The 258025-nt window shown below is 43.5% G+C and overlaps 7 protein-coding genes, 1 long non-coding RNA gene and 4 pseudogenes across 22 annotated transcripts; 6 read left to right on the top strand and 6 right to left on the bottom strand.

Moving 5' to 3' along the window:
* Nucleotides 1-15572: 15572 nt before the first annotated feature.
* On the bottom strand, nucleotides 15573-42845 carry LOC311582031 (cytochrome P450 2C23). The gene is made up of 9 exons (XM_084754718.1): nucleotides 42618-42845; nucleotides 36646-36808; nucleotides 25701-25850; nucleotides 24818-24978; nucleotides 24090-24266; nucleotides 22633-22774; nucleotides 21102-21289; nucleotides 17183-17324; nucleotides 15573-16230 (listed from the first exon to the last, which is right to left on the bottom strand). Exons 1-9 carry the CDS (start codon nucleotides 42795-42797, stop codon nucleotides 16049-16051), a joined length of 1485 nt encoding a protein of 494 aa, XP_084610844.1. The 5' UTR covers nucleotides 42798-42845; the 3' UTR covers nucleotides 15573-16048.
* A 7573-nt stretch (nucleotides 42846-50418) lies between these two features.
* Nucleotides 50419-88970, bottom strand: ERLIN1 (ER lipid raft associated 1). 3 transcript variants are annotated; one of them, XM_084763467.1, is made up of 13 exons: nucleotides 88885-88967; nucleotides 88519-88642; nucleotides 87171-87252; nucleotides 82197-82243; nucleotides 81130-81191; nucleotides 80944-81000; nucleotides 77565-77690; nucleotides 75382-75455; nucleotides 67855-67913; nucleotides 66041-66132; nucleotides 56940-57029; nucleotides 55430-55509; nucleotides 50419-52638 (listed from the first exon to the last, which is right to left on the bottom strand). In XM_084763467.1, exons 2-13 carry the CDS (start codon nucleotides 88629-88631, stop codon nucleotides 52417-52419), a joined length of 1104 nt encoding a protein of 367 aa, XP_084619593.1. In that variant the 5' UTR covers nucleotides 88632-88642; nucleotides 88885-88967; the 3' UTR covers nucleotides 50419-52416. The 3 variants fall into 3 exon arrangements, with proteins under 3 accessions (XP_084619593.1, XP_084619595.1, XP_084619594.1); XM_084763469.1 differs by lacking the exon at nucleotides 56940-57029 and having other exon boundaries at nucleotides 88885-88970; XM_084763468.1 differs by lacking the exon at nucleotides 80944-81000.
* LOC311590330 (high mobility group protein B1-like) lies at nucleotides 64558-65998 on the top strand (annotated as a pseudogene). The gene has a single exon. The product of its transcript is annotated as a high mobility group protein B1-like (transcript).
* Nucleotides 88971-88976: 6 nt separating the features above from the next.
* Nucleotides 88977-107090, top strand: LOC311587152. Its single transcript, XR_014775792.1, has 3 exons — nucleotides 88977-89171; nucleotides 90914-91061; nucleotides 106454-107090. It is a non-coding gene; the product is annotated as an uncharacterized lncRNA (long non-coding RNA).
* CHUK (component of inhibitor of nuclear factor kappa B kinase complex) lies at nucleotides 91925-126958 on the bottom strand. Of its 4 annotated transcripts, none has more exons than XM_084763414.1 (21): nucleotides 126768-126957; nucleotides 123248-123342; nucleotides 121118-121232; nucleotides 119525-119594; nucleotides 118377-118465; nucleotides 117780-117869; nucleotides 117527-117651; nucleotides 117258-117365; nucleotides 116401-116536; nucleotides 111099-111293; nucleotides 109282-109384; nucleotides 107965-108088; nucleotides 107109-107260; nucleotides 104386-104447; nucleotides 102628-102737; nucleotides 101414-101463; nucleotides 97661-97757; nucleotides 97078-97225; nucleotides 96211-96344; nucleotides 94249-94348; nucleotides 91925-93133 (listed from the first exon to the last, which is right to left on the bottom strand). In XM_084763414.1, the coding sequence occupies exons 1-21, from the start codon at nucleotides 126870-126872 to the stop codon at nucleotides 93104-93106; spliced, it is 2238 nt and encodes a 745-aa protein (XP_084619540.1). In that variant the 5' UTR covers nucleotides 126873-126957; the 3' UTR covers nucleotides 91925-93103. The 4 variants fall into 4 exon arrangements, 3 of the variants coding, with proteins under 3 accessions (XP_084619540.1, XP_084619541.1, XP_084619542.1); XM_084763415.1 differs by having other exon boundaries at nucleotides 96228-96344; XR_014775734.1 differs by lacking the exon at nucleotides 91925-93133 and adding an exon at nucleotides 95435-95659 and having other exon boundaries at nucleotides 126768-126958.
* On the top strand, nucleotides 108112-109264 carry LOC311587106 (large ribosomal subunit protein uL14-like; annotated as a pseudogene). The gene has a single exon. The product of its transcript is annotated as a large ribosomal subunit protein uL14-like (transcript).
* A 1590-nt stretch (nucleotides 126959-128548) lies between the features above and the next one.
* Nucleotides 128549-154666, bottom strand: CWF19L1 (CWF19 like cell cycle control factor 1). 2 transcript variants are annotated; one of them, XM_084763449.1, is made up of 14 exons: nucleotides 154535-154666; nucleotides 151503-151587; nucleotides 150330-150408; nucleotides 149480-149581; nucleotides 146725-146939; nucleotides 144874-144992; nucleotides 143585-143669; nucleotides 142555-142695; nucleotides 141382-141493; nucleotides 140454-140533; nucleotides 134564-134773; nucleotides 133704-133823; nucleotides 132871-132968; nucleotides 128549-130252 (listed from the first exon to the last, which is right to left on the bottom strand). In XM_084763449.1, the coding sequence occupies exons 1-14, from the start codon at nucleotides 154555-154557 to the stop codon at nucleotides 130108-130110; spliced, it is 1614 nt and encodes a 537-aa protein (XP_084619575.1). In that variant the 5' UTR covers nucleotides 154558-154666; the 3' UTR covers nucleotides 128549-130107. The 2 variants fall into 2 exon arrangements, with proteins under 2 accessions (XP_084619575.1, XP_084619576.1); XM_084763450.1 differs by having other exon boundaries at nucleotides 150330-150392; nucleotides 154535-154582.
* Nucleotides 154667-156444: 1778 nt separating this feature from the next.
* On the bottom strand, nucleotides 156445-163937 carry BLOC1S2 (biogenesis of lysosomal organelles complex 1 subunit 2). 2 transcript variants are annotated; one of them, XM_084763558.1, is made up of 5 exons: nucleotides 163801-163937; nucleotides 163371-163487; nucleotides 160029-160148; nucleotides 158896-159000; nucleotides 156445-156928 (listed from the first exon to the last, which is right to left on the bottom strand). In XM_084763558.1, exons 1-5 carry the CDS (start codon nucleotides 163853-163855, stop codon nucleotides 156897-156899), a joined length of 429 nt encoding a protein of 142 aa, XP_084619684.1. In that variant the 5' UTR covers nucleotides 163856-163937; the 3' UTR covers nucleotides 156445-156896. The 2 variants fall into 2 exon arrangements, with proteins under 2 accessions (XP_084619684.1, XP_084619685.1); XM_084763559.1 differs by having other exon boundaries at nucleotides 163703-163835.
* Nucleotides 163938-164080: 143 nt separating this feature from the next.
* On the bottom strand, nucleotides 164081-209037 carry LOC311587003 (polycystin-2-like protein 1). 3 transcript variants are annotated; one of them, XM_084763382.1, is made up of 17 exons: nucleotides 208899-209037; nucleotides 205413-205601; nucleotides 195561-195960; nucleotides 194954-195067; nucleotides 174891-175018; nucleotides 174250-174503; nucleotides 173027-173251; nucleotides 172633-172861; nucleotides 172093-172263; nucleotides 171091-171272; nucleotides 170673-170793; nucleotides 169585-169683; nucleotides 169251-169372; nucleotides 167644-167770; nucleotides 166939-167096; nucleotides 166561-166684; nucleotides 164081-166038 (listed from the first exon to the last, which is right to left on the bottom strand). In XM_084763382.1, the coding sequence occupies exons 3-17, from the start codon at nucleotides 195781-195783 to the stop codon at nucleotides 165772-165774; spliced, it is 2544 nt and encodes an 847-aa protein (XP_084619508.1). In that variant the 5' UTR covers nucleotides 195784-195960; nucleotides 205413-205601; nucleotides 208899-209037; the 3' UTR covers nucleotides 164081-165771. The 3 variants fall into 3 exon arrangements, with proteins under 3 accessions (XP_084619508.1, XP_084619509.1, XP_084619510.1); XM_084763383.1 differs by lacking the exons at nucleotides 194954-195067; nucleotides 195561-195960; nucleotides 205413-205601; nucleotides 208899-209037 and adding exons at nucleotides 181740-181800; nucleotides 185923-186221; XM_084763384.1 differs by lacking the exons at nucleotides 194954-195067; nucleotides 195561-195960; nucleotides 205413-205601; nucleotides 208899-209037 and adding an exon at nucleotides 185923-186221.
* Nucleotides 202925-203556, top strand: LOC311587100 (large ribosomal subunit protein eL32-like; annotated as a pseudogene). Its single transcript has one exon. The product of its transcript is annotated as a large ribosomal subunit protein eL32-like (transcript).
* Nucleotides 209038-213026: 3989 nt separating the features above from the next.
* On the top strand, nucleotides 213027-251022 carry LOC311587058 (acyl-CoA desaturase 3). Of its 2 annotated transcripts, XR_014775763.1 has the most exons (7): nucleotides 213027-213262; nucleotides 236236-236530; nucleotides 240914-241044; nucleotides 243107-243312; nucleotides 244106-244338; nucleotides 249141-249448; nucleotides 250798-251022. XR_014775763.1 is itself a non-coding variant. In XM_084763496.1 (6 exons), exons 1-6 carry the CDS (start codon nucleotides 213236-213238, stop codon nucleotides 249338-249340), a joined length of 1092 nt encoding a protein of 363 aa, XP_084619622.1. In that variant the 5' UTR covers nucleotides 213027-213235; the 3' UTR covers nucleotides 249341-249490. The 2 variants fall into 2 exon arrangements, 1 of the variants encoding a protein (XP_084619622.1); XM_084763496.1 differs by lacking the exon at nucleotides 250798-251022 and having other exon boundaries at nucleotides 249141-249490.
* LOC311590324 (large ribosomal subunit protein eL20-like) lies at nucleotides 233132-235360 on the top strand (annotated as a pseudogene). The gene is made up of 3 exons: nucleotides 233132-233327; nucleotides 233475-233835; nucleotides 235283-235360. The product of its transcript is annotated as a large ribosomal subunit protein eL20-like (transcript).
* Nucleotides 251023-258025: the final 7003 nt, after the last annotated feature.

The raw sequence follows: 258025 nt of genomic DNA, 5'->3' as shown, positions 1-258025 counted from the left end.
CAATTTTTCAACTGAGGGCCCCTCTTTCCAAATGTATCATGTCGAGAGTGAACCTTGCCTAATTCCCACACCAGTCTTGCCTCATCAGACTCAAGACATCTTAGTTTTAAATTTTCTTTCTTGGCATCCTCCAGTGGTGACTTGCAGAGCAGCCTCAATGTAATTTAACCCTCCTCAATGGTCGGCAGTCAACTGGATCTATAAACGAATCGTGAAGCTTTGTGCTTTGTGGCACAGGATGGTGGCTGCCACTCCTGCGAATTAATATGTGATGGAGAGGTGAGAAAGATAGAAAATGGAACAGTGCATGCACTTTGGAGAGAGATGAAACTGGGGACATGACGGAGGTGACAGGTGAGAGAGGGGGCCAAGGTCAACCCTGCCTAGTAGGGTTGGCAGGATAGTGTGCAGCAGCCTGGAGCTTATGCACATACAGACTAGTCTATTGCATGCCCTCTTTGCGTGCACTGGAAGTCATCAGAGCATTGACTGCTGTGGTTAATAAAAGATTCTGTCCTGCCCCCCACTTCCCCCTGCCCCCCCCCCCCCCCCCCCCCGCGCAAGGAGTTTTGCACTAGTCAACTCTTCAGTCACTCTTTTTGTTTGTTTGTTTGTTTGTTTTCTGAGATAGGATTTGTCAATGGCCCCATACCCAGCTGATGCCCCCAGGCACAGAGTGGAACCTTATGATACAAGCTATGCTAGCCTTTCTTGGAGGAACATTTATCTCATTTCTCTCTCTCTCTCTCTCTCTCTCTCTCTCTCTCTCTCTCTCTGTCTCTCTCTCTCTCTGTCTCTCTCTCTCTGTCTCTCTCTCTCTGTGGTGTGTGTGTGTGTGTGTGTGTGTGTGTGTATGTGTGTGTGTTTGTGTGTAATGTTTAGCTTTAGTTGTCAACTTAACCAATTGACATAACCTAGAATCACTGGAAAGAGTCTCAATGAGGGATTTCTAGATTAGTTCAGCATGTAAATATGGCTGTGTGTGTGTGTGTGTGTGTGTGTGTGTGTGTGTGTGTGTGTGTTGTGTCTCTCTGTGTGTGTTGGGGTGTGTTGTTGGGGTATGTTTTTGTGTGTGTTGTGTCTCTCTGGGTGTGTTGGGGTGTGTTGTGGGGTGTGTATCTCTGTGTGTGTGTGTTGTGTCTCTCTGTGTATGTTGGTTGTGTGTGTATGTTGGGGTGTGTGTCTGCTGTGTGCATGTATGTCGTGTGTATGTGTGTGTGTGTGTGTGTGTATGTAGGTCAGAGTACAACTTGTGTGAGTTGGTTGTCTCCTATCACGTGGGAAGCCTGGTGGTGAGTGCTTTTGCCCAGTGAGCCACCTCACTCACCCCACCAATTTCCCTAGATCATATCATTTTATTTGGGCAAAGCTAGAAATGGCTGGCTTTCTGACTCCATGACTAAGAGCTTTCTGTTGTCTTCCCAAGGAACTGACTCCTTGGGAAGTCACATTGTGCCTAGACACGTGCAGACTTACTACTCATCAGTGAGAGATGGATCTGCGTGAGATTCGTGTCCCCCCACCCCACCCCCCGGGCACGAACCTGCAGTCTTCTCCTCTCCTCTAGGCTAGTTACAGTCTCTGGAATGGTTTTATTGTCCTCTTTTCTGGTAAGCAGTTCTGACTCCCCTCTGTCTGGAATGGCTTCCCTTCTGCAGTCCGTCTTTCTAGTAATTTCCACCTGCACCTCCTTCTGGTTACTACTCATGTTTCAACAGACTGGGTCATTTAAAAATAGGCAGAGAAGGCTAGGGAATGTGGGAATGCATTGCTCCAACGTCAGTTCACAGTTATGTCAAACAGCTCCCTTCTCATGGCTCCTGTGCTGTTGCATCCTTTCTCAGAGCTCAGGTGAGAGTGTGACTCAAAACAAGACAGTTTACTCACCATTCTGTACTGTAATCTGGTGATCCCTCATTCCTCCTGTCCAGCTTCACAAAAACAGACCTTTTAGAAAGATACGGATGGAGAGATGGCTCAGAGGTTAAGAGCACTGTCTGTTCTTCCAAAGGTCCTGAGTTCAATTCCCAGGCACCACATGGTGGCTCATAGCCATCTATAATGAGACCTGGTGCCCTCCTCTGGCCTGCAGGCAGAACACTATATACATAACAAACAAACAAACAAGTAAATAGAAAGATAAGGATGCTGTGGAAGGATGGCAGGCTTTGTCCCAGATGAAGGGCTTCACCCCTTGGAGACACCGCGGACACCCGACTGAGATGGACTTTGTGATAGACTGAGAGGAGCCATCCTGAGTCCGGAATTCAGGAAGCAGGCTGGGGACTCCAGCCGGGCTATTGTGTTTCTAATCGAACATCAAACGTTGGTGGGAGGTGGGAACTGGAGGGGAGACAGGGGATTGCGTGTAAGAGAGAGAAGCAGGCAGAGAGGAGAGGAGAAGACTGCAGGTCGGGCCATGAGGGTGCAAATCAGAAGAGGATCAGCATGCAGGCCCTGAGACACCTAGGGATCTGTCCTGTGGAACTGATACCAGAAGGTTTATTCTTGTTCCCCTTTAACCTTTTTCCCTCCTGTATAGGATAGTTGGGTTGTATAATAAAGTCTAATTTTTTTTTTTTTTTTTTTTTTTTTGCGAGACAGGGTTTCTCTGTGTAGTCTTGGCTGTCCTGGACTCACTTTGTAGACCAGGCTGGCCTCGAACTCACAGCCATCCGCCTGCCTCTGCCTCCGCCTCCCGAGTGCTGGGATTAAAGGTGTGCGCCACCACGCCCGGCATAAAGTCTAATTGTTAAGAAACAGAGCCAAGGGCTGGAGAGATGGCTCAGAGGTTAAGAGCACTGTCTCCTCTTTCAAAGGTCCTGAGTTCAATTCCCAGCAACCACATGGTGGCTCACAACCATCTGTAAAGTGATCTGATTCCCTCTTCTGGCCTGCATGTGTACATGCAGGCAGAACATTGTATGCATAATACTAAATAAATAAATCTTAAAAAAAAAAAAAGAAAAAGAAACAGAGCCAACAAGTGGTGTCTAACGGGGGGGGGGGCACGATGGGTTTGTAATATCTAACGGTATGAGGGAAATTCAAAATTCAAAGATATAGAAATTCTATTTCAGGCTATCAGCAAAATCACAACTACCACTGCAAAACTTATTCTGCTTTATACTTAGAGGGAATTTTCTGTTTTTTTCTTTGTTCTTTCATTGTATTTCATTCTTAGAAGGATTAGAAGAAAGGCTAATAAGATTAAAAAAAAAACCCAGAAGGGTCAATAGATTCTATCATTTTGGAAAAGATTACAGATTTGACTGGACAGATGGAAAGAATGAGGGAAAAAATGAAGGAATGGGAAAGCAAATAGCATATTTGGTAAATGAGAGCGAAGAAGGACAAAAAATAGAGAGACAGGAAAGCCAGAAAAAACAGAAAGAGCCAATAAGTTCTATTCTTTTGAAAAGAATTATTGACTTGACTGAACAGATGGGGAAAATGCAGAAAAAACTGAAAGGGCTAGAAAGGCAGAGGCACCTTTGTAAAAAAGGATGGAGACGGTCTGAAACCAGAGGAAAAGAAGGACAGACAAACCAAAGGGTCTTTGGAGGAAACTGTCCCGATGGAGGACATCTCCAGAGTCCCTCAGACATCTTCAGCTTGTCCAGTCACTATAAGACATGTCCCTGCTCAAAATGGTGCTGAGGGTTATGATTTAATGGCCTGGCGTCCTGAAGACATGATAGATTTAAAACGTTTTAAAGGAATCCATCGTCAAATATGATACACACTCTGCCTTTGTTAAACAAGTGTTAAACAGTTGGGCCACACAACTTGTTCCCCAAGATTGGAAAAATTCAGTTTCAGCAGCATTGGAAGCGGTGCAACAGTTACAGTAGTTATCATGGTGGTGAACTGAGGCCATAAGAATAGAGCAAGAAAATAGGACAAGGGAAATAAATATTAATAGAGATCAATTGCCTGGTGAAGGACAATATACTAACTTAAGAGAACAAATTCAATCTGGAGATAGAGTGAATCATGTTGTATTATAGCCTTGAAGGCTTGGGAGCTGGTAGAGGAACCTGGGAAAACAACCATTCCACTTACTAAAGTATTTCAAGGACCTGGGGAACCGTTCACAGAATTTTTGCAGAGAATAGGATCCGCAATAGATAGAGTGTTACCAGAATCTGAGACCAAACAGGCATTAAAACTTATTATGGGCTGGGCGGTGGTGGTGCATGCCTTTAATCCCAGCACTTGGGAGGCAGAGGCAGGCAGATTGCTGTGAGTTCGAGGCCAGCCTGGTCTACAAAGTGAGTCCAGGACAGCCAAGGCTACACAGAGAAACCCTGTCTCAAAAAACCAAAACAAAACAAAACAAAAACTCCAAAAACTTTCATGGCTTATGAAAATGCAAACACTGAATGTAAGAGAGTAATTAGACCATTAAAGGAAAGAGGAGTGCCATTAGATGACTGGGTAAAGGAGACAGTTAATATTAACTCTCAGGAGTATCAACACAATATTGTGGGACAAGCTATAATATAGCCAAAGGGCCCAGATATCATAATACCTCATGCTTTAATTGTGGTAAAATTGGTCATGTGCAAAGAAACTGTAGAGATAAAAATCTCGACCTCAGAATGACCAGCGCAATAGCCCAGAAGAAAACATAACTCGTAGAAGAGAACAAGGAGGTTCTGGCCATAATGGTAATGAGATGCCAAGACTTCCAGGGTACTGTAGTCTCTGTGGAAAAGGAGAACATTGGTCTAAGGATTGTCAGTCTAAAAGAGATGTACGAGGCAATATCTTGATGACAGGAAATGACAAGAGGGGCTCACTGACTCACAGCCCACCCTCCTCCCCTGCCAACAATACCAACGGAATTCCCTTGGCTAGTTCAGAAGTGACAGACCCGCAGGAAAAGGGGAACTGAGTATTAGTGATCTAATGCATGCTACCAAAGGCAGTGCAGCCTTGGATCTGACATCAAATACATCTCTTACCCTATCTCCCCAGGTTGAATGCTACAAATTAAATACTGGTGTTTTCGGTCCTCTGCCTTCAGGCACAGTAGGAATGGTTCTGGGAAGAAGTGGCCTGACTTATCATGGTCTTATTGTGCATCCCAGTCTTATAGACGGAGATCGTAAGGAGGAAATAAAAATCATGGCGTGCGTAAAGAAGGAGATGAAAATTAATGCCGGGGAGAACACGGTATACGCAACAAACAAACGAATAGAAAGATAAGGATGCTATCTCAGACAGATGGGAGGCCCTGGCACACAAGCTTAGCCAACACCCACTTTGCCTCTTCCCTTAATGGCTGCTCCATCGGTTCCTCTTTCAAAGTGGCTGCAAGTGACAGGGGCTCTGGTGAATCTTGGAGCCTCTGCTGCCCTGGCTCCTGCCAGCTTGCCGCCCCTCCAGTCTCAGCGTGCCAAGATGGTTCCGAACTTGTCCTGCATGCCCATGAGGATTCTCTCATTCTCCAACAGTTAGTGCCTGGAAAGAAATGGAACAGCGGGCGTGGAGCACAGTTCCGAGACTTCCTCAGCCTCCGCCACGGAACCATATCATCGCCTCGCCAACTAGCAGCTTTCCCCTAGGGAATGTACCCAGGACTCATGGGAATGCGCCTACTCAAACGAGCAAAGCAGAGTTATTCAGAATAGCGCACAACGTAGAGGTAAGCTGAATGTCCACCCACTAACGTATGGATAAACGCAATGTGTCCTATCCAGACAATGCATCGTTAGTAACAACAAAAGAAATCAATTGCAGGCAACAACATGGGTGAACCCCAAACACATGCCGAGTAAAGGTGTCACACACAGGAGAACACTTAGTGCGCGACTTCATTTACCAGACTTGTTCAACATAAGCACAGTTGTAAAGCCAGAACGCAGACGAGTGGTTATCTAGGATTGGGGTGCTGGGGACCGGAGAGTGATAGATTAGGAGTTCAGCGGTTCCTTTGTAGGTAATAGCAATGACCTAAGATTGTGTTGATAGTTGTCTAACTCTGTGAATATAATAAAAGTATAATTTGTTTGTTTTGAGATGTTCTCTGGGAACTTGCAATCCTCCTGCCTCACCTTCCCAAGGGCTAGGATGTAAGGCACGCCTGATGTGTGGCTGGATTGTGTAGAAATTCTGTTTTAGCGAAATTCTTTTTGAAAAATATATTTTATTAATTTATTCATATTACATCTCAGTTGTTATCCCATCCCTTCTATCCTCCCATTCCTCCCTCCCTCCTGCTTTCCCCTCACTCCCCTCCCCTATGACTGTGATTGAGGGGGACCTCCTCCCGCTGTATATGCTCATAGGGTATCAAGTCTCTTCTTGGTAGCCTGCAAAATTCTTTTTAAAAAACCCAAACCTCACAGATTCCATTTATATCCTATAGGCTGGAGTTTGGTCCCACGGCCATGCCTACATGGAAGGAAAGCAGATAAATGTAGCCACGGTGCTATATGGTACAGACAACACGTTTCCAGTTAAAAGTCAGAGATGAGAGAGAGAGAGAGAGAGGGAGAGGGAGAGGGAGAGGGAGAGGGAGAGGGAGAGAGAGAGAGAGAGAGAGAGAGAGAGAGAGAGAGAGAGAGAGAGAGAGAGAGAGAGAGAGAGGGCAGACATTGTAGAACACTCACCACTCCCCCCATCCTTGGTTGGATCTGATAACAGGCCCATCTGCCCATCCCACCCACAGAGGACCACTCCATGAAAGTGTGAGGAACGTGACACTTCATGTTAGGGAAGATGATCTGTCCCCAGCGTCTGTACTTGGATGGTTTGGCTCTGTGTCCCCACATGTTTTGGATCAAACCCACTACATCTGGCATTCATTTTCTTGGATTCTTTGTTTGTTTGTTTGTTTATAGAAGGCAGAAACTTTTCTTTCCTCTTCTATTTTGCTTTCAATTGGTTTCAGTAATTGAAGGTGAATCTAAAATGCTACACACACACACACACACACACACACACACACACACACACACATCCTTAACGCAAATTCTCTAAAATATCCCTGCACATCTTTCCCTCTAAACGCTCGCTGTTCGATAGTCTCAGTGCGTGACATCCTGGGGTGGGTTGCATTCAGCTCAGCCTCCACGCTGCTGCGGTTTTCAGGACTCTCTCAGAACAGCTTGCTCCTCTCCAGATAACAGTCTACAGTATTCCGCCCCCACACCGCCTGTGTCGGCTGTGTCTCTGTTTCAACAGCGGTTTTGCATAAACTGTGGAACATTGTGCATATGTCAGTTCTATGCCTTAATGTGGGGGTGAGATGTTTTCCCTTTTGCGTGTTCTTCAGGGACCTCAGCTGGGACCTGCTTGAATCTGAAGGTGCCATCTCTCTCCTTATAGCCGCTCCTCCGGGGAAATGGCACCACCTGTTGCCCAAGTCAAAAACACTGGCACCATTCCAGTCCCCAAACCCTCTGTGTATTCTGTCTAGAGGTATTCATGGGTTCCCGGGCCCTTCCCTTAAGAGTTCTGACTCTTTCTGATTCAGCCTTGCCTAGATCACGGCAGCAGCCTCCCACCTGCCTCGTGGCCAGGCTTCCATTCCCACCTAGTCTGCCATGCTCCCTGTACCGCTTTCCACTGCGCCGGCCCTTGACTCTTCACTCTCCCAGAATCCTTTAGCGGGCAGAGGACCGGAACCATGCTGCTTTTCTACCACCAGACTGTCCGACTCCCCGCAGTATCCAACAGCTTGTAACCCTTTAAAATCCTCTTTAATTGCTCGTCTCTTACCACTTGGAAGTTGGCAGACACCTATTTGTGGTTTTGTTTTGTTTTGTTTTTTTAAAGCCAGGTGGTGGTGGTGTTGGCCTTTAATTCCGGCACTCGAGAGGCAGAGGCAGAGGCAGGTGGATCTTTGTGAGTTCGAGACTAGCTGAGGCACAGCTGAGGCTACACAGAGAAACCCTGTCTCGGAAAAAAAGAAAAAAGAAAAAAGAAAAACAAGACAGGGCCGGGCGGTGGTGGCGCACGCCTTTAATCCCAGTACTCGGGAGGCAGAGGCAGGTGGATCACTGTGAGTTCGAGGCCAGCCTGGTCTACAAAGTGAGTCCAGGACAGCCAAAGCTACACAGAGAAACCCTGTCTCGAAAAGCTAAAAAATAAAATAAAATAAAATAAAAACAACAAAACAAACCCTCAAGTATTATTTTCTGAAAGCATGCCAGGTCACTTCCCTGGTTGCCTTTTTGGTGTCCTTTGCAAGCATGTCCATGCTTCACAGATGCCCGCCTCTGCTGTTACTGTGGCCTTGCTTGGCTCCCTCAGTTCTGATCTAAGGTGCCTCAGGACTTTGCTCACCCTCCCTCCCAGCCTACACCTAGCATGTGACAAACAGTTGAAAAGCATTAAAAAGCAATGGCCTTGTGTCTGCCTTTATATCGTGTTGACCTTGGGGTGGGGTGGAAAGTGACAATGTGCAATGTTAGAATCCCAGGCTCTTCCACTCACCCCCACTAACCCTACTTCCCAGGCCTGTGATCATTGGTTGGGGACATGTGGCCTCAGATTGCTCTCTAGCTCGCACGGTGTGGACTCTGAATCTGTGTACCAGGCTTGCCTAATCTGCAAATAGTGTGCACTGCAGAAGTCTTCTCTGCCAGGAGTAAAGTGCTCCTTTCTGACTTTGGGATAACTAATGGGATGTGTGTTTCCTGGTTTGAGTTGGTGAGGCTGTCAGGGTATCAGGCAGAAGGTTAATTGGAAACCAGGAGCATGGTTCTCAGTGATCTGGCTATTTGAGAAGGGGTCATTGCATGCCAGACTTGAGTCGTCCTATTAACCCGAGCAGGTAAATGGATCTCATTGGTTCTAAGATGCCGTTTGTTTGATATTTCAATGTCTCTGGAACAGAGATGTCTTTAAATAGTTGCCTCCCTCGGCTCAGAGAAATACAGTGTTCTAATAAGAAAGTATAAAACAGAGACCAACACTGATGGCTGAGGGTTAGGCTGGGGAGTGACTTAGGTCACTATGTACCAATTTCCTAAAGAATCCTGGCCTCTAAGGCAGGACATCCCTGCCAGCTATGTCGGATTTGGTTTACAAGCCTCGATTCAGAGCAGGAAACTAAGGATTCAGGAGCAGCGTTCTGCAGGGCCATACACCTCTCAAGGAGGGCCGAAGGTGACATGTCACTTCCATCCCATCTAACAGGACGCAGCCAGGTTCAGGTCTCATGTTGCTATTCAGCCCTTCACAATTAGAGAGCTAATGTCAGCCACATGTGGTGGTACAAGTCTTTAATCCCAATGCCCGGAAAGCTGAGGCAGGAGACTCACATAGTTGAGGCAAGCCTGGACTTCATACTGTTGTAACCTGCTCAACCTGCTTAAACTCCATAGCCCCTCTGTTGAGGCTTGAGTTCCTAGCATAACTGTGGCTCCTCTGTTAACAGCTGCTGTCGCTTTTACTGTATCAGAAGCCATTCTACCTCCAACTCTCCATTTTGGTCGTAAGGTAAAACTAAGTTAAGGTTCTCAGGTCCTGCCTACCTGGGAGCTTGAATAGTTTGTTTGTTTTTCTTTACAATTCAATACTTGTTCAACATTCTTCTTGAATTCATGATATATATTCTACTTAAACAAAACCACAATGCCCTGTTATGTTCCTTTCTCCCAGATTTATTGGGAACTAGAAAGTCCCCGAGCCTATCTATGTCCTAACCAGTTTTTAAAATGTTTTGCCTAGCTACCCAGATACATGATGCTCAGAACAAAATTGATTCTTCTTGTGTTTAGCTAATAAAATGATGTAATGCTGCCCTCCCCCTTGCTTCTCACCTGGTTCCCTGGTTGTTATCTGGTTATAGTTTTTCTTATTAAAAACAAAACAAAAATCAAACAAACCTGCCTTAGAATCAGACCAGGTGTCACAATCTGGTTCCCGAATCCAGGCTGTGGCCCTGACCGGTCAGTCTTTGTTCAGTGTTCAATAAACTTTCATCAGTCTGAGTCTGTTTGACTGGTCGATGTGTGGCTATTTCTGAACCCATAACACATACTATGACATGCACGTACATGTGCGCGCATGCCCATGTTTCTCCTGAATTAATTGCGATCTGCGTCATGGATCTCTGGGAGTTCAGTCAATGGATTAGGACCAAGTCCCCTTGGCTGTATAGATGAACCGGCTTCCCTCTCTAGTGGCCCGGGTGGCAGAGTGAGAAGACCCACAGCTTTCTTGTCAGAGGCTGGGAGTTAAGCCTAAGATCTGGGGAAGCCTGCTCCAATCTGTTAGCCCCTGCACCATGGCATTTGTGGGGAGGTGGAATAGGATGACAGCAACCTGCTTAGTGAGTGAAGACACTAATCTTGATAGACCCACCTTCCCTGTGGGGGAGTGCTTTCAGAATCTCATGAAGAAGTCACGCTGTGTCATGGGACATTCTTTGGAGCTAAGAGATACTGTAAATTTATATAATAAAAGTAACTATATATAACTTTATAATTATCCCTGACTTATTTAGGGAGACCATTGTTTGTGCTCCTTTGTCACTGCCTCTTTGTTCTGCTGTGATGTTTTTTTCATGAGTAATTGGGAGAGACGGGAACCAACAAACCAAACCACCCGAACTAAAAGGGGAGGAGAGGAGAAGGGAGCAGAAGGAGAAGGTCAACGTGGAAGTAGTGAACTGGACAGGAGTGAATTCATGTCAGAGAAAGAAAAAAGAGAGTCTGAGGCAGGAGGGGGTGAAGCTGTGGACATGAGACTTTTTATTTTTTTTACAGTTTAGTTTTGCAATATGTGTGATTATCCTTCCCTTCCACATGCTCAAGGAATCATCCATGAATGTTTCTACTGTGCATGCACGTATGCACACATGCATGTGCGCGTGTGCACACACACACACACATACACACACACTCACACAACTTACACATGGAGGCTAGAGGTCTATCTTAGGTATATTTCTTGGGTGCCTTTCAACTTTTTTTTTTTTTTTACAGATAAGGTCTCCCACTGGCCTGAAAGTCACTAACTTAAGCTAGACTGGCCAGTCAGCGAATTTAATGACCTTGCCTCTCCAGTATTGCTATTATAATCCTATCACCATATCTGGTTTTATTATTTAAAAATTTTTTTCTTCTTTCATATAATACAACCTGACTGCAGTTTCCCCTCCTACCAACTCCTCCAGTTGCCCCCACACCTCCTCTCTCCTCAGATCCACTCCTCCTCAATTTCCCTCCAGAAAAGAGCAGGACTCCCACATTTAATCCCAGCACTCAGGAGGCAGAGGCAGGTAGATCGCTGTGAGTTTGAGGCCAGCCTGGTCTACAAAGCAAGTCCAGGACAACCAAGGCTACACAGAGCCCTGTCTTCCAAAACCAGAGATAGAGATAGAGATAGATAGATAGATAGATAGATAGATAGATAGATAGAGAAACAGAGAGAGGGGAGGGAGGGAGGGAGGGAGAGAGAGAGAAACAGAGAGAGAGAGAGAGAGAGACATAGAGAGAGAAAGAGACATAGAGAGAGACATAGAGAGGAGAGAGGAGAAAAAGAGAGCAGGCCTCCCAGGGACATCAAACGAACACAGCACCGTAAGACACAAACCTTCATATCAAGGCTGGGTGTGGCAACCCAGGAGGAGGAAAAGTGTCTCAAGAGCAGGTAAAAGAGTCAGACACCCACTCCCACTGTTTGGAGTTCTACAAAAACACCAAACTAAGGACCGTCACATTGGCAGAGGGGCTAACGCAGACCCATGCAGCTCCTGTGACTGCTGCTTCAGTCTCTGCGAACCCCTGCTTAGTTGACTCTGTGGGCCATGTTCTCTCAGTGTGCTCAACCCCTCTGCTTCCTACAGTTCTTCCTCCTCTCTCTTCTGCAAGGTTCCTCGAGCTCCAGGAGGAAGGACCCGACGGAGACCTCCAATTTGGGCTCTCTTTCTGTCCCTATTACATCTGGCTTCTTTATATGGGTTCTGAGGTCAAAGTCAGTTCCTTGTGCTTACATTGCTAGCACTTTACCATCTACTCTTTGGTGTTTTGAAACAAATTCAGTGCTTTAAGAAAAAAAAAAGTGGGTTGGAGAAATGGCTCAGAGGTTAAGGGCACCGACTGCTCCTCCAGAGGTCCTGAATTTAATTTCCAGCAACCACATGGTGGCTCACAACCATCTATAATGTGATCTGATGCCTTCTTCTGGCCTGCAGGTGTACAGCAGGCAGAGCACTGTATACATAATAATCAATAAATATTAAAAAAAGAAAATTTATAAAAAAAGCATCAAAAATCATGTATATACAATAAAATATATCTGATTTTTTTTCATCTGCTGATTTAAAGATTGATTAGCAAAAAAAGGAAGACGCTTTGTACTTGTTTTGTTTTGAGACTGGGTCTCTCTAAAAAGCCCTGGTTGACCTGGAACTCATTATGTAGACCAGGCTGGCCTCTGACTCATAGAGATCTGCCTGCCTCGGCCTCCTGAGTGCTGGAGTTAAATGTGTGCACCACCACACCTGTCTGAAGAAGGTTTTTTGTTTTGTTTTGTTTTGTTTTTGCATAGCAAGGCTGAGGTTTAGTTAAAGCAAATGAAGGGTTTGATCTCAGGGAACTCGGCAGGCTGACCCCAACTGTGGAGGTGCACGGCAAGGGAGGAGCTGAATGAAGAAAGGCAGCAACATCCCCAGGAGCTGCAACCTGGTGAGGTGGGCGGGAGTAAGGACCGCTCATATGTCAATCACAACAATAGCCTGGCGTGCTTGCTGCCTTTGAGATAATCCCAATCCCAGCCTTTGGGGGCGGGGTGGAGACAGGAGGCTCAGGAGTTCAAGGTCATTGCTTGCCACATCATTCGCCAGTTTGAGTTCCCTAGCTGAGCTACGAGAGACCCTATGTCACAATAAACAAAATGAAGACGCACAAAGCCACAGACCAGCAGATCCAAAGTGTACTGTTCCAAAACCCTCACTCCTGTAGCTAAAGTACCTCAGGCACACACTTTTACACACACAACATAGCATTTACTAACGTCACCACTGGGAAGCATCAGTTCTGTGACATTAGGTACATTCGCTTAATTGTGCAACCATCCACCCACCACATCTAACAGGAACATTTTTATCTTCCTCAGTAAAACTCTACACCCATAATGATTTGCTCCAGTCCCCTCTTCCCTCATGCTAACCACTAGCCTTGTTTGTCCATTGCCTTAGGCAGCTCAGAAGTGAAATCAGGTTTGTCCTTTTGTAACTGGCTTTTACTCTTTAATGTCCTCGGGGCTCTTCTGGGCTGTAGTATGTGTCAGAATTTGCAATCAGTTGCATGTACACGACACATTGTGTCTAGCTGAGTGTCTGCTGGCTAACACTTGGGCCTCTCCCACTTTTTGCTACTGGGAATAATGAATGCCCCTGCAAGCATGAGCTTCTTAGCGCCTCTCCAGGTCTTCAGGGTCAACGCTGTTGGTTACATGCCTAGGAACTCGGCTCTATTTTTAAAAATAAGCTACAAGATAAAGCCTAATACCATTTTCTTTCTAAGCCATTGATTCCTTTTTAAGATTTGTTGAAATTGTGTGTGTATATATGTGAGCGCCTGCATGCAGGTATGCGTGCCATGTGCACACCTGCTGCCCAGAGGCCAGAAGAGGGCACCCGAGTCCTTGGAACTGGAGTCCCCGGCAACTGTGAGCCGTCATGGGGGAGCTGGGAACTGAGTGGGGGTTCTCTGAAAAGCAGCAAGTTCTTTTAACTACTGAACCATCTCTCCAGCCCCAGATTGAGGTTGTCACCGAGGGCTCTTAGCGTCACAGAAGGTACAGAGGTTTTCTGCATACCAATCTGCTCCTCCTAGACACACACAGTCTCTCACCACCACCCACCACCACTGCTCACCACAGCAGCACACTGATGAGCCTTCACTGACATATCAGCGTCACCCAAAGCCAGTAGCTTTCATTAGGGCTTCCTGTGGGTGTTGCACATTCTGTGGTTCTGGGTAGACTCGCAATGTTATAGCCCTATCGTTACATATCACACAGAACATTCTCACTATCCTGAAAGGCCTCTGTGTTCCCTCTCTCCACAACCACTGACTTTTTCACTGTCTCCAAGCATTGCCATTTCTTTTCTTGTCAGTACCAAAGAGTATCCTGTGTTGGCTTATCCATTCATGTGCTAAAGAACAGCTTGGTTGATCTTAAGTTTTCATAATTATAAAGTTGCTGTAAGTGTGTAGTGTGGGTATTTATTTATTATAATTATGTTGTCTGTCTGTCTGTCTGTCTGTCTGTCTGTCTGTGGGAGGAGGAATATGCTCATGTAAGTGCAGGTATGCCCGTGAAGGCCAGAAGAAGACATCAGATTCCTTGTAGCTGGTGTTACAGAAGGTTCTGAGCTGACTGATGTGGGTGCTGGGAACAGAACTCAGGTCCTCCGCAAGAGCAGTGTGTGCTCTTCTTCTTCTTCATCACTGAGCCATCTCTCTAGCCCTGCATGTGTGGTCTCAGTATAGCTAGAGCTTCCAATCTTTTGGATGAAGGCAAAGAGAGCAACGCTGGGTCTCATGGTGGGTACGTGCTTAGCTTTTTAAGAAACAGCTAAGGAGGCTACATTCTGCCTTCTAACCAGCAGGGTCCTGTTGCTCCACATTCTCACTTGGTGTCTGTGCCCCAGATTTCAGCATTTCTTTCTCTCTCTCTCTTTCTTTCTTTCTTTCTCTCTTTCCTTCATTTTCTTTCTTTCTTTCCTTTTGGTTTTTTGAGACAGGGTTTCTCTGTGTAGCCTAGGCTGCCCTGTACTCACTTTGTAGACCAGGCTAGCCTTGAACTTATAATTGTCTGCCTGCACTGGGATTAAAGCATGCCCGGCTCCAGATTTCAGCATTCCTGACAGCTGTCAGCCAGCGCCCATCTCATCTTCACTTGTGTTTCTTTGGTGCAGTGTGATGTAGGACACCTTCTTGCTGCTTTGTCAGCTGTGTGTCTTCTGGGGCAAAGCATCTGGTCAGTTCTTAAAGCCCATTTTTAACATCGGTTTCAATTTCAAATTGATTTTCAAGAGCTGACTATTTGGGGTAACCGTCCTTTATGAGACGCGCCCTTTGCGAGCAGCTTCTCCCGTCGATGGCTTGTCCTGTCGTTCTCTTGCACCAGCTCTGCCTTTCCCGTCTTCTTATTTCCAGTGTCCTCAGACTGGTCAGGTCTGCCTGTTGGCTTCTGACCCACTTGGTGGCAGCTCACTGAACTCGCCTCAGGCATTTCTAGGCCAGCCATCATTGCTGTTCTGTGGGGCCACTTTCTCTTGGCAGGTGTAGTCTTTTTGCCACTTTACCTCTTGCTCTTGGCTCCTAGTCCCACCCCTGTGACTGTCGAGAGGGCCCAGTCATGAACACCTGAGACCTAGTCCTGGATGTGGTCTGACTTCTTAGGGATGCTCCTTGGGCCAGATGCAAACCAGTGCGTGCAAACATATGTGGGTGGAGAGGGGGAGAGCTCTGTGACCGGGTAAGCTTACCACTGGTTTCTACCCACTTATCTTAACTTCTGGTGGATTATCTACAGTCCAAGGAGGGGGATGTTTTTATTTTTTGAGACTTGAAAGAAAGCCAAACATACAAAGAAACTCTATTGTTGGGGTAAGAATTTATTTTGTGAATGTGACACAAATCGTATAAATGCTTTTAAGTGAGAATAGGAAAATGTATATAGGCATTGCATTAATTTCTCTATTGAAACAATGGCAGAAAATTAGTCTATTTCCAAAGCCACCAGAAGACGACCTCTGCTGCTGGCTGGAGGTGTCTGAAGGGCCTCGGGGCCTGCTGTCAGTTCTGCTGGGGCCTGGTTAATGAACTGTCGAGGAACACGGACACACTGCCTGTGGCCTGGGAGCTTTCAGGACCCTGACCTTCATGTCAAGGAATTTGTAGATCCGAAACAAGTGTCCATGTGCTTTTAATGCATAATGTTTCTGGCCTGGGAAGTACTTAGAATAAAGAGGCTTTATAGAAAAAGGGAACAAATACTTCAATTTGAGCGATTAAAGGGATGAATTCTCTTTTTCTTTTTCTTTTTTTTTTTTTTTTTAAGGGCTGAACTCTTATCTAGGAACAAGAGACAGCTTATAAGGTGGCGGCAGATTGAGAAGGCCGGTTGCAACAGGTTTGATACCCAGTTCCCTTGGCTCCACCAGAGGCCTCAGGGAAAACTTTTGCAGAATGGCCGTGAAGAACAGGAAGAGCTCCATACGGGCCAAACTCTCACCAGCACAGGAACGCTTCCCTGGGAGGAGAGAGCGCCTCGTCAGTTCTCTTCGCGTTCAAATGAGAGCCGAGAACCAGTGAAAATGCCAAGCAGGACTCTCTGGAGGACAGGCAGCTAGGTCTCCTCAGGGCAGGCTAGGGCCTGCAGACAGGGCTCGGGCAGCCTGGGTCCTGTTCCCAGCCCCCACATCAGACTGCTCAGTTCTAACTTCAGGTACAGGGGTTTATGGGGTTTTTACATTGGACATTTATTATCTTCGTCATCAGAAACAATGCATGTTAAACTTACTGATATTTATTTATTTTTGCAGGCCTTACTCACTGCAGGCAACTGATTTACTACTACACCCTCAAACTCCTTAAATTGCTTTTTTTTTTTTTTTTTTCCTTTCAAATAAGCGCACGGACTAACAACAGGAAAGAAGACAGCCTGGCAAAGCCAAGTCATTTTTCGGCCTCACAGTGAACACAGCCAAGGCCAACGGTCTGCAGAAGAAGATGGAGGTCCCTTGATAGACTCTGGCTCTGAGGACCAGGAGATTAATGTGTTAACAGTTAAAAAAAATGAAAACATTTATATCTGTGTTTTGGAAGGCTGGAGAGATGGCTCAGACATTAAGAGTACTAACTGCTCTTCCAGAGGACCTCAGTTCAATTCCCAGCAACCACATGGTGATTCACAACCATCTATAATGTGATCTGACGCCCTCTTCTGCCCTGCAGGTGTCCATGTCGACCACTATATACATAATAATAAATAAATACATCTTTAAAAAAAAAACTTGCAATACCAGTCCACCGAACAGTGCCTGCATCCTGCAGCCACTGTGACTGGTGTATAGACTTAAATGTCTCTACCTGGACTTGGGAAGCGACGACAGTTTTATCAGTTGACTTTGCATCAGTGGGTCGCTTACTTATGACCTAATTCAGCGAAGCTAAAAAAAATTGCCTGAGACGTGTGTACTTACCAAGGGAGAAAGGAACAAAGTAGTCTGTCTTCTTGAAGCAGCCGTTTTTATCCAGAAAGTGTGCCGGGTCAAACGTCTCTGGGTTGAGAAACTCCTTCTGATCCAACAAGATGGAAGATAGTGATGGCAGTACAGCGGTGCCCTGGAGCCAAGAGATGGAGAGAGCAGGGTGGTGCTGGCCACGGGTCAGCACACAAGCCGGCAAAAGACCGAGTGTCCGTGGAGTTAATAGGAGGAATGCTCACACGCTCCCCTGTGACTGCCTCAGGGCAGAGCTACTATGTCACAGTGTTTTATCACAGCACTATGAAGCGAACATTGAGAGTGGGAACTGCCACGTGAGCAGTTTCTGAATTCACAAGAACCAAAAATGTAATCAAAGTCAAACACGTAAAGAATCTAAGGCATTTCAGGCAGCGGTCACACGCGTTGCACCCTGCAGCTTCACTGCAGCCTCGTTCTGAACACAGCATGTGCACTGCATGGAGCAGGCTGCCACGTCACTCAAGACTACTGAGTACTGGAGATTGCAGTGTTCTTCCTGTACACACAGGGTTTTCTGATCTTATAGACACAATCGCTTAATTATGGAAAAACAAAGACTTCTCAGGTTTTCCTTCGTTCTTCATATAAAACTAAAAACACACCCATCTCATCAGTATGCAAATTTTGTTGTCTTTAGTACACTGTAAAATTAGACATATAGCAAAAATATACATAAGTCAAAATTAAATTTATGACTTATCACCAGGAAAAGTTTAATGTGTATACCTATTTTGTAAACCTGTATACAAAGGTCAAAGTTTACCTGGTGGAAAGGGGGTGTGGGGGGGGGGGGAAATGTTCAAGAAGCTCCAGCTTAGATGACAAAATGTTAATGGTGTTTACCACTGTTTACACTGGAAGCCTCGCATTTGCCCGACGCTGCTGAACTGTTTATAAATCTCATTTAACTCTCATGCCAGCTGAATAGAGCGGATGCTTTTTGGCTCACACTGTATAAACAAGGCAGCTGAGGTTCAGAAAGGAGAACCGCTTGCTTGTGGCAAGCCGCACAGTCGGAGCCTGAGTGAAACTCTAGATGGTCACAGAACACCCAGCTTGACTCTGTGTTTCTTTAAACATTTGGGCAGGATTTGGAAATGATAATGCAATACCAAAACGTGCAGAAAAGTGTAAAGTAAAAATGTTTCTCAAGCCGGGCAATGGTGGTACACGTCTTTAATCCCAGCACTCGGGAGGCAGAGACAGGCGGATCTCTGTGAGTTTGAGGCCAGCCTGGTCTACAAAGTGAGTCCAGGACAGCCAAGGCTATTACATAGAGAGACCTTGTCTCGAAACGCAGAAAGAAAAAAGAAAAAAATGTTTCTCACCTGTTCTCTCTCTCTCTCCCTCTCTCTCTCTCTCTCTCTCTCTCTCTCTCTCTCTCTCTCTCTCTCTCCCTCTCTCTCTCTCTCTCTCTCTCTCTCTCTCTTGACATGTATCTGTTCATATCCTCATGCATGGTGTGCATGTGGAGGCATGTGAACAGAGGGCAGTTCTTCCCTGACACCATGTGGGTTCCAGGACTGAATTTAGATCATCACTTGGCAGCAAGTACCTGGGCCTGCTGAGCCATCCCACCGGCCCCTCCTTATTTTTCCTGTACTGACTTGTCACCGGCTTCTAGCTTGATGTAATCACTATTACCAGATTATAATTGCACTCTGGGAGATGCTTTATGAAGTGAAAAAAGATAGACACAGCCCTACTGTTCCCCCACAGGCCTTGTGTAGCTTGCACAATATTCCACTTTATAGAAATACCAGTATTTTTATTTATTTTTGATTTTTTGAGACAGGGTTTCTCTGTGTAGCCCTGGCTGTCCTCGACTCTCTTTGTAGACCAGGCTGGCCTCAAACTCATAACAATTTGCCTGCCTCTGCCTCCCAAGGGCTGGGATTAAAGGCGTGTGCCACCATACCCAGCTTTAGTGAGCATCTTTTTAAATGGGAATTTTCTAACCCTCAAATATAAAACACACTCTTTTAGTTTGTGCTTTGAGCCAGAGTCTCAAACTCATGATGTAACTGAGGCTGGCCTTGACCTCCTGATCCTCCTGCCTCTATCTGCCACATGTTTGGGATATAAGTGTGTGCCTCAACATCTGGCTTATTTTGAGGAAAACCTACACAGCAGCTAAGTTCTTAGCACTTGGGATGCTTTTCGGGTGCTTTGATCTTCCCGTAGCTGTTGTCACACAGCCTTCTGCAGATGTTCCCCTACTAACAGCTATTAGCAAGATTGGCACCCTTCAGGCAGGGTTCTACGAGTTCCAGGCCAGTCTGGACTATAGAGTGAGTTCTAGGCCAGCCAAGGCTACACAGTGAAACCCTATCTCACACACACACCCACTCCCCCCCCCCACAGCTTTTCTTAAACATCTTGTCAATATAGTATAAATTAAAACATGAATTCTTTAATTTTTTACTTTTAGTTTATTACATTCTATGGGTATATTTTTATATATTCATTAACTACCAATATAATAACTATAAATAAAAATAAATACAATGTATAATAAGTTAAAAGAACTGTGGATTTGTGTTTCATCTCTACCCCCATTCCCCTGAGACAGATTTTCTCTGTGTAGCCCTGGCTGTCCTGGAACTCCATCTTTAGATCAGGCTGGGCTCAAACTCAGAATCCTCCTGCCTCTGCCTCCCAAGTGCTGAAGTCAAAGGTTTGCGCCACTATCACCCAGCTCCTATCACTCATTGTTTAAAAACTCCATATCAAAATTGGAATCTGTTAGTTTGGTCCTAGAAAATATATGGTTATTTTAAAATATATAATAGAAATACATTTTGTATGTGTAATATAGATAGGTAATTTTATTTGGAGATAACTTGTTTTCCTAGCATAATAATAATGATGATGATGATGATGATGATGATGATAATAATAATAATAATAATAATAATAAATATATATAAATTTAGCACTCTAAACTTTAAAAAATCTTTCATAATTGAGAATATCTTTAAATCTTTAGAATTTTGCAAACTTCCTGCTTAGCCCTAAGTACCTTTTTGTTGTAATTTCTTTTATTAATGAAAACTGTTCTTAGCTGGTTTGGTGGTGTGCATCTGTAACCTCAGCACACCGGGGAGAAGGTTGAAGGGCTGGAAGATGGAGACCGTTTTAGGCAGTATGGTGAGAACCTGCTCTATTAAAAGGGAAGGGAAGGCCCACTGATGCTCCTGTCCCTGGCCTGCCACTGTGCGGGTCACATGTGCATGCTGTGCCCAGTACTTTACATGCGTGCCGGGATCTGAACCCAGGTCCTTGGGCGTGCACATCTAGTGCTCTCACCCACGGAGCCCCTAGGCTTTTCCTATGGTGTGTACCCTGGTTTCAGACTGCTGGAGTGTTTCTGTGTGTAGTGTCAGCGGTGGACATGCACACCTTGGCGGACCTTTGCCCTCATCTCTGTAAGACAGGAAGGATGGTTTGGGTTTGGCAGTGTTTTGGTCACATTTGGTGTCTTTTCTCTACCCTGTGTGCCATGGAGCCATTTAAATGTAAATTCAGAAGGCTTACTGCATCCCTGGCGTGCACAGATTGACTGTTGGGGCGGCAATGGTCTAACTCTTTGAGTAACTAAAAGTCAGGATTAAAGGCAATGACGCCCTTTCTAAAATCTACCGTGAAAAATCAGGTGAGCTTCTTAGCATCAAAGCCACTGACCGTTTAATACAGGTGATGTGAGGGTAGGAAGGGCCTGGGACGCTTCCGGTCAGAGACAAGGCTCCAGAGGTGGTGACAGGGTGTCTCTGACCCTCTCTGGTTTTTGTTGTTGTTGTTGCTTTTTGTTTGTTTTGGTTTTGGTTTTGGTTTTTGTCAGAGAGACCTGAGAGCCACTGCCCAACACACTAACCTTGGGGATGACATAGTCTCTGAATCTTGTGTCCTGGACCACAGCGCGGGGCAGACTAGAAGGAAGGAGAGTGATGAACCTTTGAATCTCGTGCAGCGCGGCATCAGTGTAGGGCAGCTTCACCTTGTCCGCCATGCTGGGGTTTTGGTGGCGTCCAATAACACGATCAAGTTCTTCGTGAATCTTGGCTGTAGGGATATTGTGAGGGCTACTCAGGCCTATATTCTCAGGAGACCTGGGAATACTTTTTCAAAGAGTGATAGAAAGTGGCCTAGAGAAGGCTTTGGCATGGGGTGGAGGGGTTGCAGGGGCTCAAAGGTGTGTTGCTAGGGAGCCCTGGGTTGATGGAAATCCCAAAGATGTGGCTGTTTGTCGGAAACAAAGGTTGGAACAGGAGCGTGCACAGTGGCCATTGTGGTTAGAGAAAGGCCAAGGCGGGTCCAACTGATCTTGTGATTCCCAGCACATTAGCCACAGAGGGACATGTTTGATCCTATTTCTGCTGGGAGAATCCTCATCAGCTACCCTCACTTCCGCAAGTCTCCTGTGGGAACCGCAGCTGCTTCTTGTCGAGCAGTAAATACTGACGTCCTATAGCTTGTGCTCTGAGAAATGGCTCGAGATGCTCCAGCTCTCACTACAAACTACAAACTAATTTTTTGAATTTCTCTTTAAAATCATGATTGAGGCCCACCTGATAATCCACAGGCAGTTAGTGGTTGCTGCAGGATGAAGAATTTCCTTCAGTGGTGTGGCCACTGGTAGGCTACCCATGCCCTGTCAGCGACCCCTCACCCACGCCCTGTCAGCGACCCCTCACCCACGCCCTGTCAGGGACCCCTCACCCATGCGACCCCTCACCCATGCCCTGTCTGTCAGTGACCCTTTATACATGCCCTGTAAACAGCCCGAAGTAAACTCATCGGCATACACACACACATAAAACCAAATCAAAAACAAAAAACAGGCAGCTAGGGGACTGTCTGGGAGAGGACGGGGTCAGCAGGAGTGGGAATGAGAGACATGAATAGGATCTAAATATGTTATATACATGCATGTAAAAGCCACGATGAAGTCCATCATTACATGTAATTAGTATATGCTAATAAGATTATATGTATATACACACACACACACACACACACACACACACACACACACACACACATTACATGAGAGTTAAGAATCTTTGGTGCATTTTTAAGGTGGGAAAATAGAAGCTTGCAAAATGAAAGAGCTCATGTGAGGTCACACAGCCAGGTGTCGGCAGGCCTGAGTGTGATTTCGGCATGGAACCCACTACACCTTTTGCTCAGTTACAACTCATCTTTTTTCTCTTCTTGTAGCGTGTGAGGCTTGAGATTCCTAAGTGCTAGTTTTGACCTTAAATGGAAACCTTTCAGTCTCCAAATGGCTCTCTTCCTTAGCAGCGCCGTGGGACACAATCAATCTGTTCCTCAAAAGCAAAGGCCTTCCCATGAATCACGGCACACACGCCCCTTTGTCAGCACTACCGCCTCATCCCGGGTACCTTGCACCTCTGGGTACTTCATAAGAAGCAGAAGTCCGAATCTCAGGGTGCTGCTGGTTGTCTCAGTGCCCGCGGTAAACAAGTTAGACCCACAGGTTGCCAAGTTCTCCACATCAAAATCAGATTTCAGGCTGTGCTTCTCCTGCAGGGGGTAGAGTTATGAGCTCTGTGAGCCCGAGAGGAGGTAACAGTTGCTTAAAGCCCACCACCCACGATCCCACTCTTTTCACTCTGTTTGTTTGTTTGTTGTTTGTTTGTTTTTGAGACAGGGTTTCTCTGTGTAGCCCTGGCCGCCCTGGACTCACTCTGTAGACCAGGTTGGCCTTGAACTCAGAGATCGACCTGCCTCAGCCTCCTGAGTACTAGGGTTAAAGGTGTTCACCACCTTGCCTGGCAAGATTGCACACTTAACAAGATCCCTTTCGTATGTGCACTATTGCTGTGAACAGAGGAGTAAGTCATGAAGTCGGATCTTGGGGGCTCGAATTCCAGGTTAGCCAAGGTACGGATGTGTCCTCCTGACGTGGTACCGGATCTCTCCCGTGAGTCTCCTAAGGCTTTGGCAGAGACTGGAGAGCTAATGTGCAGGAAGTGCTCAGAACGGTGGCTCGCATAGGCAAACACTTGGTGAAAGATAAGTTCTTGTGCCGTGTATTTAATGAAAGAGACTAGCTGATAGGCTCTGTTTGAGCGCAGTTAGGAAGGTCACTGCATGCCTGGCCAGCTTCTGGCTTTCTACCAAGCTCTATGGCTCTTTTATAACACTCACTATTGTTAACGGTGCTTGTTTGCTCTGTGGTCCAGGCTGGCCTCACACTCACAGAGATTTACCTGCCTTTGCCTCCTGAGTGCTGAGATTAAAGGTGAGTGCTACAACACCTTTATAGTTTTCTTTGTCCCAGAAAAACACATGGTTCCCCCTGACAGTCATTGGGATGAGCAGGCTGTTGCAGTGGACACCTTGGTAACTAGCTTGGGGAACTCTGTGAGCAGTGGAGGGGACAGCAGTACTCTTTTCTCAGATGTCTTTTCCAGGGAACCTGGCCCTCCCAGAGGGTAAAGCTGATTACTGTGGATGCATGTGTACCTACGACAGAGGTGACTGGTGTTTTCCCGCTCATCTACGTAGCTGGAGGACTCTTGTGCTTGGAGCTCAGTGCTCGGAGCTCAGAAACTGCTTTGAGATTTGGAGCTCTGGATGTGACTACAGAACGGTACTGTCTTCTCCAGTCGCACCGTTTCATGTCCGATGGCGCTCAGAGGACGCATGCTAGGCAACAGCTGTTATTAAGTATGCATGGCGTCACTTACAGTTTATTTATAGTGTATTTGTTTCATCTCCTTCATCCAGCAATCCACACAGTACCAGAATTACAACGACCTTCCTGTGTGACCGCTTCCCTGCATCTTCATGCGAGCTAACATACAGGAAGGGAAGAGGGCCCCAGGGGCTGTACCTCCTCAATCTTATTGAGGAAACAGTCAATGTAGTCCCGAGGGTTAGCAGGATCCAGGGACTCTTGATGCTCCTTCACTTTTTCTAGAATGAATTTTTTAATCTCATCAAGTCTTTTAAGGACTGCTTTATGCTTTCCAGGGAGATACTTCATGAACGTTGGCCATAGATTGTACATCTAAAAAAAAAAAAAAAAAAAAGAGCAAACACAGGAACTGTTAACAACAGTGAGGAGTGGTGTGGCTAGTGAGCAGAAGCGGGTAAGGGGCAGGCAACACGTGGAGAGGAGTGCCCCTCCTGTCTACGGCTTGTCGTACTGCTCAGTCTCAGAGTTAGGAAGTGGAAATGTCCTGAGCGGCTTTCAGTAGAAATGACTGGGAATGCCCTTCCTTGCTTCCTTCCTTCCTCCCTTCCTTCCTCCTCCCACCCTTCCTTTCTTCCTTCCTCCTTCCTTTGCTTTGTCTTCTTTTTCTTTCCCTTCCTTTCATTTGTAGTCTAGGGCATCAAATCCATGGCCTCCCAAACATTAGACAAGTGTCTATGACTGAGCGACACTCCCATCAGACCAGCTGGAGCAAGCAGAGGGCAAACTTCCCTGGTTGCTGGGCTAACTGTTACCTATTTCCTCAGCATGCACAGAGGGAGGGCACTCTGCTCACAAGGGAACCCAGAGCCTTTTCCTCTGCGGCAGGGACGACAGTGACAAACCCAGGAGAGCCTGGGTCTTACCTGGCACGAGAGGGAGCTCAACTGGTTGAAGTTTTTATTTAGAAGATCCATGAGGTTCAGGAATGTCTGGTCGTTGTACTGGAAACGCTCATTGAAGAGAATGGAGCAGATCACGTTGCAGGGAGCACAGGCCAGGATGAAGGTGGGGTCAAAAGGCTGAGCTGGTGAGGGGAAAGGATTCCAACCCTGAGGCTTGCTGGTTGCAGTGCTAAGATTTGAACTCACGGCCTTGCCCATAACCAGGCAAACCTTTTCCACCAAGCTAGAGTTCCAATGCCTTAACAATGAGCATTCTAGGCATCCAAAATTAAGATTTCAAGAACTAGCCTCTTTTCAAGCATATACATACGGTTTAATCCCACAAACTTCTTTTATTAGGATGTAATCATTTTCTAGTCATATTGATTAAACACGTATATATTCGCATATACAGTACATATGTTATTAGTATATCTATTAAACTGTTAAGGCATGTGATACTATATGCTCTATCTAGTATTACACTATAATGATAACACATTTTGTTATTACATGTATTTATAATAATGGCAACAAGTAATATTATAGAACATTTATAATATACTGAATAATATGCAAATGTTTTTACTGCATCGTTAAGTCTTTCTATTGAGTTTGAATTACAGCCTGATTTTTTTTTCAAATAATGAAACTGGATCTTAGAAGAGTTTAGCTATTTGTCCAAATGTACATCTAGCAAAGTGCCATGGTTAGAAATGAAATCCAGCTGAAAGCATTTCGGATGCCTAACTAAGAGCTCTGGGGACGTCTCTGTTCTGGCTGACATCTTCATAGACAGGGCAGAGCTTGGGCCAAGGGACCCTGAAAGGAGGAGCAAGGACTGGGGACAGGCTGGAGGGCTCACCGTCTGTTTTCTGTAATTCCTCCACAAGGCACCGCGCTTCCTCCTGCACCCTCTCCTCCAGGCTTCTCTTCCCCATCCCAAAGTTCCTCAGCGTCATGAGGGAGAAGCGCCGCATGAGCTTCCACCTCTCTCCATTACTGAAAACGATTCCTGGGACAGGAAACAGAACAGGAAGTGCCCCCTCCTATCACAGAGGCCGATTGCCCTACAGCTCTCCTCTCTTGTCTGCCCTGACTGGGCTGGAGAGCTGGCCCTTCGGAGCACATGGGGTGCAGGTCAACTGCAATGTCTGTCATAGAAAATGGGTATCTAAGCTACAGTAAAAATGAGGCAGAGATGAAAAGGAGGGTTGTAGGAGGTGGTGGGTGAAGAACGGGCCCAGATGTGGAAGGGACTTTTGTTTGGCTCTATTTAAAAAAAAAGAAAAACAAAACTGATCAAAGGCTGGGTGTGGTGGCGAACGCCTTTAATCCTAGCACTCCAGAGGCAGATCTCTGTGAGTTCGAGGCCAGCCTGGTCTACAAAGTAAGTCCAGGACAGCCAAGGCTACACAGAGAAACCCTGTCTCAAAAACAAAACAAAAACAAAAACAAAACAAAACAAAAACACGATCAAAACTGTCACGTGATTCACGGAGTTCTGTTTGGATACTTAACCTGTCTCCAACCTGTGCTTGTTCTGTGTGTGTTTTTCTGTATTAGAGGAGAAACACGGTGGAAACAGATCAACATAGGAATTCTGCTTCTTTCCTCAGAATTTACAATCTGCAAATATCTGCCCTGCTGAAACAGGATGAAACCATGCTGGAGAGATGGCTCCATGGTTAGCAGTCCTGGCCGAACTCGCAGGGGACCAGCTGGTCAGTTGCCAGCATCTACATCGGGTGGCTCACAATCCCCCGGAACTCTAGTTCCAGGTGATCTGGTGTCATCTTTTGGCATGTGCGGGCATGCGCAGGCATGTACGGGCATGTGCAGGCATGTGTGGGCATGTGCGGGCACGCTGGCGGTGCACAAATGCTCATGCCGGCATACACACACATAAAAAAACATATAAGTAAATATTTTGAAGAAAAAAAAAGATGAAACAAGGAGATGGAATGCAGCACGGGCCTTGGCAGTGACTTTCAATTTCTTCCTCTGTATAAAGCCAGATATAGCTGGGCGGTGATGGCGCATGTCTTTAATCCCAGCACTCGGGACAGAGGCAGGCAAATTGCTGTGAGTTCCAGGCCAGCATGGTCTATAGAGCTAGTTCCAGGATAGCCAGGGATACGTGAAAAAAAAAAAAGAACCTGTCTTGGCGGGGGTGGGGGTGGGGTGGGGGTGGGGTGGGGAGTGGGGGACAAGCCAGACATGTACCCTGATTTCCTACATCTTTTAACGCACCACCGGTTTCTAGGATTGTCCAACCCAGATCTCAGGGGCATCTTCATGTCTTCCCTGCCTTCACCACACAGACCCAGCAAGCACTGCGTAAAACGGGACTCGGTGACACAGGCCTATAACTCCAGTCCTCGGGAGGAGGAGGGGAGAAGACAAGAGCAGAGTAGGGGGAGGGGATGAGGGCGGGGGAGTGGTGCAGGGGTGCGAACAGAGCGCCCTAAGGAGAGGCTGGTTGATGGGGAAATGAAGTTCATTTAGCTCGTAGTTCTGGAGTCAAGGCATGGTGACAGCATCAGCTCGGCTCTGGGATGGCCTGGAGAAGAATGAGGTCCCAAAGGAAGAGTGGAGAAATCACCCCTGCAGACAGGAGGCCAAGGGCAAAGGGCCACAGTCCTTTTCTGGGGCCACACTCTCAATTGCTATAATGATTTCTCTCCAGTCTTTCTTAAAAGGCTCACATGGCTCATCTGGGAGCCAAGTAGACACTCAGGAACCCTTGAGGACAAACCATATCGACACCATAGAAATCTCCAGAGTAGTTCCTTCCCTCCTTTCTCTAAATCTATAGAGTTTCTAGATTATTCGAAAACAAATTTTGAGTAATATTGACATGAAGGTCTTAACTTTTGCACCGTTTGGTCTCTGGACACACTGAGCCCCTCCATGTTGCTTGGCACCTTTATTTTTCTCACCCTCCTCATCTTCCTTATCCATCTACCCCTGCTCTATTTGTGTCTTGGTTCTTAGCTGGTTTGAATGCATTACTATGGAGGGGACCCAGTCTAATTATTGTGAGAGGATCTTTACACTGTTTATCTTCTGAGCACACAAATGGCAGAGGGTTGGATTCTCCTGGCTGGGCATATATGCCAGGAGTAGGACAGAGGCAGAGGGCAGTGTACTTTCTAGGGACTGCTTGTAATAGCGAGCTACGTGAAGGACCCATGGGCTTAGCGTACCATCTGGTAAAATTTGAAGTCAAGGCTATCACAACACATACTTCAGAAATGTTCTAGTAACCTATCCCCACAGCGAACGTATTCTAGGAAGAAATTCATGCTTTGATTGAGCAGTTGATGCCTATTATCCTAAAGGGGCTGGAAATTCTCATGTTGCTCATCTGTACAATAAATTGTTTATCCACAAGCAGCACACAGATATACCTGTAGGCAAAACACACATACACATAAAATAAAACTTAAATTAAAAAATTTAAGGTGTCAAAAAAAATTACCAGAATAGATACTCTTCAAGATACTCCACAAAATAGAAATGGATGGAACATTACTAAACTCATTCTATGATGCCACAGTCCCTTTGATACCTAAATCTCACAAAGACCCAACAAAGAAAATTTCAGACCAATTTCTCTCATGAACATTGATGCAAAAATAGTCAATAAAATACTCACAAACCAAATACAAGAACACATCAAAGATATCATTCACCATGACCAAGTAGGTTTCATTCCAGGCATTCAGGGATGGTTTAATATATGGAAATCCATCAATGTAATCCACCATATAAACAAACTGAAAGAAAAAACCCCCACATGATCATCTCCTTAGATGCTGAAAAAGCATTTGACAAAAATCCAACACCCATTCATGTTTAAAGTTTTGAAGAGATCAGGGATTCAAGGCACGTACATAAACATAATAAAGGCTATATACAGCAAGCCAATAGCCAACATCAAATTAAATGGAGATAAACTCAAGGAAATTCCACTACAATCAGGGACTAGACAAGGCTGCCCACTCACTCCATATCTCTTCAATATAGTTCTTAAAGTTCTGGCCAGAGAAAAAAGACAACAAAAGGAGATCAAAGGGATCCAAATGGGAAAGGAGGAAGTCAAATTATCCCTCTTTGCAGATGATATGATAGTGTACATAAGTAATCCCCAAAATTCCACCAGAATACTCCTACAGCTGATAAACACCTTCAGCGAAGTGGCTGGATACAAAATTAACTCAAAAAAGTCAGTAGCCTTCCTGTATACAGATGACAATCATGCTGAGAAGGAAGTAGGGAAAATACACTCTTCACAACAGCCACAAGTAATATAAAGTATCTAGGTGTAACTCTAACCAAGCAAGTGAAAGACTTGTATGAAAAAAAAACCTTCAAATCTCTGAAGAAGGAAACTGAAAATGATATCAGAAGATGAAAAGATCTCTTTTGTTTGTAGATTGGGAGAATTAACAGTAAAAAATGGCCATCTTACCAAAAGCAATTTAAAGATTCAATATAATCCCTATCAAAATACTACACAATTTTTTAAAGACATTGAAAGATCAATTCTCAGCTTTATATGGAAAACCAAAAAAACCCGGAATAGCTAACACAATCCTGTACAATAAAAGATCCTCCACAGGACTCTCCATCCCTGATCTCAAGCTGCACTATAGAGCAACAGAAATTGAAACAGCATGGTACTGGCATAGCAATAGGCTGGTTGATCAATGGAATCAAATCAAAGACCCAGAAATAAATCCACATACACGGACCCTTGATTTTTGACAAAGAAGCCAAATCTATTCAATGGAAAAAGGATAGCATCTTCAACAAATGGTGCTGATCTAACTGGATGTCTACATGTAGAAAAATGCAAGTAGATCCATATTCATCACCATGCACAAAACTCAAGTCCAAGTAGAGTAAAGATCTCAACATAAGACCAGAGACACTAAATCAGTTAGAAGAAGTGGAAAGAGCCTTGAACTCACTGGTACAGGAGACACTTCTTGAACATAACACCAACAGCCCAGGCTCCTTTAATGTTAATAATTAATAAATGGGAAGACACTGTCAACAGAACAAAGCAACAGCCTACAGACTGGGAAAAGATTTTCACCAACCCTACATCTGACAAAGGGCTAATATAAAAAATATATAAAGAACTCAGGAAATTAAACACCACCAAACCAAATAACCCAATTAAGAAATGGGGCTCAGAACTAAACAGATAATTCTCAATGGAGGAATATCAAATAGCTGAGAAACACTTAAAGAAATGTTCAACATCCTTAGTCATCAGAGAAATGCAAATAAAAATGACTCTGCAATTCCATCTTACACCCATCAGAATGGCTAAGATCAAAAACTCAAGTGACAGCACATGCTGGCGAGGATGTGGAGAAAGGGGAACACTCCTTCGTTGCTGGTGGGAGTGCAAACTGGTACAACCACTTTGGAAATCAATTTGGTGCTTTCTAAAAAAGCTGGGAATAGGGCTACCTCAAGACCCAGCTATTCCACTCCTTGGAATATACCCAAAAGATGCTCCACCACACAACAAGGACATACGCTCAACTATGTTCACAGCAGCCTTATTCATAATAGCCAGAAATCTGGAAACAACCTAGATGTCCCTCAGTTGAAGAATGGATAAAGAAACTGTGGTACATTTAACACTATGGAATACTACTCAGCTAGTAAAAACAAGGAAATCTTGAAATTTGCAGGCAAATGGATGGAACTAGAAATGATCATCCTGAGTGAGTTAACCCAGACCCAGAAAAATACAGATGGTCTATACTCACTTATAATTGGACACTAGCCCACCATGGATGTCCTCTGAGAGTCTTCACTCAGCGGGGGATTGGGACAGATGCTGGGACTTCCTATTGGGACTCCAGGTGAGAGAGGTATGGGAGAATGGGGAAATGGAAGGACCCAGAGGGCCCTGGAACTCTATAAGGCGACTATCAAGGCTGTTGGATCTGGACCTGGGGGGGAGTCTGCTCAAACTACTATACAAACCAGGGACAATGCATGCAGTAAACTTAGAACCCCTATTCAGATCTAGCCAATGGACAGCACGTTCTCCACAGTTATGTGGTGAGCAGGGACTGACTCTGACATGAACTATGGTGCCCCGTATTTGATCACTTCCTCTTGGTGGGGAGCCTGGTGGCACTCAGAGGAAGGGTAAGCAGGCTATCAGGATGAGACCTGATAGGCTGTGATCATATAGTGGGGGAGGAGGTCCCCTTCTGTCACAGGCTTAGGGGAGGGGAATAGGGTGAAAGAGAGAGGGAAGGGGAACAGGAAGATACAAGCGAGGGAATAACAACTGGGATGTAATCTGAATAAGTTATTTAAATTAAAAAAAATTTTAATTACCAGAATATGATCCATCTTTGTGAAACCTGCAAGTCTCTATAGAGACGGGCATTTAAAAAAACAAAACAAAACTGTGCATTTACTTATTTATTTTTGTTTTTATTGCGGTTGTGTGTGTGATGGGTGCAGGCACATGTGTGCTATGGGATGCATGTGATGGAAGGATAATTCTGGAGTTTCTTCTCTGTTTCCATGACAGGTTCTGCGATCAAACACAGTTGTTATGATTGGGTGGCACTTGTCTCCGACGAGCCACTTCGCTGGCCCTTAACTTTGCATTTTAGTGAACAACCATGGCTCTTAATTTTGGGGATTAAATGAACAAACTAAAGGTTTGAATGGCTGCCACTAGCAATGATACAAATGTTTAAAGATCAAAGAGGTAGGCAAAATATTGAGTAGGTAATTACCAGGAAATATTTCAATAACTTGATTAGTTTTACACATACTGCAGTAATCGTTAGCAGTATTATAGTTGTTCAAAGACATCAGAAAGCCAGTCGTATTTTAGCAGATACTTCATTTAGCAAGATACTGTTCTTTGAATTGTTCCTTTCCCTCCAAATATTTTGGTAAGCTAAGCCCCAATATCTGTGGTTGTGACCTGACTTGGACAGGGTCTTCACAGAGTTAATCAAGTTGGAATGAGGTCATTGGTGTAGCTGGACTTTTTTGGCGACTTATTGGGTTCTTTTATCTACCACTCTTCTCCGTCCTTATTCCACTATTCCAACTCCCCAACACTAGGTAGGGGAGAAAAAAGGATAGAGGGGGAAAGGGGGCATCATTATCATTAGGCTACTTCCTGCGGATTATGAGCATCAAGTTTCTTGGGGGTAGGGTTGATCTTTGCTGACAGGATATACAATATATTTCTTTTTAAATTCTTTATTGTAACTTTATTCATGTTACATTCCAATTGTTATCCCCTTGCTCGTATCTTCCCATTCCCACCCTCTCTCCCTCTTCTGCCCTATTCCCCTCTCCTAGACCTCTGACAGGGTGGGAGGGGCAATCTTCCTCCTTCACCATCTGACCACAGCCTATCAGGTCTCATCCAGACAGATAGCCTGCACCCCCTTCTTCTGTGTGCCCACGGGGCTTCCCCACCAAGGGGAAGTGATCAAATTGCGGGCAGCAGAGTTCATGCCAGAGGCAGTCCCTGCTCCCCAGGATATCCAATTTCTTCTTATTGCTTTGTGTATGACCGCTTGACAAACTGCAACAAACTGCAACCAATAGCAAGTAGAAACAGCAACAGCAGCAGCAGCAGGAGGAAGAGCAGCTACCACAGCCCCTCTCGGGGCTCTGACATTTATATACCCTCTCAAGAGTCCCCAGAATTCCAACTGTCATACATTTGCAGAAACTATCTGCAGCTTGCAAAATCATGCCCCTCTTAGAGTGTGAGGCAAATCATAGTCAGCTGCTGTGGACAATCTGAAGCAACTCCATATCCCACACCTGGGATTAAAAAAAAAAAAAAAACGTATTCCTATAACATTTATGTGTTTCCAAAAATCCTCACTACACATTGGAAAGTCCCTAACCCAATATGATTATCCTTATAAACTGGGGACATTTGCGCGCGCGCGCGCACACACACACACAGATTTCATAGGAACATGAATGCAGAGGTTAAGGTGGTGTGGCTACAAGCCAAGGTGTATTGAAGATTGCCAGAAAACCGCCAGGAGATGGAGGGCAGTGGTGAAACAGATTCTCTTCCACAGCTCACAAAAGGAACCAACTTGCCAGCACCTTGATTTCACATCCTTAATCTCTACTATGGGAAAAGGTTCTTTTGTTTTAAACCACCCCACTGTTGTTGCTTTGTTACGGCGGAAGTAGGGGACCAAGACAGAAGGAAACAGGAAACACTAGTGGCAAGGTTGTCAGGTTTTTCTTCACATGAGGTTGTGGTAGGAAGAGTTCATTGTTTCCTTCACACCGCATTCAGGTTAAGGGGCAGTAAGGGAAGGTTATAGAAAAATTGCAAGCCAATTTTGCAAAAAGTGTGAATTTCCTGCCAGTAACTTGCCCCCCCCACCTCAGCTGAATCCAGCCAGCTGCTTCTACATCCAGTCAAAAATGAACAGAGAAGCCCAGGAGCCCCTGAGCTGTCACTGATGTGAAAGCTTCTTCTTTGGAGACTGGCTTTCATGATTCCAGAAGGCACCATGCAAGCTTCCAAAGGAGGGAAGCATCACTAGTCCTGCCCATCTACGATGCCTAGCAACCACAACAGTGAATGGTATGGAGTAATGGCCATAAAGACGCAGAAGTGGCATGCATAGTATGTCATAACCAACAGCTCTATAATTGGAATAAGACCTACTCTGCAAGAGGGGAATCATGCCTGGCGTGGAAGTCTAGCCAGCTACTCAGGGCTGGAGAAACCAAGCATGTTGGAGGAGAACCTTACAACTAACAGTTCCACTAAGTCAGCATCATCCCTAGCAACAGTTTAGACGTTTGTACTTATACTGACAGACAAGTGTGGTCCTTACTTCTCAGCAAGGAAATGCCTCTGCATCAGATAGAGACCACGGCAGAAAACCACCACCACTTAAAGTACAGAGTTGTAGAGCCCAGTCCCAATTGATACACCTACAACACAATTCTGTACCTAAAGCTCAGGGATCATTTTGGAAGAGGGGGAGGAACAGGGAGTTTTCTGTGATACTATGTCTCCAGGAATGTCAGAATCTACACCCACAAAGTTTTAGCATGTCTGATAACCATGACCTGAACACGGACAGCACCAATAGACATGCTGACATGGATCAAGGAAAGACTATGAGACCTCAAGCTCACAAGAAGAACTGCAGGCAACCAAGGAATGCTGGGAATGGGAGAAACAGTCTCCCAAAGAAGGCCATGCCATTGGTTATCCAATACCAAATGATCAGCCCTGAAAACACATACACACAAGCAACATTATTCAGACTGGGCAGGTTGTACTTATGCATTTAGGTGCACCCCACCTACTCATACACCACACATACCACAAATATATGTAACAACAATTAATGAGAAAAGAGACCATGAATTTGAAAGAGAGCAAGAAGTATATGGGAGGCTTTGGAAAAAGGAAAAGGAAGGGAGAAATGATGTGATAATATTAGTCTCAAAAAATGAAGAATATGAACAGAGAAAGATACAAATAGTCAATGCAATCAGCTTGTGTTGTCCAAAGGAAGGCTTGGTTGCTGCTTTATTTGGACAAATGCACTTTGATCTTGAATGAGAATGGCCCCAAATCACTCCCCTTGCATGGCTAGCATACTGCATTACATGCAGGCAGGGGACTCCCGTTGCATGGCTAGCATGCTGCATTACATGCAGGCAGGGGACTCCCGTTGCATGGCTAGCATACTGCATTACATGCAGGCAGGGGACTCCCCTTGCATGGCTAGCATACTGCATTACATGCAGGCAGGGGACTCCCCTTGTATGACTAGCATACTGCATTACATGCAGGCAGGGGACTCCCCTTGTATGACTAGCATACTGCATTACATGCAGGCAGGGGTCTCCCCTTGTATGACTAGCATGCTGCATTACATGCGGGCAAGAGACTCCCCTTATATGACTAGCATACTGCATTGCATGCAGGCAGGGGTCTCCCCTTGTATGACTAGCATACCGCATTACATGCAGTCAGGGGTTCGTAATATATTTTGAAATGAATTATTGCTATGTATCTGTGATTCAATGTTTATAATTTTAAACGACTTGAGAGAGACTCTTGGCTTTCCTTTCATTGTATAAAATTTGATACACTTAGGCCGGGGGGTGGTGGCACACGCCTGTAATCCCAACACTCAGGAGGCAGAGGCAGATGGATCTGAGGCCATCCTGGTCTACAAAGTAAGTCCAGGACAACCAGGGCTGTTATACAGAGAAACCCTGTCTTGAAAAACCAAAAACCGAACAAATACTTGATATACTTAAAGGAATGTGTGGCACGGATCTAAGCCTTGAAATACAAGAATTAAATTGAATCTCTGAATCTCTATGCAACTGAGAATGGCGTGTGACTGTGGTTGTCATGGCTACTCATAGACTATCCCTCATCTTCCTTCTTCACCTTCCAGGCCATTACTAACGTCACAGCAGTTGCCACATCTAGTCATTATTTGCTGTTGATGCCACCGTGCCACCCTTTGCCCATGTAAAGCTGGGCTCCAAGGACTGCCCCTCTCCAATCCCAGCCCTCTAAGTATCCACTCCTGTTATAAAAGCTACTCCTGTTTGTTTTAGCTCTGTCATGTTCGCAGAATTAATTTACAGGTGACTTAGCCCAACTTGATGGTCATCTCAAAGGAGCTACAGAATCTCATGTGCAATGAAACTATGTTCTGGTCTTCATCCTTGTCTTCTTCTTTTTCTTTTCTTTTAAAGATTTATTTATTTATTATATATACAGTGCTCTGACTTCATGTACATCTGCATACCACATGGTTGTTGGGAATTGAACTCAGGACCTCTGGGAGAGCAGTCAGTGCTCTTAACCTCTGAGCCATCTCGCTAGCCCTCTTCTTTTTCTTTGTTGAGCTTCTAAATCCCATGGGTTTCCTGGGCATAACAAGCCTTTCTTTCAGTCACTGTAGATGTTCTAGATTGTGTCCAGGTTTATACTAATGAACTGATTTATACTGAGCCCTGAACAATTCTGAGACGAGGCCTAGCTAGGTCAGAGACCAGCCAAGTTGAAAGGGTTTAGTCACGTGATACAACCCTGAACTTCCAACCTCTATATGTACACACACACAAACACGCACACATGCATGCACACATGCACACACAGATGCACTCATATAGGCATACATACACACACACAAATGCACACACATACACACACAAGCATGTGCACATATACACACACACAGAGATGCACACACACACATGTGCGTGTACGCGCACACACACACACACACACAACGGCTCCATCAAACATGTTCATTATTGAAATCTCAGGCTACACTCTGAACACCAGGCCTAAATAAAGGTGAGCTTCCCAGATGTGCTTCATTCTTTAAAACCTCTGCCATTGGGATCCTCCAAGATCTGCCCTGCATATTGGCTCAGTATGTAATAAAACTGTAGCTCTAAGCCTAGCACCTTCCTTAGTCCTATGAATTATTGTACAAATGATTGAACCTGAAGCAGCCATGGGAGCCTCCTAAATTTTAGCGTGAGTGACCTGGCCTGTGTAGTGAGGCTAGCCTTGTTGGGAACTATGCCTCTCAACTATGGAATCTGTGATAGCACTGCGGCATTTGCATTGAAATCCCATTGCAGGATTGCAAGCGCGTGGTTAGTTGCTAAGTGGAGAACAGGCATGGAATAAGTTAGCAGTCAGATCTCTTTCCCCCAGATATTCAGGTCTTAAGGGAAGTCAGCCTGCATTTTGGTTTGAAACATACCACGTTCCTTCTGGCTTTCTTGGACAATGGGAAGAGGTCCTCTCCCCAGGAAATCATCACCTTGATTGAGCAGAGCTTCTTTCACCACTTCATATCCATGGAGGACCACAGTAGGCTGGGATCCAAAGTACAGAGTGTAAACAGGCCCATACTCTTTGGCCAGCTGGAAGGAGACAGAGCGCTTGCATAAACAATGTTGTGAAATCTCTTTATTGGAAACTTGTAAGTAAGAGCTCTGGACAGAGCTTGGCCTTTGCTCCGTCAGGCTCACTTTAGGAATATAACCTTAGTGTCCAGTCTATTTTATTCCTTCATTTGCATATGCAACCTTACCCAGCAAATGTTTGCTAAGCATCTGTGTTGCATCAGACACTGTACACCCCAGGAGCCACAACAGAATTTAAAATTTTAATGGAAGTGATGGGACATATTTATCATACATTCTGTCCATGAATGAATGAAAATGTCCGTATGTAACACAGTACCATGTACAATGAATATACATGTGAAAAAAAATTTTTAAAGCCAGATAAATGACATCTGTAGTCTAGTGATGTATAATTCTATGACAGTGATAAACAATGTGGTATTGGGTGCCAAAGAAGAACTTAGTAAAACACATGGAAAGTGGAATTTTTTCTCAGTCATAAAGAAGAACAGAGCTATGTCATTGCAGGAAAACCAACACAACTGGAGATAGTCATATTGTTAATTAAGTCAGCCTCAGGGGATGCTGGAAACCACATCTATGGCCCTGACCTACATCCCTCCTCGCCCAAAATTAATAGAAAACTTGTGTTCATATATACATATATATGTACACACATATGTATATATGATGTGTGTGTGTGTGTGTGTGTGTGTGAAAATATGGGGAGGCTGCACATTTCATGGCATATGTGTGGAAGTCAAAGGATAGTTTTGGGCATAAGTCTGGCCTAATACCTTGTTTGAGACAGAGTCTTTTTGTGGTTTGCCACAGTATTGTATCTGCCAGGCAAGCTCACTCACAAACTTCTGGGGGAGTTTCCTGTCTTCATCTTCCATGTCCCTGAAGGAATACTGGGGTAACAGACTCACACCACTATGCCAGGCTTAATGGGTTCTGAGGATGGGAATGCTGGCCCTCACAGACACTTGGCAAGAGCTTTATCCACTAAAGCATTCCCTCAGGCCCAACATGCAGATAATTTAAGTTTGTGTGTCAATAACTTGTTTAAAACTTGAGCTTGTTTTCTCTCATTGGTGCATTCTATATTTTATACAGACATATAAAATCATGTGTGTACAGATATGTTAAGTAGAAGTGAAGGTGGATAAGGGCATTAATGGGAGGGGGAGCGGAAATAAATGGGAGGATAGTGAGATATGGGCAGGGTGTGTTCAAAGCATATTGTATATTTGCATAAAAGTGGCCTTCTACAACCCAGTATAATTAAAAAAAAGACGCATAAAATAAAGACTGAAGATTAGGCCAGGGGCAGTGTCATGTGCCTATAATCTTAGCACTTAGTAGGTAGAGGCAGGATTGGAGTTCTGGGTCATTCTTTGCTATGTAGTGAGTTTGAGGCCAGCCTACATGATACCCTATTGTCTCAAAAATTGGACCAAATCAAACTACTCCCCAAACTCTAAGAGGCAGAGGAAGCAGCTGGGAAGGGCTTAGAGAAAAGTTCATTGTCAGGTATAAACGGAGGACAATGGTTGCAATGCTCCAAATGGGAAAACGGAGCTCGGACATAGTCTGCGACTTAGGGTGATTTATTTTCACATGCACTTTAGGGCCCTGTAGTACAGTCCAAAACAGCCACTTGAAATTACATGAGAGCTCAAAATGCCAAACAAATTAGTGAGAAATAAAAATCACATTTAAAAACCAATTTGGCGGATAGAGATAGAGCTCAGGGCTCTAGCTTTGACTCCCCTCAGACCCATCTGTTTATGAGGATTCCCTGGCTTTCTGTTTGTTGTTTTTGTTTTTCTTGTTTGTGATTCTTGTTTCTAAGAGGCTCAAAGGACTCACAACTTCTTCATTGTTTTCTCTGGCTCCCTGGGTTTTCTTCTTCGTTCCTTTTCTTTCCTTTCTCCTTTGGTTCTCTGATAACCTCCCAGCTTCCACTCAAACGGTGGAAAATTCTGTCGTTTTGTACTTCTCGTTTCTATCTTCACAGATGGAGTTTACCGCTGTAGTGAGCACTTCTGCATTTTGGGATACAGCCTGCTGGGGCTTCCTCGCCCAACCCCTCTTTGAGTCTTTTTGTCTTCCGGAGAAAATGGGAAGGAGTGAGTTTCCACCTGCATCCGCCATTGCAGCTACTCACTCACCGGAACCTGTGCCCGTGTGGGTATTTTCTGTTACTAAAAATGACTATGCTGAGGGTGGGCAACTCCCAACGTGTACATTGGGTTCTAAGTCCCTCGCACTATTGTGTAAGACATGGTCCTTCACAGTAGAGCTCTGAAAAGTTGTCAAATCTGCTATCTTTACTTTGTCTTCCTCATTCCTCCCTGTAACCTCAGCATATGCCCTTAATGACAGCACTGTGCTGGAACCTTCTTTCCTGAAGCTCCCTTAAAAGTTCTACTTCACTAAGTCTCATTTTGTTTTACCATCCATTGGTGTTTGGCTTAATTAGAACAGCTCATGTATCCTTCCTTTGGGCTCCAGGACACCTCACTTCCCGGTGGCTCCTCCTGCTTAGTTCCCCTTGAGACTTCTTTCTGGCTGACCCCTTTATTGGGGTGCTCTTGAGATTAAGCCTCAGTCTGTTCCATTCCAGTACGATCTCATCCAATTTCATGGCATAAAGTACACTCTGACCCCCAAATTTTACAAATGTAAATTTGTGCTAAGCCCCTAAAATTAAAGTTTCTTGTGTTAAATTGCCTGCCTGCATATTGACTCTAATAATTAGTAGGTCTTTGAAACAACATGTCTAAGACTGAACTTTGCATACATTCTACCTAATATCAAATAAACAAACATTTCCACAGTCTCTCCCATCTTATTCCGTAGCAACCTGCTCGGCTGAAACTTAGCGATCGTTCTTAATTCTTTATCTTGTACCTCTCATCGAGCTTGTGGACAGACCCTGTCAACTGTCTTCCGGATAGTTAGAATCTAGCCAGCTTGCCTTACCTCTTCTGTTCTTACATTAATCCAAACCACCATCATCTCCCTTGGGTTATTGCTGCACAGGTGGCCTGCCTCCTTCATCACCTTTAAAACCTACCCCTAACTCCGAGTCCACTGAGCCATGTGGGTTGTGCTATGCCACTCCATCTAAAAGCTCTGGCGTCCTGTCTTGGAATAGAAAGAAGCTGATGCTCTTACAGCAGCCCTGGAAGTATTACGGGTCCACTCTTCTGCATTGCGCTTGATGGCCTACTCCTGGCCACGTCCTTACTCCAACTGCACTCAGCCCCTGCACATGCCTTTTCTCTACTCAGCGCCCTCTGCTACAGATCACCGGACCTGTCCCTTCTCATAGAATGTACATTTCTCGGGTTAACTTTATGGCTTTATCTGTCACCGTATTTGGCAATTTTTTTTTTTTTTTTTTTTTTTTTTTACAAAACTAAGCACAGGATGGATCAACTCTATGTCCTTGATATCTCAAAGGAGCTAGACATGGATGTTTACAGGCTCCTTATCTGTAGTTGACAAAGGTGAATGAATACACAAACTGTGGTGATTCATACAGAAATGATCTGCTGAACCATTAAAGACGAGGAGGAATTTTTAGATGCTTGTTATTGAGCAGAAGAAACCAACTGGGAAGGGCCACATAGTGTATGACTCATCTATATGACATCTCAGAAAATGCAAAAGTATGGAGACAGTGGAAGAGCTGAGGTTGCCAAGGCAGCACAAGGGGTTTCTAGAACGTTCTGACATCTTGAAGGCAGATACATACCAGCATACAGTTGTCCAAGTCCAGAGAAGGCACACAGAGAGCAAGCAAATGTGAACTTTGAGCTCTGGATGATACTAATTATAACCTTAATTATAAAGGTTTCCCTGGGGCTGGAGAGATGGTTCAGTGGTTAAGAGTGCTGCCTGCTCTTCCAGAGGTCCTGAGTTCAATTCCTAGCAACCACATGATGGCTCACAACCACCTATAATGGGATCTGATGCCCTCTTCTGGCCTGCAGATGTACATGCAGATAGACACGCATATACATTAAATAAATAAAGAAAAAATATTATAATTAAAGAAAAAAAAAAGGTTCCCCTCATCTAGGATGTGAACAGGTGGAGCCATGTACTGGTAGGAGCAGGGGCATCCTTTGTATCTGGGGCTCACTCACACTATAAAATTCCCTGTGCCCAAAAAGTAAAGTTGGGCCAATGAGATGGCTCAGCAGCTAAGGGTCTGATGACCTAAGTTAGATCCTTGGAACCTTCATGGTGGAAGGAGAAAAATCAAAGCCTTCAAGCTGTATTCTAGCTCCCACATGCAAGCCATGGTGTGTGCTCTCAAACACACACACACACACACACACACACACACACACACACACACACAATAAATGTAGTAAAATACAGTTTTGAAAGTAAAGCTTATTGCAGGGTGAAGTGATTCACACCTTTAATCCCAGCATTTGGGAGGCAGGGGCAGGTGGATCTCTGTCAGCTCAAGGCCAGCCTGGTCTACAAAGTGAGTCCAGGATAGCCAAGGCTACACAGAGAAACCCTGTCTTGATAAATCAAAATTTTAAAGTAGAAAATGTTCGCTTTTTTTCATCTTTGTGTTGTCTTCTATAGAAAATCTGCAAATACAGGACTTGTTTTCTTTTTCTTTTCTTTTTTTTTCTTTTTTGGTTTTACAAGACAGGGTTTCTCTGTGTAGCCTTGGCTGTCCTGGACTCACTTTGTAGACCAGGCTGGCCTCGAACTCACAGCGATCTGCCTGCCTCTGTCTCCTGAGTGCTGGGATTAAAGGTGTGCGCCACCACGCCCGGCCAGGACTTGTTTTCATTCTGAGTCACCCTTCTTAGAATATGCTTGCCAAGGGAGGGGATTTTTCTGCTGTTATACATTAATATTTCCAGGATCGGGCTAGAAAAAATGGCTCAGAGGTTAAGAGCACTGACTATTCTTCCAAAGGTCCTGAGTTCAATTCCCAGCAACCACATGGTGGCTCATAACCATCTATAATGAGATCTGGTGCCCCCTTCTGGCATGCACGCAGAATATTATATACATAGTAAATAAATCTTTAAAAAAAAAAAAATCCCAGGATCTAAAAGACATTTTGTGCAAAGATTTATTTTTATTTATTTTTATTTTTTGTTTTTTGAGACAGGGTTTCTCTGTTAGCCTTGGCTGTCCTGGACTCACTTTGTAGACCAGGCTGGTCTCAAACTCACAGCAATCTGCCTGCCTCTGCCTCCTGAGTACTGGGATTAAAGACGTGCACCACCACGTCCAGCCTTGTGTAAAGATTTATAATCAGAGAAATATTTATACAGTTTCTCCATCTTGAAGAACATATCTTTACACAGTGAGTTCATGGAGATATTATCACTTCTACGATAGCCAGGGCAGCCAGGCTGAGCTGTGTTATTGGAGAGTGTTAGGGAGAGGAAGAGTCCTCCTTAGAAAGAGAATCACAGAGCTTCCCACAGATAATTTAGTATAAAATAACAATATACACTTTATATTTGCCAAGCTTGCCTTTTGGTGTTACTAACGGGGTCAGCCTTTCATTTAAACTCTGTTCTGATTCTAGAATCTTCTTATCAGAAGCCAACTAGTATCTCCCACTAGCCGCTCTAAACTAAACGGCCCTGAAAGAATAAGGATTACTTGCATTTCTGTAATACCAAAAGAGACACCCCGAAGAGCCTATGTGGTACGTGGCACTAAGAAAGAAAGCAGTAAGGCAGCCAGCACTGTTTAGTCTGAGCAGAGTCAAGAGATGAGCATTTAACCTGGGAGCAAACACCCCAGGATGAGAGCTCCTTACCTTGGAGAGAGATGCAGGGAGGTTCTTGAGGTTTAATTGCAGTATATTGCCAACAATGGGGAGTGGAGTTGGGCCAGGGGGCAGTCTCCCCGCAGTGCGCATTTTTGCCCACACTGAAAGGAGGATAAGGCAAGTCACAGAAATCACGAGAGCAAGCGTAATGGTTCCTAGCAGCTCCATTTCAGCCCTGGGATGTTAAGCACAGTTGTCGGTTAGGAAGCAAAGTTTATGCAGGGGTTGTTCCCTGCTGGGCAAAGGTTGCTTGGAGTTTTGGACTTGGGGAAAAACAGAACAGAAAGAAGTTGGGTTTGTTTGCTGACACCTCAGAGCAAGAAGGACTGCTGCTTTTTTTTTTTTAACTCTGAAAATCTGTAACTTTCTTCTTTTCATTTGTAGGCATATGGTGTGTGTGTGTGTGCATGTGTGTGTTTCGGTGTAGGTCAGAGGACAATCTTGGATGTTGGTTCTCACTCCCCACCTTGCTTAAGGCTAATTCTTTATTGTTTGCCGTTGCATATGCCAAGCTACCTGGCTGAACTTGTGATTCTTCCGTCTCCACCTCCCATCTTGCCATCTGCGCAGCAGGACCACAGACGCACACTACCACAGCATGGCAGGACCACAGACGCACACTACCACAGCATGGCAGGACCACAGACGCACACTACCACAGCATGGCAGGACCACAGATGCACACTACCACAGCCAACTTCATGCAGGTGTGGGGATCTGACTCAGGCTGTCACGCTTGCACAGGGAGATGCTTCACCCCTGAGCCATTTCCCTAGCTCTCCTTTTTATTTTCTACGACTCTTTGTTGCATGTTCTTTCTTCAGCACTGAGAGCTCATTACACACAAAACCACACTTTACTTTTTGTATGTTTCTAAGACCATTAAATAATTATATTCACAAACTAGAAGAAAAAAAAAAGCTAGGTCACATGCTCTGAGATGTTTTGGAAGAGTTTTCCTCGGACATCAGGTCTCTCATCAGTTAAGTCTTTTGGGTCCATCAACAAGTAATTGAACAAACAAAACACAGTATATATAAAGGAATGCATTCCTCCTTAAGAAAGGATGACATTCTGACACGTGCTACAAGTGAGGACCATGAAAACTCTATGCCAGATACAAAGGGGAACTTGCTGCTGTATGATTCCATTTGCACGAGGTATCTTGCATGGACAGGTTAATATGCACACAGAGTAGGTAAGAGGTCACGGTGGCTTGGGAGGAGAGGGGAATGGGAAGGTATTGCGTCATAGGTACAGAGGTTCTGTTTGGGATGTTGGAAAGCTGAAAATGTTGGTAGCTTTAGTGGGTATACAACACTGTGCTCGCACCTAATGCCGCCCATCACACTTTAAACATGGCAAAGTGGCTTTTTTTCTTTAGGTGAGGTTTTGCTCTGTGCCCTTGCCTGCTGGAACTTGTGGTAATCCTCCTCCCTCAGACTCCTCAACACTGAAAGGCAAATGCCACCATACCAGGCTAAAATGGTAAAATTTAAGTTGTGGTAAATTTTATCATACTTTCAAAAAAAAGTGTTATCTTGTTTTAATTTTTATCTAAAATAAATCAATCTCTGTTAAGGCCAGGCTGGCCTTAAACTCATCTTCCATTGTAGCCTCCTGAGTGCTGAGATTAGAAACATGTATCACACCATGCTTTATGCTTAGCTTTATTTATTTATTTATTTTGATTTTTCGAGACAGGGTTTCTCTGTGTAGCCTTGTCTGTCCTTGACTCACTTTATAGAACAGGTTGGCCTCAAACTCAGAGATCTGCCTGCCTCTGCCTCCTGAGTGCTGGGATTATAGATGTGTACCACCACGCCCTGCTTATGCTTAGCTCTTTTAAATAACAAATCTTGAGCATATGGTTGTTTCATGGTATAACTTATTGATTTAAAAAATCTAAAAATAACAAGGTCTGCTATAAACATAAAAGCTAAATGCATGTAGCACTAGAATTCTTAGTTAAATGGTTTCATCTTGGCCCACAGCAGATATTATTTATTTTCAGTAGGCAAGCTTATCTTGTTCCTGTTTTTTATTGAGATGGGCCGATCAGCAGAGTGGTAAGCATGCTTAGAAAAGGCCATTTAAAGCTATCTTTTCTCTGAAGCGCTAACTACAATCTTGGGAAGCTTTGACTCCACTTCTCCTTTGCTCCATGGTCTATGACGCCCTCTCCTCTTGACCCCGGCCTTTGGGGCTCCATCTCTACCTGCATAGTGTTTACATTGACTGAATGGTTTTGGTTCTGCGGTTTTCATAGTATCAACTTAACCTTCTTGTAAAAAAGATTATAGCCAGAGATATACTTTGAACAACAGTTTGTTATTTTATGACTAGCAGTTATTAGTATATTCAAAATAGTCATTAAACTAAAACTTAAAATGCTTTCATTACTTCTAAAGGAAACACCACACTCACTTGAGGCCACTCCTTTTTCTTCTCAGACTGAGGTAACCACCTATTTTTATGTGTACTGATTAGCCAGTTTGAATATTTGATATAACTGGACTCATGCAGGATCTTGACTTCGGTGTCTGCTTTCACTCAGCATGCTTTCAAGGTCCATCCCTGCTGTAGTGAGTGTCAGTGTCTCATTTCTTTTCGTGACACGATAACGGACTGTCCATTCAGCAGTTGTAGGATACGCTTCTGTGTTCAGAAGTGGAACATGAAGCGACATCTCACTGCACTTCCCTGTTAACTAATAACTTATTTAGGGAGGAAAGGGTCTATTTCCTCTTCTATCTTGTAGATGGTCATCCAGGGAAGTCAGGGCAGGTACTTGGAGGCAGAAACTGATACAGAAGGCATGAAGCAATGCGACTTCGTGGCTTGACTTCTTATGCATCCGGGACCACCAGCCCAGGGGTGGCACTGCCCAGGGAGCTGGGTCATCCCACATCTATCCTCAATCAAGAAAATGTACTACAAGCTAATTATTGGAGACATTTTTACAACTGAGGTTCATTTTCCCAAAATTACTGTATCCTATGCCAAGTTTGCACAAAACTAGCCAGAGCAGACACTGAACACTTAAAAAAAAAATGGCTTTGTCAGTATTTAAGGTTCCTTATATGCCTGAATTCCAATATAGATTAATATAGTTATTAAGACACAAATCAGGGCTGACAGGCAAATGGATACAATTTGAAGAGCAAACTAGTTCAAGCAATTCTTTCAGTCTCTCTATTCATACACCAAACACTGTATATGGGTTGTCTCCAGAAGGGGGGTGTGACCTGGGAAGGGGACTTTTTCAGCCAAAATAACTTTACACTACTGGAGCAGGAAGGCCTCCCACCTGAGCACAGCATCCACAGTGACCATTTTTATGCTATTCAACTCATTTTGGTTCATATAATAGAAGAGTGCTGCTTGTCCAGGCTCCAGAAGTTCCATGTTTCTGCAGTCAGCTGTTACTTCAACCAGTTCCTCTAGAGAGCTCTTCCCAGCTCTACCGAGGGCAGAGAAAGGCAACCAATGGGTCATCACTTAACACATTAGCCCTTTTCCTGACCTCCATTTAGACTATACATCCTCTGAAATCTATCCTAAATTCAGAGCCTCCAGCCTTTTAAAAATTAATTTATTCAGATTACAACTCAATTGTTATCCCATCACTTGTATTCTCCCGTTCCTCCCTTCCTCCTACTTTCACCCTATTTCCCTCCCCTAGGTCTAAAACTGGGGGGGACCTCCTCCCCCACTATAAGGTCATAGATTATCAAGTCTCATCTTGGTCGCCTGCTTACACTTTCTTTGAGTGGCCTCAGGCCTCCCCACCACGGGGAGGTGGTCAAATATGGGGGACCAGAGTTCATGTCAGGGTCAGTCCCCGCTCTCCAGCCTCCACAGTCTTAATTGTGTCAACGAGCATGGTTAAGGACTGTGGTAATGCTGGATCTACGGTATAGCTCAAAGCTTTACTTTGCTACTTGTTTTTTTTTTTCTTTTCTTCCTTCTTTTTCTTTTCTTTCTTTCTTTCTTTTTTTTTCCAGAAGGGTTTCTGTGTAGCCTTGGCTGTCCTGGACTCACTTTGTAGACCAGGCTGGCCTCGAACTCAGAGATCTGCCTGCCTCTGCCTCCCAAGTACAAGCGTGTGTCATCATCCCCGTTTTTTGTTTTTGTTTATTGTTGTTTTTACTTCGTTCCTTGCTACTCATGTGATTTTTGGGTCAAGTAACCTTTCTGAATATGACAGCAGAAGGAGTCAAAAGAGAGAAGGCCTGCAGATGAGGACTGGTGCTTGCAATGAAACGACTCTTGTGCCTCCTGGAACTGTTGAGAGAATCCAGGGAATTCCATTTTAATTAAATGTGACTTTCTCAAACACATTGTATCATCACCATTTTCAGCCGGCAGCCTTCCACTCATCCTTTGAAACTTAGCTCAGATCACAAGTTGCTTCTTAACAACCACCAAATTCTGATCTTCACTGACACTGCTGTGCTACTCACTATTACACTTGCTCTTGTTTACTTAAACTGACCCACCCAACCTGTCTTTCTTGTTGCGTTAGCAACACAACAGGTGCCTAATACTTATATAAGAATACATTTTTCAAGGTTAAAAAAAAAATAGAAGTTGGGCTGGAGAGATGGTGCAGCAGTTAAGAGTACTGTCTGCTCTTTCAGAGGTCCTGAGTTCAATTCCCAGCAACCACATGGTGGCTCACAACCATATATGATGAGATCTGGTGCCCTCTTCTGGCATGTAGTTGTACATGAGGACAGCACTCATACATGTATATTAAATAAATAAATCTTTAAAAAAAAAGAAATTAGTAAAAAATGGATTAAAAGAAGTATCAGCAGACAGGTAATATTTCCCCCAAAATATGGTTATCATAGTCCCCATGGTGCTATAACAGTATTTGAAAGTGGGTAATTTATAATCAATATAAATTTACTGGTTCTCAGTAATAGAGACAGGGAAGTCCCAATAGCTGTCTTCCACAGTACCTCAGCAAGCACTGGCTTTCTCTTGTCATTCTTTACGGGTGCTAGGCTAAAGATCCTTGAAATTCTTAAGTTCTGTTTTCTTTTAAAATCCCATCTTTGTGTCATTTCCCTCTCTTGCATTTTGCTGTCTGCAGCTAACAGGAGCCACGCAGCTGCTTCAAGCTATCCACCGGCAGTTTTCCACACAGGCTGGGAAGTAGCTGCTGCCAGTGTATCTGCCCAGCATGTGCCTGGCTCTGGCTCCAAGCCCTGCATAATCACAAAGCAAGGAAACAATTTCCTCCACGAGGTGTTAGAGAATGGCGAGGATAACCTTACTCAAGCTCCCCACACCTCGTTCCTGTTTCTACACCCTTAGGACAGAACAGTCTCGGCCCCTCCATCTGTGCTATCTGAAAATCCACTCTGCCTACAGCTCTCCTTGCTGAGCCCTCAGGTCCCTTGACGTTCTGCCCCTGACAACCCAGGCTGTTTCCAGTCCGCTTCTCCAAGTGTCTCCATTCATTACCCAATTCCAAAACTATGCCCGCATTTTCAGGTTTTATTACAGCAACACTCCACTCCTCTGGAACTAATTTGTTCTCTTCATTCATCTTGCATTACTCTAAAAGAACACAGCCAACTGGCTAATTTATGACGAATAGCAGTCTCTCACAGTTCTGGAGGCTGGAAATCCAAATTTGGGGGCAATATGTGGTGAACTTCTTCTTGCTGTATCATCTCACAGAAAAAAAGGAAAATGTAAGAAACAACAAGAGGGTAAGAGAGGAAAAGGGAAGCATGCATGAAGATGAAATCCTCCTTTAAAAAAAAAGAAAGAAAGAAAGAAAGAAAGCCAGGAGTGGTGGTACATGCCTTTAACCCCAGCAGAGGCACGCAGATCTGTTAGTTTGAGGCCAGCCTGGTCTACGAGAGCTGTACAGGACAGCCATGGCTGTTACACAGAGAAACCCTGTCTAGAAAAACAAAACCAACAAAACAAAAACCCCAACTCATTCCTATCATAAAAGTTAACCCACTCCTTGTACCCACTGCTTAGTCTCCTCTCTGAGCTCTCTCAACACTGGTAAACTGAAGGCTAGGATTTATTTATTTATTTTTACTGATTTGTTGTTGTTGTTGTTGTTGTTTTGGTTTTTTGAGTCAGGGTTTCTCTGTCTAGCCTTGGCTGTCCTGGACTTATTTGGTAGACCAGTCTGGCCTCGATCGAACTCACATTGATTTACCTGCCTCTGCCTCCTGAGTGCTGGCATTAAAGGTGTGCACCAGCACGCTCAGCCTGGATGCTATTCTTAACACATGCTTTCTGAAGAACATATTCAAACCATAGTACACAGTAAGGAAAACAAGTGTCATTATGAGTTACAGTCTGTGTAATAAAGGATGCTAGGAATGAGAAATTGACAGTTTGTTCTAAATGCTTACACAAAGACAAGAGAGCAGGAGAAAGCAGAGAGGCTGCAATGTTCTTTGAGACTGTGGCTCTAGTTTAAATCTAGTTATCTTACCTTGACTCCGGAAGACAAGCATCAATGTACTTTATTTCATGCTCATACTCATCAGGTACTGTGTTCATTCTCTACTGTGGGAACTTCTGGTCTACTCAGAAACATACTGAATTCTATACACTGGATAAACTACCAAACCCCAGAAGTTACCACTTGGAAATTACTACACTAGGTACAGCAACTTTTATGCTCAAGAGCTGCCCTACAAGGATGAGTCAACAGTTTAGAAATAGCTGGTAATTTTCCATGATTTTCCACAAGTCTTCATTCGCACATACTTAGCTCAGCATCTAAGTCCTCCCCTCCTCTTTTCTCCTTTCTTCTTCCTCCTCCTCCTCCTCCTTCCTTTTCTTTCCTATGTCCTTTTCTTAGACGATTTATTTGACTCTATTTTCCTGCACTTCACATCCATCTTTTGGTTTTCACATTAACGATACTGATCAAGTCTCGGGGACCTTAGCAATATAAACAGTCCCCAGGCTACAATACAGTCATGGCCACTATCTTCATAGAGCCTATGTTTTTTATGTGATAACAGACTGGAGTCAGGATGAGTGTTCATGCAGGGTAAAAAGAAAATGCTAACTCGGAAGTGAGGTATCATCAGGAGTTAGCAAAGGAGAGCTGCTGCCACAAGATAGGAAAAGTAAGCCAGGGCAGATGCTGGGAAATAGAGGGGAGGCACACTCATGGACGGACCTCAGGAGAGAGGGGCTGGAAAGGACAGCAGGGCCAGATTATAAAGCTCCTCACACATCGGCCTTAACCATTTCAAAGCAAGTACAAGTCACAACTGCTAAATCACACTTTCTTAGCCCAGCTTTTAAGTCCTTTTAGAAGTGGGCCAAACTCATCTTCACACTAAAACCTACAGGACAGCAAGTTCAAATGAACAGTCCAGCTCCCTGGTCTGTGGCAGGTCATGTGGGACAGCGTGGGGGAGCCCCAGGACCTCCCGACTGCTACTCCCTGATGAAGCTAGTTATGCCACAACACTACCTCTTACAACGAGCTGCCTCATCCCTGCTTTAATGCGAGACTCTTCCTTCCAGTACAGGCCCTGCTTCTGACTTATTCCACAAACAATAACCATGCTTATCAAATTCTATGAGTTAGGAAAAAGTAGAAATGTTACTTTAAAAAAAATTGTACCTAGGAGGCATTATTTTGGAAAAAAGCACAAGCCTCTGCAGTTAAGTTCAATCAGCAAACAAACTGGCTCTCTGACTGGACAGGCAAGCGGCCTTAGAAGCATGCTACAGTAGCAGAGAAGCATGAGGACTTCTGGGGGAAACAAACACACACAGCTACTGATAGGAAAATAATTTTATTTAGGTCTTACTTTAAAAAAGGTAGCCTTCACATATAAATTTAGACTTAAAGATTACAGTGTATATTTACCAAAAGGAGCATCCCTGAAGGATGGCCAGACTTAGTTCACCGAGTGGGCACAGGGAAGCTCACTCCAGAGGGAGGCTCAAGTGGAAGTGCTTTCTTTAATCTTTCACAACGGCGCTTCCCCGGTCTCCACCCTGCCACCAGGGCCTGTGGCTGGTAAGAAAACCCACAACCATCACTTTGGGGCAACAGCATTTCACTAATGGGAGTAAGAAACATCTCTAGGAATGAAAGCACAAAGCTCAATGATCCAGATATCCCACAACATTCACTATTTATCTGCAGCAACAATATGACAGGAGTATTTGTATAGTTCAAAAATTCTTGTAAGAAGGGCTAAAGAACACAAAATTCATTTAAAGGTAATTTATATAATTAAATGAGAAAATTTATTTTCTCCATACTATAAATGTCTCTACACTATAAGGCCTAGAGAAAAGACATATTTTAATCTGAGCTTTCCTTTCCCAATAAAAGTTTGGCACAACCCTTCAGCGGCTATGAGATCAACAGCTGAGGGATTTCAGGAAGGGTCCCCATTACTTTTCTGTCTGGCTTCAACACAGTATACACAAGAGCCGTCAACTAGCTGGGCAGGCTCAGGTCTACCTGTGCGGCACAATGTCCCAGGAAAGTTAATGTGATGGGGAAGAAAGGTCTGGATGAAGTAGGTCTATAGCCACAGGTTAACTTTGTCACTTTCTCATAGAAAATAAATTCAATGGCTGCCCAGGAAGGCAGCAGAATTCTGATCTAGAAAGGGTGAAAGTTGAAAAAGCAACTTTGATATCAGCATCCCAGGGTCAGAGGGGAAGGAGACAAAGACGACCAAGGAAGTTTTCTAGGTCACTTGGTTCCACATTTTGTGAACTACTTCAAGGAGAATCAGTGTGTTAGTGACCATGGCAGCCCTAGGACCTTGGCCTTTAGACAAAAGTGCTGGGGAGAATGAATGTACCCCAAATCCAGTTTTAAAAATAAAAACTTCCTGCAATTATGATATAATACTGTGCAGTGAATAAAGGATTGCACACTGCTCCTGTGTCTGGTTAAAGCCTTGTCCCAGCTTTGGTCAGCCAAGGTGACACCTAGCAGTTGTCTGTGGCTAAAACCAGGCACTTTAATCATACATGGGCTGGGGCAGTGAGGTTGATGACATTACCCAATGGAGGGAACACAGGGCCCCACAGCTTTGGTGCAATGTAGGGTTTATTTCCCTTAAATTTCAGCTGCTTTCTATATCTGAGTCTGCTAATGCAATAAACTAGTGAATAGGAATTTCTGCAAGAACTTCTGGCTGGGTAGCAAAGTGCGTGTTCCTGCAGGCCACAACTTGACTGTAGGAAAACAGAAAGGTAGAGTTTGTACCAAGTAAATGGTTGCTCAACTGGAAGATCATTTCCTAGGAACCCAGAAGCCTGGATGTTGATCACATGGAGGAATGCTGGGACTAGAGGACCTGGGCCCCAAGTGTCACCAGTCTTCTTTAACTTACCCTTTCCTGATGGTCTTCTCCCTGGCCTCATAGCTCTTGAATGTCTGAGCACACATGTCCCCAGGGACCAATGTAAACATTATTCAATAGACCTCAGCTTTTAGAAACACACAGCTTGTTATATAGTGTTTGACATTCCAGTGCAGGCAGTATCTTAGCATCAGACTTTCCCTCATTCATGAGTACCGGTTTACAAAGGAACACATACAGGATACTTGATAAAACTGTGGCTGAAAAGACCATCTGAGTGCCAGGCAGCTGGCTTATCCTGCAGTCAGCTGGCAAAGCAGGCCTATGACAAGAGAATCATAACAGAGCACAAATTCTCTGTGAATCTTAGGAGTCCATATACCCACTGTTCCTATTTAGCCCCTTGGGTCACAACTTGATATGGGAGAATATTTCCACCTCTTGCATCAACCTGTGCTCTCCTTGTTTTGGATGGGGCTCTCTCCAGAGGGTTCGAGAGCCTCCTCAGGGGGAAGGGAGCCTTCTCTTCCAGTCCTAACATCAGAGTATTTCAAAGCACAAGAAGAGTCCATGAACATGTTAGGGATGTTGCTGCCAAAGTAGATCTTACTGTTAGAAGCAATGGCTTGGTATTTCTTGAGCTCCAGATATTCCGGGGTCAGTTTGTGCTGTGTGGGGTAAACAAGAGCAGAAAATTAGAATAGTTTGGTGCAACAGTCATCTCTTTCTCCCTGAGATTGCTTCTCCAGCTGCTCCCCTGAGTAACACGACTCAACCTGGAATGTTTGCATGACCCTCCTTCACTCTGGAGTGTGGCTACTCTATTAACAGCTAGGTTCTTCACTAAAATTCTTTTAATAAGCTCCCATCTTAATGCAGGATAAGTTGTATGTCTTTTTTTAATAGATTGGAGACCAAATAACTATTTCTTTTGTAGCTTATAAGTAGTTTACATGCATTTTCTATTTCATGTAGTTCAACTCGAGCAGGAACTGACACAGAATTTACACTGATTCTCTTGAAAGAGGTACACAAGCCAATCGATCGATGTTAGGGCTTCTAAGGAAAAGCCTAGGTTCACAACTATCTAATCAGGTGTCTTAGTGATTCAATTTTTCAACTAAATTTGAGAACTGGAGTATGTCAAGAAATCACCTAACCTGGTATTGTGCTTTTACCCAAAAGTTGGCTATTTAAACCATTTTTGGTAAGATGGAAGCTTGTCAACCACCAGAACTGCTTCTACCAACATGTAATGTTTAAAACAAGACCTCATATATTGCAAGCTGTCCTCAAATTTGCTATATAGTTGAGGATGACCTTGAACTTTTAATACTCCTGTTTTTACCACCAAATTATTGGGATTCCAGACATCTGTCACCACACCCAGGTTTATGTAATGTTGGAGACTGAACTCAGGACCAAACATACTAGCTGAACATTCTACCAAGTGAGCTACATTATCAGCCTCACTTCAATTATTTTGTAGAAATCACAGTGCCCAGACATATTCAATCAAACTTGATTTTGGTTTAAAACTCATTTTTGTTGTTTCCCGAGAATATGTGCTCTCAATGTTCCCCAGGACCACCCTAGGAATCCCCTCTCTGTCTTGAGTCTGTCGTTCTTGTCTTTACTCTTCCTTGCACGCACTCTCTACACTTCAACATCTTTCAGTTCCTACATCTCCACCCTCTCCAGCTGATTCTCACCTTCTACCAAAACACTGCAATCAAATCTGGTCATACTGCACAACTAAATTACTTCTGAAAACTCTTTTGATACTCACTGATATCTGAGCAGCATTTCTTAAGATGGCATAAAAAGACTACCCTTTTCAGAATAAGTTTGATCTTAGTAGCAAAGTCTCTTATTAAAAAAAAAAAAAAAAAAAGACACTTGTGCTGGAGAGATGGCTCAGAGGTTAAGAGCACTGGTTGCTCTTCCAGAGGTCCTGAGTTCAATCCCCAGCAACCACATGGTGGCTCACAGCCATGTATAATGTGATCTCGTGCCTTCTTCTGGCATGCAGGTATATTTGCAGAGAGAATATTGTACACATTATAAATAAATCTTTTTTTAAAATAAAAAAAGACACTTTATGGCAGGCGTGGTGGCACATGCCTTTAATCCCAGCACTCGGGAGTCAGAGGCAGGCAGATTGCTGTAAATTTGAAGCCAGCCTGGTCTACAAAGGGAGTCCAGCACAGCTAGGACTGTTACACAGAGAAACCTTGTCTCGAAAACATACACACACACACACACACACACACACACACACACACACACACAATACTTTTTGTTTATATGTATGTTTGTGTGTGCAATTGTGTAGGTAGCTGTAAGAGGGAGTCTGACCCTTACAGCTGGAGTTGTGAATCACCCAATGTGGGTGCTGAAACTGAACTCTGGTTTGCAAGAGCAGCAGATACTCTTAACCACTGAGCTGTCTCTTCAATCCTAACAGTAAGATCCTGATGCTTCTATCTGGCCAAATTCTCCAATCATTAGATGTACAAATTTCCCATCTTGCTTTCATTTTAACACAATTCTATTCTGTTTCTTCTGATGTTAAATTTGTTTAAAAATTTATACTGGTTTCCAAAGTTCTGACAATTCACATTCTGTCCACCTATCATAGCTTCCCATTTCTTCTAGTTTTTCTTTCCTTTATAAATTAATTTTAATCCTTCAAATTGCATGACCTACTTAGCAATCTCAATATTGTGGAAATAAGTGTGTGAGGAGTGTTAAAACAACAAGTACTACAGGTGTGCAGCAGAAAGGGCAAGGGATGCAAAATGTGCCATAATACACACAGTATCTTCACAATGAAAGTATCTCACCCTGCAAACTGTAAATATGTCTCTGATGGGGAACACTGCTCTTAAGTTCAGCTTCTATCCTGTAAAGCTAACTACCTGGAAATCTGTTCTAAATGAGTTTCCCTGTTTCCCTGTCACCCTCTCTTTACATCGCCAGCTTTGCCGAGCCTGTCACCGTGCAGACAGACGCTTTTCTGCACCTGACCTATGCTTATGCACCTGCTTACCTTTACCCCAGCTCGTACATCTATAAAACAGCATCCTGCCCTAGCCAACGGGCAGCAGGATATCTGCCTAAATGTCTTCTGGACAATGGGCTGGCCACTAGTCCCCACTCCTTTTTTTTTTTTTTTTTTTTTTTTGAGACAGGGGTTTCTCTGTGTAGCCTTGGCTGTCCTGGACCCACTCTGTAGACCAGGCTGGCCTCGAACTCACATCAATCCACCTGCCTTTGCCTCCCGAGTGCTGGGATTAAAGGTATATGCCACCACACCCGGCTCTTTTGTTTTGTTTTTTTTGTTTTGGCCACTACTCTTTACTGACACTGAATGCAATTATTTCTACCACATTATGATCCACGAACAGTGAATGTAAACCAGGAAGTCACCATGGAAATGGCATGCAGAGCAGTCACCTTGTTTGAGGTGGCATATTTGTGAGCAGCATAATACTCAGCATCTGCTTTCGCCTTCTCTCGGGCCAGGAATGCAGCATCTAGCAAATAAAACAGTCACAGAACATTTGAAACAAAAGAAAACTGCCACTCTGCTCCCTCATCTGGGTAAGAGACCTTTCTACTGCTTAGTATTTCAGTTGTTTGCCTCACTTTATGTTACAACATTAACAATTTTCAAAATCTCAATCCTCAGGAAAGCTCCTCTTTAAGGGCGATACGTTTATCACCATTAAACAACAGTTTTTTGAGTTTACTCATTTTCTTCTCTAAGGGTTCCTTTTTCCTCTACCTTCCTCCAACTTCCCAACACTGAAAGCCTTACCCTCCCTCCAGCCATGGTTCAGACAACCAATCATGTCCAGACATAAAAGCTCTACTCTATTTATTGCATTATACCAACCGTCACCAAACTTGATCTAGAATCAGTTAACACACCAAGAAAAGAAGCAGCTGTATGTAAGTATCTTCAAGATTGTAATCTAACAACAATAATATTAGCATATGCAATGCCCTAGGTTCAATAACAAACACATTATTATGTGATTACAGAGTTTCAGATTTTTCATTACAACTGGACATCTTTTCCCCAGCAAATTTGTTGTTATTGCTGTTGACATGTGACAAACTGGTGGCAGCTGTTTATTATTTTGAACATTAAAAAATTATTTTCAAGTCTGTGTGTGTGTGTGTGTGTGTGTGTGAGAGAGAGAGTGAGAGAGAGAGAGAGAGAGAGAGACACCCAGGAGAATAGTGCCCTTAGAGGCCGGAAGAAGATATTTGATCTTCTGGAGCTGGCGTCAGGAGCTGGAGTCAGGCCGTTGAGGGCTGCCTGACACGAGTGCTTAGAACTGAACCCAGGCACTGTGCAAGAGTAGCATGTGTTCTTGATGACTGAGCTATCTCCCCTGCCCTTACTACGTACATTCTTAAATTCTTTTCATTTTATTTTATGTATATTTATATGTATTTTATTTTATGTATTATATGTATATTTTACCTGCATGTATCTTTGTGAGTCATATGTGAACAAGAAGGTGTTGAATTCCCTTGGGACTGGAATTGTAGACAGTTGTGAGCCACCAAGTGGGTCTGGGGATTGAACCTAGTCCTCTGGAAGAGTAGCCAGTGCTCTTAACCACTGAGACATCTCTCTACACCTTTGTTTTGTTTTAACAAAAGATTTTGAGAAATTCTTATACTTCATTAGAGAATAAAATGAGAGCTAATAAGCCCCGCTGTAGAAAAGGAAAGGCCGCGCTACCGTCACAGTCTAAAGAGAGAACTAGATTATAAAGGTTTGTCTGTTTGCCTTTTTTCTTTGCTGCTGTTGTTTTTTTGTCTTGAGTATCAGGCTAGGTACTTCCTCCAGACCAGAATATCCCATGCCTTTCCCCCCACAAGACAATTAAGAACTGGTCCTGAGGCAGAGGGGCAGTTTAGGGCACTGTTCTGCCTGTCATCATTGTACCTTCAATTTCAGAAATGCGTTTTTCAGTTTCTTTCTCCATCACCTTCTGTTGAAAGCGAATTTTTGCCACTTGTGCAATCTTCTCTGCTTCTATAACAACACAACAAAGAGAACCTCGCTCAGCATCAGCAGCACTCGATGTAACACAATTTACACACTATTTACACTACAAACATTTAATTGCTTCCCAGGTTTTATCTGTTCTAGAAGCAACTCAGAGAGAAAGGGAATTTCCTTCTTCCTTCTTTTTTCTTTTTAATTTATTTAATTTTATTTTGTGTGCATTGGTGTGAGGGTGTCAGAGCCATTGGAACTGGAATTACAGACAGTTGTGAGCTGCCACGTGGTGGCTGGGAATTGAACCCCGGTCCTTTGGAAGACCAGACAGTGTTCTTAACCACTGAGCCATCTCTCCAGCCCCCATTTCTTTACTGTTATATTCTGGTAGTGCAAGCTCTGTAGGAAGAAGGTTACAAAAGGTTAACAGTTTAAGTTTTTCATGAGACTAGAAGCAATGGTTCACGAGCTATTGATAAAAAACAGTACAAAAATGAAGCAATACAAGCTTACGGCAACACAGGACAACTGTATAAAGTGGCAAGAGAAAAACAGAATATAGGAAATTAAACCAGGAAGACACTCTGCAGGAAAAGAATGGACATTACCTGGTAGGGATATGCCAGGAAGCATACAAGAAGACACATAAGGTATATTAAAAAAAAAAAAAAAACCCAAACCAAACATAAACTATAGGGAGAGAATACTGAGCCAGATAACAAGAGAAAGCAATAAAGAAAGCCTGTGTTTTGAGTGACAGGCTAAATAGCTTAGTTTTAATATATTCAGGATCTACTAAGTTGCCATCAAGAATATGACATAAGGAAAAGATTATCAAAGAAGGAAATTAGTTACTTAAGAAACAAATATTCATAGAGAGCATAGTAGCTGCCATATCCAAGTGCACACAGGAAACACTAACCCTTTAGTGTGTGTGTGTGTGTGTGTGAGAGAGAGAGAGAGAGAGAGAGAGAGAGAGAGAGAGAGAGAGAGAGAGAAGGGAGGGAGAGGGAGAGGAAGAGGAAGAGAGAGAGAGAGAGAGAGAGTGTGTGTGTGTAAGTAAAAGGTGTACCATTGCTGAGGAATGACCCCTGAAGTTAACCTCTGGCCTCCAAATGTACTTTAGTAAACCCCTGTCCAAACCAAAGCTCCCAGGACCAAACAAGAAAAACTCTAATTACACTTGAAATTCTATCACTGTAATTAAAAAATAAAAATCTCAGTTTTCCTTTTCAGACAAAGATGATGACGGCTGAGGTCCTTTATGGTCACAGGTTTCCCATCTTAAAAGTCAAGCAAATTCAGATTGAAGATCCTCAGAAAAATTTTTAAAAATGTGTATACTGAACACACATTTGTTCTTGTCATCACTCCCTAAATGGTATAGTATAACAATTGTTTCCATATCACTCTCATTTTAATAGGTAACCTAGAGGTGATGTGAAGTATGTGGGAGAATGTACCTAGTTAGATGAAACCCATTCCGTTCTCTCTATAAAGGGCTTAAATACCTGTAGACCATGGTTTGCAACCACAAAGGCCCCAAGAGACACTTTTAACATACTTTATCTCTGGCTTCTATGAAAAAAGACGAAACAGAGAAAATTTCCAAATGGTTTCTTTTTTTGGTTAAGAAGGCAGTATCCTTTATCAATTACTCCAGGATCCAGCAGAGTGAAATCAATCTATATTATACTACCTTGAAAATAAACTACAGGTTAGACATTTAGCATAAGCTCAAGATACACCACCCTCAAGGCTGATGAGATGGCTCCTCGGTTAGGAGCACTGTTTGCTTTTCCAACATTCAATTCCCAGCAACCACATGGTAGCTCAAAACCATCTGTACTGATGCCTAATGTCCTCTAATGGTGTGTATGAAGACAGAGCACTCATATATATAGATCTTTATCTCATGGGAAGAAACCAACAAACAGCATGACCAGACTTGGAGTTCCAGAAAAGTGTGAGTAGGCAAATGAGAAAATTCCTTTAAGTTACACTTTAAACTGTCATGTAAAACATAATCATTTGTCTTTAAATGCACAGCAAGTTCAAAACAAGGAATGAAAACCTTCAAATGATACACAAAAAAAGAGAGCTGATGATTTGCATGGTGGCAGCTTTTGGATGGTTATTTCACAAGAAAGAAAGAAGTACTCAGGCAACTCTCCAAATAGGATCAGATAAGGCCTTGTACATTCACACTGACTTCCGAATAAAAGCAAGCCCTGTAGAGGCTACACCTCCAGGGAAATGGGACTAAAGCACTCTACCTGCCAGCCTCATGAGAACAACCAGAGTTATCTGAAAAGCTGGAGAAGAACGACTACCCAAAAGAACAAGTAGCACAACTGCATGCTTGTAATCACATACAAGTGACCAAAAAAATAAAAAATAAAAATGTAACAGTACTGCCAAAATAGTAATAAGAAATAAACTTAGTTTGATGCAGAACTATAGGCTAAAGTACCACCCAGGGATGAAATGACCTTACTTTTTGGCCAAGAAAGATGCTTTGCCTTCAACAGAAACACAAAATAAGAAAACAACTAACTAGCAGGGGGGAAAAAAAAGTGAACTGTCTGAAGCAGAAGAGAAGATTATTTAACACTTTAAATAGATAAAGCATATGTTCACTGTAAGAGTCACTAGGAATGGTCAGAGTATGCAACAAGAAGATTAAAAACAACATGAAAATAGATTACAGAGCAACACTAGCTTGTGACAGGGACGAGAGTTAAAGTATTTCAAAGTGTTATTCAAGAAAAGGACAGAGAAAATAATTACCTTAGGTTTTAACTAGGTCAGACAGTCCCGTGATGACTAGTTGCACATTCCAGAAACGGAATGTAAAACTTCCAATCAAGTTTAAAAAAAAAAAAAAAAGGACTAAAGACAATTCACAATGGAAAAAGTAGAGAAAAAAAATACATGGTAAATAGCACACAACTGAGTGACAACATGGAAATCTAAATACAGTAGCAACTACAATAAATATAAAAAGACTCACCAGTTAAAAGACAGATTCTCACACTGGATAACAAAACCCAGCTATATGCTGTTTATAAGAGACACACCTAAAATATAATGACATAGGAAAGTTGAAAGTAAAAGAATGAGAAGACACACCAAGAAAATAGCCAAGAGAAATCTGACATAACTATGTTACTATTAGACATAATAAGACATATTAGACTATAAGTTATGTTTAGGGATATTTTTATGTTTAGGGATAAAGACTGTTATTATAAGCCATTAGCAAATCTCCAGAGAGATTAACAATCCTGACTGTAAATGCCCTTCATGATAGAGGCTCAAAGTAAATGAAGGAACAATTATGTCAATAAATATTCCAGCAGGAAATTTTAACCATGGTCTCAGTAAACTGATAGTACTAGAAGACAAAAATGAGAAAAAAAGATGTGACCAGTCACCAGAGAAACCTGCACCCAAGAAATAGGGACCACACAGTTGGCCCTTCCCAGAATGACTAGGGCATTTATAGAAAAGGCTATGCAGCAAACTGCAACATACAACCACATCACCTAGACAACACATATTAGCTTCTGACTGTAACTGACACTGAACATCAGTAATAAAAAGGTAGATGCTCAAAGCTCATTAAACCAAAAATTGAAAAAAACAATACATGTAACTCACAGATTAATGATGAAATTATAATGAAAACATCTTTAAAAGAAAACTGAATACATACAAGCAAAAGAAGAGCCACTAAACCAAGTCTCTAAAACCAAAGCGATGCGCAGAGGGAAATGCAATAATACTCCTACGGATGACCACTGAAACAAACAACAACAAAGCAAACAAACAAAAACTCTAAGTCAATGAATTAAGCATCTAACTCTGGAAATTAAAAAAAAAAAAGAACTGATGAGTAAATTTAAAGTATACAGAAAAAAGGAACAAAAAAATATAGCAGTAGCCGGGTGCAGTGACACACACCTGTAATTCTAGCACTTGTGGAGGCAGAGGCAGGTGGATCTGTGAATTTGAGGCCAGCTTGGTCTACAAAGTGAAACCCTGACTCGAAAAACTAAAAACCAAAACAAACAAAGAAAAGAATATACATGCAAACAATATAAGGAAAGATAGGATAAGGCAGATGTTTTCAAAGCTACAGTGAATTTCACAAGTCCACCTATTTCCATAAAATAGACAGTTTTCAAGAAAAATAAAAAATTTAAACTTGGGGGCTGGAGAGATGGCTCAGTGGTTAAGAGCACCACCTGCTCTTCCAGAGGTCCTGAGTTCAATTCCCAGCAACCACACGGTGGCTCACAGCCATCTATAGTGTGATCTGATGCCTTCTTTGGCAGATAAAGCACTGATATACAATGAATAAAATAAATAAATCTTTTTAAAAAGAAAAACAAAATTTTGGGCTGGAGAGATGCCTCAGGGGTTAAGAGCACCGTCTGTTCTTCTGGAGGTACTGAGTTCAATTTCCAGCAACCACATGGTGGCTCACAACCATCCTGGATCTGATGCCCTCTTCTGGTGGGCATGCCTACATGCAGGCAAAACACTGTATATATAATAATAAATACAAATTAAAAATTTAATAATAAATAAAATCTTGGGGCTGGAGAGATGGCTCAGTGGTTAAGAGCCCTGTCTGCTCTTCCAGAGGTCCTGAGTTCAATTCCCAGCAACCACATGGTGGCTCACAACCATCTATAATGGGATCTGGTGCCCTCTTCTGGCCTGCAGGCAGAATACTGTATACATAATAAATCTTTTTTAAAAAAGTAAACTTCAAAAGAAAATGAATAACAGAATAAATTTATATACAATAGAGAAATGCAATCAGGTTAGATGTTACCAAACCACAAACAAGCAAACCAGCACAAACCGTATGAAAGGGCAATGCTTTATGGGCTCCATGAAACCCAGGAGGAGACAACACAGACCAAATACAAAATGCCTCAGGAATCAAATGCCCTTCCAGTCACTCTGAGGTTGGAAGAAACATGGCATACAACCAACAGCAAACATCTGACATCCAGACAAAATACAAGTAGGCAAAATATGATAGAGTCTACAAGAAAAGACTATAAGCTGATCTCATTTATAAAAAACAAAAGTAAAAATTCTTACAAAAAAATTGTCAGTAAACCTTACAAGAGATTATGGTGACCCCTCCATGTCATGGCTGAGTGGGATTAATAGAGCAACACAAAGAAAACGCTGTAGTATATCCTCTAATGATGCGATCCACCATATGAGCAGCTTAAAGATCAACTCCACACAGAGAGAAAATAATTTAGTTTTAACAGCAATTCTTTTTTATTTAAAAGAAAGATTTATTTATTTATTATTTATACAGTATTCTGCCCCCATGTGTGCCTGCACACCAGAAAAGGGCACCAGATCTCACTGAATATGGTTCCGAGGCACCATGTGGTTGCTTTGTAGACCAGGCTGGCCTTGAACTCACAGAGATCTACCTGCCTCTGCCTCCCCAGTGCACCACCATACCTAGCACCAATGGAATGAATTTCTAGCAAGTATCAGGGACTTTAAGAATATTATACTTTTTTTTTCCCTCTTTTTCCAGTTTTCATGTGGGTGTAGGCACACACATGTGAATACGTGCATGTGGGTGCACAGGCATGTGGAGGCTGAAGTTGATACCAGGAGTCACCTTTGACTCTTCCTTTTACTTGTTAAGGTAGACTCTCTCAATGAAACCAGCCCTGGTCTATACAGCTAGTCCTGCTAGCCAGCTTGCTCTGGTGAGCCCATCTCTGCCTAGCCAGACTGGAATTACAGGTGGGTCACCGAGCCCACTCCATGTATTCAGAACTGCAGCCCTCATGTTTACACTTTACACACTGAGTCATTTCCCTAACCTTAAATTATGATACTTCTTAAATTCATTTCTCATAAATAGAAATGTAAGAGATTTTTAAGACTTAGTATCATAAACTCTTCCATTATCTCCAAATAAGTGTACATTCAGTGCAGCTTCAACAAACACCCTGATAATATCTTGTAGCACTGAGCCGGTCCTTATGGTCTCATGGCCGAATACAGGGCCTAGTTATTAGTCAAGGATAATTTCAGGAATAATTAAGAATAGTTCGCAATTACAGCAACAGGAACAGCTAAGGAAAAACTCCAGATAGCAAGAATTAACAGGGAAGACACAGAACAAAGAGTTAAACCAAAACAGAGATCTTAGCGTCTTCTATATAACATACATGGCATTCAAAAAGAGGAAACAGTGAGCTGCTTGATAGTCTGCGATAACTGGAAAAAGTAAAGCCAAAGCTCTGTGACATTAAACATTAACACAACCCCCTGTGGACTAAAGGCCCATACACAAAAACCAGAACTGTACATTTTAGAATAAAATGGTCCTTGTGGAGGTAAAAGAACTTGTAAGGAAGATAAGGAACAAACCACAAGACTTATGATAAACCAGACTATGTAAAATCAAATAGGTAAGCCGGGCAGTGGTGGCTGGTGACGCACACCTTTAATCCCAACACTTGGAAGGCAGAGGCAGGTAGATCGCTGTGAGTTCAAGGTCAGCCTGGTCTACAAAGCGAGTCCAGGACAGCCAAGGCTACACAGAGAAACGCTGTCTTGGGGGGGGCGGGGAGTCAAATAGATATACTTCAAAGATACCTCAATTCAAAGATAAGCCACAAATCAAGAAAAGATACTTTTGTAATGCATAAATCTGGGGGAAGGATCAATACTCAAAAAACAAAGAACAACATAAACCAGTTTGAAAAAAAAAACAGTCAAATAACTGGCTTAAGATACTAAAAGGGCACTCGGGGAGGCAGGGGCAGGCGGAACGTTCGAGTTTGAGGCCAGTCTGGTCTATAAATAAAGTCCAGACAGCCAAGGCTATACAGAGAAACCTTGTCTCAAAAGACCAAAAACTGAAACAAAAATAAAAACAACAAAAAATGATACTAAAAGGCCATAGACCTTGAAGAAGAAGAAGAAGAAAAAAAACCAATAAACAATTTTACCGATGATCAGGGATATTAAAATTGAAATTATGTGATACTCTGTCCATCAGTGAGCTGACACAGATATTTGATATCTGGGGACTCCAAGGCATGAGGAGGACACAGAGAAAGGAGGACTCAGTACAGCAGGACAGAGCCCAGAACTCAAACACTGCTGAGGACAGTAAGAGGAAGAACGAGGAAAAGAGTAGTTTGCAGCAAGAGAAACTCAACACAGGGATACACTCAGCACTCTGCTCTGAGGAACGCGTTTTACAACTGAGCTTCTCAACAACCTGCCCCAAAGTGCCTTTTCCCCTTGAATTTCAATCCACTAGGAACCAACAGATTGCAAAACATAATAAAAAATGAATTATTAGAAAAGTAAAATTTAAAACAGAAGTATAAGTTCTAAAATTATTAGATTCAACATTAAAAAAATTAAGTGTGTGAAAATGCTTTGAAAACTTCTTAAAGGGAGCCAATGCAGTCCACTGAACTCTGAAGAGACAGCACCAGGGCAAGCGTTAGCTGGATAAGCATCAGGTGACTCTGTGCCTCATGGATGAAAATCAACTAAGCATGGGCAAGGAGAGCCTAAGAAGCCGAGAGGCAACATGTCTTTGTACGCACTCGTTGTGCAAACCTGCCCGGAGGAGCATAAGAAGCAGCACCCAGATGCTTCTGTCAACTTCTCAGAGTTCTCCAAGAAATGCACAGAGAGGAGGAAGACCATGTCTGCTAAAGAAAAGGGGAAAGTTGAAGACACGACAAAGGCTGACAAGGCTCGCTATGAAAGAGAAATGAAAACCTACATTCCCCCAAAAGGGAGACAAAAAGAGGTTCAAGGACCCCAGTGCCCCAAGAGGCCTCCTTCAGCCTTTTTGTTTTGTTCTGAGTACCGCCCCAAAATCAAGAAAGAACTCTCTGGCTGGTCCACTGGTGACGCTGCGAGGAAGCTAGGAGAGATGTGGAGCAGCACTGCTGCGGACGACAAGCAGCTCTGTGAGAAGAAGGCTGCCGAGCTGAAGGAGAGGTACCAGTTAAAGGAAAGCCCGCTGCAGTGGAAAGGGGGTGGTCAAGCCTGAAAGGAGCAAGAAAAAGAAGAGGAAGATGAGGAGGAGGATGAAGAGGAAGACAAGGAGGAAGATGAGGATGAGGAAGAGAAAGATGATGAGTAAGTTGGTTCTAGTGCAGGTTTTTTTGTGTGTCTATAAAACATTTAACACCCCTGTAAGCCTGTGTAAAATCTGTTTTTAAACAGTACAGTGTTTTTTTTAGTATACCTAACATACTACCAAATATGTTGTTAGCTAGTCCTGTCCTGGTGGTATTTTCAATGGCCAATAACCTTGCCTGTTACAGTCTGGGGGTTGTATATTGCCATAGAAATTTAAAACAGGTTCGTGTTGATGCACAGCACAAATTAGTTACATATGGGGATGGTAGGTTTTTGTGTTTTTTTTTTTCATCTTCAATTGTCTGTGATGCAGCTTATATGAAGATAACTGTTGTTCTGTTAACTAACTGCAAAAAAAAATTGTGCTGTTTTGTTGGCATTTGAATGCTTCTAAGTAAATACAAATTTTTTTTTTTTTTACTAAAAACACTTAAAAAAAAAGAACTTCTTAAACTCTTAGTAGTTGGACTGTTTTACTGTGGCTCAGGGGAAAAAAAAAACTAGTATAGGCACTGCCCCACACCTAATGCTGCTCTAGCAGTGCGCATGAGCACAGAGGCACTAAAAGCTACAGAGCAGTGCTGCAGTAACTAAGCAGAAAGTAATCCTTGCAGGTGGTCACCATGATGCACTGAGTCCTGTTCACAGAATGAAATTACACAGCTACTGAAAATGAGTGACGTACACATATTGGCCTCACTTACTTTTAAAGGCTTAAGGACACCTGAATATACAACAAAGTTTCCAGAAATCTTCACTACATGTTATGCTGCCTGAGTCCCCACACTATCCAACATTAAAATGATATGGAACAGGACAAAGTCACAGTACCTACAGTCAGAGACATTCATTTCATAAACGAATCCAAGTACCTATAACAGCCCTTTTCCTCTCTGTCTCAGCTTCTTTCTCCACAACCTTTTGTTTCTGTGCAGCTATAAGAAGTTTTGTCTTCTCTGCCTCCCTGTGAAGTAAAACATTACACAAATCAGAAAAGGCTCTCCCTTCCCCGCTCCTCCCTCCTTTGTGGTGCTGCACACACAGCACAGTGGCATGCAGGTTTGAGAGTGCGGCTCAAGCTTATCACGTGTGTGACCCTTCTGAATAAGATCAGAGAGGGGAGAGAAGGAAGGAAGAGGGGAGCAGGGGCAGTGAGGAATGGAGGGAGGGAAGGAGAGAACCCATACGATTCATCTATTAGTGGAAGCAAGCATATCTGCAGTTTAAGATGTCCTCCTGATTCTTAAATAAGCATATATTCTATTCGTGGCTCAGACTAACAATCTACCTTCCTGCTTGACACTTTATGCTTTATACTCTTAAATTACATACAGCTCAACAATGAGGCAGGAGAAATAAAAATGCACAACAGAAGGTAGACTAGGAACAAAAAGGTTTATTACACTACAGAGCAGTATTTTTATTCCCTTGGACCCTGAATCTATACACCTGCTCTATCCGCCCCCTCCATGTGCGTGCGTGCGTGCGTGCGTGCATATGTGTGTGTGTGGGACTGAACCCAGCCTTGTGTGTGTCAAGTAAGCACCTGCCATGAGAAACTCCCAGCCCTCATCTACTGTATTCCTGGCTTTTGCAGTGGTTTTTAATTTAGCATCACCTCTTATTTTCCTCCGGACATCCAAAATTTCCAAATATGTTTGCCTCTTCTCTTCATATGCCCTCTATAAGAATATTGCTTCTTCAAATATTAAGTATTATCATTAAAGAGATCCTCCAAAACAAAAACTAATGCTGTGTCAGGCAGGTAACTTCTTGACACATAAAAAAGAAAGACTTAGGGATCAACTCAAACTCAGGTAAAACCTCCCTATAAGCAATGTGAAAAGACCCAGACTTGATTATCACAATGAAAAAAATCCCTAAGCTTTATACCAACTAGGTATCTACTCATTAAAAAAAATAACCTTTCCTCTTGAAAAAATATGTATGGGTGTTTTACATGCCTGCTTGTCTGTGCACTGTGTGTCTGCAGTGTCCATGGAGGCCGGAAGAGGGCATTAAATCCCCTAGGACTGGAATTACAGACAGTAGTAAACTACCATGTGAGTGCTGGGAATTGAACCTGGGTCCTCTGGAGGGGCAGCAGTGTGCTTTTTGTTGTTGTTGTTGTTGTTGTTGTTTTGTTTTTTTGAGACAGGGCTTCTCTGTGTAGTCTTGGCTGTCCTGGATTCACTTTGTAGACCAGGCTGGCTTCAAACTCACAGAGATCTGCCTGCCTCTGCTGGGATTAAAGGCGTGTGCCACCACACCACACTCAGCTCTTAACAGCTGAGTCATCTCTCCAGCTCCAAAGTTATCTATTCTTACCATTATGCTAAGATACTGAAAAGGATATTCTTTTCAACATCAACAGGCTTCCCTGTGTCATTACTACCTCATTCCAGGCTCTATTCATATATAGATTATAGCTCCTTTGTCTCCAGCAATCATTTCACAACAAACTGCATCCTTAGGCACTGCTCTGGAAATGTCTATACATAAAGATAAGTCTAGCAAATATTTACTGAGAATTAAGATACAAAAGGTAGTGTTACTTAAATACAGAAGACAGCTATTTATCCTATCCCAGACTGAACATTTTCCATGTTTTCCCTAGACTGATATATTAATATAGAAATAGCTCTAAATAGAAATATTATATTAGGAGCCCATGAGCGTTACTCACATTAACTCATAATTTCTTCTTATGGCTTCTGGGATTTTGGGTTTTGTAACACGCACAGCCTTAAAAAAAAAGAAAAAGAAAAAAGGAAAATCCAAAAGTATATATGAAAAATAAGTCTTCACACTGGGCACGGTAGCATACATACACAAGCCAAGGACTTAGAAGATGGAGGCAGGAGGGGTTCAAGGTCAGTTTGGGCTATACAAAAATAACAAACCTCCAAACAGAGGGCAACAACAAAAGATTACAGGTGCACGGGAGGCAGAGGAAGAGGGTCTATAGGAGTCCAGGACAGCCAGGGCTACACAGTAAAACCCTCTCTCAAGAAACCAAAACCAACCAACCAACAAGTCTTTTAATCCTGCCTCCTAAAGATGAGCTCCTCAGATGACCCTAACTTAACAACTGTAACACAACTCCTCACTAATTTACACAAAGATCCCACTAGCAAATGTACAAATGTACTTTGTATGTTGTCACACCAAGAAAATGACTTCCTAAAATTGTAATCTATTGGTACCACATGTAAATGCAGGCCAAACCTTTAGGATAGTGGTTCTCAACCTGTGGGTCATAACCTTTTTGGGGGTAGCAAAATTACAGTTATGAAGTAACAATGAAACAATTTTATGGTTGGGGTCACTACAACATGAGGAACTGTCTTAAAGGGTCGCAGCATTAGGAAGATTGAAAATCTTTGCTTTAGGATAATAAACAGCAACTCAAACTATGCCTTCTTTCATTTAGAACAAAGGTTACCTGTATTTGTAGACATTCTTTACTGATCCTTTGTTGTTCTAATCACAATGGACTTTGGTATTTTAAAAGTATCTAGTTGGAATCTGTTGCTTTGGAAGGCTGACATTCATACACTAAGAATTTATCTCTGGAAGCTTTTGCATTTACTAATCAAACATCCTGCAGAGATACTGCACACACATAACTCATGATTAAATCTCCCTTTGAAAACTGGCTAAATGTTTAAGTAACAAAGCCTTTAAGTACACACATTTTTTTTTTTGGGACAGGGTTTTTCAGGGTTAGGGTTAGGGTTGACCCGCTTTATAGACCAGGCTGGCCTCGAACTCCCAGTGATTCACCTACCTCTGCCTCCCAAGTGCTGGGATTAAAGGCGTGCACAACCACCACTCGGTGAATCTAACTTTTTATTTTCAACTTTCAAAACTTCCAATTTTTTAAAAAAAAGACACTTTTCACACTTATTTTTGTGTGTGCGTTATGCGGAAGTCAGAGGGAAACTTGCAGGTTATCTTCCTCCACCCTGTGAGCTCTAGGCAGTAAGTGCCTTTTCTTGCTGAGCTATTTTATCAGCCCATAACTTTCAAGAATCCTTTCTTTCCCAATTCATTCAAGGTTAATTTTTTTTTAACCCTGTCTATAGTAAAAATAACCTCTCCATCAGTATCTAAGCTGGTGGTACAGACCAAGTAAAAACTGTTTATTTTAAAAGACTAGTATTTTATAAAATGAAGGTATTCTCTAGCGTTGTGGGGAGTTTAGTGCCTAAGAACAGCACTATGGGTTTGATTCCTAACACCATAAACAACATGCACACACAAACAGCATTTGGCAAGCTTTGGATAACCTAAGAACCTTTACCTCCGAGGACTGAGAGATGCAGAGAACCCAGGTTCAATTCTCAGCACCCACATGGTGTCTCAGAACTGTCTGTAATTTGGTCCCAGGGCATCGAAAGTCCTCCCTGGCACCAAGCACGCATGTGGTGTGCAGACAACATGTAGGCAAGCACCCAAATACATAAATAATTTTTTAATTATAAAAACAAATTAAACCTTTGCATACCCTTCCTCATTTACAACCAAAACTAAAGAACAAACAAACAAACAAACAAACAAACATCTCTCTTCTTTCCTCAACTTCCACCATTTGCTGGTGAAAACACCTAGAAATGAACAGGATGAAGGGAAGTGACTTCTTCAGCCTGTCTGTGAAAACTCATACAAATCCCTACTGCTACAATTGGGACACAAAGATCACCAATTTCTGGGCCATATTTCCAGGTGTTTGCAAAATATCTCCAAGTTTCCTTCAGGGAGGGAACCAATAACCCCTTGAAAGTTAGTGGTGGCTCTCAAAGAACAAATACAGAACACTTTGTAGCCTATAAGTTTATAATTCATCATGTAAAATGAGTAATAAATATCTAAACTACTGGCCGGACAAAAGGTTGGTGGATCTATCCTTTCTAACTCAAAGGCAGAGGTGGAGAATAGCAAGTAATTGACTGCACCTGACCTAAGCCACCTCTACCTTGGCTGGGCCTCTCATTGTACTCTTGCTTAGAAGGGCTCAGAAGAAGAGAGGGAAAGAGAAAGAGGCAGATGGTCTAAGACAGTGGTTCTCAACCTGTGGGTTATGACCCCTTTGGGAGTCCCATATCAGATATCCTACAGATCATATATTTACATTACGGTTCATAGCAGTAGCAAAATAGCTGTGATAAGTAGCAACAAAATAACATTACAGTTGGGATCACTACAACATGAGGAACTGTATTGAAGGGTGGCAGTGGTAGGAAGGTTGAGAACCATTGGTCTAAGGGGCTCCACAGTTTCTGCCTAGGAAGGGCAGCTGGGTTCTTGGCTGCTTTACCATAGTGTGCGCTTGCGCTCTCTCTCCTCTCCCACCCCTCACCCCCTCTGCCTCATACAATGTACTTAAGAACAGGAAAATTTTCAATGACTTTAAAATTGTCACACACTTCAATAACAGCTCCTCAAAACTGCCCATAGAGACCAATGCCCTTCAAAGCAGGGGTCACAGCTCCCAGTGATGGGCTTCTTGCCTGACTTCTGGAGCAGTTCGTTGGTTTTGGAAAAATATCTACAAACAAAAGACCCCCAGTACACCAACAATAGGGAAAGATGAGCAATATGTGGGACATAAGCTACTTGGAAGGCATAGTCCTTCTGAGAATAAGAGCCTTCGACAAGGCTATTCTGGCTGATTCAGTCAGGAAATAACGCACCATGAACTGCTCCCAATCCTTCTCCTTATTGGAATTGACTTGATGGGCCTGAACAGTATGAACAGTTGAAGAGGACATCTTGTCTGGTTCACCTAGACAAATCTCCATGGCCCGGATGAACCAAACCACTTAATGTCTGTAGACAACAAAATGTTTTCCAGCCTGGGCAAAGGTAGAGGCCAGTTTAGCTTTGCATGCTAAAGCAGAGCTCATAAGCTTGACGGAATCCACCATACGGATCTTTAACATTCATACATCATGATGTAGCTCCATGAGAAGATCTGGTGCAGATGGGTAACGCTGGGTAATAGTTCCTTTCATCTGCTATAAAACCTACCAGCTTTGCAAAGTATAGCTTCTCAAACTTTCCAGTAAGATAATTAGGCCCATAGGCTCATTACCCAAGGTGACCCTGCTTCTCTAGATGTGGAACAGCTGCTTGGGGGTTTAGTGGAGAGGACTGTGGAATGCTAGGCCCCTTGGAAGTCGGCTGGGTCTTCCTGGCACTTATGGACTACAAAGGGTGAACAAAGAACTGCACAAGTCCTTTTTGAGGTACCCATAGGTCACCCAAACCCAGTCTAGAGATTAGTAAAGTACAAAAACTAAGGCGGCTGAGATGCATCCTGGGAAGGAGTCATGGATTGGAGGCCTTGTACCAAAACACCCGACCCTTCAGAATATCAAGCACAAGGATTTTAAGAGCAAGTTTTCAAAATATCTTTAAAGTGGATGGGGGCGGGGGAAGAGAATATAGTCCAGTGGTAGGATGCTTGCTTAGCATGAGGGAGTCCTTGGGTTGAGGGCCTTAGAACCACAAACCAAACAGAAACAAAACTTTTAGGCAACACAGCATTTCCTATGTGAAAGAGAATAATCAAATCTGTAGGTAATACTGAGGATCACAGAGGGATAGAGTAATTCTTTGTGGGAAAACATCATATATCAAAGTAAAACAATGTGAGGTCCTAAGGACAATTCAGTGGCAAATTCAGAAGACAAAAACTTAGAAGCAGAATTTATGAGATAACAGATTTCATTACATGAATACCAGACACACAGGTAACTTCCGTTCTGGATGACTCTGACTCAGAGAGAAGCACAGGCACACTGTGTTTAAAGACTTGCCAACTATCTTTCAGCCTTATAAAAAGAAGCATAAAATAGTACTACCTTTTCTGTGTTTATAGAAATTGCACAAATAATGGGCTTTCCTCGGAGAAAATTTCAAGTATTTATGAGTTCTACATAGAGACCTTAACTAGGACAACCTGAAGACTGGGAAATCACTAAGTCTAATGGGAAAAATCAAGACTTTGATTTTTGGTATAACTATATTAACTAAAAACAAACAAACAAAGAAGGAAAAGTAATGCAAAACTTAATAGAGACAGTAAGTTCAACAATGTTGTAGATATTTTAAGTTTCATTTAGGATATGAATTTTTGCCAAGCCAGAAATTCTGAAAGAAACAAAGGATGGTGAGATTAAGTAAACCCATAAACAATACTTTATAAATTAAGACCAATTTAGGTAGCTGATAGCGATTACAAATATCAATAATAAAACCAAGTGACAGAAATATTAAAGGCCATTATTTCTGCATACATGATATAATTTACCAGATTTAAAAATTCAACACAAACTTGAGTGAATACTACAAACAGACCTGTAGGTCTAAAACTGCATTCCAACTATTATTTTTAAAAAGATATTTTTAAAGCTGGGCATGGTGGTGCACGCCTTTAATTCCAGCACTCGGGAGGCAGAGGTAGGTGGATCGCTGTGAGTTTGAGGTCAGCCTGGTCTACAAAGTGAGTCTAGGACAGCCAAGGCTACACAGAGAAACCTTGTCTCAAAAGCCAAACAAACAAAAAAACCCAAAAAAACCAAAAATAAAAATAAAAAAATTTTTTTAAATAAAGAGACGAAGTTAATAAAAACAATACATTTCAAGGACAGGCTCATTTTTCATATAATTTTTTTAAACCCAAAATAAATATAAAGTAAATTCAAAAGATCTCTTCTGCTGGCAGAAAATGAAGTAGAAAGGGGCTAAAAAGAAAACAAAACAAGGGCTGGAGAGATGGCTCAGTATTTAAGAACATTAGCTCCTCTTCCAGAGGTCCTGAGTTCAATTCCCAGCAACCACATGATGGCTCACAGCCATCTATAATGAGATCTGGTGCCCTCTTCTGATGTGCAGGAAAATATGCAGGCAGAACAATGTATATGTAATAAATAAAATAAATCTTAAAAATCTTAAAAAGGAAAATAAAAACAGATGACTACTGTTAACACCCAATAGGATGAGGAAGAATTGAAACCCCACCTCACAAGTATTGCCAAAACGAAGTTCACATGAATCAAAGACTTTCACCTTTATTAATGTAAACTAATAGCTTCTTAATGTTATATAAATGAAGCCTCACACAATATAAGAAGCCACTAAAGTGCTATATGACTTCTCTTAGCAGCAGAAACGATTACAGAAAGCTACAATTGGGCAAAGTGCAAAGAGCAACTTATTATGGGTGTCCAGGCCTAACTGATGAGTTTACAACATAACTCCTACATTAAGGCTCAGAGAACATTGCAGGAGATGGGGCAGAAGGACCAGAGGACCAGGAAGTCTGCTATGAGATCAAAAATAGATCAGGGTATCCAATTTCTGCACTCTTGGTAAGAAACAAAAATAAAAGATATCACGAACAGGAAAAGAAGTCACCCACTTTGCAGCTAACATCCATATGTAACTCTGGCTCCAGGGGCTCTGATGCCCTCTTCTGGATTCTGAGGGTACCACGAACAAACATGGTGTACAGACAACATGCAGACAAAACACCCATACACATTTAAAAAAACAAAAGAAGCAAAGCACAGTAAATTACCTAATCAACAACTGGGCTAACGAACTGAACAGACACTTCTCTATCTAACAAATAGAGAAAATACATTGAGACAAGGTGACCCACTCTCTACACCTCTATTCATAGAGTGCTCCAAGTCATACATTTCTTTTTTATTAGAATTCTTTATTAATACGTCATTCTTAATAAACAGATATCAACAAAAATAAATCAAATATTCAACCTATATTTGAAAGATTTTAAAGACTCCCAGAAACTCTTAGTCTTTATAAACATTTTAGCAAAGTAGCAGGATACAAAATTGACAAATAAGAATCAGTATGTTTTCTGTATACCAATAATGAACTTCTAAAAAATAAAATGTGGTGGGGGGGTGTGAGGGTCAGATAACATTTACAACAGGATAAAACAAAACGAACAAAAACAAAGCTAAAACTAGGAGTAAACCTAATGAAGAAATAAAAACTTAAGACATTAGAAGATGGAGAAACCTCCCCTGCTCATGGACTGGGAGAATTAATGTTGTAGAAATGGCTGTGTCACTAAATCAATCTACAGATTTAAATCAGTGCCCAAGTTTCATATGGCAGAATTATCTCCTATCTTGCCACCAACAGTCAAATGAACTATTAGTAGAAACAACAATGCTGAGTTTGTGTATAAAAATATCAAGAACTTATGTAGAACCACTATACATCAGTAACTAAAAGAAAGTTCACCAGAAAAAAGGGCAAAGTATATGAAGCAGCCACTAGCAGAAGACAACCATTAACAAAGAACAAAAGATGTTCAACTTTATTAGTAACCAAAGAAATGCAAATAAAAAAGAGAGAATGTCCCATCCATCTACCTGGGGAAAACTCCCGTATTTCTTTTCGTTTCTTTTCAAGCCAGCATATCTTACTGAGTCAAATGCTAGCGACACCATAGTGACACCGTTGGTAAGGGTGTGCATGTGTGTAGTCTATTTGAAAGACAACTTGCACATAAAGAGAACATGTCATGTTTCATTATACTAATGTTGATTAATTAAAAACTGGGAATAGAGAAATGACTAAGTAATATGAGGAAAGGAATTCTAAGTAGCAACTGAGACTTCAGCTACATCTGAGCAACACCATGCCTGGTAGGAAAAACTTCTCACTTTCTTTCATATTAAATTTAATGAAAATTTCCAGATTTACATAAGATCTTAAGCGAACCAAAGTTGTTAGGCATGCTTTCTAGAAATAGCCTCTTACTGTTACAACACTCCTACAGCCATCACTGCCCAGTGGATTACCTGTCAACTAACACTGACATCTATTTTGTCTGGCACTGCTGTTTAATTCTTACATTTGAACTCCTTTTTCATGATGTTATTGAAGCAAGGTATACTTTTACACTGACTAGTAACCATTATTGTGTTTTTAAAAATAACTCATACTTGATATAAATATGAATGCAGTTCCTCGTAAGAGGCTTGGATTATCTTCCTAAAATTTTACAAGAAAATACCACTCAGCATTCTTCTCATTTCCCCAGGGATGTCAAGTCAAATTACCACAGTGCTTTGGTTAAGTAACTGATAGCCAATCACACAAAAGCATGCAACTGGAAGGAAGTTCTAGAACCTTCCCCCAGGATACCCTTAGGAGAACAGCTTACCTGAATGGTGAGTCCTGGGGCCATGGTGTTTAAGTCTTTCTGTAGCGCCTGCTTCAGGTTTTCATCTATTTGATCTGTTTTTGAAGCCAATAACAACAAATCTCATGATATTTGGTTATTTTTAATTAACACCAAAACAAAACCAGTGAGGAGATACCTTGACTCTTTCACAGAGCTTAAACGACTTGATGAAGTATATAACAAGTATAAATGAGGAGAATAGGAAGCATTTTTCTTTTTGAGAAATTAGATACTAAGAAAGATGACAAACAGCTCTTCTAAGTTTACCCCCAAAAGGTTTACTTCCTAAGTTCAATTTAACTTTGGATCAATGTTTTCACTGAACAATTTATATACTAGATTAATAATTATTGGCTAAGGCAATTTTTGAAAATGCTGTCATTTCTGTTGACTACTACCTTATTAATTTAGAAAGAGAGGTCAGTCTCTGAAGCACGGGTAAATTAGATAAAGCTTCATTTTAGCTGATAGGATTTCTAATCACCTCAATGGCAGTTCTACCATTACTAAACCACCTAGAGATGTGACAAGTCAGGCACTGCATAGCTGTCAATCATCAAAAACAAGCAATTGGTTTAATGACATTTTATTTATTTGGTGAGTTTTTGGCTCTCCTACCATGTGGAGCCCAGGGACTGGACTGAAATCATCAGGCTTGATGGCAAGAACTTTCACTCCCCCAGCAATTTGGTCAGTCCGTCAATTGATAAATTTTAAATTGATTAACCATTCCTATATATCACTATGAAATAAACTAAGAATTCCAGAAAGAAATGAACACCAAAAGCAACAAGCATGCTTCTCTGGTCAGAAATTACATTATCTCAACTGAAAACTTTCACAGAAGAAAGGTAACATAGCAGGCCCAGGTTTGGAACTGTACCTAGAAATTTGGATCTGGAGAGGAGTCCCACACCATGACAGAACTGGTAAAAGTGCCACACTAAGCCTATTTATTCAAAGCAGTTTGTGCAGAATACTAACTTTCCTCAGAGAGCCTAGAAGTTTGTTGTGTGGCTGGCAGAGGGTGTCTATATGATCAACCTCCAGTAAAATTACCAGGTGCTGAGTAGCTAATGAGCTTGCCCAACAGGCAGCATCTCACACATGCTTGTACCCTGTTACTAAGGAAATTAAGAACACCCTGTGTGACTTCACTCTGAGCAGGTTCTTCAAAGCCACATGCTTTTTGACTTCACCATTATACCCTTTACTTTTGCTGGCTTTTATCCTTATCATTTATGTATAATAATCTTAGTTGTGACTATAACTAGGCCAGATCCTACCTGTCCTAACAAATCCTGAATCCCAAATGCAAGCAAGTGGATCTTAGGGAAGACCCCTGTCTTAGTTTCTGATTCTGTGATAAAACACCATGACCAAAAGCAATTTGAGGAGGAAGGGTTATTTCACCTCACAGATTACAGTTCACTGTGAAGGAAGTTAAGGCAGGGCAAGACCCTGGAGCCAGTAATGGAAGCAGAAGCCACAGAGGAACATGCTCAGTGACTTGTTCACCTTGCTTTTTTATAGCATCTAGGACCTTGAGCCCCAAAGTGGCATCACCCACAGTTAACTATTCACTCCCACATCAATTATCAATGAAGAAAATACTACATAGGCTTGCCTACCACAGGCCAGTCTGGTGGAGGCACTATCATCATTGAGGCTCCCTTTACCAAATGACTTTAGCTTGTGTCAAGCTACATCAATAGCCAGCATACTCCCAAACATATATTTCTAAGCTTTAATAAGCTATCATAGTAAAAACAGAATATAGCATGTGAATAGTGAGTTTCTAATCCCTACCAAATTACATAAGAAAATATAATTTAAGTGGAGCATGGTGGTACATGCCTTTAATCCCAGCACTTGGGATGTGGAAGCAGGCTGATCCCTGTAAGTCTGAGGTCAGTCTGGGCAAAAAGTAAAGTAGTATCTAAAAACAAACAAACAAACAACCCAACAAACGAACAAATCAAAAACTAAAGAAACTATCCTTAAGATAAAAAAAAAGTAGTTTAAAGATACTTGAGCTATTAAAATTTCAGAGAAAATGCTCAAATGGCCCAAGGTTTACCAACATTAAAGCATCAATACTTAACTTAATTAAGATTTCTAATTGTTAACTGTTTATATATTTAAAACAAATTAACACTTACCAAACAATTCTATGTAAACTTCTTGAAGTGTGTGGGCACTGCAAAACTGGTTCAGCTCATGGTGGATTTTATTGAAGATTAAAGTCTTGTCATAATCTGCGGTGTAGTTCCTTACAATGTCAAACACTGAAGGAACATATAATCCATGTTTGTTTCACCCAACAATGGCCCAACGATCTTCAAATTCAGCAGTAATAAAGTGATATACCCTCCATGAGGAAAAGTATTAACAAAATCATGACAAGCTAAAGCATAGCTCACAGACTTCTTGGGCTCAATTTAATATATTTTCTTGAAATCACAACATTAACAGAAGACCCAAATTCCATAATAAGGAAGGATAAGTTGAAAACACCAAGGAAGGAACAATAGCCAGATGTGTACTTATGCCACCGTGTAAAGAGGAACCGAGAAGCAGGAAAGTATAAGCAATTATTGAAAGCAAAACTTTAGTCAAGAGAAAAAGAGTAAACTGAAGAATGGCAAGAGGAAAAGGAAGCTGCTGCAAATATAGACATATAATTTAAAATCTATAAAAATATAAATATGTGTAGTTTTTTAAAAGGGGCTTTTATTTGAGCAGACAATCTGGAAATCAGTGTGAAGACTTTTAACTCTCACGGAGCTCAGCTCCTGGCTATGTTACTGAAGGGCTCTATTTCAGCATCCATGCTAATACTACTCATAACAGCCAGAAAATGGAGCTTGCCTAGCTGTCCATCACCAGATAAATGGGGCTTTTAAAATGTAGTAGATATGCACAATGGAATTTTATGTAGTTGAAAATTAAAATGAAACCATGACATTTTCATGAGAGACAGGACTGGAAAACATTATGTTAAATGAAATAAACTAGACTCAGGAAGAAAAACGCTGCAATTTTTCTCCCAGACTCAGAACCTAGATTACTACTGTGTGTGTGCGTATGCATATCATACAACTAGAAAGAAGATCATAAGAGGCGAAGGCGAGATATAAGGAAGGGGAGAAAGACAAGACTAATGAAATACATATCACATGAAAGAAGGGAGGATTACCTGGAACCAGTCAGAGGAGACAGGGGACATGGGAGGAGGGACATGGGGGAAGAGAGTTAATGAGAGTCAAGTATAATGACACATAAGAAACCCTGTCTCACCCGCTCCCACCCACCCACCCCCAAAAATCCATTACTTCATATGCTAACTTTAAAAAAAAGTGGTGGTTTTTTTTTTTTTGGTTTTTCTCCCCTAGACCTGTGACGGAAGGGGACCTCCTCCCCCACTATATGGGCTCATCTGATAGCTTGTTTCCCCTTCCTCTGAATGCCACCAGGCCTGCCTCTCCACTAAGGGGAAGTGGTCAAATAGGGGGCACCAGAGTTCATGTCAGAGGCAGTCCCCACACTCCCAACAATCATGGAGAATGAGCTGTCCGTTGGCTAGATCTGAATAGGGGTCTGGGTTTACTGTATGCATTGTCCTTGGTTGGTAAAGCTAACTTAAAAATTCTTAAGCATAGTTTTTTTAAAAAAGATTTTATTTATTTTATGTATATGAGTGCTCTATCTGCATGTATACCTGCACGCAGGAAGAGGGCTTTAGAGGGTATAGATGGTTGTGAGTACTATGTGCTTGCTAGGAATTGAACTCAGGACCTCTGGAAGAACAGCCAGTGCTCTTAACCTCTGAGCCATCTCTCCAGCCCCTTAAGCATAGTTTTTAAAGGCTTATATTTTAAAAAGACTCTAATATCAGGGAAGGAGCAAACATTTACTAGGCTAGACTTTACATTAGGCAATTTATATACATTGTTGTTAATTCACCAACCTCCTCCTAATTTTCCACCTTAGGAAACTAAGAACCAGAAAATTTCAGAAATATCCCAAAGATACATAGCACACTGTGTCAGAACCTGTTCTACCTATAAAACATGCTGCTTTCTGCATTTGTTTTCATATCCAAACACTTGCTCCACTGGCTTTCCTACAGAGGATGTTAGATGCAATTGGATCAATTGGGTTCTAGGAAACAGTTGATGGAACAGTTGTTGATAAATAACTACTAAATATATGGCTCCATCATCTTCCAAATGAACAGTGATCTGAAAGTCCCCTGTCTATCTCTAGGGAGAGAGCCATCAGCTTTTCTCTTTTTAAATTTTGAATCATAATCCATTCCACTGTGTGATCAGAAAACACACAGTCACCTGGTGCTCTGTGTGTGAGGGATTGGTTCCAAGAGCCTATGGAGATACTAAAATCTACAAATGCCTAAGTCTCTTATATTACACTGAGTAGTATCTGCATATAAACTGCACATCCTCTTTATACTCTGTCATATATAGGTAATTATATAATATCTAACACAATATAATTACCATGCAAATAGTTATTAGACTGTACAGTTTGGGGAACAGTGACAGGGGAAAAGTCCAAATATTTTTAGTATAGATTCAGCTTTCCCCTTGAATATTTTTGATATGTGCTTGGCTGAACCCATGAATGCACAAGACACAGATATGGAGAGCTAACTGTAGATGAAAGACCATGAAGAAAAGAACCTTTAAGAAATATAATTAAAAACTGCTTGATAATAATACACTTGCAACTCTTTGTTCTAAAATCTTCCCACTATCTGTGTAAGTGATGTGAAACTTAACATGGCCCTATATTTATTTCAACATCTGTTTTCCCCTTCCTGTCATGTCTTCTCAAGTACAATGAGACCACCTTAAGGGCAGAGACTGCTATCGTCGCTTTTTCAGTGCTCTTGATAATACAAGCACTGGCTTATTTGGCACGCCAGTTCATTAACAAGGATGAATGCCAGATAGCTTCAAAACTTGCCATTACGTTTCTTGTGTGTACATGGGCTGTCCATGCTCCTCTGTGTGTGCACTTACACTTGTGCACATCTGAACACACTCGAGACCCACAAATCAATCTCAGGTGTCACCCCTGGGTCTCTAATTAGGCTAGACCGCCTGGCCTCTGAACCTCAGGATCTTCCTGCCTCTGCCTCTGCCTCTGCACAGCACTATACTAAGCTCCTGGGTGCTAAGGATTGAATCTAAGTTCTCCTGCCTATACAGCAAGAGCTTTACTGACTGAGCCGTCTCCCTCCACAGGCCAGACTGGTTTTTAAAGAACTTTATCCCTGTGAGTGTTCAGCTTTACTAGGAAAATGCTTCCTCATACTACAGACTTTCAGATTGCTTTGCAAGTTATGGCAAATCTCAACTAGAAAATGACAAATGAGTGTGACACAAGGAATTTGATCAGTTGTAGATCTTTAGGATACCAAGAAGTTATTCCCCAACATAACAGGATACAATGGCACTTTGTTTTCCTAGAAACACTTGCTTTTAGAAACAATACATTCAGAGAGGACTAGCTCACCAAGTTCCTGGAAACTAATTCTGTCCAGAACTTGTTTCTTGTTTGTACCTCTACTTCCTGCAAATAGAAATACTTTCATGATTACTTTTTTATGTTCATCAGTAATCACTCTAAAAAGCACCTTACTACTTCTTCAGTTATAAGTATCCTGGTTATAATTAGACAAACAGTAGACAGTTAACATACCTGCATAAGGAGCCAACATATTAACCACTTCTATTCGGTCAATATAGATCATGACCCCGCCACTAAAAATAAATGAAAAAAAAAAAAAAAGGAAAGCATGAATTAGAGCCAGAATAAAAAGTAATAAAGCACAATAAAGAAGTTACAGATAAGCCTAGGGAGAACTTGACAATATAACTTAAAATTTAGGGAGAACTTGACAAATCAGCTTAAAACATAAGAGAGCTTGGTCCCTTTTAAAATGTATCTGTCCCTCTATAGATGTCAAAGGTGTCTTTGTAAGTTTCTAAAAGCAGTACTTTAAGTCATTTAACTAGATAATTAAAACATGCCTGTACTTCACATACCTCACTCGATACAATTTAATGTAGTAAGCATATTTTAGTAATATCCCAGCCTTGTTTCCTTTCTTGCCCTTAGCCTTTCTAGGGCACCAAATCTTAGAGGCCTTTAGACCAAAAGCATACTTATGGACTTCATTAGAAACATAAATTCTACTAAAGACCTACTGACTTGGAAACTTTCAGATTATATTTAACGTTATAAAGAGAAGAAAAGATTAATTTTGTTTAAAGTAACCTTTTATTCAACATCAACTCAGAGCCAAGGTCTGGGCCATATACTCAAATTCTAATCCTTACAATAAATGTAACATAAGTCTTATTCCCTAATTTTAGTGAACTAAGCTTAGGGAAGCTAATCAAGATATCAGGAAAGGCAAAGGCTACTCGAAGCCTCTATGTTGTTTTCATTTTCAGGTCAATAACACAGTACTGTGTAACACAGTAACATAGATATGGTCATGGTAATAGACAGTCTGCTAGCTCTAAAACGCCAGTTTTCAATAATACCCTAAGATGGAATGCTCCCACTTGCAGTTTCATGCAAATACCACACAGCCCAGAAATTTCTGTTGCTGTCATGCCTATATGGTGACAGTGAGAGTCTGACTCAAAACCAAACCAAAACAGCATACAAATATAGGTTTCTCAAGTGACTACAGCTCTGAGAACTTTATCAGAAGTTTAGAAAGTAAAGGGTGATGCGTCACAAAGGACGACGCTTACCTTGTTCCACAAGGCACATTTTTAACTTCATCTGTTTGTAGTGTTGTCTGGGAAGAAAAACAGAGCTCACCAAAATTTATCTTAAAAAACAAAACAAAGCAAAAAACCCAACCCTGCTGATCTAGCCAGGCATAGAGGCACACAGCTTTAATCCTAGCATCTAGAAGGCAGAGGCAGGTGGATCTCTGTGAATTCAAGGCCAGCCTGGTCTACATAGTGAGCTCCAGGACTACAGAAACAAACAAAACAAACAAACACACACCCTGCTGACCCCAGAGAGCAATCTCTGGAGAGCTACTCCCAGTAAGTGCAAGAGAGCCCTGCATGATCAGCCTCCAAAGATCAGCTATCAAGTCAGTCATTTCCCTTTATACCTACAAAGACCATATGGTGATAACTAAGGCTGGACTCCGTGTCCAAAATGCACTAGAAAGGATTCACTCTCCAATCTACTAGCAGGTAGGAAACTTTTTCTTAAGTATCTTATTTGTCTAGAGCTGGCTTGAGATAAACTACCCTGCTCACTTACAAGTAGGACTATGACTAAGGTCTGTGCTCTGAACTTCGACTCTTGGCTATTACTGTTTACAGTGATGATAAGTAACTATTTTTGCACACAAGTACTTTATGAACCGAAGTTACCCTTGAACTCAATAGCAAAACTATAGTTATTGCTTTACTTTAGGACCTAGTATCCTCTCACAGGTTTTGTTCAGTTTGCTTTTTATATAAGTGCCCAAACAAAAACACTGCTTCCTTCTAGTGAACCAATAATAGGGCTCTTAATTGCTTTGTCATATCACACTTTTTGTATCTGAATGACCTCCTACCTAAGGCTTCAAATAGGTTAGCAATATATTCTGGGACACATTACACATACAAAACATGCCACTTTATGGAATATGGTCCCTGTTACCTAAAAGTCACAATCTAGCACAGGATATAAAATTCTTAAAAAGAAATCTATCATTAGGTACAAAAATAATATCAATTGAACTTTAGGTATTAAGTTACAAGGAATAAAATATTAGTGTTAAAAGCTCCCTTAGATCGACAGCTCATCAACTGAAAGCACTGAACACTCTTTCAAAGCCTCTTTCCATTACCGACATAGGGTGGCTCAAAACTGACTGTAACCCCCATTCTAGAGCATTCAATATTTTTTCTGGTCTCTGCAGACACCACAGCATGTGGTCACATACAAGCAAGTAGGCACACACAAATACACATACATTTTTAAAAATTAAAATTTAAAAGATCTCTGAGATTAAGTATTAGTAAGCAGATCTAGAAAGTGGGGAACAAGAACTTAAGGGGAACATCTTAAGTTCAATTAATGTCCTATTCAAATACACATACAGCAGAAGATAGAAGTACACACAAAAAGCAGACTGGCTTGCCTGCAGCAGAAGGTGCTATTCTGATGAGTGGTAAATTCCAGGAAAAGAATACGGTGACATTAGGTTGAGGGCCTTGAATATTTGCTGAACAGTTTAAGTGCTCTTTAATCCATGTTACATACAATCATAAAAAATTGTCAGCGCTGGGAGTATTCATGCAAATCTGTAATTCCAGCAATGTAGGAGGCTGAGGTGGGCGGAGTGCAAGTTCCACACTAACTTGGGAAATAGTGAGGCCCATCTAGGGGGAAAGGAAATACAAAAGATGTAGGCTCAGTGGTGGAGACTTGCCTAGAATGCTCCAGACTCTGGGTTTAAGCACTGGAAGGTAGAAAGGTGTTTTCCTTAATTCCTCTGATCATGTAATACAGCCGTTACTGAGCTTACTGAGGGACAAGAAAAGCAGCTAGCAAGCTAAAGAAATAGTTTGTCTAGGATAAGATAGCAAGGCCATGAAAACTGAAAGATGCCAATCTTGGAGGAAGGAGGTAATCACTGGTTGAATATATAATTCCAAATAGAAAGACTAAAATGTAATCCTTGGTTGAGAGATTAGCACAATGGCTGTACTAGAGACAAAGTGAGGAGAAAGGTTGATAAGGAAAAAATGAGTTCAGTATATTTTCTTTCAAAGCATTAAGCTAAGATAATTTTCACTATTTTATACCAACTTGCAAATCAAGAAAAACTAGGAGTTAGCCGGGCGGTGGTGGCACACGCCTTTAGTCCCAGCACTTGGGAGGCAGAGGCAGGCGGATTGCTGTGAGTTCGAGGCCAGCCTGGTCTACAAAGTGAGTCCAGGACAGCCAAGGCTACACAGAGAGACCCTGTCTCAAAAAACCAAAAGAAAAAAAAAAAGAAAAAGAAAAACTAGGAGTTAAACAATAACTTTTCAATTTAATCTCCTACCTTATGTACTTCTACACACCTAATTATTTTTCAAATATAAGAGAAGTATTATATTGGCACACATTGTAATCACTGCCTTAAGGAGACTGAGTTGTAAGTTTGGGTTTAGCCTGTACTAGGTAAGAAATTCTAGGACAGCCTTGGCTACACAGTGATCCCTGTCTCAAAAAAAAACAGAAGAGAGAAAAAGTGAGTCTATGTTTACTTTAGGAAGTATACAAAGGCTGAAGGTTTTACTATAATTTCTCTAAGCACTGCTTTGTCTCTGAACCTTACATATGAGATTTCACATTCATGTATATTAATCATTTCAATTATCAATAATGTTAAACCATCTGTTTAAGATGTCTATTATAATATACTAAAATGTTCCCCAAATCCCAAAACATACATTTATGACTCTGTTAAGAAAAGTTTCTTTAAAGGGTTTTATTAATGTAATTCTTACCTAGAATGGTATTTTTAAAATTACTTTATTCAGATTATATCTCAGTTGTTATCCCATCCCTTGTATCCTCCCATTCCTCCCTCCTTCCCGCTTTCACCCTATTCCCCTCCCCTAGGTCTTGACCAAGGGGGACCTCCTCCCCCACTATATGGTCATAGGCTATTAAGTCTCATCTTGGTAGCTTGTTTATTCTTTCTTTGAGTGCCACCAGGCCTCCCCACCAGGGGGAGATGGGTATTTTTTTTTTTCGTAGAAAGAATAATCCTATTTTGTTACACTGGCCCCAGCATTTACTTTTTAATTAATTAATAATCTCAACATGCAAATTATGAGTTTACATTGAAATCTTTTTTTTAATTTCACTTCACTCCTGACAGTTTATTACTATCACACACAATATGTATGCTATATACATATAAATAAAAATCTATTTATGCTGGCCAGTGGTGGTACAAGCCTTTAATCCCAGCACTCAAGAGGCAGAGGCAGATGGATCTCTCTGAGTTTGAGGCCAGCCTGGTCTACAGACCAAGTCCAGGACAGCTGAAGCTACACAGAGAAACCTTGCCTCGAAAAACAAAATAAAACAAAACAAAAATCTATCTACTATTACTGAGTATATCTACTTTATGCTACTGCTGCACATATTGCTTAACAATGAGCTTCAGGAAGGCAGACAGATTGGCCTGGCTTTGAAGAAGATCCAAGAAAAGGCCCAAACTCTCAGTCTGAGGATGCCATTGTTAGCTTCAGGACTATTAAGAGCTGTTGGTGAGGGCTGGAGAGATAAGAGCACTGACTGCTCTTCCAGAGGTCCTGAGTTCAATTCCCAGCAACCAAATGGTGGCTAAAAACCATCTCTAATGAATTCTGATGCCCTCTTCTGGCCTGCAGGTGTATATGTGGGCAGAGCAATGTATACATAATAATAAGAAATCTTTAAAAACAAAACAACAACAACAACAAAGGGCTGTTGGTGAGCTAAGGTCAGAGGAGATGAGCCTAAAGCAGACCAGGAAGACCTAGGCAGCACAGGAAGGAGAAAGCCATGGCGAGTGAGGAAGTGACAAAATTAACTAAGACATAATGAATAAAAAGTGCAATAGGAGTTAGACATCACTTGTCACTGGATACATTTGTCATACTAACCCATTTAGAAAAAGTAATATAAAAAATTGCTCTAGGGGAAAAGGTTTTGTAACCTAAAACATTTTCCTGTTTTTCTTTTGTTTAAAACTATATCAATTCACTCTATTATAGTGCCGTTTAACATTGTCTAGTAATTCTATTACCTGACAAAAAATATAGTTTTAAGTTAAATAAAACCAACCAACCAACAAACAAACTCAACTCAAGTCTGAGTGAACTATGGGAAGGCAGCCTGGAAATCACTGACTAGGAAAGGAACGCCACGCTTACTGTGTCTCAGGTCAACAGGACAACCCTTCCCGAAGCCATTAAAAAGAGGACTGGGAAAAACCTGGGAGAGCTGGCTACTCAGGGTTACTCTCACTTAACAAGACAGCCGAAAATTAAAACAATTAACATTACTACTGGCTTTTCCTGTTTCCTGAAAAATCTGCAGATTTTATATAAAACTGAATTAAAAGAGTTATGAGCTCATTGAGTTTACAAAATTAGAGCCCAATCTTATTTTGCTATCTTATATCAAACTATGTTTATTAAGTATGCCCTGTGGCCAAGATACTTTTTGCAAGAACCAGATACGTATTTCAAATATTCTGAAATTCAATCAAAGTACCACATTCACTCAGGTTCCTCACAATTTTGGGTTTATTGCACCAGGCAAAAAGGTGATGGCAGAAAGCTGTGTGTAAAAGTTCACTCCCCTGTGTTAATAGTAGCCTGGGAGACGACTCTATAGAAACCAAACAGCTCTAAACCAAGTGGGCACTGATTTGTATTCTTAACTGTATTCTCAAGTCTTGTTTTTATTTTGACTGCAGTCACAGAAAACCTGCTAATCCCTAATGGATGGCCGCAGTCAGTCCTGACAAGCTGCCTCGTCCACTTTCAATTCATTTCAAGGCAAGCTATTGGAAACTAACTTGTGCTGTGACAGTTGTACTCTGAACTTTCACTCTACATTTAAGTAAATACCAACATTTGCTTGAGCAATAAGGAACTCCATCTCCACCCACTAGTGTGCTAACTCCTGTCACACCTGTCTATCTGGAATCCCGAGGAATCACTCACCTGCACAGATCTGAACGTAGTAATGAAGGGCAACATGATATGATAGCCCGGGCCACTGGGGCTAGTTAGCAGAGCTCCTCCCCTGCAAAAAGATGTTTCAGAACTGTAAGTTTTCTCTTCAGATCTAAGATGCTATAATAAACATTCACTGTTAGCCATGTTACTAACCTACGGGCCCTACAACAGTTACTCAACAAGAAAAACGGCTGCTTAACACACCCACCACACTTAAAAATGTGAAACTTCATCTAAGTCAACTGCCAGTATTGCACCCTGTTTCATAAGCTCTACCACGCACACCTCTGGGTCTCCAGCACTGCTCTTGGGCTCAAAAGATCCTCTCTGGTCTTTAGCTCTTCAATAAATACTTATGGAACATTCTAATGGCTCTTAATTAGGTTCCTTAATTGCACATAACAAGAGACAAGTCAAAACAATGCATTTAACCACTAAGTTTTAAAACAAACTTTCAAGGAGGAAGAAAATTTCTGAGGCGAATGGTTCTTTTAATTCATCATTAAAATCTCCTTATGGTTTTTCTGTCAGAGGGACAGTGACAAACTAGATGGAAATGTGGTCCAGGCTGGCACTTCTTATGCTAGAATTCCATCTGTTAAGACACACCACCAAAATTGTACTTTTTCTAGGATTCAGGATGGATCTTAAAGTGGAAATACCAGTTTAAGGGGCACGATGGAAAGAAGCAAAAATCTGCTTCTTTCTGAATAAACAACTATCCCATTTTCTTCCCAAATTGTCCTCTCTTATCAGTCTTCACCAAACAAGGCGGTGGTAGTTTATACCGAAGAACAGCTATGCCAAATCAAGTAGAGCACAGCGCCCATACTATTCCTCATCTTGACTTGAATAAATCGAGAAAGGTAGCCTGTAAATGTGGTTTTTGTCTGTTGAGCTTTAGGAACATAACACTGCCATGGTCATTAAGACTTTGGGAGACATAGCCATTGGGAGATTTTAATGAAGGGGGATTAAAAACTAAGGGAGAACCTGTCATAAATAAGACCAAGAGCTCCTGGAAAAGCATCCACAGTGGCAAACTGAACGCCTGCACGGACTATAACGAGTTAGTCATCTTGGTTGCAGCAGCTGCTCCCGTCCTAAGAAGGCGTCTTCACCTCTGCACAGAAAGAACTTGGCATGGAAACTGCCTGACACCTGAGAGGCGCCCCGCCAGAGGTTAATTCTCAAAATCTAGGGTGAAATCACTTGCCAGGGCTGGAAGCGCTCCCCTGACGCTCCGGAGAGCGCAACTTCCCAGACTCCGCGGGGGCCACTGGACCCCGTTCTCCGTGCTCTAGAACCGTCGCTGGCTGCACAGGGCGCTCACCTGTAGTACACGGCCAGGTGTCCTTCCTCGATCTTGTGGATGGAGGCGTACAGGAGGACCGCCACCAAGCCCACCACTGCAGCCACCAGAACCCGGGCTTGAGTCATATTCATCCTTGTTCCACCTGAGCAGGGCGAGGAGAGGAAGCTCAGTTCCTTGAGTGACAGGCCAGTCCCCACCCTTGTGAAGAGCCCGAGTCCGGTCGCGGGCTGAGGCGGGAACCCCCGCGCTGGTGGCCCCCAGCTCCGCGTACGCCGTGACACCCCCCTTCCCAGGCTCCCCTGGAGGAAAGGCCCCGACTGAGGACGGCCCTAGCCTCAGGCACACGGAGAATCAAGACCCCCCCCCCCCTCAGCCGCGCCTCACCGATCAGTGACGCATCGCCCCCGCCCGCACGTGCAGCCGCCACCCGGCCCCGCCAACTGCTGCCAACAGCCGGCCCCGCCCACCTGCCCGGCAACTGCGGCTGCGCGGGGGACGCACGCGACGCAGCCCCCGCCCGCGACTCGCGAGACGGTGAGCGGGCGGGACCAAATTGGCCCCGGCGCTCTCACAGCCAGTTAAATCGCGAGGAACCCGGCGCCTCCGTGTAGGGGTGGCACCTTCATCTTTTTGTGGTTTGTACCCACCCAGCTGGCAAGCTCGTTCTACAGGTACATATCCTGCACTAAAGAAACTACCAGACCAGTCTCAACGAATGAGTGGTTTGAGTTCAGTGAGGAAGCTATTTGACCAGTGTTAATCATTCACGCTTGGGTTGAATATTTATTTTGTGCCAGAACGCTAGTGCTTTCAGAAGGCCACCCAGAAACAGGATCAGGATAAAGTTGTCGAATGTGGAGGTCAGGAGGCCAAAATGAACAGTGGACGCACGCAAATGGTGGGAAGGAGTTGGATGGTAGGCTAGGCCAGAACCAGATTTAGAAAGTGTGGGATGCGGTGTTTTCTGCTGATAGAAGAAACGGATGACAAGAAGACAGTGACTTTTATGAGTGTTTTGCCTGTATGCACGTCACCACATGTGTACTTGGTGCCCTTAGCAGTCAGAAGGGATCAGATCCCCTGGAACTTGGAGTTACAGATTGCTGTGAACTGCCACATGGGTGCTGGGAATCGAACCAGGGTACTCTGGTAGAGGAGCCAGATGCTCTTGACCTGAGACTTTTTTTTCACACTGTATCCATGTGGACCTGGTGAGATGGCTCAGTGGGTAAAGGTGTTTGTGAGTGTGCCGGATGACTTCGTGTCAACCCTAGATCCCACATTGAAGTGAAAAGTGGAGAACTGACTCCTCTCAGTTCCACACAAAGCTCCACCTCACACACCAACACGCACAATAATGATAAACAAGGGGTAGACCCGCATCATGTGCGTGTATTACAAACCAAAGAAAAAAGGGTAGAGCTTAGAGATACACAAACACATGGGAAATTAGGACACTCTGTTACACTCAGGGACAAGACACAACTGGACAAGGTTAACAAAGTTGGAAGGATCTCCAAGCTCCTGTGCAGGAAAGTACCAGAAAGCTGTACACCATACAGTACACCGTATCTGTAACTTGCTGAGAGTGATGACAGGCAGACGCACAGTTAAACAACAGCAGGCAAAAGGTTATGATGCTACTAACAAAAGAAACAAGAGGAGGCAACAACCAATTCAGGGCTTTCTAAAAGCAAATCTAGCCACACCCCTTGAATACAGGTGCTAACTTACATCACACATTTGATTTTATTACCTAGGAATGTATGGCACCTTGTCTGTTCCAAACTAATATTACAGTTTAGTTATTTTCACCACCTCTAGCCCCTTCCCCTGCCACGCCCCCCCCCCAAAAGGCAGGCCATGGTGGCACATGCCTGTAACCTCAAGTGGGATGTTGAGGCAGGGAAAGTTCAAGTTTCAGGCTAGCCTGTCTCAGAAACAAAAGGAAAAGAAGCTGCAGATATAGATGAGCAGTAGAGCCCTTGCCCAGTAGCGCGTTGAGTCGATGGGAGAGGTGAGGTGGGGTACAAACTTGCTTTGAGTCTGGTACCTGTTTTCTGGGTTTAGTCTTAGTTGTTCATAATGCTGCGTGTGTATGGAATCAAGTGTATACAGCTGATAACTTTTAATTCTGAAAGTTGTTACTGAACAAAAAGTAGAGTGGTCTACTAACTGTTCAGAAGCAAGTTTAGGTGATCTTACAATATGTTCTCCCTCGTGTCACCTGTCTACATCATGTAGATTGGGAGATCCTAACATCACTCCAGTCATGCCCATCAAAATGGACCTTGCTATATGGCAAATCCTTGCACCGATGATTTTGATACTTGAAAAAATTCATGATTTCTGAAAAAAAAAATTGAATACATGTTGAGATTCCTTTACTGAATTGCCTGTGTTGCCTTTCCAGTCAGCCAGGTGAGGGCACACTCCTGGGAGGCAGAGGAAGCTAGCCTTGGTCTACTTAGGGAGTTTCAGGCTGGCCAGGTCTGCACAGTGAGATCCTGTTTTAAAACAACAAAAATAAAACCAAAAGTCCTTCTGACCTTTCCATGTAGGTAAGTATCTTCTGAGCAAGAAGTACCCAATAAATGTTTACTATTAAGAGCCTTGAGACTCCAGACCTACTGAATTGTGAGCTTGCTTATCACTCAGCTGACAGGAGTGGAATTACCATCTTTAAAGCAGCATTGATACCCGATGATGTAAAAGACAGCAGATAGCCATGCACATACAAACCTGTAGTGGAGACTTTAGAGATTAAAGAAAGTTGGCAAGTTTGGACTAGACTAGGTTAATAGTGAGACCTTGTCTAAAAACCAAAAGATAAAAGACAACTCCAAGCTAGGAAAATGACAGTATTAATAAAATGGGGGTGGGAGGGATATATCAGTTTAAATGACGAAATCTTCCATGTTTTCAGACAAACAGTAGTACTAGCACCTCTTAGGGAAAAACATTACAGTAAGGAAGTTACTCAATACTTTCCAGTCAGTCTATTTAATTCCAGAAGGAAGTACAAGGAAGGTTGGGGAAATCGCTCCCTTGGCAATGCACATGCTCGGCAGGCAGGAGGATCTAAGTTGATTCCTCAGAACCCATGTGAAATAGCAGGCATGGTAGTAGGCTGTGGTGATGGCAGTAGTGGGCAGCAAAGGCAACCTCTCTGTGGCTCACAGCCCATCCTACCTAGCTTAATTGATAAGCTCCAGGGCAAAGACAGACTCTCTCAAAAAGTGGGGCAGTATCCTGAAGATTACAACCACAGTTGTCCTCTGGCTTCCACATGCATGTGCATACATACAAATAGCAAAGTACAAAGAATCCATCATGTTATTGTGGTCCTACGTATCACATGACCTTTTACATTTTCTCAAACCATACTCCAACCTGCTTTGTAGTAATGAGTAGAGATTCAAAAAACAATTTTAAAATCATTTAATATGCAAAGTGAAAAACTAGAATATAAAAGCATTTCACATTTTTAAAAACAAAATAACACCTTCTAAATTATTTAACAGAAGGCAGTGATACACAATCTTTTATCTGAAACCCTGAAGTACAGATGTTTCAGAATTAAGAATTTTTCAGATTTTAGAAAGGTAATTCAGTGCATACACCATACTACATTAACCCTCAAAAGAGTCTGTGTCAGCACACCCCAATAATCAAACACATTAATGTTTATGCAGCAAAATAAATGAATATTCACACTAAATGGGATAAGCAGATTCAGTGTCAGATCAGAATAGAACCAGAAGCAAGTAAATTTTGTTACCAAGCTTATGAAAACCCTGTTTTCAGAACTTCTTGGATTTTGAGACTGTAATTATAAAGGAATGCAGACCTTTTGAAACTTGTATGACAAGACACAAAAAAATTGTTTTAACAAGTGACCCATTTTTACAAATGCAAAGACATACAACCTTCAAATACATTATAAATTAACAGGAATCTTCTTTTTAACATTATTAAATGTACACTTTAAATACATATACATATAGCACACAACAATTCATTATGGTCAGCTGATATCAAAGGCACATATGCACAATCCCTTATGAAAGAAAAGGCACTATTAAGTATGTGATTAAAGATGGGATTCACCTAACTCTTTATGATGCCAAGAAGAGTGCGTGCTGTGTGTAACACAAGGAAGCAGCTTTTAGTTTTCACGAAGTGCAGTCTCTTCCACAGAAACCCAGTAGACAACTTTTACTTAACATGAACACTGATGTTTTTCATCTGTATACTAATACCATGTGGGCCCCATGTCTAAAATTTAAAACTTTAGAAGATATCTTTTCCATCAGCTCAACAATTTTAAAGATATAAGTAGGTCACTAATGATCTCCCTAGACAGTTGCAGTGTTAAAAGTAATTTCACTAATTTGCTATAAAATCCTATCTGTTCAGAGGTCACAATCATTTAAAAAAAAAAATCCAAGGTACTGTGCTTGTATAGTCATTTGTAGTTTCTGATCACAGCCACTTCTTCCACTGACTGGTATCTGACGACCGGCTTCAGCGACAAAGGATGAATTTCGAATATGTGCCAGAACAACTCCCATGGTCTTGAGGACAGTGAACAAACAGCGAGTCATTTTGTTAGCCAACTCCAGTCAAGACTCTAAAAGCAGGCATGGAAAATCACAGTTAGCAGCTGTCCAAATGTAGAGCTCACTTTTTAAAACTGTCTTAATGTTTGGACATTTTATAACCAAAATTTGAAAAGTTAAAAACTATAGAAGTTACAGTTTGATTTTACCTCATCTTATCTTCTGGCAATCTCAAAAATATTTCAGAGTTCTCATAAAAATCTGAGTAAAATATTTATTCTCAAGTGAAAAGATAAAGAGTTAGTATCAAAACAAAATGCAGTGAATTTGCTAGGATTTTAGAGTAGCTTTTCCAAATTTTAACAAATCAGTAGTTCAAACCAACTTAAATCTTGATACAACTTTTTTTTAGCATAACTGATCTTATATGCATCAAATACAGAAATTAAATTATAGAGTAAAAGTACCATCTTACTGAAAAAATGAATTGCTGAAGCAAAATGGTACATTCAATTCCTTCTCAGTAGTTAAACTGCAAAGAAAGCTTCATCTGACTAAAGATGCTACTGCTGATGTTCACTGATGACATATGCTATCATATACCTGACGGTTAGTTTTGTGAGTTTGCCACGGCCTAGAATCACCTGAGAGGAAAATCCCAAGGACAATTGAGCTCAGCTGGGCTCAGGTTGGGCTGTGGACATGTATACAGGGGACTGTCTTGATTACATTAACTGAGGTACTAACACCCAGCCCCAAATGAGCAGCACCATGTCAAGGGCTGGGCCTGTACTGCAATAGTATGAAAAAGTGAGCTGAGTATTCTCAGGAACGCAGATGCTTATTTCTGTCTGCTCCTGACTATAGCTGTGATATCTAGCTATTTCAAGTTCCTGCCATGACTTCCCACAATGGTGGCCTGCAGCCTCTAAGTATAAGTTAAATAAGCCCTTCTCCCCTAAGTTGCTTTTTGTAGGGCTAATTTATCACAGCAACAGAAATGAGACCAGGATAAACATCCCTATATAACAAAAAATGGAAATTTGAGGTTCAAAATATTTCTTACGTTTTCTTTCCTGAGTTCTTTTACAAATATACCCCAAATGCCAGACACAGCCAACATGGGAAATTAAACCTTTGTATCTAACATACCTGAAATACACACCCATAGTCACACCAAACTTACCGTCATACTACTGCTCTGTTCCTCAGTTGCTTCACGAATAATAGTACTTAAATGGCCAAGACAGTTCAGATTTTCTTCTATCATTTGTGTTAATGTCTCTCTGATGGATGAAAGAACAAAACCATTTTACGTTCAGCCAAGGAGCACTTGAGTGTTGCCTCCTTTCTGGTCTTCTAGATCAGCTGACCACTCTCTGCAACCCAGCATCCCAACAAAGCTGACTGCTGCAGGCCTCAGCTTCTTTATCCCTCCCACTCAGAGATAGCATCCCACTCCATCCAAAGCCATGTGTCTGCCTACTCCAGTAAGTCCACTGTGACTCTAATCAGATTTTCTTTTGAAATAGGTGGCACTGGTAGCGGCCCCACGCCACCGCCATCCCACCAAAGAAATGCCAGGTTGGGGAAGAGGTCCCCTTGGTATTGACATATGAAGTATTTTGTTTGTTTATTTGTTTGTTTCTGGGTTGTTTCTTTCTTCTATTACAGACAGTAAAACACCAACATGCTCACTTCACACACAAACATAGGGAGAGATCCAGGAAAGAGAAAACCTGGTTGGAAGCTACAGACAGTAGCAATGAAAACAAGCAAGCCGACTGCTGAAGACAGCAGAGGAAAAGCATGAGCCACAAATATTCCTGGTGACTTGGACCTGAAGGGGCTCGATCCTAGCTTCTCCCTCCATGCTCTCCTGTGTCATCGTCCTTCACCAGCCCTCGGCCCCTCTTCCACCACACTGAGGGCCACGGGCAACAGCCACTGCTAGCTTAAAACTAAATACGGACTCAGTTACTATCCCACAGATAGAAAATCTCCTGCTAACAAGTCCCTAATCCTTGATTATTAAGTAGTGCAGGTACCCTATAGTTAAGACCAGCTTTCCTTTATCAGAATGTGTATTTTAAAACACATCAGATATACTGTTACAAACAGCCACAAGCCCAAACTGGAAGTTACTACAGAGCTGAGAGTTGGAAGTGGCATCCCTACCAAGCCTAAATGCCTTTAATGAAAACAAAAGCATCAGGATGTACTAGATTTTATTTCCTTCGGCTCTAACAGTATTTCCTGACGTCTATAAAATCACAGCCTCTGCTAGACTTGTTTATGCATTCATATTGGGCCACAATGTTTAGTGCCCCTGAGTATACCCTGGAACTTGTTTTCTTTAAACAAGGAAATACCTGATATCAGCTTGCCTTCCTGTCATGTGCTTTTTCTCTCATAAAAGCAGAGCACAGAACATGCGACTGCGTGACCTCCTGAGCAGTGATGTAACATGGGTGCACTTCTGCAAAACTAATTATGGGCAGACTTCCAGGAAATGCTTGGTGGTGTGGAGGTCTCCATGAGTGGTGAGAAAAGCGACAATACACAAGCTAGCAAAGAGCCACTTGAACACGGCACACCTTGTGGTGAGAAAATAACAGAGACGGACAGGCATTCAGCTTTTAGCAGAAAAGTAGTAACTAAAGACAAAGTGCAGGGCTGCAAATCTGAGTAATCTTAATGCAAAATGATTTAAAGCACTGAAAATTTTTAATTGAAGAAATACTGTTATGAAGTAGATCTCACTACTTTATTAAAAGAGAACTTGAGTACCAAAAAATAAAAATGTCAAAAAGGATAATTTCTCATAAAGATAAGTGGTTAAGAAAGGAACATGGTTTGGGTAAAAGAGAATGGTTTAGAGCACGGATTGAGCTAACACGTATTGGTAACACTGAAATTTATTTCCCAAGCATTTTACATTGTCCAACTGAATTTTCACAGTAACTCTATAAGATATCCACATTTTAAAGTGAAAATATATGAACATTAAAAAAATTACTCAGCACTACTAAAAAAGAGATAGTCAAAACAAAGCCCGGTCTAAAGATGCTGTTGAGCACCATGCTCTGCCATCTCACTCCTACCCCACTCAGAATTACAGCCCTCTATTGTTACAAAGTGAACCCACCCATCTTGAGGAGTTACCACACATGTCAGAGGATGTTCACGGTCTGCTAATGTGGGGGGCAGCCAGGCTGATGCTGGAGGGGTTACTGTGCCTTCTAGACTGGATCCTACAAGAGAGCGGGCCGAACTCTGTGTCTGAAGGAAAAAACACACACACATACACGATAAATTGTATGCAAGCACCTCTTGCTTCATACCATTTTTCTGTAAATCATACTATTATGATTTATAATTCAGTCATTTCTTACATGCCCAACTGGGGTTGTGAACAAAACTATTCTCACCGCTACTAACTATTCCATCACTGGTATAGTTTGCTCATTGACTAAAACTGAGTGTATCTAACCCTGACAAAAAAACCTACATGAGTCTAACTCCTCTAATTCAGCTTTGGTTTGGAGAAAGGGAACAGCTGAACAAGGGTTGACTTTTGAGTAAGTCAAGTGTATTTATTCCAAATTGGGCTGAACAATGACAGCAATCCAGAGCAGGGTGAACTGTAAGAGTGAGACTGAGCTGGGTATGGTAGCTCACACTTGTAATCCCTGCACTTGGGAGGCAAGAAATTCACTGTGAGGTACAGTCCAGCTCCCAGCTTAGAATAGAGTAAGCTTTGGTCTCAAAAGAAACAAATAAAACCACACACACATGCCACCACCAGCAGCAGCAGTAGCCATGGCAGCAGCGGGACTGAAAAAGAGAGTAATAATACAAAAGTTCTAACTCTATAATTACTCAGACACTAAACAAGGAACATGTGCACCCAATATAAAGTATAAATATTCAAAGGACATAGCTCAAAGCATTAAAAACCTCTTTCACAGAAAATAATAGCAACTCAGTATTACATCCACTAATAATTACTTACACAGGCAATTTTAAGGAGGTGCCAAATTTCTTTCTGCCTCTTTCCCTGCATAAACATGACAGCATTGTCAGCTTCTTTGATGTTACTGAGGGCCACTTCCACCTTGGGAAGTAGATCAATGATCTTCTGCTTACAGCCCAACAATTTGCTAGAAAGATGAAGTCAGTGTCAGATACTTGTCATACCCCTCAAAACTGTTTGACATACTTCCAAACCCAGCGGAAATGAACCACAACCAACACTGAACTGAATGACTGATCTCAAAAGCAATGAATACAGGGGCTGGAGAGAGAGCTCAGTGGTTAAGAGCTGACCTGGGTTCAATTCCCAGTACCCATATGGCAGCTCCAGTTCCAGGAGATCAGATGCCCCTTTCTGGTCTCATGCACATGAGGCAAACAGGCAGGCAGAACACCCACACACATAAATAAAATAGAAAGTAATGCATATGCTCAGGATTTACACATGGCCATGTCTTCTAAGGTACAGACAGAACTATTATTCACCAAAGAGGAGTATTATAATTTAAAAGGAACACAAATACATTGTCACGTAGGAGGAGGAAATGAAGCAATTTTTCTACCTCAGGTGACCAAACAGCTCCTTGAGAACACGGTCCTGACTCTGCACAGTGTGCACAATGATCTTCACCATCTCCGTGCTGTCACTGTAGGAGTGATCTATGAAAGACTTTAGTTAGTAAGCTTATAAGCTCTCTTCTACAGAACACATCAATTTCCAAACAAAACGTTTCTTAAAAACTCTTAAAAAGCTCTAAGTCTTAAAAAAAAAAAAACCCCTCTCCATTAGGTGTGACAATTCTGTTGCCTTAATTAACTCCCAGAAGCTATGATTACCTGTGTAGACTAGGCCCATTAAAGGTCTGTCAGGGAGCAGAGAGGGGCTCATGAGGCTTTACCCCTCCCCAAGAACCTAAAAGAGGTGATCAATGGCAGGTAGACAGAGAGGAGAGATTTCCTTCCCAAGTGTAGCCACTGAAGCTCCTTTAAGTAATCCTAACGAAACTCAGATTCTCCAACAAGACTAGGATAGAATCATTATCTGTCGCTGGTGTCCAAGCTGCTTACATCTCCTCATGAATATTTTACACCATTTAAATCAATACTTGGATTTAACTAAGTATAAATAAATTCTAAGGTGTTGAAGGTACAGTTCAATGACAACTATACATCAAAGAGTAAAGTTACAGGGCTGAGTATAGTTCTCAAGAGCCCTTGCTGCTCTTCCAGTGGACCCAGATTCATATCCCAGCACCCACATTAGGTGGCTCACAAATGCCTGTAACTCCATCTCCAGGAGAATCTGACACCCTCTTCTGCACTCTGTGGGTACGTACCCATACACATATGGCATACACCCATACCCACAGATATAAATGTTTTTTAAAAGTAAATTTATGCATGTGTTATGTTTAATCTTTAGAGACATGTAGCCTGTGTTTGAGAGAATAGTCTGATTTTTAACCTGTCCTAACCCAAATTCAGACACAAATGTAGCCCTTGCCCAAGAGATCAGCTCTCTTACATGACTAACTCTTAGAGCTGTGTGGCGATCAGGCTGTCAGTGCTCAAACTGCTTGACTGGAATTTCATGCTAATAAAAACCTCATCTGAAAAAAGCTGACTTATAGCAAATCTAATGTTTTAATAAAAAGATCGGTAGACACCATAATATTCACCTTAAAGCCAACTGGCATCTGACAGATATCCTCAGATGGGATGGTTGTTGGTTACACCAAGTTCTACAGTTTATAAAGGACACTGTGTCAGGTTTGTTTGTTTGTTTTGGGTTTTTGAGACAGGGTCTCTCTGTGTAGCCTTGGCTGTCCTGGACTAGCTTTGTAGACCAGGCTGGCCTCGAACTCACAGTGATCCGACTGCCTCTGCCTCCTGAATGCTGGGATTAAAGGCGTGTGCCACCATACCCGGCTGACTATGTCAGTTTTTAAAACTGCTAGCATTAGTTGTTGTATTTCAGAAAATGGCAATTTAAGTTTACAAGAGCAGAAAATTGCTGATGTATCATCCTGGTATTTTCTTGGATAATAAGCCTGAAAACAAAATACCATTATTGCTTATACTTGCTACTAACTGTGCAAAGTTTCCTCATTAAACGTTCTTCCGTGTTATTCCAAAAAAGAAAACCATGGAAGGAGTTTCAAAAGAGATTTGAAAAGATTGTGGGACTGGAGTGACCCACTTTGCCTTAGAGCCTAACCTATTTGACCAATGAAAGACAATCACATGTGGGCAGGGCTAATGGGATAGGCGTGGCTAAGGTTCCAGGGCTTTGGGGTGGGGGGGAAATCTTGGGAAGAATAGAGACCAGAGGAGTAGAGAGAAGAAAGAGGTTGCGCCATCATGGGTTAGGTAGCAGAGAAGGACGTGGCATTGGATTGGGGCAGGGATTCCATACTATGGGAAGTAGTTTAGGGAATTAATATCTGCCCTGCCCCAGGTTAACTAAGGATATTTTAAAATATAACAGGTGTCTGTGTCTTAATTTGATTGCCAGTGGGTTAGAAAACACTGTTGTAATAATAATTATAGGCCTGATAATAAAGATTATTAGGCCATACTGAAAACCACAACAGGGTCTGTCCTTTTTAAATCATTCCAGAAGCCTCTTCCACAGCCCAGCTTCATTCCCAGAATCTCTCTCTGCCTCCCCCACACCCTCAATGACCAGACACAAGGCTCCAAAACATTTTTCTCCAAACATCAGTCCTTTGTGAATTCCACGAACCAAGCTCAAGGGTATCCCAGAGAACCAGCTCTTTTAATGATAAAGACCTCAGGACTTCAGCCTTTGCCAGGAGAGGATGAAGACAGTTTCCACTGTTTTCAGATTTCATCTCCTACAAGAAATCACTTCTAAACAATGCCTGTCTGAGATCTACTTCATAAGTATATGTAGCAATACACTGAATACTGCAAAAACCCAGCATATGGAGGTGGGAGAGGTGCTTTAGCCAGTAAGAGGCCTGGCTGCTCTTCCAGAGGTTCAGAACACCCACATGGCCACCTGTAATTTTAGGTACAGTTACCCAACACCCTCTCTGGCCTCTGGGTGCACTGTACACACATGGTGCACTGACATACACAGGCAAAACACCCCCACACATAAAAAATATTTTAAAAAACTTAAAAACAGTGCACGAGCGCATGGTACTTTAAAAATGGCATAAATATTATACGAAGTTGCTTATGTTGCGACACTTATAAATTTTCAAGTATAAAGCTTGAAATCTTTGTTATATAAAACTTTTAAAATAAAATACATATATTCCAGAGCACAGACATCCCTTTTCTAGTACTTATGTATTCAAGATAAATACATTTTAAGTAAAATAAAGGTGTTTTACATACATACTACTTTATTGTTTTCAAAGCATTTTCATAAGCACTCTCAAATACACTGCCAAAGTTTACTGACTTATGTTTTGACTTGTTTTGCAGAAAAGGGGAATAGAAACAGGGAGATGTGCTGGAAATTATTTGGTCAGTAAAATACCCAATTTAGAATTCAGGGCTTCTGGTTTTCCAGCCAACATCCCTCCCAATGACAATGCTCTGTATTTGGCAGATGTTCAATATGAATTGCTCCCCTAAAGATAGGAGTAGTGACCAGTGCTGGTGAAGGCAAAGCTTTTCAGGACAAACTGCTTCCACATAGACTATAGGCTTCTTCTCTTCCCATTCCACCCAGAATACACTGCATTAAATTCTTTCTAGCCTCTCTAACTTAAGCAGTATTTTAACCCCAACCTTTTTACACATATACACACACACCCATTGTTAGGGGAAGGTGTGTTATGTATTGGGGCCTGGGGTCACCTTCAGGTATCTTCCTGGATGGCTCTCCACCTTCCTTGCTGATAGGGTATCTCACTGAATCTTAACCTGGCTGTTTCAGCTAGACTGGCTGGCCACTGAGCACTGCTGAGATCACAGGGGTGTGCTGCCAAGTGTGGCTTTTATTTAAATTTTGGGCATCTAAATTCAGTTCTCATGTTGCAGCAAGCACTTTACCCACACCCCAATTCCTTCCCTTTTCCCCCCTTGTTTCAGTTTCTTTTTTTTCCCCTCTACTTTCTTTCCACTTCACTTTAAAATTTTCTATTTCAATATCTTATTACTTTCCCTTTCTATTTTTTAAAACTCTCATAAATGTAAAACTATTATGCCACAAATGTTGCAATAACAATACCAAAACAGGATCTTACTCTGAAGTTAAAAAAATTAAAATCCACCCTCTTTGTTTAGTTAAGGAGTTTCCTAAAATGCCTGTAAATACTCTGACTGAAGTGTCTTACCTGTAGGTCTGTGCTTTAACTGCTTATAAAGGTCAATGGCACGCTGTTCCCTACAAAAGAGAAAACAAAACCCTCTCTGTATGTGGAAGCAAGCTAATAACTTGAATACACAAGTTGAATAATACTGGTTATTGAGACAAGATGCAATTTTTAAGCAAGTACAGATCATCAATGAGTGTTTTACGAAGCATTTCATTGAATAATAAGAATATAAGTCCTTAAAACATGGAGGTTAAAAACCACAACTGTGATTGTGTGGGGTGTCTCTGTGTGGGTGTATGCTTGCATATTCAATGTGAGGAGGTCAGAGGGTAACCTTGAGTGTCAGTCCTTGCTGTCTGCCTAAGGCAGATCTCTGTTGTGTGCTGCGGCCTATGCTAAGTTAGCTGGCCTCCAAGCTTCCCGTGAGTCTCCGGTTTCTGTCTCCCTCCTGCCGTAAAAACACTGGGGTTGCAGACACGCTACTGCACCTAGCCTTACATGTGGATTCTGGGGATTGAAACTCAGGTCCTCAGCTTGAGCAGCCATATCCCTAGTCTCCAAAACAAAGTTTCTGTGTACTGAGGATCTGCTCTGCTCTTCTACCACAAATCCAACACCATGTACCAGAAACACTTAAGTGGGGGTGGGGGTTATGGCTTGTGATTAGAGAGAAATCTTTAGTTTCTAATCTAGACACTTAGGAAATTAACCTCAACACAGGAGTTAAGAGGTTATACCTTGCACCAAAAGGGTAGTAAATGGAGAAATCATTTGTAACTTAAATATACTTAAACAAACAAACAAACATCCCCAAAGAGATTTTCTTTTAAATAGTAAAGAATAATCCAGAGTTATTTCCCAAATTCCCTGTGACTAAGAAATAGCTTTCTTTTAAGATAGTGTAAGGGCTAGAGAGATGGCTCAGTAAGTAAAGGTGTTTGCTGCCAAGCCTGACAACTTGAGTTCAATTCCTGGGCCAACCATGGCCCACAATTTTGTCCTTTGATCTCTATACGTGCACTGTGATGTATTGCACGCCTTCCCTCCCCCCACAAAACAAATAAATGTTTAAAAAATCGTATCATAGGAATATATTAGAAGTAAAAAACAACAAAAACAAAAAACATGAATTAGATCATGCAGAGGCTGAACCCCGCCAGATATAGGTAAAAAGAACAAAACAAAAATGTAAAGACCTAAGGCCAATAACACAGATATACATATATACTTACAGTGACTCCATCAAGTCTCCCTGGCGTCTTCCATAGGGGCTCTTCTGCAGCTCCATGATTTCAGTGTGCAAAGACATAATCTGATCCTCAAGGTATCCAATGACACCAGCCTCATATATGACACAGAGAACATGACAGGCTTACCACCATTTAAACACGGCTTAGGCCTTAAAGGAAGAGAATGATCTCTTCTAACAGTAGAACTGAATATTTTACTACAACTGAATATTTTACTACAACAAAGTAATTTTGTTAAAGCTAATCATCTATGTATTTAATGAGACAGTTGTATTAAGTAGCCTAGGCTATTCTTGAACCTGTAATTCTCCTGTCTTACTTTCCTGAGTGCTGGGATTGCAGTCTAAAGCACCACACTAGGCTGGTTAAAGCTATTTAAATAATAATAATTTTAATAATTCTCTGAGAATTTCATAGATGCACCCAGTGTATTTTGATCATATTTACTCCCCATCACTCCCCCTAACTCCTCCAAGATCTAGCTCCTCTAGCCACCCCTCCCAGCTCTCCCAACTTCATGTTGTCCTCCCCCCCTCTTTTAAAAAAATAACCCATGTGGTCCAATCTGTGATGCTCACATACTACTGAATGTGAGGCCATACAACAAGACATGGCCAAACCACCTCCCTAAAGAAATCTGACTCCCCCTCCTCCAGTGGCCATAACTGTTAATAGCTCCTCAGCTACAGCGGGAGCTTTTTTATGCTTCTGACAATCTTTCACAGAAAAACAGCTTATGCCAGGTACAATGATGCACACTTTTAATACCAGCACTCGGGAGGCAGAGGCAAGTATATCTCTGTGAGTCATGGCCAGCTTGGTCTACACAGTGAATTCCACATCAGCTAGGGCTACACAGTGAGACCCTGTCTCAAAAATAAAAATAATGAAATAAAACTGTACTTATTTCTATGTTTCCCTTCTCACGACGGTCAACTACTATTGCATCTGCTTTGACCTTGAAGTGCCATTCACAAGACAGGTGAGTGGCCACTGAAGCCACTGCCTTTCTTTTTGCATGTCAGCTGCACAATAATACCAACTGCCCTATTCACATCCCCCGTGTAAGCATGAACTAGGACCAAGGAAAGCAACAGCACTGGACCATGAACATAAAGGAGGAAAAGGGAATATGCCACCTGGGGAACAATCAATTCCTAACTCAGGAGACTATATATTGTTTAATCTTACATAGTTTTGAGACTGAAACAGAGTACTATTGATAATTATAGGAAGACATCAGGTATAAATAGAACTGTCCCATTTAAACTAGATGTGAAGACCCAAACCAGCCAGAAAAATAATAACAATACATCCCATTAAGTATTGATTTCCATTTAATGTTCATAAGCCTATTAGGAAAGATTGCCATCTCTAATGTACATATAATATGGAAACTAATGTTCAGTGAAGCTAAAAAGTTTACCCAAAGCCTTTGGTTTTACAGCCCATGGTACTGTCCTCTATTCAAAGCACATACTACTTATGCTTATATTTCAAAACAGAAGATAACTTCTTTTTTTTTTTAAATAATTTTTTTATTAATTTATTCTTGTTACATCTCAATGGTTATCCCATCCCGTGTATCCTCCCATTCTTCCCTCCCTCCCTTATTCCCCTCCCCTATGACTGTGCCTGAGGGGGACCTCCTCCCCCTTTATATGCTCATAGGGTATCAAGTCTCAGAAGATAATTTCTAACGGAGTCATTAAATATACAGAATGAGTTCAATGATTTTACCTCAGCATAGTGAATGGCCTTTTCTTCCATTTCTTTCCATGCTTTCAGCATTTTTTCTGAAGCTAAAAAAATTAAAAAGGAAGAAAAAAAGAAAAAATTTAAAAATCAAGTCTAAATTGGTTTCCTCTGAAATAATTACATCTTTAAACACTAGTCTGGTTACTTTCTTGCTATATCAACATCAAAAATTCATAATGGGTTGAAGCCTGTTTCCCAATTAGATATGCTGTACTTCTAAGCCCCAATGCCTTGCAAGGTGAGACCTCACTGGAAACAGGTTAATTTATAAGTTAATCACCTGTGTATGTCCTCACACTGGACGAAGCTAGGCCCTTACCACAGTGTGATTCATTTCCAGTGTCCTTAGAAGAACAGGCTTAGGAAGGAGATATTCAGAAACACAAAAGGAGAATGCCATGTGACAACTAAAGCTGTAAGCCAGAGCACACCAAGTATGGCCATAATGTTTTTCTTTTAGATTTCAGAGGAATCATGACTTTACTAGCACCTTTGATTTTTGGATTTTAGCCTTGAAATTCTGAGCTTTTACATCTTTGTTGTTTTAGGCAACAGACTTGTTATAAAAGTTCTAGGAGAGTAGTATGTATCTTTTCTTCTAAAAAAAAAACTCATCTTAAAGTAACACATAAACATGTTTTAGAAAAGTTACATGTGGACTTGGAATGTAGCTTAGTGGTAGAAGACTGGCCTAGCATGCACAAGGCTCTGAGTCTGGCTGCACATGTTTGTGCACATGTTTAAACCCAGCACTTAGGAGGCAGAGGACTGGGAGTTCAAGGCCAGTCTGGTCTATGTAGTGAGAGCCAAGCCAGCCAAGACTACATAATGAGACCTTGTATCAAAACCAAAAAAACATGGGGCTGGAGAGATGGCTCAGAGGTTAAGAGCACTGCCTACTCTTCTAGGTCCTGAATTCGATTTCCAGCAACCACATGGTGGCTCACAAACATCTAAAATGTGATCTGATGCCTTCTTCTGGTGTACAGGTGTACATGCAGGCAAAACACTGTATACATAGTAATAAATAAATCTTAAAAAAAAAGACAGTAACACAAGAGTCTAGGTTCAATTCCCAGTACAATAAAAATAAACAAAAGCATAAAAAAGAAAAGATTCTTCCCTCTACGCAAAGTGTTCTCACTAATATGACTGTTACAAGATATATCCTCTGTTCTCTCATAAATAAGAAAGACAATTTATACATGCTTTTCCTCATAACTTAATATCATTATGGTGGTTAAATGAGAACAGCCTCCATAGGCTCATATGTTTGAATGTTTGGTTCCCCGTTGGAGGACTGTTTAAGAAGAATTAGGAGGTGTGGCCTTGTTGGAAAAATTATGTCAGCGGGAGTGGACTTTGAGGTTTCAAAAGCCCATGGCAGGTCATCTTGCTCGCTCTCTCTGCCTCATGCCTATGAGTCAAATGTAAGCACTCAGCTACTGATCTGGAACCATGCCTGCCTGCTCACCTGCCCGCCCACACTGGTCAGGGACTCACCCTCTGAAACTGTGAAACAAGCCCCCAATTAAATGCTTTCTTTTATAAGGTGCCTTGTTCACAACAATAGAACAGTAACTAAGATAGTCACTGTCAAACGTTCCACTGATATTTTAGATCAGCACATCTACATCTATTTCACTGTTAACAATTGTATAGTATGCCTCTGACAAGTCAAAGATGCTTTAACAAAATAATTATGTTTTGTCATTCATTGAAGTGCCTATAATACTCAAACATAGAAATAGCACTGGAAAGTAGACATTCACCAACTGGACACTTTTGATCACCACCCGGGTAGCTGGAGGTACCAACACCTTTGTCAAGTACACATAAAAACAGTATCTACTTCCCAAAAAAGATATGGTTCATGAAATAAGAAAATTTAGTTTATTTACATTTTAACTCTTTATAAATCCTTAGCACTTCTGAGGGGTGGTAAGATTGAGTCAGAAGACTGTGTACAACAAGGAAACAGTAGCTAAAACTCCAAACCAGATGGATTAGAAAAAAAAATGACCTTAGAATTTTTTTTTCTTTTTTACAGAAAGACAAATATTTTAAGACTCCCCTGGCTGTGTATTCTAATTGAGCTGCTACACTGCAAGAACAGAAGCACAGAGCACAAACAAATACATTCTTAGTGACAAATAAACCACGGAAATGTATTTCTCAGATTTGGAATCAGAAATTCAAGATGAGGTTGTGGTTCACAGATGGCTGCTTTGTGTGTCCTCTCATGGCAATGGGTGAGGGGCTCTCACGCAGCCTCTTGTTAAGAAGGACATTATTCATTCGCGACAGAATCATTTCCCAAAGGTCCTACCATTATCTTAAGGATCAGGGTTTCAACATCCTAATTGGGGGAAGCACACACTTCAGGACACAGTATTGGCTAAGAGTCACCTCAGTATAGATTCTGTATTTTTAAAGTAAAATCTTGAAATTCATAGTCTTAAGTTTTTTCTATACTACTTAGCTTTTCTAGAGTTAAGTAATTTTACTACAATTATGAAAAGAAGTTGTTCAACTAAGGGATGAAAAGAGCTAACTCTCAAAACAAAGCAGTCTGATGATGTAGGTTATCTACGTGTTGTTCTGATGTGAACTTAAGTAACTGGCTATATGTCAACAAGACAAAGGAGCAGATGGTTTTCAAAGACTAGACATTCCTTACAAATATATTACAGCCAGACACTTACATATCCCATAAGTCATCTGCTCACTATATCTCTCCAAGTCAAGCTGAATGCTTTTGTGAAAAAACTCCAATTTAGCTTTGAGTTGCTGTGATGCTGAGATCAAAGTATTCTTCATTTTTGTCAAGTTAGCATTATATCTAAGAAGACTTAACCTAAGCCATAGCAAAACAAAACAAAATTATCAACATTCAGAAACAATGAATAACAATTTGCAAACATACAGTATCCAAACTCCAAAATCTGAGTTTCTATTATCAATTCATGAGAAATAGCTATTTCCTGTTGTGATGTCTGTGATAACACCCTTCTACTAAGACTGCTGAGGAGCTACTACTTTGAAGTATTACAGCCGAGTGCTTTTAGACTAAGAAATCTGTAAGTCTGGCTGGAACATGTCATTTCCATGGCATCAGCAGAGCAAAGTGCTCAGGGGGCAAAGTGCTTGCCTTGCATGCAGAGTTTAGTACAGTTTATAGTACATGGCAGTGTCCTTGTAACCCCAGGGCTTGGAGGCTTGTGGGAACAGGCAGATCTTACAAGCTCACTAGCTAGTCAGTCTAGCTCAAACAGTGAGCTCCAGGGTTAATAACAGATTTTGCCTCAAAATTTAGGTGAGAAAACAGTAACAGAAAAATACCCAACATCAACCTCTGACTTCCACATGTGCACCCACTTACATGCATGCAAGCACATTGCTAAAAAAAAGAATACCATGTTTCAAAAATGCTCAGGATTTTAGCCTTGAATACAATCTAGCTCAGTGAAAACTGGCAAGAATAAATCTTGAGTACATGATACACACAGAATTATGCTTTAAAAAAAAAAACAACAACAATAAAAAACCCAACCCACTTACATTGCTGCTCTTTGTCCCTGGAAGAGCCTGCTGTAGTCTTCTTTTAGCCCAGACACATAGTGCACTGCTTCGGCCCACACTTTACGCAGCTGTATAATTGGAAGCTGTATCTTGCTGTCTTGTACTGTAAGTAAGATGGTAATAAGGACTTGTTACTTTCAAAGACATTATAGTTCCTTCTTTGTGAGTTCCTTTCCAAACATTAATCCCATAGACACTACAGAGAACATACTGCCTGACCTAGGTATAAGAGCTGGATCAACGACCCAGCTCCTGCTCTCAAAGAACTTGAGGCCGTTCTGGATGTTTCTCCTTTAACCTTGCTTCTTTCCAGCCAAGAACACTTCTCACGCTTTGCTAATCCAAATTCTTTGTCTTTCAAGTTTTAAATCACGTTCCATCTCCTCCATAGTCCACCCGTCTGTTTCTGAAAAACATCTATTATCTCTTGACCACCAGCTCAGCATCATGAAATGTATAGCATGAATATGTGTGTGTAAGTATCAGCACACATATAATAAAGGAACAGGTAAAAAGTAGGTTTCGCTTTTCTGACTGTTTCTGTGCACTCAAGATGTCTAAGGATGTGGCTGGGTCCTCCGGAGGAAAATTCTGGATTTCTCTGAGTCTTCCAGTAGGAGCGGTGATCAACGATGCTGACAATGCAGGAGCCAAAAATTTGTACATTATCTCTATGAAGGGAATCAAGGATGGCTGAACAGACTTCCTGCTGCTGGTGTGGGCAACACGGTGATGTCCACAGTTAAGAAGGCAAACCAGAACTAAGAAAAAAGGTCCATCCAGCAGTGCAGTCATATCCAAGAAAAGATGGGGCACTTCTTTGTTTTGAAGATAATACTGGGGTCATAGTAAACAATAAAGGTGAGATGAAAGGTTCTGCTATCACAGGTCCAGCTGCAAAGGAGTATGCTGATTCGTGGCCCAGGATTCCATCCAATGCAGGCAGCATTGCATGATTCTCCAGTACACTGGTAAAATATATTAATTAAAAATTCTTTGTTCTCATAAAATAAATAAATAAGAGTAGGCTTAACTAACTTTGGGCATTCATTCTCCTCTCTGTGGTGCCCTACCCTCAGGAAGGGAGGTCTTCTCCTAAGCGAGGGACCTAGTGGTAATTTAAATCTACCTTCATACCTTCCAAACTACATTAACTCCATTTTTCACCACAAATAGAAACCTCAAGTAGTGATACTGAACAAAACCACTAAAAGATCATATCTACTAATCATGTCATATCAAGACTTAGTTCAGCTACTGACTGGGCTCCACTTACCAATATAACTTACTACTTACCAATATAATTAACACAGTCAGACAAACTTCTGGATGCAAATGGCCCTTCATATACAGTCTTACTTTTATCAAACAAATAAACCATGTAGCTATCACAGCCTCTCTGGAAAATAAAAATAAAAATAGAAATAAAAATGCAAAGATTCTTGAAAACTCAAGATTTTATAAATATTTAAGCTCCACAAAGTCAATGTGCATTCGCATATATTTTATAGACTTGGGGCCTAAGGTGTAAAGATTAATTGGCCAAAGTGAAAAATAATCACTAGAATGAAAGGAAAAAGAGAGTAATGAAGTTCATGTGACAAGGAAGCAAGAGGGAAGAGTATTTAGGGAGAGGAAGACCAGCAAAAGAAGGGCAAGATGGAGGAGGAGGTTTGAGAAAAACTATGATGAATATATATGCATAAAAAAGGCATAGCAAGGAATGGAGAGATGGCTCAGAGGTTAAGACACTGCCTGCTCTTCTAAAGGTCCTGAGTTCAATTCCCAGCAACCACATGGTGGCTCACAACCATCTATAATGATGCTCTCTTCTGGCCTGCAGGCCGAATACTATATACATAATAAATAAATAAATAAATAAATAAATAAATAAATAAATAAATAAATATTTTTAAAAAGGCATAACAAAACTCATTTTGTTTGCTAACTTAAAAAGTTGAAAGAAACAAAATAAAGAAGTTTTTCTAGTTTTAGCAATTAAAAGCCAAAAGAACAAATACAAAAAGGTTCTATCCATGGAATAAAACACTATGTAGTAATAAAAAAGAAAAGACTTGGTGCCAGAATGATCCCAGCACAGGATACAGTGAGAAGACCAACCTAGGCTACAGCAAGAATGTTCTCAAAAAGCCAAACAGGAGTGAAGTGAAGTGCTTACACACACTGTAACTGGTAAAGTTCAAAAATACAATGCTGGTTGGGGAAATTTTTCCATCAGTAAAATGCTTGTTATACAAGCATGGAGAGCCGGGCATAATCCCCAGAACCCATATTTAAAAGAGTTGGCTCTAGTGGTTCCACCAGCTTAGACTATTCAAGAAGTTGCAGCACATCAGAGAGCCTGATGCTGAGGAATGGCAACTGAGGTTGACCTTTGTCCTCCACAGGCACCTATGTGTATGTAGACTCTCATAAACATATATATCCATGCTAACACACACCTATACAAGTATATAAATCTACAGAGACCAAAAGTAGATTAATGAGCTGGGTAGAATGGAAATGTAAGAGTTAATGGACATGGGGAATAGAAATATTTTTATACATTCGAGATGGGTACATATATGGCATGCAATATATGCATCTATAATATAAGAAGAAAGAAAATGAAAGTTACAAGAAACTGTTTTTGAGACAGGGTCTCTCTACATAGCCCTGCCTGGCTTTGGACTCACAAGGATCTGCCTTCCAAATGCTGGGAATTAAAGGTGTGTACAACACCACCCAGCTGTATGTGTATGCATCACATTTTCACCCACAGTTTCTACAGCACAGCAGGATAACTTTAGCCTATATAATAGTTATATGCTTAAATATAAATAAAGGAAAAGAATTTGTAAGTTTCAACACATGGAAATGGGAATGAAAGTCAAGTGAATGAAAGGCTTATCTCAGTTTAATCATTAGAGTATTAAACTCTACACTATAACCCATTATGAGTATAAACACTAGTCAACCAGAAATGAAAAGAGCCCTGTGCATGTCGCTCAGGCCTGTGGTTTCAGCTTCCTGACGCAGGAAGATTGGAAGTTAGAAGCCATTCTGGGTATATAGCAAGACCCTGATCCAACCCGTAAAAAAAAGTCTCTTACAACTCCATCTAGAACACACTGCGAGGCTGGTTTCCGAGGATCCAGAGAAATTCCAGTCTCTGACAGAAGTTCTTGAGAACCGGTATTTATTCCTGTTTCACGCTCAATTCGAGACTGTAGTGAATGAAGACTTTCATCACATGGTAACAGAAAAGAAATGATTTTTGCAGAAGTCATATTTAGGATGTGCACTATCTGCATAAATAGAAAACAAAACAAAACATTTTTATTGACCCTTTACTGCATGAACAATTCTGTTAAAAATACTGAAGGGGAACCTAAGCACAGGCATTATTTCCGTACTAGATAAGGCTCAGTCCTCCAAAGTAATAAAATCTTCTATAACTATAAAATGGCACGCTATGAGCCAGACTCAGACTTGTTTTTCTAAACAACAGATGTAACATTTTGGTTTTGGGTAGTTTTTTGTGTTTTTTGTGTTGTTTGTTAAGAGTTTTTTAGTTTTTTAGAGTTTTTTTGAGGCAGGGTTTCTCTGTGTGGTCCTGGCTGTCCTAGACTCACTTTGTAGACCAAGCTGGCCTTGAACTCAGAGAGATCCACCTGCCTCTGCCTGCTGGGATCAAAGGCATGCACCACTATACCCAGGCAGATATTAATTTTATCAAATAAAATAGGAATGCACAAAATCAAGAAATAAAAATTTTAGTTTAAAAATCTTATTTCAAGAAACATTATCACAGACCTAAAAGGAAATACTCCCATTTATAAAGTGTCTCATAAGTGAAAAGCACAGAGTCAAGAGATTTCACACAACATCCAATGCTTAGATCTTCTAATCACCCTTTTAGCACAGGGATAAACACAGTTTCTAAGAAGGTAAACAATTTGTTAGGGATCACACAACTTATAAGCTCTGTTGGAACTTGGGTGTGAACTCTTTTTGTTGTTGTTGTTTTGTTTTGTTTTGTTTTTTGACATGGGGTTTCTCTGTGTAGCCTTGTCTGTCCTGGCCTCACTTTGTAGACCAGGCTGGCCTCGAACTCACAGTGATCTGCCTGCCTCTGCATCCCAAGTACTGGGATTAAAGGCGTGCTCCACCACCGCCAGGCCTGGGTCTGAACTCTTAACTACCCCATGTTGCCTCAGAAGCAATCATGTAATAGAAGAGATGGGTTTTTCTTTCAACAGGAAAAGGTATTATTTATCTCCCAAAGCAACTACATCTTAGAGTGGTAATCTGCAGGGCCCAAAGTTGAACAAAAAAAAAAAAAGAAACCAGTTTCATGCTCAGTTAAAGGCCCAGTGAAAGAAATAGATGAGAATTTTGGCATAAGTAATGGTATATGGTTGAAGAATATACAAATATAAAGGAGAGACTCAGGACATGCTACATTAGGAAGACAAAGGAGGTAAAGAAGTAACTTAAAAAGAAAATTTATGTGAGACATGGTGGTGCACCCCTTTAATTCCAGCACCCAGAAGGCAAAGGCAGATAGATCTCTCTGAATTCAAAGTCAGCCTGGTCTACATAGCAAGTTCCAGACCAGCCAGAGCTATATAATAAGATCCTGGCTAAAACAAAACAAAACTGTGTGTGTGTGGGGGGGGGGTGTAGATGCATTTGGAAGCCAGAAGAAGGAATCAGATCTCATGCATCTGGAGTTACAGGTGGTCTGTGAGCTGTTGACTGTGGGTGTGGGAGCTGAACTTGGGTCCTCTGTAAGAGGCAACATGTACTCGTAACAGCTGAGCTTTCTCTCCAGCACATGAAGAATAATGAAATATTTCTGTTTTGTCATTATTTTTATGTTTAAGCTTTTTCACAGTAGGGAAAATACTTATCTAATTAGACTCTCTAAAGTGTTTTCTTAGATATTTCAACGACTACTTTGTTGCTATAAAGCCAGACAGCACATCTTCCTGGTACAGTATATCTAAAAATATCGTAGAAAAATGTCCAATAACACCAAACTGTTTTATGGTTCATGCTTCTGTGTTTTTGTTCATTTTATCCCCTGCCTATTCTTCTCTTTCCTCTATTAACTATAATTCTACAAAATTCAGTCCAGTTCCAGCCTAGGAGGTATGCTTACAGCCTCCCAGATGCCATGACTAGTGCTCCACAGTTTCCTTATTCTGCACAACCTCCTAAGTTTGATGCTTTGAAAAAGGCATCAATTTACTCCAAATAAAGAGAAGGTAATTGCTCAGATTCACTGACAGGTAATTAGTGGCGCTGCAAACTGGACATTTATGAGCCACAGATAACATGAAATGGACTCTTTTTCCATACTCCATGGCAAGCAAAGGCTCACAGACCCCTTCAGAGTAGGGAAGATGGTGAGCACCAGGCACCACAAAGATGTTGCAGACATCTGATCAAACACTCATGAACATAAAATAAAATAAGTCTAAAAGTATTTTAAAAAGCAGGGGTGATGTTATGATTACTGTAAATTGGGTGGGGGTATCAGATATGTACAATCAAATATTTTTAGAGACAACACAGAACTAATAGGCTCTTAGTGTGTACACTACTTACATACTGAATGGTTTTCTTTGGCAGAGTACAAGAAAACCAAACCAAGTCAGTATCAGGCCAGGCACAGTGGTGCACACCTTTAATCCCAGTACTAGGGAGGCAGAGGCAAGTGGATCTCTGATTCAGGCTATCCTGGTCTACAGAGTGAGTCCCTAGGACATCCGGGGCTACACCTAGCAACAATCTAAAAAACAAAAACAAAAAGCCAGATGTTTTCAATGTCAGCTAAGAATAGTGTCAATGTGCCATCAAATCCTACTGAAGATGTGAGGCATGTCAGGTTAGATTGCCTGCTTATGAGTCTTAAGCTGATCTTAAAGCCTGACCAAGGGTTTCAGCTCCTTAAACTGTGGGTCAGGACCCCATATGAGCATATAACTTAATGTCCAGGTCACGAAGAATTTGGTAACATAAAAGGTTTCTGAATGTACAACAACTATGAAATCAAAATCAAATGCATAATCACTTCCAAACGTTCTCCGCAGTACCCACCAGCATCACACTGTGTGACTTCACTGGAGCCTTCTGAACCTAACAACATGTGTAGTGTACACTGTGCCTGCCCTCCCCCAACATGAAGCCCTGAACTATCTCTGCTGAAATCTTAGACGACTGCATGCTAATCTTTTACTGTACATACAATCCTCTGTTATTATAGAAATAAATGGTCTAATCACAGAAAACAAAGATTTTTAAAAATATTTTCCTACCATTACTCCTCATCAAGTATCAAATTATTTTATCTTTAGATTATATTTAATATAGACTTGATTTTTGGGTAAAGATTTATTTATTTATTATGTATACAATATTCTTCCTACACTCCAGGAGAGGGCACCAGAGCTCATTACAGATAGTTAGGAGCCACTATGTACTTGCTGGGAATTGAACTTAGGGACCTCTAGAAGAGCAGCCACTGATCTTAACCTCTGAGCCATCTCTCCAGTCCTAGATTTGATTTTTTTTTTAAATTGCTGTTTCAATTTCATTTTAAAAACTATTAAGCCAGATGTGGTGGTGCACACCTGTAATCCCAATACCTGGGGAGGCGGAGGCAGGTGAAGCTCTGTGAGTGAGGCCAGCCTGGTGTACAAAGTGAATCCAGGATGGCCAAGGCTACTCAGAGAAAACCTATCTCGAAAAACCAGAAAAAAAGATTATTAAATGAATTGGGGTTAGGGCAGGATTTTCTGCAATGCTCCTCAATATACTTCTGCTACTTTGTGCTGAATATTTTTATGTAGAAGCACTCTCAGCAATGACTGTAATAAAATCAAATTGTTGGTGATTTTCTCTCCTGCAGCATCAGACATTCACCAAGACTATTATATAAATGTAAGTAAGCACATCCCTCTCACTAATATGCAGATTATCTTTAATAAATGGTAAAATTATATATATTATATATATATATATCAAAGAATGTTTAAAATAAAATGTTTTATGAGTAAATATCTGATTTCATATGTGCTGTATATACATGTATTCTTTAGCAGGGAAAAACTTCTCAGACAAAAAATGAAAAAGGTGTAAGAAGCTCTGCTACAGTCAGTAGGAAAGGACTGCAGAAAGAGTTGTTCCTGGCATATAGCAATAACAGAACTATCTTTAACGACTCATTCACATCCATAAGTATGTACTGAAAACTAACACATGCCCTCTCAGTATTGAATGCCAGCATATATAACTATTAATAAAACAATTAGCCAATAAATCATTATAAATATTTATTATGTAAACATATACAATTTATTTTAATATGTTATACTTATGTTTTGTTATAAATTTTATATATACTATATATTATATAATAGATAAAATACTTTGTTCATATTTTTATATAATGCATAGCATAAATGACTGTAATGTGTATAATATATGAATAATTTATATAAATAAAGAATTAATAAAACAGCATTGAGGAAGAAAATCTAAGTAAAGATTTGAAAATAAAAGGTGAGAAATACTTAGAGAACATAGAAAATATTAAGCGACTAACTATATGCCAGAGACCACCTAAAGAAAAAGTAATTGAAGATATACTAATCAACATAGGTGAGATTTGCAAGGTATAGATTATGCTGGGCAGAAGGATAGCATGTGTCAAAGCACAAATATAAACAAAGGGTTTGATGGCATGAGGAGCAGTGAGTGACACAATGGTCCTGACTGAGGAGGAGAGGTTAGGAGGAGCAGGATCGAGTCACATGCTGCCTACAAGCACATCAGTTTAAGCATAACTTGGCAAGCAAAAGAAAAGCATATTAGTTTCTTGGACATAAAAATTGACCTTCTCAGAAGGCAAGAGGCAGTTCATGTTGCATTGTCTGCAAGATGAAGAGAAAGTGCACAGACAAGAGCCAAGTGGGAGCCTTCCTCGTCAAACCAAACCCAGTACAGTTAAATCTAAAGGAACAGTGGTAATGGCACCAATCAATGTCATAAGGGGAAATCCCAAAGACACCTGAAAAACCCACTAAAGAAATAAAGTATCTACTCTAAGTATATAATATTCATTTTTAAATGGACACCAGGAAAAGACCACTAAAATAAATATATGCTCATTTTCAGCCTTTTTTTTTTTTTTTTTTTTTTGGTTTTTCGAGACAGGGTTTCTCTGTGTAGCCTTGGCTGTCCTGGACTCACTTTGTAGACCAGGCTGGCCTCGAACTCACAGCAATCTGCCTGTCTCTGCCTCCCAAGTGCTGGGACTAAAGGCTTGCGCCACCACCGCCCGGCTCATTTTCAGCCTTTTAAGGTCTATGCAGGTATTCTAAAATGCAGGCCATTAAAACTGACCTTTAAATTCAGAATGTGATCCATTAATAGAAAACATCTCGGCTGCTTCAAAGTAAGGTCAATAGGTCCCCCTCTCTGCTGTGGGTCCCAATTCAGCATCAACTGCAGCCAGTTTTCCATGGGCTCTACTATTAAACTGAAAAGTGAACAAGAAATGTGTGAATAGCATTGTGTCCCAGTTAGACAGGCAACTTTCTCAGTACCATTCTATATCTTACTTTCAAATAACACATGTAATGGCAAGGAACACACCTTCTCCCATCACAAACCAGCCCCAAGTCCCCACATCACTTTGTGACAGGCAAATTCAAAAACAAACAATCCCAACTCAATTTTTTGTTGTTGTTGTTGTTGTTGTTGTTTTTCGATACAGGATTTCTCTGTGTAGTCTTGGCTATCCTAGACTCACTTTGTAGACCAGGCTGGCCTCGAACTCACAGCTATCCTCCTGCCTCTGCCTCCCAAGTGCTAGGATTAAAGGCGTGCACCACCACACCCAGCAACCATTTGCTTCTTTACTCCTTGGGTTTTTTAGCTTCTAAGGCAATCCATTGACTGGCAACAGTGTCAGTTCCACAACATTTGTGCTATCCAATAGGACCATCACTAACAACAGTATTATTTATATTTACACTTACTCAACATTCAGTTCCTTAGTCACAATCACTGTCCTCTACCAGCCCAGGTAGCGCTGGGAAGCAAAGTCAACAAGCAAGCTAGGCAAGCACTGTAGTGAGCCACACCCCCACCCCTAACGACCTTTCAAGTGCTCAATAAGCCTCATGTAACAGACAGCCAAGGCTTTCATCCTCCTGCAAAGGTCGGCTCGGTAACAGACAACTGCCTCCCACACTTACCTACAAAGGCTGTTTGGCTGAGGTAAATGGCTACTAAACCGAACTTCTCCGGTCATCTCTTCACATGCAAATATACACTTTGGGTCTTTCTTTTTAATCTTCTCATGCCTATAAAAACAAGATACCTTAGTTGACAACCTGAATCTCTGACAAACACTCTCAAGGCTTCTTACCATGTAATCTTATTCAATTTTGTGTATGGAAAGAAAAAAAATAACTGAAGTTTTTCTATTACCATTAATCATGGCAAAGATCTCCTCATTTCTTACCAGGTAAATGGCTGTAGATGATGCAAAAAAGGCCTGTATCCAGCAATACATTCAAACACCATGGTCCCAAAGCTCCAATAATCCACAGTGGCTGTGTACGGCTTATTTTCAAAGAGCTCTGGGGCCTTAAAATAGAAAGTGATTTAAGTGCCAACACTGAAGAAAAGAGCTACTATTGTTTTGAACTAGTATATTCATTGCCTAAATAACAATGAGAATTTCAAATAATCAAATCAAACAACTATTGACTCACCAAATACTGCAATGTTCCCACAAAAGATGTACAGAGACTTCCTTGATCAACATCCTTGGCATAACCCAAATCAATGATTTTATGCATTATCTGTGAATAAGGCATAATATGTATTAAATTATTGAAACAGATGCAAAAGAAATGTAGGTTGGGGGTATAGTTTAGTGACATTGCTCCCATTACATGAACAAGAGTCTGAGCACAGCAAAAAATAAGCTGAGCCACTGACATGGCTCAGCTGATGAGGCACCTGTCACCAAGTTTGATCCCCAGAATACACATAAAAGAGAATTAACTCCTGAAAGTTGTCCTGCTTTCTGCACGAGTTATAGCACATGATGCCCTCCTGTGCCTGCCACTACCACATGTGGTACACATACACATAAAACAAAAATAATAGTGACAATAATAACAGCATTAGTAATAAAAAAATCTAATATTAAAAAGCCCCTACAGTTTAATACAGTGAGGACTGCAATAGAATGGTGACAATGTACTATAGGTATATAACTAATAAGGACACTAAAATCTCTAAAGATTCACTGTGTCAGGGAGACCTTAACAATGGGCATGAAACAGTCTTCAGGTTTCACCTACCTTCCCACCAACATCTTGAAGAACTATATTTTCAGGTTTTAGATCTCGATGTATTATTTTGTTTTCATGCAAATATCGAATCCCAGATCCTAAATAAAAATGTAAAGTGAATTGTGAAGTAACAGAAAATACTGTTTGTTTGTTTTTTTTAAAATAATGTCTCATTTTGTTTTTATTCTTAGTGTTTTTGACACAACTGGCATGGAATTCCCTATGGAGCCAAGGATTACTTCCAATTTCTAATTCTCTTGTTCCACTTCCCAAGTGCTGGAACTGTAGGCATGCAATTATAGTATATACTCATTTAATTTATTGTGATCTACATTAAAAGCAAGCAGAACAATTAATTTTTTAGAAAACACCTGTAAACACATGGCTTTTTCCTCCTACCTAAATCACATTTTAAAAAAATATTTATTTATTCATTCATTCATTCATTATGTATACAGTGCTCTGCCTGCATGTATATCTGCAGGCCAGAAGGGAGGGCATCAGATCACATTATAGATGGTTGTGAGCCACCATGTGGTTGCTGGAAATTGATCTCATGACCTCTTGAAGAGCAGTCAGTGATCTTAACCGCTGAGCCATCACTCCAGCCCCCTAAATCACATTCTTAAACTAGACTTTGATGCCCTCAATCTAGGAAAAAAAGCAACACCGAAACACAGGGAAATTAATTCTTGGCTTTTGAGGTTTCTCTAAAGGTCTAAGATCATGGTTATGTTAGGGATTTTTACAGTAGTACTTCTGCTAAAAGGAGAATTTCATCCCAAGATAACTTGAGGATCTATCCCCTAAAAGATGTAATTCTACAATAAACAAAACTACTATGTCAGTGTTGGGGGAGCTATGAAAGGGGATGAAACGAATGCTATTTCATACCGTTTTTGTTATCATTAGAACATCTATTAGACAAGGATACAGAGCCAAACAACAAACAAAAACCTCCAAATACAAACAAATATCAAAATGTACTAGTTTTCATTAGCATCATTAGAAAGGAACTTTTCTAAATTTTTATATGTTAAAAATCCAAATGCTTTGTAGAGTAAACAAACAGTCCTCCTTAACTTCTAAGCAGCACAGAAAAGTTTTTGTGGACCAAAGGGGCAGTAAATCACAATATTTTAATGTTAGTTACATACCTATGTCACTCAGTAAAGAAAGTATCTGGCTTTCTTTAAGTCCACAACAATTTTCTGGTTTGTTGAGTAGCTAAAGAAAAAAGAAAAAAGAAGTCTACACTTTATACTATTGCTAAGTAGCAATAGCATCACACATTAATCACTATACTGTCAGAATATTCAAATGAAAAAAATAAGTCACAGCAAGGAAATTAAAAGGACCAGGGCACAGTAGTACATGTCTATAAGGCTAGCACATAAGAAGATGAGGCAGGACCATGAATTCAAGGCCAACATGGGGTACGCTGAAAGAGTGCTTCAAAAATAGTAGCAATAACAAGAGATACAAGGGGAAAAAATAATCACCAATTCCATGCTGAAGTTGAGTAAATTTTATAAGAAGGCTCATACAAAGTAAAGACAAAGGCAATAGCACTTAAAATTGGAAAATGCTGACAAAGATACATTTAAAATTAAATAAAAAGAATGATTATAATATTAAAGACAACTTTTGAATAAATTTCACAAATGTTGATACTTTTACTTAACTAAAATGACTAGCATTACATAGTCCCACCTTAGAAACAACAATTAAAAAAAGCACGTTCTATGCCAGACATGGTAGAATATGCCTTTAATCCCAGAGGCAGAGGCAGACAGATCTCAAGACCAGCCTGGTCTACAAAGCAAATTTTAGGCCCATCAGGGGTACATAGTGAGACCTTGTCTCAAAAAACATCAATAAACCTAGGATGTATATAGTGATTAGTTTGTTTTTGTTTTGTTTGTCAACTTGTCACAAGCTGGAGTCATTTGGAAAGAGGAAAGAAACCTCATTTGAGGCAATGTCTCTGTCAGACTGGGTAGTAGACAAGTTTGTGGGACATTTTCTTCATTAACAATTGATGTGGCAAGGCCCAGCTCACTGTGAAAAACGCCCACCCTGGGCAGGATGTGGTCCTGGATTGTATAAAAAAGCAGGCTGAGGGCTGGAGAGATGGCCCAGAGGTTAAGAGGACTATCTGTTCTTCCAGAGGTCCTGAGTTCAATTCCCAGCAACCACATGGTGGCTCATAGCCATCTATAATGAGATCTGGTGCCCCTTTCTGGCAGGCAGGAATGCAGGTAGGCACACATGCAGGCAGAGCATTGTATACATAATAAATAAATAAATCTTTTTTTTTTTTAAGCAGGCTGAGCAAGTCATGAAGAGCAAGCCAATAAACAGTGTTCTCTCGTCTCGTGGCTTCCACTTTAGTTCCTGCCTTCTTTTCCTCAGTGATGGGCTGTGATGAGGATACATACAACTGTTTGTTTTCCCAAGTTGCTTTTGGTTCTGGTCTTTATCACAGCAATAGAAAGCACTAAGACAAGCGCTAGCAAGTACTTTCTGTAAGGAGTCAATGTTAAGTACTGCCGGCCACAGAAGCCATAGAATCTGTTACACCAGCAGCCATGAACATGCACAGTGCTGTGCTCCAGTAAAAGTGTATTTACAGAACAGGCGGCAGGATCATAGCTGTCTGTCCTTACTCTGGATGACTGCATCACATGATTCAGACATTGCTAATGTTTGTGCTTTACCATCTCAGTATCACAAAACATCCACACTACCTTCCGAAGGTCCCCTCCAGAACAGTACTCCATTGCTAGAAGAGGTACATCGTTAATTAGAAAATTCAATTCCTCAGGAACATCACAGGCCTTTACAACATTTGCATGGTTCAACCTAACAAGGAGAAGACATTACAATAAAAAAAGTTTCCAGTGAAGGACTGGATTTGAAATGGTAATTGGGAGTTAACTAGTGAGATAAGGCTTACTTTTATTTTTATTTATAAAATTCTAAATTCTGATTATATAGCAGTTAATCTTAGCTAAAAAGCTAAGACACTATTAATTTCTGAATTGTCTGATAGATGAATTTTACAAGGAACAAACCAACACTGTTACTATTATATTTCTTTGTGCCGAGCAGTATATTCTTTACATATATCAACTAAATTACCTGTCTCAGTAATCTTAATACAAGTGTATCTGTTAACAGTATCATCCATGAGAAAACTGAAGCACAAACTGGTTAGGTAACATAAGATCACACGGCAAGTAGGCTGTCAGTGATGATTTAAATCTGAGAGTCTGGCACCAAAACCTACCTCACACTGCTTCTTCCACAGTCACAATCATCACCCTGAGGGGAATACTAAAAATATGGATATATTTCCTTCCAGTTTTAATTACAAATATAGTTTTTTCAATAAATATGGATCACAGTATTTACTGGCTTTTAACAGTTCTTTTAGAAAAATTTGTTTTACTGTCAGAAGAGGGCCCTGAATCCCCTGTATATCTAGTTAAGGATGATTATAAGCCACGGGGTGGGGACTGGAGATTGGAGACTGAAACTGAACCTAAGTGTTCTTAACTGCTCATCCCTTTCTTCAGTCCCATAGTTTGGAGGTTTGTTAGTTTGTTAGCTTACAATCTACGCTCTTAAGCTCTGTCATCATCACAAAGTAGTTGAGCCCTAAACTAGTAGAGTCTCATGTCCCAGGAACTAAAGAAACAAGTGCCAGGTATAGAGTCTGAGAATTTATATTAAGTTTTCCTGGTGACTCTGCCACTTAGCCGAGTTTGAAAGCCAAAATAAGATGAGTTGAGCACAAAACTAAAGTTATAGAGCGCTCACTTCCAGCCCAGTACAGCTGTGCGACTGTGTCCCATCGTTCTCATCTACGGCAATATTCGAATACACAGTGGTGATGACTAGTACAAGAACGATCTGTAATGCACACTATTTCTTTAAAAAGGTTTATTTATTTATTATTACGCATACAGTGCTCTGCCTGCACATACACCTGCCGGCCAGAGGAGGGCATCAGATCACATTACAGATGGTTGTGAGCCACCAAGTGCTTTCTGGGAATTGAACTCATGACCTCTGGAAGAGCAGTCAGTGCTTTAAACCGATGAGCCATCTCTCCAGGCCATAAAGCACACTATTAAAGTTACAATATATCCACTGTTCCTTCAAAAGCTCAATTCTCTTCTCCTTAAACACACGCACTATTCTTAGTGACTCATTTCTAACGGAATACAGCGGGAAAAGTGAAGTATAACCTCTAAGACAGCTTCATAAGAGATACATCAGCTTTTTTCTTACTCTCCTCATTCAGATGATTGTGCTGGGGAAGCTAGCTGCCACGCCATTAAAACACGTGCACTTCCCTACGGAGAGGTGCCCTTACTGGAGAACTGTGTGGCCTCTGACCAACAGCCACATGAGTGGGCCTGGAAGTTAATACTCTAACCTTGGTCAAGCCAAGGAGATACCTCAGGAGAGACCCTAAGCCAGAGCCACAGTTAACTCAGTCACAAACTACAGATACTAAATATTCAGAGTTTTACGCTATGAAATTTTGGGATAATTGTCTAAAATAGATGTACTATTTAATAAAAGTTAAGTACAAAAAGAAATGACAACTTATATACCAGTCACCAAGTTGCCCAATATTCAGGAGAACCATTAAAAGAGCCAGATTGAGAATGTTACCTAGCTAATTTAAACTATAACTTTCTTAGCCATATGTGATCAAACTATCTAAAATAGAACACATATAATCAATGACAAAATCACATTCCCAAAAAGATCTTGAGAAAAGTGGACCCCTGACCTCTTTCCCTACTATTGAAAACTGGCTAAGCTACAGAACTGAAGAAATCTAAGCCATAGCATACACTTACTTTTTCATGATCTGGATTTCATGGCACCATCGTTCTCTGTTTTTTGTACTTAGCTCTAGGCGACAAGACTTAATTGCTATTTTGAGATCAAGTTCCTGTCAAAATAGAAAATATATATAAATTAGGTTCTTGTACAGATTTACTTACAATCAAAGAAATGTCAACCCAGAAAAACAACACATTTTAGCTTTACCAATTAAATATATTGTCCGCAGCTCTCTTTAGCCAACATTAGATACATGAACCATAATACTATTATACCAATGATTTGAAGCTGACCTTCAAATACACAATAGTACATAAGCAAAAAGTGACTGAGGCAGATCCTACAACAGGTTTCTTCAAAAGATTAGATACAGTATTTAATATGTTAGAATAGTGTCTCAAACAGGCTACTCGAAATACACAAAGATCCCATTTCCCCAACAATTTCCGTCTCCAAGCTTAGTCAAAACAACAAACAAGGGCCCTAAACTCTAGTATAACCAGAAGGAAGAAGATATTTCGGGGCTCCCTATCTCAACAAAGCAAGTTTTTATATGACCAGGCAGGTCTAATGCAAAACAAAAACAAACAAATCCCTCCAATACTAGATCCCAATCTTTGCATTTTCAATGACATGGAAAACATCCAGAGAACTATACTTCTGTCCTAGTATCTGTAAGACTCATGCCTGTGACTAGTAATTTCACCAGTTCTGACTGAACATTAAACTATACTATGCACATTACAGGAAACAGCCAGACTTCATCATATTCTCATAATTTCAATAATGCAGTCAGAACCAAACAGGCCACACTGCATTAAGAGCCTCACAAAATCTCTGACACAAACCCAAGGTGTGGTAAAAACTGTAGAAAAGAGAGAAGTACCCAGGGTTGAAGACGACAGAGAAGTGAGGAGCAAGTCTTAGCTAGGATGGGATGGTCTGAATTAGGAGTCAGGAGCAAGACTAGGGCTAAGAGGCAAGGAAGGCAGTGTCTAGGCAGGGGTGGGGAGGCGGACAGAGCCAACAAGCTTTACCACAATGCTCAGTCCTTTCAGCTTTTATTATAAGCAGATAGGTACCTGGTAACAGTTCATCCTATATAAAATGTTACCACCATGGAGACTCCAGCACAATGAAGACAATAAGCTCTAAATCTGACATGAACAAGGAAGAAAGTTATCCATTTTATATAGGCCCCAACTGCAAGAGATCCTTCAACTGCTTGGTTTGTGTTTCCCCCGCTCCGTGAACTCAATGAGACCAAGCTGAGTGTGGTGGTCTGAACAGGTACAGCCCCCACAGACTCATGTGCTCAGCCCAGAAGGGAAATGGTACTATTAGGAGGTGTGGCCTTGTTGGAGGAGGTGCCACCGTAGGGGCCAGCTTCGAGGTCCCCTACGCTCAAGCTCCAGCCTATGTGAGACACAGGCCCCTCCAGCTGCCTGCAGCTCTAGATGTAGAGCTCTCGGCTCCCCCAGCACCATGGCTGCCTGCACGCTGCCATGCTTCCCGCCATGCTGAGAATGGGCTGAACCTCTAAAGCTGTGAGCCAGCCCCAGTCAAATGCTTTCCTTGGTAAGAGCAGCCTTGGTCATGGTGTCTCTTCACAGCAATGAAGCCCACACTGAGACATCTGGGTACTCACTTTGCCAATACTTTCAGTGTTCAGGGCGTAACACCGAGCTGTCGTTTATTTCTGAGGCAAGAGTCTTCTGTAACTCATGCTGGTCTTGACCATAATATGGAGCGCATCCAAGCAGGCCTCAAACTCAAACCCTCCTGCCTCAGGGCCCAGGGACTAGGATTGCAAGTGTATACCACCATGCCCAGCTGTACTTTGTTTCTGTGTCTATCTCTCTCTGAAATGGAAATCTCCTTCAGGGTAGGAAATATTATTCTTGTTGACTTGGGCACCTGAGATCTGTATGTGGAACACTGGGCCATTACTCCTATCAGCCAGTACCCTGAAAGCAGTAACCACAACCTTAAGACATCACTACAATGCCTGTACTTGGCTTTATTATTTTTCTAATTAAACTTATTCCTCATATGTGGTGTTCCAGAACACCATTTTTATCTTACAGTTTCTTTTTTTAAAGCCCAATTAGTGAGGGTTATGATAGCTACAACAACAACAACAACAACAAAAAAAACCACAGGAACAGTGGAGCGCTATCAGAAGACATTATTTATGCAAGACCTTACTAAAAACAAACAAACAAAAAAAAAAACACAAGCAAAAATCTACTATTATCTGACTTAACTCTCAAGCAGACCCAAAACGTATGTACATTCTTCTAAATATTTTACAGACAACAAATCGTATACTACAATGATTAGTGTTCAAGATCTATTAGTCACGGGGCTAGAGAGATGGCTCAGAGGTTAAGAGCACCGACTGCTCTTCCAGAGGTCCTGAGTTCAATTCCCAGCACATGGTGGCTCACAACCATATCATCTATAATGGGATCTGATGCTCTCTTCTGGCCTGCAGGTGTATGTGCAGGCAGAGCACTGTATACATAATAATAAATAAATAAATCTTTTTTAAAAAAATCTATTAGTCACAACATTCTTCAAGAAAGCAAAGCCCTCAATGGTAATGCAATAGTTTGTATTGATATGAGTGTTCTGGAGAAAAGCTGCACAGTTTTAATTGACTTATCAAAAGACCCACAAGTCAAACATAACTGACTGGGGCTAAGGATGTAATCCCGTGTAGACCATTTGTCTAGCATGTGCAAGGCCTTGTGTTCTGCCCTAGCATTAACAACACATTAAAATAAACAAAGTGACTGTTAGTTTGAGAACCTTTTAAAAGCATGAGTAATGAAATGTTTTTAATCGAATCCAAACAAATTTCCTGAGCTCGACGTTAACTGTCTTCTACAGAACAAAAACCCCTCAATCTTTCATTCTATTTCCTTCCCTTTGAAACTGGGATCATTTTCACCACCTTACCTTCACACTGTTCTTTGCCTGAAATGCTCTAATCCCACAGGTCTCCAAAGGTCCAATTCTGGACACCAGGAAGGCCCTTCCTTGTCTACTCCGGTCTCCAGTGGACCACACCGCCCCCGAGGGAGCACACAAGGATGGATACACACACACACACACACACACACACACACACACACACACACACACTCGATATTCATGCAGACCACACTGCCCCCGAGGGAGCACACAGAGATACTCACACTCGATATTCAAGAATACTCCTTGTCACCAACTCAGCTGCAGGCGCGCACACTGACACTCGACATTCATACACACTCATCACCCTACACAGCGGCAACAGCTCCACCTCACTCACTGCCCTGGGACCTCAGACACACCTGGAACTCCGCCACCTAGGCTCACAAGCTCCGTGTCACCCGCACTCGCTCATCGTCCCTCCCACCCCAGCACTGCCCAAGGTCTCAACGACCACCCCTCCCACCTGGCCTGACAGCCCAGGTTCCAGGGACGCCCGGACAGACTCAGCGCCACTGCTCCCTCCCCGCCGCACCCCCCACCCCCCCGCCTCACCCGGTGCTGGTACAGGCAGACGTTTCCGAAGCCGCCGGTGCCAAGCCGCTCCCGCATCTCCCAGGGGCCGCCCGCGCCCGGCCGCAGCCCCGGGGGCCGCTCCATGGGGCGGGAGCACCAGCAGCCTCAGGCTCCGCCGCCGGTCCAAGGCCGGTTCCGGTCCTCCTGGGCTCGCGCGGCTTTCTCGCGAGACCTACGCGTCACTTCCGATGGATTCCGCAGGAAAAGTCCCGCCCCAAGCTTCTGGAGTCACCCTGGGATTGGTGCTGGCGAGTGGGCTGGGCACGAGCGCGTAGCTCAGTGCTCTCTTAAGTGCCCTGGGTGTCTTCCAAGCGATTAGACCTTCGTGCGTGGGATTTTTATTTTATTTTAGTTTGTATATATTTTTAAATTAGTTCCTTGAGGGTTTCATAAAGTGTGTCTTTATTTTAAAACAGCTCTTTCTCCAAACCCTAAACTTCGCAATGTCCACATTTCATCTTTTCAGAGCCCTAGAACCCCCACCACTGGTAAAGGCCACCATAAATATGAAAGAAAACTGCGCTAACCGGCCTGTTGATTCTTTAGCCTTCGAAGTCCGGTACGGTTTCCTACACATCTGTTCAGAATCTCTCCTTTAATCCCAAACCACCCAAGAATGTGACGTTCCTTATTCCAGAGTGAAAACTTCTTTTCGGACTTCGTTGAGTTTCCCTGCGGACCTTGCTGCTCATCAGCCTCGCTGTTTCACACTTGCCAAAGCAGCGGTTCTGGGTTGCACTACAAGGCTGCAAAGACAGGCTGGAGGGAACTCTTGGTCCAATAACGTATCGAAGCGCTGGGTTACAGAGGGAAAACCTACCCGCCTACTGGGTTATCTGCTTCATGTTCTAAGACGGGATCTCATACAGTCCAGCCTGGTCTAGAATCTGCTATTCCTTCATCTTTCCAATGCTGGAATAACAGGCTTGTAGCACCCAACCAGGCTGAAGCCAGAGATGCTAATAACTCAACAGCGTATGAGTCAGCAGAGTCAAATTGCCAACGTCAGCGTGCAAGTCGATGTTGTAGGTAACTCATGAGTAGCTCTTCGCTAAGTTGGTTTCTATTGTTTTCATGTCTCCTAGAAATGAGCCTCTGAGAAGACATCTCTTAGAGCAGAGCAGACTATTATGTAACAGCATGAAACCTCATTTGCTGTGTATGACAGGGCTAGGAGTGCTAGGTGTGTGCAGCTTCCACAGGTGGGATGTCATACTGAAAACTACAGCCAGGATAATGTTGCCTGGGCTAACCAAGTTGGTCCCTACAGTTACTTCACTTTTTATTCTATTCTTTGTTTTTTGAGGTGCAGTGAACTTTATTGATGAATTCAAGAGAGTAGGGCTCGCTGGGTCCCTCCCGTAATTCTGGGGGTCTAGGATGGAAACTGTGACAGAAGATGCTCAGTGTCAGGGGCTTAGTTGGAACAGGGACTCTTCAGCAGCCTCTCTTGCTCTTGGGTCCTTGTTGGGGTGGGTGGTCCAGGGCTTCTTACTCCCTGGAGGCCATGTAGGCCATGATGTCCACCACCCTGTTGCTGTAGCCCTATTCATTGTCATACCAGGAAATGAGCTTTACAAAGTTGTCACTGAGAGCAATGCCAGCCCCAGCATTAAAGATGGAAGAGTGGGAGTCGCTGTTAAAGTCACAGGAGACAACCTGGTCCTCAGTGTAGCCCAGGATGCCCTTTCGTGGGCCCTCGGACGCCTGCTTCACCACCTTTTTGATGTCATCGTACTTGGCGGGTTTCACAATTCAAGGCTTGTTGATTTACTTATTTTATTTATTTTACACAGGGTCTATATAGCCCTGTCAGAACTGGAACTCCCAATGTAGACCAGGCTGACCTTAAAGTCACAGATATCTGCTTGCTAACTGCTAAGATTTTTTTTTTAACTGTCAAACTGTTTATTCCAGGCTCCACAATCTTCAAGTTTCCAAGACTGTTTTGGTTTTTGTTGCCGTTCATAAGCAAAATGGAACTCAAGAGATTTCTGTGAGAACCAAGTGAAGTTGGCCCAATAAAGAACAATTATTCTCTTTTGGCTTCAGACCTGCAGCATTCTCCCCTGCTCACGGCATCTGTTTCCTTAAGTCACAGTCACCTTTAGGATGGACCGACTGCATTTGCCCTTCGTATCTTGTAGTTCACTGTGGTCTATACGCTGATAATCCCTGAAGCCCTATCACCAGCCTAGATCTACATGGGTTTGGGAATTATCTACTAGCACTCTGGACACATCTAGGTCGGAATTGATAACTCAGCTGTCTTACACATCTAAAACACGAAACATCTAAAATGCATTCAAAGCCCTATCACCAATCCTGATCTGCATGGGTTTTAGAAGTATCTAATGGAAATCTGGACTCATTTATTGGGTAACTCAGGTATTTTAAACATCTGAAACAACACATTCAAAAGAGAACTCATGTTCTTAAATCTCCCATTTCCTTTCCCAGTTAGGTCATAAACTCTGTAACAGCAGGCATCATGCTGGACCCTCATTGGCTATCCTCTTGGAAGTGAGCATGCCGGAGTTAAATATCTGAAAGACGGCGTGGACTCCTTTATGTGAGCAAGATGATGCTGGGAGAAAACAATAGCAAAGCATGGCTCCCCCGCAGGTGTTCTGGGAGGACTGCTGGACAAAAGCTCGGTCTCCATTGCACACATAATTTCATTTCAGTGGTCATTAGAAACATAAGACATTTGTCAACCTTTTTTATCATTTACAAGATTTGGGGATGTTATTTTTGCACTATTTGGAGGGGGGGGCAGCAGGGAGGTCTCACACCACAGCCCAGTCTGGCCTAGAACTCACTATGTAGACCAGACTAGCCTTGAATTCACAGCAATTCTCCTGTATAACTCAATTTCTGAGGTTATGGGCATAAGCTACCACACCCAGTCTCAAAGGTTTTAAAAGTTTGTGAAGATGTGGGCAAACACAGCTGTTCTTAGAAATCTGTAGCAGACATTCTTTTATCATATAATTGCATTTCAGAATAACTTCTTTTTAAAAGGTCAATACACTGGGCATGGTGGTGCACACCGGTAATCCCAGCACTCGGGAGTCAGAGGCAGGCGATCTCTGTGAGCTGGAGGCCAACCTGGTCCACAAAGAGAGTTCCGGGACAACCAGGGCTACACATAGAAACCCTGTCTGGGGGGAAAAAAGGGCCAATCCTAGGCCTCTTGCTGCAGGCAGGCTCCATGGGCATATATGGAAAAGAGGCAGGGAGGTAGCCTCTACAGAGATGGCAGTTTCACTTTAACAACAGGCTGCAACAATCTCCTGTGACACGTCCTTCCCTTTGGCTAGTCATCCAGAGTGAAGTCAAAGGGTTCAAAGTCCTTCCGGAAGCTTCGGGCCAGGGCCTCCTCCTCCTCCTTACTGGTTTGACACTGCCTCCAGTCAGCCTTGTGGGGAATGTTGAGAATGGCTTCACTGGCCAGCACCTCCCTGCACAGAGAAGACAAAACAGGAGCGATAATTGAAAGCCACCCCTTCCTTCGCTCCCCTCCAGCCAGCTCTCCTCAGCACATCTAAAGAGTAGGCAGACTGTGACTGCTCACACTGCTCTCCTGCTCCAGCTGGCATCCCTGGCATCCTCTCTTGAATTCATGCCAGGTTAAGTGACCTCTCCCACCCCATTTATTTCTCCTTCCCTGCAACAAGTAGGAGCCACAATATTAGTGCTGAGGTAAGGAATACCCACACAAACTAGGACAGGCGCTGGTATCAGAAAGATCAGAGACAAATCTATTCTAAGTTCTGCTACTTCACGCCTATGACATGAATGCTCCTTCCATCGTGCCATGATTTCCTCACTTACAAGAGCACCCTCCTTATAGGATCTGGTACATACAGAAGCCATACAATCAAAGCCAATTCCCAGCTGCGATTATATCTTGCCTTAAATGACAGGTTTCACACAGTGCCTAGACCATGAGTTCGCTGAGGACATGGTTCGCATCACGTCACGGCCATTCTGACTTCTAGCTCCTCTACCTGTCTCGCAGTCCCCTCTTTTGTATGAGTACACCAAGAGAAGTTTATGCGAAGAAAACAACTTATATTGATACATATACAAGCATCTTCTAATTTCTACTGATTTATACTTTCACTTTTAACTTATTTTAATGTATCAGAAACAATCCTACTTGGCTCATTGCAACTTTGAAGGTGTAATAAATAGAGAAGGTGGAAATGAATCACAGTGGCCCTCTAAAAGTCAAAGAACCTAAGCTCTACTTTTGGTTTGATGCCTGGCAAATCTTGAGCATGTTTCTTCGTATGTAAAATGAAAAATAGCCATTTTCCCTATTAAGTATAACATGTATCAGTTGTACTTCTGTATTCTGAAATCCTTCCGTGTTAAGAACATAAGCAACTATGGTGATCACAGAATGTGGAGTGTACATGGCTGTGTGCACTGGCAGCACATACCCATGTCCCACTGTGCATATCTACATCTGTTGCTGAGACAGGATTAAGGCAGACATTTGGAGCATTTAACATTCTTGTTCTCATTTATCAATTATCTGTTTAAAAAACTGTATCTGATGGACTTATCAATGGGGCGATCTCTTGGAGGCTTTCCAAATTAGCCTAGGACTGGCAGAAGGCTCATTCAAAGTCCAGTTTAAACCACTGGGAGTGGTCGGAGAACAGCTGCAAGTCAGAGATCAGCATCAGACAACACAGCGTGTGCATTTTCTGCTTCCTTTTCACCAGCTTTTAGAACAATGCAGAATAACAAGGCTAAAGACCTCTCCTCTTGGTGTTCAGCACATTAAGGTTTAAACCTTCAACTGTGTGATCATGGGCATGCTACCTAACTTGCCAATACAAGATGCAACAGCCAATAGAGTAGCCACTAGCCAGATGTGGCTATTTAAATTTAAGCTCTAATTAAATACAATTAAAAATTCAAGTATTCAGTTCTATTACTCTTTTCCTTTTCAAAAATACTATATTTACTTACGTGTGTGGGTTCATGCATGCCAAACTACCTGTGTGCTCAGGGAACACATGAATGGGCATAGTTACCTCCTGCCATGTAGGTCCCAAGGATCAAACTTAAGTCACCAGATTTGGCATCAAGCCATCTCATCTCTGGCCCCTCTGTGTTGCAGTATATTTTATCACCATGTGAACCCCAAGGTTGTGCGGTCTATTGGAAAAACCTGTTTCTAGTTGTGGTATGGCTTAGCCCTAGCACACGCCTTTAGTCCAAGAGCTTTCTGCTTGAATTAAGTAAGAGGTGGAGCAAGCAACCAGTTGACAGGGAATGAACACAGAAGTCAGAAAGAAGGACAGAGAGCAGCACAGGAAGTAGAAGGGGAGGGACATTCAGTTTGAGGGATTGTTGAAATGGCATGGAGGAGAGCTGCCTTCAGCTGAGGAGGAAGGTCAGCTGGGTGCTTTCTCTGCCTCTCTGAGCTAGCAGGCTTCCACCCCAGCATCTGGCTCCCGAGTCTTTATTGGTAAAAACAAATGATAAAGATTTTGTTAGAAACAATGCCTCAGTCCTATTTCCAAGCACCCAAAGCTACATGTAACTTGTGATCACTGTATGAGTGCAGCTTTACAGTACATTTTCATGTTTGTATGAAGTTATGCTGGGCACTGCTCCAGTGCTGGCAACTGGATAACAGTATATAAACAACAGAACTAGGAGGTTAAATGAAACAATGCATGTGAGGTTCTTGCCAGTGTCTGACTCAGCGCATGCTCAATGGTAGCACTTTATTCTGAGAGAAGTGCTCTCACCCCGTCTTTTCCCTCTTCGGTCTATCCTTTATGTTCACTCTCGGCCCTTTCATGGAGCCTTACATTTGGCAGAAGTGAGCCTTTCCTTCTCTGAGTTTCTAATGTCCAGTGGTTCTCACAACTCGTTCATGGCAGTTTCACATTCTACACCACAAGGCCATCACACTGCTCTGCTCTGAGTCTAGGCAGGCTTCCTGGGGATGGACCATTCTCTAGCTGGTTTCTCACTGACTGTCGATGCAGCACATCACCGTGTTTGTAATGGGTCTAATGAAATATACTAAATAGAGTCAAAGCATACAAACCTTCCAAATTGCAAAGGAAAATTCTTTTTAATTCTGTGAAAAAGCTTTTCTCCTGTGTCCAGTTCAACATAAAAATACGCTGCTCCTGGCTGTGCAATCTGAAATAAACACAGTTGTGTTAGGACAAGTAAGACTTTTACATTAAAAAACTGGCTCATGTCCTGTAAATTCTAATTTAGCAAAGATTTTGGTCTAGAAATAAAAAAACAAAACAAAACAAAAACTTGAGACAGTATAGGAGCTAGAGTTTAAAAAGCCAATATGTTCCCAGTTGTACCTGTCCTTCTAAGTCACCATTTTAGGAAGTGTCTAATTTCTTTGTTTGTTTAATTCATGTGTGTTTATATGTGTGTGTACCTAACCCATGTGTGTGGTTACACACACAGGTGTGTCCATGTGCCTGCTGAGGCCAGAGGATGGCACTGTGTGTGTTTCTAAATTCTGCCCACCTGACACTTTAAAACAGGGTCTCACTGAGCCTGCAGCCTTTCAGTTTAGCCAGAGAGCCTCTTGTCTCTGCCCTCAGTGCGCGCATCGCAGGCACAGTCCCAGTACTTGATCTTTACAAGGTCCCCACGAGCCATCTAGCCAGCTCCTCCTTACTCTTCCTAGCACAGCACCAGACTCTGCTAGGATGACCTCTTCATCTCTAGACTTATCAATATCCTGTATCCTAACACTAAATGGCCACTCCTTAGTATTTTTGGAATAGCTTGACAGTACCTCTGACTCACCATGTAAAAAATCAGATCTGACCTCCTCTCTGAACATACCCCCCATCCTCCCCCACCCCCCACCTCCCCCACCCCCCACCTCCCCCCTTCCTGCTTCACCTGTTTGATGTCTGAGTGCTCTGGAATCTCCAGCAGCTCTATCTGCTGCTCCTGTGCCTGGGTAAGGAAGGCATCTTTAATGTCATCTGTAACACAGCAGCTGAGGGGCACAGGAATGACCTGCATTGGTGTGGGAAGAACAGAAGAAACTCTTTGTACTGGTTCCAAAGAAGTTGTGTCTTTCAAGTCGTATGGAAGTAGCAAATCCATCACTGGGGTGGGAAAACACCCCTCAGAATAGATTCTCCTCAGGCCAAACAGCCTCCATTGGCCTGGCTATAGGACTTAAACTTATGAGATCCTGTCACATATGGGAGCCGATATGACATTAGGAAACACTCAAGAGAGACCTCTTTGTCTCTAAGCCTTTGACAGCTCCTGCATAATGTAAGTGGCAGAGTCAGGCCCATTTGAACACTTAACAAATGCACCAGAAAGACGCTACCACCAAAGCAACAAATCACTCAACTTCCAGTGTCCTAGTTTCATGCTGCCTGGAAACTATTTCCTACTTCTAAACCTTCATTCATGCTGGGCTTCCACACAAAATACCCATGTCTTCAACCAGCAAAGCCCGTGTCTTCATCTTCCTCAGAACCTTTCTTAGCTACCAACTCTTCCTCAACAAGGCCCACACCATCCTGCTGTTCACTTCCCCCGAGCATGGCCTTCTCTATGAAATCCTGGGATTATCAGCAGATACTCTTAGCCCTCTAAATGACCACTAGTTAAATATTATCACAAAACAATAAATGCTCTAAGTATTAAATTTAAGTTAAATACTGAAGTCATTATTTAAATATTTATCAGTCTCGAGGTCCCCAGAGTGATTTCCAAGCTCTTGGGCAGAGAACACCTACCTGAAGCTGGAGGTGATGGCTCTTATAATTTCTTTCAAACAGAACACAGCGCTTCCCTCGACTCTTAAAGAAACGTTTCAGAGTAGCCTTATACTTCTCCACTTCTTCCACCACCTCTGCCGAAAGCTCCACAACTGACTGGTAGTGTCCAATGGGCAGGATGAGTACATGGTCATCAGATAGGCCTCCTTTGGCCAGGGCAAGGTAGCACTGAAAAAGAATCACACAGGCAAGAGAGCAAGCCTCCATGTATGACCTTTTTGGGGTTTTTGTTGTTGTTGTTTGTTTTTTGTTTGTTTGTTTGGTTTTGGTTTTTGAGACAGGGTTTCTCTGTGTAGCCTTGGCTGTCCTAGACTCACTTTGTAGACCAGGCTGGCCTTGAACTCACAATGATCTGCCTGCCTCTGCCTCCCAGAGTGCTGGGATTACAGCCATGCACCACTGTACCCAACTACATGCATGATCTTTCAGAGAGAAAAACCTATATACACAATGAGCCTGATGTACAGGAGAAAATGTTCCAGATGTGTCCCTTCCTTCCAGACAGAATAACAGGATCTTGCTATGCTGTGTAGGGCAGCCTCAAATTCATCATCCTCCGGACTCAACATCACAAGAACTGCACCCAGTCCAAGACTATCTGTCTGTCTGTCTGTCTGTCTTTATTCTCATTCTCTCTCTCTCCCCCCCCCCCTTTTTTTCTCAGTTTGGTTTCAAGACAGGGATTACCTGTGTCACTGAGCTCTGGCTGTCCTGGAACTCTCTCTGTAGACCAGACTGGCATCAAACTCACAGAGATCCGCCTGCCTCTGCCTCTTGAGTGCTGGGATTAAAGGTGTGTCTAACCATACCCAGCCCAAGATATTCTTATAGAAATTATATTGTAAAAGACTTGATTTTAAAGGTGAGAACAGGAGCTGGAGAGATAGCTCAGCAGCTAAGAGTACTGGCTGCTCCTCCAGATGACCTAGGTTCAACTCCTATCCTCCCAAAGTGGCTCATGACCATCTGTGATGGCAGCTTCAGGGAATCCAATGTCTGTCTGGTCTCTGCGCATCAGATATGGTGCACCAACATACACATACATATGATGGTTAGAACAGCATTCTTAAGCATCTTCTAAAGAATCTGATCAGTTATAACACATTTCCATGAGAATATCAAATGAACTAGAAGCATCCAAGAAGGGGTTTTGGCTTTAAGCACCAGAGACCATTTGGCCTATCACTCCCAGGATCTAAACTTCAAAGCAATTTTCGGTTACTATCACCTTCTCTTGAACCACAGAAAGGAAAGCCGGGTGTGGTGGCCCACACGGATAATCCCAACACTCGGGAGGCAGAGGCAGGCGGATCGCTGTGATTTCGAGGCCAGCCTGGTCTACAAAGCAAGTCCAGCACCGCCAAGGCTACACAGAGAAACCCTGTCTTGAAAAAACAACCACAGAAAGGAATACTTCTTATTTCAAGATGACTTCTTGCTTCCTCCCCCAGGAACATCGAACCCCATATCTCCATCCTCAATACACTTCTGGGCTTTTAAAAAAGAGGCTAAAGCAAACGTTGAGCATGTGTGTGAGGCGCTGACTGTGTTACACACAGTGAAAGCGAAGAGGCGGACAAGCTCACAGTGTGGGGAGAGAAACCTCAAGTTCAGATAGACACAGAGGCAGAGAACTCTGTTTTCCAACATTGAGTGTCAGTCTTTAATACACACACACACACACACACACACACACACACCACTTTTTTAAAAAGTATGTCAGGTAAGATGGCTCATGCATCTAATGCCAGTACTCAGAAGGTAGAAGACTAAAGTCTAGCTTTAGTCCAGGCAAAAACTATAACAACAAAACAAAATCAACATCATCAAAACAAGCTGTACAGTCCTAACAGTCATTTGAAAGGAAGATGCCTTGAGTGAGCAGGCAAAGGGCCAGAGGATACCAGTACAGGTAAATACATAGGCACTTACAAAAATTATACTTTTAGTGTAGTGCTCCCAACACTAAGGCTAAATGAGAAAGCCTAGTGACAAACTATATTCTAATATAAACCAAAGCGTGTTCATCCTGGATCTATGCCGGAGAACTAAACACATGCACAGCTGATTTCCCATGTGACTTAGGTTCATCGAAATCTCAAAGAGCAGGACAAGGATACACACATGTGGCTCTACCTACTCTGGGGGCTAAAACAGGAGGTTCTTAACAGAGGAGAGACTGAGGCCCCATTACCAATAACCAATCAATATCCTCCCCCAATCCTCAGAGGCATTGGAAGTTTTGATTAACACCCACTTTTTATGGCATTTCTTTGAAAAGGTTTGACTTCTAGCCTTTTTTTTTTTTTTTTTTTTTTTTAGACAGAGTTTCTCCATGTAGCTTAGCTATCCTGGCCTTGCTTTGTAGACCAGGCTGGCCTCAAACTCCTAGAGATCTACCTGTCTCTGCCTCCCAAGTGCTGGGATTACAGGCGAGCACCACAGTGTACATTGTGCATTCTTGAGCTATTTAAAGGCTAGGCTAAGCAGCTGTCACACCCCTAATGCAGTACCACCTTCCAGTTCCACTTCCCACTTTCCCAATCTGTCGCCACCCTTTTGAGCCCTGCTAACCTGTTCTATACTTGAGTGGTCTCTAACAGTGTATACAAGATGAGATAGCTTCTCCTGTGGGATACGTGGACTTGCAGTGGTTGCTCTGGACTTGGCATTCTGCCTCTTCCCCAGCCTGTGGCCACACCATTAGCACACTCTGTGTACACCCCTGAAGGAAGGAAAGCACAGCAAAGGCAGGGAAATCCAAGAGGCAAGTATAATAAAAGAAAAGCGGGAATGGCTGCAAGAAGAGACTGCGAGCCCTTTGCTAGAGGCTCAGAAGCCCAACAAATGACCAGTGTAGAGCTGACTACTAGGCAGGCTAGGATAAAATGCTCTTGAGGCCTTCTACTTGGCGCTAGGAAGCTTGGTCAAAAGCACTGCTGAAGATGACTTTTGCTGCCTTCAGACACAGAGCAACAGGGTTCCTTTATCATTTCCAGACCCGTCTCCTGGGGAATAGACTGTGGAAGAAAGGAAAGGACATTTCTCCCCAAGCTCTAGAACAGCATGAGGCCAAGCCTCTACTCATGCTCTACTGTGGGTGCTTGAACCTCTTAATGCGTCCCAAGCAGAAGGCAGTTCAAAGCCTGCCTCGCTACAGGCTGTGTGAGAGAGTGTTCTAAAAAGGGCACACCCACAAAAGTAAAAGCGTGTCAAGCTTGCTCTCAGGATTCATTCACAGGACCACAGGGCAACTGTGTGTCATAGGCCAGAATGCCGCCCTAGACAGTGTGCCAGTAATTAAGACATAAAACATAAATAGGAAAGTCTAGGCAGTTTGAAAGGAAGTGAAAAATCAAAGTGAGATTCCAGTTGGTCTACAGGAGGCCACGAAAAGGAGCTTTCAGCTTGTTAGGATGAAGTGAGGAAAGTCACTTCTAGAAACTGAAATTAGAAGAAATCAATGAAAAACAGACGAACACCACCAGTCTGCAGAAACATCACATATTATGCAAGCCTGCAGGAACATCCAATTCTAGCATGGGGGCAGGGCTAGAGTGCAAGTGTAACTCTGGTGATTAGCAGCTTCACCACAAGGCAAAGAGACAGTTATCTTTACAAAGCCTGAATATTTAATGGCCAACTGAGCTCCCTGAGGAAAACTACCTGAGAAATGTGAAACTGAATGACATCCCTGAGACACAGGATCGTCAGCGTCAGCTCCCTAAGCTGATTCAATGGCTGCTGATTACGTGACTAAATTCGTTATCCTAGGTACTTTAGGTATGGTATACAGTTACAAAGCTACATACTTGTGATGAGCTGGTTGTCAAATTAGCTACATTTGGAATGAACTAAACCTAAAAATGGAGGGCACAGCTGTGAAGGATTTCTGCTTCGTCTGAAGTGGGAAGATCTACTTCTAATCTTTGGGCTGGGAAGACACACCTTTAATCCAGACTTGGAAAATCCACCTCTAATCTGGGCCATGCCTTCTGCCAGAAGCCTACGTAAGGACATGAAAGAAGAAAGCGTTTTTCTTTGCCTGCTTGCTCTCTCCTTGATAACAAGCCCAGCTCTTCACTGGCATTAGAATTTACTTCTTCGGGATTCCAGTGTATACTGAAGACCAGCTGAGATATCCAGCCTCTTGGACATTCTAATAAATACCACATACAGACAGACATGCATACACAAATACACACACACACACACACACACACACACACACACACACACACGTACAAGTGCGTGAGCGCGCGTTCCAGCCCCAGGAGATCCCAGGCCTGACTCCTCAGGCACCTGCACTCACATGTACATACACCAACAAACATTCACATACACTTGATTACATACAAAATAATGCTCCCCAACACATACGGATTGACACATTCTATAAGTTGTATTGCTCTAGAAAACCCTGACTAATACAATCCTTGACTGGCAAACTGAATTTATCACTTTAGTCTTTCTTTAATGAGCTTCAGATCTTGTGGTTTTCGGATTTTTGTTTTTGGAGTGTTGTTTTAGACGAAGCCTCACTCTGAAGCCCAGCTCAGCCTAGAATTCATTGTGTGGTCTAGACTGGCCTTGAATATATGACAATTCTCCTGCCTCAACCTCCTGAGTGCTGGGATTACAGGCATGAGACACACCACTGAGCTAACAATATCAACATATAACTAAATCTAGTAGTGTATATGCTTATCCCAGGCCTGACTCCTCAGGCACCTGCACTCACAGGCACCAGCAAACACATGCACATGATTAAAAACAAACTATCTTTTTTTGTTAAGTTTAAACACAAATCTGCCAAGTTATTGAGCTATTCTCTTCCTTAGTATTTATCCAAAAGAAATGAAAACGTGTGACTTTATATTTTCCATTTACAAACACGCATGAACATTATCAGAAACATTATTCCCTAGAGCCATAAAATGGTAACAATCTAAGTGTCTACAAGTGACAAGTGAATAGACAAAAACAGTGTACCTATAAAACATTAATTAGCACCGGGCGTGGTGGCACACGCCTTTAATCCCAGCACTTGGGAGGCAGAGGCAGGCATGATGTGAGTTCAAGGTCAACCTGGTCTAGAAAGGGAGTCCAGGACAGCCCAGGCTACACATAGAAACCCTGTCTCAAAAAGCCAAAAAACAAAACAAAACATTAATTAGCAATAAAAAGGAATAAAACAGTTATACATGAAATACAATATGAATGAACCTTAAGAACATGACGCTAATCAAAGAACACACACACACACACACACACAGACACGCACACACACACACATATTTTTATATTTTTGAGACAAGGGTCTCTGTGTGGCCCTGGCTATCCTGAACTTTCTATGTCAACCAGACTTGCTTTGAACTCAAGCTATCACCTACCTCTACCTCCTGAGTACTGGAATCAAAGGCATGCACCATCACACCTGGCATCTAAACCTCTATTATGTGATGGATACATAATTCAATAAGCTTACTAAAATGTCAATGAACTGTACATTTAAAATGAGTAAATTTGCTGGACATGGTGGCTCACACCTTTAATCCCAGCACTTGGGAGGCAGAGATCACAGAGGATCTCTGTGATTTGGAGGCCAGTCTAGTCAACATAATGAGTTCCAGGACAACCAGGGCTATGTAAAGAGACCCCACCTCAGAAAGAAAGAAGGGAAGAAAAGGAAAGAGGGAGGGAGGGAGGGAAGGAGGAGGGAGGGAGGGAGGGAGGGAGGGGGAAAAATAGAGTAAATTTGATAAGCAGATCATACACCATGTAAAGTTTGTAAAAACCAAGTAATAGGCATTTTCTTCTCTGCGACCTATCTATGGAAGTCACTCACATGTGTGCCAATGTTGACCACCAAATGCTTTTCCACCTCAGGGCTGGCCAGGCAAAACCAACAAGGTCCTGGAGGCTGAGCTTCATAGGAAAGAAAACCAAATGGTATCATGATCCAATCACAACAGACAGCATCAACTTTACAGCATCTATCCTTGTGGCTGGAGAGGCAGCTTAGCAGGCCAGACAACTTGAGTTCCATTCCCAAACCCACAGTGGAAGGAGAGAACTCACTCCAGAAAGTTGTCCTCTCATTTCCACATGCACACCACAGCATGTACGCATGCGCATTCACACATACCAACAATAACTAAAAACGTTAAACGGGTAATTGATGGTTATTCATCATTGTCTGATCTATCCATATGACAAAGACTGCAAAGCACTGCCACAATGGGCTGGGCTTGCGGTTCTCACTATGACTGCCCAATGCCTGGCACCACTTTCAATGAAACTAAACCTCCATTTGAAGCTTTCAGATATTCAATCTACAGGTAGGTGGTCCACAAATAGATCATCATACAGCGACTAAGGCAGCATGCGGCTGGTCATAGGCTACAATGACCTGGGGGTGGGGCAATCAGGCACCCCAATTCTAGTCCCAGCTATGACATCAGCTAGCCACATCACCATGAATTTACCTTCCTAAGTCAGATTCACCTCTTATGAACTCACATCAGTTTTATATTCTTACCATGTTTTACAAAGACAAAGAGAACATTTTTCTATAGTTCTTACAGAAGAGTCTCAAAAGCCCAAAGTCAGGCCATTTTTATTCTATTTTATTTTCACTGTGTTCCTAATTGAGCCATGAGATTGTTCTGTGCCAGGAGACACTCTCAGCAACACAACTTCTCCACTCTCCCCACCCCCATCCATCCTCCACTGCCACCAGAGCCACTGCTCACAAGGGAGAGCAGGGTACTTACGAGGCTTTCGAGGCTGCTTGGCGTGAGGTGGCTTGTTATCTCTGCCTGTAGACGACCGTTTCCGTCCTGGCTTTTCATTCAAATCAAAGAAGAACTGACAGGCTGATTCTTCCTGAAATGGCCAGGGGGGAGAAGGGTGTTACTCGGCTGCCTGTAGACAAGGAGCCAACCAGCAAGCGAAAGGGAATTTTCTTGCCACTCACATCTATGTTTCTGCTCAGCCCTTCCTTGCCTTTCCTAGGGAAAAGAAGTATATTCCTAGCCTGATGCCTGGCCTCTCAGCCCCACATCTTAGCGTACTTATCCAATCAACTAGCAAAGTTATCTCTCCTGAGCAGTGAGTTAAAATGCAAGGTCTAGAGTAATTCTCCCCTGAGCCGGAGCAGCATGACCCAATTATTTTTTCTTCTCTCTCTCCCAGTGACAAGGAGTAGCCCTGAAATTTCAGAGATGAAACAAGTCTGATCCAATTTCAACTAAGGAGAAGAGAGGGAAAGAGCCATCAGGAGCAAAGGTAAAATGAGGAGGCAGGAAGTGTTTAGAGTGGATGGAAAAGTCCAAGGAAACAGACCATGCAGCCTAACATGGAAACGTGATGGGCACTGGGGAGAAATTAATTTCTAAAGCCTACTATTAAGAAACTTCTTCGAAGTAAATCTTATTTATTATAATTATATAAATAATTATTATAAAATCATAAATCTCTGCTACCAATGGACTCTTGCCTCAAACACTGAAAATAATCAACTTTAGATAAGGAAAAGCAGTATGAATCAACTTAGGCAAAGACTCAACATGTAATTGTTAACCCACAAATACAATTTAAAACTTGAGTTTGATTACAATCTATTAGGATCTTGTAAATTTTGTTTTGTTTTGTTTTTGTTTTTCAAGGACAGTGTTTCTCTGTGTAGCCTGGGCCATCCTGGAACTCACTCTGTAGACCAGGCTGGCCTCGAACTCAGAGATCCGCCTGCTTCTGCTTCCTGAGTGCTGGGATTAAAGGTGTGCACCACTGCCACCAGCAGGATCTTCTAAACATTATCAGGATTTGCCAAGAGGAAAATCACTGTGAGTCAAAAGCTGAAGTTGTTTGGTGCATGGAACTACATCCGGGAAACCATTCCTACAGAAAGCAACCTGCCTGAGACCAAGGCCACAACCGGAAATTACCTGAGCAGCAGGAATGTGCTTTCTTCCGGCTGCTTCCTTCCCAGAGTCTCGGTAAGGGTTCTCGGTGACATCCGGGGGCTGTTTCACCAGCTCTGCTACAGCCATTAGCTTCATGGGAACTATACTGAATGCATAAAGATACTCCAGGAAAAAAGAGTGCAATGTTAGGTTGTCTCACTGTGACCAGCGCATTTCATGATGACAAGGTCACTGAAAGTCTCTGACATTAAGTAAAATTACAAGCCTGCTTGTGGCTCCGAGAATACACAGTAGTGTAGCAAATGCTATTCCAGTGGCCTCTGCAATGGCTAATGAGGACTCACACAGTAACGAGTAAAACCCCAGAGCCCCAGCCCTTAGACAGACTAGGTTCCTCACTTGGATAGGGGAACAGTGACAACCTCCACTACAAGGCTCAGGGGTCTTGTTCTGAAAACCTTGAAGACAAACTTTTCCTGTCACTGCATCCTTTGTTTATGTGAGTTTTGTCAATAGAATGAATCATGGCACTCCCTTTCCATCTTCTTAATGAACACTCCAATAAGAAAGGTAAGGTTTCCCACATACATACATACATACATATATACATATATACATGGTTTGTTTGTGGTGTTGTTACAGGGTCATATTATGTAACCTTGACTAGCCTGGGACTCGCCATGTAGACCAGGCTGACCTTGAACTCACAGAATCTGCCTGTCACAATCTCCTCAGTGCTGGGAATAAAGGTGTGCACCACTGCTCCTGGCTTTAAGAACAGTCCTGAGAGGCAGGACTCTCTTAGCTATTATTTTAGCTAAACGAAGCTGCTAGAAGCAAGCACGCTTATCATCTGAGGGAAAAATCACATAGAGCCCTGGGGGCAACCACTTGGCCGTGGAAGGAAAGGAAAGCTGCTCCCTGCCCTCTCATCTCCCACGGAATCCCGCCTTTCTCTAGGGCCTCCTACAAGGCACTCAAGGAAGCCATGGAGGCTGCTGGGAACTCACAGTTGAAAGCCAAGTTACCAACCAACCACTCAAATCTTTACCTTTTTCTTTTCCGGATTTCCAACATTCGCCAGTGCTATGAAGCGAGTGGCATGCTGTGCACTTTCTTGTAGAACAACATGGTTTCTAAAACGTATTTGGAAGAGAACACTTTGTTTTATCTAACAAAACAACGGGTCTCATCATGGCACTTTCATACACGAGTCTTTACGCTCTGCTTTAGCTCACCCCTCCCAGCGCCACCTGCTCTGGCTCTCTTCCTTCCCCCAAACAGTTCCTCTTTCTTCTTTCATGGTATCCCAACCGAGACTACAGACCCGGGTGAGGGATGGGAAAGAGGAAGTCTTAAATGCTGCTGGTGGGAACGTGACTTGTGCAGCACTCAGAGCCGCATGTGACCCTGCTGTTCCACTAGGCTCTATGATCAAACAACTCATCCATGTTTACAGCTATGCTCTTCACTCGGAATAGTGGAGCCACCTAGCTGTCCAACAGATGAATGGCTTTTAGAAATGGTGCACATACACATGGAATTTCTAACCATAAATAAAAACAAAAGCATGACATTTGCAAGAAAATGGACTCTACTAAAAATCATTATATTAAGGGACATAAACTATCCAGAAAGACAAATGCTACACATTTTCTCTACAACCTAGATTTAAAAGTGTGTGTGTGTGTGTGTGTGTGTGTGTGTGTGTGTGTGTGTGTGTGGTGTGTATGCATATGTGTGCTTATATGAAGCCAGAAGATGAGAGGAAGTGTTCTTAATTGGAAAGGGTGGCAGACAAAAACCAGGTAATAGACTGCCATTTACTTTTGATTTGTAATTGTGAAGTAGATAAAATTCCACTAGGTCATGAAAAGAGCAGAAGTCTTGAATAACAAGTCGGGTGACCTCAGAGAAGTCACCTAGCATCCCAGTGGGACTTATGTACCTCTAACCTCATATAGGGCCAATGTGACAGATAAGTGAGATCACACCCTCTCAAAGAACCAAAATGCCAACTTTTGCTCTTTAAAAAGTTGTAAAATGTTGATCAAAATGTTGCTAACTCGAGCCAGATGCTGGAGATATGAGGACTATGTTCACTAAGCTGGGTCAGCAGCTCCGGCTCCTATGCTGTGTCACCTCCCGGAATTGTAAACTAAAACAACCCTTTCTCTCCTAAGTTGCTTTTGGCCATGATATTTTACCACAGCAACAAAAATGAAACGAACACAGTTGATCATTTGTCCTGATGCCTTAGTACTAGAAGGAAGCAAGACCTAGGGCTAAAAGCGAACAAGATGAACGAGTTTCTAGGGACAGCCGGGAGATGTTACCCACCTGTATGGAAGTCTCTCATAATACGACTTCTCCAAAGCAGCAAAATGATACCTAGGTTTCAAGCTTGAGGCAAGACTGGAGACCAAAGCGGAGCCACATTTTTTAGTATCTACTTCACCCTAGTAAATGGAACTCGGTTATCCACATTCAGGAATTATGAAAGATACAAAAAAACCCAAAATGTTTTGAAATACCTTTCAAATTCATACATCGATACAAATTCAGACTGCAGGATTTGCAGTGAACTGCAAAACTAGGGCAATCAAACATATAAAGACATTGGAATTTTTTAACTACAGAAATGGCACAGCTGTTGGAGACCAGAGGGTGCAGAGTAAGACCACCCCTCCATAGTAAGCTCTAAAACACATTAGGACCCCTTTTTGAACACAGGTCTCTCTCTAGAGCCTATAAACTACATCTCCATAATATGCCTTATAGTGCACATGTGTATCTGATAGAGTTACTAAGTCATGGTCAATGCAGAAAATAAACTTAAATGCTAGCATTCGGAACACAAGGGGCCTGCAAACAGTCAAGGGCCTCATAAGCACATAAGCCTTTCTTCTGTTCAGTCAAGGAAACAGCACAAACACATCTTTTTTAAAAAGCTTATAGGAATCTTTAACCCCTAGCACTCAGAAGGCTGAGGCAGGAGAATATCTGTAAGTTTGAGGCCAGTGTGGTCAACATGGCAAGTTCCTGGCCAGTCAGAGCTACAAAGAAACACAGTCTCAAACAAAACAAAACAAACAGAAGCTTGCAAGTACACTATTTTGTCATGGTAGGTTTGCACACAGAACACTCCTAGCTTTTGTCTCATGCTTTCCTTCGAGTTTCTGCTAAAAGGCAGGTGACCTTGGACTTAGTGGTCATTTCACAAAGATTAGCTAACTATATTGTTTTCTTTCACATAGAAATCTTGGATGGTTGTCTATAAACTTTGACCAAAGCTTCCACCCCTACTGGCCCACACTGACTTTTAGCTCTCCCCAGAATGAGGGGCTCCCTTTCTAGAAGAGAAGGAGCCACAGGAGAAGTGAGGCTCTTTTCCTTTCCACACTCTGCCTGACGACGCCTGGCATCTTCCTGACTTTTATGGTCCCAGACACTTAGTGCTGAGTCAGCAAGGACTGGTGTACACAGGCAACACTCTGGAACATCACTGATAATTCTGAAACTGTTTGTGAGGGTTCACTCTCAAATTCAGTCTTAACGTTTCCCTCCACTAAGGCTCGGCTGATGCTCTCTACCCTTACACAACCTTTCGAAGGTCCTCCTTAGGCCATGTCTACAGTTTACTGGTGATGGCCCCTTCTCAAGACTATTTATAAAAATACGTAGGTGGGTCCCGGGACATCCCAGAATATTAATGTCCCTAACAGAAACTCAGTCTTCGGCACCTTGTTCCTCATCTGTAGATATTTACATTACTAGACTCAATCTCACAATGGCTCAATTTTAAAATATATTTTGATAGCCAAAAACCAATATTCTGGAATGGAAGGGGGAAATAAATGCAACTGGAGAGATGCCAATAGCTGTAAATCTTTCCACTGAGAACTAATAAACTTGCAAAGTGTGTAAAGAAGGTTAATGGAGAATATTTGTAAAGAACACAATCTCAGGAACCATTTGCTCATAACTAAGATTCAAGAATCTCATCTGTAATTTATATTTTTATGAGATCAACTTCTATTTTGGTTTAGAATCTTGAAAAATTTTCACAAAGCATTTCTAGTAAAATGTACTAAGAAGTAAAATATTCAAAATAAAGAGAAATACTTTAAAAACCCAACTTAAGCCAGTGTGATCTGCTTTAAAACTTGCAACTGAACAAGCACTACTCACAGAGGAATTCGCGAAGCTCCCCACATACTTGGGCCATGGGGACGTGAGCAAGATATCAACACCCTTGAACTGGGATGCCGAACACAGCATTGTTCTCAGGGAAGACACATCTTTGGGACTAAAGCTGTGAGCCGGGGCTGGTTCATCTAAGGACTCTGTCCCGCTGAGATACGCAATCTGCAGTCCCGAGCTTCCGGTGAAGACACCTTTTCGACCTGGGTTCAAAGAAAAACGAGTGAGTATTAGTAAAAAGGAGGAAATGTGGCACTTACTGTCTTTCACCATGCCTCCCTCTCCTGCCTTTCTACTCTCCTGAAGGAGTTGACTCCTACAGCTCTGCTCTGGCTGCCCGGATCCAGGCTGCCTGCTTCTCACAATATTCCTGCTCCATGTCTGAAGAGCTCCTAGGGGCAGCTGCTGGTCACTGCCTGGGCCTTCCAGTGGCCTCTTACCCTTCAGTCAGATTCTCTCAACTGGGTGTCTGCACACTGAATGTCCCAGAGCAGCTGCTTCCCCGGCCCATGACAGCCTCTCACCGCCTTGCCTCCCCCTCACTCTATTTCCTTAACAGCATGATCCTCTTCTCAGCTTTATTTTCCATTTTTATGGTACCTACTCCCCAAATTGTATACTAATTGATCTACCCTAGAAAGAACTATCAAATTATATTCAACTGCAGAGCTTCAGGCTATCACACGTCTGACAAGACCACTGTTGAAATCAGTAGAGTTCCCCAAATAAGATGGTTGACAAATACAGTAATGTACTTAATACAAACTGAAAAAAAAAAACATCGATGATTGTGACAAGTTGGACCCATGTTCAGATTTCAAAATGTCTGTCTCACAACTGTAGCTAAAAATAAACAAGCGGAGGGGCTAGAAAGAGGTCAGGCATTAAGAGCCCTGGCTGTTCTGTTAGAGAATTTGGGAACAGCTCCCAGTACCCACATGGCAGCTCATTAAAGTCTAATTCTACTACATTTTGGTGGCAGAACACATTTAGCAAATGTGTGAGGCCCTGGGTTTAATTTCCAGTAACACAAATAATAATGTAACAATACATTTACATCATATTTTTAAAGTGTCACTCCACAACTTGCCTATAGGAGTATCACGTGACTGGAGAGAGCTGACATGCTCCTGTGAGGCCACAACTGCACACAGGACTAAAGGCAACGGTAGACCATGTGGGAGGGAGAGGGAGGCTACGGTAGTCCATGTGGGAGGGTGAGGGAGGCCACGGTAGTCCACGTGGGAGGGTGAGGGAGGCCACGGTAGTCCACGTGGGAGGGTGAGGGAGGCCACGGTAGACCGTGTGGGAGGGTGAGGGAGGCCATGGTAGACCACGTGGGAGTGTGAGGGAGGCCACGGTAGAGCATGTGGGAGGGTGAGGGAGGCCACGGCAGACCGTGTGGGAGGGTGAGGGAGGCCACGGCAGACCGTGTGGGAGGGTGAGGGAGGCCATGGCAGACCACGTGGGAGTGTGAGGGAGGCCACGGTAGTCCACATGGGAGGGTGAGGGAGGCCACAGTAGACCACGTGGGAGGGTGAGGGAGGCCACGGTAGAGCATGTGGGAGGGTGAGGGAGGCCACGGTAGACCGTGTGGGAGGGTGAGGGAGGCCACGGTAGAGCATGTGGGAGGGTGAGGGAGGCCACGGTAGACCACGTGGGAGGGTGAGAGAGGCCACGGTAGACCACGTGGGAGGGTGAGGGAGGCCACGGTAGAGCACGTGGGAGGGTGAGGGAGGCCACGGTAGACCACGTGGGAGGGTGAGGGAGGCCACGGTAGACCACGTGGGAGTGTGAGGGAGGCCACGGTAGACCACGTGGGAGGGTGAGGGAGGCCACGGTAGAGCATGTGGGAGGGTGAGGGAGGCCACGGTAGAGCATGTGGGAGGGTGAGGGAGGCCACGGTAGACCACATGGGAGGGTGAGGGAGGCCACGGTAGACCATGTGGGAGGGTGAGGAAGGTCACCTCTAACAAAGGAAATGCAGAAGCATTCTAGAGGTACAAGCCCATGAAGAAATGTGAAGAGAAACCATGTTAGAAAATAATGACTTAAATGGTCTAAAAACCAGTAAACTAACAGCAGACAGCTCTGAAGCTGAAGAATGCAGAGGGCTGTGAACAACTTTAATCTGGGATCAGAGTGTCCCTGAAAGCAGAAAAAAAGACAAAAGAAATGAAAAAACAAAACAAAACAAAAACCAAAAACCAAAACATCAAGGATGAACACTATAAATTTCAGAAGTCGAAGCCTTAGACTGAAGCCTAGAGTAAAGCTAGTTAGAAGCCAAATTAGCAAGTAAGGTATGTGTGGATGTATATATATGCATGCAGATATACATACATACACATATATATTACTTACACACACATATATGCATACATATACAGCAAGATCTGTGTAAGAATGCAATTTCTTTTATTTGAATGTAATGTACACCTTAAGTTCTCCATATATTGTGGGCAAGGAATAAGTCACTCTAGCTGACTAAAAAAGTGTGTACAGGGCCACAGGAATGCACTGAGATTAAGAGGAAATAGAGAAACAATGAAGAAGAAACATTATTGTCCAAAAGGGTATAGACACAGACAGTGAGAAAAAAAACCTGCCCAAAGGGAAAAACAAAACAAAATCCTTATTCTCTCAAGCAGTAATGGCAGAAGAATCCAGTCAAGACTTTTCCTGAAATATTAATCCCTGAAAATTTTTTACTAAAATTCATTCCAAAAAATAATTAACTTACCCAGGTAAGTGATGTTTTCAGCTAATTCACACCCATCAGCATCCTGGAAATATTTTACTGTTTCCTGGTTATTGGCACCAAGCACATATGTCTGAATAGGAGCTAATGAGGGAAACAGACATGCCACCATGTGGTTACTGGATCTGCTCTGAAAACTGGGAAATGTTTCCTCGTAGGAAAACCAGTCACAGTGACAGTAAAGAGGCCACGCGTTCCTTCCACAGCCACCGTAAACGTGCAGCATGCTCACCACTAAGACTCCTAATCCAAGCCTCTGTCTTAACTGCTAAATGATGTCAATGAATTACCGCCTTAAAGTAGATGGTCCACGTATAAATAATAAAGAAAACACAGCCTAAAGTAAAAGCACTTGATGAAAAAGCCATTAGGCTGAAAAAAAGAAAGAGAAAAGGACGTGCTTAGTTGCATTTATTCAGTTTCTACCATTCAAAATGAGCATTCTTTTGGTAGAATGAAACTGAATGAAATTAAAATGTGAAAAAACTGGAATGTTCATAATACATACATACATATATATTACATTCTTTTCAGTTCAATGCAGAGTTCAAGAGGGTCAGAACACTCTTCGTCATTTTATTTGTTTTAGACAGTCTAACCATGTAGCCCAGGCTAGCCGGTCATGGATTTATGATACTCCTCCCTTAGCCTTTCTCGCTGTAGCACTGGACATGCACTACCAAGGACAAGAGAGAAACTCTCTCCAAGAGCAGCTATGTCACCAATGCATGAGACACACCTTCAGCAACCGATACGTGAAAAACAGCCGGGCAATAACCACAGCCCCTGAATTTGTTAGAAATCATACATTAAATAAAAATAATTTCTGTACCTTTCCTGTTGCCAGTCTTATACTCCTCCCACTCAGCATCTTGGGTAGAGCCAAAAAAGTTTCCTACACACAACAGCAGCTAAAATGAGTTTTTAAAGATATATGAGATTAAAACAAAAAAATTAAACATTACATTATTGATTGTGATATTCAGCTAGTTACTCTAATAGTCTCAAACCAAGTATTTATTCTTTAATTTGTAGAATTTCAAGATATCTTTAAGAGCAGTTAATTAACTGATAATTCTATGAATTATTAAGCTTGGATGCACTGTCAATCCAATCCAAGTTGGGGGTGGGGAGAGGGGAGGGGCATGGACTTTGAGCAGGCAGAGGTTAAGTGCTTTCCACAGTTCCCAGGGCCTCGCCGTGCTTCTCCTCCCTTGGAATACACAGCGGTGTTGACACAGAGACTTAAAGAATGCCTCTGTGAAATACGGAACTTAAATATTAGACTTCAGAAATAGGTGGGGGCGGGGGCATAAGAACATCACATTTGCCGCCCACTGTTTTTACTTAACCTTTAACCCAGTGAACAAATCTCCCCAAGCCTGCAATACTCTCCTGCATCCAAAGAATTCATAATGACTTGGCAACAGCACACAAGTTCATTTCCGGTTCTTTCTTTTGTGAAGCATTTGCACATCTGTCTGTTATCTGATCTAATCTACGCACATACCCATGACGCAGATCTGTGCTACCAAACCCAGGAGTCAGGACTGCCTAGCTTTGTTCAGTTTGTTTGTTTGTTTGTTTGGGTTTTTGGTACAGTGAGAAAGTAACAAGATTTAAATTCAAAACTATAAAGAGGTGAACAGTAAATAGGTCTCCCTTATCACATCAATCCATAGCTACTAAGTCTTCATATTAAAGGAAAAAATTAACCTAACCACCCCCCAAAATGGCCGCGCATGGTGGCGCACACCTATACTCCCAGTACTTGGGAGGCAGAGGCAGGTGGATCTCTGTGAGTTTGAGGCCAGCTCGTTTACAAAGCAAGTCCAAGACAGCCAAAGGGTACACAGAAAAACCCTGTCTCAAAAAAACAAACAGCAAAGAAACAAACAACAAAGAACAAAAACCAAAAAATGAAGTCAATCATAAAATCAACAAAGAATCTACACTTTAATGTTTGACCACAGTAGTAAAATTTCAGTAAAAATGATCATCTTACGTCAAAGTTCCCACTTTTCTTCTGAATTGTCCGAACTCTATTGAATAAAACATCAAACTTTCCTTCAACATCTCCACATGCCAAGCTGCGAACAAGAGATAAACATTACAGCAATTCAGGAAACACAATGGATCTGCTAGTCTTGGTACCTATTACTTGTCGTCTGGATTGGAGATAGGATCCAGGCTCTGTGGGAATCTGCTGACGTTTGGTGCATATGGACCACGACTGGCCACCAGGCAGTTTCCTGAAGATCTCACCAACATCTCCAGCTCACCATATCTAAAACTTAGCTCTTTGTAACTGAGCCAACGCCTTCTCACTACCGTATTTTGAGGATGGGCCTATCACCAACCTGGTCACTAAGAGTCAGCAAGTCCCTTACTTAATCTGATCCAAGTAGCCTTTTCTCCAAACGTTTTTCATAATCACTCCATTCTCCTTACTTCTGCTGCCTGGGCCTCACTACACGGCTTCAGTCATCATCAGTGCCCACCAAGTGAACAACTACACTCTGCAAAGTCCAATGTGCTGAATACTGTCCTAAGAACACGGTAGAACTATAAGAGGAGGAAGGCTCATTTAAAGCCTCAGAGTTCACAATAAGGAAAAGGACACTTCAGTCCTAAGATTACATGGGAAAGGCTGTGGCAGGAGGCAAGCGGGAAGTGTTAAGGAGCAAGGAGCCGAGCATGATAAGGCAGACTATGCCCAGCTGTCACGTGACTTGTTCTAACAGCTCAGTTCCGACTTTAGGAATTCTGATTTACATAGTTACATAGTTGTTTGTCTCTACTTTGGGGGAGGTATTATATTAGGAGGCTTATATGTGCCACCGTGCTCATGTGAAGGTCAGAGGACAAACAGAGAGAGTTCTCTCCTTCTGCCATGTGTGTCATCAGGGACTGTACTCGGGTCATCAGCCTGGCAGGAAAGGCCTCTACTCACTGGGCCATTTCATCAGCCCTTATTTTCTTAATGTTTCTATTGCTCTGTCAGCATGGCTCTCTGTTGTTGTTGTTTTTTAATCACTCCTACCATTGAACATTTTCAAGCAGCATAATGACTGTATGTTTCATCAATACTTTTAATAACAGCAAATGATGGTCTAGAGAAACTGTTGACTACTATTGTTGAAAAGGCTAAGTACTGTTGAAAGGGTTAACTACTGTTGAAAGGGTTGACTACTGTTGAAAGGGTTGACTACTGTTGAAAGGGTTGACTACTGTTAAAAGGGCTGACTACTGTTGAAAGGGCTGACTACTGTTGAAAGGGTTAACTACTGTTGAAAGGGTTGACTACTGTTGAAAGGGTTGATACTGTTAAAAGGGCTGACTACTGTTGAAAGGGTTGACTATTGTTGAAAGGGCAGTGGCCTGTGGGAACAGGGAGGAGGAAAACAGATGACTTAGGATGGCCAATGAGGGGAAGCAGGAATGGAGGGAAACAGCTGAGCAACTGAGAGTTCTGATGAGGCAGAGAAACCACAACAGAGACTTTACGGATCCTCTAGTGCTTTCTCTGCTTTCTAGTCACTCAACACACAACTGTAAGTTTAATGACCCTTTCTGAAACCATTACAAGCTGCGCCATTAACTGTAGTCTTTCTCGGGTCCTAGCCTGTCTTTCCAGTACTTTCTCTACATTTTCCTAACTGAACTCTCCACACACTACAGACTGACCACTCTCTGGCCCTGCTCTTGTCTAGGGAAGTTCCTGTAATAGCTCCGATATACTCATTCTCAAAGCCCAGGAAATCTCTGTAGCTTTCCTGGTGGACTGAGAACACCACTCCTTCCCAAAAATCACAAACACCCCTATCCCATTTCAGAACAAACCCCGTCTTAACTATTATGCAGTCTGATTTATTCTCTAAGAGCCTCTAAAATCTTTTCAGTCCCCACTGACTATCAATTCCCGGCAGGCACATTCAATCGTCACTATCTGATAAGGCTCTTTTACAGCATTGTCTGAGCCCAGTGACTGAAAACGGACATCTATGACCGTCTTATAGTGGGGGATCCTCACAACCAAGATTCACTAAGCCCTACTGATTACATCTTAAAAAGCCATCAATTCCTGAGCTTTCCCTGTGCCATCACTCTACCTAATCCTGGCTGCCTTCGACTTTGGCTCTGATTTGTTTCCCACCTTTCAAGTAGACTACTTTTCTTTTCTTTTTTGGGGGGGAGGGGGTTGGTTTTTCTAGACTGGGTTTCTCTGTGTAGCCTTGGCTGTCCTGGGCTCGCTTTCTAGCCCAGGCTGGCTTCCAACTCACAGCGATCCACCTGCCTCTGCCTCCCGAGTGTGCGCCACTGCACCCAGCCTCAAGCAGACCACTTTCTATAACGAAAATTGGATCACTCTAAGTAGCTTTTAAACGTCTCAGTGATTTTTATGAGCTTAATGCAATAATATTTGCCAGAGTTAAATCCTCATTTTCTCAAGAAAGCTTTAATTCTTCCGTTATGCCAAATATCATTATGATGTAACTTCCAGAATCGTCAACCTTTTCTCTATTTTCCGCATTCGTCGATACTTGTTCCTCTAGTCTAGACTATCAGCCACCAAGGCAGGAAGTCATTTATGCAACATTTGGCACCATGTATGACACACTGCCGCTGCTCAACAGTCTTTCTGAATGAATGAAGTCTTGTCTGCGCTAACCGACTGCGCCACAAAAGTACGCCAGTGCAGGGGCAATGTTTATTCTGTCTGCTAAGACCCATAAATGTCTGCAAGTATTTGACTAATCAATATATGTCTCAACGGGAGAAATGAAAGGAAGATGGTGTGTCGCAGGCAAAGTAAGCCTAAGAAAAAGGAAGTCTGGCTCTGCCTGTTTTTATTCCTCCGGGAGAGACTCTGAAGACCCCAGGGAGAACAGAGAGAGGAAAGCAGAAAGCCTCCAGCTCCCAGCAGCCCCACGACCTCCCCTCGGCCTTCCCCTTCCGGTCTGAAGAACGACCCCACCCCCACCCCTTTCTCCTTTCCCACGAGGTCCCTGAGTCTAACGATGCAAAATCACTCACAGTCGCAGCGGCTTCTGGTCCATCGGTAAAGACAACCTGTGCTAGGCCAGCCACCCAAAGCTAGTAACACGAACGCGCGCTCAACTTGGAACGCCAGAGCGCGGACATATGACATCACACAGCTCAACCAATGAGAAATCACCTAACTACAGGGAGTGCCGAGGGATAAAAACTCTCTCCGCGGCTTTGTTTTGAGAGAAGATAATCCTGGAGTGAAAGGAATGAAAACGAATTTTCGTTGTTGTTGTTTTATTTTGTTTGTTTTAGAAACATGTGGCGTTAATGAAGTGCACGTGCACGCGCGTGTGGATTTATGTGTATGTGTGTTTGTATGTGTGTTGGGGCCAGAAGTTGGAGCTGCACCAGTGGCTCTCAGCCTTGCCAACGCTGCGACCCTTTAATACAGCTCCTCGGGTTGTGCTGACCCCAACCATAAAATTATTTCCGGGCTACGTCATAACTGTAATTTTGCTGCTGTTATGAATCATGAAGTAAATATCTGACATGCAGGATAGCTGATATGTGACGCCCAAAGAGGTCGTGACCCACAGGTTGAGAACTGCTGCCTTGAAGACCGTGGGTTCTAAAGGTGGGGAGGCTAGATCGACCCACGGCAGCGTTGATATGTGTTTCTTCAAAGGGCCAGCTTTGGGCACCTCTTGGCCTTAAGTCTTTGCTTTGAAATGTGTCTCTGAAAGGAACTAGCCTTTTGACACTTTTTGGTCCAGAGTCTTGTGAACTGCTGCCAGCAGGGGGAGACACCTTCCTGTTTCCGAACTCAGGGCTTACCTGAAGGGGGTGTCTCACCTCACCCTGCAGGAGAAGGCCCACAAAGACCTAGCTATAGATATAAGTGAGTATACACCATTTGACTCTTTCTGCTTCTGGGTTAAGTCACTCATGATCATTTCTAGTTCAATCCATTTGTCAACAAATTTCAGGAATTCCTTGTTTTTAATAGCTGAGTAGTATTCCATAGTGTAAATGTACCACAGTTTCTTTATCCATTCTTCTACTGAGGGACACTTAGGCTGTTTCCATGTTCTGGCTATTATGAATAAAGCCGCTATGAACATGGTTGAGCATATGTCCTTGTTGTGTGCTGGAGCATCTTCTGGGTATATTCCAAGGAGTGGAATAGCTGGACACTAGCCCAAGGGGCACGTCCCATGAAAATCTTCACTTACCAGGAAAGTGGGACAGAGGAGAGGATCTCCTATTGGGACTCTTGGTGAGAGAAGCATGGGAGAATGGGGAAATAGAAGGATCCAGAGGGCCCTAGAAACCTACAAGAACAACATTATGAAGGGCGGATTTGGGCCCAGGGGTTCTGCTCAAACTATGACACCAGCCAAGGACAATACGTGCAGTAAACTTCAAACTCCAAACCAGATCTAACCAATGGACAAGACATTCTCCACAACTGAGTGGAGAGTGGGGACTGACTTTTATACGAACTCGGGTGCACCATATTTGACCACGTCCCCTTGATGGGGAGGCCTGGTGGCCCTCAGAGGAGGGATAGCAGGCTACCAAGAAGAGACTTGATACCTTAGGATCATATACAGGGGAGGAGGCCCCCCTCAGTCATAGGGCAGGAGAATAGGGTGAAAGCAGGAGGGAAGGAGGAATAGGAGGATACAAGGGATGGGATAACAATTGAGATGTAATATGAATGATTTAATAAAAAAAAATACCTAGCTTCAAAATAAAAAGAGCTGGGGAGCCCTGTGGAGCACCTGCTCAGCACGCCCAGGGCCTAAGTGGAGGGAATTCCTCATACGCTAAGCTTTGATCAAACACTCCTCTCTCTGCTTCTGTCCAGTTTGTAAGGCTTGCCTTGGAATTGTTTTTAGGGGTTTCTGTTACTTGTGTGTTATGGAAAAGCAAATTACTACCACATAGATAATAAATAGGTTGCAAACACTACACTTTTTTGTTTGCCTTTTTAATTTAGGATCTTGTCAGCAATACATTACCATCATGAATAGAAAACAAAACAAAGCAAAGCAGCTACTTTAGAAAATAATGTGCTAACTTAACTGCCTAGTACCAGAGAAAGCAGACCTCTCACTTGACTGTACTGACAAGCCCAGGGATGCCCTGAACTCTAGAGTCTCCATCTTGAGTAGATGATGAAGTGTTCAAGTAAAGGGTGAGGCGTTCCGAGTGTGAGCTTCTGAGAGCTGCTATCTCAGGAGACTCGGGAGCAGCCACAGCCCTCCAGTTCACCCAGCATCGCGTGGCTTTGGGATGAACCAGCAGTTTTCTGAGGAGCTGTGGTGATTCATCAGCCTCCGGATTTAGTAGCTATAAATCATTCTTCCGTATGAAAAGCACTTGATCCACACGAGCACGGTTCTCATCGCTTCTCCAACTTCTTGTACTTGGCTTCTGTTTGGGGAAGAACAGGAATTACATCTTTTAATGCTGGTGCTCACAAGGTGCTCACAATCTTACCACGTGCCCAGATACAGAGAGCACGGATCCACACAACTGCAAAGACTCAAATATGCACACCTTGCCTGAGCGCACAAGCCACAAGCAGTAAGCTCTAACTCTGTCAATGCTCCGATAGCTCAGACAGAACGAAGCCAGATCCACTGGCACCGGCCCTGTTGGGAAGCAGCCCTTCCAGAACAATCCCAGGTACCTTCAGGAACCAGACTGGAATACTCAAAAAGTACACACACATGTTTTTGTTTTTATGTCCACTTCTCCTCTCTTCTCCCTATGCCCAACCCCCACCCACCCAGCCTGGACAGGTCTCATAAATCTCAAGCTGGCTTCAAACTCACTACGCAGCCAAGGATGACCTTGAACTTCTAACTTTCCTGCCTCCACATCCTGAGTGCTAGAATTACAGCATGTCTGACCATGCCCTTTGACGCCGGGACTCCCATCCCTCGTGTTCAGGTGGTTAGGATCTGGTGCTCTTGAGCCCAGGACATTGTGACTGGCAAGCAAGCACTCAATCAACTGAGCTCTCCCCAAGTCCTTAATGTTCTTATCTCTCACTTTGGGAAGCAATTTGGAAAGATACAAAAGCCTAAACATACAGAGTTTAAATGTCATCAAGTAAGCCTACTGCTAAGATTTTTTTTTTTTAACATATTTTCAGACAGCTTGGGTTGGCTAGTCTTGAACTCCTGATGTCCTTGCTTCTACCTCCCAAGGGAGGAGTACAGGCACATGCCACCACACCCAACTCTTTTTTGGCTTTTAAAATCTCCAAAGCACCTGATGTGATGCCTTCTCTATGGTGAGGCTCTCAGCAAACATGTACTAAATGTGACTATAAATACTGAAACTGTTGATCACTACTCCTGTTAAATAGCAGTTTATAGACCACTCTCTTGAGCAGTCAGCCAGGAGCAGCCATAAAAATAAGAGAACCTGTAAAAGCCATCTGGGATAACAATGCGTTCACTGTGTCTTACCGTGTAGGTAATAGACAGCGCCAGCAAGCAACACTAAAAGCAAATTTTCATGAAAACACATTACCACCAAGTCCATTATTGAAAGACATATGTATCTACATTTCTAACGATAATCCAGCATGTTGAACCAACACGGAGCTCTGCACTGTAATCAGACACCTGATTTATGTCTCTGCCATGCGCTTTCCAGCTCTGTATCCTTAAGCGAGTTACTCTGCCTCTCAAACCACAGTTGCCTTCCCTAGAGGGTGAAAAAAATTTTTTTAAAAATTTAAAAAGCTGCCAGGCATGGTGACAAATGCCTTTAAGTGCTTGTGAGGTAAAGGTGAGGATCTCTGTGAGTTCAAGGCCATCTTGGTCTAAATTGTGAGTTCCAGGATAGTCAGGGCTACACAGAGAAACCCTGACTCTAAAAACCAAAAACCAAAATAAAATAAAACAAAAATCACCTCACCAAGAATAAAGAAGACAGTGTATGCAAGTCACTCAGAGTGGTGCTCAATAAGTCAATAAGTACAGAAAGGCTATTTAGTACATATTGAATTCCTCAAGTTTTATTTGTTTTTAATTTTGAGACATGCCCACTATATAACCTGACTTGAATATGAATTTACAGTTCTCCTGCATCAGCTTCCTGATATGAATCACCATGCCTAGCTAAGTACTTGTCATCAAACAAAACAAAAGGGCTGGAGAGATGGCTCAGTGGTTAAGACCACTGGCTGCTCTTCCAGAGGGCCCAGGTTCAATCCTAGCATCCTCATGGCAGCTCCGAACTATTCGTAATTCCAATTCCAGGGAATCCAATGGCCTTTTCTGACCTCTACAAGTACAGCCCACATGTGCTGTACATACATATGTGCAGGCGAAACATTTAGAAAATAAATCATAAAGGATCAAAATAGAAGTAAAAATGATTACCCAGTTTTTTGGAATAAGCATCCAACTTGTAGGCTGCCTGCTCGAGAGCTGCTACTTGCTCCTCGATCATGTTGATCTGATCCAGATATGGCTGTAGTCCGGCATCTTGAAAAACGAACCACATGCCAGTACATTGTCAGCAAGTGTAGAGGAAGAGCAGAAGGTAAGAAAGCTAGCGCTTCTCCTGCTACGCCTAACAAAGAGCAGGGTGGGTGACATGAGGGTCACTAGCAGGGCTGAGGCTCTGGGAAGACACGGCTGACTCATGGGGCACATCAGCAGCCAGCTAAAGCCAGCCGTTCCCCTCTTCTGACTTTCCTTCCCTCTAACGTTCCTATTTCTTTTCTTTTTTTCTTTCTTTTTTTTTTAAAGATGTATTTATTATGCATACAATGTTCTGCCCACAGGTATGCCTGCACACCAGAAGAGGGCACCAAATCTCATTATAGATGGTTGTGAGCCACCATGTGGGTGCTGGGAATTGGACACAGGACCTCTGAAAGATTAGAAAATGCTCTTAATCTCGGATTTTATTTCTTTTTGTTGTTGTTGTTTGTTTCTCTGTGTTAGCCTCGGCTGTCCTGGACTCACTTTGTAGACCAGGCTCTAGCCTCGAACTCAACAGCGATCCACATGCCTCTGCCTCCTGAGTGCTGGGATTAAAGGCGTGCGTCACCATGCCCGGCTCTGGTTTTATTTCTTAAGCAATGTCTCTGCTGCTGAGTCTACATCTTGGGCATGCCCATACCAAGGCTGTCCTGGTGACAAAGGGCATGCTTCAGTGGAAAAATAAATCAGACCACTCTAATCAAACATTTTCAATATATAGATTTTCGGCTTATAAAGCAGTGCTTTGGAGACTTTGCTTCCTAAATCAACTCACTAGACTCTCATCTGTCCACTTTACTTCTAGGAATACACCGACTAAAAGCAAGGTTTAGAAGCAGAAGCAACTGTCCCAAGAAAGCACACTCCTCTTCAGAATGGAAGAAACTCCCCTGGATAGCGGCGCTTCCTGAAACACGAGCTCCCAGGAGGCAGGGATGAGCTGTGCCCTGCTCGCTTTGGCCCTAAGATTTAAAGAACACGAAGTACAAGTAGATCTTATTTGAGTGATGAAAATTAGCACTCACATTTCTGGTTTAAGTCCTTTAGGTTTCTGCCGATGTTTATAGCAATATCTTTCATTTCAAGGTACTTCAAGCTTGTCAGCTTATTCATATTTTCCAGGAGTTTATAGTCTTCGCTGGTGGCTTTGAAATAAACAGAAGACAGGGGACCTGTAATTTGTCTGCAGTTACTAGAATACAGAAATTCAGGTCAAAGGAGCTCAGGGAGGGAATCCAGAAGTTCAAGGGAGGACCCCAGGGAATGTCAAAAGAGCAGGCTACTTTCAATCTGTGACATTTATACTTAGCTTATATATCCATGCAGAAACTGAGGCAGCATTCAGCAAACTAAACTGAGCAAGATCTAGAAGAGTTTGCTTCACGGTTAGAAAAACAAAAAAACAAAAACAAACAACCCCCCCCCCCAAATGGTAAACTCATGTTTAAGAAAAGAGAGGCAAAATATTTTGGTACTTCTATAGTATTAAAAACAACAACAACAACAACAAGCTGGGCTGGGTGTGGTGGCACACGCCTTTAATCCCAGCACTCGGGAGGCAGAGGCAGGTGGATTGATGTGAGTTCAAGGCCAGCCTGGTCTACAAAGTGAGTCCAGGATAGCCAAGTCTACACAGGGAAACCCTGTCTCAGGAAAAAACCAACAACAACAACAATAACAACAAGCTGAACAGTGGTGGCATACATCTTTAATACCAGCACTCAGGAGATAGAGGTACGCAGATCTCTGAGTTCAAGCCCAGCCTGGCCTACAGGGTGACTTCCATGACAGCCAGGGCTATAGAGAAACCCTGCCTCAAGAGAAGTACATTAAATTATAATAATAACAATTTTATATATATACATACATATATATATAATGTAGGTATTTATCATACTATATATAGCATCAACTAAAGATCTAAACCTTTTATATACACATGTGTGTGTATATATAGTATCAGTGTGTACACACATAGATGTGTGCAGACTAGAGGTCAATGAGTCTTTCTCAACTGCTGCCTACTTTACTTTTTCAGACAAGATTTCTCACTGAAATTGGAGTTCACCAATTTAGCTAGAGTGGCCAACAAGTTCCAAGAATCCCCCTGCCTCTGCCTCCCCAGAAATCCTCCTACTTTCACCTCCCCAGAATTCAGGTCCCCCTGCCTGTACAACAATCAATCCTTAGAACTCATATGGTAAAAGCAGAGAACTGACTCCCAGAATCTGTCTCCAACCTCCACACGCAAGCTACGGCACACAGCTCCGCACACAGGCACGTGCACACACGCACACCAAATTAGTAAATTAAAATGTTCATTTAAAAAAAAGCATTTGTACAAGCAGGAATGGCAATACTGAGAAATAACTCTGGTTTCACTGAGATTTATAACCACTTAGAAACTCTGGGACTTTGAGGAATTATCTTTCAAAGAATTATCAGGGGCTGCAAATTAGCTCACAGGACAAAGTAATCACTCTGCATAGGCAAAGCCCTGGGTTCAGTGGCGCTGCTCCACTTCCAGAGATGTCGGCCTAGGCCCAGAAGAGAGGCGCCTGCAAGCTTCTCCTTGCCAGTCTTATTCTGCATAGCTCCCGCCCACACACCACGCACGTGACTCCTCTGCAAAGATCAGCCTCTGAGCTCTGGCCTCATATGGCACGAGGCACCTGAGTGTCCTGAGGAAACCCAGCAGAGTGTTTCAGTAACAGCTACAGCCAAGCCAAAACTGAGACGGTTTCCCACAGAAACAGGGCCTCTCTCTTCTGCTTCCCTGTTTTGGTTGGCCCCCACTTAAAACCTCACAAGTATCTTAGGCAGCTCAATCCCCACTTCAACACACGCTCTGGTCTACTTCTGTGTTCACTGTCTCTGTTTCATTCTTTTTATCTTTACTTTGCCTCAGCCTCCCACACTCCTCTGTCCCAGGTCTCTCTCCTCCGCTACCAAATACCAATCTCTCTGAAGCAAGGGCCACACACTTGGAAGCCAGCAAAAGGATGTAAATGGATAGACTAACACAAGTGTTTACATCACAGACAAGGAAATGTATTCACTTCTACAGAGGGAATATTCTCCCTCTCAGACCAGCACTCTCTCTTTACTAGTTTTCAGGCACTGACAAAGAAAAACATTTCTAAACTGCAACAGCTGAAAAAAAAAAAACAGCAGTAAAACAACAGTGATAAATGGCAAAGCTGGCTAGATCATACCAAAAGAGAGGAATCAGCAAACCGAATCATACGGTCCTTTTAAAAGGATGCAAAACTCAGCCAGGCGTGGTGGCGCAGGCCTTTAGTCCCAGCACTTGGGAAGCAGAGGCAGGCGGATAGTTTTGAGTTCGAGGCCAGCCTGGTCTACACAAAGCAAGTCCAGGACAGCCAAGGCTACACAGAGAAACCCTGTCTTGAAAAAACAAAAACAAACAAACAAACAAACAAAAAAGGATGCAAAACTCTAGCCAAGGGAAGTTCTGGAAAAACAAACAAACGAAAAACAAACAAACAACACGGTGAGTTACTATTGACAACTTCAAAATTTGCATCGAGAAACCACAAATCTGAATTTTGCTACGTGGTCTCTTGCTCAAAAAGAAATGATAATCAAAAAGAAAATCAGGCCGATAAGTCGGTGACTTAAAATCCCCTAACTTCTTTACCAAGCCTTTCCTCATAGATTGTGGTTCACAATTGAGCTCACAGAAAAGTCCTGGGGGTAAGGCCTATGAGATGGCACTTGCTACCAAGCTTGCAGATCTGAGTGTGGTCCTCCAGATCTATGTAGTATAAAAAGAGAGCCAACTCTCAGGGATTGTCCTATGACACTACGCGTGCACACACACACACACACACACACACACACACACACACACAAAGTAAGTGTAACTTTTTTTTTAATTTCAAAGAAGTGAAACAATATAAATTCTTATGACAGTCCACATAACCCAGACTCCACTTTCTGACACTACCTTACACACACACACAAACATACACACACACAGGTGCAGGCACACTAAACTAAATCTAACCGTGTCCCAAGGGTGGATCTGCAAATCTCCAGACTAACCAAATCACTTGCTTACTTCAGCTCTTTTACCAATTGTATCGTTTCGCCCTTTCCCGTTTCCTTCACAATCGTGCTTAAAATACACCTCCCCAGGGCGGCACTTCTTAACTAATAGTCCAGAATCCTTGTTAGCCATCCTTACTACAGGAGGCCTGCAGATCTGTGTTTTCTAAAGTGCTTGGTGAGCTACCCTAGGGAAAGAAGGGGCCTCTTTTCTTCCCATTCAACCACTGACAGAGGTTTCTTCTGCAGAGCCAAACGCAATTGCACAACCGGGATCGGCCAGGGCGGCGTCTCACCTGTCAGTTCCCCAGTCAAGTATGTGGCCATTTTGGAGAACATGTCCCGGCAGAGCTCATTGATGTCCGCTTCGGCGGGCTCCTTCGCTTCCTCAGCTGTCTCCACCGCAGCATCATCTGGCCAAGGCGGAGGTGGAGGTGGGGGTTGAAAGGTGAGTAAGTGTCCTATTCCCAGACCTAACCCAGCCAAAGCGGCCTTTTCCTGCGCCCCTTCAAACCTGCACTTGTGCCGTCATGTCGCCTTCGTTCCCCACCTGCCATAATCTCAAGCCCCCCACTTCCCACTCGCCCACCCGAAGCGCGAACTCCGTTCCCTTCCACAGGGGCGAGACCTTCATCTCAGTGCCCTGACGAGGCAGACTGGTGCACCCGCTCCCGCATTCGAGAACCCCCCAACAGCGGCTTCATCTCCATCCACGCCGGGTAATACCTCGAGGCGGCTCCTCGCGTCGCGTCGCAGGGACGCCCTCCGCAGCCGCCGCCATGGCCGGCCCAACGCGGCTTCCGGTTCTGGGACGTCTGCGCGTGCGCACCGCGGGTGCCCCGCCCCCCTCCTTGCTAGCTGGCCCCTCGCTTTGCTCATCTTGCTAGAGTCACGCCTCAGATAATGACCTTTTATCAAAGTGCAAGCATGAAGCCAAAACTGAAGCTAAGGCAGGCTATTGCGAATCAGGCCATTGCTGAGATTCACAATACCTGGTGTTGATGAGGCGTTCATTCGTGCAGCTATAGCTCTAAAACTGCTACTTGGCTTGTTCCAGCCTGCCTTGGATAGTGGTCCCCATAGTGAACCCCACCCATAACTTGTCAGCTGAAAGGACTGGAGATAGGTGGCCTCCTCCCAAAACACCAGCAACCCTGACATGTTTTGCTCACGAAAGAATTGCTTAAGGAATCTTTTTTAGGATTTGTAAAAGATTTAGGAATTGCAAAAGAAATGCTTTTACAAACTGTCTCACACAAGCTTCAGCCTTGATTCTTCATCCTAACTGTCCTCTCCTGCTTCGCATCAGCCTTGGGCTGATATCAACTCTCTGACTCATGTTTCTTGAACTGCAAGCTAGCCCCTAATGCTGTTTAATTGAAAAGACCTTTTTTAAAGAAGTCATTCACCGTTGTTGACCCATAGATTGTCTTGATTGTACCTGGTGGTTGCCAGGTCTCTGAGGTTTATGGACTACTTAAGGGGATGTGAGAACAGGTGAGAGGGAAGGAGATGAATGAGAAAAATGTACAGAGGAGCAATGGAAGGCGCAGAGTGTGGGGGAATGAAGGTCACTGAAGAGGGGAACGAAGTGTGCCGGAGGTTTCAGGATGCAAGCTCCTGAGCATCCAAAATCTTGGAGTAAGAGTTTTTTGACTTATTCTTGGTTATCCTCCAGCCACTCATGCTTGTGCACATGTACACACACACACACACACACACACACACACACACACACACCCTGCACACCACACCACACAGCTGCCCCTACTCCTAAGCTTTCCTAACCTGACTGTCTCCCCTCTGAGGACTGATTCTCCCTAGGTGTCTTGTCTCCTTTCTGCAGCCTAATCACGGTGCCTGTTATTTCTAACACTCCCGTGAGCCAGGGCTTCTTATTTGAAGACCCCTTGGATAACCAAGCTCCTTGACATTGGCATGGCTCCCACTCTGGACCTTCCAGAGAGTCCTTCTGTCCTCTCTCTACAACCCCAGGAGTAAACGAGAAGATCTGGTTTTCTAAAGGCTTTTATTGGCATTCACTGTGGAACCCTGTGCCATCCTCTGATGAACAGAACCAGAAACCACCACTTATTAGTCCAAAGCCCACAGACCACCACTTATTAGTCCAAAGGGCCCGAGACCACCACTTATTAGTCCAAAGGTCAATGCATCCTGTTATCGTTGCTTCCTTGATTCCCTTCAGGTTCTGTTTCTGCTTCCCGGTGTGACGTCCCCTCGGTTCCAGGTATTCAGTGGAACATCAGATTCAGAAGGCAGGCTGCTCCAGAAGAGCCTTCACTGACGTCACTCTTATCACCTCTGTCGGAATCTGTACACAGGAGTCTCCTTTCCTCTCTTACAGGGAAACTCCTGTGAGGGAAGAGAATACCCCCACATCCACCCCCACCTGCCAGTGGGTGTGTGTAAAAGGAAGAGTAAGGGCTACTGGACTGTAGTAGGAAGACATATCCATGGCCTACTCTTTGGGCTTCTACCTTTTGACCAATCACAGCTCTCTGAGTTCTTCAGGAGAGGCACTGCCATCTCTTCCTGTCTCTTGTTTGTTATTGATGTTAGTCACTACAGCGGAAGTAAATGCAGGGGACGTGAGAAGCCAGGTAGGAAGTGCTGCTCTCCAGAGCTGTGTGACTGTATACACAAACACCAAGGGGCAAGCCTAAGCATGCTGCCCAGCTACGCACAAAGACACCGGTTCAAAAGGCCAGACACAGGGTGAGACTCCACAGCAGCTATCATGGGACATGCTGCCCTAGAAGTCGGGGGCACATATGGAGAAGAGGCTTCTGGGAAGTCACAGAGAGAGGAACGTGCTGTCTGACTCTCTAGGATCTTTTTCCATTCTCCTGCCCCTCCCCAGGGGGCTGAAGTGACAGTTAAGACTGAGTATACAGGTTCCCCCAGACAGCTGGCTCCTCCTGTTGGAAGAAAAAGGAAGAGCTCCTTTGAAGGAGTAATTAATTTCTTTTTCTCTGCACCTAATTACAGAGAACCTTGGTTGCATTAGACAAATGTTTGTGTCTCCCCCCCAAATCATATGCTGACATGCTAACCCCCAACATGACGGTACTAGGAAACGAGGCCTTTGGTGGGTCATGATGTCATGAGTGTAGAGTCCTTATAAAGGGAATTAGCACCCTTTTCCTGCCACCATGAGAACACATCAAGGATTCAGTGGTCCATGAAGCAAGAAGCTGGCTTTCCACCAGATCCTGAACTTTTAGTAAGCTTGGTCTTAGACTTCCCGGCTTCCCAACCATACTCCTGTTGTTTATTAGCAGCCTGATCTTTTATTTTAACAACTCAAAGAAACTAAGACAAAGACCCTCCTATAAGGTCAAGGTAGTCTAGGGGCTGACTTAAGCAAGTTCTGGGCCAGCCCTCCACCCCCATCTCCACAGACATACTCCACAGGTCTTTCTAGAATGTCCTCTGTAAGATGGATTCTAACTGAAGGGCACTCACCCTTCCTGGGGAGGGAGCCAGCGCCCCCTTCCTCTCCAACATCTTCAGCTTTGAGCCCACAGCATCAACCTGGGACACAACTCCTTCTAGAACACTCTCCAGCTGCAGAACTCTCCTTGTGAGCCTGCGTGAGATTTGAGAGAGACCAGGGAAGCAGGGATGGTGTCTGGGCACATGCGTGGCAATTGTATTGTATTAGATACAGTACAGTGGGGTTTGTCTGCATGGAAGTGAGGACAGTGAGGCCCAACCTTGTAGGCAAATTTCAGGGGAACAGGAACTCCCTCCTGGACTAGGAAAGGCAATTGGGGAGTTGTGGAAAGAGTCTCAAGAGAAAATGTCGCAGACAGCCATCCCTGGATCCTTGCCTCCACATACCTGTAGAATTCTTCTCCAGAAACCCCTCCTCCTCCTCCTCCTCCTCCTCCTCCTCCTCCTCCTCCTCCTCCTCCTCCAGCAGCCTCGGTGCCCAGTTCGCCTGCTTGGCAGTTGCCAATGGACTGGCCTAGGTTCTTAATCTCAGCACTGAGGGCCACCTGATCCAGAAATAGATATTAGAGCAGAGAAGATGAGGCTGGAAAGTCACCCACGTTTACCCCAACGCCAGCCTTGAGCTTTTTTTTTCTCTCTCTCTCTCTCTTTTCTTCCCTCTGCCCTTCCCTATCTCACCTATATGGAATGGGGTTGGGGCCGGCATCATAGGATAAAATTTCAAAATTCCAAGAAACAAGTGCTCATAGAGGATTACCAAGGGATTATCTTGGGAGCTGGTCTGTTTTGCAGAGCCATGGCTGTGTGCTGGAACCACCTTGGAAATCTTTAGAAAGTTCTAATGTTTTAGCCCTACCACCCAGAGCTTCCAATCTGATTAGTCTAGGACGTGGGGCCTGAGAATGAGGGTGTTTAAAGGCTCTCCTGAATATGTAATATGCAGCAGTTTGGGAACTATTATTCTAGAGAGTTCTTTCTTGCTCGTGGGAGGATGGCCATTCAACTTGGATTTGGTTTGGGTATGCTGGGGAGGGAGGACAAGAGAGGGACGGGTTTATATATACTTCCTCTCCACCAATCAGTCCTGCTCACCCGCTCATCTTCCAGACCTTGTCGCATCCGATCCTGCTCCTTCTCATCCAGAATCTGATTCCCATCCCGATCAAACCTGGTGAAGGCGGCCGTGAGCTCAGAGACCTTGTGCTCCGCATGCCCCAGTCTAAGAAACACAGGGTGATGAAGCAACTGTCACCGTCCAAACACGGACTCCCCGCCCTTGTACTAGATTCTTGTAAGCGTCCTGACCTCAAGCTAAGCTTGGTGGTGCACGCCTTTAATCCCAGCACTTGGGAGGCAGAGGCAGGTGGATTGCTGTGAGTTCGAGGCCAGCCTGGTCTAGGGAGTCTCTACACAGAGAGACCCTATTTTTTTTTAAAAAAGAGTCTTGACCTCTGAGTCTTGCTTTCTGGAGAAGAGGATCGCGTGGAAAAGGCAGGATCTTCAGGGCTTAGCGATTCTACTCTCAACAGGTTCTTTCATTTCTTCTTCATGTCCTGACTCTCGCTGCTTAAGTTAGGACCTCAGGGTCTCACACAGAGATTAGTGCCTTTCTCTGCCCCCAAATAACCTGCTGCCACCCCAACAGCTATAGCTTCCCTTTCACTCCCTACTCCTAAAACCCATCCTCCATAACAAGAGTAATTAACATTTTAAGTGCAAGTTTAGTATCTGAGCGTGGAGGAAAATGCCTACTAACTCTTAGGTATTTGGGAAGCTGAGGCTAGAAGAACGAAGTCAAGTTCAAGGTGAACCTGGGTACTAAAGTAAGACCCAGCTCAAAAATAATAAAATGTAATAGAAAATGCACATCCAACAGCACCAATTCCTTCCTTTAAAGTCCCTCCTAAGGGCTGGAGAGGTGGCTCAGTGGTTAAGAGCATGGTCTGCTCTTCCAGAGGTCCTGAGTTCAATTCCCAGTACCCTTTTTTTGAGACAGGGTTTCTCTGTGCAGCCTTGACTGTCCTGGAACTCTCTTTGTAGACCAGGCTGGCCTCGAACTCACAAAGACCCACCTGCCTCAACCTCCCAAGTGCTGAGACTAAAGGCATGCACCACCACGCCCAGCTTCACTTGATATCTTACCAATGTTCTACTGTCACACTGGCCTTCCTCTGCTTGTCCACTTGTAAGCTAGGCACTCTCCTAAACCCTTACAGTCATCACCTCTCCCTGGAAGCCTTCCTTTAATCTCAAAGGGGATTGATAACTCTCTATATTCCATGCCTCTCTCTCTTCAAGTCACTTCTGTTCTTGAACTTAGTCTGTGTCTTGGCTTATTGGCTCATGTGCCTTGGAGCTCCTGGGAGAAAGAGGATTTTGTCTCATTTAGTGATGTCATCCCCTACTCAGGCCTGGTCTACAGATGCCCCTCACAATGTATTTACCCAATATTTTGGGTAGGGAACATATATATATTAGGATAATTATACTGTTACATTAAGTGTAAGAGTTGTTCAACAAAGCCCAGAATATGTATAAGCTATGCAGATCTGTAAAGCAAGGTCACAGTTCTGAAGGTCAGGAGCCCCTAAGTCAAGATCACGGGCCCATAGGCCAAGGCTTATCAGCAAAGAATGTATAGTTGAGGGTCACAAACATTTAGACCAATTTCAAGGAACGTTGGATCTCTGTTTGCTCACTCCCTCAAGGTGTTGGTGAAATCTTCAAACTGGATCTCCGGCTCCCTGCCCTTCAGGACCTTCTGCATATCAGAAACCCGCTCCTTCCTCAGGCGCAGCCTTAGGAGGGTCTTGTTGTAGCTCTGAAAGAGAAAGGAATCAGGTGGAAGGCCTCACGGGGCCCTCAGCACATTCCCCCCACCCTCTTCATCTAAAGACCCCAAGCCCCTCGGTACAGGTCAAAGGCATTCAAGAGTGCAGGCGCCTGCCCCAGTCAAGACCCGCCTACCATGGCACAGCGCCTTAGACCCAAGCCCAGATGTAGATATGCTGCTCAAAGAGACTGAGTAGTCACCTGTTTCAGGAGGTCAGAAAGCTGTAACTCATCCTGCTGGCCCGCCAGCTCCTCCTTGACCTCTGAGTATGTGTCATTGATGATGGCCAGGAACATGTTCTAACAGATAAGGTAGGGACACGGGCATTTTGGCTTGTTTTGGGGTTTTGAGGCAGGATTTTTCTATATATCCCTGGCTATCCTAGAACTTGCTATGTAGTCCAGGCCCCACCTCTTATCCTAAGTCCCACCCACACCTGCCTCTCAAGAGCCTGAGAATCTGTCTCTTGGCACATTTCTGTTAATGACAGACCATGTTCCCTCATCAACCGGAGGTTCCTCGGTCTCAGATGCTGCAGTAACCTTTCTAAACATCAAGACATCCCAGCGTGAGGCATAGACCTCCCCTCTAAAACTCACTGGAGCCACTATTGTACAAATGCGCTCTCTTCTTTACCATCGACCCCAATTCCTTGCCTGTGTCTCCTTCAGCTAATCAATAAGGACACATTTTGTTAATATTAATAAAAACCAGACTCAGGGGCTTGGAGAGATGGCTTGGTGCTTAATAACACTTGTTTCTCTTGCAGATGACCAGAGCACCCACACCGCGGCTCACAGCCATCTGTAACTCCACATCTGGGGAGACCCACCTCCCTTTTCTCACCTCTGCAGGCACCATACATGCAAGCAAAAATACATACACATAAACTAAATTAAACAAATCTTTTAAAACATTAAAAAGAAATAAAGCTCAGGTATTTCCTGGTTGTCATGAAGAGAGCTACCACAAACACTGGCAGGAGAAACCACCATGACCTCCGCAGAGGAAGGGGCCTCTGAGAAGACAGATTCTGAAGGCTCCAGAGCGTGAAGAGGAGATGGTTTTCCTGGGAGAATCTGTGGTTTCTTTATGCCCCTCACAGCATCTGGCCATCTGGTATCCGTTGTTCCATTAATTGACTCCCAGAAAACCCCAAAGAACCCCCCAACACACACTTCCCCCATGCCGTGAGAAACTGTTTATAATCCAAAGTGGAAGGCCTGTGGGGTCAAAACCCCACCTTGCAGGCCCTCTATGCAACCCCCCCCCTCAGAGGGACCCTCACCAGGAGTATGAAGAAGACAAAGAAGACGAAGGTGACGAAGTACACAGGGCCTAGGATTCGGTTGGCACTGTCGATCGCATTGTAATCAAAGTCCCCGAGGATTATCCGGAACTGAGTGAAACTGAGAGAGCATATCTGGGCCTCACCCAGAGCCTAGCCAAACATTTGCCCCAAGTCATACCCCATCTCACTTTCCTAACTGCAAACAGACCCCCCTCACTGCACCTCATACAATAGACCCAATATAATAGAACCAGCAGGTGTGTAAATTACTTGAGCGCACACCTGAACTTTGGGACACTCTCAGATACTTTAAACACTGACACACCCATACAGCTCCACCTCTCTTCCCCAAGGTTACACACACTCTGGAAGGGGGCGGGGTGAGGGACCCAGGGGTAGGGGGGGCAGGACACACATGCACTTGACAAAAGAGCTAAAGTTTTCCACTTGGGTCCCAAAAAGCAGGTAGCCGAGCTGCGCATAGGCGAAGAAGACAACGAAGAACATGACAGCGAAGCCCAGGATGTCTTTGGCGCAGCGAGCCAGTGTGGAGGAGAGCTGGGTCATGGTCCTGTTGAAGCTGATGTACTTGAATATCTGCAAGAAGGTGAGAAGCATGGGATACTCCAGGGACAGATGGAGAAGCATGGGATATTCCAGGGACTGACAGAGGCCACAGACGGTGTCCAATCAGACAAGGAAGACTGTGGCTCTCCTCTTCCCTGGAGGGCTGATGGCCACCAGGCCACTGAAGAAGGCCTTAAGCAGGACAGAGACCAACCACTCCAGGAACTAGTTCCACTTTACTCAGGGAGAACAAAGGCTGTATAGCCCTTGGGGAATAGATGGAGGGGGGGGGGCTTCCAGGACAGGTGTTCATAATTTGTTGAAACCAGGCACTTAAAAGATGCTTCTCTGGGGGCTGGAGAGATGGCTCAGTGGTTAAAAGCACTGACTGCTCTTCCAAAGGACCCGGGTTCAATTCCCAGCACCCACATGGCAGCTCACAACTGTCTGTAACTCTGAGATCTGACACCCTCACACAGACATACATGCAGGCAAAACACCAATGCTAAATACAAAAAAAAAAAAGATGCTTCTTTTTCATTTGGCCTACCATATGAATGGGAAAACAATACTTAATTATTTCTATAGCACAGGGAGGGGAGAGCTAGCAGGGAGCTGTGTCAAGGGCCATATATCAAGTGTGTTTGGGGGTGTCTATGTCTAAAGACACCATCCAGATGGAGTCAGGCAGAGAGCCGGAGGCCCTGCTGGGGAGACGGAGTCCTGCACCTAATGCCTGAGCTCAGAATGGCTTTCAAACAGCAGCGTCCTTCCAGTGGAAAAAACGAGGCCCATAAAGAGGAATGTAAACAGAACCTTGTGGTGGAGGTTGGAGGCAAGTCCCATGTACCTTGATCCAGGCGAAGAAAAGGTTAACAGCATTCATGTTGTTGTACTGCGTCTGCCAGAAGGCCAGGAACTCAAAGTCTGCATACGTGTCTGGCTGCCGCAGGAGCTTTCCCATCAGTCGGTTTACTTCCAGGGTTCGGAATACGTGGAAACCCACAGCCACAAACGAGAGCTGCCACGCACGAGTCACGGGGAAATGTCAGAGAAGACAGGGAATCTTAAGTTCAAAGATGAACACCCACAGGAGGATTCAAATAGAAAAGAGAAGACAGCAGCGTTCGCAAGAGGTCAGGTCATAAAACAAAAAGCAGAAGAGGTTCAGAATAGATTCACATCTGTTCTGATACCAAAGGAAGATGGAGGGCCCCTTCACAGGTGAGGAGGAGAGGAGACGTGGAAAGCAAGACTTCCCAAGGTCTGAGCCCCCAGGAGACTTGGCACAGTGCTTCTATAAAGTCAAAAGGAGGTCTTGAGCCTCCAAAAGGAAGAACTCAGGCCCCCTATCAAAGCAGTCTCCCCAAGTATGTCCCAAGTCCCTCACCATGACGACCACCAGGTCCAGAATGTTCCAGATGCTTCTGAGGTACTGAAGCCGATGCATGTGGATTTCCAGGATTTCCTCCACCACATAGTAGAAGATGAAGACACAGAAGATGACCTCACAGCCCACGATGAAGAAGTCCCAGTTACTCACATAGCGGATCAGCTTAACCGTGCGGATTTGCCAAGACGGGATGGTCCCTCCCGTAGCTGGGAACTCAACTACCAGTCTGTGAGGAAGGTGAGTCAGCTAGAGGGGACTGGGCTGGGACAGTCCCTCCTACTTCCCTGGCTCTTCACACCCAACCTAGGGTGCCTGGTGGGGAACCATCTCAAGTACATCAGAGGGACCAGGAAGCACCGACAGGGAGATGCCATGGGGGAAGGGGACTCACCTCAGAATACAGAAAAGATTTATGTTGGCATTGTAGACTGAGAAGTCGATGAAGACCACCCGAGTGCCCCTGTCCAGCCATAGCCCCTCCTGAAGGCTGTGGAGGGCCTCTGCACTGGCTTGTCGAGATCCCGGAAGGTCCAAGTAGTAGCCACCTCCACTGTAGCTTGTGAGCCTGCCCCAGTGGGAGGAGCCCCCCAGCTCATTCTGTGAATGGTACGTCCACCTGCCAGGAAAAAAAAAAAGGCCATCTGAGCAAAGAGGTCAGAACCAGACTAAACACTCACCCTCTAAGGCAATTACGAATGCCTGGCTTTACAGTTCCACATGCACTGTATATGATAATACTTATTGTACGACTCATGTATGTGTGTACATACATTATATGCGGTACACACATAATTTTGTGGGAAGCATCTTATACAGCCTGTAGGTGATATCACACATAGCGTACCTAATGTCACATACAATTCATGTTTCACGTATATTATTTTGTTTGCTACTAACAATTATTTGGGAAGAGAGGGAAGAATGCTGTCCCTATTTTGCAGGAGAGGACATGAAAATCCAGGGACCTCCAAGATAGTCAGCTTTCCTGGAGATAGTCCTGAAACTCAAGTAAAAGGCTCTTCCTTTTTCACTAGGTGAATACACTCTCGGCCCAGGCTGTGCAGTGTACATAAGGGAAACACTTGGACCATACATCCAGAAATGCTCTTGCTGGTTCCTGTGGTCCTATAGCTCGCTGGCCAACCGCCAGGATTCCTTGCTCTAGCGCCCCCTAGCGCTCCCCCCACTCCGTGTCTTTCTGTTTACTCCTTTCCTATCCTCTCTACCCTCTTCTTCCCTCCTCATCCTTCCTCATCCATCTTCCATCTCCTGCTGCTTCTGGCATCAAGTCCTTGCATAGCAACATGAACTTCACTCATGGACCACAGACCTCGAGGGACTCCGCCTCCAAGAAAGGATAGGACTGTCCCCTTGTGTGTGGGAGCAAGTCCAGAGGCTGTGCCTTTTCTGCTAATCTGCCTCCTCCACACCTGAACGACACACCAAGTGTGTGTGCCCTTCAAGAGTCATTTTTGGGACTTAGAGAGAGGTCCTTGAGTCTCCTGAAGTGCCCGCCCTTAAGGTTTTCAAAGTTCAATACAAGTGTTTTCCACACCCTGGAGTGATGGCGAGCTCGAAGGGGTGGCCCTGAGCTTTTGGCAGGGGCTCACTCACGCTGTGCCATTGAGAGGCCCAAAAGGGAGCTGATCTTCTTTATCTGGAGAGTAGACATCGTAGCAGTTCAAAATGTCCTCACGGAAGTCCTCATGAACCACACAGGAGTCGTTACGCACCCGCAGCTGCCGCAACCTCGGGGCCCCCAGCAGCAGGTTCTCGTAGTAGATGAAGGAGTGGGAGCCATGACCTAGGCTCTGGTTGTTGTACCACTTTGTCCAGTACAAACTGTCCAGGAGTGGGCCCTGAGCAAACTGGACCAGCATCTGGGTCAGGTCTGGTCCAGCCTCCTCCTAACCCCAGTGCATGACCTTGGCCCTCACTCCCCGGCCCCACCCTGCCTCTTGCCTACTTTTGGACCCCCAACAGCAGACCTACTGAACTTGACCAAAATAGTTTAAACTATTGCATTCTGAGGTTCAGCTTCCCTTCTGACTCAAACACTAGTCTGGCTCCTGCTGGTCAACCCCCCAAATCAATACCATCATCTCTTTCCAACTTCCTCCTGCACTTTAGGCCAGTCTGCTAATTCAGCTCTAGCCTTTCATTTGCCCTGGTTCCAGAATGATGTTCCGGGGCTCTCCCCTGTATCTCCGACCATTAAGAAGGCAGAGGAGGGGTGAAGGCCGTGTCATACTCACGTCCCAGAAGTCTGACATGCTGCCAATGGTCTGGAAGGAGACTCCAGAGGCTGATGGGGTACGTAGGAACAGCTCAGACATCACTTTGGTGTAGTAATAGGCACTTGAGCTTGTCATTCCATAGGTCACTAAAACACAACCCGGAGAAGCATGGTCCTCAAGGTCCATCTCCCCAGAGGAGTCAGGAAAACCCACTGTCCTGGGGCCAGGTCGGGTGGGAGCCTATCAGCCCTTCCCCCATAGAATTGTCTGGGGCGGGTGATGGCCTCACCAAGGGACGCTCCAGGGCACAGTGTGACTGCAAGGTCACCTAGAAGAGCTGCACTCCACTTAGTGATGCTCTCTCTGTTGGCACTGTCATTCTGAAATCTCACCTTTCTCTCTAGACTCCGCTTAACTGCCCAGTCCTTACATTGCCAGAGCCGTGAGATGTCTGCGCTGGGTGATGTTTCCCATTATTTTTTCTCAATTTTAGTTTTTAAATTCTGGAGTAGGACTCACGCTGAACTCCTCTCTATGGAGAGGAAACCTCCTGGCTTCTAGAGTCATTGAGTCTATAGCCATGAGAGTAGTAGGTAGGCATAGCAGGGACCAGGATCTCCTGGAAACAGGAGGGCCTAGCCTCTGCTCTGAAGAAGGGCATCTCACTCAACCACTCTGATGCCCACAGACCCAGCCCTGTGTGCCGAAATGGAGAAGCTCTACATTTCCTTGCTGGAAAGCAGTTCTTAAAATGAGCACCCCACTTATTTCATAGGTTGTCCCTCACTGTGGGCTTGTCTGCTGTTCCCTCATGATTGCATTCAGGTATGGGTTTGAGGGAGACGTGCCTCAGGGGTGATCTTGTGTCCTTGACAGTACATCACATCTGAAGATACAAGCTGTTTATGCCTTACTATTGAACTTACTTCTGATCCCTTATTAAGATGATATTTGCAGCAGCCGGGCACAGTAGTGCACGCCTTTAATTCCAGCACTCAGGGAGGTAGACGCAGGCAGATTGCTGTGGGTTCGAGGCCAGCCTGGTCTACAAAGCAAGTCCAAGACAGCCAAGGCTACACAGAGAAACCCTATCTTGAAAAACAAACAAACCAAACAAGATGGTGTGTACTATTTCTTCAATGTAAAATTATGGTTTTGTTTTTTAGAATTAATATTCATTCTGGGACATAATCTGATGCTGTATAAGTATCTTACTACTAATTCACCTTTTACCTATGAGATGAAAGTACTCATTGATGGGTTTTGTCTAATTATTACCAAAATGACTATCAAATGGTGAGTTTCTTCTCCATCAATTACTGCTTTTACATTTATTAGTTGGTTGTGGTGGTTTGAATAATAATGGCCTCCAGAGGCGCATATATTTGAATGCTTAGTCACCAGGGAGTAAACCTGAGGATTAGGACTTGTGGCCTTGTTAAGGGAAGTGTGTCACTGAAGGTAGGCTTGGAGGTTTCAAAAGCCCATGCCAGTTTCTCTCTTTCTCTCTCTCTCTCTCTCTCTCTCTCTCTCTCTCTCTCTCTCTCTCTCTCATCTTCCTCTCCAGTGCCCTCTGCCATGACAATTAACCTCTGAAACTGTAAGCCAGTTCCTGTTAAATGCTTTCTTTGGTTATGGTGCCTCTTTTCACAGAAATAGAACAGTCACTAAGTCACTGGTCTTTTCAGGAGTAGATTCTGCTTATCAGTTTGGATTCCTGAATGCTTGGCTTTTTATCCCTTCTAGGCTCTGATTTGTTATTGTGATTTAGCTTGTTTCTCAGTGATTTGTTTGTTTGTTTGTTTGTTTTGTTTTTGAGACAGGGTTGCTCAATGTAGTCCTGGCTGCCATGGAGCTTGCTATGTAGACCAGGCTAGACTTAAACTCACAGAGGACGTGCTTGCCTCAGCTTCCTGAGTGCTGGGATGAAAGACGTGTGTCACCACGCCTGGCTGGGTTTTTTGTTTTTCTTTTTAACAAGATGAAAGGCTAAAAACAACATTTAATATGAGCTTCTTTGAGAGATTCTGGGTCACACTCTCTCTTTTGTTGTAACAGCTATCAGTAAAATAATTGGTCAAATTGTAATAAGGTTTGTTCATTAAATGACAGTACTAGATAAGTGACAATATCTTATTTTGACAATAGACTATTCTCCATCTTAAGAAAATATATTAATATGTTTAGGAATAATGAAACTTTACACAATAAGTCTTTAAGTTTACTTTCAAAAGACAGTGGGGAAGGGGAGGAAGCGATGCAGCATTTTCATATTTGAGTATCTAGGTGAATTATTTTTTATTTTTTAAAGAATCATCTTTTTTAAAAGATTTATTTATTATGTATACAGTACTCTGCCTGCTAGTACATCTGCCGGCCAGAAGAGGGCATCAGATCACATTATAGATGGTTATGAGCCACCATGTGGTTGCTCAAAGTTGAACTCAGGATATCTGGGGGAGCAGTCAGTGCCCTTAACCACTGAGCCATCATCTCTCCAGCCCAAATGTATGAATTCTTTTTTTTTTTTTTTTTTTTTTTTTTTTTTTTTTTGAGACGGGGTTTCCTCTGTGTAGCCTTGGCTGTCCTGGAACTCACTTTACAGACCAGGCTGGCTTTGAACTCACAAAGATCTGCCTGTCTCTGCCTTCTGAGTGCTGGGATTAAAGGCATGCACCACCACTGCCTGGCAATTCTTTACAGCTTTATTATAATTTCCTGTATGTGTATAATTGCACATTAGTAATTAGTAAAAGTAGGAATTGTCAGCCTCTTGTAAGCAATTCCTTGAAATTTTTTCCAATGGAACTCAGATACTAATATCTCACAAAGTAGAGTTTAAATAAAAATTAATCAGAAGAGATAAAGAAGGTCACTTTAAGCTGATTAAGGAAATAGTTCATTAGGAGGCTATAACAATTCTAAATATATATGCACCAAACACTGTTGCAACCAATTTCATAAAACAAACACTACTGAATATAAATGCAGAGACTGGCCTCGCCACCATAAAAGTGTGTGGCAAAAAAAAAAAAAAAAGAAAGAAAAAAGAAAAAAGAAAAGAAAAACCAGCCTATAACATGGGAGGGAAGTCTTTACCAGCTGTATATCTGTTAGAGTACTAATATCAGGAATACTTATAGAATTTAAGCTAAGTAAGAAAACAATCTAATCAATAAGTGTGCAAATGAAATGAATAAATAGTACTTGAAAGATGAAGCACAAATGGCACATAGGCATAGGAAAATATCCTACATGTTTAGCATCAGGGACATGCAAATCAAAACTCCACTGACGTTCCATCACACTCTAGTCTGAATGGCGGTCATTAAGGAAGCCACAACCATAAACGCTGACAGGAACAGAAGTGAAGAAGGAGCCCTCATGTGCTGCTAATAGGAATATAAGTTAGTCCATCCACTGTGGAAATCAGGTCGGAGGTTCCTCACAAGATCAAAATTAGATGTGCCAAGGGAGGGAGGGATGGGAGGATACAGGGGATGGGGTAACAATTGAGATGTAATATGAATAAATTAATAAATTAAAAAAAAACTAGATGTGCCATGTGGTATGGCTGTACCTTGCCTAGGGATGTCTCTAAAGGAATCTGAGTCAGCCTATCAGAGTCACCTGCAGATCCACATTTACTATTGTACTGTTCAATAGCCAAGTTATGCAACCAGCCCACAGGCCCATCAACAGATGAAAGCAAATACAGCACATATACAATAAAATCAGCTGTAAAGAAGAATGAAATCACAGCTACCATCTGTAGAAAAGTTGATGCAGTTGGAGATCATTATCTTAAGCAAGATAAACCAGACCCAGAAAGAAAAATACCAAATATTTTCTCTCACATGTTGATTCAAGCTTGATTTTCCACAGACACACACATGGGGGGGGGGATATAAAAGCGAGGGTACTAGAAGAGGGAGAAAGGGGTAAAATGGGAGGTTATTGAGGATGTAAGACTCTAGTCGGGCGAGTCTATTCCTGGAAGCCCACAAGTGAGAGACGGAGACCGGATCGATGCAAAACCAAGAGGTTTATTGTTCCAGTGCATGGGATCTACCCACACATCAGAGTGAGGCGACCCTGAGCAGCAAAATCTTAGGGTTTTTATAGGTTTTAGACAAAGAAATGAGTTTTACAGTATGTGATTGGTTGACATTTGGGCAGAAAAGCTGCAAGCAGGGAGTTACAAGCCTTGGCATTTTGTGGTTGGGTAGTGGGTTGGTGGGGGTGGGGGCGGGGAGCAAGTTGATCTATGGAAAAGATTGGTTGAAGCAGTCATAGGGGGCGTTAGGAACGTTGGCCTGGCTTCCCCTAATTTGTTGCTGTTATGTGCTAGATCATTTGCTGGTCAGCTTGCCTAGGAGAGAGTACGTTTGGACTTTTTCGAGGTGAGCTGGCTGTGTTGTTAGTCTAAACAGTGTTTTTCTTTAACTCTTGGGACACTCTGCCCTGGCAGGTGGTTAGGGTCAGTTATGAGTTGTGGCTCCTCTCAGAATTGTTTTACTGGCAGAGAAGGGAAGTGTTAAAGTAGTCTGCAGCAGAGGAGATTTACAGACTTTGGCCTTAATGGGGGTCCTTAAGGGAGGAGTGGGTAGGCCAGCTTTCATATTCCCCCAGACTTTGACCTTAATGGGGGTCCTTAAGGAGGGGGGCCTGGTTCCTTCAAGGAGTGAGTGTAATCAAAGTTTTGATATACTTGAATGAAGGTATCTTTATGAGGCCTGGAAAAATGTTTCAATGGGTAAAGGCACTTGAGGACAAGCCTGATGGCAAGAGTTCAGTTCTCACGACCAACTCCCTCAAGCAGTCTCTGATTTCCACACACATACCATGGCATGTGTATGCATGCACACACAAAAGAAATGATATAAGTAAGTGCACCACTATGTGTGTAAATACATACCAATAAGAACAGTAGCTTGATTTTACAGACCTTGGGACATATTTTTCCTTTACACCTAAGTCAGGAAGAGAAGGAGTTGGGCAAACTGGAGTTTGTCTAGCGTGATCCCTGGTTACACGTGCAGACCCCAGCCGTCACCATGATGGGACATCAGCAAAAAAAACAGCATCGACCCTTGCATTATACCATCTCATCCTATTAATAATGCCCAAGAAGTGGCTTTATTCCTAATGGGTCTGTGATTACATCCTCGATATTTGGAGAAAGACAGGCAATGCTCTCAAATGGGCTACCGAGAGCCCAGTGGACTGAACTGGGCCAACGCGGCACTAAATTGTTACACTGCTGAGCGGCCACTAGGTGGTACACTTTCCCAGGGCTTTTCCTAGTCTAAGTCTAAATTAAAGCCCAGAACTATTGTAGCTGGGAGTTTAAGATCTTAAGTCTTTTGCTTGTTTGCTTGCTTACTTGTTCTGATACAGAGTCTCATGTATCTATCCCAGGATGCCCTTGGACTTCTATGTAGATGAGGCTGATCTAGAACCCCAGAACCTCCCGACTCCACCTCCCAAGTGCTGTGAATTTATAGCTGCCCCTACGCCTGGTTTTAGTTTTGTTTTTCCAGTACTGAGAATCGCACCCAAGGTCTTGAGTATGCTAGGCAATTATTTACCATTGATCTACAGGCCCAGGCTCAATAATCTGATTATTTTCTAAGAAAAATGCCTTTACCTGGTCAAATGCTTAGTAATACACAGAAATTCAGTATTCATTTTCCTTTATGACTCTTTAAAGTTTATAAGAGTAAAAAAGACTTTCAAGATTAAAGCCTAAACGTGGTCCCCTGATTCAGATGCTCTCAGTTCCCAGAGCTGGAGAGATGGCTCGGCACTTTGGAGCACTTACTTCTCTTTCAAGACTCAATTTTCAGCATCCACTGCCTGACTTCAGTTCCAGGGGCTCTGATGCCCACTTTGAGCTCTGAGGACACCAGGTATACATTGGATACACATATGTACATACATGCAGTCAAAACAGTCATACACAAATGCTCTGTAGTTCTTGTTAATGTTTATTTATGAACATTCTGTACTTTGTAGAAAATGTTACCTTAAAGATAGGAAAAGGAAACATTGATATCAGTTACCCTCAAATATTTGTGTGTGTGTGTGTGTGTGTGTGTGTGTGTGTATGTGTGTGTGTGTTCATGTAGAGGGAGGGTCAGGGGGAAAGAATTATAGCATGAATAAGAGGCATCTTGTCACCATCAAACTATTTCAAGTGCCATTGGTTTTGATATAGAGTGTATTATCAACCCAGATTATTATAAAGATACTTTCTGTATTAATTATACAAACAGTATTTAAAGTCTAACATTGTACAAAATACTTTGCTAGGTGCTATGATTCCACACCTCAGAAAATTCTATTGAGGAAGATCTGTCCCGGAATAATACCTTTCATCATGTTATAGAACACAAAAGTAACATGTCCAGGGTGCATGGAGTATCATAGACTCACTTAGTAGACCAGGCCGGTCTCAAATTCACAGCAATCGCCTGCCTCTGCCTCCTGAGTACTGGGATTAAAGGTGTGCACCACTGTGCCTGGCTAATTCTTTTTTTATATATAAGCATTTATTTATTTATTTTGGTTTTTTGAGACAGGGATTCTCTGTGTAGCTTTGGTTGTCCTGGACTCACTTTGTAGACCAGGCTGGCCTCAAATCACAGCAATCTGTCCGCCTCTGCCTCCTGAGAACTGGGATCAAAGGCTTGTGCTACCACCACCCAGCTAATTCAGTGATTCCTAAGATTAGGGGAGGCAAGGAATCAATTACACCTCTCCTGGAGCTCTTAAAGCCTCCTTGAAGAGCATTTGCAAAATGCACAGGACACTTAGAGCACGCCCTCCCCACCCCAGAAGAAAATCACAGAGTTCATTGCCCACCTGAACCACTGGATGTCACAGCAGAGCATCGCATCCTCTGGTCCACTGGGGTGGAAGAATACTGAAAACAAAGTGTTGGGTTTTCTTTGTGTCTCCCCACTGCGTCCCATTAGTTTCTATTCTGGTCATAAGAATCCCTGGTTGGCTTTGTTGTCAAGAAGCAGCTTGTCTAACTGGAGTAGCTGGCTCAGAGATTTCTGAAAAGGATTCAACTGACTCTCTTCTCATCCTTTCCTGTACCACGTAAAGAAAAGAGCCGAGTGTCCACTCCTTTGTGGGGACACCAATCCTCTGTGCACTTGGCACACTTTTTCATTTAGTCCAACAACAAACTATATGGTGACCGCTATGATGATCTCTTTCTCCAACCTCAAGAGAGGTCTTCACCTGCCCCAGGTACAAAATTAATAAAGTCAAGATTCAAATGCAAATCTGCCTGCCTCCATGGGTAGGCTAAACAGGGACTGCTCCAAGAACAGAACTATGTTCAAAAGAGTGAATTTGTGGGGCAGAAACTTCGGCTCCATAAAAGACAGCCCAGCTGGGCATGGTGGCGCACACCTTTAATCCCAGAACTTGGGAGGCAGAGGCAGGTGGATTGCTGTGAGTTTGAGGCCAACCTGGTCTACAAAGTGAGTCCAGGACAGCCAGGACTGTTACACAGAGAGACCCTGTCTTGGGGGAAAAAAAAAAAAAAAAGGACAGCCCTTCTGAGCCACTACTGTGTTCTGATATGAAATGGTCGTTGTTCCAAACACTCCTTTTACTCCTGGGAGTGTCAATACGGACCGTCTGCTGCTCTGCCTGCTCTGGGTGGAGCTGGCCTTCCTGTCTCTCCAAGGTCTGGGGAAGGAGTGCATTTTGCTTTATATCTTTCAAATGGTGTCACTGGACCAGGGAATGGAAGGGGTCAGAATTGGACTAAGAATACTGAATGCCAGTGTGTCAGTTTAGCTACTGGGGCATCATTCCAGATTCAGAGACCAGACACATTTGCACTTCAACAGGTGGCATCTTCCTCCTTTGCTTTCCCCTTCTCCTTCTCCTCCTCTTCTTGGAAGAGATGAAATCATCTCCCAAACCTATGCATGCTAAACTATATTTATACTCATGGCTTTGGGTCAAAGCCACAGTTACCCAAGCATAGTAACAATACCATGATTGATGCTTGCTGTCTCCAGGGCTCAGTATAAACCGTCTACTGCAATGCTTACAAAACCTGTGAAAGAAGGAACTGCCAATCTCCATTTCATACAGATAAACTGAAGTCAAGAATGTTGTTAATAGTGAGTTCCACAACAGTCAGAGCTACACAGAGTGACTCTGTCTCAAGAGATTAAAAAAAAAAAAGTAGGGTCTGAAGAAATGGATCGGAGGCTGAGAGCACTGACTGCTCTTCCAAAGGTCCTGAGTTCAATTCCCAGCAACCACATGGTGGCTCACAACCATCTATGAGATCTGATGATCTCTCCTGGTCTGCAAGTGTCCTGGACTCACTTTGTAGACCAGGCTGGCCTCGAACTCACAGCGATCTGCCTGCCTCTGCCTCCCAAGTTCTGGGATTAAAGGCGTGCTCTACCATGCCCAGCCAAATTTTAACATTTTAAGACCAACCTTATAGTCTATGTACTGTATATACAAATGGTCAACACCAAGTCCCCTGAAGTTTACATCTCATTATTATTTTATTTTGGTTTTTCAAGACAGGTTTTCTTTGCAAAATAGCCATGGCTGTCCTGAACTCACTTTGTAGACCAGGCTGGTCTTGAACTCACAGAGACTCACCTTCCTCTGCTTCCTGAGTGCTGGGATTAAAGGTGTGTGCCACTGTGCCCCGATCTACATCTCATTATTAATTGGTGTACTTTTCTTTTTTCCTAACTCAACAAAGGAAACTATGTAAAGCATTTATGTTTTCTTCCTTACTTTGACAGCCCAGGCAGCCCAGGCTTTGTTCCCCTTAATGATGTTTATTGTAAGTTTTCTGGTACAATTTATCTCCCGCTCTTACCTTCTTCTAGTTCTCATGGTGTGTCTTATACTATAGTTCTAGTGGGTGATGTTACATTGTAGCTGTGCTTTTAATGTGCTTATAGGTGCCCCACCTACATCCCTTTTAGACATGGGCGGGGCATGAGTGCATCGTTATTTAATAAGTCTGAGTGTTGAAATTGTTATTAATCATTGCCATCAGGAGCTTGGGTAATATGATTTTATCCGCTCCTGTGCTGGGAGACTCCACAGGCTAGTCCTCCCTTTTGAACTGCTGGGGGACAGGCCAGCTCAGAGCGACCAGCAGTCAGCACTGTGCTTTGTGCTTTCCGTTCCCAGGAACTGTCACCATGGCCACCGAGAGCTGCAGAGCATCTTCTTGTCCCTAGTTGTGGCTAAATGCAACACATCTGTGCCATTCTAGCCAGCATTTCTTTGGGCAGGACTGGGGTCCATTCCCTGAATGAACTGGCAAGACCATTGGCCAGCCAGGTTGCCTATACAGCAAATGTATAGAGCTTTTATGAGCCTGCTCTATTTTTACACCAGAAATTGGATGTTTTGGGTTGGTGAGATGGCTTAGTAGGTTTTAAAGGGCTTGCTGGTGGTTAAGTCTTCAGTCCAGGTAGAGGAGAGAGCCGACTTTTGAAAGTTGTTTTTTGACTTTCACACATACACCTGGCACTTGCATGCCTGTAACACACACACACACACATAAAAAATAATAATAATAATAAATACTTTTAAAAATAAAGTGGATTTTTTTTCTGTACAAATGGCTCTGTGTTGTTGTGAATCATGCTCTTTAAAAGAGATTTTTATTATTTTTAGCTATGTGTATGGATGTGGTGCAGAGAGAGGGGATGGGTATTTGTGTGTGTGCCTTTTGCCTGCCGAGGCCAGAGGTATGGGAGTCCCCAGGAGCCGGAGCTAACAATTCATTGCTGAGTCATCTCTCCAGTTGCAACAAAACTTTTAAACGAGAACAGCCCAGAAACTTACCCCAAGTCTCAGCAGATGGGATTATAAGAAAAAATAAAAGGTTTCTGTTCAGCAAAGGAAGCAGCAGTGGCCTCAGAGTGAGAGGAACCCCTCTACCAGCTCCAATCCAGACAAAGGGCTGATAGCCAGAATTTACAAAGAGTTGCAGAAATTGCAAGGAAATAAAATGTTTTCAGATTTTGAGAGCCAGAAGCCCTTTGCTCTTTCGTAAGCTGAGGAGAATGCTTACATCGCAGCTTCTCTGGCTCTGGGGTCTGGGGCCTCTTTCCAACCCCAATTCTTGTGCATATGGCTCCCACTGTTCTGTCATTTTCTATTGCAGGGGTTCTCAACATACAATAGTAGTATGTTGTGACCCCTTTGGGGTCAAAGGACGCTTTCACAGGGGTCGCTTAAGACCATCTGCAAATCAGATATGTACATTCTGATTCATAAAAGCAGCAAAATTACATTATGAAGTAGCAATGAAATAATTGTACGGTTGGGGTCACCACAACATGAAGTACTGTATTAAGGCTCGCGGCGTGAGGAAGGCTGAGAACCACCGCTCTCGTGGCTGAAGGCTTGACAGCTCCATACGTCCCACAGCACCCCTCAAGGCCTCCTCTTGAACCCCTCTTGCTGCCTGGTCTGTTGGGAAGTTCTCTAAAAAGAATGTGCTTTTTTTTTTTTTTGGCAAACTGGACCCAGCGTAGCTTTTATCGAATATATAATTAGGGTTGGGAAGAGACAGGGCAACAACTTCTAATTTCTACTTTCTTATGGAAACAGTATCCACTGTCAAGAGTTTACCTTTCCTTATGCCTTCCCTACAGCCTCCTGTAAAACACTTTCACAGTACTTTCCCTAAGCAGTGGAACGTCTGTCATAGTGGGGGAGGGGGAAGCTTTCATCTGTCTCCCCAGTGATTTTTATCTTGGAAGGTTTATTTCAGGTCACACTGCTTTCTCCAGTTCTGCTTACTGTTGCTGCCCCCCAGTGCCAGGCTATAGACAATATTTCTTCTCACTTTATCTAGCACTTCCAAATGCCTTTCCCGCTGTTCTTCCTAATAATATAATTTTATGTAGGGTTTGACACTGTCCACCCGAATGCCACATTATGAAACTTCCATTGTATCTAAGTACGATAAACAGTTAACTAAGTTCTAGGAACCAGGATGGGAGCGGAGGGACAGACTTTCACTTACAGCTCCTGTTTCGTGTCCTAGGAATGCAGGACATGCCTCCCTCTCTAACCTCCTACTTCCTCTGAGCTGCGGTGTATGGGAAAGGGCTTGCATGTTCATAGCCTACAGCGTTAATAGGTCATCCTCCGACAAATAACTGTATCCAGGCAGAGAGCCCGCTCCGTTAGAATAAAAAGGAAGCTGATGGCAGTGACGTTGGGCCTCCTTGACAACGCTTCCTCAGACTTACATGGATACCTGCCCCGGGCCCTGGAAGATGCTCTATGTCTCCCCTTGCTGCTTTGTCTACTACATCGTGCCAGGGTTCTGGAACAGTCTGCCATTGTTGCATGCAGCACAACTGATGTCACTGTCCATTACATATCAGAGTCCCTTCTTCCTTAAAGGCAGATGTGCCTGGTATACTTCACAGTCCTTTCCAGTCATCCTAAGGTTTAGCACATAATAAAGCTTCATGCCTGCTTGAGTGAATGCGTGTGTGAATGCCCACTCACTCTTAACCTCGTCTGTTTTTCCCTCCAGAGTGTCAGGTGACCTCGCTAAGAAAGCAGAAGGCCCTGGGTTCAATCCCTAGCCTTTAAAAAAAGATGACAAACACAGGGCATGTAAACATAAATGATATTTGCGTTTAAAGCCACTATATTCTCTAAAAATAAAAACCACTTTGTTGAAGCTGAACTTGCAAGCTCCTTAGCATTCAGCTTAAGAGAGGGCAGCACAGCTGGGCGTGGTGGCACACGCCTTTAATCCCAGCACTTGGGAGGCAGAGGCAGGTGGATCACTATGAGTTTGAGGCCACCCTGGTCTACAAAGCAAGTCCAGGACAGCCAAGGCTAACACAGAGAGACCCTATCTCGAAAAACCAAAGAACCAAAAAACCAAAAAACCAAAAAACCAAAAAAAAAAAAAAAAAAAAAAAAAAAAAGAAAGAAAGAAAGAAAGAACAACAAAATAAATAAATAAATAAATAAATAAAAGAGTGGGGTGGGCAGCACATGCTGATGTTGGCTTTTGCAGTCAGTGTGTTGCAATCTGTCACTTTGACCAAGGTAGAGGAAAAAATGGCCTTACACAATTGTGTCATTGGGTAAGAGACACCATTACAATATCCCTGAAAGGGTCACAGGAACCCCTAGGCTCCACCAAGCACATCTCTGAGAACCATTACCCTATGCCTTACTTCTGAGCCTAGAACCTTCACCCAGGCCCAGGGCAACCCTACAGCCTGACACCTTGAAGCCACCACCCAGAACACAGAGTTTGTTATTGGTGTCCTCAGAACCTCTCACCTCTGTACCTAATTTCATAGCCTCCAAGATCTTTCTACAGACTAGAATGGCATTGCAGCTACCACTAAGCTCCTGACCAAGAGCCTGCTGCCATGACTCCCCTAGGTACCCAGATTTCTCTCTTCCTAGAGTGAGGTTGCCAGACTCCCAATATCGAAGGGCTGCCAGGGACTAGCATCTTCCTTAGGCTTCTGTTGCTGTGATAAAACACAAAGACCAGAAGCACCTTGGGGAGGGAAGAGTTTTTTTATATTCCACAGCTTGCAGTCCATCATCCAGGGAAGTCAAGTAGGGCCTCAGGCAGAAACGGAGCCAGGAGGATCTATAAAGGCGGTGGAGCAGTGTTGCTTACTGGACGTGGCTTACTTAGCCTGCTTTCTTTCTCTCTTTCTCTCTTTTGGCGGGGGGTGGGGGGGTGGGGGGGGTGGGGGTGGGGTGGGGGGGTGGGTAGAGGAGTTTCTATGTGTAACAGCTTTGGCTGTCCTAGACTTATTTTGTAGACTAGGCTGGCCTCGAACTCACAGAGATCCGCCTGCCTCTGCCTCCTGAGTGCTGGGATTAAAAGCGTGCGCCACCACACCAGCTTAGCCTGCTTTCTTATAGCACCCAGCAACCCAGGTGTGGTACCACCCACAATGAGCTGGGGGTTTTCTATATCGATTGATCAATCACCAATTCAAAAAATGCACCACGGGTTTGCCCCACAGGCCAGTCTGGTGGGGGCATTTTCTTAGTCGCGATTCCTGCTTCCCAAGTGATTCTAGATTTTATTTTTATTTTATGTGTACAGATGTTTTGTCTGCATGTATGTCTATGCACCACATGCATGCAGTGCCTATGGAGGCAAGAAGAGGACGTCAGCTCTTCTGGGACTGAAGTTACAGATGGTCCTGAGCTGCCACACATGAATTCTAGGAACTGAACTCAGGTCCTTTGAAAGAGCAGTCAGTGCTCTTAACCACTGAGCCATCTCTCCTGCACTGATCAACTTTATTTTTTTTTTTAAACTCCAAAAGATAATCTGCCTCAGTTTTGCTCTTGAACCTTAAACCCCAGACCTTCCTCTCGTGAGCTGAGTTCTCTGTGAATTGTGTAGTTCAGTTTCTGTGCTTTGCTCATGGCCATTCAGCAGGGTAGAGCCAGGGTGAGCACTCAGACTAGGGCCATGGGATGCTAGCAGCCTCTTTTCCTCCTGGCCACTTAGACCAGCCAGGCCAGAGCCTAAGCTCACCCACAGTGAGATCACAGTGCCTTCCTTCCTTGTGCTTCCTGGAGAATGGCAACTGATATCTTTTGAAAGCCTAATCTAGGCACTAAGTTCCCTCTTTGTTTCTACCAACTTTAGAGAGGCAGACATCGGCTTCCCTTGAGGAGAAGATCAAGGCTCAAAGAGATTTAAATATCCCAACCTCTATGGCTAAAAACTGGTAGCTCCATTACTTGAATCAGGTGACCTTATTCCAGGCCAAGCTTCTGCCATTTACTGGTGCCACGGCCCATGTGACCAACTGTTAACTTACGCCAGCATGACAGCGACACAGGGGCTCTAGGATCTGCAGACCCTGGTTAGATCTCCCAGGTACAGTTTGTTTCTCTCCTCCTAGATTCTAGAAATGTGCAGTGAAGAGAGACACTCTCTCTCCGCATGACGTAAGACTCTACCTGACCCTTCACTCCATCCCGCTGAAAGAGAGCAGGGCAATGGATTGGTGAGCTGGCTCAGCGGGGAAAGGTGATTGCTGCCGAGGCTGACAACATGAGGCTGACCCTAGGGACCCACATGGTGGAAAGAGGGAACTGACTCTGGCAAGTTGTCCTCTTATCTCCACAGGTGTCCCCAAATATATGCTAAAAAATCAATCAATCAATCAATAAATAAATAAAGGCAGAGCGAGGAAAGGCAGACACACTTCCACAAGAGTCAGCAATGACAAGGAACAATCAGCCCGCATTTATTGATGGGCAGACATGAGTTGTAAAAGACCGAGGGTCTCTATACTCCTCCCCAACTCCACAGTGACCAGACTCAGGCTAGGTCATGGCTCAGAGCCTCTCCTCTATAGGGACCGTCCCAGGTGCACCTTTGAGATAACAAAAATGCTTCCAAAAACAAACAGCCATTGTTCCTACACAAAGACCTTCAGTGTTTCCTCCTTCCACAAAAGGCTGTGGCCATCCCTCCAAGAAGACAAAAGGCTGGGAGCTCTTTCATAAATATGGTGATGGGATGCAGGGAGGTGGGGGAGGGGCAGGGCCATCACTCCCTGCCCTGTACTTCTCTGCTGGGCAGTAGCTGGGACAAGATGGACTCCAGCTAATAGGTGCCTTTCTGAGTGGCCCATCATCCCTGCACTCTTGCTAATGACAAGAATGACATTTCCCTGGTCTTTGGCACGGAAATAAGATTGCTATCCCTTACAGAATTGCTGTCATGGTCAAGTGAGGTCATAAGCATGGATGCTCCCTGTGGGGTTTCCAGGGCTGCATAATGACATTAGGAGGAGATGGATGGCTCCCCCCGTTGTTGTCTGGCTGAAGAAGATAGCGCCCTATTAGCCAAATGAGTCACCAAATACTCATCAGGTTGCTAGAGCAAAACATAAGGGAGAGGCACTGGGTTGGCACGGCTGTCTGCGACAGGTCGTTCACCGGGGCTCATCCCAGGCCCAGTGGCTCTGCGGGAGATATCCAAACTCATAGGCTCTTCCTCCTGCTCTCAGGATTCCAGTGTCCAAAATGAAGGCCCTAGTCGTTGGTTACCACCACAGATCTAACAAGCCTTCGTTCCTAAAACCTCCCTCTCCACGAGACAGTGTCTGTCTCGTGCAATTTATACAACATGGGTTTGAGTCACAAAGTAGACAGAAGAAAACTCTCTGTTCCTACTATGAATCAAAGACAAGCAAATTAAGGCAGATTGTTGTATCATTTTATACCTACTTAAGACTAAAAATAATAAGTGAGAGTATCTCATTTTGATGGACCGTTGGTGTACAGGCAGAGTGCTGTAATAGATATGTAAAATCTTCAACAGAGGCAAATGGCCACACTCAGCACTAACGAGCTATCTCCATCTGTGTGCTTAATATCCTGAGAAACACCCTGTCTTGATTTAACAAGAGCAAGAGAAAATAACAGTTATGGACATACTTACCCATAATGAATACTGAAGTAGTAAGAGAAAATTGTAAGAAGTTGTGATATAATTGTGACCGTGAAATTAAGATGTATCAACGGCTCAGAAACACAACTGACTAAACCATGGCTGACATAATTATATGTAGAAGTGCAGAAGGTATATGGATAAATGTTGGTAATAGTTTAAAAATTAAATGCCTTTGGACAGGGTGGAGATGAATTATAAATAAAACCGTTCTTTCGCCTTGGTGGTGGTGGCGCCTTTGATCCCAGCACTCAGGAGGCGGAGGCAGGTGAAAGTCTGTGATTTCGAGATCACCCTGGTGGACAGAGCGAGTTCCGTTTGGGTAGGGAAGGGAGTTGATTTTAACTAGATGCAGACAGGACGGTGCTAGGTCAATCAGGTCACGAGAAACACATGTCCTCAAGTCACTGAGTTAGGATGAGGTGACAGTAAAGCAGCATTTGCGTGCAGTGCCCAGTGTGCTCCGTCAAATCCTCAGCCTTGGAGGTGGCCCAATAAAGACCGCTCAATTGGCTTCCTGCTTCTCTCTCTCTCTCTCACTTCCTGTCCCCAGGGAAGCTCTTTGTCATACTGAAACTTTTCCTTACCTGCGACATGGGAACACAAATTACACAGTTTTTTTTTTTTTTTAATTACGCAGTTTTGTAGAAACCTTGGGAACAGCTGATGACTTGTTACTTCGGAACCTGATCAGTAAAGCCGTGCTGTTTCTGCTCTTGGCAGCAGTGGTAATAAACAGGCCTCCGGAGAAATTATTAACTTAAGGTCTGGAGAGATGGCTCAGAGGTTCAGAGCACTGTCTGCTCTTCCAGAGGTCCTGAGTTCAATTCCCAGCAACCACATGGTGGCTTGCAACATCTATATAATGAGATCTGTTGCCCTCTCCTGGTGGGCAGGCCAGGACACTGTATACATACATAATAAGTAAATAAATCATTAAAAAAAAAGAGAGAGAAAAGGGCAGGGCGTGGTGGGGCACATCTTTAATCCCAGCACTCAGGAAGCAGAGGCAGGCAGATCACTGTGAGTTCGAGGCCAGCCTGCTCTACAAAGCAAGTCCAGGACATGTGTTTCTTGGATTCACTGTGAAATTGAACCAAAGGCACATAGATTTCCTATATACCTCTGGCCCCCATGTAAACAGCCATTTTCTGTATGAAAATCCCAACCAGAAAGATACACTGGTCATAAAAGGAAGCTGACACTGTGTAACTGACACATGGGCATCATACTGAGTACTCTTAAAACCCTTCTCATCTGTTTCTCTCTCTGCCTTCAAGTCCTGCAACTGCTGCTGGCTCTCAGTCCCTTCTAGAATGCCATGTTGGCGCAATGCACAATATTTTCACACTGACTTTTTTCTTAAAAGACTTTTGTTCTCCCCCCCCCTTGGTTTTTTTGAGACAGGGTCTCTCTGTGTAGCCATGGCTGTCCTGGACTCACTTTGTAGACCAGGCTGGCCTTGAACTCACAGCGATCCACCTGCCTGTGCCTCCCGTGTACTGGGATTAAAGGCGTGCGCCACCACGCCCGGCCCAAGATTTTTGTTCTTATTTATTTTTAAATAAAAAATTTTAAAGTTAGGTGGGGCTGGAGAGGTGGCTCAGCAGTGAAGAGCATTAGATGTGCTTCCAAACGACCTGGGTTCGATTCCCAGCACCCACACGGCAACTCACAACTGTCCATCACTCTACTTCCGGGGGACCTGACACCTTCATACAGACATACAAGCAGGCAGAATACCAATGTACATAAAATAAGAAAAAGAAATAAACCATTTAAAATTTTATAAGAAAAAAGAAACCTAGGCTGGGGGGGGGGGGACCATGCGAGAGTGGTGTGATCCCACCAGCAAACACAATGACAATTACTTCCGGAAACTGAGCCGTGTTTCTCCTGCGTGATATCCCCACAAGTGATCTTGTTACAATGTATAGAAAGCCGGGTCTGTAGAAAGGCAGTTGGGTCTGTAGAAAGGCAGTTGAGATGAATTACAGCACTGGTGGCTGAAGTGGAAGAGCAAGGCTTCACAGGTCTATTGATTTCTTCATGAGGAAAGAACGCAGTGTGTCATAGCCACAGGCTGCCGTGGTGGTGGGGTAGGGCAAAAGGAGAGGTAGGAGAGGCAGACCCTTCAGTTTAGAGAAAGCTAATAGGTTTTCGTGGAGTGTAGCTATAAGTCCCATATCGTGTGCCTCCATGAGGATAAGCATCGATAAGGCAAGGTTGTCTTGTGTTTGAGCAGTAGGGAGTGGGGCAAATTGGAAACTGCAGGCAGGAAGGAGCGAATTCAGTCAGCTCTGTGAAAACTGCCAAGTTCTAACAGGTCTGCCTACAACAGAAGCAATGATGCCCCAGGGCACTGTACCAGTTAGATGTCCCTCAGTGTTATTTCTTCTAGTAAAGAAGCTCAAAGTGCTCAGGGCTGAGATAGTCAACTGCATGGTAAATGTTCTGAGCTATTGTCAAAGCATGCCATGCTGAGCAAATGGCCCATAAAATGGCCACAGAGTCCTGACGGTCAGGTAGGGATAGAGAGGGAAAGCTGACACTAAAAGAAGTTAAGTAAAGACTGCAAGGTTCCCCGGTTGGTAAATGACAGAGGGAAGTGTTTGGACCTAAATCTGCAGCTTCAGCGCCCAGACTTCAATCTCTGCATAAGTCACCCTTGATCACTACGTGGCAGTGACTCCTTGCAGGAGAGAGAGAGAGAGAGAGAGAGAGAGAGAGAGAGAGAGAGAGAGAGAGAGAGAGAGAGAGAGAGATTCCCGAGCTTGGGAACAGACTGCCTAAGGGCAAAATGTGACCACTACACATTCATTCCAGAACTTGGAGGCTGCTACTCTGGAGAGTAACAGAAATATGTAGAACAAAAGGAGAAAAGTCTAGAAATGAGGTAAGCGCTTGGAGCAGAAAGTCACGTACATGCCTTCTGTCCAATGTCTGGCACAGAGGATGGGGGCTCCAGACATGGGAGAAAGTAGGGCTGTCTGCAGTAAAATTGACATCCTGCAAGACAATGAAATCCTCACTGGGCAGGGCTGGTGGGATACCATACAGAACCTATGGGAAGTGTCATAATGAGTGACCTATATCCTGTGATCACCTATATCCTGCGAATCACCCATATCCTGCCTTGCACTGCTGCCTAAACCATCCTAGGATTCTCCAGCAGTGAGTGAGCTTGGCCCAGGATGCAAACCCAAGCTAGACTCAGAGCGTTTGGTCCCCAATCAGAGCGGTGAGCTCACAAGAGTTAGCAGTAACAGGCAGATAAGGCTCAAGCGCCCACTGTCCACCATGCCTGCCCCATACCCAGCTGTATAGGACAGTCCGCAATGTCTCTGGAGAGCTGGAAAAACTGCTAACCCTGTTCCAAAGCTTTTGTGTCTGGGGCGGCAGCTATTTGCAGAGAAAGGCTTTCTTTGTGAGCTTTGGTTGCCGTGACAGGGTTTAAGGAGGGGATGAACATCTGCCCTAACAGATGCTGACAGCAGAAAACCAACACATCAACAAACCATTGTCTGGTAGTCACGTGCCCAAAGGGCTTGAATGGGGCCCCACAGCCTTTTGTCCCATCACCTCTACCTCACACTGCGCAGCAGCTTGCTCTAGGAGGGAAAAAGCTCCAGACAGCACAGACCCAGCAAGTGCATCACCAGAGGGATGCTCTCCTTTCGGTGGTGGCTGGCCCTGGGGAGCCTTCCCAACACACCTCCACTGTCAGACCCTCACACTCACTTGCTAATGATTTGTGCATGCTAAAAAAGCAGAGAACCTTTGGAGAGGACAGATGCCAACTAGTTGGGGAGGTGTTGCTTTGCAGTTGGGGGTGCCAGCTGCAGTTTTGGTCTACACAGAGAACACTTCTGCAGGAGGCAAGCACCACTTGCTGTGCAACACTTAACTGAATACAGCATCGGTCGCCTCGCCTACAGGCTGAATAGCCTCTGTGTAATCCAGCTTCCTAATCTGGTGTGTTCTTTCACACCATCTTTCTAATCTAGGTTGTGGTCTTCCTATTTACTTCTCTGAACTAAAGCGCCCCAGCTGGTGCTCCACAGAGACACCCTTAGATACCTGTGTGGAGCGGGCTTTCCCACAGGGCACTGCCACACTACTGGACCCCAACCCTCTTCTCCAGAGCTCTCTAAAGCCTGAATCATTTTCCTCCTGGCCCTAAGGAAGCACAGGTCAGATGTTTCACAGGGACCAATAACACGAAACCCACTAAACAGAAAGGGGAACTCTCCACCCTTTACAAAAGGCTAAACACACCCACCGGTCATCAAAAGGCCATGGCTGCTGGCTCAGCATTAGGCATTTGGACTTGAACATTGGGTTACCAAGTACTTTGAGAGAAATCTCCTTTTATTAACAGATCTTTCTACCAACTGAGTTTCCTCCACTGAACTCAGTGTGATAAGCCACAGGGGTTTGTATGTTTGTGTGTACACAAAATCCCCAGAATCCACACACTTCACACAGATGTTCAAGCATTGCCTGCATACGTGTGTACAGACACTTGGAATATGTGTGCCTCTCACGGGCAGATGTGCATAGGACAGCGGCTACTCACACAGACAGACGTCCACGAGGAACACGATGTACACCACAAGCTCCCTCAGGGTAGTCTTGACATAAAGTTCTCTGTTCTCAGCTGTGTTCTCAGTCAGGGTTGTTCCCCAGAGTCCTGTGGGCGTGGAAAGAAGCCCAGAGTCCCCAACAGCACATCTTTTTAGTTGTCCCACTCCTACGTGTCCCTAGACCTCACTCATCTCCACCTGGTCCTGCCTCGCCCATTGGTAATCCCTGGGACCTGGATCCTCCACCCACACCCCTGCCTGCCCTCCTACAAAAGACCCTTAGGGAGACAGAGGGAGGATACTGGGTCGGAGTGAAGCCGTGAAATGGGCAGGCATCTGCTCAGGTAGGTGATCTAGAGTCTCCTCACCTCAGCCCTCCGGCTCCCTCACCCCTGGGTCCCCAAATGATGACTGTGCCAAATGACCTTTCAGCAGACCAGGAGCCTAGCCTCTGTCCTGGGGCAAGCCACTCTTTTACTAGCAAATTGCAGACACCAAGATTTCTTCTTCTTTGCGTCACTTTTGTCCCCCTCGCAAACCTTGAGGTGGTCCCTTTTCTGACTCTAACACCCCTGGAAGTCCTCTCCTCCTGCCCGGTACCTCTGATTCTGCGGCAGATGTGAAAGCAGCAGCTGGACACCAGGGTTCTCTGTGGCTTCTGCGATCTGTCTTCAGGCTTCTTAGGTTGAGGCTGGGGGATTGCCGCACTGGAGACAGTGCAGATCTTCAGGGTCCCATTTGGGGAAGGAGGGCTGCTATAGGCAGAATTCTCCCAGGCTCCGCTCCCCAGTGTTCGCAGTTCCTGCTCCTTGGGACTTTCCATAATATTTGTGGGGAAGGAGCTGAGAACCAGGTGCCACAGGTGTGCACTCTCACAGGAGACACAGGGACAAAGACCCAGACTGACACTGTGGCAGCAGAGTGCCTAGGGAACACTAACCAAGAGCAGCTGCTCTCTCTTAGCCTCTGCCTCCTGTCTGGGTGGGGGAGCTGAGCTCACCTAGTAGAGGGGAGGAGGAAGGATGACACCATGGAATGATTGTCAGTCCTTACAGATTTCTCTCTCCCCCTTCCCCTCCCTCCCCTCCTGCCTCTCTCCCCATCCCCCCCCCCTCTTTCATTCCCTGCCTCTCTCTGAGCCAGAACACAAAAGGAAAGGAACCTTAAGGGAACTGGAATTGAGATTTAAAGTGAAGAGGGAAAGGGTGCTGTGTAGGCTGAGGAGGACGGGGCGGGGAGACAGGGCAGTGCGGACAGTCCAGGATGGGACACCCAGACTTCCCACTGATGATCAAAGGGCAGTGGGAGAGTAAGGGGCAGAGAGGGCTGCAGACCTCTGTGGTGGGGTCTGAGCTGATAACCACTAAAAACCCCCAAAACCTTCTGAAAGGATAACATGGATTAGGGGATGAAGACCAAAGCCAAGGATGGGAAGGGTGCGAGGGGTTCCTTCTTGGCAGCTCGGTCAGTGGTCTCTCATGCCCCTCGCTGTCCCTTGAGCTGCTGTCCCCTAGCGATTGGAGAAGGCGGCTCCCCAGTGTACCCTTCCCTCATAGCTCAGTGAAAGACAAAGGGAGCCACCATACCAGATCTTAAGAGCCGGGTTCTCTGCTGGTGAGGAGAGGAAAAGGATGGCCGACTTCCAGGTTGGTTTTATACTCCTGAAGTTTGACTTCATGGGTTATTGATGGCACCCCACCCCCACTCCTAGGGTCCTACTTCTTGAGAATTTGGGGCTTGGATTAAGAAAACAGTCTGTTTGGTGCCCCATATTTGACCACGTCCCCTTGATGGGGAGGCCCGGTGGCACTCAGAGGAAGCATAGCAGGCTACCAAGATGAGACTTGATACCCTGTGATCATATAGAGGGGGAGGAGGTCCTCCTCAGTCACAGTCATAGAGGAGGGGAGTAGGGGGAAAGCAGGAGGGAAGGAGGAATGGGAGGATATAAGGGATGGAATAACAGTTGAGTTGTAATATGAATAAATTAATTTTAAAAAGAGAAAAAACAAACAAAAAAGAAAAGCAACATACAAAAGAAAAGTTTTCTGTGGAAAATGAGGATCCTTAAATATTTACTTAAAAAAAAAATCCAAAGGCAAAGACTAATTCACCCTAAACTTAAAAAAGAAAGATGACCTTATCAAACATAGAAAACCACTGAAAGCTAATTCAGAGAGCTGGTGTTGACTCAGTGACTGGACACCTGCTCCTTCCTGGTCTTCCCCCTACCTTCGCCCATGAACCTATACATCCAGGCATCAGATTTGTATCAATGGTGACACTGCATTGTATTGGATGGCCCATTGTTTATTTTATAGAAACAAGGTTTTGCTGTGTGGCATGAGCTAGCCTGGAACTTGGTATGTAGTCCATCCTGGGTTTGAAGTCAGATTCTTCCTTCCTGAACCACCTAAATATGTGAGTTGGTGTTGTCATACCTGGTTCAATGGTAAAAGATGCTGGGTTACTTAATGCTTGCTTTGAATTTTCTTTTAAACTTGTAATTTATTCTTTAGGAATTTTATGTCATGCAACCCAACCCCACTCATTTCCCCATCCCCTCAGATCCACCCTCTGTGCTGGCAACTTCCTCCCACAAAAAATAAAATGACAACAACAACAAAAAAGAAAATAATCTGTGGTCTGATGGGCAGGACACATCACAGAGCCTAGGGCAAGGGTGAGGTGATTTGGGACCTTTAGAAGATCTCTGTACCGGATGAGCTGGTCGTCTTTTCCCAGGACTTTACTTAGCACTAGGAACTGTATGCATGAGGTGAGCATAAGGGCTACCGAGATTGCTCCATAGCCTCTACTCCAGCTTCCAGAATGGAGACTTGGCACAGCTCTCTAACAGCACCCCTGCTTGTGCCCAGCTCTGGCCTTTGATCATTTGTCCAGGTTTAACTATAAGCAAGAGCCGTGGCCCAGGACGGTGCTGGTGCTGTAGAGCTGGCAGTTCTTCTATAGGTCTTCCTCCGAGGTGGACGGCAGGGGACTCTTCTAACCAAGGATCTTTGCCTACAGCCACGTTAGCCACACTGGCTTAAAGCCCACCTTCAAGTTTAGCAAAGCTTTGCAGCCTAGAGGAGATCACCAACCCTGAGTACTCCCAGAAGGCGATCTTGACCTGGTTTAGGCTCTGTGCCTTGATTAAACCATGTCTCCTAAGTTCTCCTAAGTTCTAAGACAGGGAAGAAAAGGTAGCTGTCATGGCCCTGAAGCTGTGACATGAATTTCCTGCCCAAGGCCCGGACACGGGGAAGGGATGACTCCCTCCATGGTCTGTGTCTGAGGACTGTCTGACCCTCCCTAGAAGGACAAGTGTCCATCTGGCCACTGTACCAGCCAGTGAGATGCAGAGGTGATTGTTTTCCTTGGAGAAAAGGGTGAGTAGCTGCGCCAGCTTGGAGCCTCGCGCATGAGATCAGCTGGATGAGGAGGGAGGGAGCTGCTAGCTCTCAGCCAGGAACCTTTCAGTCAATTGCACAAAGACTCCAGACTTATAAAAAATTGGAGCCTGGGATGGGGTCAGGGATGGGATGACAACAGTGCGGTCCCTGAGAAGCAGAGAGAGGAACATGAGATGATGTCCTGGTCCCTTGGGCGATTCTGAGTTCTGGAGGAGGCCTGCGGTCATCAGGGGTCTGAATGGATCTGAGGACATTGCCCACGTGACAAGTCTCCTCATTCTAAAAGCTCCAGATCACGATCGACTGCTTTATTTAGAGTCACCTACCTGGAACCCGTGCAATTGCTTTTCGCTGTTCAGTACTAAGTAGTCGTTTTCCTCATGTGTGGATCAGATCATACCGCCCTATGGGGCAGGCTATACAGCACAGGGCTGAGAAATCTTCCTTCATTCCTCTGCTGTTTTAAACTTACTCACGAAGTCACAAGACAAATAAAAATTTCATGATGATTTTTGCTTGATATTTCTCCAAGTTCTCATGGGTTCTTGACCCTTCCTGTTGAAAGGGGGCAAACTGTGGCTGGAAGGAAGCCACAGACTCAGGCTGCCTCTTGAATGTGAATTTGAACAAAACTCCTGGACCTAATGCTGGCTCTCTAACTCACCAGTGGAATGTCCCTGAACAAGCTGGGAGACCGGCTTACTATCTTCAGAGTGTTGAAGACAATAGCAGACCCGAAGGGCTGTTTCATGAATAAAACATCAAGTGGAGGAAACAGGGTCTCTCTGTGCGTGTCCCTGGCTGTCCTGGACTCACTCTGTAGACCAGGTTGGCCTCGAACTCACACGGTTCCACCTGCCTCTGCCTCCCAAGTGCTGGGATTAAAGGCGTTCGCCACCACGCCCAGCATGTTGCAGTTTCTCAGCATAGCCACCTCGAAAGACTTCAGAGATTTCCAGGTTCGACAGACTCTGACAAGGCGGGGGAGGAGTATGGCGTAATGTATGCTAAGTGTGAGAAGAGCCACACTGAGAGGGACAGCAGCTCAGAGCAGCTCGTAGGAGGCATGGTGAGGGAAGCCAGGATGGGAAGGTACCAAAGGGAAGCTGGAGGGAAAAGCCATTGAGACAGCTTCCTAGGGGGCAGGCGTTAGAAGCCAGCGCTCGGGAGGCAGAGGCAAGCCTGGCCTACCAAATGAGTCCAAGACAGCCAAGGCTACACAGAGAGACCCTGTCTCAAAAACATAAAACAACAACAACAAAACAAAACAAACAAACAAACAAAAAACTAAAAAGAAAGAAAGAAAAAGAAGAAGAGACAGAAATAAAGACTGGCCACCGTGTACTTATCAGCCAGAGGCCAAGCACGTTACAGCATACTGTCTCAGTTAACTCCCACGGTAGCTGGGACAAGGCTTTTGCTGTCAGATAAAGATGCCTGGGAAATCATAAAGAGAACCTTTTCTAGAATTAGGGTTCAGGGAAGTGACAGAATAAATTACGTCCTTCAGCTGAATGGCACTACAAAAGTGCTTTGTCTGCTGTGGCCAGGATGCAGGTGGGGTGGGCTTTCCTGAAGGAAAAGCAGACAGGCCAGTTCGGGAGGCTGTCTTCCCTCTCCCTTGCACCTTCCTCTTCTTTTCCTAAGGGGGAACTGAGGGCTCCTGTCGGAATCTGCCAGTATTATCTTAGTCCTCAGGGATTGGCCATTCCAGAAGCTTCCTAGCCATCATGTGGAGCTTTTTCCTCAGAGAAGCAGACCAATGTGCAAGGCTTTTAGTGAGGATAGTCCTGTGAGGAACCAGAAGGTGGCTGAGTTCATGGGAGGGGGGGCAGGCGGGGTGAGATGGGGTGGGGTGGGGTGGGGGTGAGGTGGGGGTGGGGTGAGGTATTTGATGCTCCTGTCTGTCCCTGAGTGAGGGAGACAGAGGGACTGATGGTTAGTGAATGACTGCAGCCTAACCTAAAAAAAAGAGCTGGTAGGGCCTTCAGGAAATCAAAGCAGACCATCAGGGGTGCTGGGTTCTGTGGTTAAGAGCTCGGGCTGCTCTTCCAGAGCACCCAGGTTTGACTCACAACACCCACACAGTAGCCCACAACCATCTATAACTCCAGATCCAACACCCTCTTCTGACCTCCACAGGTACCAGGCATGCACATGGTGCACAGACATACGTACAGGCAAAATATCCAAACACAACAACAACAACAACAACAACAACAACAACAACAACAACAACAACCACGTCTTTAAAAAGAAATAGGCCACAGAAGATCTCTGCATCCCCCAGGATTGGGCTTTCTTCTCTCCCTGACTGGCCTCTCTATGCCTGGTCTAAGAGCTACCACGGAGAATGTGTAGCTGTACGTAAACAATCTTGGTCAGGGTCTCTCCCCGTAGTTAAAGGTCTATGATTCCTGTCTCCTCCTTGTGGCCTCCATGCTGCCCTTCAGATAAGGAACAGCCTCAGTTCTTGGAAGGGTCTACTAGGCGCCATGCCTGCCCACCTATGAAAGGGCAATTCATACCTCATTGCTTTCTGTCAGGGCCTCCCAAGCAATCAGAGCAGAGGCTCCTCCCACCTTCCCTGAATGGGACCCTTGCCTGTCCTCCTGAACATCCAGACACACTCACTACGTCAGTCAGCCGTAGCTCTTCCTGCATCCGCCATTGACTCATTTGTGCTTATAGTGCCTGTTAGCATCAGCCCTCTCCATCCTGGCGCCCAGCCCCGAACACCAGACTGGCCCTGGAATGCCCTTGATTGACCAACATCAGGTCCTATGACTTTTCTGGACAGCTTTTCAGGTTACTCTACCCTGAGTCAACAATGAGGTCACTACCCTGGTGTGTTGGCTAATTTTATGTCAACTTGACACAAGTGAGAGTCGTTTGAGAGATAGGATCATCAATTGAGAAAATGCCTCGCCAGGCATGGTGGCGCACGCCTTTAATTCCAGCACTCAGGAGGCAGAGGTAGGTGGATCGCTGTGAGGTCCAGGCCAGCCTGGTCTACAAAGTGAGTCCAGGATAGAGAAACCCTGTCTCAAAAAAAACAAAAAATAAATAATAAATAAATAAATAAACAAACAAAATAAAAAAGGAAAGAAGACAGAGAGAGAGAGAGAGAATGGCTCAATAAGATCTGGCTGCAGGCAAACGTAGGGCATTTTCTTAATTAGTGATTGATGGGGGGAGGGCCCAGTCTATTGTTGGTTAGGCCATCCCCGGATTGTGGTCCTAGGCTCTGTAAGAAAGCAGGTTGAGCAAGCCATGTGGAGCAAGCCCGTAAGCAGCACCCCTCCGTGGCCTCTGCGTCGTCAGCTCCTGCCTCCAGGCTCCTGTCCTGGCTTTCTTCAGGCATGGTTTACGATGTAGAAGTACGAGCTGCTTACGTTGCCTTACGTTCCGTCCCAGCAATGGTAATTCTAAGTAGGACCCCTGAGCAAGGCCAAGCAGATGAGTGGGCAGCCACAGCTTTGCCAAGTGGCCCAGAATATCTGGTATTTATCAAATATCATTAAGTAATACTTGTCTAATACTTGTCTGTGGAAAACAAAAATGTATAAACAGAATCATGGGGGGAGTGGTGCTGGGTACCTGGCCTGTCCTAGGGTGGCCACAGTTAAGGTCACAAGCTCGCTCTGGGCTGCTGTGACTGTTCTTTTTTTTTTTTTTTTTTTTGGTTTTTCAAGACAGAGTTTCTTTTGTGTAGCCCTGGCTGTCCTGGACTCGCTTTGTAGACCAGGCTGGCCTCGAACTCACAGTGATCCACCTGCCTCTGCCTCCCGAGTGCTGGCTGTGACTATTCTTGAAGAGGGGAGTAGAAGACCCCCGCAGGGCTGGAGAGATGGCTCAGTGGTTAAGAGCACCGCCTGTTCTTCCAAAGGACCAGGGTTCAATTCCCAGCAACCACATTGCAGCTCACAACTGTCTGTAACTCCAAGATCTGACATCCTCACACCAACACACACAAATTAAAAAAAAAAAAGGCTCCAGCAGTTAGCCTAGGGGGATTGCCAAACTGTCTCTTGCCTAAATGTCAGGGCTACAATTTTCCAAGCTGCCTGTAGCCTGGAGTGGGCCCCTGGGACAGAGGTGGGTGGGTGGGACCAAGAGAAGCAAGGCCTACAAAATATACTTCAAACTTTCTGCCTAGCGATCCTGTTCTCTCGTCAGCAAGAACCATGGACCAGGCACAACATGCGAAGTCCTTGTGCATATCCAGGCCGTGTTTAGTTCTGGTACCTCGCTGCCATGGTGTTCCCAATGCCAGGAACTTCGCTGATCCTTGCCAACAGCTAATGGGTGGATAACTATGAGCACACTCTCAGACCTTCCACTGCAGTGCACACAAGAGGAAAGTTTAAAATGCTGCTCCATCACTCCACCTGAAACCTGTTTCTGTGCCCTGCCTGATTCTATGAGCTGCTTTCCCGAGCAGGCCTCTTCCTCCTTTTATAGGGTTGTGTTCTGCGTCATCGCATGTTCGCATGAACAGTTTGCTTTGGGCCTTTGTCCTAGAAATTTGTGTGTTCCAGCTGGGTGTGGTGCCACATGCTTGTAATATTAGCTCTTGGGTGGTGGAAACAGGAGGATTGAGGGTTCAAGACCAGCCACAGCTACATAGCAAGTTCAAATCCAGCCTGGGATACATGCGACCCTGGCTTAGAAAAGAAAAAGAAGCTTCTTCCTCAGTGCTCCAACGAGGTGGCTGACATCTCTTTTGTGGCACCATGGCTGCCCTCTGGCCTCTGATGAAGCCCAAGATTGTTAAAAAGAGGACCAAGAAGTTCATCAAGCACCAGTCAGACTGATATGTCAAAATTAAGCGAAACTGGCAGAAACTCAGAGGTATCGACAACAGGGTGCAGAGAAGATTCAAGGGCCAGATCCTTATGCCCAACATTGGTTATGGGAACAATAAGAAGACCAAGCACATGCTGCCTAGTGGCTTCCGGAAGTTTCTAGTCCACAATGTCAAGGAGCTGGAAGTGCTGCTGATGTGCAACAAATCTTACTGTGCTGAGATTGCTCACAATGTTTCCTCCAAAAACCGAAAAGCCATTGTAGAAAGAGCAGCACAGCTGGCCATCAGAGTCACCAATCCCAACGCCAGGCTATGCAGTGAAGAAAATGAGTAGATGGCTTGAGCACGTGTTTTATTTGTGTTTAAATAAAACCACAAATGTGCTCACTTCAGCAGCACATATACTAAAATTGGAATGATACAGAGAAGATTAGCATGGCCCCTGCGCAAGGATGACACGCAAATTCGGGAATCGTTCCATATTTTTTAAGAATAGCAGGCCAAAAAAAAATTAAAATAAAATAAAATAAAGAATAGCAGGTCACCAAAAAGAGACTTGATACCCTATGAGCATATACAGGGGGAGGAGGTCCCCCTCAGTCACAGTCATAGGGGAGGGGAGCAGGGGGAAAGTGGGAGGGAGGAAGGAATGGGAGGATACAAGGGATGGGATAACCATTGAGATGTAATATGAATAAATTAATAAAATATTTTTTAAAAAGATAATTGATTCATTCTTTGTAACCACAACTTGCAGCCTGCCAGTGAAGAAAAGTTGGCTGAGAAATTACCTTGCTTGCTTATACTCTGTTAATATGTAACAAGTTGCTTGTGTAAATAACTTGTTATTCATGTTTGCTCCTCACCCATAATACATAAAACATTTGATCATGTGAAGGTACTGGGGAACGTAACTTTCTTACGTATACCCATTGTAATCCTTTATTTATAAAGAGATAGAATGTAAACACATTGTGATCTTTGTACTGCTTGAAAGATTTTGTTGGGATATATAAACTATGAAAATAAGGAGAAGAAGAAGAAGAAGAAGAAGAAGAAGAAGAAGAAGAAGAAGAAGAAGAAGAAGAAAACAGATAAGAATAAGGATAAAGATGAAAATTAAAAAGATAATAATAAAAAGAAGAAGAGGCAGCTTGTTGAAAAAAAAAACACAAAAACTGCCAAAAAAAAAAAAAAAAAGGAAGAAGAAGAAGAAAAAGAAAAAAGAAAGAAAGAAAATAAGAAAGCAGAGAGACAATAGAGGGAGGGGTGGTGGTGGCGCACGCCTCTAATCCCAGCACTCGGGAGACAGAGGCAGGCGGATCGCTGTGAGTTCGAGGCCAGCCTGGTCTATAAAGTGAGTGCAGGGCAGCCAAGGCTACACAGAGAAACCCTGTCTCAAAAAACCAAAAAACGAAAACAAAAACAAAAGAAAGAAACAATAGAAATCTGTGGTCTCCCAGGGGTTGCAGTGAGCTTGGCTTAGTTACCCCACATGAAGAAGAGCATTGACTTCCTGCTGCACGTGGGAGTCTCAGCCAACACCGCATTCACAGGCAGGTGGTTGGTTAACTTGGTGCAGGGGTATAGAATGGAGAAGTAGAAAACTCCCAGCTGGGAAATGGCGCCCAAGCACACACACACACACACACACACACACACACACACACACACACACACACACACATACACACACACATACACACACACACAAAAGGATGAGGAGACTTAGGTCAAGTTAGGTCAGAGCATGGCCAGTTGCTCTCTGTGGCCTTCTCAGTGCAAACCAAGGGTGACATCAGAGTAATGAGGTTACTATAGGTGAGGGAAGGTGGGGACAGTGGGCCAGCTGCCCGTGCTCCTGGCCTCTGAGTGCATGGAGAGAAAGCAGAGAAGGAGAGGTTGTAGAAGGGGGGAAGATGTCCTCGAAGGGACAGCAGTGGACAGGATCTGTTTCTTGCACCTAAGGGAGAAAGGGGGATACTACTTCAGGACCCCAAGAGTATCCAGCTCCTCCTCCTGGGCTCTTGTGGCCAATAGTTGGCAGTTACGGAAGATCAAGTGCCTGTGTCAGCCTGTTGTCCACGTCCATACACATGGAAAGTTTGCACACAGCACAGGCTGGTTCTACAAGCTGGGGAAATCCCTGTATGTCCTCACAGGAGGGAGGAAGCAGCCTGGGGCCTGAGAAGAGGAGTCAGGCCACCGCTGGCCCTATCCTGATACCTTTGTCCCCTGCTCTCAGCTGTGCGGGCTGTCAGCCCTTGACCACATGCCTTGCTCCTCAGATGTTAGGTGTCGCCGTCACACGCATTCTGGTCTGCAGACCTGGACCAGGACTCAGATTCAGGTGGGCACAGCCTGCTGGAGACCGCTCCCTGCCTCCCACAGCTCCATCCCACACATGCTCCATTCCTGAATCAAACATGGAAGACATAAGGAGAGAGAGAGAGAGAGAGAGAGAGAGAGAGAGAGAGAGAGAGAGAGAGAGAGAGAGAGAGAGGGAGAGATTGTGATCCACTCTGTGCATTGTGTAGACAGACAAATGTCTTATAACTCAGGGACAAGTTCACTGACCTCTTCACCATCAGGGCTTCCAGCCTGAGCCTGGGGAGAGTTTTATTTCAATGTCTGATCTATATGCTTATGGCACAAAGAGCCTATTGCTTATTTTCTAGCAGCAGTCTTAAGCCAGCTCTGTGAGTTGTAGCACATCATGGGATTAAAGGTGTGCGCCACCACGCCTAGCTCCAGCAACTTCTTACCTAATTTCTCTCTCTATAAAGTTGCCTTTAGGAACATTTCCTAAAAACACAATCCTGTAACATGTGGCTGTTTGTGTCTGGCTTCTTTCACTGCTCATTTGGCTTTCACTTTCTATAGTGGGGAAACAGAAAGGATTTTTTTATTACTTGACCCTACAAAACAGGAGTTTTAAAAAATTTTAATGCAACTCAGACTATCACTACAGGCCGGGCATGGTGGCGCACGCAGAGGCAGGTTCCAGGCCAGCTTGGTCTACAAAGTGAGTCCAGAACAGCTAAGGCTACACAGAGAAACCCTGTCTCAGAAAGGAAAAAACAAAACAAAACAAAAACAAAAACAGAATGTCACAACTGTTCAATTTGTTGTTTTCTAGAACCAAGAATTACAATGATGTGGAACTGAGCTGAAATATTTGAGCAGGGCAGTGGTGGCACAAGCCTTTAATCCCAAGACAAAGGGAACAGAGACAGGTGGATCTTTGTGAATTCTAGATAAGCCTGGTCTACACGATGAATCAGGACAGAACCCCCTGGTGACAAGATAAAACCACTCACAAAAGACAGGCTAGGAGTCAAAATTTTCCTTAAAGTTACTATGTACGTTTTTTTCTTAATAATGGATAATAATGCCCTAACTGATCTAGAGGATGGATACACATCAGTCCTAGGTTTATGTAAGGAGAGGATCATGTCACACTGCCCTGAAAACCAGCCAGTCTCCTCAGGAAGTGGGGCTCCCATGGAAGAACTGCTGCCAAAAGGCATTTTGACCTAAAAAGGTGTTCTGTAAGTCAATGCAAGGACCCAAAGTTAGGCCCAAACCTCTAAACAGATGCAATGTGCTTAGGGTGTACCTGAGTACTAAGGGTAGAAAGGAGTTTAAATAAAGCTGATTTAAAAGGCAATGCTTTTCCTGTTGCTCTGGGTAACCGGCCAATCCTCATAAATGCAAAGCTCTTTCAGGTGGCTTGGTTTATGCAACAGACACCAGGGTTCAGAGGAAGATATTAGGGTAACGTATACAGGGCCAGTAAATCTTTGACTACCATATCCTCTTTTTTAATTTTTTTTTTTTTTTTTAGGTTTTTTTGTTTTTTGTTTCCGAGACAGGGTTTCTCTGTGTTAGCCTTGGCTGTCCTGGACTCACTTTGTAGACCAGGCTGGCCTTGAACTCACAGAGATCTGCCTGCCTCTGCCTCCTGTGTGCTGGGATTAAAGGCATGCGCCACCACCACCCAGCTCATGCCATTCTTTTAAATGGCATAGATAATTTGGTTTACAATCCAGACTGGTTTATGGAAAGGCAGGTCTTTCACCTGGTCATACAAAGAGCAAAGATACATCCTTACTTGATCTGTGCATCTTGTACATCTCATGCATTTATACTTTTAGGACTGTGAGAAATTATATGGTTTTAGAACCAAAGAACTGGGTGTCAGTGATGCTGGCTGGGATACTGGCACAGGATATTCCAACATCCTGTATGTTCCAGCATCAGATGCTTCAACTGCTGTTCTATCAAAGCCTGCTTCCAGGACAGCTTCAAAGAAAGCTATTGATCTCAATTGGTCCAGCCTTCCAGATTGTTTCAAACATGACTCCTATTGAGCCTGAGATTTCTCAGCATTTTCAGAGCTGGACCACAAAAGTTATTACTAACTTGCTTAATCATTTGGGTCCCCCAAAAAGGATTCCTAGTCTCCAAAATCAGCGGGAAGCAACCTTAAGAAGAATGGTGTGCCATTTCCCTTAAGGTGGGGCAGGTAAGTTTTTGAGTGTTTTCTTGGGCTATGTATGTTTACTATAATTCAGGGGATGGTTATAAGTTATTAATGGTCTGATTCAGAGAAAGAAGGGAGAATATAGGAATATCTTATAGGAATAGGAAGACAAAAGGTAAATTATTGAATCTACATTCCAATTTAGAACTTTGTTATTTTGTTTACGTTGTTATGGAGTATTGTATATTGATGCAGATTCAAGATTTTCATTGATATAAATTTTGGTATACTGATACAAATTTAAGGTTACTTTTGTTACGTACACACACACACACACACACACACACACACACACACCACACACCACACACACACATACGCCACACACACACACACACGCCACACACACACACACACACCACACACACACACACACACCACACACACACACACCACACACACACACACACACCACACACACGCCACACACACACACACACACACACACACACGCCACACACACACACACACACCACACACACACACACACACACACCACACACACACACACACCACACACACACACACCACACACACACACCACACACACACACACCACACACACCACGCACAACACACACACACATACACACACACACCACACACACACACACATGCCACACACACACACACACACACACACACCACACACACACACACACACCACACACACACACACACACACACACCACACACACACACACACACACACCACACACACACACACACACACACACACACACACACACACATTTCTACTCTGGTATGAGGTATTGTACCCATACAACTCATTTGCCCACCACCCAGCCCATTTATAAATTCAAAGTTTAGTTCCAGTCCTTTTAAAATCTGCTATTACAAACTGTTTAGGGTAATTAAGTAATGTAAATTAATAGTAAGCTGATCAAACTCGTGGTCATGCCAGATAACTAGTCTAGCCTAGCACAGAAATATGCTTCCTAAGTTAAATAGATAGTAAATAGCTAAACGCTTTACCCATTCAAATATAATATAGATAGATAATGAGTATATGCACAACTAAATAGGTGATCTTCAAAAAAACCTCACAAACCTATAGAATATGGCATCTAAGAATTTTTTTTTTACTATTTTAAGGACTCTTTGACAATGAGACATGCCAGCTTCTGTCAGTACCCCCAGCCTACCTCAAAGAAGATGATGGGCATCGGAGAACGTCCATTAGAAGATGGCTTCAAATGTGGAAAGCTAGCTACTGGTCAAAGACATGCTCCCACTCCCTCTGCGGACAGGATCTGTCCAACATGGGCAGACTTGGAGGTGGGGAAGCCGACTGCCTAACTCTCCCAAGACAGGGTAAGCAAGTCGTTCATAGTTGCTGCTTCACAAGTAAGTCTGCCAGGTCTACTAGGCCAGAAGGCTGAAGATGATGCTGCAAGATAATTGAGACTTTGGGTGACTGTCCAGAACTGTCTTTGTCATATTTATTTTTATTTTGGAAGCTACTAGTCTGCACTTCCTGCTCACTCAGGTAATAAGTTTTATTCCTTCGCAGGTCTCTGATGGGGTTAAAGACTCGATAGCTATAGTTTCAGAATTAAGCTTAATTAAGATGTTCTTAGGCTGACAGATGCAAGGCATTATAGAAATAATTTAGGTACAAAACTTTAAATTCTCCTAGATAGGATAAACAATAGTTTCTTCATGGTTGCCAAATACAAATGATCTAAACACTGTGAATATAACTCTTATTTATGGTTTTCCTGATTGTTTAATAATCATTTATATATATGTATGTATTTGTGTGTGTGTGTGTGTGTGTGTGTGTGTGTTTTGTACTAAAACAGACAGATGTTAGAGAAAGATCTTGTCCACTGTGTTTTCAGATGCTGATTTCAGTGCCCTGAGATCTGGTTACTGCCCCACCACAGGCATTGATATGAACGTTGAACCAGCTCATGTACCCATGTGATGTAAGGAATGTTCTCCAATTATCCCTGATTGGTTAATAAATATGGTGAAGCCTATGACTGGACAGAAGAAAGGACAGACTGATAGAGCACAAGCTGCCTGCAAGTCATCCAATTGGCAAGTGATCGGTCTTTATGTGAGTAAGGGTAGTTGGATTGGACTAGCTCAGAATCAGAACCCAGCATAGTAACTACAGCTTAACAATAAATCATGGTCTCTCTGTCTATATTATTTTGGAAGCTATTGGGGTTAAAGAAAACTGTTGCTTTATTAATTAGGATTTTATACTTTATCATTTACTACTATCCTTTGCTCAGGGCATTAAGGCTCATTCTGCTTCAATTTTGGATGCTATGAAACTCGTTGACAAACTCGTATGTGTATGAGTGTGCATGCACATCTGTTTTCATTTCTGTTGAGTATAATATACCTGTGAGTAAAATGTGCGTGATATGAGTAATATTATTATAGAAAGAGGAGAGTAGAAGATGGCTGGTGTGGTGGTTTGAATGAAAGTGTCCCCGATAAGCTCATAGGAAGTAGTGCTATTTGAAAGGATTAGGACATGTGGCCTTGTTGGAGGAAATGTGTCACTGGGAGTGGGCTTTGGGGTTTCAGAAACTCAAGCCAGGCCCAGTGGTTCTCCTTCTCCCCCCCCTCCCTCCCCACCCTCCCACCTCAACCTGCTGCCTACGGATTCCGAGGCAGAACTCTCAGCTACTCTCCAGCACCCCATGTTTGACTGCAGGCGCCCATTGCTTTCTGGAATGATAATAATGGTCTAAACCTACAAACTATAAGCTAGCACCAACAAAATGCTTCCCTTTATAAGAGTCGTCGGCGTCATGGCATCATGGCGTCATGGCGTCATGGCGTCTCCTCGCGGCAGCAGAACACTGACTACAACAGGAGGGGAGATAGGGAGGGGGTTTAGAAGTCAGTAGTCATTACCGTGTCTCAGCCTGTGGCTAAGATCAAGTGTAGAGATTGGTAAAAAAGCTGGGTGTGGAGGTGCTACACACCTCTAATCCTGGTGCTGGAGACTCGAACTAAGGAGAATGTGTGAATCAAAGGCCATCTGGGCTTCAGATGATAAGATCTTCTCCCAGAAACAACATAAAGAAACGTACAAAAACAAACAAGCAAACCAAAAAACCAGCAGAGAGAGCAGGACAGAAATGGGGGAAGAAGAGAGAAGGAAAGAAAAGAAAAGGAATTGGCAAGAGTAGAGTGTGATGACCTATATTATACAAAGCAGGAAAGGAAGTAAGTCTGAGAGAGACATTCAGGAAAATCGTGGGGTTATCTGAGACCTAAGTAAAGGAGTCCAAATGTAAGATAATAATAACAACTGTCACTGTCACTCACTGTGCAATTGTAACAACCTACTGAATAGTCAGAGCAACCTTACAAAACCAAGTATTGTTCCCATCACAAAGAGGGTTGCCCAAGGCTTGACTGCTGTCTCATCTCAGCAAGTGTCAGAGCTGGAAACTCAACTTGGCTTTTCTTTTTGTTGTTGTTGTTGTTTTGTTTGGTTTTTGTTTTTCAAGACAGGATTTCTCTGTGTAGCCCTGGCTGTCCTGGACTCACTTTGTAGACCAGTCTGTTCTCAAACTCACAGCGATCCATCTGCCTCTGTCTCCCAAGTGCTGGGGTTATAGGCATGCACTACCACGCCCGGCTTTGGCCTTCCTTCCTTCCTTCCTTCCTTCTTTCCTTCCTTCCTTCTTTCTTTCCTTCCTTCCTTCCTTCCTTCCTTCTATAAAACTGTGTTATATTGTTGAGACCACATAAATACCTAAGACTGCATCCTATTGGACTAGACAGATGGCTCAGCAGTCAAGAGCATTTGTTGCTCTTCCAGAAGACCAGAGTTCAGTTCCCAGCACCCACATGGCAGCTCCTATCCATCTTTATCCAACTCCAGGGAGTTTGATGCCTCAGGCACCAAGCTCACATATGGTACACATACACATATGCAGGCAAAACATTCACATATATAAAATAAAATAAATAAGTTAAAAATTTTTTAAAGATTGTAACCTACAAAAAATTTTTTTAAAGGATTATAGCCTACTTGTGGACATCACTGTAGCTTGAACAAGTCTTCTGGTGCTTTGATCCAGACTCCAGCTTCCAGATTGAGAAATACATGTCTGTGCTGACTTGGCTTCACCACAAGCAGCTGGTGCAACCTTGGGCAAATTTTATTTGGGGGGGAGGGGTTTGTTGTTGTTGTTGTTGTTGTTGTTGTTGTTGTTGTTGTTCTCTCTCCACATCTCACTTTCCTCCTTTGTACAATGGACCCAGGGAGTACCCACCTGTCTCCTGTGAGTTGATTTGCACCTACTCCATCCTTATTTCCATTGCACACACTGGCCCTTTTGCCTATTTTGGGTTAAAATGCCTGTCTTTGCTTCCTGTCCAGATTCTAACTGAGTGGTGGGGGATGGAGCTCAGTGGTAGCCTGTCTGTTTGACATGCACAGCACCCCATGTTCAAGCCCCAACACCAAGCTTCCATCTCAACAGGCAGGAGACTCTCACTAGCATGTTCTGGAAGTGTGGGCACCGGAATGGGATTGCTTGCCGGCTCCTGAGGGAGGTGCCCCCCTGCAGAGCATGCCTAGTGAGTAGGGCTCATCTGCAAACCCACAAGTCTAGGTGTTTGTCTGACGATGTTGCCAGAGCCCAGAGCCCAGAGCCCTGGAGCCCACAGGCAGAGCAGACTGTTTGAGCCCTTGCCGTATGATGTCTGGGTTCCCTTCCCCCAAAGGCTGTGAGGAACGGAAAGGGAAGGTGGAATCACAGGTGACAGGCAGCACGTTGGCTTCCTGTTCTCTCTTGTGCATCTGCCCCAGTGTTTGCAGTGTGTGTGGAATTGCCCTTGGCTTGGACCCAATCCTCCCTACTGGACCACAAGCTCTCCCTCTTCTAGAACTGAATGCCCAATGTGCCCCTGATGTCACAGGGTGATGGGTGGAGGCCTGGAGGCTAATAAAATTAGGAAAGAGAGGAAAAACAAGGAGAAGATACAAGAGGAACCAGAAGGTTATAGTCAGCCAATGGCAGCAGTGGGTTGAGGAACTAAGGACAAGGCCAGAGTTGGCAAAGCATCTTTAGCATTTTCTCATGGTAGAGAGCAGGGGCGGGGCTGTTGGGATACTGAAGCACTCCATCAGTCTGGCTTAGCCTCCATCTGACTGTATCATCTCCTATCCTCCTCCACAGTCACCTCGACCTCAGGCTGCCCTTAGGCTAGGCAGCTCTGCACACCTTGACCCTTACTGGCAGCAGATAAAAGATCTGTGAGGAAATAGGACCCAGTCACTCAATGCCAACCAGAGCCTTTATTTAAATCTGTCGCTTTGGGAGAGGACACACACACACCAAGGGTGGACCCCGACAACCACCCTGTGTGGAAGGCACAGAGGAGGGTTTTGTGACAACACCTAGAAACAGGGTTTGTGGCAGAAGCCTCCTCTGTCCTGCAGTCCCAGACTCCCACAACTTTCAGTCCTTGGAAGATCTTCTCGCACCCAAGAGCTGGCATGCCAGGGCACCTGCTGCAAGAAGAGGTGAGCTTCCATGGCCTGGATCCTCATCAGGGTGTGTAGGCCCAGACTGAGCCTTATTATCTGATGTGAAAGCATTGAGAATTCCTGGAGGGACTTATCTGTCTTTTAAAAGCTGTGCTGCCTCCCGTTGTTTGAGGATGTAGGACTATAATCTGCAGACGTGATTATCCAACATCTTTTCTCTTTTTCCTTTTTCCTGTGCTTTTGTACTGTGCATGTATGTGAATGCATGTCTACATGTTTATAGGCATGTGTGTGTGTGACTTCGTGTATGTGTATATGAGTGTAGAGACCCAAGATTGAAGCTGAACATCATCACTGACCAATTTTAAGTTTATTTATCTTCTTCTTCTTCTTCTTCTTCTTCTTCTTCTTCTTCTTCTTCTTCTTCTCTTTTTCCATTTGGTTTGGTTTGGTGCTTTCTGAGACAGGGTTTCAAGTAGTCTTGGCCATCTTAGGCTTGCATTGTAGACCAGGCTGGCCTCAACTCACAGAGATTTGCCTGCCTCTGCCTGCCAGAGTGCTGGGATTAAAGGCGTGTGCCACTGTGCCTGGCTGGTTTATTGATTTCACTTTTTATGTGTATGAATGCTTTTCCTGCATGTTCGAATGAGCACAGCATGCCTGCCTGGTGCCCATATAGGACAGAAGATGGCATCAGGTGCTCTGGAACTAGAGTTGTAGACAGTTGTCAGCCTCCATGTGGGTGCCGGAAATTGAACCTAGGTGCTCTGCAGAAGCAGCAAATGCTCTTAACTGCCCCCATAGTAATGATTCTTGTACCTGATTCACTGGGGCCAGAGCTCTCTGATATGGCTAGTCTGGCTGGCAAGTTTTGTCATCCACTGGCACTGCAGGCCTGCTGCCATGCCTAACAGCATTTACCTGAGTTCTGGAGATCTGAACTCTGGCCGTGATGCCTGTATGGCAAGCATTTTAACCACTGAGCCATCTTGCCAAAAGAAAAAAACTACAACAAGTTTATAGATTTAACAAGGGGAGGGCTTGGGCTGGAGAGATGGCTCAGAGGTTAAGAGCACTGGCTGCTCTTCTGATGGTCCTGAGTTCAATTCCCAACAACCACATGGTGGCTCACAGCCATCTATAATGAGATCTGATTCCCTCTTCTCTAGCCTGCAGGTGTACATGCAGGCAGAGCACTATACACAATAATAAATAAATCTTTAAAAAAAAATTAAGGGGAGGGTTCCTATTGAGCAACTGCAAAATCCTGCATTTGGCAAGACAGAATTTTTTAAAATGTAAAAGAAAAACTTAACAATGCATTTGGCAACATTTGCTGCAGCCTGGCCTTAAGATTTGTCTTTGGAGGGTTGGGGATTTAGCTCACTGGTAAAGCACTTGCCTCACAAGCACAAGGTCCTGGGTTCAGTCCTCAGTTCTGGGGGGTGGGGAAAAAAGACCAAATAACAAAAAGCCAGGCGTGGTGGAGCATGCCTTTAATCCCAGCACTCGGGAGGCAGAGGCAGGTGGGTTGCTGTGAGTTCAAGGCCAGCCTGGTCTACAAAGTGAGTCCAGGACAGACAGCCAAGATAACGTAGAGAAATCCTGATTTGAAAAACCAAAAGAAAAAATAACAACAACAACAAAACCCTGTCTTTGGAGAAGAGCTATGCACTCCGGCCCTCTGTGCTTAGATATCAAGGTGGCCGCTCCCTGAGTGAGCCCTGACTACAAGGAGACTTAAGTTTATATGTGGTCCTTAGATAAGTCACAAGGAACTCAAATGGGTGCAGAATTTAAAAAAAGAAAGAAAGAAAGAAAGAAAAAGAAAAAGAAGAGCCTGTTGGTGGTGGCGCATGCCTTAATCTTAGCACTTGGGAGTCGGAGGCAGGAGGATTGCTGAGGCCAGCCTGGTCTACAGAGTGAGTTTCAGGACAGCCAAGGTTATACAGAGAAACCCTGTCTTGAAAAACAAAAAACAAAAACAAAAGAAAAATAAAGAAAGAAAGAAAGAGAAAAAAAGGAAATAAAATATAAAAAATTTTATGAGCTACAAGGTAATTCAGAAGCCCATTTTAACCAGTCAATTGGATGCCAGACGTACTGTTTTTTTAAATTTAGCTGCTTCAGGGGCATATGAGTGTGTGTGTGTGTGTGTGTGTGTGTGTGTGTGTGTGTGTGTATGTGTGTGTATGTGTGTGTAGAGCTTCTGTGGATTCGAACTCAGGTCCTCATACTTCTACAGTAGGCGCTTTTCCCCACTGAGCCATCTCTGCTGCTATATAAAGGATCTTTAAAAAGAGGCAAGGGAGCTTTTGTTTAGCATTGCTTCAGAAACGTCTAAACATGGAAAGGTACCCTTGCTGGCTTAATTTGAGTCTTTTCTTCCCCAGGGCTGCAAATGAACTCAAGGTCCTGGCCTACAATAAGCTACCTTTGCTGGTCCCAGTGCCTGGTATTTAGATATACAAAAAGGTAGCTGGAAGATGGAAAACACATTTCTTTAGAAATTAAAAGTTTTTTGTTTGTTTGTTTTTTACGGTGAATTTTGGGTCTTCCAGAGCTAAAACTCTAAGGAGGAAACACTTTGGAATATGGTCTTGTCATACCTTATGGTATTCTTTCATTGCAAGGGCATTTTTCCTGTTTTGTTGCCATGTATCTTCTGCCTGCAAGACGGTTCATTTTAGCTGGCATGTGCCTTAAGCGGTCTTACATGCTCAAAGCATACCAACTGATCAACTGGTAATTTAGTTGATCTCCTGGACATACCTAGCCAGTGATTCCTCCCCATCTAAGTAAAGGATACGTCTTAGAGAAACTTGCACACACGCCACGTATGCAACACGGAGAACCTGTCTAGGACTTAGCACCGATGAAGAACCTAAAAGCTGGAGCTCATATCCATGCAATGTAGAAGTCATGGCCTCATTTCAATTCCCTGTTGGCAACTGTGACCTGAAAATCTTAAATAGAAGCTTCTAGAAGTAAATAAGTCAAAAGTTGTTCATTTGTGTGTTTTGAGATAGATAGACGACCCTTGATATGACACTAAGGTTGGCCGGAACTCATGATCCTCCTGCATCAGCCTTCTAAGTGCTGGGATTAAGCACACTGCCACCATGACTGGCCCATCAATTTAAACTGTACAGGATTTTTGTCAGCAGCCCTGCAAGTCAGAATGCAGTTCCACATCCTGGGTCCTGGCAGCCCAAGAGTTCTTTTGGAGACCTTTACTCAGGGGAAGCCAGAAGTCTTGACTTTGTGGCAGAAAAGAATTCCAAGATGAAACAGTGTTAGAGTTTAGTTTTATTTTACTTATTTTTGATACAGTGTCTCTCTGTGTTAGACTAGGCGGGCTTCTATCTCCAAAGTTCTGCCTGCCTCTGCGTCTCAAGTGTTGGGACTAAAGGTGTGTGCCACCATGCCCAGATGAGTCAAGGTTTATTAAGAAAAGGTTTCAATGCTTGACATGGTTATGCACATCTTTAATCCCAGCACCTGAGAGACAAAGTCAGGCAGACCTCTGTGAGTTTGAGGCCAGCCTAGTCTACATAGTGAGTTCTATAGTGAGACTTGTGGTGGACTCTGTCTTAAAAAAGTTTTAATATGAATTTAGTTTAGAGAGGAGAGAAGAGAAGAGAGAGAAGAGGCGAGAAGAAGAGAGGAGAGAGGCCTGGGAAGATGACAGGGCATATCAGGCATAAGCCAGGGCCCATTTTTAAGTGTCTTAACACAATAGCCAATACACAAGTATGGTAGCTTCTGGGACTACACTGTTCAAAGAATGTTTACGGATCTTTTATTTTCCTTTCACTAAATGAGATCATAGAGTACTTTCTAAGAAGCACTAGATAGTTGCATGTAGATGAGATTAAAAAAAAAAAAAACAGCTGTGGGTGGTGGCACATACCTTTAATCCCAGCACTTGGGAGGCAGAGGCAGGTGGATCACTGTGAGTTTGAGGCCAGCCTGGTCTATAAAGCAAGTCCAGGACAGCTAGGACTACAAGAGAAACTCTGGCTCCAAAACAAACAAAAACAAAAACAAATTGTTGGCCAGTAGTGGTGGCACACACCTTTAATCTCGGCGCTTGGGAGGCAAAGGAGGGTGGATCGCTGTGAGCTCAAGGCTAGCCTGGTCTACAAAGTGAGTCTAGGATAACCAGGACTACACAGAGAAACCCTATGTCAAAAAACCAAGACCCAAAACCAAAACCAACCAAACAAACAAAATCAGAGCCAAGTCAAAGGGTTAAAGAAAGGAGCCCTTACCGTGTTAGGTCAAAAGGGAATTGAGACATGTTTTTATTGCAAGCAGAGTTCATAGTGTCGTTGTACAAGGATTGCCACACAAGCCGCTCAAGCACCGATCTCAGTGAGATGCTGATGCTTTAGTGACACACTCAAGACAAGCTGATTGCAATCAAGGCCACAGAAAGGACTCCAGAGCCTAACTGTGTCACTGCCCTGTTTCTAAGGCGGGCCCTTTATAAGAAGAACTAGGGATGGAGAGGTGGTTCAGAGGTTAAGAGCACTGACCTCTCCTCCAGAGGTCCTGAGTTCAACTCAAGCATGTACAATGTGACCCGATGCCCTCTTCTGGCCTGCAGGTATACAAGCAGGCAGAGCACTGTATACATAATAAGTAAATAAATAAATCTTAAAAAAAAAAAAAAGAAAAGAAAAGAAAAGAAAAGAAAAGAAAAGAAAAGAAAGAAAGAAAGAAAAACTGTAACAAGATAACAAACATGTAACCAGGCAAGAAGCCAGGGGAGGGCAGCATGACGTCATTTTTACTAGATAAACACAAGGAGAATTGATTTTGTTCCAAACACATTGTATCCAGGTAGCTAGATAAAGCACTATAAGCTGATTGGCTAGGATATAAGCTTGGGGACTTTCCAGTTCCCCACTGTTCTACAAGAAAGGAACATAGTAGGGTATTGTGGTTTGGTTTAAGTAAAACATGTATCATTAATTCAAGCTGAACGTTCAACAAGTATTGAACTGTAAGTGAAATGCTGTTCAAACTCCCAGGCAGGTAGAGTCTGAGAAGCTGAACTTAATTTCACCTTATGATCAAAATGGAGACTATTATGATCAAAATAGCTACAACTATGCTATGCTAAAGGCTGAATCAGGTCTCAGCCGTAGTCTTGTTTGTGAGAATCTCAGATGTTATGGGTTTATAGCTGGTCAGGAATAAGTTGAGATTGCATATGCTTACGCTTCCTCAGGGGTCACTTCTGTTTCATCGTTCTTATTTGAAATATCCCTATTAAAAAAAAAGAATATTGCTACTCAACATGAGTTTATGGTTAGGAAAATCATGAGAGTCTTTCAGCCGTGTGTGGCTGGGGTGACTGTGGTGTCCTTCCTAGCGTACTTTGGAGCTAATACTGGAGCATGTAGAGACTGATTCCGTGTTTAACCCTTCTTAATAATCTATTTTAGCCCAGGCATGGTGGCAACACCTTTAATCCCAGCACTTGGAAGGCAGAGGCAGAGGCAGGCAGATTTCTGTGAGTTCAAGGCCAGCCTGGTTTACAGAGTGAGTCCAGGACAGCCAGCACAATGTAGAGAGATTGTGTCTCAGTAAACAAAAACAAAACAAAATAAATCCGTTGTTGTTTTTGTTCGATGTGATTACCAATTACTTTCTCCAGAGAAAAGCCTCAAAACCATGTCGGCGGGCAAAATGTAATCTTTGTTCTTTCTCTCTTTAATATGTTTCTTTTTGTGCATTCGTGAGTGCACATGTGTATGTGAGTATGTGTGTGAATATGTGTGTATGTGTGTGTGTGTGAGAGAGAGGGGGGGGCTGGTGGACAACTTGCAGGAATCTACACACACACACACACACACACACACACACACACACCCCATTTGGGCCCTGAAGAAGAAAGTCAGGTCCTCATCTTTGGCAGCAAGTGCCTTTACCTGCTGAGTCACCTTGTTAGCCCTCTGTTTTCTTTTTTTATTGGCATAGATAACTTATAATGTACTTCATTATGACATTTTCATGCATGTGTATAACTCTCATTACCCCCAACTCTATTACCTTACCCTTCCTAACCAGTCCCTATTTTACTTGCATGTCTGTGCGTCTGTCATGATGAGTTTATTTAGGGCTTCATATATGAGCGTGGGTGAGGAGTCATTTACAGGAACATGTGCAATTACCATTGACCTATACCTGGGAGGCAGAGACAAGTGGACCACTGTGAGTTTGAGGCCAGCCTGGTCTACAAAGCAAGTCTAGGACAGCCAAGACTACCCAGAGAAACCCTGTCTCAAAACAAAAACAAAAAACAAATGACGGAGACCAGCTCTGCGAACGTCTTGAGTACAGGCAGACTACTGCTCTGATGGCAAGTAGCCTTGAACAGGCAGACTACTGCTCTGGTGGCTAGTAGCCTTAAGAAACGGGTGGACTATTGCTCCGGTGGCAAATAGCAATGGTTTATTTCTCAAGTACAGCTTTTTTACTATTCTAAAGTAGCATATTCTGGCTTGGCGTGTAACATTAGTTATTCATTAATATTACCAATAACAAACTTGGTTCTCATACCTAGTAGACTAAACACGTTCTGGGAATCAGTCAAGGGAGACAATTTCACGAACAAGAAAGAAGATAACTATAAGCCTTCCCTCACCTTGAACCAACAACTGTTTGACTTTATCAAGAAGTTCACAAGGAGTTACTGCCAAGACTTCTGGGAGCAGAGCCAGAGCCACCCAACCCTTCCAGGAGGGGCAGCCCCTGAGCTCTTCCCCAAAATCCTTAGTTAACCCTTTCAGGCCGATACTAAGTAACAGTTCTCCTCATTCCACTCTTTTTTCTTTTATTAAATAAACATGGAGGGCGGCTTATCTTTATCTTGATACAACTTAAGTTTCTTCATTTCTATAAAATTTCTATTAAGCTGAGTAGTTAACATTTTTAAAATTACAGGCAGAAGGAGGCAACTCAAAAGAATAATAATAACTATAGCAATAACACCAAACACCCAATGTTTAAACGAGGAAAAGGATGGAAACACAGACTTTAATGTATTTACAAAATACTTTGTTTGTTCTGCTAAGTCGACTTTAATTTTTGGAGCGTTCAATACCTCTTGAAAGTGATTTTTAAGCTCCTCTAAATCTAACGGAGTATTAGAATTACCCCATATCCCCTGAAGATGCTGCTGTATTTTATCCCAAGAGAATTGTGTAGTGTTATATGGTACGGGAGTAACACATATTATTTTATAATCAGCATGGCAAGCGAGAGATTCCCTAGTGGCTAGAATTTGTAATTGTCGCCCCATTAAGTCAACTGCATCTTTTAAAGAGTTAAATCTCAATTCCATTTGCCATAAATCATTAGGTCGCAGCCCTGGAGGATTTACCCCATCATGAGGGAGAGGCAACAAAGGTGCACAGGAAGAGCATTGTTTAACTATTTGTCTAGCCTGTTCTCTGGTTAAATTAAATTGCTTTCGTAGTGATAAAGCAGATTGATAATGTAAAAAATGAGAACGCTGTGTACTTTTAATATTAATATTATAAATTTTTGTAAGAGAATCAGCAAGAGCATTATCTTCAGCTAAAGGCCCAGGAAGACCGGAGTGACTACGAATATGTCCTATGAATAAAGGATAAGAATGCTGCAATAACAAGGATTGAATAAGACTTAAATGTTTCTGAATAAAGGAAACTGAAGAATTAATTAAAATAACAGTTTCTAACCATTGTAAAGCTTGTACTATATAAAGACTATCCGAATAAATATTTAAAGAATCAGGAACTTGTAATAATGCTTGATAAACTGCATAAAGTTTCACCATCTGAGCAGAAACATCCTGTAATTTCCATGTATATCTTTAATCGTTAAGGATCAAAACGGCATTACTATTAGATGAGCCATCAGTAAAGGCAACAACAGCTGGGGTTAAGGGTGTCTGCTTAACTATTTTAGAAAAGACTATACTATGGTAAGATGCAAAGCTCAATCCTTGTCTGTCTTTAGTTGTCCTAACTTACATCTTATAAAGATAAAGCAACGTTATAATCTATAGTCTGTAGATAAGTGCTAGAGGACTACATCTGTTTAATTCTAGTGTATCTGAATTGCTTGTTTTTAGCTATATATATGCTGATGATTTTAGAAAACGCCTGCGCTTAAGTGAGCTAGTACCCAACAAAACCATGAGCTTTAATTATTTTAAACAGTTTGTGATAGTAGCTCTTAACTTTACATACCAGTTGTAGTTAGAGTACCAGTATGGCTTAAGAGTGTTTACTATTATGTTTATAATTATTATTACTGTTGTATTTTTAACCCACTGGCAATCAATCAAGACATAGACACCTTTTATTATTACTTTTAAAATAGGCTTAGTTAGTCTGAGTCACAGCAGATATTGCAGATATTAATTATTTAAACTATCTTTCTATAGTGGAGCAGGTATGGGATCCTTGTTTCAATCCCATGCCATCTGTTTTTAATAATTTTTATTAAGTTACCTTTTATCTATAATCTTAAATATTGGTTAATCTTTTTTTTTAATCTGGGCCACTCTTTTATATAACTTACAGCTCTTTGCCCAGAGTTTGGCAATGATTTCTAGTATCTGTTCCAATCCTCCACTGGGTAGAGTCTCTGAGAACATCTATGCTGGGCTAATATTTACTTATGCATGAATATATACCATTGTTTTTTATATATTTTTTTGTATTTTTAAATGTACCCCTTCGTTTTACTGGGGCGGCTTTACCCTTAATGTAAGCATACAGTAACAGCTGGGTAATTTTATTTCTTGCATTAATTTGTATTTTTTGTTTTACATATACTATGATTTTTTTATATAATTATATTTTATAATACCAGGATGCACAATAGGACCTTGAGAAGTTACTTCAGAATCAAGAGCTATAAACATAGGGGTTGGAAACTTTTTTTTTGTTTCCATACGGTATATTAATATAGAATACAGCAGTTTTAAAGAAAATTTATCAGTGTTACTAATATGTTTAATTTATAATTTATAGAAGTTTTAAGTTATTAATACTTTATATTGACTGTATATAATTAATAGAAATGAGTCCTGTTACATTTGTTTAAGAATGAAGTCATAGAGTATAACCATAATTCTTAGAACTTAAAACCAGATTTTTTACAGTGTTTTGAACTAGGATTGAATTGTATAATATCTGTATTACAAATGTACATGCACTCATATATTTTAAACAAGAGTTTGAACTTAAATTTTAAGCATCATAGTCAATAAGCAAATTATTAATCCTTAGATAAAAGTTCACAGATATATGTTGGAGATGTAATTTTAATACCTTTAAAGTCAATAAGAAACAAACATGTATTAAAAGAGACAAAATGTTTCTTAATTTTATAGCATAATTTAAAAGAATCTTATACCTAAATGCCCAAATGTTAAATGTTAAAGGCAGAACCTGTTAAAGATAATAGAGAAACTAGTAGTATCTGAGTTTGGCATCTTGCCCAGAATGTTTCTTGTGTGTGAAACTTTTTTTTTTTAATGGACAGCCTTTATAGTGAAAGTTGTTCAGAGCCTATCACCAAGGAGTCCAGGAGTGACTAGGACTGAAAAAGACCTTACCAGTGGCTTTATCTGGTCACTGTTTACCACCCAGTTCCCGGAAAGACCCATCACATTAGCTCTCAGGGTTCAGTCTTTTATTTTTCTTGTTGGGTGTAGTAACCCTGTACTCACCATGTTGAGGCTTCTAGGCTTGTTGGAGTTCGGAGCACATCATCAGAAGTTCAGGTAGCCCTGGGCTTATTGCCAATTTGATCTAATCAGGAGACTCCCCGTCCGCTCCAAGGACAAAGCTAGTTGATCAGTTTTTTACTGCCTTTTTTGAGAATCTTTTAAATGAGTTAGAACTAATGACCAACAGATGAAGTTTTTTCCTTTTTTACATCAGAATATAAAATATAAAACAAAAAATAACACCGACCTCATGCTGGCTGCAGGAGCAACCTGCCTTGTCTCATATCCAAAAATATCAGTCTCAGTCCACAAGCAAACAGATAAACAAATAGACAGATACAGAAACGCCTTTGTCACTTGCAGGGAGGAAGAAAACTAGACCAGTGGATGGAGGCCACTTATCCACACAAATAGTTACAAATAAAGACAGAAAACGACGCCAAAAGTCATAGAAGTCCGGACTATACCAAAACCAGAACCAAATGAGCGGTCGACCCGGTGATCAGGCGGGCCGAGGGCGCTCCCCAAGTGGAGGGAGATAGACTCCCTTCCTGGAGGTCAGGAACGTCTTCCAGCCTCCCGGTCAGGAGGTACCCCATCTCCTGGCACCGGCAAAGAGCCACCTTGACACTGTGACTAACCTAAATGCTCGAGCTCCAAAGTGAAACTAAGAGGGACAGAGAAACAGATAAAGAAGGCAGACAAAGAAGAGTGGCGGCCGCCCTACCTAATTCTTCGACTGGAGTCCGGGTCCTGGAGGGGACTTGGTGATCTCGCTGGGGCCTCCAATGTAAGACTGAGACCTCTAGAGAGATCTCTGGTCTATTCCCCCAGTCCCCACCAAGAGACGGAGTCCATTGCCGATGCAAATGCATAGGAATAGAAATTTATTGAGCCGCCGCAATGGGGTCTGTCTAGCTCTTTTAAGCTGTAGACCTCGAGAAACAGAGGCACAGGCCCTTTATAGGTTTTAGAAAAAAAAAAAAAAGAATTTTACAGTATGTAATTGGTTGGCATTTGGGCAGAAAAGCTGCAAGCAGGGAGTTACAAGTCTTGGCGTTTGGTGGTTGAATAATGGGTGAACGGGCAAGTTAACCTATGGAAAAGATTGGTTGAAGCAGTCATAGGAACTTTTTTAGTTGGGGAGGGGTAATGGAAATTTTAAACACAGCTGGTTGTCCTTGAGTTCAGCTGAACCCTGAGCACAGACTGAGACCTTGAGTCAAGTTGGATTTTTTAGGCTTTTTCTTTATAAGTGACCAGAGGGTAAAAGCATCTATGGGAACTTTCTCTGGTCCATGAGCAGCACAAAAACCCTTGATTCGCTCTCCTACTTTTTCCAGGTTTCAATATTAATTGTTCCTTCTTTAGGGAACCATGGACATACTTCATCAACAAATTCAAGAAAACGAGAAACTTGTTTAGAACCTACTGTAATACCTCTAGCAGTAAGCAAAGATTTAAATACATTAACAAACATTTTTCTTTCAGTACTTGAATTTACACCCATTTTATCGCCTGTGAAAAACTCTTTTACATATTTCTCTCAATACTTGCATTTATTCTCATTTTATCTCCTGTAAAAACACTATTCCTTGCCTCAGATACTACTCACCCTGGCCGCGGCTGGTTGAGGCAAGCGGCTTCCTTGGTTCCGAGTTCCCGGGTTTCAGTACCAAATGACGGAGACCAGCTCCGCGAACGTCTTGAGTACAGGCAGACTACTGCTCTGATGGCAAGTAGCCTTGAACAGGCAGACTACTGCTCTGGTGGCTAGTAGCCTTAGGAAACGGGCAGACTATTGCTCCGGTGGCAAATAGCAATGGTTTATTTCTCAAGTACAGCTTTTTTACTATTCTAAAGTAGCATATTCTGGCTTGGCGTGTAACATTAGTTATTCATTAATATTACCAATAACAAACTTGGTTCTCATACCTAGTAGACTAAACACGTTCTGGGAATCAGTCAAGGGAGAAAATTTCACGAACAAGAAAGAAGATAACTATAAGCCTTCCCTCACCTTGAACCAACAACTGTTTGACTTTATCAAGAAGTTCACAAGGAGTTACTGCCAAGACTTCTGGGAGCAGAGCCAGAGCCACCCAACCCTTCCAGGAGGGGCAGCCCCTGAGCTCTTCCCCAAAATCCTTAGTTAACCCTTTCAGGCCGATACTAAGTAGCAGTTCTCCTCAAACAAACAAACAAAAGACCTACACCAGTGACGAAAGTGCTGCCCAATAACCATTAGCCGCCAATAGCTCCTCTGGGAGGGGGTTGGCCTTAGAAGTGCCCCTACTCACAACAACCATTGATAAATCCTCACAGGAGGGTAGGGTCCTATAAGCCCCGCCCCCATCCCTTCTTCCTCACATTGTTAAGGCCAGTTGAGGCTCCCTAGGGACTTGGAAGGGACTTCAGGGCTCCTTTAGTTTTCCTTCTGTCAGTGGCGTCATCTGTTAGGATGCATCCGGGGTCTTGCTGACTGTGTGGTTTGCCTTGGAAGTTCTGAGGGCATTTCCCTCTGCAATGATCCTCCTCTGCAGAATATGCGCCAACTAGACTTCAACCTCTGGAGTCTCTATAGTGTCTATAGAGGGTGGGTGACCTACTTGAAGTATAGGGTCCTTTCAGCGGTGTCATATTACCTCACAGGAACTAGATAACATAGGGCAGGGGCCAAAATATTGGCTAACCTTTTCTTTTCTTTTCTTTACCCTTGTGGGCTTCAGTTTCTAAGTTAGGCTGTGATGATGGGCAGTCACAGCAGCTTGTTTTTTGTTTTGTTTTGTTTTGTTTTGTTTTTTAAAAGAAATTAGGAAATTAAAAAAAACTTTTAATGTATGTGTCTGTATGTGGGGTTTGTGAATATGTGTTCAAGTGTCAGTGAAGGCCAGAAGAGGGTATCAGGGCCCCCTGACAAGCGCTTGGATCCTTTGCAAGCACAGCAAGCACTCTACCTTGGGATTTCTACTGCTGTGATAAAGGACGAGACGGTTAATTGGCTCAACATGTTGTGTAACATGTCGTGATCCTGCCTTGAATTTGATGAACCAGTCCATAAGCAGGGGGCCCGCTGATGGAGACAACAGCCAGCCAGCAGGGCCTTTGTTTTAAGCTGCCAGGTTTTAAATCTCAAGTTAGGAAGGTGAGGAAGAAACTGGCCATTTTGGAAATTCACCACCTTTATTACCTAGCCTTGGCCCCTCTCCTTGTCTACCTACCTATTGGAAATCTATCTAAACCCTAGTCTTTCTCTGAGTATAATTACCTGTGTAGGTGACTAACAGGCCATGAAGGCTGCCTCTCATAGGAAGGGACAGTTTGCCCTTGGTCTTTACTAGAAATAAAGCCTTGGGCTAGATAATCATCTGAAAATAAGATTTAGCTGGGTGTAGTGGCACATACCTTTGACCCCAGTATTTGAAAGGCAGAGGCAGGCAGATCTCTGAAACTTGGAGGCTAGCCTGGTCTACATAGTTCCAGGGCAGCCAGGCCAGGGATATATAGAGAGATATCCCACCTTAGGGGGAAAAGTATTTGTCAAGTATTTGTCTTGTTATGGGGAGGCCTCCACTCAGACACAGCTTATAGCTTATTGAAAGTCTTTATCCCAATTGGCTGGGACTACACTCAGGTACTTGGGTATTCAGGACTGAAGTGTAGCATCAAACATGCAGAGCACAGGGTTTTTGAAGGCAGAAGCCACGTCCTGACATCTCGCTCCTGCCCCTTTGCAGAAGCAAGCAGTTTAAAAGGAGCTAGGATAAGCAGTTAGCTGGCTGGGGCTCCACCTAAGCAGGCAGTCTAACACAAACTAAGATAAGCTGGCTGGGGCATCTTGGCCCGGAGCTCCTAGAATAGAGTTGCGTAATTTTTCATGGAATTGTCTGTTAAGGAAGTCAAGTTCTAGTTCAACTTGAAATGATCTCAGCAAGAATATAAGATGGAGTAACCTCTCCACTGTCTAGACTCACCACAGTCTATTACCGGCCTACCAGGCAATTCATCACGCCACGTCTCTATCCAGGACCAGATACAGCACTCAGAACCTGATATTTATTTGGCTGGGTTTGGTTTTGGCCATTAATCAGAATCCTGTCATTTTAATCCATGGTTTTAAGAGCGATTCTGAAGAAGGGTCCAACCACAATGAGCTCCATGCCTTCTGATATTTAAGTAGCTACCCAATACTACCCAGCCAGTCTCATTTCTGATACTAGAATTTTAAGGAGAAAGCTCAGCTCTAGGGGTCCTGCTGTAAATACTCTGGCAGGAAGACAGATACACTAAACACACAACATTGTCCTTCCTTTTGGCTATGTACCCCAAAGAGTTAAAAACTTCTCAGGATTCCTCAAGACCCAGTTATTCCACTCCTTGGAATATACTCAGAAGATGCTCCAGCACACAACAAGAAAATTTGCTCAACCATGTTCATAGCAGCCTTATTCATAATAGCCAGAACATGGAAACAGCCTAAGTGTCCATCAGTAGAAGAATGGATAAAGAAACTGTGGTACATATACACTATGGAATACTATTCAGCTATTAAAAACAAGGAATTCCCAAAATTTGTGGATAAATGGATTGAGCTAGAAATGATCATAATGAGTGAGTTAACCCAGAAGCAGAAAGACTCAAATGGTCTATACTCACTTATATCTGCATATTAGCCCAAGGGGCATGTCCCACGAAAGCCTTCACTTACCAGGAAACTGAGACAGAGGGGAGGACACTCTAGTGGGATTCTAGATGAGAGAATCATGGGAGAATGGCAAAGTAGAAGGATCCAGAGGGTCCTAGAAACCTACAAGTAGAACATTATGATAGGCAGATTTAGGCACAGGAGTCCCGCTCAAACTAAGGCACCAGCCAAGGACAATACAGGTGGTAAACCTTAAACCCCTACCCAGATCTAGACAATGGACAGAACACTCTCCACAGTAGAGTGGAGAGTGGGATATGACTTTCTCTCATACTCTGGTGCCTCACCTTTGACCATGTCCCCTGGAGGGGGAGACCTGGTGGCACTCAGAGGAAGGACAGCAGGTTACCAAGAAGAGACTTGATACCCTATGAACATATACAGGGGGAGGTAATCCCCCTCAGGAACAGTCATAGGGGAGGGGAATAAGGGGAAAATGGGAGGGAGGGAAGAATGGGAGGATACAAGGGATGGGATAACCATTGAGATGTAACAAGAATAAATTAATAATGGAGAAAAAAATTTCCCAGGAATCCTATCATAAGGGCCCAAAAACCAGTGAAGGAAGAACCCAGACTCAAGTAGTATATAAAAACATAGAGTGTTTATTCTGCAGAAACAGTCTCCATACAGGAGTTAACTACTATTCATACTGGCTCTTTTAAAGGCTTCTAGGGAAAGAAATCTTATCTGTGCCTATGTGACTTTAACTGGGATTGGCCAATGCCTGTGGAGGCAGCTGGTGCTCATGGAGACTCCCTGCTCTAGCTACCGGCCGGCCGTTTTGTTTTGTTTTGTTTTGTTTATTGAGACAGGGTTTCTCTGTGTAACAGCTCTGGCTGTCCTGGAACTCCCTCTGTAGTCCAGCCTCGAACTCACGGAGATCCACCTGCCTCTGCCTCCCAAGTGCTGGGAATAAAGGCATGTGCCACCACCGCCCAGCCACCAGCCTTTTTAGCAATATCTATTCTCTCATTACACTGAAGGAAGGGAAAAGCTGCTTTCTAGGAAGAGATTTCACACAGATGGGTCACACCTGACTAGGACTGTTTAATTACACATACCTCTTTCCTTCTATTTCAATATAACCTCATGTCAATCCTCACAAAGATGGAAAAGGGGCCAAGCCATATATGACAGGGATTGATGCTGGACTTAGCATCACAAACTGTGTCCCAACAAGCCAAGTTCAGCTAGCTATTCTCAATAAACTAATGAAAAGAGTCAAACTAGTAGTGAAAAGCAGAAATTGGAATGTATTCAACATGGCCACACTGGGGCTGGGAAATCCAGTGACCACTAAGTCCAGTGTCAGGGTCCTGATACGAGTTTGAGGTTTAAATAGAAGGCAAGAGATATGTAATTAAGTAGTTCTGGCCAGGGTGTGGTCCTGCCTACCATTGAGCCAGCATTGTCTTGACTCTGGTCTTTCCTGTGGGGTCTGAGAAACAGTGGCACTATAGGAAATCCCTCCCCATTTCTGCAAGAAATGTTCTGCCTCTATTTGGCTTGAGCCTTTGACTTTTGCTTCTCCCAGCATGAAATTCCTTGGGAGATTGCACTTCCTTAGGGTGCCTTGTCTCAATAATCCATGAAGCCAGAGGCCACAAGTGACTCTTTAGAGTATCTTCATTTCATCTAGGCATGCTGATTCATCCAGGCCTCTTAATTTATCATAATAATCATGAGGCTGTAAGTCACATACAATGATAGTGTTGATACAAAACCACAACTGACTTCTCCAAGGGGCTAAAAATAACTTTATTAGGGAACCAAATATAAGCCTAATTACACTGATTCACACCCCAATTTTCATGCTGGCTGTGGTGGGCCTTCCCAGCAGCCTTCTTGTCTGAGTCAGCTGCCAGTGTGGGGGTTAAAGAGCATTGACTTTTCTTCCAGAGGACCTGAGTTCAATTCCCAGCAACCACATGGTGGCTTACAGCATCTATAATGTGATATAATGCCCTCTTCTGGTGTGCAGATGAACATGCAGGTAGAACATTGTATATCTAATAAATAAATCTTTTAAAAAATATGAAAAAAAAGCCAAAAATGGCTTCTGTTATGTTAGAGACAAAAGCAGGTGTTAAAGGGGGAGCTATGGTTTTAAACAAGTTACAACACTTGGAAAAACAGAACAAATGCCTCAAAAATACAGATAGAAAGAAAATAACAAAATTGTGGCTGAAATTAAGCAAATAAAAATGAAAAAAAAACACAAAGAATGAATCAAATAAAGATTCTTTGAAGAGTCACAAATTTGACTTTTAACTACATTAACTACTAAAGAATCTAAATTAACAAATTTAGAGGCAAAGAGGAGAAGACAGCAGACATTGAAGAAATTTATTGCTTTTCATGAAAACTCAGTAGCATTCAGATGAAAAATAAAATCTGCCACGTGGGTAGTCCTCCTGTTTGAAACCCTGGTGTGCATCTATTTGGTTCTGTTAAAGAAACATGTCATTATTGTATGCACCCCCAAACTGAATGTGTTGGTGTGCACATGTAATGCCTTCACTAGGCAGATGGCAGCAGGAGAGCTAGAAATTCAAGATTATCTTTGGCTACATAGTGAATTTGAGGCTAACCTGGGCTAAGAGTGTCACAGAAACACACAAACAGACAGAGCTCAACTTTGTAATTCCTTCTACTTCCAATTTAAGAATCTAAATAGCAACTTTTTAAAAAAAGATGCTAAAATATAAGCTTCAGGACAGACAGAATGCAATTCAGGAGTGTTCTCCGTTCTCCACCTGAGGAGTCCTAAGATCATGCTAAGCTACTTATTGCTTGACTTTGGCATTTAAAAAAAATGGTTTTTTATTGACATTGACTCCTTAACATCCATCACTCTATGCCTTAGTTAGAGTTTCTTTTTTTTTTTCTTTTTTTCTTTTTTTTTTGGTTTTTTGAGACAGGGTTTCTCTGTGTAGCCTTGGCTGTCCTAGACTCACTTTATAGACCAGGCTGGCCATGGCCTTGAACTCACAGCGATCCACCTGCCTCTGCCTCCCGAGTGCTGGGATTAAAGACATGCACCACCATGATTCTTAGGCATGGCTATCTGACACTAATTTAATGTGCCTTAACCTTGGCTCTCACTTTTCTTCTGTTTATATTTGTTTCACTAGCCGGCAGAGTTCAGACATTTTTACAGTAAATCCAGCAGATTGCCTGAATTCAACTGTCTAAAACTAAAAAAGGACATTTTAGCTGCCCTGGCAAGAAAGGAGATATTCTACAGTCACTTGTGTCCCTCCCTTTGGCCATCAGACTACATGTAAATGGCCCATATAACCCTTTGTGTAAACAAACCAGAAATTAAACCTTATTAACGTCTTATTCAAAGGCTCCACAGAGCAAAACCTGCTTCCCTGAATCTCTCTCTCTATATATATTTTTTTTTTAATTATAATTTATTCAGATTACATCCCGATTGTTATCCCCTGACTTGTATCTTCCCAGTCCCACGCCCCTCCCTCTTTCACCCTATTCTCTTCTCCTACACCTATGACAGAAGGGGACCTCCTCCCCTACCATATGACCTCACTTAAAATAAGATGAATACTAATTTTAGAATTTTTTTTTAAAAAAGTGACTTCATGGAGTTCTGACAAATTATTAGACCTGACCGCCTTGTCCGACAGACTGAAGCTGAGACTACGATGGGTCAATGAAAGGAGGGCCCAGACCTTGGCCAGCGCTCCTAATTATGCGTATCCTTTGCCATCTATATACACCTAAATCTCACATCATATCCCTGAGGACAGCTGTGGCACTTGCTTTCATCTGTTCCCCTTCCCAGTGTTCATGAGACTAGAAGGCAGAAACTAGTCAGGTAGTAGTTTTAGAGCAGGGACCTCTCAATTGAGCCGTTCTAACTCTCGTCCTTGGCCAGAAGTTGGCACACTCCTTGGTTACGTCTTGGCCAGAGCCTAGAAGCCGGCAGACGTGTTTGGGGGCTCTGTCTGACAGCTTGTTACAGTCTGCTTTTACACAGCTGCGCAGAAGGTGTGTGTCCCTTCTGATGGGTAGCTTCAGAACTGGATGCCTGGATAGTCGCTGTGGGAACGGACACCATATGCTTCCTAGTGATGCCATTAGTCTCTGGCCCTTATGTCCTCAGCTCCATCTCCGTGTTACATCCTCTTGTTTACAGTGGACCTATGTAAATGGTACAGTGGACCATTTTAAGTGGACCAGTCCACATGACTATGTGTTCTGTGGCAGTCTAATTCCATATTCCTATGTCCCATGGTCACCCTCCAAAGCCTGAACATCAGGAAGAATGGAAAGCCGAAGCTCTTCTATGCACTCATTTTAGCCCATCTCCTGAATAATTTTTAGAGTCTCTATTCCAACGGGGAAGGTTACAGAGATTAGTGGCCTTGGGACCATTGAGAATGGATTCTTAGCTGGGTGTGGTGGCACGTGCCTTTAATCCCAGCACTCAGGAAGCAGAGGCAGGTGGATTGTTGTGAGTTCGAGGCCAGCCTGGTCTACAAAGTGAGTCCAGGACACCCAATACTACACAGAGAAACCCTATCTAAAAAAAACAAAACAAAACAAAAAACAAAAAGCAAATCGAGAGAGAGGGGAAGAGAGAGAGAGAGAGAGAGAGAGAGAGAGAGAGAGAGAGAGAGAGAGAGAGAGAGAGAATGGATTCTTTTTCTCATGGTTTGGACCCCATCTTTTATTTCCCTGATAACATTAAAAGAAGTTACATCACATATAACATTCTTTAGGATTTAAAATATCAAATAAAAAGGTACCAGGGATTCTTTTGAGGTCTGGTGAGGGAAAGCTACTTCCACCTGGTGAGAAGAATTGAATCTGAGGCAAACATTACAGTAAGAATTAATCCAGGGGGCGGGAGAGATGACTCAAGTGGTTAAGAGCACTGACTGCTCTGCCAGAGGACCAGGGTTCAATTCCCAGCACCCACATGGTGACTCACAACAGTCTGTAACTCCAGTTCCATGGGACATAACATCTTCACACAAACACACATGCAGGCAAAACACCAATACACATAAAATAAAATAAATGATTATTTTTCTTTAAAAAAGAGTTAATTCAGTTCGGTGTATCACATACCTTTAGACTCAACACTCCAAAGACAGAGACAGGAGGATCTGTGAGTTAAGAGCCAGCCTGGTCTGCATACAAGTCCCAGGCTACCCAGGGCTACATAGGGAGATTCTGTCTTTTAAAAACAGAAGTTGGGCTGGAGAGATGGCTCAGTGGTTAAGAGCACTGGCTGCTCTTCCAGAGGTCCTGAGTTCAATTCCCAGCACCCACATGGTGGCTCACAACCATCTATAATGTAATCTGATGCCCTCTTCTGACATGCAGGTGTACATCCAGATAGAGCACTCATATACATAAAATAAATAAATATTTTTTTAAAAAAGTTATGCCTTTTGTGGGTGGCAGTAAAGCAAGGCAGACTGCCATGAAGGTGTCAAGCATGCTTCGGGAGTACAAAGGTGGTGGGGTGCTGCCCACCCCAAAGTACCATATGCCACCACTGTACCGAATGCACATCTTTGCACCCAACCATGTGGTGGGACAAGTCCTGCTTCTGGTACTTCATGTCGCAGCTGAAGAAAATGAAGAAGTCATCCAGGAAGATAGTGTACTATGGGCAGGTGTTTGCCTTTAATCCCAGCACTTGGGAGGCAGAGGCTGGTGGATCGCTGTGAGTTCAAGGCCAGCCTGGTCTACAAAGTGAGTCCAGGACAGCCAAGGCTACCCAGAGAGACCCTGTCTCGAAAAACAAAAACAAACAAACAAACAAAAAAGAAAAGTCACCACTTCATGTAAAGAACTTCAGTATCTGGCTGTGCTACAACTCCCACAGTGGCACACACAACATGTAACGTACCGGGACCTAACCATTACCGGTGAGGTCACACAGCGCTACCATGACATGGGCGCTCCACACCATGCCCAAGCACACTCCATCCAGATCATGAAGGTGGAAGAGATTGCATCCGGAAGGTGCTGCAGGCAGATGTCAAGCAGTTTCATGACTCCAAGATCAAGTTCCCATTGCCCCACCACATGTTGCTGTGCTAGCACAAGCTGTGCTTCACCACCAAGAGGCCCAACACGTTCTTCCAGACCCGGAGACCCCCTGAAGAAGACTTCAGAGAGGCCAAACAAACAAACAAACAAACAAACAAAAACAAACAAAAAGTTATCCAGATAGTATAGGTTTTGATCTTTTAAAACATCTACTTTCTTTGGGGTTCTTTAATGCCTCTGCCTCCCTTCTAAGCTATCTACCCCAGAAAGGCGAGAAAGGAGGTCAACAGGGACAGAAGTAGATCTTTTTAGACTCAGTTCCTTGGGCTGATTCCGCTCTTTGTCAGGATTCCAGAAGACCCATTAATCAGCAAACCAGAAATTCAGCAAAGGTGACTGCAACCGCAGCACCAGGAACCTCGAAGCATTCTCCGGATCGTTTCTCTCTGGTAGCATCTCGAAGTAGAGTGATGAACAGCCAAGCGATGCAAAGTGATGCAAGAGTGGCTGATCTTTGTGATTTAGACTATTTATACCCTCCCATAGTCCATATGGGATGTTTTGCAACTGACAAAGACCATGCCCCGATATGAGATAGTTCCTTTTCTAGCAGAAAAACATCACCAGCCCTCTCACAAGTCTGTTTCACATCCCACACATGGGATCAAAACAAAACATGTTTACCTCCACTATAAGATAGACTTGTCAATACTTGACCAGGAGACCACTCGCCAGGACAACTGATTCAGCTGAGGATAAGCTAAGGACATGGTGTTAGGGTCCGGAATGCACTGAAGGAAGACTCTAGATATGCCACCAGCAAAAAGCGTTTATTTCTGCAGTGCTCCAGCATGCAGGGACCACCATTCACGCAAAATGGCTGCCCCGAGGTGAGCTTGCAGGCTCCTTTTAAAGCCAGCTAAGGAAATTCCAGAAACATTTAGGTCACCTTTATTTCTGTGGGTGTAGGCTTGGAAAGCAGGTACAGGTGCCCTGGGGATAGGTTGGCACTGAATCAGGAGTTTGTCATGAGTTGGGGCCTGCTAGCCTGGTAATTAAGTAAAGTTGTCTCTTTTTTACCAGATTACAATGACATAATCTTGTCTGGCCAGATGTCCTGTCCAGTCTTGATTGGCTGCCAATTCCGTTTGTTTGTTTGTTTGTTTGTTTGTTTGTTTTAGTAACTAGAGTTTCCATTTCTGAGAAATAGAAACTCAGACCCATACTGGCTAGGTAAAAAAAAAAATGCAGCCTGCCAGGGAGTTCTCCCTGTCCTTGGACAAGACCTTCTTGGGGTCTTACTTATGCAGGAGCCTCAAATGGGGTCCCCTCTGGGGCCTCACGATGGGATGAGTAATTATCCTCCTAATGAAATAGTGCACATACCTCCCAAAAGCTCCTCTGGATGCACAGTTGCTTACAAAACTTCTGCAGTGCAGCACTGCTGAGCTTGCCCACTCTTCTGAGTCCTACCTCAAGAAGAGTAACTCTTCCTTCTTTCTCTTTTGTGGCTATCAACCCAAAGCCTCAGCAAGCTTCTCCGGACAGTCTGGACTTTCTCCCTTGCTGTCTGAAGCACCGGCTGCCTCTGTCTTGCACCATGCAGCAGCTTGCCAACCTCACTGCCGAACACCCCTACATCCCTGGACCCTAAAGCAGAAGGCCTGGCTTTCTCTCCATTTCTTCCCCGTGTTCCTCCTCCTGGGAGCTGTTGAAATTTCCAGCTTGCTTGCTTTGCTGTTTTTCTTTCAAAAATCTAATAAAATGGTCCTTAAGTTTCCTCTTGTGGCTACTTTTAAATTATTTCACTAGCCGCACTAAAGCTCAAGAAGGGAGCCCCAATTTCCATAGTAACAATATGGCTACATGAGATAAATCTCCCGTGTCATGATCTTCACCACGGTCTCTTTAATTGGTATGCGGGGGACAGGTGACAGATGAGCTAGCATAGCTTGCTGGGGACTGCTGTAGCATTGGGTTTGACCCTAACAATTCTGATAACAGCCTCACTTTGGATTGGTCTGCTTTCTTGGAAACTTGTATAGGAATTTGGTCCAAAATGAGAGCTTCCTATAATTTCTCTTTAACTAGGGCACTGGAGTCTTGAGTTGGTGCTCTTGGGACTTGCAGGTGTCCTGTAGGTGAGGGTGAGACTGTTGAAAACTCCAGGTCATTTTTTTCTAAGTTGTCCTGCCCTCAATTGGTAGAGATATGGGTGGCATTTCGGACACTTGATTTCCTATTTTTTTTTCCATAAGCTTAGAATGATCTGGGTCTGCCTACATCTGTGTGTATGCACAAGACTTTCTCTGGCTTCCCAGTGGTGTAAGAGGTTTGGTCCTTCACCTTGAGGTTTCACAACCAATCTGTACAGTTTCCAGAGACTTACTCTGCTACCTGCCATTAGTTAAGCCTGGCACTGGAGTAGGGGAATGGACCTCTAATGCACCCTTCAGCCAGCTGCATGCCAGAGGAAAGTGCCTTCTACTGGTGTTTGCTCTCCTAATTCTCTACTGTTTGTCCTTGTAGATGGCTCCTTTATATACAACCACAACCACGACCACCACCACCATCACAGCGCCTCCCTCCGCAAACCTGCAGAATGGACGAGAGAGGCTGAAGACCGTGCCTCTCTACCTGGAAGAAGACATCCGCCCCGAAATGAAGGAAGATATACATGACCCCAGCTACCAGGATGAGGAGGGGCCCCCGCCCAAGCTGGAGTACGTCTGGAGGAACATCATCCTTATGGCCCTGCTGCACCTGGGAGCCCTGTATGGGATCACACTGGTTCCCTCCTGCAAAGCCTACACCTTGCTTTGGGGTAAGCACCTTTCTCTGCTCTAAGCCAATGTCTCCAATTTCTCCCCCTCTCTCTCTCTGAGGAAGGGGGTCTTGCAAAGAGCAGTGACCCCTCTGTGTCCAGGTTTTCCTGAACCTTTTCTCTGTGGTTCTTGATAAACTGACTGAACACAGCCCAGTTAGATTGGGAAGCGAGAGTATCTGTTCTCTCTCTCTCTCTCTCTCTCTCTCTCTCTCTCTCTCTCTCTCTCTCTCTCTCTCTCTCTGTGTGTGTGTGTGTGTGTGTGTGTGTCTGTCTGTCTGTCTGTCTGTCTATCTGTCTGTCTGTCTGTCTGTCTCTCTCAGTCTGTGTGTGTGTGTGTGTGTGTGTGTGTGTGTGTGTGTCTGTTTCTGTCTCTATCTGTCTGTCTGTCTCTCTCTCTCTCTCAGTGTCTCTCTCTCTGTGTCTGTCTGTCTCTCTCTCTCTTTCTCTCTCTCTCTCACTGTCTCTGTGTGTGTCTGTCTGTCTCTCTGTCTGTCTCTCTGTTTCTGTCTCTGTGTCTGTCTGTCTCTCTCTCTGTGTGTGTGTGTGTGTGTCTGTCTGTCTGTCTGTCTCTCCCTCTCTCTCTCTCTCTCTCTCTCTCTCTCTCTCTCTCTCTCTCTCTCATGAGAGTGGTTCTCACATGGCCTTGGCTGTCCTGGAATGATCTCAGTAGCAGAGACTGGACTTAAGCCTCTGACTTTATGGGTTCACGTCCCAGGTGCAGGCATTGTACTGCCCATCAACACAACTGGTTTATTTGATTTGCTTGCTTTTTCAGAATGTCACTCTGTCACCTAGACTGTCCTGGAACTCTCTCTCTCTGCAGTCCAAACTAGCCTTGAACCCATGGTGATCCTCCTGACTCAGCCTACTTAGAATATTTTGTTGTTTGTTAAACCCAAGACCTTGGGTCCACTAAACAGGTACTCTACCTCTGTGTCATATTCTTAACCATTGGGGGTACTTTAATATGCGTGCCAGAGACCAAGCTCTGAAACCATGTGCAGGGCTCACGGAAGGGTCAAACTGCAGCAGTGAGGCAGCCAGGCCCAAACAAAGCTTCTGAATCACTATCGGGGCTGCCTGTCCCAGCCCTTCCTTCCTGCCACAGGAGAACTGGCCCTGACTAGGGGACATACCAACTCCATGGGCTACATGTTGAGCCCAATCAGGGGACAGGGTGAGGATGTACTGCAATGAAGGAGAAGCCATTGAAACGAGGGTCGCTTATCCATATAGTCATTCAGACCTTAGCTCTGGGCCAGGCCAGGCCATGCTGACTTGCCCTGCAGGAGGGTGAAGCAGACGCCTATCACACCCAAGTGTACAGGAGTGTGGCTCTGCTGGTCCAGGTAGCTCGTCAGGATGCAGCACATGCTGGTCAACAGGATGCTCTTCAGACCTTTATATTACAGAAGTGTCACCGGTTCTAATCTCTATCCAGCCGGCAGCTGCCCCATTCTCCTAAAGCCATATCATGCCATGGGATTAACACCTTCTAACACCAGTTGTCTTTGCCCTCTACCCATCTTTCCTTGGCAGGGACAGCCATGGCAGAGACCAGAGCCTTCAGGAAGACTTTTGGTCTACAGAAGCTCTGGTCTAGGAGCTCTGTGGACGAGGGACCCCCTCGTCCTTTCTTTCTCTGAGGGCTTCTTTCCTAGATACTCCTGGGATGTTTGGGGGAACAGAGTCAGGTGTGGAGACTCTGACAACTCTCTCACGTGTGCGCTCTCTCGGAATGAACTGGCTTAGAAAAGCAGGTGTTATCCAGTCTGTCCCAGGCTGCTTCCATCTCATAGGTGGTGAGACTAGGGCCCTTAAGCACTGTCTTGGGAAATACATCCAATGTCCCAAGAAAATACAACTTGGGATATCCCCTTCCTTAGGATCTTGGGTTTTCTAGTTACCTAGTGAGGCAATGATACATTTCAGAACCAGAAAGACTGGGTGTGGAGAGAGTCTTTAAAGGAGTTTGAGTCCCTGCAAGCCCCCTCTCCAGCCGAGTCCTCCTTACAGGCCTCATCCAGTTCAGCTCTGTGTTTGGCCAAATTTCCTGTGTTTGGCTAGCATCAGTCACTGCTGCAGGAAAAGAGATGCCACCCAAAGCCAAGACAATGGTCGTTTGCTTCTGTACCCTGCCCTTTAGCGTGTGCGATGATTTTGGAAAGGAATTTGGCACACAGAACCTGCAAGGTGGAATTATTTTACTCTTCTCCCTGGGCTCTGGTGGGTAGACTAGCTCACAGAATGATGGTCCTGAAATGTGGGTTGCAAAATTCTGCCTTCGGGAGCAAGAAGGATCAAGGCCTCAGTTGGCGGCTTCTCCTTCCTTTAGGTTTTAGAGGCTTTTCTTGTTTTATCTGAAAAGAAAATGCATAATCAGCAACTGACTGTGTATGCATCATTTTCCTGACTTGGGGATTTTGAAAAGCTTTTCTCTCATTTTAGAACCACTCAAAGCTGGGCACAGTGGTGCATGCTTGTAATCCCAATATTCAGGGAGGCAGAGGCAAGCTGATCTCTGTGAGTTCAAAACCAGCCTGGTCTACAAAGGGAGTCCAGGACAGCCAAGGCTACACAGAGAAATCCCGTCTTGAAAACCAAAACCCCCAAACAAATAAGCAAACAAACAAACCCCTCTGGACTAAGACCTTTCTGAAAGTACCGAGAACCAAAGTACAAACTTTTCCAACCCTCCTCTGAGGGGAAAGTCATTCCATTATCAGTGTAGAAACTTAGATAATCTTTCCCTGAGGACAGAGAAAGAATCGAAGTGACCTAAGCTATTGGCAGAATAAGAATATGGTCAATGTATGAGGGCTGTCACCCCAGTGCCCCTGTAAAGGTGTGATTGTCCACGCTCTGGAGCCAGCATACCTGCATGATCTGCAGCGTGAAGCAAATTCAGACACTTTCCTGGTACTCTTGCTCTGCCCCAAGCCTTCCCTTTCCTCCTGTCATCTCAGGACTTGCCCTCACTGGTTTTCTCTGCTACGGGTACAGCTACATCCTCTGTATGGGAAGCTCTCAAACACCACACAGCCAGGGGCTGCAAATCACCAAAGGCCTCATCCCGCTTCAGAGGGGTATGGCCAACACTTTCCTGAGGACAGACACTGTCTCTGTGGTTGTCCTGAGGGTCCTACAGAAGGAACTGGATGCAACGCAGGAGGCGGAAGAGAGGAGGAAAGAGGCCATGCAGAGAACTATTAACTCTTGATGCAAAAGGACACATGGCAGTTTGTACAATGTTTGGTGTCTCCAATCTCAGCTGTCTGTAGCGCCCCCCCCATGTCCCCCCTCCCCCCCCCCCCGAGGTTCTATGGTTTCCAGATGTCCCTGAGGGTACTGCTTTTAATAAGGCCTCAGCCAAAGGGCCTAGTGCTACCAATTGGAGGAACAGATGGGTGTACCCAGTGTCCACTCCCCATTAGAGAGACTGATCTCGTAGGTTCTAAGTCAGGGTGCTGTGTCACTAGGAAGTGTACCACATGACAGGAGCTGGAACAGTGCTGTGACCCTGGACGAACACTTAGCTCGTAGCTTCATCAACGTACTCCCCCAAAGAGATGACTCCGACAACAAGGAGTGAGTGACCAAGTACAGAACCCTTCCAGCTCTGCCTCACCATCGGTGTCACCTCACATGTGGTATGACATGTGCACTGACTATGACCGCGCTGGCAATCAATAAAGCTCTGTGTAAATGTGTGCAGGCTGACTTGCCCTGAGACCCCTGCTCCAGGGCCGAAACGCTGCAGTAACGAGAGGCAAAGAGCCATGGCCCTGCGCCCCATGAATCACCCCCTCCATCTAAAGGGTCAGCTGAGTTCTGACTGCCATTTTCCAAACATTTAGGCCTGGTAGACTGATTGATGACCTTGAACCCCTTGGGAAAATGACCTGAAGGTCAACAGGCCTAGAACCTGGAAAAGTGTTCCTGTGGTCTGACAACAAAAGCTGGCCAGTGCTGACCTGTTTTCTTTCCAGCATCCTGCCTTGCTACCTGCTTTGTGCCTCGGTCTCCTATATTTTATTTTATTTTATTTTATTTTGAGACAGGGCTTCTCTGTGTAGCCTTAGCTGTCCTGGACTCACTTTGTGCACCAGGCTGCTTTTGAACTCACAGAGATCCACCTGCCTCTGCCTCCTAAGTGCTGGGATTACAGGCCGCGTGTCACCGCGCCCGGTGCCCCTCAGTCTTCTTGACTCACCTCCATTCCTGGGAGGAGCGGTTTGAGGTGATGGTGATTTTTCGAGGTGGATGCCACACACTCCTCCAAACCCAAAGAAGCGTATGCTCTTGTATCAGGAGGGTTGCTCTGATCTTTCTCCTGCCTGGGCACTTATCAGTTAGCTGACTCTTCTGTTTTCTCGGCAGCATTTCTGTACTACATGATCAGCATTAAGGGCATTACTGCTGGAGTCCATCGCCTGTGGTGCCACAGAACGTACAAAGCACGGCTGCCACTGCGGGTCTTCCTCATTATTGCTAACACGATGGCTTTCCAGGTAAGAAGCCGTCACCGTTCGTTGTGAGCAGAGGACATCAGCACCCAGAGAGGACGTCTTGGGTGGTCTCTTCTCAAGCACATACTCAGTACAGAGCTCCCCACGATGGGGGACATCCCGGGGTCACTGGGAAGGGAAACAGGACGTTAGTAGAGCAGATTTCCGGTCATAACTTTTTTGAAACCTACGTCCCCTGGGTTATCACATAGTACGGCCGCTGTAGTCCTTTGGTTTAAAGACCTACAGACTATCATCAAGACACTGACTATGGTTTCCTAAATACTTAGCCAACCATAAATCATGCTTTGGGGTGACTGTCTTTGGACTCTACTGTAATAGGGTGTGAGATGTGTCACAGACGCACGAACTCTCTTGTTTCAGGTAGTAAGAGCGGATACGTCTATAGCTGCCCGTGCTGGACACTGGGCCAGCATTTGACACAGATTAATTCCTGAAGTCCTCACAGCCACTCCAGGACATAGGCTCTAGAACAGATGAGGAAACTGAGTCAAGGAGCCACTAAATAAGTTGAACTGCTGTCTTATCAAGGAGTAGCATGGTGGATAGGCAGCTCAAGCATTGATGACGTTTCTTGCAGCAAGTTTGTAATGGATAGACTGGAGGAAATTAGGGGGATGGGGTGGAGACACACACCCAGCCAAAGGCTGTTGCTCACAGTACGGGATTTGCCTTGGAAGAGGAGGGGAAAAAATACCAGAAAACTAATTACTTTGCCTTGACGATATTTGAGGTTCTCATCACGTGTGTGATCATCTGGCCCTGACAATGTATGTGGTGAAGGCTCCCAGTTTCTATCTTTGGAGGACAAGAGGAAGTGACACCTTAGCACATTCTTGAAGGAATGGATAAAGTTCAGAAAAACCCAGAGGTCATTCAGAAATGTGCTCAGGCTCATAAGTTATATGTTGGTCCTCTTGGGTTGGGAGTGAGGACCATACAGACATTTAGATTCTTGCAATCTCCCAGGAGGACATTTTTTCTCAATGCTGGGCTCCTTGTTGAATGAATATTATTTATTTATTTATTGGTTTTTCAAGACAGGGTTTCTCTGTGTAACATCCCTGGCTGTCCTGGACTCACTTTGTAGACCAGGCTGGCCTCGAACTCAGAGATCCATCTGCCTCTGCCTCCCGAGCGCTTGGACTAAAGGCATGCGCCACCACTGCCTGGCATTGAATGATTATTAGTATTTATTACTGATTTATAATTTTAGTATAAATCAGTGGTTACTCCTTGATCAGCTATATACCCAAATAGCCATACAGAGAGACTGGGATCTATTTAACTAGCCTAGAGCACAATGCTGTGCAATAATTATTCCATCCTAAACCTCCAAGCTAGCATAGCTTCCTCCCATTCAGATTTCCCACATTATACTTGATTTTTACTCATCTCCTTGGTCTGGCTCATTCCTACTGGTACTTGTCAGTCCTCTCCTCATGCATCCTCCCATGCTCCCTTTTCTTTCTCCTCCCCTCATTGGACCAGGATGCTCCACTCTATTCTCTGTTATTGCTCAGCATTGGCTAGTTGGTTTTTATTGACAATACAAAGAACAAACGGTTACATGTTTACACAAACTTGAGACAGGAGATACTTAGAATAAACATCACAGTGCAATGCCTGGATTAAAACCATAGAGTGGGGTAGAGAAATCAGCATTTGAATGAACAAGAGTAAACTGTATACACTCCACAAGAACATTATGCCAACATGTCCCCCTTTAAGTCCAACAAAAGGCTCTTTTTTTTCAATAATAAACTAATATACATAATTACGGGGGCTGGAGAGATGGCTCAGAGGTTAAGAGCACTGTCTACTCTTCCAGAGGTCCTGAGTTCAATTCCCAGCAACCACATGGTGGCTCACAACCATCTATAATGTGATCTGATGCCCTCCTCTGACCTGCAGGTGTACATGTAGACCACTATGTGAATAACAATAAGTAAATAAATCTTTAAAAAATAACAATTATGAAAACTATTAGGTAAGATTTATATTTGCAATGTCCAGTTTATATTCCTCTTTTCTGTTCTTCCAGAATGATGTGTACGAATGGGCCCGAGATCACCGCGCCCACCACAAGTTCTCAGAGACACACGCCGACCCTCACAACTCCCGGTGTGGCTTCTTCTTCTCTCACGTGGGTTGGCTGCTTGTGCGCAAACACCCGGCTGTCAAAGAGAAGGGCGGACAACTGGACATGTCTGACCTGAAAGCCGAGAAGCTGGTGATGTTTCAGAGGAGGTGAGTAAGGGGAGTGGAGCTTGGGAGATAGGATTTCGAGACCTCCTCATTCTTCTCAGCACCGAGAATAGCTGAATGAATTCCCAGGTTTATATGTCCAAAACCATCCTTTCAGGCAAGTGTGCCTTGTAATCCCAGCACTGGAGAGAGAGAGAGAGAAGCAGACAGATCTCTGTGAGTTCCAGGCTAGCCAGAGCTACATAGTGAGACTCTCTCAAAAACAAAGCTACTCTGGAGACTGAAGAGATGGCTCAGCAGTTAAAAGCACGTCCTAGTCTTCTGGAGAGCCCTAGTTCAGATCCCAGCACCCATATGAGGTGGTTTACTCCTACAAATCCAGCTCCAAAGGATCTGACCCGCTGTTCTAGCCTTCAGGGGCACAGGGGCACAGGTGGCATTTACTCACAGACACACACACACATACACACACGTAAATGAGTAAAAAAAAAAAAAAACCACAAATATTTGAAAAGCCCATCAGCACAAATTGTCTGAGGATGGAGTTGGTCCTGATTTGCTGAGTAACTGGCCTCATCCCTCTATGAGTAAGAACAGCGGAGACCTTGTTCTATGGGCAACTGGCGGGGTTATTTTAAGACAATCTCAGCTCAACACAGACTTATCTCAGAAAGGATAACAACACTCCATACTGAGACCATTTTCTACCTCATTCTTTCTTGAGGGGACTTCCACTCCACCCCTGCACTCACAGCATTAGGGGAACGATAGCAGCCCCTCCCACTGAAAATAGCCTCTTCCCCCCATGGACTCAGTGTGTGGTCTCTCCATGTAGGTACTACAAGCCTGGCATCCTGCTGATGTGCTTCATCCTGCCCACATTGGTGCCCTGGTATTGCTGGGGGGAGACTTTTCAAAGCAGTTTGTATGTTGCCACTTTACTGAGATACACCGTAGTGCTGAATGCCACCTGGTTGGTGAACAGTGCCGCCCATCTCTATGGCTTTCGCCCTTATGACAAGAACATCCACCCCCGGGAGAGCGCCCTGGTTTCCTTTGGAACTCTGGGTAAGTCAGCAGTCTGTGGCGTTCTCACATTCAGTGGTCTCCTTATGCGGTGAGCTTTGAGGAAGGCCTGAATCACCTGTTTTAAGGCACATTCTGTTTCACATCTTCCATTGTAAAACTAGGGGTGGTGTACTGAAGAAAACACGAGAGTCAGGCAACATGCTTTATGTAAAAAAGGGAAGGATTAAAAATACCGCCTTTGATCGGAAGTTTAAAAAAGAAAAAAAAAAAAACCAACTCCAAATGAGCCCTTTTCCAGTCTTCTCTGATGCATTTCTCGGGCTGGGCTATCCTTGCTTGGATCAGGAGATTCATAAATAGAACAGTAGGATCAATGGAGAATACAATAAGCTGAGCATGTCATGACTAGCCAAGCTATATAAAGAAAAAGAAAACAACCAATCATGACTCTGTTCAGCAGACTTAAAAGCGCGTCATTCTCAGAGTATTGGCTCACCACCCTCATGCGGTTTCATGAGCTCCCACCCCCCCAGCCAAGTTTTGGGGACCCCCTCCCCCCACTGTGCATGTCCTTCCATCCACCAGTGTTTAAGTAAATCAGCTCTGCCCTATAATCGTCACAGGAACGAATCACATGGACTCAGTTGTATTCTGCAAGTGACATTACACTGCACGTTCCCAGCTCTAGCCACATGACTTGCTGGTGTAAGCAGAGGCCAGGACCTTGCCTTGTCCCTGTTGTCATTTCTTCTCCGCACCTCCTCATTCCTCCCTCCCTTCATCTACGGCTCCTCTCTTTCCTGCTATTCTCTTTTTTTTTAATTTTTTATTTTTTTATATATACATTTATATTATTACACATGCATACAATAAGCTACCTACAGCAAGAAGAACCAGGAAACAACCAGGAATTATATATATATGTTACATTCATAGTGTTTTGGCTATTTGTATTTGGCAACTTTGAAGAGAACATCTTTCTTATCTTGGTGCATCTATAATTCTGAGTGTAAGCCAATATCTATCATATTTCATCTCTATCAACTTAAAACATCTATCTAGACCTTAAAAACATCTTAACCCCTAAACAACTAAGCTTAATCGTAAAACTAAACTATCTGGTCTTCAACCCCATCAGAGACTTGAGAAGGAATAAAATTAATTATCTGAGTGGACAGGAATGTGCAGCTTCCACAATGAGAAAATGACAGGGACAGTTTGCTGCCTGAACAGTCACCCAAATCTCTCTATAACGTTGGAGCATCATCTTCAGCCTTCTGGTCCAATATACCTGACAGACATATTTTGGAGGCAGGAATTATTGAGGACTCGCTTAGCCTGTCTTGGCAGAGTTTGGCCATTGACTCTGCCTGCATCCAAGGTTTGCCCATTTTTAGGCAGAATTCTGTCTGTGGCAGAAACAAGGACATTTTACCCAGTGGCTGGTTTGCCACATTTGAAGCCTGGTTCATTGATGCTCATCATCTTCTTTGAGGTAGGCTGGGTGTTACCAGAAGTTAACCTGTATTGTTGTCAAAGAATCTTTAAAGTAATAAAAAAAAATCTTTAAATGCCATATTCTGTAGTCTCTGAGTTTTTTGAAGACCTTATCTAACTATTTTACCTTACCTATCTACAGAGTCCAATTTATCTTGTGATAGAAATAGACTAGTAATTGACATGACCATGATTTGATGAACTAACAATTAACTCGTATTACTTAATTATCCTAAGCAGTCTACAATAACATGTTAAAAGCATTAGGAGTAAGCCTTGTATTATAGTTGAGTTGAGTGAGTTCAATACTTCATATTAGAGTAGAAATATATACGTACTGTGTGTGAAAAATAATCTTAAATTTGAATTCTATATCCATTGTATCAAAATTAAACTTATTTTGCATCAATATACAAAGCTCTATACCAATTAACTAAAAATAACCTGTGAGTATGCTTCTTGCTTTTCGAATCTTCAATTTCTTCCTCCTTTTCCTTTCTTTTCACTTTCTCTTTCCTCCTTCTCCTCCCTCTCTTCCCTTTCACCATTATCCCACTCCTCTGGAAGTGCTGGGGGCTTAATTTACAGCCGTGTGCAAATGCTCTGCCCCTGAACTGTATCCCCAAGGCCTCTATATAGTTTTCTACACTGTGAAACAGGAGATCACTAAGTAGTCTAGGCGCTCACTCTGCAGCTTAGGCTGACCCTGAATATCTCCACTAAGCTTTTTGTCTAGTTCTTTTATTTTTACCTTGGAAATCCAGTCTTTCTAATTTGTCCTGGTTGGATTTGAACTTTCTATCCTCCTGATTCAGCCTCTATGTAGCTGGGATTACAGACCAGTGCCACTTCAAAAATGTATAAATCCAGACCCCCAGAGTCAAGGAGTTTACATGTTTTGTTATATTTCATGATAGATCTTTCAGTAATTTTGTCCATTCCATAAAATTTAGCATGTCATATGTTGATGTTATCAAATCTTTGTTCCTACGTGTCTGTGTACACAAAAATTGTAAAAGGAAGTTAGATTCTTATACTTTTGTTTTGTTTTGTTTGAGACAGAATTTCTCTGTGTAGCCCTGGCTGTCCTGGAACTCACTCTGTAGATCAGACTGGCCTCAAACTCACCTGCCTCTGCCTCCCAAGTGCTGGGATTAAAGGCGTGCCACCACCACTGTTGAAATATCGACAAAAAGATGTCACGTAGTAGATCTGGTACAAAAAGGTTTATTTGGGGGAAGGGAAGGGGAGAGGAATTAGAGCCTGTGTGAGCCATGAAGGAATGTTATGATATATAAACATAGAGAGACGAAGAGAGAAACAGACAGTGGAAGAGCACAGGAGGCAAGAGAGATGGAGGGGAGAGAGAGACAGAAAGAGAAATAGACAGTGGGAGAGCATAAGAGAAGAGAGAGAGAGAGAGAGGGAGAGAAAGCTATAAGAGAGCAAGAGAAAAGTACGGGATGGTAGGCAGGTCTTTTATCCCTAGCCCCTGGTGACAGCTGCAGGTGATGACATCAGAGGTTGCTAGGCAACCTAGAAACAGGCTGGTGGGAGAGCGTAACATACCTACAACCACCTAGCAATTTTTATACTTCTTGAAGTCACAGCTCATATGTTCCTTGTAATATATTTGTGTAAATATTCAGCCAAATACCCATTGTCATAGAAATAATACATTTTCATCCAAATAAATCAGAAAAATGTTTTAATTATCACATTATACAAAGACTCTCTTATAGTGGTTGTGTGTGTGTGTGTGTGTGTGTGTGTGTGTGTGTATTAGTCAGAGTTCTCTAGAATAATAGAACTTAGAGAATGAATAATATATATATATTAGAATGACTTAAAAGCTGTGGTCCAGCTAGTCCAGCAATGGCTGCATATGAACAGAAGGGCTGAGAACCCAGTATGTGCTCAGTTCAGAGGTTGGTTGTCTCAGCTGCTCTTACTTATAGCCAGAATCCTGAAGAAGTGGGCCAGTGAAGAGGTGGACTCGCGAGTGAGGTGACAGGAAGCAAGAGTGAGAAGCTTGCTTCCTCCGTGGCCTCACCCAGGCTTCCCACCTCAAAGGTCTGAACTAGAAGTGGCTCTTCCTGCTCTGAATGATTTACTTAAGCAAAAACTCCCTCACTGCTGTGTCCAGTCATTTCGGAGTTCCAGTTAATTCCAGATAGAGTCAACTTGACAGCTAAGAACAGCCATCACAAGCTGGGCATAGTGACACATGCCGACATTTGGGAGGCAGAGGCAGGTGATCTCTGTGAGTTCAAGGCCAGCCTGGTCTACAGAGTAAGTTCCAGGACAGCCAGGGCTACACAGAGAAACCTTGTCTCAAACTGCGCCCCTGCTCCCTACCCCAAAAAAGAATAGCCATCACAGTGTGTGTGGCTGTGTGGTTGATGTGGGGAGGGTGGTACATGCCACAGTGCCTGTGTGGTGATTAAAGGACAATTTTGTAGAGTCAGTTCTGTCCTCCCACCTTTATGTGGGTTCTCTGTATCAAACCTGAGTTGTTAGGCTGGCTCCAACAGTTTGTGTATCTTACAACATACAATATGTAATAATACATATGTAAATATTGTTATATGTAAATAATTTAGTAAATTATTTAAATTCAATATGTAAACAAAATAACATATAAATAACATGATATGTAAGTATTGTGTGAAACATTCAGTTTGGTTTACTATAAAAGTAACTGTCATTCAAAAAAATCAGAAATTTCAGAAAAAAATTAAATATCAGATGATACAAGAAATGTTTATTAAAGGGGTTCTATTTTATCAGCACCTCCCTGCACCAGAGCCAAAGCTCTGAGCAGCAGCAGCAACAGCAGCCGGCCACTCTGAGCCCCAGTGACTGAAAGTCCCACCTTGGCTAGGCTCTGGCTCCTTTGGCTTGGCAGCTGTTGCCTTTTCTATTGTAGCTGCCTAGACTTATAGGGCAGACCAGTACCCCAGGGAAAGGTGTGTTGCCTGCTCAGCTTTGTAAGAAGCATAAACCTACGGATGGACTTTCCTATCCTGATTACTTATGCAAAATCAAGGAGCCTACAGTAGCTCAGAGCATTCTGACATTCTGGCATTTTCCAGTGTAAAATGTTTTCCCAGAACAATCGGCTTCTTATCCTGTTAGCTTTGGATACAAACTTTTCTTCCAATGTGCTTTCAAGTATTAAGGCCCACAGGGTCTCTCAGCTCATTGCTTCAGAGCAGAAGGCAGTGAGTTCTGCATTCACTAAACAACAGCAAAGTATTCTCTTATCCACTGGATCAGGGATGTGCAAAGAGGAGAAAGCAGCAATCGCTGAGCCCCTAACACTCTCCTTGCTTCTGTTCCAGGCGAGGGCTTCCACAACTACCATCACGCCTTCCCCTATGACTACTCCGCCAGTGAGTACCGCTGGCACGTCAACCTCACCACGCTCTTCATCGACTGCATGGCTGCCCTCGGCCTGGCTTACGACCGGAAGAGAGTGTCCAAGGCCGCCGTGTTAGCCAGGATTAAAAGAACTGGAGACGGGAGCCACAAGAGTGGCTGAGTGAGCTAAGTGCGGTGGTGCACATGCCTGTAATCCCAGCACTCGGGAGGCAGAGGCAGGTGGATCTCTGTGAGTTCAAGGCCAGCCTGGTCTACAAAGCGAGTCCAGGCCAACCAAGGCTACACAGAGAAACCCTGTCTTGAAAAACAACAGTAACAACCACCACCACCACCACCACCACCACCACCACCACCACCACCACCAAAGCAAAACAGAAAGAAAGAAGAAAAGAAAGAAAAAGAAAAAAAAGAGTGGCTGAGTTTGAGTGTCATCTGGGTTTCTATTCCAAAAGCCAGCTGAACAGAGGTTTAATAATATTGCTTAAATACTGAAAAATACCACCAATGTTTCAAAGAGTCCCATTTCAAGACAGTATTGTTGTAAAATATTCAAATATTAAAAGGCAAAAACTCTCTTTTATGATGCTAAGCAGAATTTTTCTGTTCTTGGTCTTCTGTTTCAGGGGCCTTTTTATTGCTTGGTCCTTCTCACGTCCCTTACTACTTCCTTCCAGGTGAGCTGCAGATGCGCAAAAGGTCAGGAAAGACCTTCGAAAGCTCAACAAATGCTTTAAAGGTGCCCACTGGGCCCCTACTCTTTCCTTGATTTCTCTTGAGCCTCAAGGAAGGCATCTCAAGCAGAAACTCCAAGCAGGTCTTCCTGGGTGTTGTCAGGCCACAGAAAAGAAGAACCAACACACACACACACACACACACACACACACACACACACACACACACACACACACCCCGCAGCCGCTGCCACCGCCACCGCCACCACCAAAAAGACAATAAAACCTCTAACCTTTCCTTGGCACAGCTTTGGCCTTGCACTGAAATATCAGGGGAGAGAGTTAGCATGCCAGGTGTGATCCCTCAGCAGGGATGGTGTTACAAATGAATTACAGAAACAATCTTTCTGTGCTCAGACCCAGATGCTTCCCAGAGGGCATGGAGCCCCTCCCTCAGCACCTTCCTTTCTGTCTGGTGTCCCAGAACCTGGCAATGAAATCCTTCCCATTTCAAGACAGAGATGGAGAGGTTGAGGGATATTGTTGGTGGGAAGATTCTGAGAGAGAGTGTTCTGCGGAAAAGCTGTTTGGATTGAAGATATGTCCTTCTGAAATAGTTTCAAAGCTGGGTCCCTTTACTACTCCAATTTGCTCCTTGGATCGATAAAAGTCCAGGCATCCCTGTGCAGCGTTTTGCTCCTTGCCTCATTTCTTCCTGTTAAATGTTATTATGTTCATGATTGCCCCAGGCCAGTGAATAGTTGTTACATATAACTGGATAATGAAACAGCTGGAAGATGCTATGTAGGCTGCTAGGGGAGGATTTTCACCAACAATCTTCCGGCTGGACAGTGGTGGTGCACGCCTTTCATCCCAGCACTCGGGAGGCAGAGGCAGGCAGATCGCTGTGAGTTTGAGGACAGCCTGATCTACAAAGCGAGTCCAGGGCAGCCAAGGCTACACAGAGAAACCCTGTGTCAAAAAACAAAAACAAAAACAAAACAATTTAAAGTTCCATGAGTTGGTTTATGCTCCTTGGAAAATCTTGTTCTGTAAATGAACCAGTAAGGTGATTAATGAGGCACACTGTTTTGGTTTAGGGAATCAGACAGGACTGTGAAGCCACAAGGTTACAAACTTTCTGGCCTTAAGTAAACACATTTGTTGTCTCGACATGGTTATTTAAGATGTCTTCTGGAAAACACAGTGTCCCTAGTTGGGTTTGAAGATTCCTGATTCAGTCAGTGAGCACAGCAAAGCGGATCCCAGCATCAAAGGCTTCATTCTCTTCTGTGTTCCCATCCTGTGTCCCGCACTGCTCCACCACGCCTTCCCTACCCTGACAGACCTCGGAAACTGTGAAGCCCAAGTTAACCCTTCACTTGGGCTCTTTCTGTCTTTTTTGTTTTGTTTTTTTTGAGACAGGATTTCTCCATGGAGGCCTGGCTATCCCTGACTCACTTTGTAAATCAGGCTGGCCTTGATCTCACAGAGATCCGCCTGCCTCTGCCTCCCAAGTGCTAGGACTTTCTTTTTTTTTTAATATTTATTTATTTACTATTATGTATGCACTGCTCTGTCTGCACGAACATCTGCAGGCCAGAAGAGGGCATCAGATCACATTATAGATGGTTGTGAACCACCATGTGGCTGCTGGGAATTGAACTCAGGACCTTTGGAAGAGCAGTCAGTGTGCTTAACCTCTGAGCCATCTCTCCAGGGCCCTTGGGCTGTTTCTAACAGTTATTTGTCCACATTGGTGGGCAAGTCGTTATTACAGAATTTTTTTGGTAGGTTATCTCGGCCAACAGAATGAACCAATTGAAGCCAAATTAAAAGCATAAAATCACCGGGCGTGGTGGCGCATGCCTTTAATCCCAGCACTCGGGAGGCAGAGGCAGGCAGATCCCCGTGAGTTCAAGGCCAGCCTGGTCTACAAAGTGAGTCCAGAATAGCCAAAGCTACACAGAGAAACTCTGTTTCAAAAAACAAAAACAAAAACAAAAGTATAAAATCAGGTCTATTGGAGGTGGATCTCAAGCAGGTTCACCAACCTCACAGGCGGGGAGGGTCAGAGAATGCCTATAACAAAAGATTGGGACGGCAGGCAACCCTTTTATTGGGGTACATGCCTGTCACACCTGGCAGTGAAGGCGGGTCATGACATAAGCAATTGCTAGGTCCCTGGGGGCAGGCTAACATTTCTCCCTTTTTGTTTAAGAAAAAATGAGGAGCAGAAGGGATGGTGGGGGCCAGGAGTGAGGGCGTTGTATTCTTCAGACTACATCATGCTGACTGGGGGTTAACATCATCTTTGAGGACCCTAAGAAAATTGGGATGCTGGCCACATCCTGGGAGAGCTGGCTGTTTCACTTGACTGTCCAGGCTCTGTGGGACCATCTGTAGCTGGGAGAGCACCAGCCTTGCTCAAGCAGTCTGTGAGGCTGGACAGGAGCACCTGTCCTGTCGGTAACTGCTTTAGAGCTGTCCTGGATGCAGATTTTGAGGAAAAACCTGGACTCTGGCAGGGTGCTGGACAAGATACATATATATTTAGGGTACAGAAGATAAAGCTAAGTAGGTTAGGGAGAAAATCTGTTCCTTGGGTGTGCATTTGAAACTTTTAGGCCCATAGTCTCAGTAGTTGTGGTGGGGGGTAGGGGTGTCCCAGGACCAGGGAGAGAGGAAAACAGGCTGCTGATTGACAGTAATTACCTGGAGCCCATTTGACACGTGAAAGATGGATTTCAGAGGATTCCCTCAAGCTTACGAGACTCTTTAAGTTTACAAAAAGAGATACATTTTAGATATGTTAGCATCACCATTGTTTGTAATCTGTACTGACATCCACATTGTAAAGAATGCAGTAGACTCACACCTTTGTGTTGTGTTATAAGCTTGAGAAGCAATTATTTACCACCACGAGACACAGGTGGCTGATTACTCAAAGAAAAGTGAGTTCCTTTAGATAAAGGGATAGTAAAAACTTACTTCTTTTACTAGTTTAGTCTTCAAACCTGTCCGAGACCTGCAGATGGCCACCCCACTAGGCTCCTAGGGGAGCACCCATCTTTGGCTGTAGACCTGGCAAACAGCTGTCCTATCTTTGGCTAAGCAAAACCAGGCAGTTAGTTTTGCAGTGTCCTGCCTGTCCACAGTTTGGGCAGGGTCCTGGCAGTGGGTGAGGCGTTGCGGCAGTCTTTCCCAGTGGGAAGCAGGGAGTCCATCACTGCTAGGATTTGGGAATCTCTGTCTGTCATATACATTTAAACATCTTAAATGCCCTATTCAGCAGGTTTCTGAAGGGCCTGAGGCCCATCTATCTGTCTGAAGTACATTTGAATAAACAAACTTTCTTGTTTCTAATTATGTTACCCATCCTAGACTTAACCTTGAGAACACATAACAGGAAGCTACATAAGGCTTATTCCTGTCAGGTTTGAGCTTTAAAACTCACAAATTAGAATTGAAGCTCTTTTAGTATCAAAATAAAACTTTTAATCACAGATACAGTCTTTAGAGACTGTAGCCACTGTAGTTTTCTGTATGGCTTAGTTTACCCAAACAGCTAAAGCTTAAAAGAAAAGAGAAGTTAGATGGCCACAAGGAGGCGCAGTTTTGATACCTCACTAAATAAAGCCAGTGGTCAAAAAGCCCAAAGGTAAATTAAATTTGAGCCTAGGGAGCTGGAGGCAGGAGAAAGAAACATCATTTTTACTTGAGCATTCAAGAACAGTCAGAAACAAGCATGCAGTGGCCATGAACTAGCAAAGATGTAAGTAGTTAGACATACACTTTAAAATAGCTTTTCTTAATCTGAATAGACGTTTATAACCTTGAAATTTCATCATCACACAAAAATTCATACCAATTTAAAATGAGACTTGCTTTCCCAGTCTAAAAGGAGATACAATAAAAAAGTTCATTAGGACTGCATGTACACCTGCAGGCCAGAAGAGGGCACCAGATCCCATCATAAATGGTTGTCAGACACCATGTGGTTGCTGGAATTGAACTCAGAACCTTTGGAAGAGCAGTGAGTGCTCTTAACCTCTGAGCCATCTCTCCAGCCCCAACAAAGTTTTATAATTGTTTCTTTATACAATGTGGTCATCTTAAGATGGTGAAGCCACATGCCAGGTTGCAAGTTATGGGATTAGCATGGCTGCTATTTAAAAACATGTACGTATGTATGGATGGATGTATATATATATATATATATATACATACAAACTATATATATATAATTTGTTTGTTTGTTTTGTTTTTTGAGACAGGGTTTCTCTGTTTAGCCTTGGCTGTCCTGAAATAGCTTTGTAGACCAGGCTGGCCTCGAACTTACAGTGATCTACCTGCCTCTGCCTCTGCCTCTGCCTCCCGAGTGTTGGGGTTAAAGGCATGCACCATCACCACCCGGCTATATATATATTTTTAATAGGAGTTGTATCCGAGTTACATGAACATACACACAGAGTTGAATTTGAGTTATATACACATATACACATGCCCTAAGCCAGAGTTGAATCATATATACATACATATGTATAGATTTTAAATTATAGGCCTTTTATAAGTATAAAGCCAAATATTGCTGTAGATTGTATAGATTTTAAACTATACCCAATGAACAACTTATAAACCCTTAGAAAATAGTTTTCAACATAATTTTAAGATATTACTTTTTTCTTTAGAGAGGAGAGTGCAAGGAAATCAGAAATAAAAAGATTTTTTTTAAGAGTAGGGAAGTAGCCGGGTTTGGTGGCTCACACCTTTAACCCCAGCACTCGAGAGGCAGAGGGAGGCAGATCACTGTGAATTTGAGGCCAGCCTGGTCTACAAAGTGAGTCTAGGACAGCCAGGGCAACACAGAGAAACCCTATCTCGGAAAACAAACAAACAAAAGAAAGAGAAAGAGAGAAAGAAAGAAAGAAAAGAAAAAGTGGGGAAGTAAAATCTAGGAGATAGAGCTGTTGGGAGTGTAGAGCAGAGCAAGTTTAAATAAGATGCTTGGCATGTTTGTCCATTGGCGGTGAGGATCTGTAAATCAGGCGTGCCAATTTGTAATCAAAATCTTGAGTCCATGAAGGAACCAGACAGTGCTTAGCTTACTGCCTGCCAGCTGCAGGTAGCCAGGAAGGGGGAAGGGCCTGTGGTCCACGTGGGCACGCTGAGGGCCAGAGCCAAGTGGAAGACAAAACTGACTGAAGAATTGGACTGTAGAATTTTTAAGTTCGGACAAATGAGCCATACATTCCTTAGGAGGCTTAGATCAGCAATTTGGTTCAAGCCGCTGTTGCTGCGGGAACAAATGGGTTGCAGGCAAGGACGGGAGGGGCGAGAGCTCGGTTCCCCAAAAACATGGACTAAAGTTGCCTGTGCAGGGTCTGTCTGTGACTCAGTTTGGATATATTCCACAGCAGACATCCCAGGGGGTGTCTCGGGATCGATTTTAGACCTGACAGGGCCCATCTTCCTAGATTTTGCAGGAGACCCAAAACTATGGGGGTGACGTCCCACCGATAGCTTGGCGTACAGTTTTGGGGGGTAGCCTCAGATCAGACAGCTGTATCAGAGGCTCCCCAGAACAAAGACTGTCTTTGTTCTGAAATGGGTTTGGTCTTGCGAAGCCACGACTCTTAGCAGGGGATCCAGTAGGGGGGTGGTGGTGTCTCCAGACCCCCGGAAGGAGCAGCCGGTGCCTCAAGCGTGTAGGGACATTGTTACTCACGGATCTCAGCAGGTGAAAAGAAGCACTCCCCCACCTCTACGTCCCACCCCCATCCCCACACCCCGTGGCCGACTTGCGCCGCCCCCCACCCCCCTTTCCAGGCTTAGCGGTGTGCCTCTCTCTACCCCTTTAAGATTCGGCACCAGATGATAGGTTAAACCACTGATGGATTGAGCCAATTCAAGCCAGGTTAAAAGTATAAAGTCGAGTTCGTTGAAGGTTCACCGACCTCATAGGAGGCGGTAGATGAAGTTGCCATGCAGAGGGAAACAGAAAAGTGGGGCTGTGCGGGGAGGGGTGGGGGAGGCGGGGGTGGTAGAGAGAAAAGGTGCGAGTGAGCGCTGGGGTGTCAGGTGGTCCTTCTATCGGGTCACATACACCTGTTGAAGCTGGTGGCAGCAGCAGCAGCAGCAGCAGCAGCAGCAGCAGCAGCAGCAGCAGCAGCAGCTCATGCCTAGATCCCTGAGGGCAGGCCAGCAGAACTGCCAGCGCGCTAACACTCTTGTTTGTTGGATCGATTGTTTGAGACAGGGTCTCACTATGTATCCAAGGCTGGTCTTGAACTCAGACACATCCACTGTTTCTGCCTTCCCAGTGCTTGGGTTTATTAGACTCTCTTAACATTAAACCACAGTGGAATTTTAACAGGCCTCAGTTCACCCTATTACGGTTTCAGCTCCTCGGTTTCCTTCATTCCATGCTGGAAAAGTTTCCTTGTGGCTAAACAGTCAACGCACAGAGAAATGAGCAGATCTCAAGCGCGTTTGGTTCTGTCTCTGCTACTAAACATGGTAAATGTCACAATGAGTGTGAGTCCAATGTTGTGACCTATATTAGCTTTCCATGATGCAGACAAAGACTTATTTTGCTCAGTGGATTTGGAGCAAGGGACTCAGATAATAGTCACAAGGTACAAGAAATGGTGAGTGTGTACCTTGAAGACAAAAAGGACTTCCTCCTCTGTCCCAGCCCATGCCCTGTCCTCAGGCTTCTCTGTCTGAGCTATAAAGGAGTAGGTCTGAGCCTTGTGATGCCTGCCCCCCCCCAAAAAAACAAAACAAAACAAAACAAAAAACAAAACTAAAGAGGTTCTCGTTCTGGGCCATTGCTCATAGGAAGCAGTAATATTCAGGTCGGGAAAAGGAAAGTGGTTTCTTTAAAAGTGCCAGCAGAGGGCGCACGAATAACTCATAGGCGCTTATGCCTTAGAGGCTTCTGGATGACCTAGAAGGCGCTCCGCTCCCCACTCCCGCTCCCGCTCCCTGTTTCTCTCTTGGTGTAGCCATTTAAAATGATTTAGATGTTCACAACATAAATTAGCCATCTTAACGTGGACAATTATGCAGCCAGAATCCCCGCACCCCCACACCACGCTACTCCTGGTATGTTCGAGTTTTCAAACAACCTGCTGGCCTGGATTCCCTGGTGGGTACAGTCAATGCCCTGCTCAAACCCAGCTCCTAAATCTGCCCTACTGAGACCCTAAGAATTTTATCTTGACCAAGTTTCTTCCTCCATCCTGATTAAGACATTGCTACGAGCTATGGTAACTGTAAGTCATTTAATTTTCTTCTGAAGTAAAAGATGATTAAAAAGTCAAAGTGACCACTTCTGTGGTATTTAGTATATTCACAATGTTGTGGAGCCAACACACCTGGTTTTGAAACATTCTCTTCATTCCAAAGAGACTCTACCTACCTAAACAGTAGCCCTTTACTCACTCACCTTCTAAGCCCATTCCCTGCCCTGGCAACAGCCAATTTCTCTCTTTCTCTCTTTCTCTCTCTCTCTCTCTTGACTTACTTGTATCACAGAAACAAGATAATACATATAAGTTTGACATCTGCCTTTCTTCCTTCAGCATGTTTTGTACATCTGTAGACAGTGTAGCACCAATCAGTACTGGCTTCCTTTTATTTTTATTTTTTTCTTATTAGCATCCCATTCTGTGTGAACAGAACAATCTCTTTGTCCACTTCTCCAGTGCTGCCTGACTAGCTGGCCTGGGAACTCCTGGGCATTCATCTGTCTCTCCCTCCCGGAACTGCAGATGTGTGCTCCCACATCTGGCTTTACCTGGGTTCTGGAGACTTGCAATCAGGCACTCACGTGGCAAGGACTTTATCCTCTGAGCTACCTCCCCAGTCCAGTCTGTTGTTTTATCCGGGGGAGCAGCCTCCTTTCTCCAGTTAACCTAGTTCACAGCTACATTTGCATATGGTTTCAACTTTGTCCACAGATTAGATTGTAAAATGTACAGCCACGTTGGGAATAAAAGTATGATCCCCACACTTTTGGTCAAACTGTAAATAGGTCCATTTTGCTTGCCCAATGTCTACTCCTAATTCCTTGGGAATACAGGTGTGTCCATCTTTTTTTCTCCCTACTGTTAATAAAACGCCATCAAAAGCAGCATAGGGAAGGAAGCTTTCCTTTTGGCTCCCAT

The sequence above is a fragment of the Acomys minous genome (genome assembly GCF_964271855.1).
Source record: "Acomys minous genome assembly, chromosome: 2".
Lineage (NCBI taxonomy): Eukaryota > Metazoa > Chordata > Mammalia > Rodentia > Muridae > Acomys > Acomys minous.
This window is presented reverse-complemented; position numbering and strand designations above follow the sequence as displayed.

Coding starts and splice junctions, on each gene's coding strand:
- LOC311587058 (XM_084763496.1), top strand. CDS start 213,236: ATGCCAGGGCACCTGCTGCAAGAAGAG. Junction 236,531..240,913: donor AGCCTACACCTTGCTTTGGG/GTAAGCACCTTT, acceptor TTTTCTCGGCAG/CATTTCTGTACTACATGATC. Junction 244,339..249,140: donor GGTTTCCTTTGGAACTCTGG/GTAAGTCAGCAG, acceptor CTTCTGTTCCAG/GCGAGGGCTTCCACAACTAC.
- LOC311582031 (XM_084754718.1), bottom strand. CDS start 42,797: ATGGAGCTGCTAGGAACCATTACGCTTGCTCTCGTGATTTCTGTGACT. Junction 36,809..42,617: donor TCCCTGCATCTCTCTCCAAG/GTAAGGAGCTCT, acceptor GTCTCCTTCCAG/CTGGCCAAAGAGTATGGGCC. Junction 17,325..21,101: donor GAGACTATGTCATCCCCAAG/GTTAGTGTGTTG, acceptor TCTTGGCTCCAG/GGCACCGCTGTACTGCCATC.
- CWF19L1 (XM_084763449.1), bottom strand. CDS start 154,557: ATGGACCAGAAGCCGCTGCGACT. Junction 150,409..151,502: donor AGAAAAGTGGGAACTTTGAC/GTAAGATGATCA, acceptor AACTCATTTTAG/CTGCTGTTGTGTGTAGGAAA. Junction 132,969..133,703: donor AGCACTCAGACATCAAACAG/GTGAAGCAGGAA, acceptor TGTTTATTTCAG/ATTGCACAGCCAGGAGCAGC.
- ERLIN1 (XM_084763467.1), bottom strand. CDS start 88,631: ATGAATATGACTCAAGCCCGGGTTCTGGTGGCTGCAGTGGTGGGCTTG. Junction 77,691..80,943: donor AATTAGTTTCCAGGAACTTG/GTGAGCTAGTCC, acceptor ATGTTCCTTCAG/TGTTTGACATTGTAAGGAAC. Junction 67,914..75,381: donor CCCCAGGACTCACCATTCAG/GTAAGCTGTTCT, acceptor TTTTTTTTTAAG/GCTGTGCGTGTTACAAAACC.
- LOC311587003 (XM_084763382.1), bottom strand. CDS start 195,783: ATGGAAAGTCCCAAGGAGCAGGAACTGCGAACACTGGGGAGCGGAGCC. Junction 195,068..195,560: donor CATCTGCCGCAGAATCAGAG/GTACCGGGCAGG, acceptor CCACGCCCACAG/GACTCTGGGGAACAACCCTG. Junction 173,252..174,249: donor GGGCCTCTCAATGGCACAGC/GTGAGTGAGCCC, acceptor TTTTCCTGGCAG/GTGGACGTACCATTCACAGA.
- CHUK (XM_084763414.1), bottom strand. CDS start 126,872: ATGGAGCGGCCCCCGGGGCTGCGGCCGGGCGCGGGCGGCCCCTGGGAG. Junction 121,233..123,247: donor GAAATCCAGATCATGAAAAA/GTAAGTGTATGC, acceptor TCTCCTTGTTAG/GTTGAACCATGCAAATGTTG. Junction 97,226..97,660: donor GAGCTGTTTGGTCACCTGAG/GTAGAAAAATTG, acceptor TCATCTTTCTAG/CAAATTGTTGGGCTGTAAGC.
- BLOC1S2 (XM_084763558.1), bottom strand. CDS start 163,855: ATGGCGGCGGCTGCGGAGGGCGTCCCTGCGACGCGACGCGAGGAGCCG. Junction 159,001..160,028: donor AAAGGACTTAAACCAGAAAT/GTGAGTGCTAAT, acceptor TCGTTTTTCAAG/ATGCCGGACTACAGCCATAT. Junction 156,929..158,895: donor TGCTTATTCCAAAAAACTGG/GTAATCATTTTT, acceptor TTCCCCAAACAG/AAGCCAAGTACAAGAAGTTG.